The sequence below is a fragment of the Lepidochelys olivacea genome, assembly GCF_965140295.1.
Source record: "Lepidochelys olivacea isolate rLepOli2 genome assembly, chromosome: 16".
NCBI lineage: Eukaryota > Metazoa > Chordata > Testudines > Cheloniidae > Lepidochelys > Lepidochelys olivacea.
In genome coordinates this window covers 16,692,728-16,929,896 of record NC_140426.1, presented here as the reverse complement: position 1 = coordinate 16,929,896, position 237,169 = coordinate 16,692,728, and the positions used below count along the sequence as shown (strand labels likewise).

The 237,169-nt window shown below is 52.9% G+C and overlaps 2 protein-coding genes across 3 annotated transcripts; both read right to left on the bottom strand.

Annotated features, from left to right (window-relative positions):
• Positions 1 to 29,116: 29,116 nt before the first annotated feature.
• On the bottom strand, positions 29,117 to 106,940 carry ASS1 (argininosuccinate synthase 1). Of its 2 annotated transcripts, none has more exons than XM_084650234.1 (16): positions 106,830 to 106,940; positions 98,584 to 98,634; positions 96,671 to 96,783; positions 93,394 to 93,462; positions 92,108 to 92,296; positions 86,026 to 86,082; positions 82,747 to 82,821; positions 75,390 to 75,460; positions 74,224 to 74,254; positions 66,172 to 66,262; positions 62,669 to 62,753; positions 58,705 to 58,769; positions 47,755 to 47,886; positions 36,881 to 37,037; positions 31,153 to 31,218; positions 29,117 to 29,395 (listed from the first exon to the last, which is right to left on the bottom strand). In XM_084650234.1, exons 3-16 carry the CDS (start codon positions 96,776 to 96,778, stop codon positions 29,341 to 29,343), a joined length of 1,251 nt encoding a protein of 416 aa, XP_084506360.1. In that variant the 5' UTR covers positions 96,779 to 96,783; positions 98,584 to 98,634; positions 106,830 to 106,940; the 3' UTR covers positions 29,117 to 29,340. The 2 variants fall into 2 exon arrangements, with proteins under 2 accessions (XP_084506360.1, XP_084506361.1); XM_084650235.1 differs by lacking the exon at positions 106,830 to 106,940 and adding an exon at positions 102,812 to 102,937.
• A 6,186-nt stretch (positions 106,941 to 113,126) lies between these two features.
• Positions 113,127 to 225,162, bottom strand: HMCN2 (hemicentin 2). Its single transcript, XM_084649981.1, has 97 exons — positions 224,805 to 225,162; positions 220,345 to 220,415; positions 217,790 to 217,948; positions 217,281 to 217,403; positions 212,731 to 212,902; positions 211,352 to 211,458; positions 210,394 to 210,514; positions 209,576 to 209,839; positions 208,476 to 208,620; positions 207,237 to 207,358; positions 206,751 to 207,023; positions 205,389 to 205,530; positions 203,998 to 204,125; positions 200,300 to 200,413; positions 199,646 to 199,795; positions 193,663 to 193,857; positions 191,509 to 191,636; positions 190,653 to 190,797; positions 189,668 to 189,780; positions 189,039 to 189,198; positions 188,087 to 188,252; positions 182,825 to 182,952; positions 179,708 to 179,980; positions 178,918 to 179,001; positions 176,231 to 176,422; positions 174,994 to 175,124; positions 174,681 to 174,828; positions 173,373 to 173,499; positions 172,441 to 172,595; positions 170,669 to 170,947; positions 169,885 to 170,166; positions 169,145 to 169,253; positions 168,225 to 168,394; positions 167,505 to 167,659; positions 166,755 to 166,851; positions 166,095 to 166,190; positions 164,999 to 165,175; positions 164,075 to 164,229; positions 163,554 to 163,677; positions 162,772 to 162,947; positions 162,224 to 162,320; positions 160,633 to 160,752; positions 160,080 to 160,241; positions 159,222 to 159,503; positions 158,453 to 158,620; positions 156,878 to 156,991; positions 156,477 to 156,563; positions 155,410 to 155,601; positions 154,668 to 154,841; positions 154,023 to 154,136; positions 151,969 to 152,111; positions 151,078 to 151,228; positions 150,342 to 150,560; positions 149,376 to 149,489; positions 148,320 to 148,507; positions 148,060 to 148,156; positions 146,487 to 146,648; positions 145,771 to 145,884; positions 144,767 to 144,969; positions 144,593 to 144,674; positions 142,806 to 142,937; positions 141,691 to 141,834; positions 141,378 to 141,537; positions 140,388 to 140,512; positions 140,100 to 140,283; positions 139,618 to 139,715; positions 138,684 to 138,962; positions 138,177 to 138,367; positions 138,007 to 138,088; positions 137,139 to 137,275; positions 136,590 to 136,731; positions 135,620 to 135,767; positions 134,966 to 135,093; positions 134,499 to 134,655; positions 134,118 to 134,239; positions 133,521 to 133,685; positions 133,293 to 133,400; positions 132,900 to 133,034; positions 132,097 to 132,231; positions 131,045 to 131,235; positions 130,125 to 130,338; positions 129,186 to 129,320; positions 128,786 to 128,976; positions 128,014 to 128,095; positions 127,039 to 127,308; positions 124,920 to 125,069; positions 122,971 to 123,108; positions 121,616 to 121,737; positions 121,185 to 121,422; positions 120,860 to 120,922; positions 120,055 to 120,177; positions 119,267 to 119,401; positions 118,028 to 118,156; positions 116,928 to 117,248; positions 116,118 to 116,237; positions 115,222 to 115,348; positions 113,127 to 114,808 (listed from the first exon to the last, which is right to left on the bottom strand). Exons 1-97 carry the CDS (start codon positions 225,037 to 225,039, stop codon positions 114,472 to 114,474), a joined length of 15,132 nt encoding a protein of 5,043 aa, XP_084506107.1. The 5' UTR covers positions 225,040 to 225,162; the 3' UTR covers positions 113,127 to 114,471.
• Between the last annotated feature and the right edge of the window lie 12,007 nt (positions 225,163 to 237,169).

The following is a 237,169-nucleotide window of genomic DNA, read 5'->3' as shown; positions in this document are numbered from 1 at the left end:
CTTTTTGTGACTCAGCCAGGTCATCACAACATGGTTCCATATTCCAGGGGGAGTGTAACAAAGTCTTTCCCGGACCAAATCGTCCCAGGCAGTCCACTTTCTTCTGCCTGGTATGTGCCATGTCCCCTGTAACTGGTAGGGGAACCCAGGCCTGCACTGTCTTCCATAACTGCTTTTCCCTGAGCCTTTTCCTACCTTCCTCCCTCTCTGGGTCCATCAGCCTCCCAACTCCCTCTTCTCAGGGAGTAACTGTAGATTACCTTCTAGCCCAGGGGTGGGCAAACTTTTTGGCCCAAGGGCCACATCAGAGTGCAAAACTGTATGGAGGGCCGGGTAGGGAAGGCTGTGCCTCCCCAAACAGCCTGGCCCCTGCTCCCTATCCGCCCCCTCCCACTTCCCATCCCCTTACTGCCCCCCCCCCCCAGGATCCTCCCAATCTAACATCCCCACCCAGAACTTCTGCCCCATCCAACCGCTCCCTGTCCCTTAACTGCCCCCCAGGACCCACTGCCCCTTACCATGCTGCTCAGAGCAGCATGTCCTGCAGCTGCGCTGCCCAGCCAGAGCTAGACACACTGCCGCTCTGCACTGCAGGAGCACGCAGCCCCATCGCCCAGAGCACTGCCCACACGGCAGAGTGGCTGCAGGGGATGGGGAACAGCAGGGGAGGGGCCGAGGGCAAGCCTACCCAGCCAGGAGCTCAGGGGCCAGGCAGGACGGTCTCATGGGCCAGATGTGGCCTGGGGGCCATAGTTTGCCCACCTCTGCTCTAGTCCGATGGTTCTTAACCTATTTACCATTGTGGGCCACATATGCAGCTCTCTGGGTGTGTTACATGGACCAGATCCACACAATATATATACTACCTGTATTGCCTTGAGGATGTCACAGGGGTCACAGCTGTGGGCTGATTGGGCTGCAAGTGGTGCATGAGTTGAGACCCACTGCTCTAGTCCCTAATACACCTCCCAGGGAGCAACTGCAGCCTACTTTCCTGCAACCCCCTTCTGATTGCAGCTCCTGGGCTTTATATAGGCCCCTCCTGTTCCTCCTCAGCTGGGCACTATCAGCAGTTAGGTCCCAGTCCTCCCTGGCTTCTCCTCCAGGTGCCGCCTGTGGAGTTAATAGGCCTACCTGGCCACCTGAACCCCTTCCAGTTCTGTGTGGGGCAGACAACCCATCACAACAGGGAACAAACATTTGTTGCCAGTCAGTTTCATGCTAGCAAGGAATGCTTGCATCATGTCTGCACTCGACTTTCCCAGTCACGTTTGTTAATGTGCGTTAAAACCAGACTAAAGATTAAAGCGTGAAATGTGTGAACATGCAGCAACATGGCATGTTGAGAGACACATCAGTCATACTGACATCATAGCAGAGATTTTTGTCCTCTACCCTTGGGTACAACAGTGGCTGACAGACCTCAGAGGTGGCTCTGCTCTAGGTGTTCAGGGATTTGTATTATACTGGCATGATTATGGTTTACACATCACATGTTGTCTCAGTCAAGGGATGCTTTCTGAAAGCCTGAGTATCCTGTCTATCAAGAACCTTGGATTATACGAGGACTCCAAGAGTAGCTCAGTCAGGTCCCACCCGCGGCTGGAATATGGTCTGGTTCCACCCATGGCTCCAGGCCAAATCCAGAAGTTCTTACTCAATCCTTAGTCAGACAACAGGCCCATTGGCATAAATGAGAAATTTGCTGGAATAAGGAGTGAATAAGGACATCAGGTTTTGACCACATGCCAGCAAAAGTGCAAGGATCACACTCAGATGATGCAAGGCTGAGTCAGTCAAGGATAAAAGCAAAGAACATGCAAGGATCGTTCCTAGACCAGGACATTCGAGCATATTCCACACACAACCATTACATCATGCATGAATGATCCTTGCATTTTGACCGGCGCTGACTCCTCTTCTTGATCTAACCTTGCAAGTGGTTTTATGCAGAGGTGTTTGTTCGTTGGAGGAGGAACCATGTGTTCTTCTGTCTCTCACACACAGTCACTTCACAAATAATGAGGTTTCTAAATGCCTAGATGCTATGAAGCTCCCTGTAAGTGCTCAATAGATTTTAATTTTCTTTTTCCAGGTTTCCATGGGTACAGTTCCTTCATGCTCACTATGGAGCTTTAAGAATTACTATTGTTAATTATTAATTATTATTAATATTATTATAAAGATTTCTAAGATTCCACGGATACCCCCAAGTTATTGGGGAACTCGTTACGGCTTTGATTCCTTGACTCCTCACAATAGTAAAGTTAAGCAAATGCGTAAGTGTTTGCAGGATCAAGGTCTACATCAAGGCACTGACCCTCAGAACACAGGTGCATAAACTATGAACTTTATTGATTTCCTCTGCATTGCATGGATACCCTGTACCATACTCACAGGGCCTGCCCTGATCCAATGACTATGAAATTAGTGGGAACCTTTCCTTATATTCCCTCTGCTTTTTTTTTTGGCTCACTCCAGCTGGCTATTTATTTATTTGTGCTCAGCCATGGGAACGGGGGTGCAAAAAATGTTTTCCACCCGAACCAGCTAAACAGCTGGGGCCACTCCAGCATAGGCTAGCTGGAGAGGCGGCCAAATAATCAAAGCTAATAGTTCTGCCATTGTCCCTGAACATTCAGTGTTTGCTGAGAGGCGACTGTCTTTAGCCACTCTTGCCCTTCCTGCTGTTGTTCCAGACAGACTCCTGTACAGTTACCCTACTACCGTCATGCAGAAAACACCCTGAGAACGAGGCCAGCATACAGCACTCAGCAATTAAAGACCAAGGTTCTGTGCCGTTCTTTTTGCCCCATTGCAATTATACATATCTTTTAGGTTGTAAGCTCTTAGGGGCAGGGATTGTCATTTATCATGCTTGTACAGGGCCTAGTACAACGGGAACAGACCGGATTGTGGTCTTTAGATGCTACTGCAATATAAATATTAGCTATCGGAAACTAATGAATACTTACAGTAATTAATATATAATACATATTAAATCATCATCATAATAATAGTAACAAAAATCTGGAGCCAAATGCCGCCAGCGTTAGTAGCTGTTTGGATCTTTGGTTTTGGTCTGAGCCCATCCCTAGTTACCACGTGTGAATTCTGACCCGGGAAGGGAGGCTGCAGTCGGATTTGACTATGTAGCATGGCAGTTCTTCTTTGGTCTCTGCTAGTCTCCGGTGAAGCAGGATGTTTACCTGAGCCCACCTTTAATTAACATAGCCGGCTGGAACAAAAGTCCTCTGTGAAGCAGGAGGTAAGGGGCAAGCAGGAAACAGGTATCAGCCATGGAGTTAATGTCCCAGGCCTGGAGTTGGAAGGCAGTCTCCCATGGAGAATAACCCCCTGGGCTTGACCTATGACAAGCACTCTTCAGCTACAGGGAGTGACCCAACACCTGAGCCAAGTTAGAGGCACTCTGCTCCCAGGGTGGCCTTTGGGAGCTGTTCTCATGGCATCACCCCTCCCCTTATGTCACTCCTTCCCATTACATCTTGCCTTCCCGAGGCGGGCACTGGCTTGACACTGTTCTGGGTTCTTTAGCCCCATCACTAGACTCCAGCCCTGGGGACAATGATCCAGACAGCGACCCTCCTCAGTGCAGTGAGATTGAGTCGCTCTGCAAGCCTCTGCAGCCGCTCTTCCACATAGAACCGCCTCCCACTGCCTACGCCGCCTCCCACAACCTGTCGTCGCTTGCCTCCTGCACGGCCACACACGAACTACTGTACCGCCACCTGCCTCCAATACTGCAGGCCAGTGCCAGTCGCATGCCTCTGCTACAGCCCGACACCAGCTACAGCCACACGCCGCCCATGCAGCCTCCTCTGCCCTCTCGTCACTTGCCTCCCCTGCAGCTGCACGCTACCATCGCATGCCTCCCGGACAGCTGCCCACCTCCCGCACGGTCTCGCTCATCGTGTGCCAGCTGGGCCGCTGCACAGCTCCCCAGACTTGCCTTAGAGCCTATTCTGTTTGAGTGAGAGTGAGCGAGATGTTGAGCAAGCTACTGGCCAATCCTCTGCTCTTTTCAGAAAGTGCTGTATGATCCTGAACTTTCCTCTGACATAAAGGTAGAATGGGGCTGCAACGGTGTGTCCCCTTAAGCCCACCATGCCTCTGTAACCAAAGGAGCCTAACCTTGTCTGCTAAGAAAATCAGTGTTGCCAGTGCTCATGATTTCACTGCAAGGCTTGTGATTTGGGGAGGCGGGGGGTGGTCTCTAAAATCCCCCAACTGCTGGAATCGTGTTATTACCTGAGAATCTCAGCTTTCATTTTTTTAATAGAGGAAGTTTCTAGCCCTTATGACGTTAGAGAAAAGCTTGAAGATATGAAGCCAAGTCTTCAGCACCAGAAGACACATAAAAAGAACCCTCATGTTGTTTATTGTTCAATTTCTCTTGACTTTTTAAGCCACTCATATGAATTTTGGGAGCCTGACTCATGCTTTTTGAATGCTCAAATTTGGCGATACTGTAAAGCGGTGCATGTGCCATGTGCTAGCCCTGGAGTTACTTCTCCCCAGAGGGTACATCCGGCCCTGAGGATACTTGATCTGCAGTATTCTGAGTCCCTTTCTTGCATGTGGGCCCAAGTCCACCTTCTGCTGGATGGTATTAGGGGCTGCATTTAAAGAACATGACCCAGCGGAGAAGGAAAAGAGCATAAACAACCCTCTGAAGAGCTAAGGTACAATGACAAAATGAGGATATGAATGTAACCAAATGGAAGGAGAATATGTGGGACTCAAAGGCTCCTCTGCTTTCTTCCTTGCCATGATTCATAGTGATCATCTAGTCCAATGGTTTTCAAACTTTTTTTCTGGGGATCCAGTTGAGGAAAATTGTTGATGCCCGCGACCCAACGGAGCTAGGGATGAGGGGTTTGGGATGTGGGAGGGGCTCAGGGCTGGGGCAGAAAGTTTGGGGTGTGGGGGTGAGGGCTGCAGGGTGGGGCCAGGAATGCGGGGTTTGAGGTGCAGGAGGGGCTCCAGGTTTAGGGGGGACTCAGGGATGGGGCAGGGGGTTAGGGTGCAGGAGGGGGCTCAGGGTTCTGGGGATGAGAGGTTTGGGGTGCAGGAGGGGATCCAGGTTTGGGTGGGGCTCAGGGCTGGGGCAGGGGATTGGGGCGTGGGGTTGGGGCATGGACTTACCTCTGGCAGTGCAGCGGAGGTGCTAAGGCAGGCTTCCTGTCCTGGCACCGCGGACCGTGCTGCACCCCAGAAGTGGCCAGCAGCAGGTCCGGCTCCTAGGTGGAAGTGTGCAAGCAGCTCCGCACAGCTCTCGCTCGCAGGCACCGCCCCCTCGAGCTCCCATTGGCTGTGTGCGGAGCCAGTGCTCGGGGTGGGGACAGTGTGCGGAGCCCTTTGGTCCCTCTGCCTCAAAGCTGGACCTGCTGCTGGCTGCTTCCGGGGCGCAGCACAGTGTTGGAACAAGTAGGCACTAGCCTGCCTTAGCCAGGCAGCACCACCGACTGGGACACTGCTACAGGACTTTTAACATCCCGGTTGACAGTGCTGACCAGAGAGGCTGCGACCCAGTGCCTGACATGTCACGACCCGAACTTTGAAAAACGGTGCTCTAGTCTGACCTCCTGTGTTGCACAGGCCGTAGAATGTCATCCAGCCCCATAACTTGTGTTTGACTAAAGTACATCTTCCAAAAAGGCATCCAGTCTTGACTTGAAGACTTCAGGAGACAGAGACTCCACCACTTCCAATAGTTTGTTCCAAGGGTTAATCACCCTCCCTGCTAAAAATCTGGGCTTTATTGCTCATTTGAATTTCTCTGGCTTTTAACTTCTGGGCTTTGGTTCTTGTTCTGCCTTCCTGCACTAGGATAAAGAGCTCCTGGGCACCTGGGGTTTGGTGCCAAGAGGAGCAAAGATGCAGAAGTCCCGAGGGAGCGGGATGGCTGTTACACACCACGTTCTCCAACTTAATGGAGCCACCACTCTTCTCACTTCACACAGACTCCAGATCAGTCCCAAGGAAAAGGGAGGTGGCCAGGGAGAGGAGCTTTCTCTAAGCACCATGCCCACTACCACAGAAGAAATTCCACAAGGGGGGAACAGGGATTGGTGGACACAGTTCAAAGCAGTGTTAAACTACTCCACCCTCCCTGGGCTCTTCAGAGCCCGGTTGGAGAGCCACAGGGGGGAAGCTGGCATTTCTGGTGTACTGCTGAGGCTCTGTTTGTTTTTTGTGGGTAGCTCCATCCACATCCTCCGTCGTCCTGCACTGGCTGTTTGGGGATGAGGAGGACAAGGAGGAGTCTCAGTCACGGACTAGGCCCCCAGCACGCTAGGTGCTGTATAAACTGAGAATGGACAAAGGCAGCCAGACAGCCACCCTTCTAAAGCCATGGTGTGGAGGGATTGTTCGGCTCCCACCATGGGGAAGGAATCACATAGGCCAGAAAAAGGGGAGTGGGACAGAGGGAGAAGGAGGAGCAGGAGAAAACATGGGGCAGACAGACACTGTTGAGACAGTGGGCCAAATTCTTTGCTGGTTTGCACCCCCACTCACACCCATCGGCTTTCACGGAGATGAGAACCAGCCCAGGCCCTGGGCCCATGGGCCAGCCGAGCGCCATAAGCTCCTCGTGTGGTCAGGACACCTGCAGTGATGGCAGCCCCAGGGTCTGCCATGTGTGAACAGATCCCATAGGAGGCTGACAGCTCAGCGCTGGAGGGGGACAGCAAGGTGAGGCAATAGGAAAACATCAGGCAGCAATTGAAAAGGAGGAAATTGCAGCCCTTAAACACTTCCAGAAACAAATTTCTGATATAAGTCTTCCCTTTGTAATAATCACAACAACAAAAAAAGCCAGACATGAGTGATTCAAAGATGCGTCTCCTTCCTCCTCCGTCCCTCTCCCCCACTCCCACCATCCACCCCCACCCAAAACACACCCCTCCCCCCCCCCAGAATTAGTTGTGACAGCTGAAATTCTCTGCTCATCGGAGGACATTTGACAGGGTACTTAAAAAAATGAAGAAGAAAAGGAAAAGTGGTTTGGTGTCAGGTGGAGGAGGTGGAGGGGGGTAAGGGCGCGGGGGATTTAAAGTGATACAAGACGCATAATTCAGGCTTCTTGGATTGCAAAAGCTCCTCTTACCTAAAGGGCCTGCTGCCTTTATTTTTATCCAAATGGCTCAATTACTGCAAAGCCCCACAGAGAAAATTATGGATGTTTGCCTCTATTTTTCTCGACAACTGTAGATATTTTGTTTTCCTTCTTTCTTTCTTTCTCCCCGCGGTGGTTATAGGCCGGGGAGGAGGGGAAGGTGGTGAGAGAACAGGGGAAAGCAGGGGCAAGTGGCCCTTTTGAAATGAAAGCTCGGCTCGGGGGGGAAGGGAGGGAGGAAAGCCGGGCCTTGTGGGGGGCAGTTCTGCCAGTAGCAGTTTCACACCGGTTCTTGCGCTCTTCTCTTTCTCGCCTTCCATTTTCTCTGTCTTGTGCTATGCCCACGCTCACACGCTTGCTCCCCTTTCCGTTCACACTCTCTTCCTTAACCCTCTTCCGCTCACCCACTTTCCTTCATTTCCTTTCCCCATCCCTTCCCACCACTTCTGCCCTCTTCCCCACTCTCTCTCCTCCTGTACACCCCCCCCCCCCCCCGGGCCTCTTCAAGCCACTGTAATAGCAGCTTGTTTGGCACTTCACATGTTCTCAATGAGAAAATACCCCTCCCTCTCCCTCTTTTCGCCGTGGTTATTTCCAAACCCTGCAATAGCTCCTTTGCTCAGGGCTGCGGGAAGTGCTTATTTTTCAACCTTTTTCTTTGGCTTGTGTTTGTCATCCTCAGAATTACCACTCCAGGGAGTCCAGTCAGACCGCCACCGGGCCCCGCTCTTCACATCGCTCCTGCTCCTTGAGATCATGTGGGGAGAAATTAGTTATGTATTGCGAGCGCCACGGCTATGCATTTATCCGCAGAAGTGTTTGTTTTGATTACCTGTCCGCCAGGGCGTCTCGGTGGGCAGTGCTGATGGCAGCAATCTCGTGGCTAGTCCAGCCCCCGCTTCCCTCCGTGGGAGGCACAGGGAGGACTGTGGCAAGGATGGTGGCTGTGGGCGACCGTGTGGCTACTCCCGTCCCAGCAGGAGGCAGCATAGGCAAAAGCCTAGGAAAGTGGTGACTACCCCGGACTAGCTTCCCTTACCAGGCATGGTATAGGAACACGGGCTGTGAAGGAACTCGTACTTAGCCTCACTTCTCTCCCTGCCGGTGAGGAACAACTCAGGAGCATTCCTTGCAGGAGAGCTCCCAAGTCCTCTGCGCCCAGGCTCTCCCAGTCTTTGTAGGGATGGCCTGTTGACACCATCTCATTACCATCTCTTCCACAAGGGGCCACCATCAAGGGGTGTCAGCTGCAGGGAAAGGCAGCTACAGCGCAGTCCATACAGCTGCTCGCCAGGGGTGCTGGAACAATTTGTATACTGGGGGTGCTCAGAGCCGTTAAACCAAACTGTAAACCCTGGATGTGAGGGAAACCACTTCAAGCCAGGGGGTGCGGCAGCCCCCGCAGCACCCCTAGCTCCAGGACCTGTGCTCCTAGCATCAGATATCTAGCTGTAGTACAGACCAGCCAAAGCCAATGGCCCAGCACTATTATCTCAGGGAAAAGAAGTCGCCCAGGCCCCTGGACATAGAGGTAGGGATGTGCAGAAGGAGGGTTCCCAAAGCAGCCAGCCAGGCTGGCTCCGTCAGGGGTGAGGAGATCTGGAAAATGTAGGGATTCCATTGTTGAGTTAGTTAAAAAACAAAATAAAACCCAAATAGCCCAGCTCAAGTCCTCAGGCTTAACCTTTTGCTTTCATCTTCCCTGCTGGTTTCCCTCTTAACAGCTCAACTCCTTTGCGGGAGGCTGTGACCCTGAGCAAGTGACTGCCCTGTTCCGGACTGTACCTGCGTTCTAGCAACACCCACTTTGCTGGCTTTAGCAGCAGAGCCCTTTCCACCATGATCCATCCTTGAGCATCCATCTGCCTGTAACATCTGCTGTTGCACTTCCTTCCCCTGCCTTTAAAACAATGTTTACAAGGAGTCCTTTGCTAGGACCGCGTCTACACAGGAATGTTGTATAACCTAAGGTGCTGAGTAGGGGGAGCTTAATAAATTATTCTCAGCGTCCCCTTCTTCCTGCCTGCCCCTCCCCTCCATACTTGAGACAGGAAGTCAGCAACCCTCATCTACCTCAGCCACTAGCTAACGTCGGGCTTGGGTTCGAGACTGACGAAGGGCTATGTTATTGCCAATTATTGTTACTGGAATATTGTGTTCTGTTCTGGTACCCACTATTCAAGAAGAGCCACGAGAATGATTAAAGGACTGAAAAACAGGCCTTATATAGTGAAAGGCTCAAGGACCTCAGTCTGCTTAGCTTTACAAGGAGAACCTCAAGGGGATGACTGGATCACAGTGTATAAACTCCGCGTAGCGCGAAAGTTGTCCTTTTCGCCAACAGAAGTTGGTCCAATAAAAGATATTCCCTCGCCCCCTAGACTCTCTTATGTGGGGAACCGGAGCTTTATAGTAGAGGGCTCTTCAGTCTAGCAGACAAAAGTATGATAAGATCCAATGTTTGGAAGCTGATGCTCGACAAATTCAGACTGGAAATAAGGTGCACATTTTTAACAGGGTGGGTGAGTAATCATTGGAACAACTCAACAGTGATTGCGGTGGAGTCTCCGTCACTGGACATTTTAAAATCAAAGTCAGATCTTTTTCTAAGAGACATGCACTTGTTCAACCACAGCTATTGCACTTGGAGGAGGAGTTATTACAGGGATGTCCTAGGGCCTGTATTATACAGGAGGTCAGACTAGATGACCACAGTAGACCCTTCTGGCCTTGGAATCGATGAATCTTCACATTCATTGCAGTGAGGGTTCACGTGTGGGGACGTGAGACTGCGCAGCTGCAAATGTGTGTGACTGGCCATCTCCAAGGGTACGTGTCTACCACAGTGTGTATGACTGTGTGACTGCAGCCCTGCGTGTGCAGCTGGACGAATAGCTGAGCGAGTGTGAATGTGTGTTTTGCAGTGTGTGCGAGAGATGTGCGTGAGTGCCCCTGCGACTGTGCATCTGTGTGAGGGGGCATGTGAACGTGGGGAGGGCAGGTCTGCCGGTATCGTGTGTATTAATGCGTGGCTCTCGGCGCGAGCATGGGTGCAGAAGACATACATTCCTCGTGGAGAAGGCTGCCAGCAGGAGCTCTGGCAGAGGACAAGGGTTTGACCAGAGAATGTCACCCAAGGCCAGCAGGAACAGAGCTGGGCTGCCGGCTGGAGGAGGCAGCAAAGCAGGGAAGGAGAGCGCTGTATCTTTAAAGACAGAAGGAGAGCAGCAGCAGGAGGATGCAAAATTGGTCCAGTCAGTAGAACTGCTATTTAAATGCTGTTGAGAAGCGCGTATAAGGAATTAGAAGATAGATGATAGTGCCCTGACAGCTGCCATTTGCTGCTGCTGTGGCTAGTCTCTCTCCTAATGGAGTTCTAATGCAGTGTGCTCTTCACTGACAGTCGAGGCCAGAGATATGGGGGTGCGTCTTTGTGTGTGTGACAGATGGGACCGTCCCGCAACAAACCTGTAATCCTTTGATTTCTGCTGGTGCTGGCTGTACTTAACCTCTTCCTCTCTGACCGGGGTGGCGACCAGCTCCCTGAACCTCAGACAGTTGTGTGTGGGGAGGAGGCCCATGAAGGGGATGAACGTAGCTGCTTTGCCAGGCCATCACCAGAGTGGAGATTTTACCCGCCGTAAACGTGGACCTGGCCCGACCGAGCTGGGCTCTGTAGCAGACTCTGCAGATGCTGTGCTGGAGTGAGGCTGGGGTGCAGAGAGGGTGTCGTTGTGGAGTTGTCACCAAGCCGGCTGTGGCTGGCATCAGGGTGTCAGGCAACCTAGAAAGCAAAGCTCCATGCCTCCTTCTCCACTCCCGCTCTGTTCTCCCCTCAGCCTCCCCACTCCTGTTATGTTTCCTTCCGGTGTCCTTTCTCCCTCCATTTCACAGCCCAGCTCCCGCCCACCCCCTCCCTGGGTGCTTCCTTCTCATGCCCTCTCCCTCCACTCCCCCCATTGTTTCCTCCCCACTTGTACCTCACCGCCCTACCACTCCATCGCCACAACGTCCCCTCCCTCCATCTCCACCCCATGTCCCCCCTGTTCCTCCCACCCTCAGCTCCATTTCTCCATTCCCCACCCAGGGGTGGCCCTCTGGCCCCACCTCCTAATACTATTAGTGCATGGCAGGGGGTTGTTTTCTGACAATCAAAGCTAAGACAAATTGTCCGAAGCCATTAAAGGGGGTTGACACCCTTTAAGATGAATGCCTTCGGAAATACTGCCAGCGTCTTTTATACTCCGTGTCTGAAATGAAGAAGTCTCTGACACGCTGCCCTGTCCCAAGCGCCCTCCGTGATCTCAAAGCACTTCACCTCTATTATTGAAGAAAGCCTCACAAGACCCCCACACGGGCTGAAACCACGGCACAGAGACTACGGCCAACATTTTTAAACACACCCCAGGTTTCGGGTATCCAGGCTGAGGCTGATCTTCACTGGTGCTGATCACGCCCGAGCCCACATGCAGTCAGGAGGAGCCGCAGGTGTTCAGCACCAATGATCATCAGGCTCTAAGGCCAAGTTTTTCAGAAGAGCTCAGCTCCCATTTAGGCATCCAACGAAGGAGCTTGATTTTCAGACGAGCTCAGCACGTTGGGTGAAAATTAGGCTTTAGGTGTCTCCTGTTGGGCACCCAGTGAAGGAGACATTGAACATCGCTAGCGAATTTGTCCCGAAGTGACTTGCCCATGATTCTCTGGTGAGTCATTGTCAGAAGTGGGATTAGGACCTGATTTTCCTCCGCTCACCACACTCATTTGGGGGGGGGGGAGAAAGAGGCGTGAGCAGGCTACATGCTGCTGAATGTAAGAGGGCTCCAGTTTAGGCTACAGCAGCTGACATGTGGCAGAATTACAAAACCAAACTGCCACCTAGCTTTCTTAAGAGAATACCACAAACGGGAAATGGTGTGGGGGTTTAAACCCTCTCCTCGCCGCATTTATGTGACGTTAAAACACCTTCCCGGGGCAGGTGAGCTACAAGCCAGGTGTGTATTCCACCAGCGGAGATGCTCCCTCGTGGGGGATTTCTGGGCTGCATTCCCATCTGCTGAGCGGTAGCCAGTTGGCTGAGGTTTGAGTGCTGCAGTGCCTGGCAGCTTAGCTCAGCAGCTTTCACATTGGCCCCACTAGCTTTAGTTTTTATTTGTCTTTGCAGATCCGTGGTGCATTTCTCTATGACATTAACGAGTCGGGCTGGGCTGTTAGCGTTTCTCCTTTTGAAAGGGTCCACACCGGTTTGTTTCTTCCACAAAGACCAGGACGGCCTTGACCACATGTGATTCCAGTCTCTCGCCCCCTACTGGCACCGTTTGTGTTTGAAAAACGGCCAGAGCTCTCAGCTGAGGGTTTTTGGCATGGTCTGGAGAGACTCCCTCAACTACAGTGAATCCCAATGAGGGGACAAAATTCTCTCCTGGGAATAAAGTAATCAGTGCACCCCATAAGCACGTTTTTCGTCTTACAATGAACCCAGCAGTGAGATTTGCTGCCGGACTAACAGCCCTGGAAGCTGAAATCCTCTCCTTAGCCACAGTACAGGTAGAGCGTGAGCAGCACTAACAGCACGGACCTTCCCCCAGCCAACATGCCTCAACCCTGACTGTGACGTTCGGAAGGGCCACCTCTCCAGGCGAGAGAGGACCCAGCCCTTGGCCTCTCCACTGAGTCTGCCCAAGGGACCCAGCAGGGATGCGGGGGGCGGGTTCTGTAGTTTGGACAGTTGTCCATTAAGAACAGGTCTGACACCGATCAACTCACTTCAAACACAGGCCACCAAACAACCCAACAGCTGCTAACATCTGTCTCTCTCCTGCACGGCGTCCACACCTGTGACACAAGGCTGGGCCTGACTCTCTTCTCCCACACACCCGTTTTACAGTGGTGACTTCCTCTTGATTTACAGCAACAAGAGAGGAAATATTTCCTTTCCACCTACCACCTGAACCAACCAGCACCCCTACACCATCTCATTATACCTAGGCTATGCAATGTGCCTATCACCATGGTGTCGTCGTACACACAGGTGTCATACACACAGATTAAAAAACAACCACCTGAGAGGACAAGACAAGCCATCCTTTTGCTGAATTTGTGGGGTTCGTCTCTCTGACTCTTTCTTGGGGAAGGTTCTCACGGTTATTAAAGAGAGTCTTGGGTGAATCTTATATGATCCATCTATGGATAAAGCACCTTGGGCTCACCCTGACCTCCAGTGGCAAGGAGTTCCACAGTCCAGGGCATGCCACTAGCTCCCAGAACATTACTGTCTCTGTTGATCATGGATACAGAGGCAGATCTTGGAGAGACAGATGGCCTTTGAGCACCAGGACCTTGACCTATGTGTTATCAGATGGGGAGACCGTGTAGACTGCAGGGTACCAGTGGGGCATGCTCCTGTTTGTCCTTATTGCCTCTTGGGTGGGCTTCTGCATAATGGTTCAGCTGGAGCTTCCAGATGGCTTTCACCTCCATCCCCAGGTAGAGCGGGCTATGAAAGTCTAGCCTGGGGATTGTGAATGCATTGATCACCTCGCTGATGAGAAAGGAGTCGGCCCCCTAGCAAGCTGAAGATAGACAGCAGCATTTCTAGCTGATGCTGCCGGTGGGGAGCTGTGGAGCAGCGACGAGTCCAGGAGGACCCAGAGGCTGTGTGTTACCTTCAGAAGTGAAGGGCAGATGGCTGCAATGGACCAGGAGAGGCCAGCATTCCTTCCGTGACCTTGAGGCGCTTTCTACCCAGGGGCTGGTCTCCCCCTCCCGGCACAATGGCATCAGAGAGGTGTTAAAGTCTGGGGTTAAAGTTCACCCGCAGAGATCTGTGCTTCTCACCTGGTCACTCCTGGGCTCGGGACTTGACAGGCAGCCATCTCCCAGGGACATCCCAGGTAGGACCTTGGGTCAGACCTGCCTTCTTTGAGCGAGGTAACAATGTCTTAGCCAGGCCTCTGTCTCTGAGCCAGAGCTGGAGATGAGCTCACCTTCCTGGTCTGCTCCCAGCTGAGCTGTGCTCTCCCCTTGTCACACTTCCCTCCAAGCCTGTCACCTACCACAGGTGTCAGGGGCAGGGACGACTGAGCCCACAGCAGCCCATTAATCCTTCCCTGGCCACTACGTAGGCCCCATCACAGTGCCCTTTTAAACACAGGAAAGTGTTCTTAGCAATATCAAGTCTTGGATCTTGTTGTTTTGCTGGAGACCTGGGGTGAAGTCCTGGATCCGGTGATGTCAATGGCAAAGCTTCCGCTGATGTCCATGGAACCCGGATTTCAGCCATCTCTGCAGAGGTACGGGGGCCTTGACACAGAGAGATCTTGTCTCCCAACTGTCCATCGGGTGTTTTAGTGAAAAAGCCACAAACATTATGGAAGCAATCTGGATAAAAATCCCCACCCCTCACAATTCATTAGGCTCCACTGGCTGGGCGCTTGTGATGTCACAATCCTCCCAGGTCTCCTGTTGTCCACAGAGTCTTCCTAGAAAAGAGGGTGGGCCGGTCCCGGACAAAAAGCAAGCAGAGAAGATACTACAAACAAACATACCTTTCCAGGGTACAAAGAAGCAAAAGCTCAGGCCATGATGCTAAATGCCAGGTCACAGGGTGAGTCAGTGGCTTAGCTGGGATTAGAACCTACATCGCCACAGCACATCCTTCCATATCAGCATCTACATGGGCTGAGATAAAGGGTCCCATTCTGCAAGCTGCTGAGCACCCCCAGCTCCCATTTCCTCCTGCTCGGAGCTGAGGGCTCTTAGAACCTGCCAGCTCCACGCAGGATCGGGACTCCCAAAATCAGCCCAAGAAAGAGAGCGCAAGAGTGGGTAGGTACGCGGCACAATTAGCCAACAAGTGGCTGTTTTGTGTAGGATTGTTGCTGATGTGTGTTAAGTGGCTTTCTGAGAGGAAAATGCCAGGCACTAGAGAGCTTGACAGACAAAGAGGGGAAATGCATTAGGCTTTATTGGTCTGTTTTGAACACATCTGACATCACGCTATTGAGCAAGTTCTGCTCGGCTTTTGGGAAAATGAAGAAAGAGAAAAAAGCTAGAAGAGGAGGGAGAAAAAGAGAGAGAATATTTCAGACAGGCAAGTGGTAGCATAATGGCAGGAGACATTGGAGCAAACTGTGGCTACCAGATGGGACCTGAGCGCCAATAAAATATAACAGAAGTAGCAAACTCGTGCATTGTTCCCAGCAGAATGTGTGCCACTCTCCCTTTGAGAGCTGCCTATATGTGGTAAAATACAATCTCTTTCAGTCGTTAAGTCGGCCAAGGACAAAAATCACTGGTAAATAGCGAGAAAGACTGAAAAGTGGAAGGCAGAGTTCCTGGTACAGCTTCCAGCTAGTTTCTACCCACGCAGTCAGTCTCAGGTTGGCTCACAGAGTGGATGAAAAGCCCAAAGCCAGGCCTCCTGACCACGCTTAACCCCTTCGCCTGACCCCCAGCACCCTCCCACCTTTGCTGATATCGCTGAGGAGCACGATCAGCGAGGAGACAGGCGAGAGGCCTCCAGACAGAGCTTTGCTGGGCCAGCTAGTCTGAGGATGCCAGAGAGCTAATATTCCTGCCCTGCCATATTGTCAAAGCCATTGGTCATCTGCCCTCTTCCCTGGTGCCGTTCTGAACTATGGACAGGGTGCAATTTATGGCTGGTGAAGGCTTGGTTCCCCTCAGAAACAAGAATCGGGAGAAGGCACTATGGTGACAGGGGAGAGAAATCCGGCTGCCGTGGCCCAGGATGTGAGAGGAGAATTGGCAACCTGGGGCCCTCATCCCGCTCAGGACTGGTTAGGCTGGTGCCAGGGTTATATTTGGCCCTAGTGGCGTGCCAGCTCCATTCCATAGGACATTACCATTGCTCTGCGTCGTATTAGGGGCAGCTTCCCATCAGCTCCCAGTTTACAGCCCAGACAATCGCCACGACAGAGCGCTCTGTGTCATGGCCTCCATAGTGCTCTGTATTAGCAGGTAGCCCACTGACCCGGCCCTCTTGCAGGAAGGCAGCTGGCCTGGGTTACTGCAGTCAGACAAAGCCTGGCATGACGGGGTGCATCAGCTCTATACATTAGATTGCCTAGCCTGTGTGTACCTGCTGCCCAGCACAAGGTGGCCCCAATCCCAGCAGAGGCACCAGGCACCACCATGCCACCACTAAATAATCATCACCTGAATGTGTTCATGGAGGACGTCCCCGGCAGTGTTAACACTTCACAAAATAAAGCGGGATTCAAAACATGAGGGTTCTTGTGGGTACTCAACTCCTCCCTCCCAGCTGTGTCCAGACAACAGCGAGCTGCACAGCTGGCCCGAGTGAAGGAGAGGGAAGCGAAGTAATTTCATGTCCTCCAGCATCCCCAACCCAATATCAAGGGAGTTCTTCTACCCCCATTTCTTCAGTCCCTTACCAATCCCGCTGTTCGATCCTGGCTAAAACGATGCGCCTGAAGCTGCACTTAGGGCCTTTGGTCTATTGATTTCCCACTCTGCGAGCACTAAACGGCCGGGACATAGCGTATTACAGCTTCCTCCCTATTCAACACACACAACAGAAGAATTGCCACTTTCATGAAACAATGGTTAACACAGTGGGGAGGGTTCTTCCCCCCCTTCCTTCGGCTCAGGGTCCGACTCACTCAGTCACATTATGGCCAAGCACCACAGGGAAACTAAGGCAAGGACTTCTTCCTGCAGCTCTTTGCGCAGTGAACGAAAGCGAGGTGAAAGCCCCGCGGTGGCTCAGCCAGTTGGGAGGGGCATTCGGGACAGGAACACCCCCGGTCCCTGGTCACGCCAGCATACAGAACATCACTCACGCGAGAATCCTGTTCAAGTCACGTAAGCGAGTAAAGGCCTGTGCACACGCGCTTGCAGGATTGGGCAGGCTCCCCACAGTGGCTGCAGGGGATGTGGGGGAGGGGAAGGATTTACCGGGGGTGTGGGGGAGCAGTGCGGAATAGATTTTAAAAATAGGAACACCAGCACGTTAACTCTTCCAGGACCAGATCATAAGATTTTAGGGGTTTTTTTTGTTTGTTTGGTTTTTTTTTTTGCAGGAGTCCAAAAGCCACTATAGAAAACATACGTCGAGGAAATAAATCAAGGTAGTGGATGGCTGAGCCAAGGAGAGAGCAAAGCAGCAGCTTTTTAACCCTTAAAGGGATACTGCACCCCCATGCTGCACCCAGAAGGCAGCCTAGCCAGGCTACTGTGCCCTAATGACCCAGCCGACGGGTCCTGATGTCTGATGTGCTCCAGCAATAAAGATAGGACCCGCCTACTACTACTGTGCCGTGTGTCACCTACACTCCCCAGCTTGGTTAGAACAGACACGGAGGAGAAAGGGTAAGGAGGGGGCCAGCCCCTTAAATAGATGGGACGTGGCTGCCGCAAAGCCCTGAGCTACTTGGCTTCCAGCGTTGACATCCCCAAGCATTTAAAAAAATCATGCATCAGGCCCCCCAAAACATGGCTTAAAAATCATGAAATTAAAAAAAAGGCATGTTCTTTTTCTTTACAGCGTGGTTTCTGGGCCTTTAGGCCGCACGCGGCTCTTGTTTTTCAGCTTCTCTCTGCAACCGGGAGGGCAAGAAGCTTGCTTTTTCAAAAACGAAAACTGAGATTCTTACATAGTCACATGTCTCCAGGAACTGGGGCTTTAAGAGACTCACCAAATACGGTGACACTTTGGGGGAGGCAGGAAATCTCAGGAGTTGGCAACGCTACATTCTGCTGGGAACTTCATCTGCCCACAGGGGCTAGTCACTGCAGTATGTAAAGGAATCTTCAGCTGGTGTTGGATCCATTCTGGTGCTTAGATGGTTAAAGCTCTCTAGAACTGAACAGGGATTCCTAGATTTTAAGGCTGGAAGGGACCATTATAATTACCGAGGCTGATCTCCTGTATAATCCTGGTCAGAGAATTCCATTCAGTAATTCCTCCATTGAGCCCAACAACCACAGAAGTTAAAAGAATTGGAATGTCAGAAGCAGCTCTTTGGGGCAAGGATGCTTTTTGTTATATCTTAGAGCCTAAAGGCCCCAATGTACCTGCACTGTACAATCATATAACAATATCCATTATTTGTCATTTATTGGAGTAGTGTCTAGGAGGCCCACCTCTGGAATAGTGCTCCATTGTGCTAGATGCAGGACAAACACAGACCTAATAATAGTCATCATAATCATCTCTAAAAACCTAAGGAATTTAATAGAGATTTGAGATTCTTCCTGTCCAGGCTTTTGAATCAGCCCACAGCATTCTGGGGAAGGGACAGAAGCAGGGTTTAAATCTAGCCAGAACTGCCCAGAGTGGAGCTAGCCTCCTGTAAATATTTTCAAACTCACGGGGCTGAAGTCCCAGCATCCCTCGCAGGGCTGAAGTCCTGGTGCCCGGCTCCTCCCACGGGGGACTCCTGGAAATACTTTATGAGAATTTAAACCCTGGACAGAAGTCTCTATTAAATTCTGTGGGATGATCCGAAGAACCTACAGAAAGGATTATCCGTGTTCTATTAACTTCTAGAAGACGTTTCCATAAGGACCAGGACTTAAGGGTTTTGTGATGGGGAAGCACCTCAGCTGCACATGCCTGGGGTCCACACCAGAGGCAGACATCATTCTGTTTACTCCAAAGGCTGACTGGAAAGCCCAGCATAGATCAGCCCCAGGTGGCGAATAAGCATCATGAAAGTATTTAGACTTCCAAAGCGAGGGAGCGTAGCCGACACCCAGCACCTTGGCATCTCAGGCTGGTGGTGGGAGCCAAGCTTTGTCTACAGCAGACAGTCGAGCTCTGAAGCCCACAGAGCTCGAGGGCTTTCCCAGTCCAGAACCTGATGGCCTGCGTGCTCCAGACTCCTACAAAAGCTTGCAGACCTTATCAGGGCCTCCCCACCCCCACCATAGCCTCCCATGGCTGAGCCCTGCAGAGAAACACGGTCTAAAACAAGCACCAAAAAAAAAAAAAAAACAATCGGGAAGTTTATGGTTCCATCTTGCAAACAAGCAGAGGTCAGGGTGGGATTTCTGAGAGCCCCTCAACCTTCCCTCATGCCGCTTTTTTTTATGGGAATATTGATTGAGATAAACCAGGGAGCCGCATCACATCTCCTGCCGAGGTCAGGAGTTCAACAGCACAGCTGGCAGCTCGCCCAGCGGCCACGCTTTAGACCTTCTCAACCCTGGCCAGCAGCAGTTATATCTGGTGGCGGTTTCCCCTTCGCCGTCTCCCCGCGGCCCCCGGAGAGCTCAGGATGGGGAATAGAAGGTGGAGAGGGCTTGGGAAGCTGGATACGACTCCTAGGGGCTGGGGCCAAAGTGCTTTCGCCAAAGGGAGCTAAAAAGAAATCGATGAGGGGCTACCGTGACACGCTGACCCTGCTACTAAAACACGGGTTTAACGTGTGACAGTAAATCTGTGTTGCGGTCCCTCTGCGGGGGAGGGACCAGCCGGGGGGACGGGGCGAGGGGAGTTGGAAGCTGTACTAGTGCATGGTGGAGAGGCAGACGGTGTCGGGGGCAGGGAGGCCTGGGACATTGACATTTCAGCTTGATTCATAAAAAATAAGAAACGCTCTTAACTAAACACAGTCAGCAGCGAGCCCAGCTCAGGGGAGCGAGGCGAGGCCGGAGGGCTCCTGCAGGCGTGGGCAGATGGAAGGCCTCCATGCTGGCGAGACCACTGGAGTAGACAGTCTTCTTAGAGGAACGTTGCTGGGTGGGGGTGTGGGAGATGACCTGGCCTAGGTAGCTCCCTGCTGGGAGGGAGCTCCTACTGCAGGCCTGTTACTTGCACGGGTGTCAAGGCACGGCGTTAGCTAACATTAGCAGGTGCAAGCCATCGTGTGAGGGGCTCTCCAACCCAACTGCCTGGAGAAAGGACCATCCTTCCTTGAGTTCCAACCTCTCTCCACCAGGGTAGCTGCAGGGGAGTCTCAAACCCTGAGCGAGGATGAACAGCTCCTTGGAGACAAGGAGGAGGGCACACAATCGGTCACAGGGATACTGTATTGGGGCATGAATGCACAGGCCCATGCGGCTACATGAAACCAGCTCGGTGTCAGCAGGGGGTGGCGCTGGATTGCTATGAGCTCCAGCTGCCCGTGCAGGAAATGGGCAGTGATTTGTGATATAGGACCTTACAGATGTAGGGCAAGATCCTGGACTGCTACCCCATCCCCTTTGTGCCACAGGAGAGCTTAACAGGGCAGCTGGGAATCCCAAGGCAACATGCAATTAGGCAGCCGCACATACCTAAGTCCTCTAGGGGTCTTCTCTGGGGAGGATGGGATTTCCCCTTCTCAGTCTCTGTGAATGGTGTCCAAGCCCTCTGCAGGACATGCCAGCACTTTAAAGTTGGGAAAACAAGCAATAGTCCCACAATGTCCTTCAAACTTTCCTTTTGTCTTTGCAGTATCAGTCTGCAATCAGACAGCAGCAATTCTAGGCCTCAGCTCCTTCTCCGGGGCGGGGAAGGGGGCCTGCAGTCTCAATCCAACACAACGGCCAATGCCCCTAGAACACTCTCTCTACAGCAACCCCTCTAGGCCTTGCATTACTCCAAACCGCTGCTGAGAATGGGTCCCACTCCTCTCCTATTTATATGCTCCTCCTTCTTCCCTGGCGTTCCCATTGGTTGCACCCTTGGAGAGTGAGTCTGGGTGTGTCCCACCCAGGTAGCTCCAAACAGCTAATGAGCATGCCCAGTTTCTGGAATCTGGATGATTCTGGCCTATCTGGCAAAGTCATCCCGGCTGGTTCTGCCATGGCTGCAGGCACACACAGAATTCCCCCCAAACAAAAGCACAAACGTTGTATCCTGCGGTTACGTCCCTTATTTGCACCACTGCATGGTGCAGTGCAAGCACGTGGGCTCCCAGTCCATCAGCGGATGCCCAGGTAACACAGCCAGCTGCACTGGTAAAGCACGGGGACAGGCCCGCTGAGCCAGGGCGTGAGGCGGATGGTGCAGCAGGGCAGGGCTGCTCCTACTCTAATTCACTGTAAGACAAAGAGGAAATTTCTCAAACGCGCCCAATGACTTTGGAGCCTCGGCCCCACTGACTTTCAGGGAGGAGGGTGCCTAATTGCCTACAGCACTTTTGAAAATATGAATATAATACCTGTTCTATGGTGCTTTTCATCAGTAGATCTCAAAGCACTTCACGGTCATGACTGTATTTACCCTCAGAACATCCCTGGGAGGTAGGGCAGTGCTGTTATCCCCATTGCACAGTTGGGAAACTGAGGCACCGACAGACTCAGTGACGTGCCCAAGCTCACACAGGAAGCCTGTCGCGAATTGAATCCACGTCTCCCAAGTCCTAGGCTAGCCCCCAACCACTGCCCCCAGCTCATTTGGGTGCATTTACAAATGTGACAAAGAGTCATCTCTCTAAATGCCCTCGAAGCCACTGATGCTTGGGTCTCACAGTGCTTCCTTCTGCAGCTCACCAGCCACGCCAGGCTCCCGAGGCCGCCCCCATGAACCATTCAGGACGTGGGACCCCTCTGGAGAGTGTTTAGGAAAGCACCTGGACACGAACAGCATGAATGTCATGGCCTTGGCCTCGCTGGACTCAAAACAAACACCCAGAATAGCCAGAGAAAGGTCCATTTTATTTAAGTGGTGATGGAGTAAAAAGAAATACCTGTTGCCCACCCCTCCTCCAGAGCACTCAAGGGCATTCCAGATGCCAGGGCTTTTCCCCCAGAGGAGGGGCACTACCCCTTGTATTCAAACCGCAGCCCCGCTCAGGTAATTACATTCACTTTGCAGATTCAGCTGGGCATGATCTGCTTCTTCATGTCCATGGAGTGGGTGTGTTGCTGTACAATGTTACACGCCTGCCATCCTAGCTGGGGTTGCATCCTAGGACTGGGGGGAAGCTAGTGGGGTAGTTGAGGGTAAACTCGGATAAGCCCCCGTCTCATTTGGGGACTCGGGAGTTTAGGTTAGGTTAGTTCACCCATTTCTTTTTTTACCACCATGCCTCTGGGTGAAGCTCTGGCTAGTTCTCGTTTGCAATCGACATAATCCAGCTTGCTGGGTGCTTTGGGATCTTTGGGCAGACAGTTCTGTAATTAGGGATGTCGGCCATATGGTGGGTCACCCTCCACAAACACATTGCGAGCTGTCCTGCCCTGGCTTGGTCCCGTTTTCATCACCCCCTCCCCTTCCTGCCCCACTGAAGTGACCCGTAAAGAAACCACACTATAGGTTTTCCCATAATCATGTGGGTTGGAGCCAGAAGGGCGGGGGGAAAGCGGGCCAGGTGAGAGCAACCCCCTTGGAGGCAGCTCATGTGACCACAAAGGTCACGGCTACAACCTCCTCTTGCACCCATTTGCCCTGAGAATGGGAGCTGCAGAGAGTAAGCGAGCTGAGAGGGTGGAAGCGCTGGTAACAGCAGGGGTCTGACTCTCCGGTTACCAAAGGCCAACAAAACATACCTGTCCCTTCTGCAGCCTCCCGCACATGACCACGTCTGTCATCCCCCCTTCTGGGGGGTGGGGGGAGGGGCAGGCCAGAAGGAAGCCCTCACAAAGCACCAGTAGGTCACTGACCACTGCTATTGAGTGACCAGATGGACTTTCCCGCTCTGCCGTTCCAGCCTCCTGTGTAGGCCTCTTGTTTCTTTCTTTGCTGCGGCTGAGCTTTGACTGTCTGTCCCCTCGGGGCAGCCTTTTGTAATGGGTGTGCAGATCTGCCCTGGTGTCTTTCTGATCCCAGCCAGCCTTCTCCCTCTGCCGCCCATGGCAGCGTGTCCCAGGGAAGAGCATAATGGTCCCTTTCAGGACTCCCAGCCCCAGCCTTGGGAAACTCCCAGGGAGAAGCAAGAGGGAGCCTTGTTAAATGTTTAGACAAAGGCACCTTGTTAAGGGGTTTACAAAGACGCCCATCGCCTGCGAAGCCGTTAGCTAAATGCACCCAACCCCACCGGGGAATTTCGCTCTCGTGGAAGCACATTTAATCACCACACCGGGCGGAGGGTCCGTGAACTGTGCGCAAGGCTCAGGGGTGTCTCATGGTCTCCTCTTAACCATTCAGGTTGCCCAGCGCAGATGCAACCAATGTGCAGTAGACGGAGGGTAACATTTCAAAAGGACATAGGCGCCTCAGTCCCATTTTCAAAAGGGACTCCTGAGAGTTAATGGGATTTAGGTGCCTACGTTCTAAGTCACTTTTAAAAATGGCTCCTAAGCCCCTTAGGTACTTTTGAAAAGTTTACCAAAAACTACTGGTTGCTATTATGATCTGTATTACAGTAGCCCCTGTCCCAGCGCTGGAGGTCACTGTGCTAGGCACTATGGGAACACCTACAATGACATGGTCCCTGCCCTGAAGAGCTTACTTACAATGGAGTCGAGATTCTACAGATGTTGCCTGACTTCTGTCAGTTCTGCAGTAGGTAGTCACAATTAAATAACAATACTACCTAGCAGCACTCATGCAGGCTTTTTCATCCCATGATCTCAAAGCACTTTAGAAAAGCAGGGAAGAATCACCGTCCCTCTTTTACAGCTGGGGAAACTGAGGCACGGAGCGGGAAAGTGACATGGCCAAGGTTACACAAGGCATCCCAAGCAGAGCCCGACCCTCCTGACTCCTAGGTCTGTGCTCTTACCACTAGACTACCCAGCTCTAGCTGGGTCAAAACTTTACTCCAACAAAACTCTCAATCACGTTGAGAAATTTGTTGGAGCTCAAGAACTCTTAGAAGGCTCTTATGGTCCCGGGTTAGTGTCACTTGCTTACACAGTAAAAAAACGAAGCAGGCCGGCGGCGCACAGGAAGCCGAACACCATGCTTCTGGTCACCGGCAGTCGCACAACAGGACCCTCTGCAGATGACAGGCTCCGGGTCAGTCAGCTGCTGAGGGGGAGGATGCGGAGAAGCCGCGTCAGCTCAGGAGCACGGCAGCAACCCCATTCTCCTCCCAATGCCAGGAACAGGTGTAGCCCTAGGGCAGCAGTGTACTGGGAGAGGCAGTCCCAGTCTATGCCACTGGACCCGGTGCACCTAGACTGTCCAGACAAAAATCATCCTCATTCTTTAGCTCTGAGTCTGCATTAACCGATAACCCGTGGGGAGTGGCACCATCAGCCGCTCGCCTGCTCCGTGGCCAGTGCTGGTCCTTGATCAAGAGAGTTGGGGGGATTCTTCTGAAGGAGACGCTCGGGCCTCTGCGGTGGCTGATGGGCTGTCCAGCTAAGCCCCCTTGCTGCTACGGGGGCTGCACCGTAATGCTCTGGGGCATTGGATCAGCTGCGCCTGCCTGGATCCTCCACCTGGGAACTGGGCGTCGTTCAGTTCCTGGCTGTGCAAGGCCCACGGGTTGGTTGCTTTCTCTCTGATGGTAGCTTCTCACTCCTGTTAGTGGGGCAGCACCCCCAAAGCAGAATAGCCCCTCCAGCCACAGGCCGTGGCTTGGAGATGGCCCAGCATATCTGACAAGGGGTGCAAGGGGGTTCATTCTGCACCGGCTGGAAGGAGCCGGCAATAAATTGGACGGCTGCAGCTTTAAAGAAGAATGTCTGTTCTTCTGTGAGCGACAAGGCCCCGGGGCAGCCGGGAGGGAGAAAGCTGGAGGACACCTGCAGAGATCCTGTACAGCTGGGAAAGATTAGCCTTTTCCACTAGACGAGACCCATTACCATGTTCCAATATACTATCACTTCCGCTAGGAGAGCCTGCAGATGAGATATCGATTGAGATGACCCCTTCTCTCTAGCCTGAGACGCGTGCAGATCAGCCTGGCCAGCCTGAGGTTAGAGCCAACAGGGAGGCCGGTCAGCTGCCAATTATCCACAGCTCTTCGGGCTTCCGTGTGCAGGGCTGTCTGCCAAAGCCCCTCTCACAGGACGGAGGGGGCTGGAGGAGCTGTAAGGCGCAAACCCCGGACTGATGGGAGAGAGAGAGCTGCTCCCTGGATTCAGAAGCTGGCCTCCACCCACCATTCCAGGTACATGGACGGACGAGAGACGGGTGAGTTAACTGGCTCCCTCCAAGCGGGGCAGGGTGCTGAAAAGAGCGAGGTTATGGTAAAGGGCGTCCAAATGTTCTCCAGCTGAGGACAGCACTGGCCATGCAGTGGGGAGACAAAGGGAGCAGCTTTCCACGGCAGTTGTCTTTAACGCAGAGCGGCCAGCCATGGAGTTTGCAGATCTGCCCGAGCAAGGCTCAACGGGATTGAAGACCGCCCAGCTCAAGCCGGAGTATTGCACACTCAGCTCCGTACTCCTCCCAGCCACACCGCTGCACTGGCCAGCCCTACGAGCCACATTTGGCCCATTGCCTGCACTGTGGCTTTCCCGTAGTTAGGAGCTTGGAGGGGTGCGGCAGAGAGGGAGGGAAAAAGCTAGCAGATGTTTGCACAAGGGACCACCTTGAATGTTTGTGCCCTGAACCACACTCAGCAACTCAAACGGCCTCCATTAAAGATCTCTGTGGGGTCCAGTTCAGTGGGTGTTCCCAGCCTGGGCTCCTGGGTAGGGCAAAGTTATGTTGTGATAGCATAGTAACAAAGAAAGATACAACGTTACGCACTCACCTAGCACCTTCCATCCAAAAATCTCAACCCAGCCTAAATATCTCAATGCACTTAAACAAAGGCCAGTGCAAATGTTGGGGCTCCCTACGCACAGGTATCCAGTCACTGAGCAAGGAGCTCAAGTCCTCCTCTATATAGGTCTGGTGAGTTATTAGACTCAGTTCTTGGCTGGCTAAAATCAGAGAGATATTGGCAAACTGGAGGGCGTTCAGAGCCAAGCACTATAATGATCCCAGCAGCTGGAAGGATGGGTTTTTGGAAGAAAGATGAAAGGAGCTAGATAGTATGTAGAGCCTGGCTAACCTGCTGTGACATGATGCCTACTTACAGCCACATGATGTGCAGATGCACCAAGGATGCAAAGGAATTAGAGTGGATCAAGGTGTCATGGGTGGATTGTCAGGAGGAACGCCTCCCAACAGGGAGATGATGGAGATGGTGGTGTGATAGTCTCCAATGGGAAACACTGGAAGCTCCTTTGCTTGAGACATGTAAACTTACCTGACCAGAGCACAAGAAGACATGCTGTGTAGGGCATAATACTGCACTGGTTAGTGGGGAAGAAGGGTAGATCATCTCCTGGGTCTTTTCCTTTTCTAGGTTCTACAGTTGTAAGATAATTCTTCATGGAGAAGAATTTTTTTTTTTCCCTACGGGACTTGCAAAGGGCTCATGGGGCTAATGAGACTGACCTCCACTGTGAAGTGCTTTGAGATCTAGTGATGAAAAGCACCAGAGACGAGCTGGGTATTGTTATACATTTGGATTCTCAGTCCCCCACAAGCTCCATTTAAACAGCATCGACCTCACACCGCCCACTGGCTGGGAACTGCAACAGGAAGCTGTCACTGACATAGACCTGCCAAAGGTGACAAAATGAATGCAACAGAACATACGATCGGCTTCAACAGCAAAGAAAACAGCCAAGACTTTGTCTGAACCAAGCTGGTTCCTCCTCCCATGAGTTCAGATCAAGATCTACAGCTGTTTTATGCAATGTGTCCCATTCTCAACTTAAATTAATCCCACCCTAGTGTCATGGCATAAACCAGTTAGCACCCAAATTGCATGGAATCAAGGCTGCCGCGGCACTATCTGAACTCCCCAAAGCCACGGAGAGCACCATTGTGCTGAGGGGTTAGAGGCCTTGGATTTAAGTGTGGCTGTCAGACGATAACATAGGAATCTGAAGGGGACAGGCCAGCATTTGCCATAGCAATGCTAATAAGGCTTTCTAGAGCTCTGCTCTGAATGGAACTCGAATGCAACATGGGTCAGATTTTCCAAAGCACTCAACACCCAGCAGCTGCCATTGTGCCACTTATGGTCAGATTGCTCTAAAGCGATCAGCACCCAACGTGCCCCTAAAGTCTGGGGCTGCCTCTCGCTGTGTCCGCTACACCAGGAAATTACATCCTGGAGTAGCACACACGGTGTTAAACACGACTTAGTGGTCTGGGGCGAGAAGGACTGCCATGTTTAATGTCATGGTAGTTCAGTGTGTTCTAACATGGGGGCATTTCTCCATCGTCGACAAGACCAATCTGTGGAGTTCTTTCATGCATTCTCAGATGATCCATTGGGCATTGGTGATGTTCCTGAACTGCAAAAGTTGGATCCATATTTTGCTCCGACAACCGTTTTCAGATTGTGTGTGTATGGGGCATGTGGGGGGAGGAGAGGTGTTTTATTGTAAGGATACAAGCCAGAGTAATAGGGTTGGACTGTCCTATTGTGCTTTGGCTACTCACAGCATCCCAAGTCTGTTTGGTAACAAGCTCTTAAGGGATCAGTGACCATTTCAAGAGAGGACAGTCCAAGATTCATCCACCTACGCAAATAACATTATACAACACTGGAAAGCTGGTGGCTCCAGCTTTCCCACAATGCACGATGATTTTTTCTAATGCTGGTGGGTGATGAGGTATCAGACCACATCTGTAGGAAACCACATCCGTAGGAGAACACCCATGCATACCCTGCAGCATCTCATTCTTGTAGCATGGCCTCCAAGCCTATGCCACGGGGAGCTAAGGGTGCTTAGCACCTGGCAGGATCAAGCCTTTGCATTCTCACTCTGACCGGCCCATACAGCACAACAGGAGGTACTGCAGCTGAAAATGGGTGCCAGCGAGATCAGCGAGAGCTCTGGAGGAGCTCACATGAAAGGAATGGTCTCTAAGGAGGGATCTTGGAAAGAAGAGGGATTGTTCTTGGAGCCCTGGCCATGGTAGGGTTGTTTTTTTCCTGACAGGGGGCATGGCATGGTAGGGGGATGGCAGAGGCATTCAGGGAGGAGATTTGGAGGAGAGTAGCGCATACAGGCGCAGGGAGAGAGAGCTGTCAGCAAGGCAGAGTGTAGAGTGGCAGAAGCCAAGTGAGCCCAGCCCAGCTGGGTGAACATCAGCAGTACGGTGACAAATCTGTAGCTACCTAGCAACTTACTATGCTCCAGCCACCCAGAAGGTCATGGTGAGAGCTGGGCTGGAGCCCAACACACAGTCCCTTCCTCCTGCACACCAAGAATTTCGCAAGATTCAGCCAAGGATTGGGCATTTCTATGGAGCCCGAGACTAGCCAGAGTGAATGAAAAATTCTGGCAAGGATAGTAAACCTCCTGCAGCAGAGCTTAAGCCAGACTCTAACTATGAGAGCCCAAGATGAGCTGGTGGCAGATTGGCCCACATCTGCTATTGTGGGGTTCAGACATCTTCCTCTGAAGCATCTGGTCTTGGCCACTGTCAGAGACAGGGCAGTGGATGAGCTGGACCTTGGATCTAAGCCCGTCTTTGTTTCTATCTTGCACTTCAGAGCAGGCTCGTTCAGCTTCACCTCCCTCTCCCCAGCCCCTTCCAGAGAGCGGTGTTCATGCTCTGGCACAATGCTGCCATGTCAAGGCTGCACCTGGGAATGATTGTATCTCAAACCCCCCACCACCACCACCCAGCCCCAGGAAGATGAAACCTCCCTTTTAAATTGGAATTTAAATAAAAATAATCATCATACGGAACAGAACATTCCTTCTGGGCTCAGATTGAGGAAAAGTTTTTTTGTTTTTTTTTAAATTAAACAAACGCTAATTCTGACCCTTTGGCACTCAAGAGGATAAGAGAGAAACAATGACATCCCCTTAATGACTTAAACATCAGAAGCAGTGATGGGAGTTTTGCTTCCCCATCCTTGGTGGCCTTTTAGCATTCAACCAAGGAAGAAGCAGGTAAGTGGATTGTTTGGGTACATTCCCTCTCCCCCTTCCCACTCCAATAAAAAGGTACACACTGGGACAAAACCGCGTGTCCTTCAGAGGCACTTAATCCACTGCAAACCTCACAAAGACTGGCTCAAGGAACAGTTTGGCCATCTAAGTGCAGGAAGAACAAACAGCAACAATCAAATAATAAAACCCTACTCGGCGTAAAGAAACAAAAAGCTGGGTTGTTTTAATTTCTTTTCTCGCTCCTCTCCTGGTTGACCCCTTTTTATTTATTCCATTTCGCTTGCTGTGGAAGCCTTGTAACAAAGCCATCACCTCCAAGCCAACTCCGGGAGACGAGTTACAATTATAAATTACCAACACAATTAGTACGAGCGCTTCGAAAAATTAGAAAGGGGAGTGAGAGCCCCGTGCGCTATTGATTGCTATTCATTCTGCTTTGCGGCGACCTTGCTCTGAAGACGATGATATTCCTTTAGCCTGTAAACCAGATTAAAAAAAAATTAATTGTAAATTAACAGGAATAACACGCATTTCGATTCAATTAATTTAGGCGGAATGAGGGGATGTCAGAGCAAACGTTTGTTAAGGCCTGTACAGTTTGATTTTTTTTTCCCTGCCCGCTAGTGTAATTAATTGATCGGGGGCGGGGGGGGGGAATTGTGCATTATTGTGGAGAACAAAGCAGTTAACAGGCAATGGAAAAAGAAAGAGTCCATTATGTAAATATGGTGTGTTTCACAGCATTCAAGGGGATTCACAGGGCCTGGGAGATAAGTAAAATACAGAGACTGGAGGTTCTGTAGGAAGCTGTAATTAGCCAAGGCTCCTGTTCCTGAGATGTTCTGTAATTGCTCATGCAGGCCATGTGGTCCAGGTTGGGCTGGAGGTGCTTGAGTGACCACTGAGGGGGTAGCGATGAGCGGGTGGTTTTCTTCCTGCCCATCGTCTCATCTACTGCCTTGGGACGGACTGCCAGGGCAGCTCAGCTTCCAAGGAAGTCAGGCCCCGTCCCCCTTTTAACTCGGCATTAGATGTGGGGGTTGGTGTCATGCACCACCTGGTGTGTCTCGAGCCCTGTCTACACTGCAACTGGACCATTTCACTCACCTCTAGCAGCCTGTGTCTGCACTGCAGTTGGAGAGGTGATTGCAACACGGCTTAGCTTACCTGTGCGAGCTTTGCTGCAGCTAGCAGAGCTAAGGCTAGCAGTGAACATGAGGTGGTCCAGACTCCAGCCTGGGCTAGCAACCTGAATACACACCCAGGGGGACCAGGCGGGCTTGCATGGCCCATGCTGCTGCGCCTTCCCCGCTATTTTAATCTGTGCTAGCTCGATTAAAGCGAGCGCAGGGACGCACACCTGAGCTGCAGTCATGCCGCCAACGGCAGTGTAGACAAGCTCAGTCCCAGCTGGCTAGTGGTGAGCGGAGTGGACTCTCGGGTGTTGGCTGACTTGGCCATCAGCAGTCGTTGGTCTGTCTCTGTTCCTGCACTAACCCTTGCAGGTAGACAAGGGCAAACAAGGGTTTGCACCAGTTGAGCTAATGGGGATTTAACCCCAAATACAAACCAGGGCAGGCCCCGATTAGCTTGCCTGGGCAGAGCCGTGACTTGTGCCAGGGTAAATGGTACCTGCAGGAGGGGTTTGCACTGGTACAGCTAGCGTGAGTGCACCAGGCACAAGGCCTCAGGACGTGCAAGCCCCACACAGGAAATGCCTCCTGCAAACCTAAAATTGGAGACATGGGGGGAAGCTCCTAGGAAGGGTGAACGTGAGGCCGAGTGGGGCCCAGAGAGTGACACAGCCAGGCTGCTGCTCTTTCTCCAGGGCCTGATCAAGGAGGAAACAAGCCAGTTTTCATTCCTGCGCTCCAAGAACTGACTAGTTCCCACATGGCTAAGGCTTTGGAACTGGCTGTTCTAGGGCTCTTGGGAGACAGCTAGTGGGGAGCAGATATGCCAGGAGCTCATGCGGGGAGGGTGATCATAGACCTTGCTGGAACAAGCCACATACCGCCACCCCACTGCCAGGGAAACCCTGGCTGATCTTTGACCTATGCTCCCAATGTCTCTCCTGCCTCCCTGGGAAGGTTCTTGGCTGGGAATGAGCGAGAGAAGCTCTCCATGCACCAGCGTTTGCAGGGATCTCCAGCACACTATCAAGCCCGCTCCAGCAGCTCACTGCACGCTGGGCCCACCTGGAAATGGGATGTTCATGCTGGGGCTATACGAACCTAAGGGAGTTGATGTTGATGAAGCCAGTAGCATCGGAGGGCTCATAGTCACCTTGTACGTTCATACTGCAAAAAGCAGGGGGGAGGGGGAGAGAAAAACAGACCATTAAACATCAGGACACCCCTGGCTCAGCAAATGCAACCGGAGAGAGGAGCTGCAAACCTCACAAGGCTGCCTTTTATCTCCTCCGCCCGGGGAAAGATGTAAACTGCCAAACGCCAGGGTCGACACCTAAATAAGTGACCTGATTTTCAATCTACTGTTCTTATCTGGTCCCCGTCAGCGCAGCACACGCAGCTCACACACTTGTAATGTAGTTCCCCGCTCGGCTGCCCCGGGGCTGCAGGGCAAATCTAGCATCCCCACCATGCAGGCCCCGAGAGGCTGAGCGACTTCCTCCAGGTCACAGAGGCAGACTATGGCAGAGCAGGGAATTGAGACCAGGTCTTCAGCTAACGACTTAACCCCTGGCCTCTTCCGCCTGTGCCAGGCGCCCCGGCTTGCTAGCAGTGCCAAGGGGAACGGTGAGTATGGAGCATGGCGAAAGCGACCAACTCGCTGATTCAAGGGCCTTGCATTGAGATTCAGGTTTTTTACACACCTTCCACCGGGTGAATACAGAACCCCTTTGGAACAAGGATACTTGGCAACATTCCCCTTCAGAGAGAGCCCTGCGCAGGGCTCAGGTTCAACATCACCTCATCCTGATGGGATAGGGGAAATGTTATTGGCCCTGCTTGACAGGCAGGGAAACTGAGGCAGATGTATCCTGAATGAAGAAATGTGTGTTTCCCTCAATGTACATATAAGTAGTAAATAGGATCATCGAGACAGCAGGGCATCTCTCTCTCTCTCTCTCTCTCACCTAAGACAAAGGAATCAGCCATTTGACCTGAGAATTTGGTCAGCCATTTGCTGACAGGCTCCTGGGGTCAGAGTTGCTGGACAAGGACTATGGCTGTCCAGACACTTAAGGTGTGACCTGCATGCTGGAAGGCTGTTGTGAGCAGCCCAAATTGCAAGCTAGCACAGCAAAGCACTGTGAGGCACCCAGGTGACACAACGGCTCGCTGGTCTGGATTGCACCCCAGTGTGACAGCTTAGGAGAAGGTCATGTGAGAAAGTCTTAAAAGCCTTACTAAAGTAGGGATATATCACAGCTACGGCTTCCCCCCATCCGCAAGGCTGGTCACCCTGTTAAAGAAGGCTCTTAGGCTGGTTTGACATGATTTGTTCTTGACAGAGACATACACAAGCACACCTACAATAAATGCAAGTTTGCACCTCCCACGTGTGTCTATATGCACATGCAATGCACGAGTGTGTAACCATGCACGTGCAATGCACAAGTGAGCAGAAAACCTGGGCCCTTAGTCTGGGCCTCACCCAGTAGAATACAGTAGGTCTCGTTATTCTGAAAGCCCTCTGGAGGGGAATCCTCCCCCTTCCTCCCAGACACTGACTTTGTTAGTCTCTAAGGTGCCACAAGTCCTTCTTTTCTTTTTACGAATACAGGCTAACATGGCTGCTACTCTGAAAATTGACTTTTCCTGCACTGTCTGGAGTTGCTGGATGGTCTTGACGGAGGTGGAAGCTCTGGAGCCTTCTGGAATTAGTAAAATGGAACTGCAAGTAATCCCTGGCTCCTTCCTAGCCCCCCATGGAAAACCAGACCAGGCCTGCCTCCTTCTGAGGCAGCAGCTCCCTGAACCATTTACCAACGCAACTGTCATGTGCTCCACGATCCATCCCCAGGAACAGAGGCTCCAAAGAGAGAACAGCTTCAGCCCCCCGGGAATTCAAATCCAATTGAGTAAAGAGCTCTGCCCTGTGCTGCCCCTCCGGCGGGCGCTCACCAAAAAGCACCTCCCATCATGGTGTCTCAGGATACGGCCCTTTGTTGGGCTGAGTACATTCAAATTAATTATAGAGCAGGGGGAAAGGGGGGGGAACCCCCCACAAAGTTTGCTGCCCCAAGGTCTCCGACTCAACCTTTCCCTTCTCCCTCCCTGATAACTTTCTTCCCCATCTCTTGAAAAACAGGTGTAATTTACTCTGCCACGTGACTGGCAGGAGGCCCCTTACCTAACGCAACCCTTTTAACCAAACGGGGGGGGCACAGTAGGGGGCCTTTTCCTCCTCTGAAGTCTCCTCTCTACACGCTCCGGCCATGAGCCCTGTCCCCCACCACCAGAAACAGCATCCTCATTGTCTACCAACATGGCCCTAAATGCCAACCACTCCTCCCCTCTTCCCAGACTGCATCCCCGCAGCTTGGTCTGTAGCCCCCTCTCCCCCACTTCTCTTCCCACCGTCCCTCCCCTCTCCACTGCCCCGTCTGTCTCCTCCGCCACCGCCCTGCCTGTCTGTCTGTCTCTCTTCTCCGCCCCGTCTGTCTGTCTCTCTCCCGTCTCTCTCCTCCGCCACCGCCCTACCTGTCTGTCTGTCTCTCTCCTCCGCCCCATCTGTCTGTCTCTCTCCCATCTCTCTCCTCCACCACCGCCCCGCCTGTCTGTCTGTCTCTCTCCTCCGCCCCATCTGTCTGTCTCTCTCCTGTCTCTCTCCTCCGCCACTGCCCCGTCTGTTTGTCTGTCTCTCTCCCGTCTCTCTCCTCCGCCACCGCCCCGCCTGTCTGTCTCTCTCCTCTGCCCCGTCTGTCTGTCTCTCTCCCATCTCTCTTCTCTGCCACCACCCCGTCAGTCTTTCTCTCCCCATCAGTCTTCTCTCTCACACACTCACACACCCCACCGTGTTTTCCTTTCTAACCCAAGCCAAGCCTGGCAGGTTCCAGTCTCCCCATCCAGTCCTCGGCATTCCTGTCCCACCGCTACTCAGGGAGGTTTCATGCTGAAGGGACTGGGAGCTTCCGTAGAGCGTCCTCACCTCACCCCCACCGGGCAGCACTACAAACTAGCGGTAGGACGGCACGACAGCAGGGTTCAAAGCCCGAGATTTGTCCGGGCTGGGGTCCCCGGTGCCCCAGGCACATCCCCAAGGCCTTGTCCGCAGCAGGGATCCCTGGGAAATCAGCCGCACTTGCACAAGAGCTGGCGGAAGCACTGAGTGTAGACCAGGCGGAGGGGGTTCCACCCTGTACCCCCAGCCCTGCCCCGAGCCTGGTTCGCTAGCCGTGGTAAAGATGCCCCAGCCCCGCGTGCACCAGTGCGCTCCCTGGCACAGCGGCATCGGTGCTGGTGCAACTGCGTATCCGCCAGAACTCACGAGTGCCAACCTAGCACAGGGACCTGACCCTCGTGCCCTAACTCGGCCATAATGCCTGTTGATTTCAGCACAAGGACTGGCCGAGCTGGGGCTGAAAACTGGGCCCAGGAGACACACAGCCATACCCTCGCCTGGTGCAAAGGGGTGAAGCTCCGAATGAAGGCAATGAATCAATGCCCACGTAAACCAGCTGGGGATCTGGCCCATCGGCTCCCATGGGGCCACCGCTGACTTACCCCAGCTCAGGATCTGGCCCATTTTTTTTAGCCTGGCCCCTTTATGCCACAATATTAAATTTAAAAATCCCCCAACCACCTCCAATCACAGCAGAAAAGAAGAAAACAAATCCCAACCCCGCTAGCTTCCTGTTTCCTGCCACCCCCTCCAAAAAACCCGGCTCATTTTCCAGAAACTGCAAACCTTAAAGAAAAAAAGAGTTTACAATGATTTTACCTCCCCTGACGGGCTACAGAAAAACCTCTGTGCTTTTATTTTTGCTCATTCGAGTGGTTCTGACCTGCTCTATAATTACGTTACTTTCTACCTACTGTGCAGAGGCATTTCCACGCGGTTCTACCTCTCACAGCTTTCTCTCGGGTTCCTGTGACGCCGTCACTCAAAGGCTTTCAAACCAGCCATGTAGAAATCAAAAAGAAAAGGAAAACGCTTGACGACGCAGTGAGAATAAGTGCCCCTGCTTTTCTCTCCCTCTCTCTTTCTCTCAGCCCCACCCCTCTCCAGCCGCTATTTTTCTCTTCCCTCTTTTTTTTTTTAAATATACTTTATTCATTTAATCTCTACAACTGAGAACACAAGGCATAATGAAGGGTTGGGATGGATTATTAGGAGCTGTTGATTTCGAGGGGGAGGGAAGGAAAAATGCCAGAGAAGAGAAAGAGAGAAGATAATTTGACATTTACTCTGACTGTTCTAAACTGATGCGGGTGTATTTATGGCTTATAAAATGTTTAGAGAGATTGAAAGGAGCTGGGGGGGGCAGAAGGGAGAGAGAGATGACAACATAAAGCAAAGGAAAAGTGTAAAAAAAAAATTGACTTCAAAACAAAACTCGTGCTTTAATTTTATACTCGGCGCAGAGGAAACGATGGCTGGGGAGTTAAAGCCGGGCCTCTCGCAGCTGCATATGTTAGTACCAACTCGGATGGCATCCTAGGGGGCCCTGGGACCCCATATATGCCACCCAAATGCCTTGTTTTAAATCCCCAATCCCGTCCCCCCTCCCTCTGCCACATAGCCTGGATCCCCAGCTATCCTCGAGGCAGCCGTGGGTGGCAGGAATTGGGCAAGAGCTTCCCAGCAGAGCTCTCAGGGAGCTGCAGGCCTTGGTGCAGTGCTTTTGTTTGCTCATGGCATGGCCAACAAGGCCATGCAATGAGTGTCGCCCTCCCGGGAACAGTGAATGGGGCTGGGGAAATGGGGGACACAAAGGAAAGGCCCCTCCAGCTTCGCTCCTGGCCCCCGGCACTCCATGGGGCTATGCCAGGCTGGCTGACTAGAGGGATTTGTAATGCAGGCACCTGACTCAGGCAGGTCTGTTACCAAAGCTAAGAGCTCCCCATCTCCCACTGGTTTCTAACATTCCCGTTGCCACAGTATCCAACTGTCAAGAACACCCCATCCTACCCCTGTGTGCCCCCTCAGAGACTGGCATCAACATCGCCCGTGGGGCCCTGCGTCCCCGGAGAGACTGGCATCAATATTGCCCGTGCCCCGCCCTGTTTCTCCTCAGAGCCTGGCATCAATATTGCCCAGGCCCCGCCCTGTGTCTCCTCAGAGACAGGCATTAATATTACCCCCTGCCCACCTGTGACCCATTGAAGCTGAGTGGGTGCATGGTCCATTGGAGAGCTCAGCACAGTGTCTACAGGAACACACTGGCTCAGTCATTAGTGAGGGAGCAGCCACCCGGGGGGCATGGTGCCAGCCTGCAGATCCAGGCGGCATCCTGGAAAGGACACCTCAATGGCCGAGGCATCAGGTGCTGAACAGCTCTGGGTAACGGAGGGAATTGCCTATGGGGGTATGAGCCTGCTTTGGGTACCACGGTGTCCTGGGGGCACCAAGACTGCACTGGGAGGCTCCAGGCACAGATTGTCACCCCCACCCATCCAAACAGCAAGCCTGGACATCAGCTAGAGCAGGGCATGAAGACAGGAGCCCCATCACCAATCCTGTGTGGCTGCAGCTAGTGTGCGTTTCCCCATCCCCTGCCCGGCGCCCACAGCCCCACTGGTTGCTGTTATCTCAGAGACGGGACCGCTACAACACCAGGACCCACTATCCCTACACCCTGGGGAGCTCAGAATCTGGGTCTCAAGTCTGTAGCTGGGACCCAGCTCCACCATCACTAACATCCAGGCCTGCCAAGAGCCAGCAGGACAGGAAAGGACGGAGGAGAGACCCCCCTACACCTTGGCATCCCCCGGAGCCCCAGCTTCTTCTGATACGTGCACTGCGGGCGAGGTTCACCAGCTGGCCGCTTACCTCACAAGCTCCTCATTGTACAGGGACCGTGGGGACTCTCTGCCCAGGATGTAGACCTGGCCCTTGAAGGCAGACACACACACCTTCCCTTCCACCATCTCCTGGGATTTGCTGATGCAATGGCGGACGTAGTCGCACTCCGGGCTGTACCAGAAACCTGTGGAAAGAGGGAGAATGGAGAACCGGGGCCAGTCAGTGCTGCGGCCAGCACTCACCTTCCTTCCTCAGTGTCTCAGAAGAAAAATGCAGAGAGCTAGTTTGAGTGGCAATGCCAAAACTCTCTGGACACCAGCCTATGGGGCTCCGACACTGTAAATCCGAGAAGGAGAACTCTATGCTAGTCACTCCTTCTGTGGAGGAAACGCAGTCTAGTAGCTGGAACAGGGGATTGGGAGCTGGGACTCCTGGGTTCTACTTTAGGGGGTGCCACTGACTCACTGAGTCCAGGAGCACGTCGCTTCACCGCTCTGTGCCTCAGTTTCCCCCCTCTGCACAATGAGACTCATAAAATCTACGCCATAAAGGGGGCTATGAAGATTCCTTATTAACGCCTCTAAAATGCATCAGGGTCCTTGTCTGGAAGGTGCCTGGCAGGGTAAAGTATCCTTATTAAATGCACCCATAAAGGAGCAACGGGGGAGGGTTACCTGGCGAGAGACAGACAGACAGACAGACAGACAGACACTCTTCTTGCAGCAGATGGTAAATGCTTTCCCGTGACCAACCCATAGCATCACAGGTCCCTTGCAGCCACCAGGCACACCATTCCCCCCAGACAGGGAGGAACCACTATAACGTGTCAGCTAGGTTTACTGGGAACCAGCAGATAGGACAGGTTGGGAAGGGAATCGAAACGGGGAGGGTTGTGGGAAGCCAGGCGAGTTCCTTGGAGTGGGGAGAGAAGGGAGGGGTGGGTGATTTGGGAGGGCTGTGGGGGGTTGGGGGGGCATGGGGGATGGTGGAAAGGGGAGCAATGCTTCAAAGGGTTAATCCGAGAAGGGGCACGATACGTCTCTGTGCATAGACAGGAGCCCACAGCCATTTCCAGTGGTAACTCTACCCTCCCCTCATCCCCCGCCACGGATGGCTGATCACCCCCACGTAGAACAACCTTTTTGCTCTGGAACAGATACCCCTCGACAATGGACAGGTGGAGAGGTGACTTCAAAGCCTGCCCCACCAAGCCTGGACAGCTCCCATCCCAGCAGGGATCCCGGCAGACCAGACATCTCCAGTAAGATAACACAGGCAGGGCCTGACCTCAGGGGCTTTATCAGGCAGGAGGATCAGGGTCCATATGTCCGGTGCCCGCTCTCAGGTAGGCTCAGCTCCCCCGGCCCTTTCTAGAGTAACAGCTGCCCGTCACTCGCAGGGCGCAGGCATCTCTGCTTTCCTCTGCTGTCCGTGGAGCGATGCTACAGGAACATCTGTCTGAGACTTGATGGTCAAAGGCGCTCTAGCCCCTCTCCAGGGGACTCGCATCATTCTCTGCACTCCCTTGAAAGCTGCCAGGGGAGTTTTATTCTCTCCTCTTAGCAGATTTCCAGGAATGAATTGAAATGGGCTAGGCCGGGGTGTTGTGTTCTCTCTCTCCACACTGTTCACATTGCGCGGCTGAAAACTCAGGCGCCCCCCTGTTCTCTATCTTATCTGCCGTAGTGTGAACTCCCCCGTCCTGTCTGGTCAGCCTCCCTCAATCCTGAGCCAGAGGGATGTCTCCAGGACTAAGGAGGAGATCCAGTCTCTGGGGCCATTCAGTTCTTGGCCTCTCTTGGGGCTGCCCTGTCGGCTTTGGACATGACTCTGCTATAAACTGGGCTCAGACCCACCAAACTCATTTCCCAGGAGCCACCAGCCAGCTGTCAAACGGGAATGCTTTTGGCCGCAACTGACTTGGGCCGGATTTGAACACGCAACCTGGAGATGAAAGTCTAGGCAGGTCTCTTTACTACCAGTCATGATGGCCACCAGCTCCTAGGGCGGTATCATCAGTCAGCTCTATTTTCATGCAGGAGTCCTGGGTTTGATTGCTTGACCCAGGCTTTTGCTCCCAGAGGCTGTGAAAGTATGCAGGCTTTTGGGGGCAAAGAAGAGGGTACATAGCACACAGGGCCACGTAGGAGCTCAGAAGAATATCTCATCAAAGCCTACTTGACTGGAGGGAAGGTCAGTCACCACATCCTTGGGCCTTGACTCCAATTCACAGAGAACTGAAATGAAACATTTCCAGCTCCTCACTAGAAGATTTTCTGTCAGGGATTAGATACAGGGCTGGGATGCCAGGCAACTGGTTACAGGAGCTTCCAGTACTGAACCCTGGTATGCGGGGTGAAGCTTTGGATGAGTCCATCACTTCTCAGCTTGGTAAAGAAAACGGTTTTCCCTCTTTCAGTCTCATCTCCAAGGCTGCAGCTCAGGGCAGCATCCAGCAAACTGCAAGACTTTAAGCCTAGGTCTGAACCAAGCCTTGATTTTTGGCTGGCTCGTGATCACAACCTGGCAACCAGTAGAGTGGCCTTTGTGAACATGTGGCCAGTTCAGGAAGAGGAGACAGCAGCAGGAAGAAACCACCACTAGGAGTCTCCTCATGCCCTGCTCCACCGCTTGCCAGGGGCATTCTGAAGGGCACCGTGCAATAAGGTGACCTGGGAATGAGACGCTGTAGCATGCTTTACCGGACATGGCACAGAACAGAAACGCATGGTAAGGACGGGTTGTAGTCGGCCTGGCTTGGGAGCGGCGAGTGGCACAGTATGATATGGGGAGGGTTAGTGCCATGTGGCTTAGCATGGCGGGGTTTGGTACAGCATGGCATTGTGGGGGTTGGCATGGGGCAGCTTCGCATGGCACAGTGTGACCCAGCAGCATTGGGTGCTGCATGGCTTGGCATGGCATCGTGAGGTCTGGATGGAATCCAAATACTGCAGAGAAGAGAGCACTCTTGTCCAGCGGCTACTCCACAGGCCAACTCTCAATGGAGAATGAACACGTGCTCCTGCTCTGTCTCCTCTCCCAGGTGCTGGGCTGCTCTGTGGCTGGCTGGCAAGTGAGCACGGGGGCTCCCCAAATGGAGATGGTGCCCACAACTCAGAGCCTGGTACCTGTGTGCCTCTCTGCTCTCCTCTCTCCTACCGATGGCGAGAGCCTCAGGTCCTGCCTGCCTGCCTGCCATTCCTGTGCGCTGTCCTGTCACTAAGTGAGCTAATTAGCCCATTAAGCCCCCTGAGACCTAGAATAAAGACAGGGAGATGGGGAGAGAGATAGTGGGAGAAAGAAAGGTTCTATTTAAGCATCTTCAGTGATCCAGAAGTTTTATCTCTTTAATCTTTCTCTGTGCTACCACACAGGTGCCCTCTCAGCTTTCTTTTCCCAGCTGGTCTTTGGGGACTCAGGGTGGAAGCCATTCAGGAAACAAAAAAGTATTTCTCCCCCTCCTTCTTGGCCTCAGAATTAGGTTGGATCAATACAGCCAGAGCAGTGGCCACTCTGTAAACTCCATGAGTCAGGGTACCGTCCACCCCACCTGCACCGAGACTCCACGGACACCGCTCAGATGTTTGTCTCCTGGCAGTATTTTTCAGATTTCTACTGAGATATGGATTTCAGGAAGGGCTGGGAGATGGAGATATTCCTCTTGATCTGTTATTGGCCAGTTATCACAAGGGTGGAGCGCGTGTCTCTGGGACAGGCTGATGTTAATAATTCTCCTTTAGTGATCCTGAAGTGGGGACATGCATGCTCCGATATGGCTATTCCCCCTTCTCCTGCCTGCTGTCTGACATGCTTAGTCTCAAGGAGCAGGAATCCCAAATTTTGCTGGATTTGCAGCGCTGCCCTGGCCCAGTGATATAGCTTGGTCTCACGGCTTGCTAACTGAATGACCGTCCGTACTGCACCAGCACCCCTTGCGGCAGCCCAGTGATGAGCATTCCAGGAACAGCTTTGTTCCTCCACCCAGTTTCCTTGTGCGACAGTATTTTGGTCTGTTTATCCCCTACCAATCATGGACAGACCTGCAGCCACCCCTCTGGGGTAAGACTCTGTCAGATCTCACAAGCTAAGCAGGGCTGAGTACTTGGATGAAATGGAGACATCCCAAGTGTTGTAGGAGTTGGTACTGGTAATTTGATAGGTGGCTCTCTTCTCTCTGGGTCAGTCCGGAACCAATACCCACACTACTGGGCTTCTGAAGATACCATCTTTGGATGAGCTGTGAAAGCAAGGTTCTGACCATGTCTTGTTGGTAATGATGCCATACACCCTTCCTAAGAGAGAGTATAAATCTTGATGCTTGAGCAAAGTCTTTCCAACTTGGATAGTTACATTCTGCCTTCCTAAGTTCCCCTTGCAGTTTCAATGAGGTGCAGGGTTCTTCGTCATTTCTTGTCTTAGATGGTTCAGCAGTGTTGCTGTGAGCCATTAACCAGCTGAAAGGGGCCACTGCACGGATACCAAGCAGCACAATAAGGCTGGAAGTGCGGCTGCAAGAAAATAATCTTTTTCTTTTGACAAATACAGTTAAAGCTCCTGAAATGTAAGGACAGGAAATGTAAGGAAATGTTCTTCCATGGCAATGGAGAAAAACATTAAATCCAAGACACATTAAAATAATAACCAGCTACTTAAATACTGAATCTGACATCTCCAGGTGTAAGGTACTCCCCCACCTCCCTCCCCCCCCCCACGCCCCCTACTGCAAACAAATTCCCCAGTGGAAGTGATCCGTCTTAATAGCCTTCTCACTTTGTAACTGCACTCCAGCTCTAATCATTTCAATCTGATGGCGCAAACAAGGTCTGTGGGAGACAATGGCATTTAAACACCTGGCCGTACCTGGCAGGGAGCGGGGAGCTGAAAGCTGGTGAAGTCTGTTGCAAAGTCACCTTCCCACAATGGAATCAATCGGGGCGGGGGGGGGGGAGGGGGAAGAGATAAACACTAATTCTCTTAAATTCAGAGCCTAGTTACAATAATTAGGTGTTAAAGAAAGACGGGAGAGCATGAAAGCCAGGCCTCCAGCACCCTCCCTCAGCTGGGTGGGAACCTCAGATGTGCAACACGGTAATGCTGCTTTCATGCCCTTTATTCCAGGCTGAATTATTTATCGTATTCATGCTCTGCTAGTCTAGGCTTAGCCTCCCCGATTGGGTCCTGGCTGGTCTGAGTTCACATAGGCCTGATTTAACGCAGACCAAAAATGGTCTCTAAGGTGGGGGTTCTCAACTTTTTTCCTTTCGGAGGCCCCCGCAGCATGTTATAAACACTCCACAGCCCACCTGTGCCACAAGAGCTGGTTTTCTGCATATAAAAGCCAGGGCCGGCATTAGGGGGTAGCAAAGTAGGGCAGTTGCCTGGGGCCCCACGCCACGGGGGCCCTCCACAAAGCTACATTGCTCAGCCTTCAGTGTCAGCCCCAGGTGGCAGGGCTCTGGACCCCTGGCTTCAGCCCCATGCGGTGGGGCTTCGGCTTTCTGCCCTGGGCCCCAGAGAGTCTAATGCTGGCCCTGCTTGGAGGCCCCCCTGAAACCTTCTCGAGGCCCCCTAGGGCGTCCTGGACTCCTGGTTGAGAACTACTGCTCTAAAAGCCCTGTCCACACTATGGCGAGTAGCAGCGGCCTTTAAAAGGGTTTCTAGCAAACTCGCCCTGATCCAGTGGACAAGGGATTCTATCCCTACTCTGCAAGAGATCGGTGCTATAATGCGGTGGTGCACATCCCCCGGGGGAGCCTGTGTATACACATATCACAGTGCTCCACCAGGGATGTTGTGAAGTGCTTGGGGGACCAGAGAAAAGGCTGTAACAAAACCTCGGGGAGAAACCCCCCCCCAAATTTTGAGGAAGATCGAATCTGGATCCAAACTTTGTGGCTCACCCCTGTTTCAGCAGCATGGTCTAGGGGCTAGAGTACAGAGGTAGCTGTCAGGAAAACTGGGATTTATTCCTGACCACCACTGGGAGACCCTGAGCAAGACTAAGTCGCACGGGTTAACATTTTCAGCAGTGCCAATCATTCTGAATGCTCCAGTTTTTAAGTGCCCAACTTTAGAGCGGATTTTCAGACATGCTGAGCCCCCACAACTCCCAGTGAAATCCAGGCCAGGGGGCTCAGCGCCTTAAACCAGGCTGTGGGGTTTAGACTTAGGAACCCAGAGTTAGAAGCCCCTTTTGAAAATCTGACCTTTAACTTCTCTGTGGCTCAGTTTTGCCACTGGTCCAATATGGTTCACACAGGTCTGTACCCCTGTAAAGTGCTTAGAGCACTCCAGAAGCATTCTCATCATTCGTACACAAACCTCTGTGCTGATTATCAGTTAAGGATGTCCATAAGCAGCCATACAACTATTAAAAATAAAACAAAACCAAAATCTAGGAAGACAGCTAATTCTGAGCACCCAATGCAACAACCATTCCCCAACAACAGACAGCCTTTAGCCAAGCCACACGGCCACACCTGGGCAGAGAAAGGCCGTTTCATTTCACAGAGGGATTCCATATTTCAGAATTTGGGTTTGTTACAACTCAGAACAAAACCCCTCAGATTTCAAAGTTGCCCATGAAATGGAATGGAGCCCCAGTTCAGGGCTGTCTACCTGGCAGGCTGCCCCAGAACTGCAGGCCAAGGAAGCCCCGGCTGCCAGGAAACTGGGTGGGTAAGCTGACAGGGAGGCAGGCTCCATTGGAATGTCATCGAAACGGATCTGTTTTCAAACGTTTCAATTTCAATTCATTGGCAAATGCCGAAGAAAAAAGGTTTTGGGACTTTTTCCAGCCAGCTCTACGTTTTACACACGTGCAACCACCATCAAAATGCAACTTGCAAATAACCTTAACTCTGCCCCGGAGCGCCACCAACCGAAAATCTTCCCCGATTTGTTCCTTCCATGCCACGAAGGATTCGCTATAACTTTATTCACACCATTCAGACTTTCCACAATCATGCCTTCAACATTGTTGCTCTGGCCCCTCTGCTAGCATAAATCTAAAATACCACTGTTGGTTTCTAGCACATTTAGCTAGCATGGTTCTCGGAAAAAAGAGTCTGAACAGATCCTCAGCTGGTGTAAATTGGGGTAGGATCAATGGACCCTTACTGATTGACACCAGCGGAGGGTCAGATCCCTCCCCATCTGTGGTAAGGAAAACCATGACTAGACCCTTGCCTGGTTGATGCTAGCACATATGGAAAGGTAACTAATAAACCCACCAGTGTTCATGTCAAAATCTCTCCATGCCGGAGCAGGTTGCTGCCTCTGGATAAAGCAGCTTGGTGAATATCTCAACCGTTATGGAAAGGTTACTAGCTAAAAAGGTAATTATTCGTTTCAATTTTCTTTTCTAACAGCTGGGTTGGAGAAAGCCTGGCTGTTGGATGCACAGTAAGGAAAGTTCATTTCTGCAGAAAAGCCAACAGGTTCTACACTGACAAGAACCATAGCATTTTATTTTCTGGCCTGACAGCATGTCAGATGAGCTACACAAAAGCCCCTTCCACTTACGGGGTGGGGGGGGGAACCACCACCCCAGAATTCTCCAAACAGCTTTTTAATCCCATGACTTCCAAATAATTAGGGTTGTTAGAAATAAACAAATCTCTCGCCCTTTTCTTTTTTCAAACATAAGGAAAGTGAAATCAAAATAACCAGGGACAGATGCTGCAGCAGAAAGAAAATTGAAAGAATGGCAGTGGGGAAGATTTCAAGAGTTTCTTTTCTTCTGAAGGGTACAGGGAGATCCAGTGACACACTGCACCCTCTCATGCCAACGCAGAGTAGTTGTTACTCTCTACTGTCTGTTTAGTTCCCTCCTCCCCATGTAAAACATCTTTGCTGTGGGTGAAATTCACACCACAGAGGGCCAGCAGCATGAGGCCGATGAACCACTAAAGCCTTCAAAATAGGGGTTAAGCAGCCTGCAGGCCTCTGCCCAGGGGTGAATTTCACCCCGTGATTGTATGCATTTCTGGAGATGAGGAAACAGACTGGATATCTCAAGGAGGAGGAGGGAGGTCATAGGAAGGGGACAAGAACACAGGAACACAAGGCAGGCTTGGGCATCTCTCTGTGGACAGTGGACAGAGGGAAACCAGCCTTGCCCAGTCTTGCTTTCTTAAAGTCCCAGCTCCTGGAGACATCTTATCTCATGGGAATCTCACGATTATAGAGAAAAGTTTGGAACGTGACCTAAAGGCTCAGAAACTAGACGAAAAATAAAAAGCACCCAATGTGTATTATATATATAAAAAAATATCCAATGATTTTTGGGGGCCTGACTCCTGGTTTGAATGTTGGGGCTGACCACCTGGGAAAGAGAGAGTCAAAGTCCCCCTCTGAGGACGGGCTTAGAAACAAAAAATGGCCCAGGGCTGCTGCAGGGTCTTTCACAGTCCCACTAACGCACTATTCTTGAGCGCTACATAACAAGATGGGCCAAGCTCATTGCTACTGTAAAAGTAGTGGTCTGTGCATGGTGTTTTGACTGTGCCCTCTAGTGGTTATGCTAGGTATAGTACTACTTAGCAAAGGAACTGCCAGGTGGGCTTTGCTACCTGAATCCTTAGCTGGAGGTTGGATGTGCCAGGAAAGTACAAAATGAAGCACAGTGGATCATGAACAGCAAGCCTCCAGGCAACTGTCTTTTTTTTTAAATTAATACAATATATCCACAGGTGTGCAACATATAGTCCCCCAGCTGGGGCTTTGCAAAAGGGTACATGTCCCAGCTGCCAGCTTACTGTAGCCAAATGTGGATTTTTCAAGCGTGGGGAAAAAACCCAAATCAACATCATAGAATCATAGAACCATAGAATAACAGAGTTGGAAGGGACCTCTGGAGGCCATCTAGTCCAACCCCCTGCCCAGAGCAGTACCAATCCCAACTAAATCATCCCAGCCAGGGCTTTGTCAAGCCTGACCTTAAAAACTTCTAAGGAAGGGGATTCCACCACCTCCCTAGGTAATGCATTCCAGTTTCACAAGATTTAAAAATCAAAACTTGGGCTCCTTAATTTAGTCCTAGCAACTGGCTCTGAGTTTATTCACAGAATAAGCAGAGCATCAGTGGCAACGCCCCCTTGGCCATTCCAGTCTCCTCTAAAGTGATCATCTCCACTGTATGAGAGGCATGCTCCAAGAGTATGACTGAATGGGCCATTGGCCTCATCAACTCCAGTCCAGGTTGGTAATGACTGAAGCTTGCTACCATCTGATGTCTGTTCCACTTGGGGCCCACTCTGGTGGTGTGTGTGAGTCTGCTAGGAACTGAACTGAGACCCATCAAGCTCATTTCATGTAGGGTGCAGAGCAGACATCAGATGGTATCAAGCTTCGGTCATTACCAACCTGGGCTGGAGCTGAACCAGTGAGCTAGAATTGAGGGGCTTCATGTCCTATTCCCCCCACTCCTGCTGCCCCTTTCAGTGTTCTGATCAACAGCACCACAGTCATAAACCGCAGTGAGCAGCACGACTGGCTGCATGACCGATCGGCTGAGTTATCTCAGATTTTGAAATCCCCCTCTCCCCAACAAGCAGCTGTTCAGAGCTGCCTAAAAGCCAGAAACTTTGTCTCCTGCTTTGCTGGGTTGCTTCTACCAAACCAAATCCTAAATCACGTAAAAATGCACAGTGCCCCATTGTGGGCTACACGCTGCATAGCACATTCCTGCAATCAGGAAGAAGCACAAGCAAAATGCTGAAGGGTTGGAAGAAGGTTTTGAGATGCACATTTTCATTTTTAAAATCTGCTCGTGCAGAAACGCTGCAAAATTCAGTTCTGGAATGCGAACACCCTAGAGTTTGGGGGTTGTTTGGGACTGGAGCTGCTTTTGCACTGGGCCCAATTCCAGCAGACACCCCTCCAAAACATGAACCACAAACTGTGGGAACATCTTCACACAAGCACATCACACTTAACCATGGAGGGTTTGCTGGATCAGCTCATTGGTCCCACAAGGCCTGGATCCTGCCTCCAGCAGTGGTCAACACCCGATGCTTTAGAGGAAGGCACAAAACTCCCATAATGCACCCGGTCAATTGCACAGTGATGAACATGGTGAGGAAGAGGGCAACTGGTGAAGCTCTTCATGACGCCTGCAGTGAGATCAGTGTACACCCCGGGGTATTAGATCTGATTCCCCTTATTATCCTAGCTAGTATGGGATCAAATGGTCATGAAATTAACCAACCCTTTTAAACACTCAGTCACTTGCTGGCTTCCTGCAGCCGTGATTAATCTAGAGCATCACCCTTGTGGTCACTGAGAAGCCAGAAGAACTAGAGATGACCTGAGCTGCAAGATTCAGTGCTGGGTTCGAGCTTCCCTAAAATTTGGGGGTGTTCAGATCTGCAGTTTTCCTTAATATGCATGCATTACTCCGTGCTATCCTGGTGGTATTCGTGGGTGGCAGATGCTGTGGTCATAAGAATACAAAACCATTCCCACCATATCAACCACCCTAGAGTTCAATGGAGTCACTCCAGATTCACACCAGTGGATCTGAGGATTGAGCCTGGTCTCCTGGCCTTATAACAGGCTGGACCAAAAACTCCCAATCTGAAAACTGCCACACAGGCAGAGGCATCAAGCCAAGGCACATCCTCAGCTGACTCTGGGTGCAACTGCGGCTGGAGAACATTCCTCTCAGGGTGCCATGTTACCGCAATGATATCGGCCAATTGGAGGAAGTTCAGAGAGGAGCAACTGAAGTGATCAATTGGCTGGAGGGACCAATTTAAGAGGGACTATTACAAGGGCTACTCTGGATAGCTCGGCTGCACAATGTCTAAAAAGGCACCCTGTGTGGGGCGGAGAGGGAGGAGGGGACAGTCTCTATGGTTTTGTGGGAGGTAGGTCGGGGGGGAGGGGGTGGTACATACCATTGTACACCAATTCTGAGAATTTCAAGGCGAGCCCCTGCTTGATTTTCCGCACCTCCCGGTCCATGGTGAAGGCCTCAATATCTAAATGAGCATGGTACAGGATGGTCCCTGCTGGGGTCTCGTAGATACCTAGCCATTTTTCCAGGCAGGGGGAAAAAAAAAAGAGAGAGAGAGAGAGAGAGAGAAACGAATGAGACCAAAACTGTCAGCAAATGACAAAAAATAATGACTTGGCTGACAGAAGGAGCCGTGCTTGAGCCCATTCAGTCCCAGCTTGGTGTAAAATGCATCTGTCATTATATTCATGCTGGGGCCGAGACAGTCCACTCCGCGCCTTGTGGAGAAAATGTCTAGATTCCCCTCTTTGAAGAGGCACTCTGACGAGGCGAAATGACAGGGTTTAGGAGCCGATCCCCCTGCCGATGCATGCCCACCGGTCTGCGGCTGAAAACCTGTAATTAAATGAGCGACGCGGGGCACAGGCACGGGGAGACGGGGGCCTGAAATACCCTCTGCTCCCCTCCAGTGGCAAAAAAAAAACAACAACACAATGAGAACCACACGTCAGCTGTGAAGAAATGAGGCTACCTGGGGTACTGGAGTGCAACCTCATTTGGGGCTGTCGACTCCCCCGCTCCTCTCCCTCCTCTTCCCCTCCCCACCCCAATTCTGAATCGCGGCAGAGCTTCGGAAAACAGCCACCACAAGAGAAGTTTAATTATTTTGATGACTGAGCGCTGTGGGGCCGAGCCGGTTGGGCTTCTCTGGGGGCAGAGGCAGAAAAGCCAGCTTCCTTTGTTCCAGCCTCTCTCGGCTTGGTTTACATAGATTTATTTTTGGTTAGTTTTGAACCATACCACTACCCTCCTTCACCTCCACATCATGCATACACCATGCCTGCAGATGAGGCATGCATCCATCGCCATGTGCCAGACACAGCAGGTAGGCACCCAGACATATTCCACAGGTACACACGCCTGCATGGTCAAGTGACACACACACACACACGTGCCTCTTAATGTTTCAGGTGGCTCAAGTGGGATGGGGCGATGCGACATGGGGCCGCAGCGCCACTCAGATTTGGCCCATCCACCCCTCCGTAGACAGAGACGGGGTGTGGGGGAGGATGAGCCAAGTTCTCAGTGGTGCTGTGACCCCGTGCACCAGGTCACACCACCATTCCATTTCAGGGCCTGCTCCAACAGTGGGCCCAGGTCAAAATGCCCCTTTTGCAGGACAGGGGCTCGGAGTGTCAAAGCAGGAGAGCCCCACAAAACCCAGGACCGTTGGGAAGTATATGCATGCACGCACACACAATCAGCAGGCCACACGCAGCACGCATGTTCATGAAGTGCACACACACACACACACACAAACTGCGTGCCCAATGAACACCCAGAATGCACACACAGTAGGCTTAGCTACAGAACACATACATACAGTATGCATACCCTCAAAACACATATACACCCCCCCCCATATCCCAGGACTGTACACATACTCACAAAGAATACCACCTGCCCTCTCTCCTCTCCGTCCCCATATTTCTAATACACAGGTGAAAACAGCTGCCTTGCACACACATTGTTTAACAGTTTTGGTCCTGGCAACCCAGCTAAAATACTGCTGCACAACCAGCAGGTGGAGCTCACACATTGTGTTTTGTTGTATCACACTACAAAAATAGATGCCTTAAGAGAAAAAAGAGCAGTAACAGTGTCAAACCGTTGTGGCTCCAAAATATACTCGAATGTACAATACATCTCAAGGAGTGCCTCTGACTAATGCTGCGAACTAGAGAAGTATTTAAAATCAAGTGGGCACGCTGCAGGCTTTAACAGCTTTGCAGGTCAATCCAATACCACACAGGGCTGCTTCCAGTTCCAGTAAAGAAAAATGTGGCAAAGTATTCATCTAACTGGAAAATTCAGCACAAAATAATGGGAGACTCTAACTCCCTGCAAAAAGGGCACAGAAACATGAAATGAACCAAAGAAGGAAAATGCCTTTGTCCAAGTTCGGGTACCTGAGAATGTTTGCGGCTCAGTACACGCACGAGGGCTAAGGGGTCAAGGAACAATTTTAGACACAACAGATTTATCATGCCAGACCGGATCACTGGTCCAGAACATCCCATCAGGGACTGTCTTCTTGTTCTGATTTTTGCACAGTGCCCAGCACAATGGGGCCCTGGTCCAGGAGTGCTCCTAGGTGCTCCAGTAACACATAATTAATAATAATAATATTGGGCTTCCAGCAGCAGATAATACTCAAGGCTTCAGAGTTAGGAGCAACCACCTCCATCATGTGCCTGACTGATGGGAGAGGGGAGGAGAGGTGTTTGCTTCCTGACCCCTGTGGAGATCACGTACACTCTGCCTACTTGGTAGGGCCCAGGTGACCAGGGCAACTCGCAGTTGAGGAGTCTGCTACAGCCTTGGGTAAGCCTTGGTCTTTTAGCTCAGACAGTAGTAGCTCATGCATTAAGAGCCAAAGGTCCCAGGCTCAAGCGCCCTGCTGCCAGCCCAGTCAGGGTGTGGGCATTACCATCAGGTAAGGCCTTGACACCTGAGCGGGGATTGCCCTTACTCTTGCTCACAGAGCAACCAGGCATTGAATTATCCAGCCCTGCCTATTAAAGGGAAAAAGAGAGGAAGAAATCCCACTGACCACCGAAAAGCCACAGCTAAAACATACTTCTATCAACGGGACCAGACTGGAGCCGGAGTCATGATCAATGGCAAGAGGAGGTGTCATTCAGCTACACCTCTCTGCAGGTGACCCAACCAGGGGGAATAGGTAGCTGCCTTCAGGCAAGTCAAGTGGAACTCTCACTGACTCAGTTTCTCCGCCCGTACTACTCCTCTCCTCCCAGGTTTAGTCTGTCTTGCCTATTTAGACGATGACAAGACTGCCTCTGAACTGAACTGCTCACTAGACAAGCGTACAGTACCTAGAACAATAAGAACGGACTGACTGGGTCAGACCAAAGGTCCATCTAGCCCAATGTCCTGTCTTCCAACAGTGGCCAATGCCAGGTGCCCCACAGGGAATGAACAGAGCAGGTCATCATCAAGTGATCCATCCCCTGTAGCCCATTCCCAGCTTCTGGCAGACAGAGGCTAGGGACACCATCCCTGCCCATCCTGGCTAATAGCCATGGACGGACCTATCCTCCATGAATTTATCCAGTTCGTCTTTGAACCCTGTTATAGACTTGGCCTTCACAACATCCCCTGGCAAGGAGTTGGCGTAAGGCACATAATAAAATAATTCCCTGCGGGCACTTACTGATATATTAGACCCTCCGGAGAGGGGGACATATTGGGCTTCAGAGAGACTGCGGCAGCAAAGCAACTGAAAAGCAGCACGTAACGCCAATAACGCAATCAATATTCCTGCACCTTCCCTTAGAAGGTGTTAAAGTTAATTTGGACTGATCAAAAGCTTGTTTTTTGTGCCTCTTTCCCTCCCCCACCCACATTTCCTCTCTGCTCGCGGCAGGGGACGCAGAGCAGACGAACGCTGTCTGTCTGTTTCTTTATTATTTTGATTTGATTTGTGACAGAAACCTGATGCTAAAAGACTGCGGTTCCGGGCGCCTTTGACAGTCGGCGTATGAACCACTGCGCAGGAGGGGAGAGAAGTGACAGCCGAGCTCCCAGCATTGCAATGGAGGAGACAAGAGACACCTTCAAAGTGACACTTACAGCGTCTCCAAGTGTCTATTTCCATCTCCCCGTGTTTACAGGGAAAAGTCAGAGGTATCAGCGCTGCAGCCTGGCGGCGCTTCAATCACACCATAATTACTGCTGAGAAAGGGGATGCGGGGGGAGGGAAAGTGGACGGGAAGAAGGGGAGAGGAATGGAGACAGCTACTGCTTAAAATTTTCTGATTTGTAACCTCTACTGCCAGTTTTCCGTGAACTGAACTGTTTAGCCATATTGACTGTGATCTGTCAGTTTCAACAGGGATCAATATGCGGACATTCCACGCCGGCTCCTGCCAAACAGGGTCGAAAAGGGAAAATGAGGGGAACACAGGATTGAAAGTGAGAACACCCCCACCCCATCCCCCTGCGTGATGCACAAGCTCACCCGGACGGCAGACCTGGAGGGCCCCGGAGGTTTGACAGTAAGCGCTTTAAGGCAGGGAATGCCATTTACTAAGAGTCTGTACAGTGCCTGGCACAGCAGGGCCCGGCGCCTAGCTCATAGCAAGGAGGATACCACAGTTGGTGGCGGGGGGGGGGGGCGGGGAATGTCAAGGGAGAGGACTGAACGGCTACACTCTAGGATCCTGCTGGCCAAGCACTTCCCAAGGGGCCGAGCAACTAAGTTCATCCCTGACTGTGCAACCCCCTCAGATTTCTTGGGCATCACGCTCCGGGGTGGGGGACAGTCCATGCCTGGCTCTATTCCCAAAGTGCCATCATCAGCCAGGGGCAAAGGACCCTGTTGTGCTGGTAGCAGACTCCGGCAATGCCAGGCTGCCCCGGTAGACGAAGACGCCTCCAGGTACAGCTACACTGCGGCTGGAGGGACAATTCCCAGCATAGGTCGATGGATTCACAATAGCTTGGACTGCAGGGGCGGCTCGGGGTGCAAATGGTGGGAAGGGCTAGCTTCCCTGCGTACGGACCTAGGTGCTTGGACAGGCCTGTATCCAGGCAAGGAGGAAATGAAGCACCCGGCTCTTTTGGCAGGCCAGAAGCCCAACTGTCCCCTCCCTTCCCGCTTCCTCCCCAACGATTTCATTTACTTCCCTAATTAGCCCCCCTTCAGAGTTAAAAAGATAATTTGATAATGAGGCCATGAAAAGCCGCATGAGGCAGGAAAACGACTCCCATTTGCAGCCTGCCCTCTCAAGCCGTGGCGGCACTTAGCTGGCTCAGCCCCATTGTCACCGGCAGGCGGGAGCTGGGCTGCAAGTGTGGGTGCCCAGAGCACTCTGAATTAGCCACTGGCCTCCCACGAAAACACAGACAACCAAACCTGGATAACAGGGCTTACAAGGCTGGTACCAAGCTTCCCTGCTTGCCCTGGTAGTCCTTAATGAATTTCAGTGAGAAGCTTTGTAAAAATCAATACAATTGAATTTTTCCCTTCCCACCTCCCCCCGCTTTGCTCGTCATGGGTAGACATTAGAATTCCCACGGCCATGTCCCCCCATTCCATCTCCCCTTAATGTAAGGGGTGACTATGCAGCGCCGATGGGGGAAGGCAGCAAGTCTTCTGGTTAAGGCACTGGCCTGCAACCGGTCTGTGGGATGAATTCCACAATGCAGCCCTTGCTGGCCTCGTCTTTAATACAGCCGTGGAGACTATGGCACACAACACAGTTCTCCATCTGAGCTCGACTTGCCCCAGTCCCCGCAGCAAGGCCCTGGATCCACATGCCCATGTGGAGCCCCAGTGAAGTTATGGGGTCCAGCCACATCCCTCTTTGCTGAACCGAGGTCTAAACCAGTAGCGAGCTAGCCCTACTCCACTTGGATCAGGAAGGAGAAATGACTATTGGGACTTGTAGCTCCCATGGGCCAGTTCATAGAATATCAGGGTTGGAAGGGACCTCAGGAGGTCATCTAGCCCAACCCCCTGCTCAAAGCAGGACCAATCCCCAATTTTACCCCAGATCCCTAAATGGCCCCCTCAAGGATTTAACTCACAACCCTGGGTTTAGCAGGCCAATGCTCAAACCACTGAGCTATCCCTCCCCACAATAGATAGCTATCCCTCCCCCCAGTAGAATTGCCCCTACATATTAAAAGAGGAGGGCAGTCGCTTCCCGCAGAAAGCAAAGTGCAGCCCTGAGGTGAAAGCCTAGCCCCACTGAAACCAATGGGAGTTTTGCCATGGGCTCCGTGGAGCCAGGATTTCACCCCCGGAGCAGATAGGAAGCTGCCAGCATTGCTCTCGCTAGGGCACAAGTTGCGTTCCCCGGTCTCTGATTAAAATACTTTTTCAGAGTGGCTCAGATGCTTGTTCCCTTCTCTCTGGTTCCTTCCCCCACCATTATCAATCACCTAGACACTGGAGTCTAAAGAGAAACTCTCTTTCAGTCACCCACAGCCTTCTGTGCCCCGGGCCCTCATTAACGGTACAGATCTAGGGGCCCTGGTATCACAATCTGGCACTCTTGGAGGGTCTGTGTCACAAAGCCTGGACCACGACTTCTCTGCACAGAAGCCCAGAAAAGTTTAATCAAGGAGCTGTCAAAGAACCAGCTTGGTAAAGCTTGTTCTGCATCCTCCTGATCATATCAGAGATCTGTGTGGCTTGAGGGGCCCTAAGCTTAGTTATAGAATAGGCACCACTCTGGCCTAGGCTCACGGGCACCTACTTCCTCCAAAACTCATCCCACTTCTTCTGTGCTGACTTGTATAAAACGAATCCCGTTTGTTGTCCCTTCCCTAACCCCTGTGTCAGTCTGTCCTTAGGCCAGGAGCTCTTGGGAACTGGGACCATTCCTCCTTGGAAGCTTGGAAAGCACCTACCCCGTCACAAGTGCTACAATAACCAACTAACAACGAACTGTTTTCTAATGAGTAATAAAAGCAGCATGGAAAAGAACAGGGGAAAATGGCAATTCAAATTCCCCCCCACCATCAAAACTTGAAATTGACATTTCAAAATTCCCAACCAGCTCTGGAGAGTTTGTCACATGAATGGGAGAGGGGGAATTCATCAAACACTTTTCCTGGTTTTTTCCCCATCAAAATTTCAACCCGCTTCACTAATTCTCTCCCAGCCATTGTCCTAGAGGAGTATTCCTGAGATGAGGCCCAGAGGCTGCGTCCCAAGATCTCCGATGCCTGGTCTACACACCATTTTTGTAGTCATTCAACTGTTTCAGTTAGTGGTGTGATTGTCTACTAAAAAAGAGATACACAGTACAATCCATAGTGTTACTTAATAATATCACTTATTCCCCAGCCCTTCTGGGAATAGCTATACCAATAAAACTGCATCCAAAAGGGATGGGTCGTACTGGGAGCTGAATGAATATTTGGAGAAAAAAAATCAAAATGTTTCATTTAGGGCTGTCGATTAATCACAATTAACTCATGTGATTAACTCAAAAAAGTACTGTAGAGCAATCTCTTTATCGTAAAAGTGCAACTTACAAATGCAGATTTTTTTTTGCTACACAATTTCACTCAGGAACAAAACAATGTACAATTTTAGAGCTTACAAGTCCACTCAGTCCTACTTCTTGTTCAGCCAATCGCTCAGATAAACAAGTTTGTTTGCATTTACGGGAGATACTGCTGATTGCTTCTTATTCACAATGTCACCTGAAAGTGAGAACAGGCGTTCACATGGGATTTTTGTAGCCGGCGTTGCAAGGTATTTATGTGCCAGATATGCTAAACATTCATACGCCCCTTCATGCTTAAGCCACCATTCCAGAGGACATGCTTCCATGCTGATGATGCGCATTAAAAAAATAATGCGTTAATTAAATTTGTGACTGAACTCCTTGGGGGAGAATTGTACGTCCTCTGTTCTGTTTTACCCACATTCTGTCCTATATTTCCTGTTCTAGCAGCCTCGGATGATGACCCAGCATATGTTCATTTTAAGAACACTTTCACTGCAGATTTGACAAAACGCAAAGAAGGTACCAAGGTGAGATTTCTAAGGATAGATACAGCACTCAACCCAGGGTTTAAGAATCTGAAGTGCCTTCCAAAATCTGAGAGGGACGAGGTGTGAAGAATGCTTTGAGATGTCTTAAAAGTGCAACACTCCGATGCGGAAACTACAGAACCAGAACCACCAGAAAAAGAAAATCAACCTTCTGCTGGTGGCATCTGACTCAGATGATTAAAATGATCATGCGTCGGTCCGCTCTGCTTTGGATCGTTATTGAGCAGAACCCGTCATCAGCACGGAGGCATGTCTTCTGGAATGGTGGTTGAAGCATGAAGGGACATGTGAATCTTTAACGCATCTGGCACGTAAATATCTTGCGATGCCGGCTACAACATTGCCATGCAAAAACCTGTTCTCACTTTCAAGTGACGTAAACAAGATGTGGGCAGCATTATCTCCTGCAAATTGTAACCAAACTTGTTTGTCTGAGCGATTGGCTGAAGTAGGACTGAGTGGACTTGTAGGTTCTAAAGTTTTACGTTGTTTTGTTTTTGAATGCAGTTATTTTTTGTACATAATTCTACATTTGTAAATTCAACTTTCATGATAAAGCGACTGCACAACAGTACTTGTTTTAGGTTGTAATAAAAAATAAATATAAAAATGAGCACTGTACACTTTGTATTCTGTGTTCTAATTGAAATCAATATATTTGAAAATGTAGAAAACATCCAAAAATATTTAAATAAATGGTATTCTATTATAGTTTAATCTCACAATTAATCACGATTCATTTTTTTAATCGCGCGATTAACCACAATTCATTTTTTTAATTGCTTGACAGCCCTAGTTTCATTCAAACCAAAACAACTTTTTCCCCTGAATTTTACCCCTAAAAACAAAAAAACACAAAAAAACCTTGTTACATTTCCAGACTTAAAAAAGGACAACAAAAGTTTTGGGCCAAGACCATTTGCCAAATTCAGCCCAAGTTCATGAATCTTTCAGGCTGACCCGAAAATGCATTTTCCAGCAAATAAAGTATTCATCCAAAATTTTTTGCCTTGCTCTAGTTCCACTACTTTCTCCACACTGGTATGTAGTTAAAACAGCACCGTTTATGCATGTAGACCTACCCCAAGAGAATTCCTCTGGCACACTCCACTGTGATCGCTATCATACGGGCTGTGAAGTTTAACAAACGTAAACATATTTTTTATGTAAGACCTTTCATACCATTGCTGATACCAAGAGATGAGCATGTGGTCTAGGTTTATGTGGTGCTGCCTCAGCTCTGGACTTGATGACCTCGAGGTCCCTTTTCTACGTACAATCAGTCCCTCACCTCCCAATCCAGCAATTTCCTCTCTCATGTATCCCGGCCCTAAAACATGGTCTATTCACAAATCCTGTATGACTTTACCTATACTGGTGTAGTTAAAGCTGTACGAACCTCCTAGTGGGGATGCAGTTATACCAGAATAAAGGAGCCTAGATGGGTAGAGCTTATTCCTGAATAGGAAGGGGAATAAGCTTACAGGGGTAAGGCACCTTTATACCATGTTAGGTGTTACTGGTATAACTATATTGGGGGAAGAAATGCATATCCCTAGCTGATGAGATTATACCAGTACAAAAACTATGTATAAACCAGGCCTAATTTAGCAAAGCTAGGCATAAACTTAAGCCTGGTCTACACTACAGAGTTAGGCTGATGTAAGGCAGCTTATGTCGACCTAACTCTTTGTAAGCGTCTACACTAAAATGTTGCTCCCACTGATGTAACTCGCCCACGACACGGATTTACTAACTCCACCTCCACGAGAGGCGTAGCGCTTAAGTTGATGTAGTTAGGTTGATGCAGTGTCAGAGCAAACACTGTGTTGCTTACACTGACTGTGGCTGCCTTTCAGTAGCTATCCCACAGTGCCCCACACTCACAATACCATCAATACAAGCGCTCCTGGTGAGGACACACACTGCCGACATAAGAAGTGTAGTGTGGACGTGCAAAAGTGATTTAACTAATGCGGTGGCTGCAAGTCAATGTAACTTAGGTCAACTTAATTTTGTAGTGTAGACTCACCCTAAGGGACTAAGCACATGCTTAAAGTTAAGCATGCACTTAAATGCTTTGCTAAAGAAAGATGGACACAGAATGGGGTCCTGGTCCATAAGTAGAGATCCTAAGTGCTATAGTAATACAAATAATGAAGAGTAATAAGCACAATGTTAAATGTTTTACATGGTCAGCAATGCCATAGTGCAGGGGCTTGCAGCATCACGGCAATGTCTAACATTGTAATGCTTGGATTGTTGCCCTAGCATGGAGGAGGCTGACAGTAAAGGAGAAATCTCCTGTTTACACCCAAACACGCTGGTTATCACTCAACAATGACATGCGGAAAACATACATGATGATTAAATGGGGTTTAGGGCAATTATTGAATGCTGCAAGGGTCACTGGAGCACATTGGAGACTCTTTAAAGTAAAACAAACAAAAAAAGATCTTGACAAATGACTCAGTGTCCTGAGAATCACATACAAAGGTTTAGAGGGCTGATGGTTTTTTTTATTCAATTGCGCTAACTAAAATCAAACCAGGGGGTTTGGGCCTTTGGCTGCTGGTCTTGCTAACGCACTTGTCAATAATTCCCTCCTGTCTTGATCTGAAGGAAGACTGAGGTGGGTTGTATTTTGCTGTGAAATGCTATCATAATATTAGCTCCTGCCTTGCCACCTAGAGCAGGTTTAAATAAAGGGAGTGCATAAATAGATATTAAGGAGAGTTAAAAGGGGGAGGGGGGAAGATGAAATGGAGATGCTAACTAGCTGTATTGATATTCACTTTGGAAGGAGGCAGCTCTTGTCCCCTGAGATTTTCAACTAAGCTGTTTCTCATTGACAAATGACAACCCCAAGAGTTTAAGAGTCAGGCCATCCAAAATAAATAAATTAATTAATTAATTAAAATATTAAGAAATTGGCTTACAAATCATGAGATTTTAAAAACATTTTGGGTTCTTTTTATTTGCCTTCTGAGTTACTAACCTTTAGGGGATCATGTTCCCAAGATTATCCCTGCAATCTTCAGGGCTAGAAACTCATATTTTTCAATGAAAGCCAAGAGTCTAACATAATCCCCTGACTCCAGGAACTGGGGCTTGGAAAACACTAAATATTGTGAGAGCTTGTGACAAAATCATGGGAATTGGTAACACTGAATCCCCTCTGCCCAAGAACTGCTGGGTAGGGGAGAGTAGCCAGCTCTTTTTTTGAGACTGAGGTCCTTAGAGCTGCCTGGGGCTGGAGAGTGGGAGGAAGTTGCACAGGGAAGGGGCTCTCACCTCGGGACTTCATGCCGATGAACCGATTCTCCACAATGTCAATGCGCCCCACGCCGTGCTTGCCTCTGTGGAGAGAAAGGAGAGGAGAGGGGGGACAGGTGTCACATGTTGCCAGGGGATGAATAAGCCACTGGGAAGCAGCTGAGCAGCTCGGTGAAAGGAGCTTACGGGATGCCAGCTGGGAAGAGTCAGCCCTTTCTGGCACTCTGCACTAGAAGGGCTCAGTCCAACTCCCATTGAGGTCACTGGGAATCTACTGGCTTTATGGGAAGTTCTGGTTAGGCTTTTATGCTGTGGCCAGCACTGTGATACCTGAGCCCCTCCGATCTGGCCCCAGAGACAGGGCTACTGGCCTAGCGGATAGGAGGAAGCAGAAGATGTGACATATCATGATTTTAGCATGGCTTTTGACATAGTCCCACCTGAGATTCTCATAAGCAAAGCAGGGAAATGTGGTCTAGGTGAAATCACTATAAGATAGGTGCCCAGCTGGTTGAAAGACCACGCTCAAAGAGTAGTTATCAATGGTTTGCTGTCAAACCATTACGGCCTACCTATCAAATTGGTAGGCCATATCTAGTGGGGTCCAGCAGGGGTCAGTCCTGGGTCTGGTACTAGTCAATATTTTCATTGATGACTTGGATAGTGGAGTGGAGAATGTGTTAACAATATTTGCAGAGGATACCAACATAGGAGGGCTTGCAAGGACAATCTGGAGGCTTTCCAGATTAACCCCTGAGGGGGCTTGAAAAAGGACAGCCCCCTCACCCATAGCCTCGCCTTCCCCTCTGCTTCCTCAGGGGTTTCTCACACTCTCAGCCACCATATACCATTAACCACGACATGCCCACAGTTCGGGTCAGCACCTGGACTGCAGTCAGCAGCCTGTACCAGGGCTGCCTACCACAGGCCAGGGCTTAGGCAGACCCAGCGTGGAGACAGGAAGCAGCACAGACTGGGTTAGTCAGCCTGGGAACCGGAGAGCCTGAGAGAACCACCAGGCTCTTGTCTGCCAGCAGCTTCAGTAAAGAAACCCCTTTCTAATCATTACTGCCCTGTTTCTTCTCTGCCACCAAAGGGAAATTACAACAGCCGTTTTTAAATTCATGGGATGGTCCCTCTTCCCGCAGCCTCCCTCCAGGCCCTGAGAGCATGGCTCAGGGGGGCAGGTATGAAGCCTTGGAGTTAGCTTGGACTTTGCTGCACAGCGCCCCACATCAGGATGCTGTGCACCACCAGACAGCATCACGACGGGCAGGTGGCTCAGGGGAGCGCCAGGCCTGGTGGTGCCTGCCCAAAGCAGAGGTGAGGAAAGTGGGTGATGGCATTTCTCTCCCCTCCCTGCCCCACTGAGCAGAGCCCAGCGCTACCATGGACACATGTTGGCTCAACAAAAGTGCTGAGGTACTTGAGAGTTAGGCACCTAAATACCTTTGAGGTGCCAGGCCAGTACATGTGTGCGAAGCCATCAGACAGGGTCTGTCAGCAGTCACGCTGCCTCACAGTAGGCTGGGGACAGCTGGAATATGATCCATTATCAGGAGCCTGCCCCCCGACCACGCCACCAAAAAATATCCCTTTTTGCAGCTTGGACAGAGAAGGGAATGTGGAAGACCCCCTGCCCCCCCCCAAAGCCGAGCCTCGTTGCCAATGCAAATCCTCCTTTCATCTCCTCGCTTACCCCTTGGGCCAGTAGATCCCCGAGTAAACGTGGCCCAGCAGGCCACGAGACAAATACACGGGCGAGAGAAGGGGCGAGGGGGAGCCGCTGCAGCTGCATTCGCCCTTGGTGAAGTCATTTTAAAACCACTTAATTAACATTTAAAAAGAGAAGTACATGGAAAAGTTCATTCGCATTCAACTGCAGGGGGATAAAGGCAGGGGCACAAAGGAGGAGCGGGACGGGGCGTCTGTGTGGCACTTGGCAAAGGGATGGATGAATGGTTCCCCTGGGGCCTGCCTACTTCTGAGCCAAAGACGGGACCACAGCCCTTTGAGAAGCGGTGGAACACAGAGCCGTGTGGAAGGTACCAGAGGGAAGGGGCATAGGGACATTTGCCAAGGTGTACATGAAAGCATCGTGCCCAGCTGAAAGGTTCTTAGTTTGAACCACAGCTTGGATTCCTGACCCTGGGGCTGCAGTAAAGACAACTCCCCGCTCACACCCGTGGGGGTCAGTCAGAGGCAGCTTTACTGGCATCAGTGGAATAAGTGAGGAAAGAATCACCTGGCCACTCAGTTTAGAAATGGCCCTGGAGGCCCTGTTAAGGTGGAACGCGGTCCTGTTCTCCAGGGCCGGAAGAATGGGTCTGTGTCTCAGGGACTTGGTGGTGGTGGAGGGAATCCACCACCACAGTTATCTGTAAGAGAAGGAAACCCTAAGCACCCACTTCCCAACAAAGGGAGGGAGACAGAAAAGAGACAGGGAAGGCAGACAGGTGACCAAATCTTCTGTTTCTAGTAGCCCTGTAAAAGCAGAATCATCCCTCGCAGTGAGCGAGGAGGACAGGGATGGCTGAAGGGAAGGGACCTACCTGAAAAACTGGTGGGGGGGGGAGGAAGTGGGAAGGGGATGACGTATACACAGTAGATACAGGGTGGGGTCCTGAGCACCTAGCACATGAGTAGCTATGAGTCACTCCAGCTGGATGGCAGGTACTTACCCAGGGGCCACTGGGGCAATCGGACCTTTGGGGAGGGTGACCTAGAACACAGGGACTGATGGCCCAGTGCTGACACAATTACGAGAAACCCAGTTCTTCCCAGTCATAACACACGCCAAGGGAACTGAGCGTTACCATGGAAGGGAGGATTCTGGGCTCTGGGCTCAGCCTACCCCCACTCACTCCAGCCCCCCTCCCTCTGTTGCGCTCTCTCCCCTCAACCCTCACTCACTTTCACTGGGTGGGGCTGGAGGTTGGGGTGAGGGCTCCAGCTGGGGGTGCAGGCTCTGGGATGGGGCCAGAAATGAGGGCTTCAGGGTGTGGGAAGGGGCTCAAGGCTGGGGCAGAGGGTTGGGGTGCAGGAAGTGGTGCGGGCTCCGGGAGGGAGTTTGGGTGTGAGAGGGGGCTCAGGGCTGAGATAGGAGGCTGGGGTGCGGGAGGGGGTGAGGGCTCTGGGGGGAGCCAGAAATTAGGGGTTCAGGGTGCAGGAGGGGGCTCCAGGCTGGGACAGAGGGTTGGAGTGGAGGAAGGGGTGCAGGATCCAGGAGGGAGTTAGGGCGTGAGAGGGGGTTCTGACTAAGAGCAGAGGGTTGGGGTGCAGGCAGGGTTTTGGGGTGCGGGCTCTGGCCAGGTGGTGCTTACCTCAGGTGGCTCCCGGTTGGCGCTGGAGAGGGGCTAAGGCAGGCTCCCTGCCTGCCCTGGCTCCACGCTGCTCCCAGAAGTGGCCGTCATGTCTGGCCCCTAGGTGGAGGCATGGCCAGGCGGCTCTGCACGGTGCACGCTACCCGCACCCGCAGGTGCCACCCCTGCAGCTGGTGCTGGGACAACACATGGAGCTTCCCTGATCGCCCCTGCACCTAGGGGCCGCAAGGACATGCCGGCCACTTCCAAGAGCTGCGGGGCGCCAGGACAGTCAAGGAGCCTGCCTTAGTCCCGCTGTGCTGCTGACCAGACTTTTAATGGCCCGAAAACCGGACACTGGCAACCCTAGCTCCCTTCTCGGTGAACTTATATAAACTCTGTTCTTTGTGTAAACAATCAGAACCTAGAATAGCCCACAACTGGCCCAAAAACGTGCACACCATGTGTTATTTGTTGGATCGCTCTACTATGTATCCCATTATCAATCTCTGGTACATCTTGCAGGACGACAAGTGCTGCTTTAGATGCCTTGCCCAGATCCGAGCCTATGAGGTGGGTGGGTGTCCTTGCAAAGCCCTCTGAGCGTGTGCACCCACGTCAATGGGCACTCTTCCCCGAAGATGAGAGTGCAAGAGATTGCACGAGCATACGACACTTACGCAATTTCATTCAGGTAAACAAACAGCTCCAGGGAGGACTGGCGAGTTGCCCCATCTTTGGTGTTTGTGACCTTCACCGGGACACCTGCAGAGCAAGCGAGAGATGCAGAGAGGGGATGGGGGTGGGTGGGAGAGGGAGCTGAATCAGCTTTTTAACGTCAAGAACACCTCTTAACATCACCCAGAGTACGTTAAATAGATGTGACAGATATGAACTCTAAATAACTTCTTAAAAAGGCATGTCCAAGCCGCCGCACTCAGGGGGGAAAGCCCTCAGGAGAAAAGAGAAATAAATAAAAAAAGGCCATAAAATGCCCCCCTCTCCCCCCCCGGCTTCTGTCCTCCCTCTTTTTTTAGGGCCGTGAAATTGCAACCAGGCCCTTAACTAATTGAATTTCACGCTCTGCCATTGTCTTATGCCACAGCACCTTCTGTCCCACCAGCCGCTGAGGCAGGGCCTGACAAACGACCCAACAGCCAAAGAAAGGGGTTTGTGTGTGTGTGTGTGGATGTGTGTGGGTTGGGGGGGAGGAGTGATGGAGGTGTGGGTGTACACACACACACACGTACACACACACCCCCTCTAGAGTGTCTGTTCTGCAGACAACTGCAACACATGCTTCCAGTGATCCGCCTGACAGGAGTGACTGGGAGCCCATCTCAGGCCAGTCCCTGGCAGGCCGCGGTAAGGGCCGAGGGCTCCATGAATTAATTATTACACTTTTTTTTTTTAAAGGCGCTGGGTGGGGGGTGGGGGGGACCTCTGAATAGAAAGAGGCAGTTTCTTCAGCAGTGTGAAATGAGCAATAAATGTATTAGGAAGCTGACAAGGGGGCTGCAGGGCCCACAAAGGAAAGCTCTTGAGAGTCGGAGGCTAATCTCCCCTCCATCTGCCCTTCTCATTACCATTTAGCGCACTATCAGTTGCCAATCAGGCCTCAATGGCTTCCTTTCTAGTCTTTATTACGAAGGCGCCCGCGAGAGCCGCTGTCGAGTGAACGGCCCTGTCAGCTTTCCCCATTCTAAACCCCCGATTTTCCAGGGGTTTATAAACTCGGTTGTAAATTGCTATTAAATGTAAGTCTCAGCAATAATGAACCTTAAGCCCCTTCTCACTCAGCCCTCCCCGCACACCCTTCCCTTGCCCCCCCTTTCCATTATCGTCTTGCGCCGGGGTATTGGATGCAGTCCACCCAACGGAGAGCTGCCAGTTGTCAGCCCTGTTGTTGGAGAAAGCTGCTTAGCCTTTAAAATAGTTAATAATTAGATTAAAACTTCAAATAAATTAACTAGCAGCTGAATGGGGAGCTGGCAGGAGGGGAGGGCTGCAAGGGAGGGATTCCTAATGCTCGGGGAGGATCATTAAAATGGAGCAGGACTCTCCGGCCTGTCTGCAGGGGGGCTGCACGCAGACATACTGGCCTGAGAAGGGTCCCCCACCATCTCCTAAGAGCCTGAGACGATGAGAACGTGAGATGTTCCCCACCGAGTTGCGTGCTCTGCTGGCCTCGTTCTGTGAGAAGACTTTGTACCTTCTCCAGCTACCCGTGTTGGAGGCTCTCTGAGCAAGGGCTGTGACAAACCTCGCCCGCATCTTCTCATCCCTCTTTCAAATCACAGAGAGGGGAAGGCACGAGCCTACAATCCACATGGTGAGGCGGTGGGAGGAGCAGAAAGAGAACCCAGCATCCTGATTCTCAGGCCCCTGGGCAATACCCCCTTCCTGTATAGAATCATAGAATCATAGAATATCAGGGTTGGAAGGGACCCCAGAAGGTCATCTAGTCCAACCCCCTGCTCAAAGCAGGACCAATTCCCAGTTAAATCATCCCAGCCAGGGCTTTGTCAAGCCTGACCTTAAAAACCTCTAAGGAAGGAGATTCTACCACCTCCCTAGGTAACGCATTCCAGTGTTTCACCACCCTCTTAGTGAAAAAGTTTTTCCTAATATCCAATCTAAACCTCCCCCACTGCAACTTGAGACCATTACTCCTCGTTCTGTCATCTGCTACCATTGAGAACAGTCTAGAGCCATCCTCTTTGGAACCCCCTTTCAGGTAGTTGAAAGCAGCTATCAAATCCCCCCTCATTCTTCTCTTCTGCAGGCTAAACAATCCCAGCTCCCTCAGCCTCTCCTCATAACTCATGTGTTCCAGTCCCCTAATCATTTTTGTTGCCCTTCGCTGGACTCTCTCCAATTTATCCACATCCTTCTTGAAGTGTGGGGCCCAAAACTGGACACAGTACTCCAGATGAGGCCTCACCAATGTCGAATAGAGGGGAACGATCACGTCCCTCGATCTGCTCGCTATGCCCCTACTTATACATCCCAAAATGCCATTGGCCTTCTTGGCAACAAGGGCACACTGCTGACTCATATCCAGCTTCTCGTCCACTGTCACCCCTAGGTCCTTTTCCGCAGAACTGCTGCCTAGCCATTCGGTCCCTAGTCTGTAGCGGTGCATTGGATTCTTCCGTCCTAAGTGCAGGACCCTGCACTTATCCTTATTGAACCTCATCAGATTTCTTTGGTCAGAGCCCACTTGCTTCTCTCTCCACACACAACTGCCCTGTATAAGACACCATGCCCCTGTGCTTATGCATCGCGCTGTGGCCTCAGGAATGCATCAGCCTACGGACATTGGGGCACCCAGCATGCACCCATGGCCTTTGGCAGCAAAGCACACTCCGCTCGTGTTTCTGTCTGGAGCGACTCCATGGGAGTTTGAGGAGAGACCTCCCAGGGCACATTCCGTCCTCGACTCCCAGCCCAGATCCCAGTGGGAGTCGGGTGGACATTGCTGAGGAGAGAGCGGAGATCGAAGTACTTGCAGGTTTTCCTTCTCTTGCTTCAAACCGTGCTCGGTGTCTCTGTGCTGTAGGTGTCAGAACGGACGGACATCTCAGCCACGCATATGCAGGCTCATTTCCCGGGGCAGAGGAGCACATATGCACACCCACATCTGCCATGGTTCGGCACACACCCATATGGGGACGTGTCGCTAACCTCACACCTACGTGCTGCCCCGGCACATAGAGGAGCAGGCAGGCCCATCTCTGCGCTCAGGCAGCTGCTTACATGCTGGCATGAGGCACTCCAGCAAGCCAGCAGCCATTAGTATGGAGAGCTGCACCAAGCCAAGTAAGATGGAAGTCAGGAGAGGTATCCTATGACCAAAAGCGATCAGGGTGAGACCACTGGACCGTCTCACTACCCAGAAAGGGGCATGAGCAGAGATGGGGGTGGAAGTTTGGATTCAGCTCCATAGCCAGGCCTGGAAACTTATGCCCCCTTCTAGCTAAAAACAGCCTGGATCCAAATTCTCCTATACTTCCTTGTTCAAAATATCCCACATCCAATGAAAGACAAAAAGCCCAAATCTTGGTCTTGTTGAAGTCCATGGCTAATCCCCACCACAAGGACTTTGAGGGGAAGGAGGGACCAAACTCCGGCCCCAAAAGAGGTAATCTGGAAAATAAAACTAGGAACCCAAAGCACTTACCCTTCCGGAATTCAATCTCTAGGATGTCTGGAGTATCTGGAGAGGTGGCAGGATCTTTGGTCTTGGTGTAGAGGCCAGGAGGTGCCTGATTCTGAAGGGAAGAGGGGAAGGTGAGAGCTACTGCCAGCTATAACTGTGCATGCCCGAATGCAGCGCTTCGCGCTCCCAGATGACACACTGTGAATGTACCGTGCCCCTGAAACCCCCTGCTTATACTCAGGGTTTAACGTCATCCAGACACCCCTGACTTCCTCCGTCAGTCCTCTCTCCATCTCCACAATCTCTCTCATCCCATGTGTAACTCACACCCAATCTAGGTAGCACTGTCCCACTTTAGCATGACTGAGCTACAGACAGAGGCTGGGGAATCTTCAACAGGCACGGCTCACAGAGTTGGGTCCCTTAGCTCAGGCAGGAGAGGCTTAATGTTTTAAGAACCAGAGGTCCCAGATTTGATCCCTGCAGTAGATGACCCACTCAGGGTTTCACTTCTCTCTCCCTGTTCTAGGCTCGCCTCTTACCCAACTCTGGGCAGCCATGCTTTCATAGCTGTCTTCCGGCTCCCGTGAAAATGATGACCTCTCACTGGGACCGCAACTCATTCCTCGTCCCTGGCTTACCAACCTACAGCCAGCTAGGCCTTTGGTGGCTACAAAGAAGATGAGAGAGAAGGCCAATGCAACTAGTTTGGATGGAACATCTGGATCCCCCCCGCCCAGGGCTCTTCACTTCAGCTCCCTCCTGGTGCTTATTTGTACGTAAGTCCAGGGGCGCTCACCAACACCATCTCAAAAGCGGAAGCCTGGGTTATCACGGGCAGCAAATCCTGCCTAGCACAGAGTTTTGATGTCGTCACAAAGGAGAGTGCCGGAGCTTACTAGGGGTCTGGGAACAAAGGGCTAGAGAAATCAGACAATTTTTCCCCTCAACTTGATCTCATCTTTTTCTTTGACGCCCGCACAGCTGGAGATGGAATAGCTGTGGAGGAACAAGTCAGGCAGGAAAAAGTGGGACTTTGGCAGAGAGCGAGCGGCAGAGCGCACACTTCCAGAGAGCGACGCAGAGGCGGAGAATTGGGGTTTATGCTGCACTGACCGAAAAAAATAATGACTAGCCCTGACCCCAGCAGGTGCTCCTGCTGCATGTGCTTTTTTACAGTGTCCCCGAGGTTAATATGCCCAGAGGGAAAATAGAGGAACAAAGCAAAAACCCATTTCAAAACACATCAACCTTTATGTATATTTTTTCCAGATTTATAGTAAAGAGGCATCTTCTCTCTTTTCAAGCTGGCCCAGTGGAAATGGCTCTCTCAATTAGTTTATGGCTCAGGACTCGGGTGACTCCAATGAATTGCCACATTTGAAGCACGTACCAGAAAAGGTGGGGGGCGGGGGGGGGAGGAGACTCTCTCCCCTCCTGGAATGTGAATGTAGCTGCCTCTTTTAAGCTTTGCAATTTTGTGCCTCCCTCCTGCACTCGTCACCCCCCCCCCCCCCGAACAGGACTGGATGTAATGGCCCTGAAATGCTTTCAGACCATTTGCAAACTCACGTGCCTAGTGACAGACACCCCACTAAAAACTGGCCCTGATTTTCCGAGGTGCTGAGCACCCACAGCTCCTATTGACTTCAAATTCTGAGCACTCAGCAGCTCCCATTATCAACTCAGGCTACTGATTTAGGTTCCTAAATATGGATTTAGATGCCAAACTTTAGGCACCCCACTTTGAAAATGTTGGTCTCGAATCCTTCTATGCCCAGGCTTGTCACAACTTCCTAACACTGCTTTTCCTGTGACAACCAAAGGGAGGTTTTCCTATTTCAGGGACAGCCCTTGGGGTCTTCTGCCTTGTACTGCCCACTCTAGACAGCTCTTCATCTCAGGATAGCTGGGCTCATCTTGTGTCTGAAGTTACAGGCCGCCTGGAGAATCATGCCATTGACATGCCCCCCGGACTTTTTCTTTTTCGGGGGCTAATGAAGTGCCGTTTGGTGGCATCCTCCACTTGTCATAACAGACACATTCTCTCAAAGCAGCCAGCCATTTGAATGAGAGCCCCTTGCATGGGGGACACAGCAATAGCTTCCTCCTAAGATTTATTTTGTTGTTGTTTTAAATGTGACTTAGTTTGAATGGAACTTATGCACCTGTTAACTGTCAGGGTTGCAGTTAGGTACATATCAACCCTCAGAGCTCTCTTACTACCATCTCGGAGAATCTCAACATGGTTTACAAATGTTAAACTAATTAAACCCCTGTGGGATTGGGGAGTATTATTATTGTACAAATGGGGAAACTGAGGCACAGAGAGGCAAGCGATTTGCCAAAGGGCGCATGGCAAATCAGAGGTAAAGACAGGAACAAAACCAGAGTCTCCCAATTCCCTGCCCAGTGCTTTAATCCCCAGATCGTCCTTCCTAAAGGCTCTGTCCAGCCAGACTCCAAGCAGCACTTTAAGGGGAATTGAGGATGCTCAGTGCATTGGAGGATCAGATCCTTAAAAGCTGTTTCATACATTGATCTAGGGATGGGGGAGGAACAGGGGGATCTGGCTTTTTTAAAAATAAACTTTTCTCCCTTTTTACTTGAGTCTCACTGAGGGAAAAAATGGGGGTTGGGAGTTTTTTTTAAAAAAGGGAAAAGTTGGAAAACCCCCAAACAAACCCACATTGGGGGTGGGGGGGGGGTGAAGGGAAATGAAACATTTCCATGGGAAATGAAAATTTGTTTTGTTTTGAGTTTATTCCATCTAAAGATTTTTGGGGAGAAAAATTAACTTTTTGACACAAATTTCCATTTAATTCTAACTCCCTCCCCCTTAAAATTTTTTTTTTTTAAAATCAGAAGAGCTTGCCACCAGTCCCAGTTTATTTTCACAGCGTTCTCCATTCACTCCAGTTCCCTGCATGTCTTTTCTCTGCACCTCTCTCTCTAACCCCACAAGGCAAAGCAGAAATGTCAGAAGAACACAGGCAAGTTTTGTCTCTGTCCCTCTCTCTCAAGTTCTGGCGGAAGCTTTCCTCCCACCACTCAATGTGCTGACACAAAGGTTACATCATGAAACTCAACCCCTGCCCCATTCGTGCCAATCGAGAGGACAAAGTTCTGCCTGGAGTTTCAACACACGTTTCATCCATTCAGTACGTGCAGCTGGGAGACTGTTCAGATGGCAAATAGAGTCCCTGAAAGAGCCACGTTAAGGGGATTAGGCTCATCTCACATACATCAGTTGGTCTATGCAGCCGCATTGTCTCCTGCATTACAATCTTGGCTTCTTTACCCGTACCACACTGCACAGTCAATGTGCACTGGTGCTACCCCATATGGCCACTGGTACCGCGGGCAAAGGAGTGCAGGATTTCCCCAACACAACATGGTATAAGTATGTTGGTTAATCTGTCCGTGTAGACAAGCCTTCCATGAGGAGGCCTCTCCACAGTTCCCACCTCCATCCCACAGACCTGTTTCAAGGGACAGCCAACAAGCCACCAGCTGACTTTGTTCGGCATGATGGAGTATCTCAGAGTGCCAGTCACTAGCATGACTCACCCTCACAAGAGGCCAAATCCAACACCCAACTCACGGCTCTGGCTCAAGCCCTACGCGATCCATTATCCCGGAGGACAGATCCGACTAAACGGGAATCTGTGGAGTGCAGGGGCAACGGCTGACTGCACCAGGAGGAGCACAGGGTCTCGTGTAGCTGGCGCATGCTGGGAAAGAAGAAAATTGCCATCTTTACAGTGACTTGCCCAGCTGTATGGGAAACCCCGGTGCTGAGAGGCACAGAGTACTTTTAACTGCTGCGAACCAAGGGCGCTCAATACATCACAACCTTGAGGCCTTCTAGTTTAACTATTGTGGGACGTTCTCTGCTGGTGTAAATGCGTGTAACTTCATCCTCTTCAAAGGAGTTGTGCCTATTTACACCCCCAGCTAACTATGGGCACACAGAAGCCAGATGCTCAGCTGGTTTAAAACTGGCATAGAGCCACCAAAGTCAGGGGCACTTTGCTGATTTACATCAGCTGAAGATCTGGCACATGTACGACACACACACACATATGAACAATCCTCAAAGGGAACAGACATTGTGTTTTCTTTAAAACAAGACAGAAAGCAACGCACTTATTTTTAAATATATATATATAGAGAGAGATATTTTACCAAAAACTGTCTTGGATTTTCATGCCTCTTTTTCTTTATTTAAACAAGATATATGCATGCACCCCCCCCAGCCCCCCCCCCCCACAGATTACACGGGCCGCAGATTTCAATCTTACATCGTCTGGCCTTTTCTAGCCGTGATCATACTTATTAACTAGACCAACCCGTTCGAGATGATGAAAAACTTTGAGTTCAAAAGGAAAGACAGGAGCGGGAGGGAGGAAGAAAAGTATTAAAATCTCTTTACTAAACATTGGAAGTCAAAGTCATATAGTTTCCAATTTTCTGAGCCAACTATGGAAACCCCTATTAAATAAAATAACTAAATAGAAATAAAAGTGACATTTGGCTTGCATTCCATCATTACCGTGCGCGGCTGCCTTCTTTTTATTCTCTCTCCTAAAAGCACAGTTCAAATGACAAATAGTTTGTTGCAGTGTATCAATGCCTTCTATTTATCCATCCCCGCAGGGGGGCTAGTCCTGCAATGTCATCTTTAAAGGGGGGGAGAGAGAGGGAGAGAGAGAGAGAAAGGAAGAGTGTGTGTATGAAGGGGGGGGGAGAAGAAAGAAGCAAGAAAAACGGGGCAAGAAGAGAAGAAATTGGAAGCAAATGGTCCATGAACTAACCCATGATGTAGAGCTATCGATGCCGCAAATGGTTTATTCATCCGGCGGATATTGTTGTGCTTGGGACTGAATGAACTCTTTCAGAGTGCCATATGAAGTTAAAGCAAGTAAATTTCTATCTTTCTCCACATTAGCTGCCTCATTGCCCTTCAATCGGGCCTCACAGAGGCAGAAAATAGCTCAACCATCTGCTTTCAAATCCCTCCATTTGGCAGGTCTGAGAGGTTGGGGGGGGGGGAGCCTCGCAGTGGTGTGGCACCCCTCTTTTCTTCGAAGGCCTTCTCCACAGCAATTAGCTCTTTGCCCCAGGCCCCAGGTTTTCTTCCTGGGCTCAGGAAGCGGGTTGGGACAGAGGTGAAGGCCAGTGAAGTCACTACCCCTTCAGAAAGGGGAAGAGACTGTGCTGAAGTTTAATCCCTTGCAAGTGTCTCCTTGTGAATTCCGTTGCTGGAAATGGCTGGTGCCCAAGAGGTTAAAAGGGGACCTGGGAAAGGGTTAAGGTAGAAAGGCAAATGCCTTTATTCCCTGACTGTGCTAAACTAGAAAACTGAGTTTTCTGGTCTGGCTTTGGTCACAAGTGACACAAGTGGGATGGCCTCAGGCTGGTCCCGCGTAGACAGCTGGGCTCAGCACGGGAGCACAGCAGGGCTTGGTGTGGTCTCAGCCTCCAGTCTGGAGTGGCTCAGTGCTGGAATGGAAGGGGACGGAGGTACAGTGACAGTCACAAGGTCCCAGGCCCCGGGAGCTGCAGGCCAGGTGCGAGATGCACTGGCAGATCTGGGAGGGAAGGGCCCAGAGGCTGGAACAGCAAGACTTGCTACAGAACAGGACTGGGAGTGCACTGGCAAAGTCGCAAGGTGGGGGTCTTGGGGAGCGAGGCCCTCCGTTCACCCCCTGAGAAAAGGTACAGCCCAGGGCATCCTTCCCCTTGGTGCCTCAGAGCCTGACCTGGAAAGACCTCATCTGGGGCAAGAGGGGACTTCAGTCCCCTCGGCCCATTCACACCCGGGTCTGAGGCTGCTAACGCAGATGCCCATTGGGTGCCCTCTGAGGCAGTGGTTTATGCGACACACACACCGATCTGCTAGAAGCTAGAGCGAGACCTTGCAAGCTCATTTCACACAGGCCCCTGAACAGATGCCGCCGATGGGAATAATCACGACTGGCCTGGGCTAGATGGAAGCCCACAACCTAGTGGTGACGGGCTCCAGATTTAAGTCGCTGTCAGCCCCGTAAGCCCACACAGCCATCACCATCTCTGTGTCCAAAACTGGAGACTCCCTCTTCCCCGGGGCTATTCCCTCTGACCCCACTGCCTCGCGAGTGGACGCACCAGCCTGGTCACAAGCTACGTGGCCATGAGTGCACCACGGGTGCGAGGAGGATTCCTTTGCATCTCTCTCTCTTCATCCTCCCCCCTCCCCCCACTGCTTGTCTAATTGGTGCTGATGGATAGTTTAAGTAGTTCTCTAAGTGTGGCAAGGCCCGTGCAGCATGAACTGGAAACACAGCACCCAGCAAGCCCTATTAGAACAGTCAGAGCAGGAGCCATGCTTACCTGGGTGACAGGCGCTGCACCAGAACAAGGAAAGCCTCTGGGCTGGGCGGGGAGGGCTGTCCGCTCACCCAGGGCACAGGGCCTCAGGGGATGAGAGTCAGTTAATGTAGGGACCAGTGGCTGGAAAGTGGGGCGAGGGGATTCCCCCACCTGAGTGGGTAGGAGGCTGGGATTGGCTCTTTAGAGGGGACGTCAACATTCTGTGCAGAAGTCACGAGGAGGCTGCATTAGGGAGGCTGAGATCGGCATCCCTTTCCGACTGGGGAAGCCACAATTTGTGGGGGTTCAGCAACTGCCTGGGAGCTCCCCCTGGCCAAGCAACTATGGAGCCTTGGCCCATAAACATCAGGGAAACACGAACCCAGACCAGCACATTCGCCTGGTGCCTGGAGGCCCTTCCCTACCCCGAGAGCTCCCCAGGGGCTAACGCCTCACAGGACCAGGCCCCTCGACTGGCAGAAGAATCTGCAGCCCGGGTGGTGCAGGGAATGTTCTCCCCACCATTCCTCCACTGCACCCAGCCTGTCCCCAGCTGGCTCCAATGCAAAGCCCAGCTTTGAGATAGCAATAAGGGAGAAGAATCCTTGCTGACAGGGAGAGAGGAGTCTGGGATCCAGGCTCCTCTGGATGGAAGAACCACTTTCCATCCTGGATGGGCGTTTCCTCCTGCAGGCTGTCCTGCAGCCTCCAACGGCCCATGACTCCACATCAGGAGCTAGGCTCCAGCCACTGCCCTGCTCTATTCTCTCATCCCTCCCCAGACAGCCCAGCCTCACTCCAGGCCGATACAGCAGTACTAGTCTGCAGATCTCCTCCCCACACATCCCGCACTCTCAACCCTGCCAGGGACCCACTGCACAAGCTGTGCCTAACATCTCCCTCTGTCCCACAGCACCTGGCTGCTCTCTCCCCTCACCCCCTGGCATGCAAAGCCAGGTTCACAAACAGCAACAGCCAAGGAGGAGAGCCCCTTCTCTGCCTCTGCAGGGCACTCCCAGCCAGGGCTCTCTCGGGCTATTCTCAGCTGGACAGCCTCTGAGCAGCAGCTCCCCAAGGTGATCTGAGCCCCGGAGAAGGTACCCATGCAACATCCCCACACAAAGGGATTTTCTAATCCCGCTACAGAGCTCCCACTCCTCCCCTGGAGAGGAATCCCTCCAGGGGGCTCTTAACCCTTCGCTTCACAACAGAGACAAGCGAGCAAGAGGCATGCCCGGGCTACGGAACTGGGCCACGCTGGAGGGGACGTGGCTCCTGAGTGGCACATGGGCAGGGGAATGACCAAAACCGCTCCAACAGTCTGAGGTTGCACCTGCCACCCCCACCTCCCCTCTCTAGCACCAGATGGGGACAAGAGCGGCACTCTGGAAGCTGGGGTGCATTCAGCACCCAGCCCTGCGCCCTCTTCCCTCAGTCAAGTGCCTCATCTGGCTAATTGCTTCTTCATTGTTTCCCAATGACATTTTCTCCTTCAGTGTCACCCTGAAACAGCTCCTTCCCCTATTCATCCCAGCAGCAATTAATGTACCAGCAGGGAGAAGGCGGGGGTGGGGGTGGGGGAGGAGAATGGCAGGGCTTGGCCTCCCCGCCACACACGGCCTGCCGTGAAATTTCAAATTAGGCTGCAAATACATCACACGCCCTCGGCCCTAGTCACTGCCATGTAAGACAAGAGACGTAAAGGAGATGATCGATTACCTTGGGGTTCTCCAGGATCCCGGCCTCGTAGCTTCAGAGGGGAGAGAGAGAGATAAAGAAATTAACAAAATCTACAGATAGGGCCAAGATCTGCCCATGCAAACCCAGCAAAGTCAGGAAGATCTCACAGAGTAGCACGGGGACCATAGGGTTGAGAATACCAACTGCCAGACTGCATCAGACCTGGGTCCATCTAGTCCAGTATCCTACCTCCAGAAGTGTGTCCCTAGCATCTGTTTGCCAGAAGCTGGGAATGGGAGACAGGGGATGGGTCACTTGATGATTACCTGTTCTGTTCATTCCCTCTGGGGCACCTGGCATTAGCCACTGTCGGAAGACAGGACATTGGGCTAGATGGACCTTTGGTCTGACCCAGTAAGGCTGTTCTTATGTGGCCAGTACCAGCTGCTTTGGGGGAAGATGCAAGAAACCCTGCAGTGGGTAGTTATGGAGTAACCTGTCTCCCAGGGAAAGTTTCTTACTACGTCCCCATGATCCTCTCCAGCTGGGACTAGTTGAGACCAAGACATGCTCATTCGCCATCGCTCATGCAAGATTGCAAGGAGAACGTCAGAGGGAAGAGGTCGCAACCTTACACCAGGGGAGACTCACAAGGACCAGCTCTACAGAGAGCTGCTCAGAGACTAGCAATGGGCACCCGCAGAACCTAGACAGAGGAGCAGCTTCACCGGTGAAGGGCTAGGCGGTGGAGGAGTCTCTGTCCCTCCTATTACTAATCCTTATGAACACAAACAGGGATGCTGAGTAGTGTGTGTGTGTGTGTGTCTGTCTGTCTGTAATGCAGGGAAATTATGCACTTGGAGGAAAGTACGTGTCAAGGGGGTTCTTCATCAGAGGGCTCTTACCACTGACGGCACTCCAGGTGTGGAAGACAAGCAAAGTAACGGCCGTTCTCTACTTGGGAAATGGGGCATTGGGAGAGATGCTGAGCTCCACAGAGAAGGGGTTGAAGCTTTCACAGACCAGCTTTGGGTCAGAACCCAGCGCACCCGGGGAAGACAGCCCTTGTCTGATACCTAAGATGCTGGGCCCGATGCTCCATTGCCCTGCTTTGAAATTACTGCACAAGGCACAGGACAGAGAATCAGGCCAGTGTGCTGATCACACCTCACCCTTGGGAAGTTCCTTCATCCGCCCGGGCTCACCTGATGTGCATGAGGTTTTCGTCCATGCTCCAGGGGCTCTTGGGAGTGACCGGAACCGGGATGCCATGTTTCTGTGGGAGAGAAGGGAAAACAGGCTCAGAACTCCAGCTGGGTGAGAAAGGCAGACTGGTTCATTACTGCCCAGGGCATGGGTCTGAAAACCCTGCGCATCACCCAGTGCTGCTGTTACCATCAAGACACGGGCAAGTAAATGGGGGACCTGGCAACAGTGTCAATTAAAAATCCCCTGGAGCTTTTCCAAGAGACTAGGGCACAACCCCACTGGCAAGGCCAATCGCCATCTCTCGCCAAAGCAGGTTCCAGGAGATCCAAGCTACTGCCCACCTGGAAAGGCAGCATGAAGTGAACACGAGCACTGCATTCCTGGGGCCACATTCAGAACCACATTCACTCACACACCGAGGGACTGGCAGATCTTGCACACCTGTGTTCTTTGTACTACTGATACCATGCCATATCCATGCATGGCACTTCACAGGGCAGAAAGACTGGTTCCTTGCCCCGAAGCACCCTCAACCCACGACGTGAGCAGAGACTTCGGGTTAACGGCTAGCACGCAGGCTTTGCAGCGCCATCGCTCCATTCAGCCCTAAGGCAACATCTTTTACCCGCAGAGGGAAGCCAAACGAATGGAGAAGTCAGAGACATCCCTCCTTTGTTCTAAGTCAATGAGGCTGCTCATCCCCTCTAAAATGGCTCGCTCACCTGGGCACACGCATGCAGAGAGCCCCAGCTACCCTCCCATTGCTAAAGATTGGCAGGAGTCGCACCCAGGTCAGCAGAACCATCAGGCAGTGGACACTGCCATGTGCCGCTTGGTGGCAGCCGTGACCTGGCCGCTCCCCGCAACCTGCAGCAGACACACTCTGCAGGAAGTCCCGCCTGAGAGATCCTATTGGCAGCCACCTGGGAGGCTTCTGATTGTCTCCTGCCCCCGTATATGCCCTCTGGGTGTACCTGGAAGGGTCCAGGCCACGGCGGGGATCCCCAGTGAGCCGCCATGACGGAGCGTGCTTCCCTGCTCCTGAACTCCCAGCATCCTTCAGCTCCCACTCGGCTTCCGACCCTCGCTCTGGGCCCGGAACCCCGACACCAGTCCTGACCTCTGGCACGGACCTCGGCCTGCCTGAGCCCTGCCCCCAGCAGGACCCTGACACCATTCACTTGCCATTCCCACGCATGCTCCCCCTTCACACCCCTCCCCACCTGTTCACCTACCCACGACCCACCTCCATCCAACCCTCCGCTCTCAGGGTCAGTCTGCACTGCAGCGCGGCTAGGCACACCCACACTGACCTGAACCCGGCCAGCCCGGCTGAGAACAGCAGTGACCATGTGGTGTCACGGACCCTGGCACAGGCTAACAATGCACGTCCGGACCCAGGGTCCTGGGCAGCTCGTACAGCCCACGCCGAAGCTGGTGCTGCTGCATCTCCACGGCCAGTTTGAGTGGGGCTAGCGAGATTCAAGCTAGTGTGGGTCTCACCCTCACCCCAGCCCATCAGCAGTGCCTGCCGCAGTCCCATCCCCACTCACCGACCACAGCCTACCCATCTGCCCATTTCTCCCCCTCAACCACCTCTCCCTCTTGCTCTGCATGTACAGCAGCGGGTCTCTTGCACTTTTACACTGGGGACTGCAAAACCCTTGGGGCCCTGCTCAGAGCTCTCCCACTCTTCGGATAGCCCCGGCCATGCCCCCGGCCACTCCTGGAAAGCACTGGGCTGCAGGGTAGGGCCAAAGGGCTTGCACTTCCCCTATCCAGGGGCTGGATCAAACCCTAGCCCAGACTAAAGCCACAGTTTGCCACGCTGCATCCATGGTCCTTGCAGGGACCTTGCAGGGCCCGGGGTCTAATCCCAGTTAGCAGGTGTGAGAGGCAGTGGCGTGAGGAAAGGACCCTGCATCTCAACAGGCCCCTCTGTGGCCCCAGCATCAGGGCACAGACAAGAGGAACAGGTGTCAATCAACAGCACGCCACCCACTGCACCAGGAGCTACAATGATCAGCATCTACCCAGGGCCTGGTCCGGTGTCTCCCGCATGGAGCTGCAGGCCTGGCCCAGGCACCTCTCTAGCTGCTGGGGAATTATCCCTGCTGATCCTACGGTGAAATTCAGCAGCAGTTAACAGCACCGAGCGGTCGATGAGGGAATGGCCACAGCTGTATTGCAGCACCAGACAGACAGACAGACAGATAGACAGACACCCCTCCTCACACAGACACCTCACCACGAGCTCTGCAGAGCTCGCTCGCTTCCCCCTCCCCGCCTCACGTGCGTTTCCCTGGCACACAGACGTACATGGCTGCATGGATATGCGGTGCCCCTAGGAGTCACGCACCCACCCAGACTCAGCTGCCCACCCCCTACAGGCACAACACCCAGCTCCCTCATAAGGTCACCAGCTCACTCAATTATCGGATGACAATTCACTTGATGAGACGGCTTCGAACACGAGGCGAATGGGCAGCGCAGGGAATTAGCAGGGGAGGCCGCAGAGATGCAGTTGCAATGCAACAGACAAGAGGCAGAGATCGGATTAAGAGAGGAGCTGTGTGGGCTGCTGGAGCCAGGACTGGGCCAGCACTTCGCATTGTCATCCTGGCTTTCATGGGTTCAGAATACAGCCAAAAATCAATCCCGTTGCAAACCTCGCACCTTCTGCTCCCAGTGCCAGGTGCACTTTAACCTGCCTTCTTTAACACACACACACACCAGCACGCACCCTGAAAACACCAAACCAAACCCCTACCAAAACTCACTCACTGCACTGCAAGCCCAGCTCCCCCAGCCCGGGGCGAGAAAGCACCAATCATGTGACAGCTGCTGCTCCCGTTGTTTAATATACACCTGGAAGGTGCTTGGACGCAATGGAGATGAGTAAAACCTTCTCTTATAAAGGCCCCCCCAACCCAGTACGCCCGGGAGGAAAACAAAATGCAAACAGACCCTTGTTCCACCAGTGACCAACAAAGCAATAGCTCCCCTAGCAGCCAGGGCATATCGGCATGGCCCAACCCAATGCCTTCCCTTCGTGTCCTCATGCTGCGCAAATCTGCAGCCAAATACGAATGACTGGACTGCTGCCAGGTGTTTGAGAAACCCCGGAGCGTCCACCCTGGCGCTTTAATGGATGAAGGAGGAGCCAACTAGCTCCTCACCAGGGGCTGTATCCGTTCTGTTTGCTCCTGGGGAACCCTAGACCAATGACAATTTCCCCAGGCCCATCAGAGGTGGGTAAAAAGCCTGCTGGCCTTGGGGCACATGGGCCAGCCATAGAGCTGGACGGCCACGTGACATTGGAGACCAGAAAGGGACAGCAAACTTCAGACAGACTGAGAAATCCCCCCACACACACACCCCATCCTGAGTCCAGGATCAAATTCAAACACCAAGGAAACAGCACAAACAGGACAAAACACTACACGTGTGTCTGTCTATAACCATGCCTGGGCATGCACAGGCCCACCTATCCCAGATCAGGATCTCCAAGCAGACTCTGCCCAATGGGAACCCCCCCGGAAGACCTCCTCCCTCACCCTCAGAACAGGGTCCATGAAACACGTCCAAGCTCCACAGCCTGACAGAGGGGACCCTGTTCACACTCCAGCAGCCTGCTGATCCCTCCATTAGCTTTCAAGAGCTTGTTAGTCAATTAATGCTCTTCTTTGTTTATTCTTAATGAGCCATAATCACCAGCACAGGGTGGCCCTGAGGTAATGCTGTCTGCTAACAGCTCCCTTCCTCCAGCCCACTCCCCTGGAGCCTGTGCGCAGAAGAGCATGAACACTTGCACACTTGTTTCACAACTGTCCTCACACGCATGCCCCTGCCTCCCTCCAATCATCCGCCAGCATCGCATCCTTTTCCTTCAGACCCTGAGTTTTCACAGGTTAACAGGACTTGAATGGAAAAATTAATTGGGTTTCCAATTAGAGTTTAAAAAACAAGCATTTCAATCTGAAATCCAGACCAGTTTCCAGTTCCCTGGTGTTATATGTGTTTTTTACAAAATGGTCATAACAGTTGTCACTTCAAAGTTGCGTTTGCCTTGGGCTGCTTAGCCTGAGACCAGGATCGATTCAGGAGTCCGATTCTGATCTCACAACAGTTTTAGGCTGGTGTCACACCACTGGCCTCAACCAAGTTACTCCGAATTTAGACCCAAGCCTGCAGACAAACATTTATGCACATGCTCAAAGTGCATGAATAGTCCCACAAGGCTAAAACTGGGCCGTATGAGATTGTAACGGAGAGGAGAGGGAGGCTCTCCGGGCCAGAGGCTCAGCTGATGGAGGTCCGTCTAGCTCCACTGATGGCCATGATTTATACTAGCAGAAGACTGGGCCCTGCATATTTTTAAAATATCCTTTTCCGGGTTACTAAGCCATAGATCATGGACAGAGAGATGATGTAATAGACCTTTCACCATTTATGCCCTTTCAGCACTGTGAGCCTGCAGGCATTAAAAAAATCCTGAGATTTTTAAAACTACTACAGTGTGGGTTACTTTAATTTGCCTTCTGATTTTTGAGACTTTAAGGGTCAAGTTTTCCTCCACGCCAGGCGTGCTAGAAACATGATTTTAAAAATGGAAGCGGAGATTCTCACATCACATGACTCCAGGAGCTAAGGCTTGAAGACCCCCCCCCCAATAACCCGAGACTCACAATAAAGTTTGTTTACTTTTTGCATTTCACTGAGCTTGGGCATTGAAAGGTAGATCTGAGTGAACGTTATCCAGGTACATTATTTGACGAAAGCCATCATTAGTCAGCAAATGGTTAATGTTCTCATATTGGACCAACTTCACTGAAACTAGACTTATCTGTTTTACTTGTGTTTATCGTCAGTTTCACTTACTTTTCCTCTGGCACCAGCCTAATGTTCCTGTATTTGGATTTCTGGCAATGTTCAAAGACAGATTTTAAAAACCCTCACACCCAACACCTGCGTTCTGTGAAATTTAAGACAGAAGTGCCACTATTTCTGTTTGCGTTAGGTTTCCTAAAGCACCCATTTGATCACCTACTTCCAGAACTAAACTAAGTGGACAGCATCAGATTACAAACATAAAACTAACTCGAGGGCCTGATCTGGCCAACACCCTTATGATGCCAATGCTCACGTGACTAAAGCTACATACGTGTGCCAGGTCCTGATCCTGCAACTCTTTACCCAGGTGCTTCACTTTACTCACATGAGCAGTAAAATTATCAAAGGCAATTTGGGCCCAATTTTCATCTTGTTGAGACCCCAATGGAACCCAGGTGTGTAAGATTAAACAGGTGCAGGATTGGGCCCTGCAAGAAGAGAACAGCTGATTTCTTCAGATCATGGATCATGAAAGAATAGAAAACTCCTTTTGTCTGTACGTTAAAGAGAGGCCTGGAGCTCAAGTATCTCTGAAAGCTGTGTTTGCAACCCTGTCCTTTTAAATAGAGCTCCCAAACTGTGTTGGTGGGGTTTTGTTTTGGGGTTTTTGTGAGTTTTTTTGCTTTTATAAAGAGACACATACTATTTTCCATATAATAAAAACACAGCTCTCTTCCTAACTCTGCTGTTTGACAATTTGTTTGGCAACATATGGGAAGCTCTTGTAAACTGCCTTCTTAATAATAAAACAACAGATGGCAACACAATCCTCAACACACAGCACTCTGGGGTTTAATGGGATGCTGAGGCCTCGGTCACCGCTGTTAGCGCTCCATGCAGCGCATCCCCTCCAACTCAGCACCTTGGCGTCACAGATATTATCCAGCCAGCCTAGACGGCAGCTATTTAAAAACTGAAGCAATTTTCTGGTTTATGCACAGAGCTGCTTTTTCCCTTTTGATTGATTGAGCCCAGTTGTCAAGCATTTCCATGAAGTCGCTAAAAAAGAAAGGTACCCTGGTGGGCGCTTAAAGAACCTGATGAAAAACTTCTAATATGTTTTATTGCAACTTGTACTTCAAAAAGGAAGGGACGACAAAAGGGAAAATGTATTTGCTTTGTCTATTACGCAAGCCATTGAGCTGGGACCAGTTTCCTTGGCAAATGGATTACAATTAACATCCAGGTAATTAGGGGCCATTAAAACATCACACTATCACACACACCCTTGCATCCAGGAACAGCAGCAGAAATCTCACACAGAGCCAGTCTTAATTCCCATAATGGACATGAGAGATGGTGCTCAGCTAAATCCAGAGCACCTTTGCATTGGAAAACAAGAAGGAATCAAGACAATAATAATAATGAACAGCAACAGAACCCAGCTCTTTCATGGTGCTTTTCAACAGTAGACCGCCAAGCGTTTTACAAAAGGAGGGCAGTGTCATTATCCACATTTTACAGATGGGGAAACTGCGGCACAGCGGTTCAGTGACTTGACCAAGGTCACCCAGCAGGCCAGTGGCAGAGCCGGTAACAGAACCCAGATTTTCCCAAGCCCCAGTCCTGTGCTCGATCCACTAGGCCACACTGCATCATGAGGATTAAAGGGAGACTAAGGATGGGTGTGTGCTTTAAGTTACAGGATGGGGACTCGGAACACAGGATTCATTTCTCTGCCACAGACCCATGGGTGACCTTGAGCAGTTAATTCAGGGTGAAATCCTAAAGTCAATGGTAAAACTCCCATTGGGCCAAGATTTCACCCTTAATCTCTCTGGGCCTGACTGTCCACTGCCCTGCACCATGTGCCGTCATTCACCCCAGTGTACAGTGGGTTTAAAACGCTACAGTTCTGATTCCGCTCTGCATTGGTGTCAATGGCTGCGCATCACGCGGGGCAACAGAGCGCCGGGCCATCTGGGCCTCAGCTCCACATCTGTAAAATGGGGAGAATTATCCTTCCTTCCTCCATACCTCCGCCTTGTCTAGTTTAGGACTGGGAGATTTTAGGGGGCAGGAATTGTCTCTTCCTACGCGTCTACGCAGAACCCGGCACGATGGGGCCCTGACCTTGGCCGGTGCCTCTTAATGCTACCCCCCAGTGCAACGAAGAGTGATAGATTTGGAGTGGGGCAGCCCAGTGGAACCACCATGAGCTGCCACGCAGGAGACTTGGGGTCAGTTCCCGCCTCTTGCACTTCAGGGGAGGTTTTGCAGCCAATGTGCCAGGAGCACCTGGGCATTCCCCAGTCGAGTCACCTCCTGGCCAGTTAAGGAACAGCTAAGTGAATCTAATGTCGTCTCCATCCCCCGGGCAGAGCGAGAACTGTGACCATGGCCCAGAGGGTGGGACGGATTGGGGGACAACAGAGGCAAGAAAAGGCCTCCACGTCGGGGCAAAGGGCAAGTGCCATGAGGATGAGGGGCGCAGCTGACACCACGGAGGGGAGATCGTACCTTGGCATAGTCCATCAGGTCGTTGCGTCCGCGGAAGCGATTGTAGAACTCCGGCATCCTCCAGGGAGCGATGATCTGAGAGATGGGGCAGAGACAGACAGCGGGTTGAGCGAGGTTGCTTCTGCAGCATTTCAAATACAAGCTGCCAGAGGGAGGAGGCCAATTTCTCCATGTCCCTCAGCGGCAGCGGGTCCTTTCTGAGACCCCTGCTCGCACGCGTGGGCCAGCCCAGCCATGCAGAGATCCTGACCCACAAAGCCCCAGGCAAGCTCACACGCAGCAGCCCCAAGTCGGAAAGAGCCGCTCTGAGCCAGGGGACTCTCCCCTGCAGGCTAAAGCTCAGCTATGCAGTCAGTCGGTGGGAGGAAACCTACATGGTGGAGAGTGGCACTCTTCTGGCCAAGGGGCCTGCCAGTTCTGAAGGGGCCTTCGCCCCACTGAGTCCCCCTGGTGCAGGGGCACAGGGTTCAGACCCGCCCCAGCACCTGCCGTGGCCGTGAAAGCGAGCGCAAAGCCCCTGGCCTGATCACCCTCCACCCCCAGGCAAGGGTTCAGCAGTTCTGTTTTTTCTCCAGAAGCAAAGCACCGTGGTAATGCCAGGCCTGCCCAGTGAGCAGGCAAACTTGCCCCCTTCCCCTCCTTGCTGTGCTGGGGAAGGCACTGGACTCTAGGTCCGGGAACGCCAAGGCTGCTGTCAGCCACAGACCAGGGAGCAGCCGCACAAGCTTCCCTCTGCCCAAGCACCTCAACCCGGAGGCAGAGGCTGCGTCCAGCGGCGAGAGAGGAGTTCAGGCTCTATGGCCCAGTCAGGCCTTCATCCCACCACCACAGCTGCTGGGCACGACGGATGGACTCAGCGATCGCCCCCCTCATCTGTGCGGCATGGTTTCATGTCTCCTCAGGACCTTCATGACAGAGGGCCTGATTCTGCCCTAACTAACCTTGGTAATGCCACCGGCTGACAGGACACCTCCCGCCTCGCCCTAGGAGAGCGAGATCAGGGGGACGGGACAGGGTATTGAGAGGAATTTTACTGCGAGCCGCGAAATGCCGAGATGAGGAAGGTTTTGGGAATAGGAATAGTGTATATGGACCTGTCTCCACCCCACCCACCGCAGGAGCTTCCCTGGTTCAGATAAAAAGGAACCAAGTCAATCTTTGGAGGTTTAACGAGACCACAACCGAAGCCTGTTCCCTTTTGATTCTTCCCCAGTAATAATACTGCCCTCACACACCAGTCCGTTTTCCCTCCACACCCTTAGACGAGTCACTACAATCCTTTTCCTCATCAGTACATCCGAATCCCAAACAGCATTGAGAGAATCAATCAGAACAGCCTCGCTGCCAGCAAAAGACACTGGGGACTAGTTTTGCAAGTTTCACAGAGCAGGGAGTGCGGCAAAGTGATTCTCATTGCCTGAAGCACACACCACATCCATCGGCAGAGATTTAATCTCCCCACACAAAGGTTGAGTAACCTGAGACCCTTCCAAGCTGCCACTGTAACCCTAACAAGCAGCAGAATATGCTTGCAGGGAGGGGGACGTGTCCATTATCCCACCAGCCGCTCAAGGCGGCTGCCTTGTTACTGTTTGTTTCACAGCACTGTGGTGTTTGGGGTAAAAATAGGTCAATTAAAGATCATTACAGCCCCCTCAAATGCCAAAACGTCACCTTGAGCAGCTGGCAGCTTGTTAAAGAGAAACTGAGTCGCTTGCGTCTGTGTTAAAAAATAAAGCTCCCAACAGCAGGTTATCCAGAGACCCTGCGCCTTTCCTTTCTCTCTGCAGGGCTAGTGAACAAGCTGACAGATCCTGGGCCCCGTCTGCACATTGGGAAGCACTAGTAGGATGAAGGGGCCTGGTGACAATGCCGCATTCAGATGTCTTCATGCATGCATTCAGTGATCCAAAGACCACTCAAGACAATGGGGTCTTCCCCCAGGCTTTGGCTCAGGCCCTGAGCGAGTGGATTTGTGAGCAGTTACTCAGTGGAGTCTCTGGGGGTATTCAGTAACATCTGACTTGGGTGTGATGCTGGCAGCAAAGAGGTGTCACGAGGAGATCCCTAAAGGGCTGGCTGGTTGGGTCTGATCAGCACCCAAGTACAGATGCTTTCTTGGGTCTGCAGAGTTGGGACGGGAAAAATGAGAGAGAAGCCCAAGCTGCTAAACTGAAATCTGGGTCCAAATGGGCCCAAAGACCAAATCCTGGGGCTCTTGCAGGAGGTCCATGATGCTACCAGAAGAATGTCTTGTGATATCATGATGCTTCTCGTCCCATCCAGAACTTGGATGAGCAGAGACAGCCAGGAATGCTACAGCGACTTAAGCCAACTTATTTCAAGCTCAGAAAAGGCGGGAGACCAGAGGTGTGGTCAAGGTTCTGGATGGGGGCAGGGCTTAGATTCTATCCAATCTGAATTGCCCATTTCTGGTCAGCTGACTAAGCATGATGAAAGCAAAACGGTGCTCGCTCCGTTATTAGATTTCTTGGGGTCCTCGAAAACCCCAAAGCTGAGGGCTAATTGGTGCTCCCCACCCCCCAAAAATTAAAGGTTTCCAGGCTTTATGGGCCACCTAAGCAATTCTGAACAATACACTCACCAGAGCTGCGCCAAATTATACATGTGTTTCAACAAAGATTTTAAATGGGCGGAGGTGTGTGTGTGAAATTTTTTCCATTTTTCATTGAAAACACCGAATCGAAAAACTGAATTTTAATCAATTTTCAAAAACTAATTTAAAAAAAAAAAGTAATTTTTTCCCCCATTTTCCCCACTTCCTCCCCCTCCCGCACTTTCAAAATGGGGAAATGAAACAGAATGGGGGAGGAAGGGAAACATCTTTGGGTTTTTCGTTTTTTTGTTGAAAACAGAAACTTTCAGAAGAAACAAACAAACATTTTCATGGGCGGGAGGCAGGTTTTTCCCCCATGAAAAGTGTTTTTGAAGTAAAATGTTCTGACTAGTGGCGACTTTAACACCCCGCAGGTGGCTGAGCTGGCAGAGGGAACCTAGCCATGGGCACTCATGTCAAAGCACTGAAGCTGGTCAACACAAAGTGAAACGGGGGCATCAAGCCATCTGAGGGCAAGGGTGGGGAACACTGTTCCAGCATCTGCAATGTAGGAGTCATACCAGAATACACAAATAGACCCTTGTGCAGAGGGCAAACCTGACAGCCAGATACTCGAGACCCTTCCCCACACCAGTCAGATGTCCCGAAGGGAGCCTGTGACACGGCCATGCTTAGTGGGAGCAGTAGTCCAAACGCCTTACCTTGATCTGAGGGCACAGGGCGTAACAGGTGAGCTCAAATCGAACCTGGTCATTCCCCTGAAACAGAACAGAGGGGAGTTTAGGAATGGCCCTGACCCCATCCCACGAGTTCAGACTTGGTGGGAAAGGCTGTGATCTTGGTCCACGCCACCACCAATGTATGAAGGAGACAACATCCCAGAGCCGGCCTACATGGAGCAAGCCTGTTGTCCCCATTCAGAGTTGAGGCTCGGTCTCTGGCCCCTCGCCGGGTGCCCCTGCCAGGGCCAAGGTCTGGGGTTGTGAATGGCATCTCCAGGGGCTCAGGCTTAGGTGGAGAGGTCTATGGGAGAGCAGATGAGATGCGAGAACATGAGTCTATCAAAACCAGTGACGCCTTGTGGATTTCCCAACCCACTGTGAGAGCAAGCGAGAGACGAGCCAGCATCCAGGCAATCATGTCCCCACCCAGTCCCAACGGCCTTTCCCTGGACAGGCCCTTGAAGGCCAAAGCCCAGCAGGACCCAAAGGGTGGGGAAGGTTTGGGAGAGGGACTGTGAAAGTCTCAGCAGATCAGATCTTCAGCTAGCCTAGCTCATAAAGCTTCCCCAGCTTCAACGAGACGAGGTTCTGGCCCAGTTACTCAATCTTCTGCCCCACTGTTGGCAAATAAAACAAGGAGGAAAACTCTGCAGCTTTGGATTGAAGAAGAGAAACTACAAAACCGTCAATATTTCAACCAGGCCTAGGAAATGTGCAATTATTGGAAAGAAGGGAAAAACCTGAATTAGGGAAAGAAGTGAGGGTTGGTCTGTCCACGCCTCCCATTTGCCATATTTTCTGGGACAGTGGCTAATGGGCAAGTAGCCCCTAAGTACACCACTGTAAGAGCATGAGAGCCAGAGAGACCCAGACAGTATATGTCTCTAATTAACCTCCTCTCGCTGCAAGCACTAACCCATCTGTTTGAAAATGCCTGGAGAAGACGAATGCTGGCTCAGTGCCATGTCACAGCCATAGTGCTCCGTGCGTCTCCACCTCAGCTCCTAGCCAGGCGCTACGCAGAGCTGGGAAAGTCAGCGATGGCCTTGCAATGCGCTGTTGAGGCCAAGTCTTTGGCAGAACATGTGTGTTTGCACAGGGATGTCTAAGTCCATTCCAAGCTTGAGATACCTGTATTAATCATCCCCTGCCCTAGTACCCAGGAACCATAACAAGCAGTCTCTCAACAGGAGGTGCCATCTAGTTCGAATGAATAAACCCAAGGGTCTGCCACAATCCACTAACAAATCTGTGGCTGCTCAGGACTCCAATTCGTGCTATGCTGCCATTCAGAACTTCACGACAAAACAGGGATGGAACCCAGATCCTCCTCTACCAAAAGCAAAAGGAGAATCTCCATTAGCTGCTAGCAATATAGGGCCTATGGCACACAGCTGAGCAGTTCTGGCTCCATCCACAAGAGGGTAGTGAGGTACATCAACATCTTATTCATGATGCTAGTTAACTGATGCCATGCATGTTTCCCTTGCATTGCCCCCAGAAGCGCACCAGGCTTGGGCACAGGCAGATGAGGGCCCTTCATTTGAGAACGGTGCTCTTGGGCAGCAAATCATTACAAGGGGAACGCAGCCAATCTGAACTGTCCTGAAGGGACCACCAGCTACTACACCACTCAGGGCTTTCAGTCATAAAGATCCTGGCTATTGCACAAGTAGCTAGATTGAGACAATCCCAGGTCGGAAAGATTTGAAACGGAGGACTTGTCTACATGGGGTAATTTACCAGCACTGCTACACTGGTATAATTCCTGCTGGGCACGCTCTTTATATGAAATAAGAATGATCTTTTTTTGGTTTAGCTTAGGTCACTTCCAAACAGTTATTCTGGTAGAGTAATGCTAGTAAACTTCCCCATGTAGACAAGCCCCGAGACAGAGACTCCACCTTTAACTTGTGGTCTACGTATCTTGAATTCATCCGGATGCATCTACGTCCCATAGTGAAGGCTGAACAGTCGATTGGTGCCAGCACCGGGGGCAGAACTGTGCCCTGGGCAGGATGGCAGAACAGCACCAAGACGTTCTCACCAGTGTTTGCTAGGGCGGGAGGGAGGGGAGAGAGAAATAGCCTCCACATACATCAAGCAGTGCCCGTAGCACCATGGGTGTATTCCACCAAAGGTCTAGTTTTTAAACGTCACTTTAAAGGGCCAGATTTGCCCAACTAGCTGAGCTCCTCTCCCCACACGCGCACAAAGGGCCAAACTCTTTTGCCAACCTGGCCCTTTGGTGCCACGGGCCATCGCACGCAGCTGCAGTCCCGCACCCAGCCTAGTGCAGCTGCTTGGCTTTAAACCAGAGCTACTCTCGCTGAGGGCCCTGCCCCCTAGGAACAGGGGTGATTCGTGAGAGTCCAGGCAGGAGAGATAGCTGATGATCTGGTGGATCCGGACACCCCTTCATTATCAGACGTTGCCAACAAGCTCCCTGGAAAGGGCTTCCCAAGGAGGCCAGGTACCTTGGAGAGGGAGGGTTTGAGCAGCTCTGGGAGCTTCTAGGGGAAGAAAGATGACAAAGGCCCAATTTCCACCAACATCGCGGGCAAATGGGGCACCCCCTCTTCTCTAGATCAGGCTGGTTACATTTGCTGCTGGGCCAAGGAGGCCCCCCCGGGACTATTACACACACGCACATATTCCAGGGCACTCATTTCCCTTACAGGCCCCAAACAAGTCCATCTGCTCCCAAGACAGGGCGCTGCAGATGGTGCGCATTTAAGATGCTGAAGCCCCTGCTGCTGCCTCAGCCGGGGATAGCATGCTCCCGGGTCGAGTTACCAGCACACGCTCCCTCCAACCCGGCTTAATGGATGGGGGGGGAAGTTAGAGACTTGGCAGCAGCTTAGGGTGCAGCTTCCTTGCTGCTTGTGGACGCTGGAAGAGGGGGAGGAGGGTTGGTTTGTGCAATACCCAATAATGGAGGTGACATTTTAACTGGGAAATGGGGAGCTGAGCTCAGTGCAGAGAGGAGGGATTTTTCCCTAGGTGCCACATCACTCAAGAGCGCCCTCTGGTGGATGGTTGGAAGAGGTGAGAGGCGGCTGAGTCTCCAAACAGAGTGACTGGGACACACCCACAAGGGGCTGCGCAAGAGGGGATACGGGAAATGCCCCAGCAGAAGCAATGGCTCATTCAGGCTTGTCTCCAGCACTGGCTAGTACCAGATGCTTCAAAATGCCATAAAATAAAATAACCCATTCCCCCCCCCCCCACGGCACTGCACGAGGCAGGAAGCTTCTCCCTGTCTCCCGCTCGTGACCAGCTTACGAGAAGTAGTGATTTGAGAGCCCTAAAATGCTACCTGAGCCCATATAATTGCAGGGGATATTGCTAGCTCCTCTGAGTTTTCTTCAGCTTATTTGCCTCCAAAATGTCCTTCAGCAACAAGATACACAGGCTGACAATTGCTACTGCGCCCAGGAGTCAGTTTAAGTATTCCCCGCTCACAGCTGGCCAGGTGGCAGCACTGCTGAAAAGGATCTGGGCTCCGAGTGGATCACACATTGAAATGAGGCAACGATGTGGTGCAACTGTGAAAAAAAACTAAGCTCATTCTGGGGTATATCAAGAGGAGTGTCAAGTGTAAGGCACGGGAGGTAATTGTCCCACTCTACTCAGCACTGGCGAGGCCTCCACTGGAGTACGGGGTCCAATTCCAGGCCCCCGCTGTAGGAAGGATGTGGACAATTGGAGCGATTCCAAAGGAGAGCAACACAAACGATAAAAAGTTTTTAAAACCTGACCTATGAAGAAAGGTTACAAAAACTGGGCGCGCTTAGTCTTGAGAAACGAAGACTGAGCGGGGGGCCTGGTCACAGACATCAAGTGCCTTAAGGGTTGTTATGAAAAAGACGGGGATCAATAGTTCTTGCAGGCCGCTGCAGGTAGGACAAAAGTAACTGGCTTAATCTGCAGCGAGGGAGATTTAAGTTAGAAAGTTTTTCCTAATATCTAACCATAAAGGTAGGTTTACTTGGTCCTGCCTCAGTGCAGGTCCCTTCCAGCCCTACACATCTAGGATCCTAGGATGCTTTTCAGAATCCCTTTGCTTCTCTGTGGACCCTGGAGGTCTGATACCCCATCTGACTCTCCCAGGCTACATCATCACCTGGAGAACTCCAACATGCATCCAGCTTGGAAGCACAGAAGTTTTATAATGGTAACTATGGAGGAGCAGCCTCCAACCCACTCTGTCTCCAGGCCTCTTCTCGCCGTACGTTGCATGAACACTTTCCACAGAGGCTCTAACCTGGCCAACGACAAGTGGTGACAGTGTACGCAGGTTTAGAGACTTGTGGATTTTAGCAAGGAGGCAGGGCAGGGGGTGTACCCCATTTGTGCAATGTTTCCCCTGTTGCAATTCACCATCAGGGGTTTGTTAGGGCTATGGAGGACAAGCAACTCCTAGCTGAAAGGAAAATGGAAACTGACCAGCCCTATGAGAAAGCTCCAGCTCATTTTCCATAGGAAATAAAGTGACATCCCTCATTTAGTTTATATGAGCCGCTTCTCTCGCTGAGCTGCACCCGTCCTGTGGTCTCTGTCTGCCTCTAGCGGGGAATCTCTGCATGTAACCTCCTGCTCTGTGGGTCAGTCAGCTAGCTACACCTGACTACTGCCTTTCAATGCAGATTGCTAGCCCCCTCTAGTGCTAAATGCTGGCCAAAAAACTTTCTGATCTGGTATCAACATCTCTGCCCCCTCTCTACAGAACAATCCAGCCAAGGGGAACCAGCTCCATGGCTCTGAGATCACCCAGCAATCCGTGTTTGCAGACGGATGAGAGAGAGAGATTGTTTTTTTAAAACGCCTTCCCCCTGGATCCGAACCAGGGTACCCAGGTTCCTCAGGCTTCTCCTACTGCTGAGGACTGACAGATCAGCCACAGCCCTGACTGAAGCCAGGGGCTTTGCGACACAGAGCTCAATGGGACAGCAAACCCATGCACAATAAAAAATAATGCTTAGCACCTTTCATCAGGCAATCTCAGAGTGCAGTACAATGGATGTCAGTGTCATTAACCCCATTTTACAGTTGGGGAAACTGAGGCACAGAGCGGGAAGTGACTTGCCCACAGCTACACAGCAGATCAGTGGCAGAGCCAGGAACAGGTCTCCTGGGTCCCAGTCCTGTGATCTGTCCACTAGGCCACTCTTTGGGTCAAAACAAACCTTTGGGCTCCCTACTAACCCACTACTGGAGTTCCCCAAGAACGCAACTGTGCTCTCACACCTGTAGAGCGCAGAGCGTGCGTTAATCCTCCATTTCTGAGCCTCACCCCAGCACCACAGGTTCCTTGACCAGCAGGGGGAGGGGGATGAGCAGTTCTCCCCCTCCCCCTCTGGCCTAGCACGCCACACTCAGCACCAAAACCGGGGATTGCTTCCCCAGGGGGCCTCCCACAGCCACAACGGCCCCAGTGCTGCAGCTGCAACAACACCGCTCATTTCCCTCCCCCATCACCACCACCCTTTAAAATAAAACTCCCCCTGATCCAGGATTTGTGCTGTCAGTTGTCTGGCGGGGCCCAGGGAGCCAGGATTCTTCACCCCCTTCCATGCAAACACAAGTTTTTTAAGTTTCTAACCAGAGCTGGGGGAAAATCAGAATTGCCATCCCGGTGGAAAGCCTGTTATTTCCAGGGTTGTTTTAGACCTAAAGGAGGATGAAAGGTTGAAATATCAACAAAGGGATGAAATTGCCATGAGGCACCATGGCACCTCGGGCAGCCACAGATTGAGCTGACTCAAAACATGTCAGTTCCATTCAATAAGCCAGGACATTTGATCCGTTTTTTGTTGTTGTTTTTTTAAAGGAAAGTTCCCCAGCCAGTGCTAACTCTAACGGAAGTTGCAGGAGAGCTTCCAGCCAAGAGCCCGAAAGCAGGGACTTGCTCTGTGATAGTCAGCAAATCATATTTATGTGCCTCAGTTTCCCCATCTATAAAGTGGTGGGGGTGGGGGAACTCCTATCTACCAGCCTCGCATTCCTAGGCACCCAAAGCCCAGACCCGCTGCCAGGCAATGGCCTGCCCTTCCTTTACCTTCCCAGTGGCTCCGTGGGAAACAAACTGGGCTCCCTCCTTCTGGGCAATTTCCACCTGCTTCCGTGCGATGCAAGGCCTAGCCAGCGAGGTGCCCAGGAGATACCTGTCCTCATACAGGGCATTGGCTTGAACCGCCAGCCAGATGAACTCCTCCACGAACTCCCTGCTGACATCTTCAATGTAAACCTGCACAAGAAAGAGAGAGCCCCAAGCAATGAGGGTAGCCCAGGGCTCCTGCTGGGATAGGGTGCTGCTGGGGGGTGAAGATCCATTTATTCGATAGATGAAACATCCCCTAGGGGCTGGAACCCTGCTCCAACCACCTGTGTTTGAGGTCTTCCATAAACTGCACCTATAGATCTGACTAACTTCCCAGAGACAAAGGGCCAAATCTATCCCTGGAGAAGCGTTATGGATTTCAGTGGAGGATGAAACCAGCCCAGTGTCACCAATGACTCATATAAGCATCTCCCCTTTTCCAGGTGCGGGTGAAAGGTTCTGGATCAACAACTGTAGAAACCACAGCCCCTTTTCTAGTCCTAGAACAGATACATCATGGCAGTAGCACATGGCTCCCTGGGCTACCTCCCTCCGCTGGGAGATGGTCCGAGACCACCAAACAGGTGGGAATGACTCTAAGTCTTGGTCTGGATGTGAACCAGTGACACAGACAGAAAGGCTTTGTAGCTGGTCAACCATCCCTTGAACCCACCAGCCCTGAAATGACTGCTCCTCGTTTGTAAGGACACGAAGAAAGGTTTGAGAGGGAAAATAAACCACAAATGCTGTGGAGGAGCAGAAGAAGAAAAAGAAAAGGGATAGAGGGAAAAGAGGGAAGTGAGAAACGGAGAAGAAATATCGAAATTTGGCTGTAGAGAGGATTATAAAGGATTAAGGAAACAAGAGAGACACATCGAGTTACGGATGTGGCTATGTGTAACGTCTCTTTGCATCTAGGATTTATTGGTGGTTTGGCCATTTATAGAGGGAAATCTCCGAAAACGCTTCTGACCTTGGGCAAAGAGGAGGGAGGACACCCCGCCAACCCCATCCAGAGTCTGGAGATGCCCCCAAAATTCTGAAAAGCCAGCAGATATGCAGCTCTCATCGGCCCAGTGGCAAAGCCCTGTACTTATGGAGCTGAAGCAGCCAGAACTCTGGTCCTAACTCTTCAGGTGTGTGTATAATTTACATGGCACACCTGTCCGTGAGCTGCAGGGATGGCATGATGACAGAACTGAGAACAGAGCTACGCCCGCAAGAGGCAATAGGGTTTGTGTTACCTTTCTGGCTCCCAGAGCTAGCGCCTTCTTTCTCGCCTCTTCAAAGTTCTCATTTTGCCCAATGTTGGCCTGGAAGTAAAAATGAGAAAGAGATTGAGCAGCTTGGCCCCAGCCAGGATGGCAACCCCTAGCCCATCAGCTTGGCCCCACCGGGCTCCTACTGACAAGTCTCAAGTACTCCAAGGCATGAAGGAACACACAGTCATTTGGCTTCTTGCCGTAAGAGGATGGGGGAGGAATCCTCTTAGGGACAGAAGGGTCCAGGCTGTGGCGATTTATCTGAGCCAGAGGTTAGAACACAGATCGACCCAGCCTTTCAAGCTGTGCTTTCCCTGGTCATTCCTAGCAAGCTGTACTGGAGGGGAGACCAGGCCCCCCAGAGGTGCCACAAGATGAGCCCTGGAGGCTGCCCTACTCGGGAGACCCCTAGGTCACCAGGCGCCCAGTGCGGAACATAAGAACAGCCATACTGGGCCAGACCAAAGGTCCATCAGGCCCAGTATCTTGTCCTCTGACAGTGGCCAATGCCAGGTGCCTCAAAGGGAATGAACAGACAGGTTATCATCAAGCGATCCATACCCTGTCACCTAATCCCAGCTTCTGGCAAACAGCAAACAGCCTGGCTAATAGCCATTGATGGACCTATCCTCCATGAATCTATCTAGCTCCCTTTTGAACCCCGTTATAGTATTTGCCTTCACAACACCCTCTGGCAAGGAGTTCCAGAGGTTGACAGTGCGTTGTGTGAAAAAATACTTTCTTCTGTTGTTTTAAACCTGCTACCTCTTAATTTCCTTTGGTGGCCCCTTGTTCTTGTATTATGAGAAGGAGTAAATAACACTTCCTTATTTACTTTCTCTACAACACTCATGATTTTATAGACCTCAATCATATACCCCCTTACTCGCCTCTTTCCCAAGCTGCAAAATCCCAGGCTCATTAATCTCTCCTCATACGGAAGCCGTTCCATACCCCTAATCATTTTTGTTGCCCTTTTCCGAAACTTTTCCAATTCCAATAGATCTTTTTTGAGATGGGATGACCACATCTGCAGGCAGTATTCAAGATGTGGGCGTACCATGGATTTATATAGAGGCAATATGATATTTTCTGTCTTATTGTTTATCCCTTTCTTAATGATTCCTAACATTGTTTGCTTTTTTGACTGTCGCTGCACATTGAGTGGATGTTTTCAGAGAACTATCCACAATGACTCCAAGATCTCTTTCTTGAGTGGTAACAGCTCATTTAGACCCCATCATTGTATATGTATTGTTAGGGTTATGTTTTCCATAATCACTAAGCGTCACTAAGACTGTCTGGATTGAGTCGCTTGCATGGCAGGAAAAGCCAACGCACTGTCATGGAGATTTCAGTCCCCTCTGCTAGACCGGTCCCAGCAGGACCATTTACGGCTGCACTATTGAATCTTGCTCATCACCCAGCGTTAACAATGCTCATTTCTATTGACACTGACCAACACCCCCAGCCTAGGTGCAGCCACATCACCTCTCTAGCGCCCCTCTGCTCCTGCCCCTCAGCCACCAGGTGTACCCAACAGCAACCCCCAGCCCAGAGTTAGAGTGGCATGGGACCCCCTTGCCTGCTGACTTCGTACCTGTGCCCCTGGCTCGTGGACAGCTGCTCTTTACCTCTCCGGTGCACTAGGGGGAATCTGTTTGTTTGCAGTCACTGTTGTACCCACTCCATAGACTCAGATCCCCTTTTGACAAAGGCCTCGTTCCTGGCCATCTAAGGGAGACAGAGCCCTTGGCTACGTCCCTTCACCTTGGGGACACTGGGAGTCTAGCCATCCACCCCCAGCCGGGCAGAGTCTCTGCTCAGTAAGGCTGGCATGGCAGGTCTCACTCCAACACTGCAAAGCTGATGTCCAGGCTTCTCAGTGGTCCCATTTTATTCAATTGGGAACAATGGCTCGAGAGGGGCCATGTCCCACTTGGCCACCGAATGTGCCAGCTGAGCAGAACCTCCCAGGTCACTGACCCGGGAACGGGAACGTACTAGTCAGTCAATATTTAACCAGCTACGGCAGCAGGGTCACAGCTGCTGCCTTGGCTCCTGTATGCAGAGATTAACGCAATAGGAAGAGCACTGTGTGTTTCCCCATATTATTGGAGCTAGGACCCCACTGCCACCCTCACCCTGCCTCCAGCCCACTAACCCTCTCACGCCCCAGGAGGGGCTATCGTTGGGTAGGAAGCAGCGTTTTTCTGTCGGGGAAATTCCAAGATACTGAAATGTTTTCTATTCCACAACGGAATGAAATTTAAAAAAAAAGAAAGAAAGAAAAGAAAATGGAAATTTCCCTGCAAAAACAAAATTTTGAAAACTATTCATTGCAGGTCGACGGAAGCCGTCTGGTCCCATTTCGACTGTTTAAACCTGTGGTTCTCAAACGTTTGTACTGGTGACCCCTTTCACACAGCAAGCCTCTGAGTGTGACCCCCCCTTATAAATTAAAAACACTTCTTTATATATTTGACACCATTATAAATGCTGGATGCAAAGCAGGGTTTGGGGTGTAGGCTGACAGCTCACGACCCCCCGTATAATAACCTTGTGACCCCCTGAGGGGTCCCGACCCCCAGTTTGAGAACCTCTGGTTAAAAAGATGTTTGATTTAAAAAAAAAAAAGGGAATTTCAGTCTGAAAAATTGTTTCGAAATGAAAAGTCAAAACATTCCATCCCCCAATGGCCAAACCGCTCCACTTCCTTTTTTCCTGAGCAAAATTTCATCAGCATCTTCTAAGGTTTCCATTTTGATGAAAATGGGGTTTTCCACTGAAACAACATTTCAGACCCGCTCTAGCTGGTTCCTGCTCACCACAATCGCCTTGACCCCCTGACACCTGACAGGCCCCAGGCAGGGAAGCGGGGCCCTCTGAATCACATTCATTCCCGGGACACTTTGGACAGAGAAAAGAGCAGAGGGTTGTTTTTTTTAAATAAGATCACGATTCTGTCACTCCAGGAGCCCAAGGCCCTGCAAGCGCGTCACCTCCCGGCTGCTGCGGTTAGACCCAGCACCATCAGGGCAGATGCTCACAGCAGCCCTGGAGCTGGCAAAAATGGCTATTTTCTGACAGCTCCCACCGTTTAGCGGAACACGGAAAACCCCACCCCAGGGGGGCCCAGCCACTGTTTTTTAGAGTCTGTCGCTTTTCTAGAGCCTGCAAGAGATGGGCTAGAGAGTGTCAGGAAAAGATGGGGGGGGGCAGCAGAGAGAGGACACATGAGGTAACATGAGCTCCTCACCAGATAAGCGATGACATCATAGCCTTGCTCCTTCAGCCACACCAGGATGCAGGAGGTGTCCAGGCCACCGCTGTAGGCAAGAACCACTGTGCCCTTGGACTGAGACATCGTGTCTGGGGAAAGCAGGGAGACCCATTCATATACTTGCCGCTGTGAGGGACTCACCTGTGCTCCACCGCAGACAAGGCCTCAGCCCCTCAGCCCAGCACAGAAGGGAGCTTGTCTAGTTAACCCTGAGGCCACTGTTGTTATTCCCATTTTACACAGAGGGGAAACAGAGGCACCAAGCAGGGCTGTGACTAACCCCAAGGTAATCCAGCCAGTAAGTAGCAGAGCTGAATCTAGGAACCCAGGAGTCCTGGTTCCATGCGCTGTTCTCTAGGCTGCTCTCTCCCAGAGCTGTGATTCCAATTCTGGGATTTGCCCGCTAATTAAAAACCACAGACTCTTTGACTAGAAACCCTCATTCAGAGCCAGAGCACCACTTTGCCTGGGAAGGGAGACAACAGTATCAGTCAGAGACAGAAACTCTTCAGCCCCCTGCTGGGGTCGCATACAACAGCCTGGTTTATTTCTCAAGTAGGAGGGCAGAGTGAGCCTGCCAGGGGAACAGGAGACATTCATCCAGCAGCAGACAGGGGACCCAGGAGATGAAACATATTTAGATTTTCAAAGAGCTTTCAATGAGTCCTTCAGAAGAGATCTGGGGAATGACTAACCAGCCTGTGAGGAGCAAAGTCCCCTTGCAGATTAAACACTCCTTAAATGGCAGAGACCAATGGGGTGCAGCGAGCTAGAGTCTCTGTGGGCAACAGAAATGTTAATGGAAGGGTATGTGCTGGGAAGAGGGCTCTATAATATAGCCAAACCTCCCATGAACCTAGGTAAGTGCTGCAATGAACCTGGTATGTGCACCACTGCCCCCCACTGGATATAATCAGAACTGTCCACCAGTGTCAAAGGCCTCATACTGCTAGTGGAGATTCTCCCGGAGTTCAAGTGGAGGTTGTCCCTGGTGTTGCCATAAAGCTGAACATGGCAGCACAGTAACACCTGTGAGGTCCCAGGTAGCTGTGGACTTGTTAGCGCTTGGTGCAGACTCACTCCAGTTTAAATACTGCTCTGCGTCCTTTGGCCTTAGCTTGCTGGTTTATGGTGATCACGTTTTATTCACTTGAAAGTGGCTGCAAAGCAAGTTTCAAACTCCACCAAGGCTGAGATGCACAGAAAGCCAATTTTAAACAAGCCAGCAAGTGAGCCAGCCACATTTCTGAGCAGCTCTCCCCCCCAGCTAGGACCATGCATGCCACTTAAACTAGTAAAGCATGGAGTCCAATGACAGGATGTTATAACTAACCTCCCTGAAGGGTGCTCAGCAAGTCACTGAGTTACATAACGTAACCGGGTTTTCATTACCCAGACAGTGGATTAACTTTTGCCCTTTATTTGCTGCCACTTTCTCAAGCCGGGCAAGTTACATAAGTGCCAAAACACATTGCAACTGCACTGCTCCAACACAAAGCAGGGTTTACACTGGATGCAGTACGGCATTCAGCTGCACAGGCAAAAACCCCACCCTGCTTCAGTGCAGAAAGCCCATCTCCAGGGAGTTGCACAATGTCATGACCTCCATGGAGGTCAGATGATGCAAATTTCTCTAATGTCCCCAGGGCCTTAGATCCTAGCTGACAGGCTCCGGGGGATGGGGTGGGGGGTTCCTTCACCACTGTTTTTTCTATTCCTAACTAAAGCATTTCTCCTGATCAGTCTGATGGTTGGGTAGCTGCACAGAAGCAGAGAGATCACCGAGAGTCCCACGACTCCACCTAGCTACCTGGTTTACATGAAAATTGCAGCCAGGCACAGAGACCATAAAAGAAACAAGAAATGCAAAAAGCAGCTTGGCCCATTACCTTTCTTTGATGGACGAGCAGAAATCCTTCCTCAAGCAGTCAGCAAATGTCCTGAAAAAGAGGTAAGCAAATGAGACCAATATATCCAGCTGTACATGAAAAGGCCACAAGGAAGAACAATTTAGATGGAATCCTAATCATGACCAGGCAAGCCAGCTGCCTGCTCGGAGACATGGCAGGGCTAAAGCAGATCTGAACATTTTGCATTGGCAGGATGGTACATGATCCTGATCTCACACATGGCAGTCAGGATTGGAGGATCTGCACCACTAGGACAGAATGTTGATCCTGCTTCCCCCAGCAGCCGTCACCCTTCATAACTCCATGCACCCAGCCAAGTGTGAAATGCTGCGGGTAGAGGGCTGGGTGGGGGGAGAAGGACAGGACACATGCCTGTGGTGGCAGCGTAAACAGAATCCACAGAGATATTCCCAAGCATTGTCTGCCTATTACTTACACACCACAATTCCAAAGAGGGAAAGACTCCAAATAGGGAAAGGTTTCAGAGGAGCAGCCGTGTTAGTCTGTATTCGCAAAAAGAAAAGGAGGACTTGTGGCACCTTAGAGACTAACCAATTTATTTGAGCATGAGCTTTCGGGAGCTACAGCTCACTTCATCGGATGCATACTGTGGAAAGTGTAGAAGATCTTTTTATATACACACAAAGCATGAAAAAATACCTCCTCCCACCACACTTTCCTGCTGGTAATAGCTTATCTAAAGTGATCATCAAGTTGGGCCATTGTGAAGAGAGTTGTCACTTTGGATGGGCTATTACCAGCAGGAGAGTGAGTTTGTGTGTGGGGGGGGGGGGGGTGGAGGGTGAGAAAACCTGGATTTGTGCTGGAAATGGCCCAACTTGATGATCACTTTAGATAAGCTATTACCAGCAGGACAGTGGGGTGGGAGAAGGTATTGTTTCATGGTCTCTGTGTGTATATAATGTCTGCTGCAGTTTCCACAGTATGCATCCAATGAAGTGAGCTGTAGCTCACGAAAGCTCATGCTCAAATAAATTGGTTAGTCTCTAAGGTGCCACAAGTACTCCTTTTCTTTTTCCAAATAGGGAAACTGAGGCAGGGGCTGAGGGGGCAGGGACTTGACCAAGGGGACCTGGGCCTCATTTATACTGGGAAAAAGCACCATGTTAGAAAACTTGCACAATGCTAGCCACCATTTGTCCACACAAAGGACAAGCTGTATTTAAAAACATGCTAGCTTGTCCTAGTAGATCCCAGGATTAACTACCAACCTGCTAACAGGAAGTCCCTAATTCCACAATGACCGGTGTGAAAGTAGAATGAATTATATTGAAATTATAATTCATTAAAGAAATGCTACTTGAAGGGTTTGTTGAAATATAGTTGTCAGGAAGAGAAACATTAAGGAGTGTGAGACAATGGGTCCTCAAACTAATTAACTTAGAGCTCCTACTGAGCTAGGAGATTGGTAAAGGTTAGTATGCAAATAAAATATGTATGTATATTTGTCAGTTTCTGCTTTCTTTTGTCTCTTATGTTAAATTGGCTTTAGCTTAGCTGTATAAATAAGTTATCTTGAGCTTCAGAGAGGGGCTCACATCTGGGTGCATTAGCAAAGTGCTTTGCTAATAAACAGAGTGGTCTGACAAATGATGTGAGTCCTGAATCTGACTTTGACACCGGGCAGCAGGGGGCACGCTGGGTGTGGTGATTGGGATAAACCGTCAGAGTGTGGAAGGGAAGCCAAGTGCTACTTCGGAAAATGGCACTCTTTAGAGGAATGCGTCGACACTTAGAGCTTGGTTTGATTCCCAGCTCAAGGAGACATACTCCCTGCTAGCTGTCAGCGAGCTAGTGCGCTAACATCAGAGTGCAGCCGCGGCGGCGTGAGCAGCGGGACAGGCTAGCTGCCCCCGAGCGTGCACCCATCCGAGCCCCTAGGCACGTACTTGGCCCGTCCCACTGCTCGCTCTGCCACGGCTACATTCTGATTTTAGTGCGCGGAGAGCTAGCACAAGTGCATCTCATTGGGCCGGGAATCACACTCAAGCACAGACATCCCAAGGACTTACTCGTCTGGAGCATGACTGCCATGGAACCCCCTGGTTCTTGCGCGCCTCACCTGAGCTCAGGGGAACGAAAGCCAATGCACACGCATGCTAGCCGACCCTTTCCCAGAGTCTCTTAGCAGCAGAGCTGGTGGAAATGCTCATTAAACAATGTTCATGCTGGTGACAAACCTTCCGCCGATTTCCACAAGGTGACCCGCTACTCTCAAACCTACGTCCTCTGGTGTAAAGTCCAATTCTGCCTTAGCAGACAGTCTGGGTTCAGCCCAAGGCTGCTGACCACACTGTCAAGTAGTGTGCTGTCGAGGCTTGGTGCTCTGACAGGAACAGGTCAGGCACACAACGGGGCCGGGAACCTGCCACTGCCTGCAGTCCCTGCTGCCAATGCCCGGAATCAGCATTTCATTCATGATTCCCTGCAGTGACTTGGATGAGCGGGGCGTGTGCGCGCTGGTTCAGGCTCAACAGGAAATTGCCCAGCCCTGTCTGAGTGCCTGAAATGTGGACAATCCCAGTGCAGAGTCACTTTCACTTCTGCCTAGAGGCAAGGGGTCAAATGTATTGCTGAGGTAAAGTCGACAGAGCTCCATTAAAGCCCATGGGGCCTTGCCACTCTGTACCCGTAGTGAGTCTGGCTCAGTGCTGTTAGTTTCTAAATAAAAAACAGGCAGATTTAGTAACCAGTACATCCCACATGCCCAGCAATGACTCAGCTTCCCCGAACCTTCCCTTCAGCCCTTCCTGATTTCATCATTAGCCAGCCACTCCCAGAGCGGGTGGGGCAGGCTGGGATTAAGAGGGAAATTTTCAGAAGAACCTAAAACACCAGCTGGTATCTCATGGAGCATTTTCAGAGAAATGTTTTATTTCACAGTAATTCTGGGTGTACCCTCTGTCCCTTTTGATGAGACAGGACGTTTACACAAGGGCAGGAGTTTTGTTTCTTAATGGACTAGGTCAACAATGATGATAATCTCCATGCAGACAATGTTTCTCTGTCATACAATAGCCCCTTGTGTCCTTTGAGTGAATTTAGTGCTGGGAAAAAGTGCCCTGGAGAACACAGCCCTGCCTTTATCCACAGAAAAGGGACGGGACCCAGAACAACCACTGCTAGGAATGACGAGGGAGTTTAGCCTCTGTGGTCCAGTCTTTGCTTTCTGTTCTGAAATTGCCAGTTAGTACCAGCTGTGGTGTTTATGAGGCTGATGAACATATGCTGGCTAGCAGATATATCTCATATTAATAATATGTATTTGCCACACCATAGACACGTTAGTATGCATTAAGCACAAATAATACGGCTGTATAGCCTAAATTGGCCTATACCTTGACTATAATCCTGTGCTCTTATGCTAAGTATCCCATAACACCTTGCATTAGCTGAAGTAAGCTTTGGCGTAAGCAGATAGGGAACTTGTCAAAATCAAGACACATTTGTTCTGTCTCTTAGTATAAGCTAGGGAAATACCTTCACAGACCAGTACCTGAAACCTTAGTTTCCGAAACAAAGTTAAGGAAGAAAGAGAACAAGTTAGGGAACTGGGACATATGGGTTGGATTTTTGTGACGTGTAAAGGGATGCATAACTCATTTAAACTATCATATAAATACCACCAGCTGTAATGTGTCACTTTGGGAGCATACCTCCTGCATAAAGTGAATGTAACACTGCCGGGCACTTGTCTTATAAGATCTGACCTGAGACACCCATGCCCCCACAAAGTACACCCCCAAACTCAGTCAACACAGGCCACTAATCAGCCATCAGGACGTTTATTTGGCCACTACTGACTTATTCTAGATTTAAACAGAGGACGCAGAGATGCATACACTATTACCAGCAACCTGAGCCATCCAGGTCCTGTCAGAAGGGACAGCAGTATAACGAACAGCTCTGCCAGCCAAAGGACAATACCTGGCTCAGGTCATTGTCACTGGAAACTAAACTGACACCACCAGCTCACTGTGTCACAGACAAAGGAGCCAGCCAATTGAAACAGTGTTTAGTGAATACTGATGTGCGGGGGGGGGTATGAATTGGCAAACTATGGGTTTAAAACACCAGCACCCATTAACAGTCCCCTGAGCCTTCATTAACTTCCTCTTATTGACCCATCTTGGAGACTAAATGCCACCAAGCCCAGGAGATTACCAAATATATGTCTGTCACTGACCACAGTCCTCTGGTCTCCACCTGGATCTCTACTGGGGAACATGCCAGCATTGAAATGGATAAGGCTCCCGCTTATTGAAAGAGCAGGAAACTCGTAAATTTCAATTCCACCATCTCCAGGAGAGAGCTGTCAGGATGAGCAAAGGGGAGAGGGATAGTCACATGTTTGCCGTCTCAACAAACCCCGCTTCCTGGGGTGTGAGGATAAGGGTCTCCCCTTTATCCTCATCCTCTGGGATGCTCACACTTGTTGCAGTCTCTGTTGAGAGAGATGATTTTACTATCAAAGGACCATTTTCCAACAGAACACATCTGTGAGATGGAGGGGCCAGATTCTGGGGCCTTCAAACTCAAGTGCCTCTTTCAAAAGTTTGCCTGTTCCTGGTGTGACTTTCCTACTAATAGTCACACAATCTTTTCCACTGCAGCCCACTGTAACCTCCCAGACAATGATCTCAGTGTCAGAATAAACAGGTGGAGCAGGCAAGCCCCTAAGTAATAACAGTACTTAGTTCTTTGCATCACCTCCGACATTTACACATCAGAATAAATTCACAACTATCCCTGTGAGGTAGTGTGATGCTCTGTACCTCAGGGGGACCCACGATGCACTGAGCATGGTCATTACAGTAATGTTATAGTAATTGCTACAGTAATGTTATATTAAGGTTATAGGTTATAATTTCATGTATATAGTTATGAGGCTGAAAATGTATCCTCATGGCTTAAAGTAAGCCCATGCAAAAACTCTCCAAGAACAGAGAGGCAGTTCACACCTCGTCAGGGCATGGATGGGACAAACCCAGCCCAGCCTTACAGGAACAATGGACACTGGCTTAGGCAGCAACAAAAGAATCTGTTAAACGCTCGAGGGAGTCACCCCCTTCCTTTGGGCAGTTTGGGACTGCAATGAGGTAATGCTCACCTGACTCTGAAGGGGCAGGGGGGCAAAGCCAAGAGGAAAGAAAGGACATGATAAAAGGGAGAGACATTTTGCCATGCTCTCTCTCTTCCACCTACATCTTCAGACACCACCACCATCAAGCAACTGAACCACTGATCAAAGGAGAGAGCCTGGCTGAAGAGCCAGCCTGTGATGAAAAGCATCGAAGTTTGTAAGGACAGTGAAAGTGTTAAGATCAGCTTAGAATGCATTTGCTTTTATTTCATTTGACCAAATCTGACTAGTTATGCTTTGACTTATAATCACTTAAATCTACCTTTATAGTTAATAAATCTGTTTGTTTATTCTACCTGAAGCAGTGCATTTGGTTTGCAGTGTGTCAGAAACTCCCCTTGGTATAACGAGCCTGCTACATATCAATTTCTTTGTTTAATTGACAAACTTATATAAGCTTGCAGGGACCAATGAGCATAACTGGACACTGCAAGATGGAGGTTCCGAGGGTTGTTTCTGGGATCGGAGATATTGGCTACTGTCATTCTGGGAGCAGCTTACATACCAGAGGCTGTGCGTGAACAGCCCAGAGTGGGGGTTCTCACAGCAGAGCAGGGTAAGGCTGGCTCCCAGAGTCAAGGATTGGAGTGGCTTAGCTGGTCACTGGTCCAGACAACACCAGAGGGGAACGTTACAGGTAGATACTATTATCCCCAATGGACAGGGAGACCAAGCCAGAGAAATGAAGGTCAGAATAATTAATAACCAAGCCATGAGGTTTTGAAAACCTGGCCCGCAGGGACTTGCAAAGACAAACCAAAGAGAGGATGCGTGTGTTAGAGTTGGGATGAGAACCCAGGAGTTCTGGGTCCCACCTTGGTGTTCATAGGCTGCATAAGTCACTGCGAGAAACACAGGGATGATTTTCAAGCACCCATCCTCCTCAATGAAGGGTGAGGGAAATGCAGGGCATTGGGGAGATTTGGAGCAGGGTTGTTCTCTACGCAGTCTGGATCACCACAGGTTCCTGCAAGGAGGCAGTGACTCAAAGCTTCTTGCACCTGGGGATCATGCCAAGAAAGGCTGAGCCTGGCCAGGAAGGGAGAGGTATTTCCTGCATTTGACGGAGGGTGTCGGGTGAGGTCAAATAGCGGTTGATTTCAACAACCAGCCCTTGGCAAAGGCAGATGTGAGTTTGCTTTCCAGACACACCTGCCCACCCCGCACTATGCCAGGCTAACTGCTCTTGGCACAGAGAGTAAGGAGGGAGGGGAGAGGCGGGGTGGGTGGTGGAAATTCCCTATTAGAAAGAACCATCCTTTCCTAGTGTTATTATTTGTGTTGTGGCAGCATTCTATGCACCCATCACAGGACTGCTTTGCGCTAGATGCTGTACAAACACAGAACAAAGAGGCAGCCCCTGCCCCAGAGAAATTACAGTTTAAGGCCACATCTATACCAGGAATAAGGTTTGTGTTTTAACCCACTAGCTAGTCTCTGGGGTTGACCTGGACCAATGATCACAAGCTAACCCTACAACTATCCCATCATCTCCACTAGGGGTGGAAAATCCTGATGCCATTGAAGTCAAGGGCCACAATTGCACCCTAGGATTTTAACACCTTAAAAAGAAAGCCCCCCCCCCACACACACACACCCTGGTTTCCCAGGGAAGACAAGGCAGCTTACTGGCACACAGCGCCTAGCACAATGGGGCCCTGACTCACGACTGGAGCTCCTAGGTGCTGCAGCAAAACAGAATAACAGGCGTCACTGTTGCTGGGGCTGGGGACAGTGCTATTCCAGGGCCACAAGCCATCGACTGGGGAGACGACGGAAGCTGGGTTTGTTAGGACCGTTTCTACAGAGGCCTGGGGCACGTGCATTCCTGACCCTGCCTCAGCCAGCCGAAGCACTCTGCCAGATCTCCCTCTTCTCCCCACTTCATTTCTAGGCAGTTTTCGCTCCTCTGAAATGTTGTCCCAGGTCAGTGGGGAGGGACTGTCCCTCCCCAGCCCCGGATCCTGCAGCTCAACCCCCAGGACCTGGCAGAGACCCAGGCCCAACAACAAGGTGAGAAGCTGCTAAATGAGCAGGGCTGGCCCAAGCCCAGTTACTGGAGTCTGACTATTTAATTCACTGCCTGCCACTGTGTCCATTTCAGGAGGAAATGGACAGAGCAGCAGCCAGGCAGGGCAGGGCGGGGGGGGGGGGGCTGTGCTGGGGAGTCAGCGCCAGGGATGGAGGGAGCAGGGTGTTGCTACCTGATGAGCAAGGGGGCCCCCTTCACCAGAACCTGCCCCCCACATTGCTTCAACACCATGGCAACTCCCCCCAGCCTCCCAGCACTGGTCCCCAGCTCCCACCAGCCTCCCGCGGCTGGTCCCCACGGATCTCCACCCTGCAGCATCCCTCCGGAGATCCCTTTAGCCTCCCTCCCACCACTGATCCTCCCCACACTGGTCCCCATGGATCTCCACCCCGATCCCCCTAGCCTCCCTCCCCCTGGCCTCTTCCCACTGGTCCCCACTGACCCTCACTCCCCCACAGCTGTGCCCAGCTCCCACCAGCCTCCCCCAGGGATCTCCACTCCCCAGCATTCCTCCAGTGATCCCTCTAGCCTCCTTCCCCCCACTGACCCTACCCCCATCAGCCTCCCCCCACTGGTCCCCACCGATGTCCACCCCCCAGCATCCCTCCGCGGATCCCTCTAGCCTCCCTCCCCCCAGTGACCCTCCCTGCCAGCCTCCCCTGCACTGGTCCCCACTTGACCCTCACTCCCCCTACTGATCCCCACAGATCTCCACCCCGATCCCCTAGCCTCCCTCCCCCCCATCCCCACTGACCCTCACTCCCCACTGGTCCCCAGCTCCCGCCAGCCTCCCCCCCACGGATCTCCACCCCCAGCATCCTTCCAGTGATCCCTCTAGCTTCCCTTCCCACACTGGTCCCCATGGATCTCCACCCCCCAGCACCCCTCGGCTAATCCCTCTGGCCTCCCCCACACACACTAGTCCCCACAGATCTCCACCCCTGGTCCCTCTAGCCTCCCTCCCCCCACGGATCTCCACCCCCCCCCGCCCCCCAGCTTCCCTCCGCTGATCCCGTGCCAGCGAATTACCCCGACAGGCGCCGCCGGCTCCGCTCCGAGCTCCGGACGCGGGGAGGCGACCAGGCGATGGGGGCACCGGGCAAAAGCGCCGCCGGGGCATCCCTGTTATGAAGCGCGGCGGGGCGGGGCCAGGAGGGGGCGTCTCCCTGCCGTGGGTGGCACCCGGGGGGGAGCGACTCCCCTTCCCGCAGGTGGGCCGGGGCCGGGGCCGCCCGCCTGCGCCCCGCGGGGAGGCACCGGGACGCGGCCGGCGCGGAAAGCTCCGGTGCCCCCGGATCGACCAGCCACCCGCGCCCCCGGCCCGCTGGCGGCAGAGCCCAGGCGCGAACCGGACCGAGAGCCCTCTGGCAAGAGCCCCAGCGGCACAAAGCCCCGGCGAGTAAAGCCAGGCCCCCGCCCCGCGCTCCGGCTCGGAGAAAGGGGCCAAGCCGTCCCCCTCCTTTCGGAAGCTGGGCCGCAGGGCACGGGAGAAGGGCAGCACGGAGTCTGTGCCCGCTGCCAAGCCCTGCTCACGCCTGGCCGGCTCAGCGCTCCAGCGGCCGGGCAGGGGCGCACGAGGAAGACCGCTCAGCACATGGGCAGCAGCTGCCCGGCCTCAGCTCTCAAACTGGTGAAGGTGACAGATTCCTACCAAAGACCAACTCCTTTGCTTGAAGGCTGATCTGTTTGCTCTGGGATCCAAAGGTCAGGGGCTATTATTACTGGGCCTATTTTGGGACCCTTCTACCCGGGGTGACCGCGGCTTATTCCTCTGAACAGAACCGTCTCAGGTACCTTGTGCTCCTCCCCTGGCCTTGTAGCCACCCCTTGTCTCTCATCTGGTGATGGCTGGCTCTGGGGGCAGCTCCTACCTTATGTCCGGGGACAGCACCACAGGGCCCGGATTCCCGACTGAGGGCATAATGTACATAATGACCAGCAGCGACTCTAGCAATGGGAAAATACTTACAGACCATCCACCTGGGACACAGGAAAATAGATTTCAGGGTAGCAGCCGTGTTAGTCTGTATTCACAAAAAGAAAAGGAGGAGTTGTGGCACCTTAGAGACTAACCCATTTATTTGGTTATTTATTTGGCTCATGCTCAAATAAATGGGTTAGTCTCTAAGGTGCCACAAGTCCTCCTTTTCTTTTTACAGGAAAATAGAGATTTTGACATACACCCCCCCCGCCAGCTCTCTGGCGAACAGAACTGGGGGGGGGGTGTATCATGGTGTGTGTGCATATCACTAAGTGTATGTGCCCTCATTATTCTCCATGGACTGGCACAATCATTTTTAACCCAAATGCATTGCTAATTGACATGGAAAATAGTAACACTCCCTACTCAAAGAGCAGTTTCCTGCTGAGAGTCCCAGAGATTCATGAATTGTTGTCCTTTCACATGGATTGTCACAGGGGACAAGCATTATTAGCCTGACAGAAAGTTTAAGGCCTAAATTTTCTAGAGGCCATTCATTTTGGATGGCCAACATTAGATAGTGCCTGGCATCGCAGGGAGTCAAGCCCTACCAGCTCCCACTGGAGTGGTGGGCTGCTGTCAAACAGCTGCTCCCCCAATCTCTGCTCACAATCCAGGCTCCACCCACATCTAAAATGAGATTGTAGATTGTGCAACTCCTCACAGTACCACCAGGCAAGATTTTTATACCTTGCGCACCACTGTGGTATCTGCTCATCCCTCCTCTTCCATGCATACTGAGATCACCAGTGTAACAGTAAACAACAGACGTGTAATTTGCCATCATTAGTCTTTGGAGTTAACACATCAAGTGAAGTGAATAGGTGCTGTTTCAGATGTCAGCCTTGCCGTTTTAGGCTCTCTCTGCAGACATCACTGCAAGTGTTTACACCTAATTCACAGTTTGGAGGCATGCTTCATGGCCACAGAACACTGCAGAAAGCTTAGATTCTGAACCACAAGATACAGTCACCAGGAAAAGGTACCAGGAGTCAGGACAATTTAACCCCTGAGTTGTTGGTGCTCAGCACCAGGCCTTAGATGTCTTAAGTTGGTCAAAATAAAGACACTCAAAATTAGTGTCTACTTTTGAAAATTTTAGCCTTCAGTGACTTGTCCATGGTTGCACAGTGGATCTGTGGCAGACTTGGGAATAAAGCCCAGATTTTCTGAGTCCCACTCCTCTGCTTTGGGCAAGTCACAAATCTCTCTATGCCTCAGTTTCCCCACTGGTAAAATGAGAATATCTCTGTAAAGCACTTTGATAGCTATGCATCACATGTGCTATTTACGTATTACTTAAATATCTGTAAAATGGGAATACCATCCTTAAGACACTGAGATCTATGGAGGAAAAGTGCTAGGTTTTATTATCAACCTCAAACCCACTCTTCCTTGGCTATCCAAGCCCACAGATTCTTCCCCTTTCTCCTAGCTGAATATGCACCTGTCTGCGCCCCAGAGGCATCCTTTGACGGAGAACATAACTCACCAGTTATTCAACAGCTGACAGCCCGCCGGATTATTTATTCCCCCTGTGTACGAAGTGTCACTAGCGACTGCTTTCCTCATTACAGAAACCTCATGAAGATAAATGCAACTGACAACCCAGCCCTTCTTGTTCTCTGCTGCAAGGAACATGGCAGCCCTGCGCCCTCTCCCATTAGCCCTGGTAAACTGCTGTTACCGTTGGTCATTGTCAGCCAGCACAGCACAATTGCTGGGATGCTGGTGTAAGGGCCTGCAGGCTAGGGATTTCTCCATGAGAAGGCAGCAGCACCGGGCTATTCTGCAATGACACAGGACATTGCTGATGACAACAAGGAAATACCTTCCCCTTGGGCTAAACCCTGACTAGCTCCAGCGTGCAAACCCTGGTTTGCCCTTGTCTGCACTTAGGTGGGGAGGGGGTCGGGGGGGGGGGTAGGTGCAGCGATGCTGAGTGCTGGAGACCAATGGTTCCTGCCTGGCAGTCTGTGCTGCTCCAACATCACGGCATGGGCTGCAACCACAGTAGTGAGTTGAGGCCCAGGTAGTTGCAGTGACAGGGTAGCACACGTGGGGTACTTTGGTTGTGGTTTTGGCCCCTGCCCCTAGCTAAGCAGAGAGGCCAAGGGACTGAATGGGCCTCTGAAATTGAGCTCTAAGTTCTCACCTTATAGGTGACGCCTTCTAGGTCAGTGGCCAGGCGAGAACATGAGGCCACACATGGGAAGTTTGCTTTGCCCCGGCTATGATGTCCCTCTTCCCCAGACAACTCCAGCCTCCAGGGACGTCAATCAGGCACCTTTCACCAGCACTGACTGCACTGTAGTATCTTTCAAATCAAACAAGGAACTAAATCAAATGTCCATGGAGCAAAAGCAATGTCCCTTTGCGGCATGAAATATTGACAAGAATGTCCCCAGGGACAAGCCCAGCTTCCTGCCACTCTCTGCCAGCAAAGGGCCTTGCAGACTACATCTTCAGCTATCTTCCAACAACCAGCTAACATAATTGGGAAGTCTTTAGGGAGATGGCATCTTGATGCCTGACTGATGAGCCCCAGACAGTGCAGTTAATTTCTCATGCTCTTAGTTTTCCACTTAACCACAATCTGGTGCACCAGACGCATCAGGAAACGAGGCCTCTTCTGAACCAATACTAATAATACTACCTAGCTCTTATCACCAGTAGATCTCAAAGCACACTGCAAAGCACATTATCCCCATTTAACAGATGGAGAAATTGAGGTACAGTGACTTGCCCACCGTCATGCGGCAGTCCAGTGGCACAAGTGGGAGAACCCAACTCTCCTGAGTCCCAATCCAGTGCACAATCCCCTAGGCAACAGCAGGTCCAGGACTCACGCTGCCATGGGGAGGTTGAGGGAAATGCCCAGTTCCCTTTTGAAAATAAAGCAGGAAATTCCCAGGTTAAGAATTTAGCCTTCAGTCACCCCTAGGAACATCAAGTTGCAGCGGGGGAGGTTTAGATTGGATATTAGGAAAAACTTTTTCACTAAGAGGGTGGTGATACACTGGAATGCGTTACCTAGGGAGGTGGTAGAATCTCCTTCCTTAGAGGTTTTTAAGGTCAGGCTTGACAAAGCCCTGGCTGGGATGATTTAACTGGGAATTGGTCCTGCTTCGAGCAGGGGGTTGGACTAGATGACCTTCTGGGGTCCCTTCCAACCCTGATATTCTATGATTCTATGATCTGTTTGATCCATTTGGCCAACCCCTTAGACCCAAGATGGTACAGTGCATGCTGGGATCTGCAGGCTCTGCAGATTATCCCTTTGTACTGGAGAGGAGAGCAACTTCACCCTGTTCTGTTTTGGGCAAAATTAGGTATGTGGCACCCATGTTCCCAGCACATTGGAAAGCTTGGGTTCCCCCGAGACAGAGGGCTTTCCCCACAGCTGAATGCAGCCATCTCTGGAACATGGCAACCTCTGTTGTCCCAGCAACACACTATCAGCAAGGTCTAGAAGAGAGAGTGGTGAACGAGAGAAACCCTCCCCACACTACAAACGATTGCAGTCACATTGAATCCCTGCCCTTGAGGGCTGCGAGATTAGGGGGTCAGATGAGGTTATCAGGCACAATGCATCACACGGGGGTCTTGGTGGTGGTTTTGCGGGGGCGGGGGTAGGTGGGTCAGGTGTCTGGGAAAAAGGGAGGCATTTGCAGCAGCAAAGCGACTGGTTTCATTCAAATGGCTCCAGCTGACGCAGGATCAAGCCTGTCCCATGTAAGCTCGAAACTTCCCAGCTCCCACCAAGCCGGACAGCTTGGGCCAGGGACACATCACAAGGGGGCGTTTTGAAATCCAAACAGTCCTCTCATGACCGGGTCGCTTGACTTCAAAGAACACGGCCTCCTCCCCGCTTAGCAGGGACGTTGGGGAACTGGGAGCCAGTGCTGTGTGAGACTCGGCACATCGCAAAGCCCAGGCCAGGGCCAGCAGCACAACTGAGTAGAGCCTTGCAAGCCCCCGAACCTGCTGGGAACTGATCCCAGGTGTCAGCTTTGGGTGGGGGCTGAAAACAACCTGAGCGACCCTCTTGGGCTTGGGCACACTACCAGCTTTAGCAGAGCCATTGCAGGGATTGGTCTTTCCCTGCAGCCCCTTCACCCCAGGGCTTGGCCCAGCCAACCTCCATGGACGCTCTATCGTCCTGTGTGCAATTTCCAGGCATCCTGTCTCTTCTGGAGCCTGAGCCGATACTGCCGCAGCCAACAGGCATCTTTCCATTGACTCAAATGAGTGGGGATCAGGCCCACAATGAGCACGCTCTCTGGGTAGGTATGAGATGTCCAAACACCTTCTCTTTATGGGGAGCTCCCTCATTCAGATGGTCCCAACTTGACCCCTTGATGATCCTAAGAGGTCCCCAGAGCAGGAACTCCTTCTGCTGAACTGTCTGTGTGCTCCTGATATTGCTAAGGTAACAAACAAGAAGTGGGGAGGATACTCTTGCTCCATCACACAAACCCAGTTATTTCGAATAACCATTGCAGGTCACCTCTACACAGGACCCAGTTCCCCCTCGCTGGTGCTGAGCACACAGCTAGTGCAGAAGTCAGTGCCACCAGCACTGTGAGCAAACAGCCCTGCGCCCTCTGACCTGACGTGGGGGCCCTCTCCAGAAACAGAGATAAAGATCACTGAAAGGAGAGAGGATCTTTGTATCTCCAGATCCCATCTGTTCTTGCAGCTTATTCCCACCCTGAGGTTATAATTGCACCTAGGGCCTGATCCTGCATCTACCGCGGTCACTGACACAGCTCTCATTGGTTTCAGTAGTACAGGATCAAGCTGTGAGATACGCGATGACTGGTGCCCTGTCACTGCCACAGGTGAATAACTTTGGGCAAGTCATCAGGGCTTAATTCATGCCAGGGCTGAGCCTTGGCACCTCTAGGCTTGGCAGTTCCCAGCCCCAGCACCTCTAGGCCTGCTGCATCAGTTATGAACATAAAAAATAAAAATTGCTTGAGCCCCGGCACCGCTATCATTACAAATTAAGCACTGCAAGTCACTCACCTCCCTGTGCCTCAGTTTCCCCATCTATAAAATGGAGACAGATGACATTGCCCTCCATTGTAAAGCACTTTGAGATCTACAGATGAAAAGCACTGTATAGGCACTAGGTGGTGTTATTACCATCGTAATCTCCAAAGCCAATGGGGATGCCTGGAATGGAGGATACGAATGAGAAAATGGGTCAGATCCTGCCCCACTGAGTTCAGCAACAGCTGGCTGCTGGGACTGAGAGCAGAGTCAGGCCCCAAGCTCCAGTCCGAAATCTGAAGCGCTGTCATGCAGTGCAGAAGGACGATGCCCTCAAACAACATGACTGTTTTACTCACAAAATCATCTTTATTTGGTACAAAACCAGAAATAAATAAGTGTGCCGAGAAAGCAGTTTGATTATAACAAAGACTGACCACGAGGGAACTAACCTTTTAATATGTGGTTAGCAACAAACCCTTCAGCCCTGGAACTCCCTTCCCAGGCCTCCCACATCAGCTCGGTGGCTTTTTAAACATCTGCCTCACCCAGCACTGCGCAGTGTGTGCTTGGCCTCGGGATGGCTACAGGACCTGTGCAACGCTAGCAAACCTCTGCACCACTTCCAGAGCTGCAATGTGCATCTCAGCTCTCCGAGCAGTATGCACCTGAGCACTCAATGCGTGGACAGGGCACGGGATGGGGACTCAGGAGACCTGCGGTTCTGTCCCTGATATGGGCACTGATCTGCTGGTGACCTCTCTGGGCCTCCATTTCCTCTCCCACCCTTGAGCAATGGGGCTGTGATCTCAGATGGGGTCTCTAGGTGCTACCCCGATACAAATGGAAAAGAACAGTAATGGCCTGGTGTCTCCAGTGTCTGTCTCAGGCGAGTCACAGGCTCCGTGATTCCACCTGAGAGCCAAAAGCCAAGGAGATTAACAGCCGCTGGGGCGGTTTCCCCTCCCAGGTTCTCGGTATCTCAGCTCTGATTGCCCTCAAGACCATGTAGGCAGCTCTGTTTGCTTAAAAGCTGCACGTGATAGCAGGTCCAAGGACAACCCCATGTTGCAAGAGACTAATAGCACCTGATGTTTACAACCCCTCACCCCTCCACCACTGCTGAACACTGGATGAACCAGGGCCTCAAGCCCATGCTCCTCTGCTGAGCTAGTAGGTGAGGTGATGGGTACAATGACCAGACAACGAGAGGTCAGCATTTGCTGGCCTCCAAACTGCCTTGGCACCATCCCACGGGGTCAAGGCCATTTCACTCTCCGAGGGATTGAGCCATAGGGCTGGGAGTAGGGTTGCCAAATATTGGTTGGGCATATTGGAGGTTTCATCACGTGACACCATCTTTAAATTAAAGATTAATGTTTAATTCCTGGAGACTCCGGGACAATCCAGGAGGGTTGGCCACCCTAGCTGGGAGCCAAAGGAGGGGAGTTTTACAGGATCATGGGGAACCTCTTGCAGGGCACTGAACTGATGGCAGGCAATGGGGCTTGGGGATTCTAGGGAGACACACAGGGGACAAAGGAAGAAGCGCATGTCAGACTGAGCTGATGCCACGTACGGGAGATGGAATCAGGAACAGAAGGAGAAGGAGACAATGTCTGGTGGGGTTTGGGGCATGGGATCAGCATCTTCTCCCGTCCTCTGCCCATTCCCAGCGCCCCGTCGCTGCCATTAGTAGGGGTAGGGTGAGACGGAAATGAGGATGAGGAAGACGCTCCGTGCCCGCTGCTCGCCATGAGCCAGGGCCTGCACCTTCAGCCGATAGACGCCGGCAGTGTGGAGTGGGCGCAGTGTGGAGAGGACCCCCCGGCCTCTCTTGTCCCGGAGGGCGAAGGGGCTGCCCGGGCCCTGTTCCAGCAGAGTGAAGACAGTGCGGTTCTGCAGGAGGCTCCCCTGGGAAGAGGCAGTGAGCTGGACAACGTCGTGGCCGGCCGGGATGCCAAAGGGCAGCGTGAGAAGCTCGTACTGCAGAGTGAAGGGGCCTCCAGGGCTGCGGCGGAAGCACACTCTGCACGAGAACGGGCAGAGGACGTGGGTGAGAGCGGTGAGGAGCGGCAGCATGATCTGAGCCTCGGGCTAGCAGCCAGGACTCCTGGGTTCTAAGCCTGGACAGCCTTGGACAAGTCACTGAGCCAGTCTGTGCCTCAGTTCCCCCACCAGGGAAAGGGCAGGGGGAGGGTCAGACTTGGCAAGTCTCAGCACTTTAACTCTTCAAAGTGCTAAATATCATTAATGTACTGAAATGGACATGTGCCAGTCCAGGCCCACTGGTGTTACACCCAGGACCTGACCACCCCCACAACCTGGCAGCAGAGCTGAGAAGAGCATTAGCAGGTTGGTCACGCCAGGAGAAGAGGAACAGCTGCCCCACTTGGGTACAACCCCCTTCCAAAAGAACTTCTCCCCCCCTCCCCACCTTACCCTGGGCTGGAGCCTCTCCTATAGCCTGTGGGGCAGGGTGTATCCAGGCACTGGGAGCCTCCCCGCATGTTAAAGCACACCTGGCTCGGGTTGCAGTGAATCCTCCTCTCTGCACATTCATCTATGTCTGCAGAGGAGAAAGGAGGGGGGAGTGAGGACAGACAGGTGCTCAAGGGGGCCCAGGCTCTGCTGCTGGGGGATCCTGCTCGTTGTATCACACCCCTCTGTGCATTCAGGTGAGCAGCTGCGCCCTGGAGAGCTCCTCCATTTTACCTGCTGGGTGAGCTGCAGAGTCTGGTGGCAGCAGGCACCCGCCCAGGGCACCCACCCAGTTACTAACATGCCCCCAAAGCATGACCATACTGCACACGGGTCCAGGAAGCAACAGAGCCACACAGGAGCGCCACAGCAATTCCTGAGCAATGGCTTGGCAGAGGGGGCAGGAGGACCATGGCCCTGTGGGCTAGTGGCCTGAGGCCAGGCATAGGCACCAGGAGGTCCCAAGTTCTAAGTCTGGCTCTGCCACCGCCATGCAGTGTGTCCCTTGGGCAAGTCACATCACCTCTGTTTCCTGCTCCATGGATTGGTGGCAGTGATACTAAGCTGCGAGCGCCATTTGTGAGGTGTAGGAATTTAATGGGCTAGATCCGGCCCTGGCCTAGCTCCGTTGACTTCCCTACAATGATGCCCCTTTGCTTGGGAGATGAAAAGTGCAGCACCAATGCAGGCACTGTGGGGAGCCTGGCACCTGGGTGGGGATTTTGCTGGCACAGCCAGAGACAGATGTGAAATCCAGGCTTTAGAAAGGGAGATTAGGGCTTACAGTATCAAAGTGGCAGGGAGGGATGGACGGACACACACGCTATGTAACCGACTCCTGAACAGCACGCACTGACCCCGGCAGGTTTCCCCATTGGGCAGCAGCCGGTAGCCAGCTGGGCATAAGCACTGGTAGCTGCCCTCCGTGTTCCTGCACTCGTGTTGGCACAGGTTCCGCACCTGACATTCGTCAAGATCTGTGTAAAGAGAAGGGAGGGGAAGAGAGGAGAGATTCCGAGTCCGGCACACTGCAATGCACTGCTGTGCCCTCCACCCGCAACCCCGAGGGGCAACCCCAGCCCCACATGCAGCATGACACTGCCCCTATGCCTTCAATGCACAGCCACCATGGTGCACAGTGCCACTGAAACAACTCTGCAAAGGCGTAAGGCCCCGGCAAGTGCTCCCATTTACCCACCCTCCGGGGGAGATGTGGCCCAGGGAAGCCCCACCCCAGCCCCACGGGGGACCAAAGGCCTCGGCCCCAGGGAGACCAATTGTATGGGGGAGCAGGTAGAGTCACAGAATGGCTGGCACAGTGGGGAGGAAGAAGGGAAGTAGGAGTGAGGAGAGTGGGTTATAAGACGGGCTATTCCCTTTAGGCCCTGGTGGGCACCCAGATCCTGCATGACCCTTCTGTCAGCCCACAGCCTCTCTGTCGATGCTGGCACGCAGAGCGCCTGCTTGCACCAGCGGCTTTTGCAACACGGACACTTGTTCATCGGGAACTGGATTGATGGCACCAACCCCTGCCCCCCCAGGCAGCCAGCAGGTGCCGCCAGCTTTCAGTTGTCCCCCAGCTAGGCTGGAGTTGGGCCTGTTCCAGCTGCATCTCTCCAAGGCTCCCCCTCTCTGGAGTGACAAGGGTCAGCAGCACGTGGCCTTACCAGTGCAAAGTCCATTGCGCCTGGTGAATCCTGACGGGCACTGGGCCTGGCTGCTGGGGCTCAGGGCGTTACCAGACTGGCCGAAGGAGAACCAGGTGTAATAGCCTCCCCCGGGCGAGCGGCCACTTGGTCTGAGCCACTGCAGACGGGTCCTTCTGTTGCTGACACGCATCACGTTCCCTCCTGCCTTCTCCGGCCCAGCACAAGACTTGCCATCCCCACGTAAGGCCTCCCCAGGTGGGCACAGGCATCTGTAACTGCCCTGGAGGTTGCGGCACTGGAAAGCACATGGCGGAGGTACCCGCTGGCATTCGTTTATGTCTGATACAGAGAGAAAAGCCAGCATGAGTAGCAGAGCCCAGCTTTCTGGGGCAGAAGCCGCGCTGGCTAATGGCTAGAGCAGGAAATAGGAACCCAGGATTCCTGGGCTCTGTTCCCTGGCTCTGGGAAGCAGAGTTGTCTCCTGGTTAGAGTGGGGGGAACTGGGAGTCAGGACTCCTGGGTTTCTATTCCTGGCTCTGCCACTAACATGCTGCGTGACTCTGAACAAGTCACTGCACCAGCTACAGCTTAGTATGCCCACCTACGAAGTGAAGATAACACTTCTTGATTCCCACCACCACAGAAGGCTTGTAAGGGTTAATGAATGATCCTGAGGCGAAGGGCAGGGGACAAGGTCCAGCGCAAAGCATTCACACCCACCACCCTCTGCACCCAAACACCCGCCTCCTGCAAGGTTTGAAGCTTCACTGGCAGCTTCCCCCAGATCCATGCCTGGCAACTCTCCTTCTCCCCTGCTCTCACCGGGGGGCGCTCTCGCTGGGCAGCGGGAGAGCAGGCGGCTCCCTCTACAGGTGACAGCATGAAAGGGACTGGGCAGAGGAGAGCTGTGTCGGGAGAGAACTAGCTGCGTTACTCCAGCAGCCACCTGGGGGGTCGAGACCCGTCTCCGGACTTGTCACAGAGCGAGTCAGTATCGGAGTCTGGAATTGAACCCAGGAGTCCTGAGGCCCACCCCCACTCTCCTGCTCGAACCAGCAGAAATGCTACCTCTCCCTGCTTTTCTCATTGCATGGCAAAGGCTGGCAGGTCTGTGTTACCCAAGCAGGGTCGGCCGGTGCCCTGGGTCCTGTAACCGCGGGGACACGTGCACCGGTGCCCGCCGACGGTGTTCACACAGATCTGGTTGTAGCGACAGGCGTGGGATCCCTCCGCGCACTCGTCCAGATCTGTGGGGAGAACGAGAGGAGAGGTCCCCCGGCGAGCAAGTCCCCACACAGCAGCTAAAGCAGAGGTGGGCAATATGGCCCGCGGGCCACATCCAGCCTGCGGGACCATCCTGCCCAGCCCCTGAGCTCCTGGCTGGGGAGGCTAGCCCCCGGCCCCTCCCCCGCAGCACCACCACCAGAGCTCTGGCCCGCCGCTCCTGCTGGGCAGTGCGGGTGGCGTGGCTGGCTCCGGCGGGGCTGCGAGCTCCTGCTGCTCTGAGCAGCATGGTAAGGGGGCGAGGAGCGGGGGGGTTGGGTAAGGGGCAGGGGGTCCTGGAAGGCAGTCAGGGGACAGGGAGCAGGGGGCGGTTGGATGGGGCCGAGGTTCGGGGGGGGCAGTCAGGGGATGGGGAGCAGGGGCAGTTGGATAGGCGTGGGAGTCCTGGGGGGCCTGTCAGGGGGCAGGGGTGTGGATAGGGGTCGGGGGGCACTCAGGGGACAGGGAGCGTTGGATAGGGGGTGGGGTCCCGGGGGGGCAGGGGGGCCCAGGAGGGGGCGGTCAGGAGACAAGGAGCAGGGGGGTTGGATGGGTAGGGGGTTCTGAGGGGAGCAGTTAGGGGGTGGAAAGTGGGAGGGGGCGGGGGCGGGGGCCAGGCTGTTTGGGGAGGCACAGCCTTCCCTACCTGGCCCTCCGTACAGTTTCGCAACCCCGATGTGGCCCTCAGGCCAAAAAGTTTGCCCACCCCTGAGCTAAAGCCATGGCCCCTCCTCGTGCATCATGGGCTGAGATGCCAGGAGACCACTGACCACTTGTCACTGCCTGGGACCCCTCTTGTGTCCAGCCTCCTGATCCGCTTTGGCCTGTACTGAGCACGGGGCCGATCGAGGGCTCCCTGGCTGGGCTCACTGAGACTAACTCCCCTCTCCGTTAAGGGGGACCCCAGGTGGGGCAGGATGGGAGGAGCTGGCCCTGCAGCTTCCCCGTCCCACAAGGCAGAGGACTCATCCCTGGGCTGTTCATCCAGCCCCTGGCACAGGCTGGAATGCCCCGCTGGAGAGCCTTAGGGAAGGAGTGCGAGCCAGGCGATGTCCCTCCCCATGGGCCGGGCAGGAGAGCCCAGGGGCCGTTACCTTCACACCCCACTCCATCCACAGCCGGACGGAAGCCAGCCCTGCAGTGCGTCAGACACCGATAGGCCCCCGCCAGGTTTGCACATTGCTGCTCCGGGTGGCAGGCATGGGTGCCCTGTGCACACTCGTCTACGTCTGCAGAGAGAGCCGACCGTCAGTGTAGCTGCCTCACCCCCTCGCCCATGGAGCCTGGCAGCAGGGGGGCTTCTGGGCCCAGGCCACCTCCAAAAGAAACCCTCTGCCCCCCTCTCTGCAGGGAGGCCTCCTGCCGGTCTCCTTCCCGATGGGCAGCATCGATGAAACTGCCAATGGCTGCTTCACAGCATCCTCGGACCCCCAGCCACCACGCCCTTCGACCTCTGGCCCAGCAGGGTGCACAGACATTCCCGCGCTGGGTGGGGGGGGTCTTTCCCCCTGAGACGTCCAGAGAAGAAGGATGGACTGGTCTATGGGGCAGCCCCCTGCTATGTTCCCCAAGGGAGCTCCCAGGGCCAGACCTGCACGTGTTCCTGTCTCCAGCCTCCTGATATTCCCATGGGCACCCACCAGCCCCAGGGAAAGGGGCCTTCCTCGCTCTGGGGAGAAGGCAGAGGGGGCATCCCCTCCCTCACCTAAGGAGGCTCTGGAGATCCCTCCGCCTGGGATCGCTTGCCCCCATGCAGCGAGGGCGCAGGGCGAATTGCTTGTGCTCACACCCAGAGGCTGTCCTGTCCTGGGCCTGCAGCTTCCCCGGGAGGTCAGGCCAATGTTGGGGGGGGAGGGAAGCTGGAGGGTAGCCCCTTCCTTACCTCTGCACTCCCTGCCATCCGGCACCAGGGCGTATCCGGCAGGACAGGCGCAGGAGAAGCTGCCCATGGAGTTGTGGCAGGCATGGGAACAAGGGCTCTTCGCAGCTGCACACTCGTTCCGATCTGGGATGCAGGGAAAAGGAGTTACCGTCCCTTCCCAGCAAGAGCCTGGGGTAGCACGGGCCAGGTACACCTCTGCTGCCCCCACCCTCAGCACCGAGCCAGGCGAAGCCACGACTGCCGGGGAAGAGGCACCTCAGCAGAGGTTACTGACCCGGAGATCACCCCAGGGCAGCGGGGAAGCAGAAACCAGGCCCTGGGGAACTGCCTCTGGAGAGCTGCCATTGCTGGGGGGAGAGCACAGAGGCTGCATGCACAGACCTCCAACCTCCCCTCCTGCCCCCATGCAGCACCTCTCCTCACCCTGGCTGGGACGGCTCCCAGGTATGCACATCTAGTAATGGCCTCTGCCAGCCACAGGGTGCCAGAGCCTCCCACGCAGGGCTGCAGCCGGTGCTGGGTAGATGTACAAGCACCAGCTAGTCTGCTAAAAAGAGCAGCCCGGGCGCAGGCAGGACTGAACTGGGGTGGCCAGCCCAGCCTGCCACCCGCACCAACACTGCTGTTGTTAGCACGCTAGCTCAACGAAAGGCAGCATGCCGACGTCTAGCCGCACTGGGAATTACAGGGCCGCGGCACCCCCGGGGACGCCAGACACTGAAGACACCCTGGCGTTGAGCAGGGATGGAGAACGGGCCCCAGCCTGAGGGAAGCTCATGGCCCACCCCTCAGGAATGGCGCTTACCTATGCAGTACAGCTGCTGCGGGCCCAGTGCAAACCCCTGCGGGCACTGCTCTCCGTTCGCCTCTGTGACAAAGACAAGAAGGCAAGAGAGCCCCGTCAGCACCTCAGTGAGGCAGGGCTCGTGGGGAGCACGGGGGACAGGAGCCCTCGGCACAGCATCACCCAGCTCCCAGGTACGCCAACGGGGAACGGCCTCCCTCTCTCATCCTGGGGAGCAGGGCAGACTGGGAGAAGCTTGTCCTGCCACCGTCCGGCCCGTGGACTCTGACTCCAGGGCTGTCAGTGGGCCACACTCACCCGGAGAAGACGGCTGCTCTCCTGTTACCTGCGTGGAGGGAGGAGCTGAGCTGGAAGAGGAGCTCCTCAGAGGCCGGGTTGAAGGAGGATGTGATGGCCCTGGCCTGGACGTGCTGCACCAGGGAGGGCTGCCGACCCAGGGCAGCATTGTACTCTATGCTGTGGTTGCGGCGGATCTGAAGCGGGAGCCCGTCCTGCAAGTAGCTCTGCACAGACTCCACGTGCAGCTGCCCGGCCCCTGTCTGCACGTAGCGCTCGCTGAAATCCTGGGTGAGGGGAAGAGGGAGATGGGACACTCAGGCACCGGGGCTCACCGGGACGAGGGACTGTGGCAGCGGGGATCTCCTGTTTTGCCCTTGGCTGTCACTGTGGGCAGGAACAGGCACTGCCAAGGTGCTGGCGGGGGCTGCTGGGCAGAGAAGAAGGTAGCGAGGGCGGTGTCCCAGAGCTCCTACTGACCTGGAAAAGCACAGCAGCCTCTGTGATGCTCTCCGGCACAAACCCGTTGACCACAGCGTCGAAGAGAAGAGCCCCACCGGCGTCCAGGCCTCGGGCGACATGCGTGATCCGGAGAAGCTCCCCTGCAGCAACAAGGGGTGGCAAGCAGGGGTCAGCAACTCCGTACCAGTTAACGATCCAGCCCACGATGATTTCAGACAGCCCCGGGGCTCAGCCAGGCTGCAAAGGGCCCAGATCTGGACTCTGGATGGGGCCAGCAGCAAATTTCAAGATGTCGAAGCCAACTTTTAAACCTGGGAGTATTTGCATCTGCAGGCTTGTCTCTGACCCCAGCAACTCGCTGTGCAGACACAAGGCTCCCTGCAGAGCACCGCAGGCCACCCCAGCAAAACACCATGCCCCATCGCTGGCTCTTAGGAAGGGCTCGGTAAGGCTGGCACTGAAATGAGCTGCCCTGCCTGGCTGGGAGCCCTGCAAACAGCTCTTCATTCTATTCCCTCCAGATGCCTGGACACCAAACGTCCTGTTTCCCTTGGGGTTCCAGTGAACCCGGAGCCCCCATCTGGAATTCAGGCCAAGGGGTCAGTTTTCACTAGTGTGGGGTTGAAGCCACAAATTTCACTGGGTTTTGTGCCAAAGTTGGTCCCCTAAAGCAGAGGTGGGTCACTCAGGCTGGGACACAGCCCTGCTCCAAAGGCTCACGAGCCACCCCAGACGCCTCAGGCACCGCGGTGGAGATGGCTAGCACACAACAAAACCAGAACCCAGGCGGCACTCCTTGGGGGCTTGGGTTTTGCTGTGAACGTTTTGCACAACCTCAGCATGCAGTGGTCACCAGCCTGTCTCCAGGAACTCCCTGCAAAGCGACCTAAAGGATAGGACTCAGGATCCCTGGATTCAATGCCCATTTTTGCCACTGGCCTGCTGGGTGACCTTGGCAAGCCACTGCCCCTCTGTGCCTCAGTTTCCTCAGCTGTAAAATGGGGATAATGATACTGCCTGCCTTTGAGATCTACTGATGCCAAGCCCTGTGTAAGAGGCAGGTATTTATTATTATCTGACCCCCCGGGTGAGAAATGAGCAGTGCAGGGTTTCCTTCCCCAATCCATCCTCCTTATGAGCTATGGGTGATACCTAGCTCTCTGGGTGGCTGACGGAACGTTTCTGCTGACTGAGACATGCCACGGATGTCACCCTGATCATCGTCCCAGGCCCTCTGTTCCAACTGATGCCAAACCTCCCACCCAGCCCTAAGGGAACCTCCCTAACAACAAGGCTCCCACACGGACTCCTGCACCATGATCTCTGCCGCCCTCCCTTGGCTCTCAGTAGGACACACATGCCTGCCTCCTCACCTGTGGCAAACTCCACCTGCGACTCCTGCCTGAAGACACCACTGGTCAGCGAGAAGCCGTTCCTGGTGCTGCCACTCTGATGTGCAAAGGACCAATAGATCGGAGCAATGATGGTGACCAGGACTCTCATCAGCGGCCCTGGGAAGTTCAGGGAAGGGCACGAGGGTCAGTCCCATCTCAGTCAGGGCTCTTCTGAGGAGTAGCTGTGCGTTCTGGGGAGAGGCGCCCCGGAATCCCAGCCAGCTCCCCACCCAGTGCATCGGTCATACTGGCCTTAGCAATTAAATTGTGGTCAAAGGTCCTTATTGGGGCAGCAGAATCAGAATCATGATCCTACTCCAGCATGGCACTCCCAGCACCAAACAGTCTGGAGCCATTCATCCCAGGGAGGTACTAAGCCTGTTCTGCTCACATGGGAGACTCCCGTCTGTATCTGGGTGAGCACTCAGGAGTTCCTGCCCTGCTAGCCCTGTGCCCCAGGGGTCAGAGGTGCTAAGCACCTACTGCTCCCACTAGTCACCGAAGAGGGCACTCAGACCTTCTCATACCAAGGCAAGAGGCCTCTCGGTGATGGGTCAGGCTCCCCCATAACTCAGCCCCCAGATCCCTTCCATGAAAATCCTGTTAGGAGCAGCTCCCTCCCCAACAGCACCCGAGGAACCCACCAAGGGAGTCGCAAGCTTAGATCCCTAGGCCAGAAGGGACCATTGTGATCATCTAGTCTGACCTAGACCAGAGAAAGCCCCAAAATAGCTCCTAGAGGAGATCTTTTAGAGAACTATCCTGTCTTGATTTAAAAATGGGCAATGATGGAGAATCCACCACGAGCCTTGGGAAATTGTTCCAATGGTTAATTACTCTCACTGTTCACAATTTACATCTTATTTCCAGCCTGACTTTGTCTAGCTTCAACTTCCAGCCATTGGCTCATGTGATACTTTCCTCTATTAAACTGAGAAGCCCACTATTAAATATTTGTTCCCCATGTAGGTACTTACAGACTGTCATCAAGTCACTCCCCTGGACCCTCTCTTTGGTAAGCTAAATAGATTGAGCTCCTGGAGTCTAATACTAGAACGCAAGTTTTCTAATCCTTGAATCATTCTCATGGCTCTTCTCTGACTCCTCTCCAACTGATCAACATCCTCCTTGACTTGTGGGCCCCAGAACCGGAAGCACGATTCCAGCGGCGGGCCCACCAGTGCCCAGTACAGAGGGAAAGCACAGAGAGCTGTGATGCCTGCTGCGTTTGGAGTGCGGAGAGCAGGCAGGCAGGCAGATCGGACCAGCTCCTCAATTCAAGCAAACCCACCTCGCGCCTCACCCTCCAGACTCCTTCCTCAGCTCCCAACAGCGTTCCCCAGTCTGTACCGCACCCACTCAGCCCTGCGCCGCGCGAGGCCCAAAACGAGCTTTGGCTGCCAAGTGCCAGAGGGGCATTGAAGAACCACCTGGGTTCTCCGGGACACCGCCCTCACTACCTTCTTCTCTGCACCCCGGTAGGTGCCTGGCAGGCACAGTCACGGTTAGGTTAGCATACCGCGGGGCACTGCGGGTACTGCACTGTCCCAGGCCGGGGCTGGGGGGGCAGACAGGACTCAGGTATGTGAATGTAAAGGGGGATAGACCGGTCCTGTGGTTCTCCCGGGCCTCCAGCTCCCAGACTAGATGCAGCTTGTGCTACTAGAGGTCTCCCTAAATCCTGGGATGGGTTACCTAGCCAGGGCACAGACAACGGGTTACATACGTGTACGAGTGGGATCAGCAGCATTTATCCACTACATCCCACTAGAGCTGGTAAAAAAATACCGCACAGCTAAGTCGCTCCATGCCCCTCACACTACAGGCAAGCGTACTGTGCAGTGGGTATTTCACCCAGATTTACATCCGGCTTCTTGCCATGTAGTAGGTGTAACGGACGCAAGATGCATCCCCGGGGCGTCACGCACCGACAGCTGGTGGGATATTCCTGATGCTGCTCCATATGGTGGCCGTGCCAGAGCGGGGATCCTCCATCACGCTGGCATTCAGAGAGGCAATGCCAAATTCTTGGTCATTAATGATGCCGATCAGACTGCCCCGGACTCTGAGGGGCTCTCCTGAGGGAAGGGGAACAGGGCGGAATGAGTGGGGGAGACCCATACTTTGCACAGCAAGACCCAAGCTGGTGGGCAGAGGGCCCACTTGGCCAGCGAGCCATTAATCCCCATCTCCTCTCCTGCACCACTTCATTTCCGGTGCCCAGCTACCATGGGCAGCCGGAGCCTGGCCTGCAGGAGCCCTCTGCCCTCTGCTGCAATACACTGCTGCACCAGCTGCCGGGCACAGGTCAGGCCAGTGTTGGTTTGTCACGGTTGGAGCAGAGGGAGTCATCTCCTAGGGCAGCTGGGGTTCACAGCTCCACAGGACTAATCTGGATGATCTCTGTACAAACCACATCCTTGCACCTGCCCACAGGCTAATACACATGCACAGCCACCCGCATGGTCTCACACGGTCCCATTCAGGCTGTTCTCTGTGCTGCACACGACCATCTCTGGCCTGGGTTTCTCTCTGCAGCGTGTTTCATTTGCTCTTCCTGTAAAGCATCTGGGCAGTGCCAGAGCACCCCTATTACTGCTAATCAGACGGATGCACCAGGCACTGCCGCATACTTCCTCTGCCTAATCGCATGACTGTCTCATCTGGCTCTTCAATCTGTTCACCGAGAAAAAGCCGACATCACCAGGCCTGGGCATTTAGCAGGTCTCCCGAGACAAAAGAATCAAATCACTGAGGATAGATCCAGTAAAACTCAAATGGGGAAGACCAGCCTGCTGTGGGGTGGAGGAGCCGGGTATGCAAGCCTTCATTGAGGCTTCGTGGCTCAGGGGCTTAAATGCAGCTTCGAGATTCCCCCAGCTCCACCCCAGGGCTATTCGCTTGCAAAGGAGAAGGGTACGGGGAGAGGCGGCAGGATATCAAACAAAGAGGGGCATAGAGGTCCGTTGCCCCACCTCTCGGTGCCATTCCACTCAGTACAGGACAACGGCGGGAAGAACCAATGAAATTACAAGGCAACATGGTTTAAAACAGATCACTAGGGAAGTACATCTTGACACAGCACATCGTTAACCTGTGCAACTCAGTGCTGCAGGATGCTACAGAGGGAGCAAATCAGATATTTATAGGAATAAGCACAATGCCTGCGTTACACCAGACAGGGTATCCAGGGTAAGAGCTGGTGCAGCCGCACAACTGTGAGTCCTAACGCTTCACCTGTCAGCAGGTGGAAACAGGAACTTCCTCCTCACCCCAGCTGCTTTATTGAGTTTGCAAAGGAGGAGGGGTGGAATATTCCTTCCGTCTCATGCATCCAGGATTGGCCACTGGTGGAGACAAGAGACCAGCCTCAATGGCCCATTGCCCCAGTCTGGGAAACGGCGAACCCACTTGATAGACAAAGGCCCCTGCTATTAGCATCCGTGTTCTCATGGGAGTGCTCAGTGGGGCACAGGGCCCTCCATACACATCTGCAAACTCCACTTGGATGCTACATACACATTACAGCTCCCATCTGACTGAAATCCTGCTCTAAAACCCCCAGACAGGCCAAGAGAAACCAGGTCGGGGAGCTCCCAGCTTTGCAGGGATCCTCCCTTCCCACTGGCCAATGTCCCTCAGGCCGGAGCCTGCCCCCAGCATGCACAGGGGGAGAGGCACCTCTCAGAGCTGTGCTTCATACCAGGGCACTGATGGGGCGAGCATAGCTCCACCGCCACATCCTCCCCTGCGCAGGCCTTGCCGCCGGACTGAGGGGGCAAGTGGACACAGGAGTAGGTGTGCTGGCCACAGCCCCCTCCACAGGGCAGAGAGCATCTGGACCAACTGCCCCAGCTTGCCCAGTGCCCGTCCATTAGGGCGGGCGGGGGAAATAGAACTTACAGCCAATATGGTTCTATTTGCTTAACCCCCGCAGCCTTGCTGCCCTCCCAGCGACCAGTCCTCCCCTGTGGTGTGCGGAGAGGGTAGAGGGCACTAACAGGCTCCCCCATTTCACGCAGGATCTCCAGCCCATGGGGCGCATACCTCGCATCGTTAGGAAGGCCTGGACGACCGAGGATCCCATCAGATTGCGTGCAACACATTCATACAGCCCCACGTCTCTCTCCTCCACGGCGCTGATCAGCAGCGTGGAGTTGGCTAGAATCTGGACTCGGTGGTTCTCCTGGAGGGGTTTCTCTTCCCGGGTCCACTCCACTGTGGGGGCTGGCTCTGCAGTAGCCTGGCAGTGCAGCATTGCCCTCTCCCCAGCACTCACAGCCACGTCTTGAGGTTTCACACTAAACACAGGGGCACCTAGAACACAGGGGGGTAACCACCTGGTCAGTGCAGCACCCTACGAGTCCGAGAGTGCTCAGTGGAGCTGAGACCAGTATAGGCGTTCTGACATTCAGCTCTGAATTGCCCCAGAGTTCAGAGGGGGTGGGATAGCTCCACCCATACTTATTTTGAGGGGCTTCTGGTCAGTTACTCGCATCTCTCTCAGATGTAACCCGGACTCTTCCAAGAGAGATGTTCACACACAGTCACATTGGATTTCTGAGGCCCCGGGGGATTTTATGAGGCTGATCCTCTCAGTCAGTGGGGTTACTAGACAACTCTGTCATTTTTTCTTCTTGATCTCAGTCCTCTGCCCACATCCTGAGGACAGTTACAAAGTCAGAGAGTCTAAGGCCAGAAGGGACACCCGATCACCTTGTCTGACCTCCCGTATATCCGCGGCCCCCACACCACCAAGCACCTGTGCACTTAACCCAATTGGGCCAAAGCATGTCAGGCCTCAGCAGACTATGTCACTGTGTGCCAGAGGGAGAGAACTGGAGGGACCGAGGTGCACAAGTGCCCAAGGCCTGGGGCAATGGCAGGGACCTGATCAAGCAGGATACACCCAGTTTGGCCATTTCCCCTGCAAACCAACCGCCAACCCCCCCCGACAGGCATGAGGGCAACACCGTCCATGAAACTAAACTACTGAGGCTGCCAATGTGGATGGACACTCACTCCGCAGGGCGAGGGTGACCACCTTCTCCACCGTGCCCACCTCGTTCTCTGCCACGCACTTGTAATGCCCCGCGTCGTCTCTCTGGGAGGAGGGAAAGCAGGTGCATCACCCACCTTGCCCAAGGCAGGGCTGCACTGACGACTTCCCAGGAGTCCAAGGGGCACAGCTAATTAGCATAACATCGGGCAGACTGAAGCCCCTTCATCTTTAAGACAAACTGGTGGCGAACACGCAACACCCCATCGGGCCTTTGCAGAGGACTGCAGAGTCGGAGCTAGGGCCTCTCCAGGTTCCCCTTGAGTGACAGACGCCGGAGATCAACGTGGGCCTTATCTGCCGGCCGGCCCCTCCTCACAGAGAATGCTTCTGTTCGGAGTTAGGGTAGAGAGGAAAGAATTTTTTTAGACCCTCTCATAACCCCCAGCAACAAAAGGAGAGGCTGGCCCAGCGAAGAAATCAGTGCACTAGTTCCACAGAGGGAGAAGTTACCTCCCGAGTACACCTCCACTGGGTGAACGGGTCCAGCGAGCCCAGCCCCTGTGGCTGACCCTGCTTGTTCCCAGGCAGCATCTCCTCTGCTATGCAGAACGCTCCAAGATTCGCTAGCCCCCACTCCAATCTAATCCAGCCATGAGACTCAAAGGAGGGAAGGAAAAATCTGGCAGCACAAACGAATAGAGAGAAAAGGGCAGAAACCCAAGCCCCTTCTCACACACCCCTGCAGCCCTCAGCCCTCGTCTACAGGGAGCCAGTGCTGGGACTGGGACTCACCACCGTCCCATAGATGGCCAACGAGCCGTTCTGCAGCTGGCGTAGGTGAGGGCTGCCCAGCAGCGGGAGCCCGTTTTTATTCCAGTGGATAACTGGGGCAGGGTCGCTGTGGGCTTCGCAGTTCAGGAGGGCGTTGCCCCCAAGGGGCTCCACCTGGTAGGCACTGACTTCGCCACGTAGGACCGGAGCCTCTGGGGAAGGAGAATGGGTTAGAGACAAAAATCTTGCTTGGGTCTGGGCTATGCGCTCCCGGAACAGCCAGGGCCTTCAGACACCAGGCCATGCTCTGGTCTCTGTGGATGCAGGAGGGTCTGCTGACCACAGAGGTGCTATTCCAGGCTGAGACCAGACCCCCTCTTCTCAGCACTGCACGAGCGAGCCGCCCCCACGGCCAAGGTACCTTTCACATAGACGAACGCGATGGCCTTGATGCTCCCCACCCCGTTCTCGGCCTCACAGGTGTAGGTGCCACTGTCCTCTTTGGTGACGGCCTCCCTCTGCAGGGTGCTCCGCCCTCTCTGCTCCCAGATGCCCGCTGCCAAGGGAAGCCACACGGGACGGTTTGGCGGGCAGACAGTGGAGACAGCTCCCCAATGCATGGTACCATGGAGCAAGCAGGTGCCTGCCAACTCAGCCACGCCACCAGCATGCTGGAGCCCTTGGTGCCTTAGAGTTAGGGTGAATGGGGAAGGTGAATGGGGAAGGGGCTGGAAGGCCCTGGAGTCCAGCTCTCCCTTCTGTTCCTGGGGGAAAGTGAGTGACACAGACCAGGGCTGATCCCCTCACTTCCCAGAAGGAACGGCAGGACCTGGACAAAATGGCCACCCTTTCCACTTCTTCAGAGCCTTCTTCTGAGGGCAGGCCCACCCGGGATGATGAAAATAGCAGCACGTCCCTCTCCACCGCCTCTAGCTCAGCGAGCTCACAGTGCAAGTCTCGCAACCTGCCCCCCTGTGAAGTGGGTTTTCTTAGCCCCGTGTTACAGGTGGGGAGACCGAGGCACAGAGAAGTCATGTGACTCAGACAGAGCCAGTGTCACAACCCGGACCAAAACCCAGGAGCCCCGACTCCCTGCTCTAACCACTCGACTGCACTCCCTCCTGCACACAGCTCTGCACAATAACCTACAGCTAGGTCTGCACCCTGCTACCAGGATCTCTGGGGCCTTTTCTAAGAGACACCAGTGCAGCCCCCAGGTCACTCTCCTTTTGTTCACCTGCTCTCTTACCCCTCCCACCACCTGGGGTCTCATGCCTTCTTTCTCTGCCTCCCCCGATCTAATTCCCCCTCATTCCATGCCAGCCCCCACCGCTCCTGTGGCAGAGTTTGCCCAGCTTACCTCTGACGGGTTTGTTGTTGACCGTCCAGGTGAGGTGGGGCATCGGGTTCCCCTTTGCCACACAGCCAAGTATCAGCCTCTCGCCCCTGTTCAGCGTCCGGTCCCTTGGCTGCTCTGTGAAGGCGGGAGGGACGTGGGCGGAGAGCGGGAGCTGCAGTGTGGCTTTCCCAGCAGAGTTTTCTGCAGTGCAGGTGTAGGTCCCGGCATCCCCGCCCTGCAAAGGGGGAAGGTTCGAGTAAGTCAGTGGGACAGCCCTTGGGCGAGGCGCTGCACCCCACAAATGAACCGAGCCCAAAGGATTCTGAGTGCTTTCCCATTCCAGCCAACGGGCTGATCCTCCACTCTGAGCTGGGTCCTTTGTACTCCTCAGGATCCCGAGAGTACCCAGCTGGCTGAGATTTCCCTGGGGGTATGTGTGCACATCAGGGGTCCAGCCAGTTCCCACTCTCCCTGCCTCGGCGTGGAGGCCATGCCAGGGACAGGGCAGAGCTCTACTAGGCTCATCCTCAAGTGGTGTTTGTGCACAGATTGATTCAGTGCTTGGTTTTAAAAGTTAATTTTTCTCTTGGCGGGACCTGTGTGATCAACATCCCCCAGACACACATGCAGCCCCAGGCAGCTCCACCTGGTGCCAAAGGGGACGGGGCACAAAGCTCAGAAGCCTTTGACTGCAGGTCCTGAAATCAGCCAGTGGGAGTCACTATTAACTGGGACCCGGCTCTCCCCTCCTTCCCCTGCAGCCCTCCCAGCCCCTGAGAGTACAAGAGGCACTGGACATGTCGTCAGTCAGCCCAGGGTGACACTGCAAGGCCACTTCTTCCCAAGATCCCTTTACTATCACAGGCCTGCAGACCTGGGAGAAGTAAATGGGATGTGCCCCAGATAAACCAGAAAACACACTGCCCCCTTGGGTTGCTTACCTGGGAGTCCTTCACCATCAGCTCCCCAGACGGCAGCAAGGTGAATTTTCCCTCCATCCTTGGCAGCGGGACCCCGTCTTTGGACCAGGTGAGTCTGGGCTCAGGGACTCCCCGAGCTGCACAGGGCAGGAGAACTTGCAAGCCCTCCAGGATGGACAGCTCCGGCCGGCTGGCCTCAATGACTGGGGGCACTGGGAAAAAACAGAGAATGGGAGACAAAGGATCCCTCATCCGATTTCAGCGGACGGGGTTCCCCCTCCCACAGCTACTTCCCAGTGAATGCCAGGCGTGATCCAGCTTTGAATGAATAACTGAGTTTGCAGAAGTGCCCTGCAGTGAGATGCCAGCCCAGCCCCTGGTAAATGAACTCTACCCCACCCCACCCCAGCCTCGCCGCTCTGCATGGTGCTCCTCTGTTACCCTCTGCCCCTGCGTACTGCCAAACCCCTCACACCTCCCCCTGCTCTCCCTCATGGTGCACAGAGACGAATGCAGCACAAGAGTGGAGGGGGCACAAGCCAGAACATTGGATCCAAACACCACCTGGCTTTGCACCCAGATCCAGGCTCTACGTTTCCAGCAGGCCCCTGTGCTACCTCAGACCCAGACCTGAACATCCTGGGTGCTTGGGGGAAACGTGGATCCAGCTCCCAAATGCTGCAGCTCAGCCCATCTCTAGTAACAGCACATGGTGACACTTGGCCCCCAGGCACTGGTTTGGAGACAGCGCAATCCAGCCACGCTGCCCTCTTCTCCAAGCACCGTAAAGCTAGAAAGCGTTCCTTGTCCAACACCTGTAAGGGACCAGAATGGTGACCAAGCTCTGCTGCCCACCCCTGCATCCCACATCAAGCTGGGAAACACACTGGGTCCTGGGCCCCCTATGGAGGTTTTAGTAACAGATACTCGCCACCTCCCCAGGTCAGACAGGACATTCCAGCCAGGCCCAGGGGAACAGGAGAGCACATGCTGCGGGATAACGCACAGCCCCCTGGGTTTCACATGTGGCTCTGGGTTTGCTCCGAGGCGTGGGTCCCCGTTCATGCTCCTACCTTGCACAATCAGTCTGGTTTTCCCCAGTGCTGTGCCCGAGGGGTTCTGAGCCACACACAGATAAACCCCAGCATCCTCCTCAGAAGCCCGGGACAGATGCAGATGCCCATTGGGGAGCACCTTGAAACCGGCTCCTGCCACCAGGAAACAAAGATCAGAGAGAAAAGGGATGTGACGGAAATGAAGAGCAAGAGCAGGAAGGCCGGCCACTGGTCAGACAACCCTGGCCCAAGCACACTAGTGACTGACAGACTATATACAGGGACCGCTTCCTCCGTGCATCACATGCGGCCTCCTCCCAGGTAGCACACAACAGCTTAGCTTAGGAAGTGAAGAACCCATCGGACCCTCTGAATCGGCAGGTGGAGGCAGAGTCTAATGACTCTTGGTGGCTTTTAGCAAGGATACCCAGGTTAATGTCTCCTTAGATGTGCCAAGGGGTATTTTAGGATCACCAGCTGTCCTGATTTCCCACTGAACTGACTCACGGTGCCCCCTGCTGCCCTCTGACACTGTGCTGGGATGCACAGGGCTACCAAGTGGAGCGCCTCCCGGCGCTGCAGCCAGGAGCGGTTCCGTGAGAACTAGGGATCTAGGGCAGGAGGGGATGGGGGATTTGGAAGGTCCTCAGATTGTTTGTCCCCCAAGCCACTGCCACCCCCAGCAGCGCCCGGGGTGCTAAGTTCCAGTAGCATCACCAACCCCTCCCAGGGGCTTTGCTGAGGTGAAGGCATGGACCGGCTGCTGCAGTGACCAGCGGGGCAGTTCTGGGCTTGGCTGGTTTAGCTGCACCCCAGCTCACCTGCTGGGATACTGATCCCTTCCTTCTGCCACGTGACCACCGGGCGGGGGATCCCAGACGCCTCACAGGGCAAGACCACACCAGCATTGACCCTCACCTGCACCATGCTGGGCAGGGGCTTCACCACCGGGGACTCTGCAGTGAAGACGGGGAACGGTGCCTGAGCTGGCTCCTTCAGAGTGTACAACCTGGCTGCTTTCCCAGCCTCCAGGGCTCTATGGTCAGTCGTAACCAGGAGAGGTCCAGGAAGCCAGGCTACTTCCTAATGCCCCTTCACAGTCCCAGCAGATGGAGCACTCTCTCGCAGGCCCCTCCCCCTCCCACCCTCCCTCTCTGGAGCTGGGGCTCGCCTCCTTCCCCCCAGCCTGTAGTGGCCTTGGCAGCTCCGGGTACCTTGCACTGTCAGGAGGAGATGCTTGTGTGCCATGCCAGCGGCGTTCCTCGCCGTGCAAGTGTAGCGCCCGGCATGAATCGGCAGAGCACGGCTGATCTCCAAAGCACCTGGGAACACAGGAGCAGTAAATAATGGAGGCGGGAGGTGAATAGTGCCCCCTCTTGGGTGGTGAGCGTGCTGCCCTGCCCCTGCTGACACATCCATGTACGGGGTGGTGCTGCTAATACCTGTCGGCAAGACGCGGTAGCCACTGCCTCGGTTTCCCAGCTGGGCTCCATCCTTGCTCCAGGACACAGCTGGTGCCGGCACCCCAGAGGCATAGCAGGTCAGAACTGCTGGGGACATCCTGGTGGCTGCGAAGTCTGTGTGATCGTCGGCAATCGTGGGAGGGACTGCAAATGGGGAGAGTCAAGGTGAGAGGGGCTGTGCAGCGAAGAGTAGGAGCCAGACTCTCCCCTCTGGGCATGGATGCAAGACTCCGGGAAGCATGTGTGACAGCCATCATCTTGGCCGACACACCAGGGGTTGAAGTGGGGACCTCCAGAGCTAAACACATGAGCTGCTGCAGCTTGAGCTGCAGAACCAAGGCGTGCGCACACACTTGCGTGCGTGTACCCCCTACCCCAGTGGATTCCGCAGGCTCACCCAGGCTGCTCGCCCAGAGAGCACGGCTCTGTGTTCGCTGTCACTGGGGCTCCAGCCCGGACGCCAGTGCCGGGAAAGCACTGGCCGGAGCTCAGTCAGCGATTTGAGCGCCGGGAAATGGAAAGAGCTCAGAAAGGCCGTCCCAAGGTGAGACCACTGCATGCCGGAGAGCCACTCACCATGCACAGCAACAGCAAGGAGCCTGCGAGCCTCTCCTGCGGGGTTCGTTACGATGCACTCAAACTGCGCCGTGTCCTGGAGGCTGGGGCTGGCAAGCAGCAGGGAGCCAGAGGACAGTAACCTGAGACACAGAGTGCCTGGGTGAGGGGGAGTCACAAACGTAGGACCAGATCCTGCCCCACTAAGGTCAGCAGTGGCCCCCAGGACAAAGAGGGCCTGGGCCAGCTGTGTACAGGGTGGAGCTAGGGTACAATGGCAGAAGCAGCTTAGCAAGCGAACCAAATGGCAGCAGAACCAGCCACCGGACCTGACTCGCTCTGCACATTTCCCTGAGCGTCCCACCCCGCCGGCAGCATGCATGGCAAGGACAGCGCCGGTACCTGTATGGGCTCTGTGGAAGGTCCACGTTCAGGAGGTGCCCGTTTTTCTTCCAGGTCACGTGGGGTTTGGGGAGGCCAGTAGCTTCGCAAGCAAGCGAGGCCGGGCTGTGGGCCATCAGGGTGAGGTTGGAGGGCCCCGGAGCAATGGCAGGAAGGACTGTGAGGAGCAGAGACAGATGCAATCAGTTCAGGAGCGGATTCCAACCAGCTCGAGGCATTGCTGGAGGGAGGCGGCATTAATGAGAGGGGAGCGCATTGGCTTGGGCCAGTCCAGCAGGAGGCAGAGGGACCCCTTGGAACAAAGGAGAGGGGACGCCGGCATGTGTAGGAAAAAGGAGATGGTGGTATCCAGAGCAGAGGCTGTCTGAGATCCATGCAGCATGGCTGGATGCGAACCCTGCACGCCAGGCTCCTAGGGGCCTGCCTCATTCCCAGGTCAGTCCCTTCCCGCCTCACGCTCCCCTTACCTAAGACTCGGAGATCCAGGCCTCGGCGGTCAGACCCAGCAGGGCTAGATGCCACGCAGAGGTAATGTCCCATGTCCTGGACCTGAACTGGGTCTATTCTCAGGGAGCCATCTGACAGGAGCTCCAACCTGAGGGGAGGGAAGGTGAATCCATCAGGCCACCAGCCAGTTTGGTTTAATGCCTCATTGACAGGAAGCAGCAGACAAATAGGAAAACAGCCACTGAGGGAGAGGAGAACACTTGCCAGCAGACCAGAGCCATCGGATGGCAGGCCCAGAGGTGGCCACCACCAGCACAGAGGAGTGGTCCAAGCACAGGGCTAGGTGTCAGAGCACCCGGGCTCTGTTCACAACTTGGCCCCTGAGTGGCCATGGGACCTTCTTCTCCCCTTGCCGCAGCTCCCCCAGCCTAGAGTGGGGGTAATAAATGCCCCTGCCTCACGTGGATGCCTGCGAGGCTCCGTTCCTCGCTGTTTGCAAGGGGCTGGGCCCGTGCAGCAGCCCAGTTACAAACCTGAGCCTACTGGCCGTGCTGAGGCACCACGGAGAAAACAGACGGGAAGCGGCTGCTTTCCCACCGCCGGTTTCAAACTGATGGGAGAGCCCGGCTGCGGAACGGCCCTGGGTTTGCCGCCAGCACAGCAGGCTCGCGTACCTGGGGTTTGCAGCAGGCAGCAGGAGCAGGCCATCCTTCCTCCACGTGAGCTGGGGCGTGGGCTGCCCCTCCGACTCACAGGGCAGCAGAGCGGACTCGTTCACAGTGGTGCTCACAGCCAAGGGGCCCGGCTTTATCACAGGGGCAGCTGCAACAAAAAAATCACGGGGGGCACGAGGCATTGGAAAATAACAGTAAGAGAAACTGTGGAGTTTGTGCTTAACTGCTCTGCCCTTGAGCCCCCTCTGTCCAGGGGCAGCGCAGAGCCCGCTTCTGCTCCTGTGAGCCTGGTGCTGCAGCAGGGTAGGAAAAAGTTTGGAGGGCTCCCAATGTTTTGGGGATGGGGGGGTCTGAAACCCCTCCCTCTTTCATTCACTCCCACATAGGCCTGGCTTGAGATGAGTAATTAAACCCAGGGGAGGCCTCATTTCTTGGAAGACAGGATTAGAGAGGCGCACAGATGAGGAGGCTGAAACGAGAACGTTTGTGCTAACGAAGATAGGGAAATGGGCCAGCGAGTGGAGAGACAGGCTCGCTGAGCTGGCCAAGACCAGGGGAGGGAACACCCGGGGAACCACTGGCCAAGAACAAGATAACAACGATGGACAGGGTAAATCGGGAATGGAAAGATGAGGTAACGAGCAGGTCGAAGGCGGACAGCCCGTGGACAGAACATGCTGCACAGGGATTGGCTCCTGCCAATTAACCAAGCCAATGCAATGAGATGTGTAAATGGAGGGACTCCCAAGAGCCTGTCCACTCCTCTGCTGATGGGGAGATGGCTCATTGATAAATGGGATCCCATCACACAGCGTATCCCACCAACCCAACTCCGGGAAGGAAAGCGAGGGCCAGAGCGTCTGAGTCAGCCCAGCTCTGATATCTGCCATGGAGCCCCAGCAACTGATGGCGCCGCGGAATCTGAACTGGGGGCTCACACCTCCCCACAGGCCCCCCGAGCTCTGCTCACTCTGGATTTCCACGTGGAAGCGCAGGCTGGTTCTCCCCAGTGCGTGGCTCGCTGTGCAGCTGTATTCTCCGCCGTCAGGCACTCCCATGGGCTGGATCTGAAGGAAGCGCCCCTGGGCCAGAAACCGCACGTGGGCATCCTCCTGCCAGCACCCAGAGACAAACACCCCATCAGCAGCGCCGCCCAGACCGCAGGCTTCACAGGCAATGAGTCTGGTGGCCTTGGTTCAATATCCCAGAGGCAGCATCCGCACTGCTTAGCGGCCAGAGCCAAGCCAGGCGGGGGGCGGCTGATCAAAGGGACACGCACCGCGGAGGGATCCCCAGGGCAGGGGCTTCAGTCCCCTGCCATGCAGTGATGGGAAGCCACCTTGTGCATTGGCTGCACCCCAGAGAGTGGGAGGGAATCTCTTGGGCCCTGACACTGCCAGGAAGATGATATGGGGAGTCAGCGCCACCTCGCTGAGATGTCAGCCCCTCCCTCCAACCTCCTTGCCATGCACGCCCAACCTGGTACGTACAGCAACTGGCGAACGCCCCAACTACACACCTGCAGCAGGGAGCCCCCTCGGTGCCACTCGATGCGGGGTGGCGGGTCAGCGGCGGCAGGGCACTCCAGGGAGAGCTGCCCGCCGGCCAGCACAGTGACAGAGCGCGTCTCACTGGAGCCCCGAACGTTCGCAGGCACTGCAGGGATGCAAGCCAAGCGGGTCAGGCTTGTGTGGAAGGGGAATCGCGCCCATGAGCAACTGGGAGCGCCGGAGAGAGGGCACCGTCCCCGAATGGTAACACCCACCTACCAACCACCGCCCAAGAAATGCCCCAGCCCTCGCTGCTCCGCTTTGTGCTAACCCTGCTTGTTCTGTCACCCAGCCCCAGGCTCACAAGCAAGGCACTTACATCCCCCTTCCACCTCGCTGATCCAGAAGGGTGGGCACATGAGAGGACCAGGATCTGCGGGCCCAGCCATGATCCTGAAAGGCTCCCACCAGGGGAGAGTGCGGTACATCCCCCAACACCCCAGTTATAGGAGACGTCTAGGCCCCTGTCCCCACTCGCAGACCCAGCCTGGTCCTGCTGGAACACAGCTGCCTTCCAGTGGCGCTAAACCAGGACCCACCAAGGTTGCTGCATGGTGGAGATTGATGCCAACCCTGCATTTCATGCCATTCAACCCAACCCATTCCCTCCGGGGGCACTATCCGTTCCCCTCCCTGGGCAAAGGGAAGCCAGCAGGGTGAGCTCACCCACCCACCATCGGCTAGAGGCTGATGTGGCCAGCTCTGCCCCACCCCCACCCCGCCACTCTCCCAGGGGCCAGGAGTCACTTCTGATGGCAGCGCAGACATGAGGCTGGCTGCTGCCACTGTGCGACCTGCCTGCTTTCTAGCCACAGGCGCCCCGCTGTGCAATGGTACCTTGTGTCTTGACCCAGAAGCTCTTGCCATCCTCCCCAGCAGGGTTGGCAGCCAGGCAGGTATACAAGCCAGCATCGTCTGCCTGAGAAAGGCCAGAAGGGAGGAGAAGCTCAGGTGAAAACTCAGGGATGGAGGGAGGGAAGGGGGGAGGGCGGGGGAGAAGTCCCCACCTGCACGCTCTCTATCCGCAGGGAGCTCCCGTTCCTGGCCACGATCCCGGGCCTGGCTAGCAGCCGGCCATCCTTCTCCCAGGTGACGTTGGGGGCGGGCACGCCAACTGTGGTGCACAGCAATTCTAAGGGAGCCCCAATGGTGGCAGCCACCTCCGTGGGCTGGGCCAAATCCTCAATGCGCGGGGGCTCTGCAAGGCACGGCAGGGCTGATTTCACCGCCCCTCCTCCGGACAGGGGCCTGGGAGAGCAGGCGGGCAGAGGGGGAAGGTCCTCCTTGGGACTGAGCGCAGAGATTCGCTAGTCCAAAGGAATGCCCCTGGGAGAGTCTGGCCCTTAGCGCGAGCTGAATCCAAGAGAACAGACTGGGCACTGCCCATCCCCCTCCTCATGCCCCCCAGCTCAGCCCCATCAGCCCAGCCTGCTTGCCCCTCACCCATCCCTCCTGATGCCCCCCACCCTCACCCCCTTCCAGCCTCCCTGCCGACAGGCCGCTCAGGCACGTACCCACGACGGAGAGGTGGAAGTGTTTGCTCACTTCCCCGGCCTCGTTCCCAGCAACACAGGAGTAAACGCCCGAATCGGCCGGCTGCACCGACTCCAGGTACAGCCTTGTGCCCGGGCCGTTGGGCACCAGGTTGTTTTGCAGAATCAGGGGCTCGCCATCCTTCAGCCAGGTCAGAGTGGGTAGTGGCAACCCGCTGGCTGCACAAGTGAAGGTCACGGCAGAGTCGGTCACTGCGGTCACGGTCTCGCTGCTCTCCGAGGGCTCTAGGGCTGGAGGCACTGCGGGGAGGCAGAAGCAGCAGGCGTCTGTTACCGGGGCCAGAGGAGGCCTCACCTGTCATTTTCAGATGACACCTTTGTCCCCCTCACCTAAGGCTGCACCTTCTGTCTCCTGAGAGGCGTGGCTGTGGACGCCCATTCAGGGGCCTACAGTGGAAAGACGCTGCCCAAGGCAGCCGAACAGAAGGTGACTCTGCAAAGCACCATTCGCAGTGAGCGGAGACAGCCTCATACAGCCTCTGACGCACTGGCAGCCTGGCTTGGGTCTGCTTCTGCTGTCCATCCTGCCTCTCCTCCATCCTCTGGACAGTAACAGACGGGGCCCCTCATCTCCGTCAATCTCTCCCTCCATGATCAGCGTCACGGTGATTCCCCATCACACCCTGCATTGCCCCTTGCTCATTTCTTCTCCAGTGATCCCCTCCAGTCAACTAGCCAGTGACCCATCCCCCAAATCTGCATTTAGCCAGTTTCTCCTCCCCCACACTTCCCAGCCCCTTTCTCCCATACACCCCTTCCCCACCGCCCGCATTTCCCCAACCCCTCTCCATGCTTTCTTCTTGTCTCAGCCCCAATCGCCCCTTTCCCCCCCACACTCCAGGCTCTGCCCTCCTCAGCAGACCCCTCGGTTACACAGGTGACATTCCCCTCCTACCCTGGATCTGCAGGATGAAGCTTCGCTCCGCTACTCCCGCCCGGCTGGACGCAACGCAGGTGTAGATTCCAGTGTCCGAGTCCTGCACCGGAGAGATCCTAACTCCCCGGGGTAGGGAGTGGGGTAAGATGATGATAAATCAGTTCAGAGCACGTGAAGGCCAGCTTGTGGCTTCTGCTCCCCCCTGCTTGCAGTGCCATTGCCACGGGACAGCTGAGCGCACACCGCATGGCATACGGCCGCCTTTCCAAAGCACCCAGCCTTCCAGAGCACCCAGCGGGCTGAACCTGCAGCTCCTGCTGTATCTCCAGGGGGAGCAGTGAGTGCTCAGCACCTCTGAAACTCAGGCTCCTTGATGTTGAACACTCCACTGAAATGCAGCCACCTCTGGAGTGGGCAGTGGCAGCCAGGCATAACAGTGCATGAGTACGGGGGGAGGATTTTGGCCAGAGTGGAAAGCACTCGGGAACCTCCTCTCTTACCTGAGGGTGCGTCCTGCGGAAAGCAGCCTCACCCGGTGGGAGAGAGGGAGGGGTAGTCCGTCCCTCAGCCAGCTGATCTGTAAGGGAGGGGAGCCCCGTGCTTGGCACTCCATGGTAACCAGCCCCAAGGGGGCGCTGGTGATGACTGCAGAGTCGTTGGCCCCTTGCTCGATAGTAGGGGGAGCTGAGGGGGAGGAGAAGGGGTTGACATTGAGGGGGTTAATCTTTGCCCCCTGCCCAGCAGCAAACCCCACCTGTGCCCTGCACCACCCGGCATGCATCACTCACCTAGGACATTCAGCATGTGTAGCTTGGTGTCCTCTCCGGCCCTGTTTTGAGCCAGGCAGGTGTATGCCCCCGAGTCAGACACCCGCAGCCCCTTGAGCAGCAAGGAGCTGCCATCAGGAGACAGCCTGCACACACAGAGAGAGAAGACTCAGCAGGTCAGCAGAACCCACAAGGACCACACACATACACAGACACCATGGCCTTGCCTGGGTATCGAACCTGTGACCTTCTGTGCCGAAAGCAAAAGTCCCCCCCGACTCGAGCTAAAGGATTAATTCATTGAGCCCTAAGTAGCAGGCATCATCCTTGCCAGAACCAGCCACTCAAGCTATGTGCACTAAGCCAAGCATTACACTCAACGCAAAGCATCCCTGCCCTCCAGGCTAATAGCCATTGATGGACCTATCCTCCATGAACTTAGCTAGTTCTCTTTTTAACCCTGTTATAGTCTTGGCCTTCACAACATCCCCTGGCAAGGAGTTCCACAGGTTGATGGTGTGTTGTGTGAAGAAATACTTCCTTTTGTTTCTTTTAAATCTGCTGCCTATTAATTTCATTTGGTGACCTCTAGTTCTTGAGTTATGAGAAGGAGTAAATAACACATCCTTATTTACTTTCTCCATACCAGTCATGATTTTATAGACCTCTATCATATCCCCCCTTAGTCGTCTCTTTTCCAAGCTGAAAAGTCCCAGTCTTATTAATTTCTCCTCTTATGGCAGCCATTCCATACCCCAGTCATTTTTGTTGCCCTTTTCTGAACCTTTTCCAATTCCAATATATCTTTTTTGAGATGGGGCAACCATATCTGCACTCAATCTTCAAGGTGTGGGCGTACCCTGGATTTATACAGAGGCAATACGATATTTCCTGACATATTATCTCTCCCTTTCATAATTATTCCCAAGATTCTCTTCGCTTTTTTGAGAGCCGCTGCACACTGGGCCATGGCGCCCCTCTGCAGCACCAGAGCCCTAACAAGAGGCATACCGGCGGCGAGGGGCAGCATGCAGTTCCAGTGGTCTCCCATCCTTCAACCAAGTGACTTCTGGAGCCGGCTGTCCTTCCGCTTCACACTCCAGCTTCACCCCGGTGCCCTCCAGGACGCTGTGCTCACTGGGGATGCCTGCACTCAGGATCCTGGGCACCGCTGAGCGGAGAGAGGAGAATGTGACTGGAGGGCAGAGGAATTACCTGACCCCTTTAAAGCGCAAACCACATCCTCAAGAGGCCCCAGTGCTCCCACGACAATCTGTCTCCATCCCCTTCAGAGGCAGCCTGCTCGCTGCAATGCCACACACACCTTGCACCAAGACGACGAACTCTTTGCGGGCCTCTGCTTCAAGGCTTTGTGCCAGGCAGGTGTACCGGCCCGCGTGAAAAGGCTGCAAGCGGCTGATCTGCAGCTGCCCACCTCGGGACACCACTCCCTGCTCCACACTGTTCTCTGAGGGGGAAAGAGAGTGCATCGTTCCAAAACCAGTACAGAGAACTCGGCTTCTCCTCTGAGGAGGTTCCCTCGGGCTTGCTCATCCACAACCCACCTCTGGCAAGGAGGCTTCCCACCTTTCCCACTGGAATTCCCCCCAGCGGGACCTAGGGACCCCAATCTCCTCTTGCTCTTCCTGGGGTGACTCAGCAGCACTGCCCTACGCAGCGCTGGGAACTTTCTGCTCATGGGCATGAAACACCAGGACCCCGCTTCAATGTATCATCGGGATCACGAAAACTTCACCACACAAAATCAAGATCAGGCTCCTTAGACGCCCACACATTTCCCTGGCTGCATACTGCACATTTCCAGTTCAAGTCGAACACAGTAGGATTGGGATAAACCCAAATAAAGCCAGATATCCTGGTACTTGCATTTATATTATCCGGAGACTTTAATTCTGCAGGGATCTAAATACCATGTCGGCCAGCGATTTCCACTACCCCAGAACTGAAACACCACAAGGGAACCAGAGTTCACATGATTTTGGCTCCGTAAATAGACCCCCAAGGCTTTACAAGAGTTCATGAAAAGCACACAAGACCACGAACCCACCCAAAGATGGCCTTGCATACGCCGTGGTGTTTATTTCATGAATTATAATATGCCCTTCTGTCACTGCCTTAGATCTCAAAGCACTTCACGCACATGAATGACCCAGGCCTCATCCCCACACATGGTGAGTGGGGAATCCCCACTTTAGAGGAAGGAAACTGAGGCACAGAGCAGTTCCGCTTACAAAGCAAGTTGACATGAGAACTGGGAACAGAACCCAGAACCCTGCGTCCGCAGTCCTGTATTCTAAACCCAGAAACCACCCCTCCCTGCTAGATGCTCTAGCTGTGTACGCTATGTTCAGCTAACACCCAGCCCTGCTCTCCCAGCAGCCCATCAAGCCAGCTGATGCAGTGATGCGGTCTCCTTACCCAGCAGTGCCCCATCTTTCAGCCAGCTGATGGCAGGAGGGGGAACACCGGCCGCCTTGCAGGTCAGAATGAGGAGGCTCCCCACGGCTCCATAGACCGTCTCCTGATGTGGATTCTCGATGGTCGGGGGGGCTTTGGGAGAGAAGCAGAACACACAGGGAGGCTTAGTCACTGCCGCTGGAGCTGAGGGACACCAGGACCCCTCTGCATTTGCTGCTATCACATTCATAAAGCACAGCCACGGAGCAGCTCTTTCCCCGGCTCAGACACACAGTAAACACCACTAAGCGCTTTCACCCAGAATTCCCAAAGCCAGGGGGAGTGCCATTGTTCCCATTGTACAGGTGGGGAAACTGAGGCACACAGTCAGGCAGCAGCCTGCTCAAGGCAGCAGAGCTAGGAACAGAACCTGAGTCCCCTATGTGCTGCCCCATTCTGTTTCCCTACTCAGCACTCCTCTTGCAGGGGCTGTACTTGCAGGCACAGCACAAAACGCTAAAATAAAAAGTGACTCCCATCTTCAGTGGGTGTCAGTGAGAGAGGAGTGTCTGGAGCTGCACACTGGCCCCAAGCCCCCACTGGGCTCTGTGAGGGGCTGTTACCATCCTCCTCCTCCTCCTTGGGGACTGCGCTCACACTCATCCCTGACCTGCATTTCAGCTGCCTGGCCTCTGAAGTTAAAACCCCAGAGCTGAGAGCCCTCAAGTTTTAGGAGTGGAGTTTGAAATCGAGATCTGGATTGCAGAGCCCAGGGGACCATCTGCCCCAGTCGGTCCTCTCCCCAGCACTAACCATGTCCATGGTCACAGCTCTGCAGCACTGAACTAGCATCGAACTAGAACTGGTCACAAAAATGGGGATTCTTCCTCTGGAAAAAACTTTGCGTTTCAGAGAACAATCAAAATCAGAAATGGATGGCCACTGCGCTGCCTCCTGCTTCCCATCTCCCCCATAAGCCAGGTTCTCTGGTTGAATTACATCTCCCGTGGCCTCCCATCTTGGTGAGTGGGGGTGGTGCATCATGGCAGATGAAGGCTATGTCTACACTGCACCTCAGTGTGGACTACAGGGGTGCGAAATGCAGAGTGCACCAAAATGTTACGTTCTAACTGCCCCGTGTGGATGCTGCTGGGCAAATGAAAAGGTACCTAGTTCAAAGTAGCGTAGTCCCGTTTCAGAGAGGACTGTGTTAATGCAAACAAGGTACCTTTTAGTTTGGGCCAGGAGCATCCACACAGGGCAATTAGAATGACACATTTTGGCGTGCTCTGGCATTCACGCCCTGACAGTCTGCACTGCAGTGCAGCATAGAGAAGCCCAAAGTGTAGCTGGGGAGCCCACCCCATAGAGAAGAGAAGCACGAGGCACCAGAACTACAACTCCCAGGGGGCACTGCGGCATCATTTCAGCATGCAAATAGTTTTGGGACATTCTGTTTTTTGACCCACATATATATAAATGCTCCACAGAAAGCAGACACTTTTCACACAAATGTTCACTGAGTCAAAAACCCAACTTTCCGTCCAAAGCAGTTTAAACAGGCAATGGCCAGCCCGACTTCTGACCTTTCCTCTATCGAAAAGCTCGATGCAGATTAACTTCCCCTACTCAGTGCGCAGGGAGTAGGGCAGTGGAGACAGACCTGGTGTTACTGGTCTCACTTCCAGATCTGCCAATTAACCTCAGCCCTGACCTGCACCCTCTCACAACCCCAGTCCCAGGTCTCCTGAGACAGACAATCTGGAGAGAACGGATGGAGGCACGTGGTTTAGACCCTCTTCTCTTACCTTGGACGGTGAGCGTGAAGGTTTGTTCTGCCTCCCCAGCCACATTGGTGACTTTGCAGCTGTAGAGCCCTTTATCCGGCACCTGCAAGAAGGAGGAAGTCGTCGAAATCTCGCACACAGGGCACGGAAGGCTGAAGAGGTGGAACGGTTTCCCTAGGTACGACCTAACCTTACCTGGGCGTTTTCAATCTCCAGCCTCTGCCCTCTCAGCAGGGTCCGAGCACCGTTCCCTAGTGCCAGCTGGTGCCCATTCTTGTACCAGGTGACCACTGGCTCTGGCAGAGCATCAGCCTCACATTGAAAAACAGCAGTCTCTCCGGCACGCACCATCACGCCCTCCTTCTGGCCTCCAAGGGGCTGTGTGATGGTGGGGGGAACTTTACCAGAGAGAGAGAGAGAGAGACAAGAGACTCTAGTATTGCTGGATGATGGGGCAGTATATTTCCTACAGAGGGGAACAGCCTGCCCACAGATAAATTCAAAGATCTCTAAGGAGCTATCCTTACCACCGTGGATGCAAAGATACTACACCCCTCCCCACACATGCATATTTAGGACACACACTTCCATGTGTGCATGCCTCCCCATACCACACAGAGGCTATTCATGAAACACATGTGCAGGGCCAACTTTCCAAAGGAGGGCAGATGCAGGCGGCAGCTGCACAAATGCATGCAAGTGCAAATTGTGCACTTAACCCCTTGCAGGCTGTTGCATGCACAAATGTTGTCAGGGCAACTAAGCAAGCCCTGTGAAAATCTGGCCCATAGGGATATAGCCTCCTTTCAAGCATAGGTATAACTCCCAAAGCACACTTGCTTTTAGAGATCCTAGCATTGCGGGCAGCTGCCAAAGCACCAAGTTTCCGAACTAGGTACTAGCTGTAGCTGTGTGTGTGCAATCATAGAACTTTGTGAATGCCTGGCCAGGGGAAGTGCTGTCCAGGAGCCGCAGCAGAACAGAGGCTACTTCTAGAACAGAGCTGGCCTGCATCAAGCACAGACAGATGGGTCTCCACAGGAGCCTGGGCCGGAGCTGAAGGCCCATGTGTGGCATCACGTGCTCTGCTGCTAAATTGCAGCTTCGGTACCATTGATCTGATGGAACCAGAAAGGCTGAGGGGGAAGATGTTGGCCCACAGTGCATGAGGCAGACTAGGCTCGGAAGCCTTTGCTCACCATAAACACGGAGAAGAAACAGCTTCTCATCTCTGCCGGCTGCATTCAGCGCCACACATGTGTACTTCCCCCCAGTGGAAATCCGCACTCGCGGGATCTGTAGGATCTGAGAACCTGGAACAAGGAAAGGCCAGGAAAGGCTGGGGCTCATTGCCCGGCTCTGTCCACATGGCTCCAAGTTAGCACCTGGCCACATCCACCCACCAGCTTGCTCCCTACACTGCATCTGGATAGTCATGCAAATCTCTCTCATGGCCCTGTTGAGCTCAGTGGGAGACCCAGACACAGAGAGGTTGCAGGATACAGCCTCTAAACCATCATAACAGCAGTTCAGCTGCCAGGTCAGGGTTATTTTTCCATGTTGATTACAGGGAGTGATGAGAGTTTTCCTATGTTCTTCCCATAACCTTCCCATAACCTATGGGATTCATCCATCAGAGAGTGTCACGGAGGGGATCATCCACTCTGGCAACTCCAGGCTGGGATTCTTAAAATAACCTATGGGATTCATCTCAGTAGGAGTTGCGTGTCTACACCCCTTAGACTCCTTTGAAAATTCTAACCTTACACTTTCTGTATTAGGTATCAGTTTATTAAGTGTGTTACTGGCCCGATAAGAAATGTAACCTCACATCAGGAAGCAGCCAGCCAGCTCTGGTAGGAAAGTCACTGGCTTATTAACCAGTCTGGGTTTTCACCTGCACAGCCATACACACCTGGGATGAGGATAAGCTCCTCGCTGAGCGGCGGGGTTTGGCCATCCTTGTACCATGTGATCTCGGCAGTGGGATGTGATTGGACATGACATGTCAGGGAGAGGCTGCTATCGACGACAGCAGTGATGCTTTCGGGGTTTGCTCCCACTATCCTTGGTGGAACTGCTCCTCCCAAAATTAAAATGTGTTGATTAGAAATCTCCCCCCATTTATCCAGGTGCTGTAGACGCCGAGTGCGAACCAACCCCACAGATACAGCAACAAGCAGCAAAAAGAGCAAGGGAGGAGAAAGGACTGGAGCTTGGACATATTAAGCAGCAGCCCTGGAGGTAGCAGAGTGTGGAAGGCCAGAGAGACAGGAGCCCTGTCTGGACATTGCACTCAGTGTAAACAGCAGGCTACCGAACCACGAACATAGGAGTAAAAAGCTGCCCAAGGAGGAGCCAGTGTGAAATACCAACGCTACGTGCGGACGTTATCCTCAGTCTAAGACACTGGCTACCGGAACTGCTTGGAAAGTGGCACGACTTGGAAGATGCATGGCCCGGAGAGAAAAGCAAGCACAGAACTGCATTCTGAATGGATGGGAAGTCGTTACAATTACCCTAGCGCCTAGAGGTTCCAACCGGGTCAGGCCTCGGCATGTTAGGTGCGGCGGACACACAGTCTAAGGGTAGGTCTCCACTGCAGGCGCGGGGTGGGATTGCAGCTCGCGTAGATACACCTGGGCTACTTTTAGCACTGGGGCTGTGGCCGTGTTCACTTCAGCACAGGTTGTACAAACCCACCTGGAATCCTAGGTAAGGACTTGCAGGCGAGTCTGTGCTGAAGAATGCCCTGCTTCGGCTTCACTGCTCTGGTACCTGAGCTAGCTAGACCAAAGGCAACTCATGCATGTCTACACAAGCCACAGTCACGCCCCGTGTCGACATACCTTATGAAAAGAAACAAGCCCTGGCCCCCAAGGCTCGCAGACCATCCGGAACTATAGGGAACAAGGGTTCGAAAAGCAGAGGGGTCCAAGCCTGCCTGCAAAAACCACACCAGCAAACCCGCAGGTGCAGCAGCACACGTTCAACGGGCTCCCCGGGGACCTGCCCAGACATTTGCACACGCCTTCACCCGGTTTGTGTGTGCAACTGTAAGTGGGCGATTTGGCACCCACATTTTTTGCAAACGGACTTTGAGCCTCCATTTGTGAAAATGTGCTGCAATGTATCTCGATAAATATATCTGCTGGTCATAGCTACCGCTGTCCTCCTAGCTTAGGTTTTCCTAGGCTATAGGATCGAGGCTCAGTCCTTTCAAACCCCGTACTACTGCGTGTGCCTGACATGTGGCATTCTCCAGGATCCTTCAGTCTGCCTCCCTGTGTGGTGCTTTAAGCACTTGCTACGGAGATAAGGGAGAAAAATGGGATGGATGAAGAAAGAAAAAGTTTGGGATAAACTCATCAAGAGAGCGATGAGTGACTGGTGCCTGGGTAGATAAACTATTAGAGGACCCAAGGGACTGACCAAGAAGGAATTGGATAAGGGACCAATCTAGAGAAGGGTCTACTTGAATTACTCACCCAGAACTATGAGAGCAAAGCGCTTCTCTGTAGAGCCCTCCTGATTCTCTGCCACACACACATAGCTGCCAGTGTCTGTCACCTGGACCGAAGCCACCTGCAAAGGGAAAGCAGATCCCTGCTGAGATGGCTAGGAGTCATCACAGGCACTGGCCGGCGGATTCAGAGCAGCAGCCAGAGAAGCTGCATTAACACCTCCAATGGTGCGTGTTTTCTGCCACTTTCCACCCACTGCAAAGCCTGCTGGGTACGACACCGACCTGCAGGAGCCTGCTGTCCTCCAGGACCTGGTGCCGGGGGCTGGTGGCGAAGGGCAAGTCATTGTAGAGCCAGGTAATTGCAGGCGCTGGGTGCCCAGTGACATCACACTTCATGTGGGCTGTGCTGTTTGCAATCACTGTCACCTCTTCTACCAACTCCTCCATGTTCCCCTGGATAACGGGGGCAGCTGGGGACAGGAGAGAACCGGTCAGTTATGGGCTGCTCATCTCTCAGCCCTCCTAGATAGGGAGGAGAAGTCTGACCCAGGCCTTCCTCTCAAGGGGATGGAGCACCAGGGCAGGGTCTCAATAGCCTTCATCCTTCAGTGCCCCTTTGTTCCCCTACTCTCCCCCTCACTTCCCATGATCTTATCTCACTTTGCTCCTTGCTGTTATCCTAAGCTTCTGCAGTTCAGTCTCCTCCCCTCTCTGTTGTCAGGGACAACACGGTGCCACTGTGAGTTAGCTTCAGAGCTGGGAAATGAACCCAGGAGTCCTGGCTCCCAATACCCTGCTCTAGCTAGTAGGCACCACTGTCTCAGATATGCAAGTGTGACAAGAGCTGAAGGCTACTCTCGCATGCAGGGAACGTCTCTGTTTTAGGTCTGTCCAGACCCTAGCAATACAAATGATTATTTATTATGTGCTCCCCACCGGCCTCTCCCCTCCCTTGGGAGGAGTCCCAGGGAGCGATCTCTGAGCCAGCCAATGGCACTCACATCAGGTCACCTCCCTTCTGCGGACAACTGAGCCGATGACCCAGACTGATGCTCTTCAGAGAGAACCCGAGTATCAAGAGCTTGGGGACGGGGCCAGATTTCGCCGTCCACACACCAAAGAATACAACATCACGGATGCCACCCACAAGGGCTTGCCAGCTCCTGAAGGGAGTTGCCTTGACAGCTCAGCTCAGCCCAGCTGCAGGGAGGACCATGAAGACCGGGGGGAGGAAGGCAGCTCCTCAAGATGGCTCCGGTTTTCTGCCAGGACCCAGAAGCGACGACCTGTCACTTTTACGTCCCCTTGGCCCCATGGCGTCTTCCCCTGGATACTCACACAGCACCAGTAGCTCGTAGTGCAGCCAGTCCTCTCCTGCCTCATTGGCTGCCTGGCACGTGTACCTCCCCGCATCGTTAGCTCTGACCACAGGGATCTGCAGGATTCCTCCCCCTGCCAGGCAACAGAGAGTTAGAGAGCGGGACAGGAATGGCTCCTAGGAAACCACTGTCCTACTAGCGAGAGAACTAGAGCTGGGAGCTGCTTTGCGTGCGGGGTGGGGTCAGCGATAGACATGCTCTCAAGGCTGCCTACGCCACAACTCATTCTGGCAGTGGAATGTGCCGTGCCCTCCCCCAACATCCTCTCTGACAAAGCTAACGGGTCTGGGCCCAAGGGCATTAGAACCTGCTAGGGGCACCCTCATGTATCCGTCCCCTTTGGAGCACTCAGAAGGGTGCCGTAACGAGGGAGGAGGAGGCAGCCACTTAAAAAGGGCAACACAGCGAGATAGGAAGCAGGGCAGGCAGATGGCCAGAGAGATCCCCACTGGGGAGACAGTCACATTTCCATTGCTTGTCCCTGCACCGTACATTTCCGGGACATTAACAGAGCCGTAGGAGGCTTCCTGAACATCTGGCACCACAGCAGGTGTGCGCCGTTCAGCACATCCAGCAGCACAGCAGGGGCATCCCCCCAGTGCACCTGGCACGTCCCATAGTACAGCAGACGTACATCACCTGGGCACGCGGGAAGATCTGGCAACACTGACATTGGAGTATTTTAGCTGAGCACACCTGAAACATCTGGCAGCCAGGGCGGTGCGCTCCCATACCTGGAATGTCCGTTAGCACAGCAGATGTGTATCACCTGGGCACATCTGACATATTCTAGCTGGCCAGGCCTGGCCTGCCCGGGAGCCTGGCAGGTGCTCTCCACCTGGAATGCGCAGCAGTTGTCGAATAGCTAAATGAAGCTTTTGGAGTTATCTGACCACACTGCAGTTTGCATCGATAAGCTTGTTACCTAGCAATACTAAAACCCCCTCCGCAGTGGGGAGGGGCTCTCCATCCTTGTACCAGGTGAGCTTCGGGGGCGGGATGGCATTCGTGTCACAGTACAGGGAAGCTGGGCTGTTGACTGTCACCGCCAGGTGCTCTGTCACCTTTCCGTCCTGGTCTTCCTCTTGGTAGTGGAGCTGGAAGGCTGTGCTGGGATTTCCCTGTCTCTGGAACAGCGGGGGCACTGAAAGAAAGCAAGCATCAGCAATCAACCCACGCTGGGGACAAGACCCAACAGAGTGTGTGGGCAGCCAGCAGGGGCAAGCGGCTCCAAGGAGGAGGGATTAGCCAAACTGACAGCTTAGCCGTGGGAAGGATTCCTCGCCCAGTTCCCTGAAAAGCACTCTCTGGACACGTCCCCTCCTGCCACGCTGCTGTGTGGGTGGCTGCACATGGGGAAGAGGTAGGAGCTGCTTGTTGCCTGGGATTCTCAACCCATTTCCGCTCCCTTTGTGCCTCTCCCAACAGAAGTCAGAATCTGGCCCCAAATGAACCTGGCTACTTGGGCCCTTTGGGCTCCACTTGAACATGGAATCTCACTGCATTGTGGGTGAAATACAACCCTTCCACAGTGACCATTCCCCGTCCCCCTCTTCTAGCGCTCCACTTCCTGCATTCTAGGGGCTTAGCCCCCTTATGCCTTCGGTTCCCAGACTCTCATTTGCAGCTTTGCGACCCGAGACCCCGTGAGAGAGACTCGCCTTGAATATGCACGCTGAAGTCCTTATCGTCTTCGCCCACTGGGTTGGTGGCAATGCAGGTGTAGTGCCCCGAATCCGAGACACGGGCGGGTCTGATCTGAAGAAGTTGCCCCTCGCTGAGAACCTGGAGATGACCGTCACTCCCCAAGAGCTGGCGAGGAGATACCCAGAACAAGGATGTGGGGGAGGAGAAGGCAGAGTTAAACCTTTTTCATGGCGATTAAATGCCAGGATCAAAGCCTTGAAAACAGCCACAGGAAAATACAGAATCCAGACCCCAAGCCTTACAAACGGTGCCTTCCCTGTCCAGTCAGTTGGAAACTGCTCTTCATTCACCAATAGATACCTGGCTATTAATCATCAGAGGGTTTCATTGCCTTAAACAAGCACATTATTTCATGAGAATCAGTGTAAAGATCATGAATCTAAATGAAAACAGAACACAGAGTAAAGAATTACCCTTCCCTGCCTGCCCTCATGGCAGAAATCACTGGGAGGCAGACCTGGAGAGCACACCCCCTCCGGGACCAATAAGGGGGCTTTTTCGGTTGTATTTCTAGGCATCATTAGGCAACTGACCGTGCCCAACTGCTGTGCAGCTCCCTGCTCGAACAGGGGCTGGCCAGGTTGTCACACGTCTGCCGTCTCCTTTGGACTCCAGAAGCCTGAACAAATGAGAATAGCTGCCCAGGATGAAAACGGCCCGTCATGACAGACTACAGGGGAACTCTCCAGCCTTCCCCACTGCAGACCCATTGATCCTGGCCCACTGAAGCCCATTGGTCCCCTCCCCTTGGCTCTGCCTTTGGAAGGCTCCAGGCCCATTAGAAATGGTTATTAGTTTTCACTAGCGACATTGGTGGCCTCCTGCCTTTTCTTTAGCAACCTCACCTGCCCATCCTTGTACCACTGTATGGTCGGCTTGGGCACAGCCCAGGACTCGCACTCCAGCGTCAGGGTGCTGTTGACCTTGGTTTTCACCTCCTTCATGGCAAATTCCCCCGAAGCATGATCTTTGGCAATCCAAGGAGGAACTAGGAGCCACGACACATGAATACAATCAGGACCAGAGAACCATCTCCCACCACACCTGCCCTTTGGTCTAGCCACATGGGCAATGCGATGCTGGGACATCAGCTGACAGCTAACACCGAGGCCCCTAGGCTTCACTGAGCACTGACAAATGGATGCTAGTATTGTTTAAATAGATATGAGCGTTATGAGAATGTCCGTTCAGATTTCATGAAATGCTTGTAGGATGCTGCGTGTATTAATCTGACTTAGAACATCTGTACCCCTTGTTCTAAGTACATGTTTACTCTGTGACTATAGAAGTGTTTGCTCTAAAACGGTAACCCCCGTTTCTCCCCCCACCCCCAGTCAGAAGAGAAACATCACCCAGTGTGAAACACTAGTTACCAGAAGAGCTGTCATCTCCTCTCCAACAAAAGAAGGTCCATAGACACCAGACAAGCCATTGTGAAACATCAGGGGATAAAAGACTTTGTTGATTGTTCCCCCCACACCCATGAAGAGGAGACAAAACACTCATCCCATCCGCTTGAGCTCTGGGGGGAAGGGAATACAAATCCCTGTCAAGAAGAAATTGTTATCCCTATGCTGCTTGGACTTCAGGGAGAGGGCAAGACTTCTAAGCATAAGCTAAACAGCCGGGGATCTCTTGCTTGGGTTAAAAGAAAAGGAGGACTTGTGGCACCTTAGAGACTAACCAATTATTTGAGCATGAGCTTTCGTGAGCTACAGCTCACTTCATCGGATGCACGGTATGCATCCGATGAAGTGAGCTGTAGCTCACGAAAGCTCATGCTCAAATAATTGGTTAGTCTCTAAGGTGCCACAAGTACTCCTTTTCTTTTTGCAAAGACAGACTAACATGGCTGTTACTCTGAAACCTTGCTTGGGTTAGCCCTAAAGGACATATAGAGCTTGCACATTACAGCAGCTTCTAAGACTAACTGATTTGTGGGTGTATATTTACCTGCTTTAACCTTGTAAATAGCTCATTTCTTTTTCCTAGTTAATAAACCTTTAGTTAGTTTATTATAGGATTGACTACAAGCATTGTCTTTGGCAGGAGATCTAGGGTGCACTCAACCTGGGGTAAGCAACGGGTCCTTGGGACTGGGAATTGTTGTGATTTTTAGTCTATCACAAAGGGAAGCTTGCCTAGGTGACAAGATAAATCAAAGTACCCAAGGAGACTGTCTGTGACTCCATGGTTAGGCTGTTTTAGTGCTTGAGGAATTTACATTTGATGCTTGGTTGGTGAAAATTAATTATAGAACACACAACCGGTCTGTGGTTTGTGCGCTGTCTTGCAACAGTCTGCCCTGAGTTGGTACTCATGTTTATGAGCTACTCTCGACAGCTTGACAGGCACATTCCTGTGCTGTAGGTGTGCACAGCAACAGCCAGCCAGTGAAGAGTGCCAGGGAGAACTGTGACTCAAGGAGCACAAGGCAAAGTACATACAAGTCAGCGCAAAACAAATCCACAGCTCCGCTGCCAGGAGGGAAGGCTCTTCAGAAGGGATTGGAAGGCAGATTTTTAACATGAGCTGAGATAGGGCCTGCTGCAGCACACCGGGTGGCCGATACCTTGAGTGGGAGCAGGAGACAAAGGGAGTGACTAGGAGGGAAGGGTGGGTGTTGCTCCTGGACATAAACAGCCCTCTCTCAGCTGATTCAGCTCAGGTAGGACATACCCCCAAGAGCGGCAGGAGAAGGACACACAGAGAGCTTGGGCAAAGGGCCTCTAGGGCAGGATCTCTTCTTGGGCCAAAATGTTCATATCATAAAAACCACGGCTCCGTCAGGCACAGAAGGAAAAGAAGCAGCCATGAGACAGGTCTGAGCAGAAGTCGGCTGTAATAACGGAAACATGGGGCCTTGGCAAAGCGCCTTAGAGAGGGGCTTCGTACATACCAAGGACCCTCACTTCATAGCTCTTCACAGCCTCCCCGAGCTCATTGGTGACGATGCAGGTGTACCTGCCAGCATCCTCTTCCTGGGCATTCAGAATCTGAAGCCCCCGGCCACCTGGTCAGGGAAAAGGACTCTCCATGATGGAGCCTATGGCAGCCCTTAGTCACTTAGTTAAGAAATAAGCAGGTGAATCATCCCAACTAACAATTCCTGGTTATAACACAACACAGTGCAGGGTATGAAAAAGCAGATATTCCCCAGAAATTGTGGCTGCCTGTCCACACACAGCAAAGCACCTTCCTCAAAGGGCCCCCTGCTGACATGCCTCAAGTCTGAGCTGCAAAGGTCACATCTGCAGCACAGCCTCCAGGCCTATAAGATCACTGGTGTCCCGCGGGCACAGCTCCAGCAGGCATCAGCTGAAATGATGGGTTTGGGAATGCCAGCACCTATCCAGTAAGACCACGGTCCAAGACCTCATCCTGCCCCCAGGCCAGAGAACCCTGGTCACACGATCGCCCTGGACTGAACACAGATGTGAAAGGCTCCAGATCCAGTCCCTAGTCTGTGAGACCAATCAGGAAGCAGTTACATGAAGTCAAGGATGATTCTGAGCAACCACATTCACTGAAATTGATACATTACCAGGGAGCAACCGAACGTTTGTGGATGCTTGGAAAGGAACCTCGTCCTTCAGCCAGGTGATGGTGGGGAAAGGGTAGGCCAGGGCCTCACAGGACAGGGATACTGGGTTATTGATCACTACAGTAACATCGTCCGTGGCACCCTCGTGGCTCGCCCCAGGAAACGTGGGACTAACTATTGGGAAACAGAGATCGGTTTTGAATGGAGAGAGATAATGTATCTAATTTCTGAGACTTTCTGTCACAGCTGAGACTTTCCACCACTTTACTCCGCCCACCACAGAGTGTGTAGCACTCAGCTCCTCCGGCTGACAGCTGGCTGAGTGGGGACTAAAATATCTGGTGCAAACAGAACCTCAAGTGCTGATGTCTAAAGAAACTCTGAGGCCAGTTCAACTCCACCCAACACCAGTGGAAGTGAAATAATGCCTAGACCACAATGGCCAAGGAAACCATACCAATGGCCACGGTTAAATGCACTCATTGCTAACATGGCTTCATTGGAAACATAGATATAGCTATTCCCCTAGCTCAACAAATTGCTCAAAGGCATGGACCCTGCAGGGTGCTGGGCCCTTCCTGCTAAAAGGCAGGTGCCCTCACTGCACACTGAACTCAGTAGGAGCTGAGAGCGCTCAGCACTGCCCTGGATCAGACCCTGAAGTCATATGAAGGAACATCTTAGTGGTTTTGAATTCCATTCCCCCGGTCAAATCTGAGAACGCCCACGACTCTGTACTTACCTAGAACACTTAGCAGATAGTGTTTGGTTTTATCAGCCACGGCATTGGAGGCCACGCAGGAGTAGCGGCCAGCGCTGGAAAGGGTGGTTTGGTTTATCTGCAAGACAAATCCGTCTGGGGATATGTGATAGGCGTCTCTGCTAAGCAAAGGGCTGCCATCTTTTAACCAAGTGATCTCCGGCTTGGGATTGCCTGTATGGTGAAAGGTAAAAGAGGTAAAAAAAAAAAAAAAGCACGACTTAGCCCTTGCTGGCGTTTGTCTCACATATGCTCAGCTGTGCTGGAGTGAGCCAGACCAGTGCTCTGGAACCCGGAGCCCAGTTCTGGAAAGTTTTCACTCCATCCACGCTAGGATTTAAGAAGAGAGCCTCAGTAGCTGGCAGAGGGTGCTGGATGAGCCACAAGAGCAACGGGGATAAACTGGCCCTGTGTAAATTCAGGGTGGGAGGTTTCCAACCATTGGAGCAGTGAAATTCTGGGACAGCCTCCCAATAGGAGCAGTGGGAACAAACAGCTGAGATAGTTTAAGATGGAGCTTGATAAGTGTACGAATGGGTTTGTATGACGCAGATAGCTGATATTGGACTCAATGATCCAGGAGGCCTCTTCCAGGCCTACATATGGCCAAAAGGTTTCACTGTGATGAGGCAGGACTTCCCATCTCTACCTTACTCTGGTATCAAAGTTTCACCCTGATAAATGGTACCCACGTGCCATATTCCGTCTCTTTCCCCGGAATGGAGGGATCAGCTCCCTGAAGAGTTACGGAACATGCATCTTCCCGTGTTTGTTACCAGAGGAAAGAAGAAAAAAGTGTGGCAGCAGGATGGTGGTTCTATCCAGGCATTTCCAATGCAGCCAGCTCTGCAGTACATGGGAGCCCAGGATATAGGCAAGTTATTTTCCCTAACGGGAAAAAGGACTCAAATGCACATGGATGGCTAAGTCGCTTAAAAAGAGCCTACTCCTTGCTTAGATGCTGGGCAGCAAAATGATAATTACCCACTCAGAGCCCTAGAGTTAAAACCACCTCTTGCTTTTTCCCAGCCGGGATTTGGGACACTCACCTGTGGCTATGCAGGACCAGCTGACCGACTGACCCTCAGGCACTTGACCTCTGTCTTCCTCGCCCGCGTTCTCGATGCTGGGAGGAACTAGAAGGCCAAAGAGAAAGAGAGGGGAAGACAGGATGACTCTTTCGCCAGGAGTCCAACCGCACCAAGAGAGACAAGAAACCACTTTCTAGCCACTTAGAGCAAAGGATTTGGGGATTGTTGTACATGAAGGGCATATCCCAAGGGCTTGTGTGAGCATAGCACTTAGCTTCTCGTCTACGTCAGAGAATCCCCACTGGAAACCTTGTAGCAGGCAGAGCATTAAAAACCAAGCGGACAGAGGAAATGGTGACAGGTCCCAGAGCAATAACTCAGGTATCTACAGCGTTTCTGACCCAGTGCTTCATCCTTACCTAGGACCTCCACACTGAAATCCTTCCTAGCTTCCCCAGCCGCATTGCTAGCTATGCAGGAATAGAGGCCTCCGTCTTGGGCTCGCATGCGTGTTAGCCTCAGAATCCATCCACCTGGAAATAAAGGGAAAAAGTCACGGTGGCAAAGAACAAAGAAATTGCATTACCAGTGACTACATCCTGGTCCAGGGCTTCTGCCCTGTCCTAGCAAGTCTCCAACATCGCCTGAGCTGGCCTGTCACAGCTCTCTCATTCACTCATCACCACAGCATCAGAGCACCCTCCTCAGGTCTACAAGGACACGTGAGGGGTCTACACAGTGCTCTCTCCTGCCCCTCTATCAGAGTAGAGCCAACTAGGAGTATCCACTAACCCCAGCAGGGAGTCCAACCAAACATGGCATCCTCTCGAGTGCTCTTTCCTCACAAGTAGCTCCTCAGACCACACAGAGGGTGGGTCTACCCTACAAATACAACCCAGGGTCTCTCTCCGTATAGCTTCAGTCTCCATAGCAACTAGGCACTGAATACTGGGCTGGGATGGCAGGGCAGGGCAGGCGGAGTGAAGGCCAGTAACAGATTACCACCCTCTGGGAGCAAGAAGGGAGTAGGGACGAGATCGTCTCTCTCCAAGTCACAATTCCCTCCTCAAGCTACTCCCAGGGCAGCATGCCGACACGCTGCTCCTTAGGGTTTGTCTTCACTGGGGAACAAGCAGCATTTACAACGAGAGCGCAATCGCAGCAGGAAGCCTTAGTGGAGCTGGCTGAGGTAACCCTGAGTGTGTGTGGGGGCGGCTAGGGTTTATTCCAACCGGCCACACTGAGACACAGCTAGCACTTGCTAGGTCTCCACTAGGGTAGCTGTCTTCTCATAAAGAACGCACCCTTCACTCCTCGTGGGGACATAGCCTTCATGAGGACAACTTTTCATTGGACAAGTCAGACAATCTCGCTCCCGCGGGTTAAATTAGCAGAAAATCCTGTCATTGCTGAATGAGTCAGGCAGCTAAAACCCTGTGCACCAGTTTGAACGCTGAGTGGTAATTAGACCTGCTTCCCTCCCCCCTTCCCCCCCCTCCCTCCACCCCTGGTATCTCTGGTGCTTTCCAGGGAAAAGTTGCTAACACGCTGGCAGAGATGTCAGAGGATCCTTGGAAGCATTAAGAGCATCCACAGAGGCCCCTGTCACTTCCATTCACAAACCACATATTTGCTTTTGTTTATTAAAGACATTTTCAGTGGGATCCTGCCCAACCCCTAGTGACTCCAAGAGACACTGGCTGCGTGAGCCAAAAACCCCCAGCCTAGCAGTGACCTACAGGCTCCCAGCTCTGGAGTGTGATTGTCTAAGGGCTTGTCTATGTAGGGAAATTGACCAAAATCACTATGGAGGAATAAGCTATTCAGCAATAGCTATTCCAGGGTAGCTCCCTGTGTTATTCCATGAGCTATCCCGGAGCAACCATTGCCCCATAGCAATTCTGGTCAATTTCCCCATAGCGAAACCCTGAGTTCCAAGGTTGCTAGCCAGCCAGAATAAACCTCCCAGCAATGATTACTCATGAATGCCTCACCTGACAACAGGCGTGTGTGCTCGCCAGGGATGATGGGAGAGTTCTCCCAGGACCAGCTGACCGATGGGGGCGGGACGCCTGAGGCCTCGCAGATCAGAGTTAGGGCGCCATGCAAAGAGACAGTGACATTGGTGACTGACCCTGCTCCCCTAACAAGCTCAGGGGGAACTAGAGAGACAAAGGGATCGTCTTTCATTTACAAAGCAGTCTCCATGGAAGCAAGAAAATAAGCAAATGGGGGCCCTAGGAAATCCAGCTTATCCCTGCCTTCAAACTACGGACCCACGTTCAAAACAGGGGCACAAGGAGGTATGCCCAAAAAATAAGCCTGCCTCCATGGTGCCTTCAGGACCCAGATCTGTGCCACAGAGCAGCTCACTGTGAATGTAGCTGCCAATCCAAATGTGAGTTTACAGGGATGACAAGTGCACACGCAGCCAGGCAGGTGACCCAACTCCCCGGAGGAACTTGACTGTTTGAAAGCTTCGTTCACACAGTCCAGGGAAAGCAGATGACTTTGTCTCCTTGTTGTTCACCCCATCATTTAAACCCCCTGCCACTAGTTGCTGGGGTGGCCATTGCAGTAACAATGCCTAAAGCTTACACAGAACTTTTCACCCTGATAATATTATCTCATCCTCACACCTAAAGCTCTATCATGTGTACGGTGGAACTTCCCAGTGCATCACAATTCTCCTGATCCCCGCTCTCAGACCCCTCTTCCCCAAGGTCCCAGAAACAAGAGCAAAGCTGTTGCCCACATCCTTACCATGCACAGCAAGATCAAACGTCCTCTCCACCTGTCCAACTGCACTGGCCGCTAGGCAGGTGTAGCGGCCTGCCTGGGTGACCTGCGCCCTCTGAATATGCAGCTTCCACCCCTGGTCCTTAAGAAGAAGCGCTTCCCCATTCACCACAGGCTGCCCATCTTTCATCCATGTGACTGTTGGCTGCGGTGATCCCCCAGCTTCACATTCTAGTGTAATCTCACCAGCCTTGGCCACGGAAATCTTCTTTGGGGCTTCGCCGCTGCCTTTGATCACTGGCAGAACTGCAGGTGAGAAGAGCACAAGGCAGAGACACTGCACCGACCTGTTGGGATTCAACTCCTCCTGGGTTTTCTGCACGAGGATATTAACGGCAGCAAGCGATTGGTCTGGACCAGCAAAGGACAGCTATGAGCCATGCCGAATACTAAGGCAATCCAGACTCTGGGGTAGGGTTCACTGACCACCAGCTGTCTTGAAATACTCAAAATCACACAGCTGCTTTGGACCAGTGGCTCCCAAAGATTGCCCAGCTGAGCCCACACTGGCTGCTTGCCAGAAACCCAAGGGCAGCACCTAGTTTTGCAGATCATAGCTGCCCTCCTCACCAGGGAGGTGTAGATTGCAGAGACCATAGGTCCAGCATACGAAGTGTGGATCACGATGGAGCACGGCATGCTGGGACATGGTGTCTCCAAGGGCCACACCTGGGCAGGAGAAATGAGAGAAGCCACTCATGCTCCCCAAAACCACTAACGACGACGGACTTACACTGGAACTCTTATTGTTATTCTCCACGCAGAGATTCGGCTCCCTGTAGTATAAAACCTCACTCCTCCCCCAGCACCTCTCCGACTCACCGTCCACCTCCAGCCGGTGCTCCCTTCTGCTGCTGCCAGCCACATTGCTGCACTCACAGGTGTAAGATCCCTCATCTGCTGTCTGCACCTTCCCGATGTACAGCAGCCTGCCTCCTGCGGAGATACGCTCGGGGCGTCCAGGCTCCATGGCAAGGGGCGTACCTGAAAGGTGGGGTGGGGGAAGAAAACAAAAGTCTCCCCTAAGACTCCTGGCAGCACTAGCTCCGAGGCACACTGTCCTACAGAGGGTCAGATGGTGGTTACATGGAATTGCCTGCTTCTCTCCAAGGAGACAAACCCGCAATTGCCTCTGAGGCAGATGCAGCCTTCCCAAAAGGGGCAGCTTCTCCTTGTAGACAAGAAGGAGATGCCAACACAAGTCTAAGTAGGTTTAAATCAATGTGTATCCTCGGCTTTGAAATCCAGCCTGGGACCTTCTAGCCCACTGGCTCAGAACCATGCTGTCTAGCTGGCTGGACTAACACTGAAGAGCTGGTAGCCCTGCTAGGTGACATCTTCTTGGGGAGGAGCGAAGATATGAACACAACCCTACCGTCTTTCTCCCAGGTGAGGGTGGGGAAGGGGATCCCGCTGCACTCGCAGGACAGGCTGACGGACTGTCCCTCCATCACAGAGAGGGCAGCAGGCTCTTCCGAGGAGAACGAGGGGGGAACTGCACGGGACAAAAGAAGGATATAACTGAGTGCAGGGGGCATCAGACATGCTACAGAAGCAGTGGTATGTGATGCTAGCTAGCTTCCCAGGGGACTTCACTCTGTTTGCTACTTTCTGGCTTACAGGAGGTGGGTTTGGCCAAAGGAGAACAACGAGAAACACGTGACCCCTGCCCGTTGCCCTGATGGGAAACCAACCTGCCCAGCATCACACACATTTAATCACAAGTGCCACTGTCAGTCACACAGACTTGCAATTTTGATCCATGTGGAAAGAATAATTTCAACTTTCCAGCTATTAAAAACCAGCAGTATTCTCAATCATACAACTCTCCTACAGCATACGACAGTACAGAAAGTGTACTGTGCCAGCCATGTGGTTAAAGAACAGTTAGACTGGCCAGCCACACTATTATAGATAGGGCAGGCAGCCCTGTTTTCAGTTGCTTAAAACTTTCCCAGTCTTCAATCATTTGGGCTGAAATTTTTCATGTCAGGTGTTTGCCTCCAGCTGATTATTATTAATTATTATTATTGGTAATTTTAGCCAGAATGGCTTAGCTGTCCTCAAGGACAAAGCTATGGAAAAATGTTGCACAGCCAGCCTCAATTCTGGCATTTCCTAACTTTTGGGTGCTTGACTTTGCAATTTTAATAAGATTCTTTCAGAGTAGTTTGGTGCGTGTGAAATATCTATTTTAAGTAGTAATAACAGACCACAGACTTCTAAAATTAAAAAAACAAAGAAGCAACTAAACCATGTGTTAGCGAGATAATCCAGCTTCAGAAAGCTTAGCGTGAGGTTATGCAAGCAAGTGTGTTTGAGGAACTGCACATGAGCACTGTGGAGGGCTGTATTTTGGGAGAGGGTGTGCTCGTGTGTAAGAGAAGGATTTTATCATTGCCAGGGCAGATCCCAAAGGGATGCAGTCTCCTTGCACAGCAAGCGCACCCGGATTGACAGGACACTGGAATGGTTTTACACAAGGTTTCACAGGCCGTTAGGTGGAAAATAGGTATCATTCCCCACCTTTGGGAATGGGGTGTGTGTGTTACAGACTGAACTGCCTTCACGGAATGGACATAACCTGATAAAGTGGATCCAAGATGCACACACCCCGCCCTCACTAATAGCATCCAGGCTGGGACAGCTGGAGTGGGGAGGGACAAAGGGATTTCTCCTTCTCAGCAAGTTCTGAGACCCAAACTTACAGGCGTGGGGCTTGAATTTCTGGGCAGCTGAGCACCCACGGCTCTACTTAAGATAACAAAAGCTGCCTGTAGGCTCTTAAAATCCAACACAGTTGCTGCTGTTTTCCTGACCCTTGTAAGAGGTGGCTGTATTATGCCGTGTGGTTAAGATGGAGGAACTCTCACAGAGAGTGACATTAGGCCATGGGGCCAGGCAATATTCACGCCCCTCCAGGGGATCTTTGTCCCCCTCCCATGTTTGGCCAACACTTGGCTTACCCCAGACATGGAGGTTGTAGCGCTTCTCCGCCCGGCCCAAGCGGCTCGACACCTCACACGTGTATCTCCCTGCATCTCGCGCCTGAGCGTGCTCAATCTGTCAAAGCAAGCAGAGCTGGAGTGGGATCGAGAGACGGGCAAGCAGCACGCCACTCGCCCAGCAGCAGCACCAGAAACGCACGCCCAGCCCGGCAGCAGGGCCAAAGGCCGCTCGCAGCCCAGGCCCATCATCCAGGTTGCTCCTGGCAACAAGCCCCTCCGTTCTGGTGCAGCCTTTCGAGCTGGGCCCAGCGGACTCAAGGGGCAAGGGAAGTGCTGAGTCGGCACAAGGGCTCTCACGCCTGAGGAACACAGCCTGGGCGAGACGGGGGTAGGCCCATTTCTCCGTGACTCCGAGCCACTCCTCTCATGGGCAGTGGAATTCCCTGCCAAGGCCAGGTAGGGGAGAGCCAATGAGCCATAGCCAGGCATACAGGGGACAGAGACATTTACTGCAGGGCCAAGTTCTCTGCATCCCCTCCCGACTCAGCACCGGCCAGAATAGTCACCTGGAGCACGGCCCCGTCCGCAGAGAGTCGGGCTCCGGGGTCCTGCGGGAGAGGGCGCCCCTCCTTCAGCCAGCGGAGCACGGGAGACGGGGCCACGTGGTGCTGGCATTCCAGGCTCACAGACCGATTAATGATGACTGAGATATTTAGTTCCTCACCAAGGTCATTTGGGGGCACTGAAAGGAAACCACCCTGGGGTAAAATCAACGGGGAAATGGCTCCTTCATGAGGCCAACATGCAGGAGCAGGGCAACTGAACGACCACACCAGTAGATTCCAAACCTCCGCTCCCGCCTCCTTCCCATACCCTGACCCGTAATGCGGAAAGGCCAGCGCTTAATCAGTAATGAAAGAGGTGCCTGGGCTCAAGCAATTAGGGACTGGAGCTCAAGCCATTTTTTTACTTTCATAACTGACACGGCCAGGCCCCAGGGGCGCCGGGGCTCGGAAGGGCCGGGCCCCAGGGGCGCCGGGGCTCAGCCCTGGCACAAATTAAGCCCTGGGAAAAGCCCCCGTGCAGGGCTGAGGACCAGCCTGTGACAGAGCCCCTGAGAAGCGGGTGGCCCTGCAGTCACCATACATGGGGTTTGACGATACCTTATATTTACAGGGCTTTAGCAAACAGACAGACTGGCTTCCCTAATCGTCGTAAGCTGCAGAGCAGCAGCAGCTCTAGCAAACACGGGAGGGAGTCGCTAGGAGGTGAGGTGCGGGGAGGGGGGAATCGCAGTCTGAGACAGATTCCTCAGCCTGGGTGGGGGGTCAGAGAGGCCTATACTTGCCTTGCACCCGCAGCACAGCATCCCACCTATCCTCTCCCACGGCACTGATGGCCACACAGGAGTACGTCCCCGCGTCCGAGAGGTGCGCGCTGGCCAGGGAGAGGACGCGTCCCCCGGACAGGATCTGCGCCGTCCCCAGAAACAAAGCAAAAAGGGATCAGTGAGCAGAGGGGAGCTTCCAGCCTGCTGCTCAGCATCCTGCCTCCCCAAGCACCGGGATGGGGAACTGCAGAGCTGCACAAGCCGGGGGCTTGCACTAAGGCCTGTCCTCACCAACTGGCACCCATGCCCTGGCGAGAGAACTCCACTTCCCCCACCATCAGCTCCCAAGTTTCCGCACCAGGGAGGGATGGGAGCAGCAGGGGAGGCAGCCCCGTGGCCCTTTGCCCAGCCCCACTAGAGCAGCAAATTCCAACAGACTGCTGTGCTCTGGGTGACAGGGGCCTCGGAGCACAGGCCTGGTGCCAGGAAGGACCCAGACAGTCCCTTCTGCTGGTTCTAAGCTAGCCGTCCACACTGACCTGTAGTCCCCCGGGCACCGTGCTGGAAACGGGATTGCCGTCTTTCAGCCACACCAGCGTCGGGGCAGGGATCCCTGCAGCCTCGCAAGCCAGCTCCACCCACTCGCTCAGCAACGCAGTGACAAGGCTGGGGCCGTAGGTGATTTGGGGAGGCACTGGGGAGGCCAAAGTCATGCGCTGAGCCTCACAGAAACACCAGGACATGAGCATGGGCAAAGGAAAGGTGGGGTGGGCAGAACCACCCAGAATAACGTGGTTTGTTGGCATGATCCTTTCCACTGGGACTTCCCAGTGGGGTGAACAAAATCCCATCACTGGTACTAGGCTGTGGAGGGGAGAAAGGGGAGGCTCCGGCCCTGAAGGGGGAGGTGTTCAGTGTCCAGGCTGGAGCAAGGGAAAGGCTGGATTGTGCTTCCTCCAGAGTGAAAGCCTCCTAGCGGAGTGAGAGCCACGGAGGATCCCAGGCCAAAGTCTCCCGCTAGAGCTCGAAGACTTTGAATGAGCTGGGGGTTCTGTGGGGCCCGGCGAGGTGACAGGCCCTGCTCTGGGGTCATGTGGCGAGACTGCCATGCCTTACATTAGTATGCATTAGATGGTACTGGAGTGTTGTGTGGGGTTACCTGAAGTTGCTGGGTGGTGCAAGGCATTCTGGGACAGCACACAGTCACTGCTGGGATGGACATGGGGTGGTTTAATCACATGGCCTAGAACGGCCAAGCTCTGAATTGCCCAGCACTCTAGACAAACCCTCTTGCTTCGGCTCTGACCCCAGTTCTGCTCACTGAGATTTTGTTACATGGGTAAAGGAACGTGCCACTGAGTGCCAGGGAGGGATGGCGGGCATGGACCAGGGAGTCCGTTGAGTGATGGGAGACCCCAAGACCAGAGGCCGCTGGTGCCTTCCCTGCCCACCAGGTCACTCACCAGTCACCTGCAGGCTGTAATGGAGTTCGCTGCTGCCCACCACACTGGATGCCACGCAGCGATAGCTCCCCGCGTCCGAGACCTGAGCCCGCTTGATCTGCAGGCGCCTCCCATCGCCCGACAGGACAAGGCCTGGACTGGCCGAGAGAAGTTGGGGCCCCTTGTACCAGGACACGTCTGAAAAGGGAAGCAGGAGGACGTGGGCTGAGTTAGTGGCCCTGCCACCTGCACCACCCCATGGACCTGCCTTGTCTGTGGTTTAAACCGTTTGCCACCTCCGTTACATTGGCTTCATATTCCCCATTATATTCTTTGTATTTGTTTGTTGTACTAATACAACAGCAACAAAAAGTCCCAAGCAGGGCAAGGAGGAGGGCCCGTGACGGAAGAGACATTGCCTCTCTAGTAGGAAGGTGTCTGCGATAACCAGGGGCTGTGCAAGCCAATCTGGGCTGCTTTTCTCAGATCTGTCTGAAGAGAGGGCTTTGCATTTGATTCTGGGGGGCTTGGCAGTCCAACTGCAGTGCCACAAGCCTTGAGGCAGGCAACCCCTGAAGGGAGGATGGTCGCGTAGGTCAGGCAGTGCGCTGGGACATGGCAGATCTGCATTCAGTCCCCAGCTCTGGCACCGACTCCTCTGTGTGACCTTGGGGAAGTCACTTAGGCGGTGATAGTCAAGGGCATGCCCAAGGGAAACTCTCAAATCCACTGTAATTCAAAGGGGTTTGGGTGCCTAATTCCCTTTGGCTCCTTTGAAAATCCAGCCTTGGTCTCTCTGTGCCTCAGTTCCCCACAACAATCCTTTGTCTGTCTTGCCCATTTTCGCTTTAGGTTCTTTGGGGCAGGGAGAGTCTGACTGCACATTTGTACAGCAGGGACCCCAGGTGAGCTGGGGTATGGGCAGTGCCCTACTACAAACAATAAAATGGAGTCCCTTTAGCTGTGGGCTCTAGGGTAGAACCACAACAGGGAGGAGGAGTCCCATGCGACCGGTCTAGATTTGAGCAGAGAGGGCTGAGATGGGGTGGGAAACCAGGCCAGGCAAATGGACGAACGCTGGAAAGAAGACGAGCCAAAGGGAGCGGAGTTGCCTTACTAGGAGTGGGCATTCCAGAGGCCAGGCACTCAAAGGATGCTGGGAAGTTCTCAGGGACGGTCTGGTTCACCTCTCCGGGTTCAATGTTTGGGGGCACTGTAAAGAAACATCACGTCAGTCCGGTGGCTCTGCGCAGCCCCACGCGGGCGTTGCCAGAGGCAGCACGGGGAGGGAGGAGGTTGGGAGGGTGAGATTTTATGCACACAGCTGTGCCGTGACAGAGCAAGGGGCTGGGAGCCAGGCCTCTTGGGTTGCATAACCAGCTGTGGGAGGGAATGCCATCTAGTGGTTAGAACCAGAGGCTGGTAGTCCCAGGACTCCTGGGTTCTTCACCCAGCACAGCCACTGATTGGACAGGTCACTGTGACTTTTGTGAAACGGGAGGTAACACCATCCCCCTCGCCAGGGCCCTAGCAGGGTTAATGATTATTGGTAACACACAGAGGTTGCAGGATGGAAAACAGCAAACATTGCAGTTGCTGAGTCATTTTCACTTAAGAAAGAGAGAGGATGGGGGAAGGGAAGAGACTGATCCGGTTTGGTTTGTCCTCAGGCCTGGGGGTAGCTCTTTGGGCAGGTTGTAGCTCAGCGAGCCAATTGCCAGGATGGAGCCGGTGGCTAGAACACTGGGTGCAGCCCATCCCATCTTTGGCTCCTCACCCAGCACCTTCAGCCTCACGTCTCGCCTCCCTTCCCCTGCAGGGTTCGTGGCCACACACGAGTAAACCCCTTCGTCCACCACGTCCACCTTCTCGATCTACGGGGAGGACAGGAGGGAGTCCATGGTTAGAGTCATGCCACACACAGACACACTTTCCGCGAGCATGGTCACACTCAGGGCAGCAACTCTGTGCCACGGCTGTTCAGCCGGCTCTCCTTCCCCCACAGCCCTGCCTCCAATTGAACGCACAGCTCCCTGCTGTGCCAGCCCTGAGCTCCTCCACAGCTCTAGCACCCCCAGCCTGACTCCAACCCCCTGCTAGTCCAGCTCTCGGAGACAGACCTGGCATTTGCCCAACATGCACTAGGCTGAGACCATGCTTGTTTTCAGCTGTCCGAAGCCCAGTTTGGTCCCAGAGGTGACAGGACACTACAGGGCATGCAAAGCAATTGGTACAGCCCCACTAGACACAGCTCCCGGCAGCGCTCCATTCGCTTGACCGAGGAAATACCCTCAGGGCTTGTTGAAGTCTTGCACTAGTGTAATGAGACACCCACACCCCAACAGCTTCACCCAGCGCACCGTCACAGCAGCAGCCCTTCCGCACACGCGCACTCACACAAACACACACACCCATCGCAACATGCCTACTTTGGACTCGCACAGTCACACGTGATCTTTGCAACATCACATCTGCCTCTCACTCACATCCGTCCCCCTGGTCTGGGCCACAGCTGCACCCACCCTACCCGCAGAAGGCTGCCCGTTGCCTGCAGAGCAATTCCATCCTTCCACCAGCTGAGGCTGGGTGCGGGGACTCCGGTGGCCAGGCACTGAACAGCCACCGAGTGACGAAAGGCAACGCTGAGATCCTCTCCACCCACAACGCGGACTGACGGGCGCTCTGGCAAGAGAAGGGGGAGAGGGGGGCATGGCACCACGTGGGCACATACCAGTCACACCCAGGGGGAGGTGTATGTGCAGAGATGTGGTGTTAGTGGGTCTGTCATAGCCCCCCTTCAGCCACTTGAACCTTTGCCTGCAGCCTCCTTCATATATGAGGATGGATCCGATGGAACTCACCAGACCCCCCTGCCTTTACCCTGGTAATTGTTCCCGCCGCCCTCCACCTCCTGGGGGCCTGTGTCTGAAGCAGTGCTTATTCCTGGCCTCCCAGGGGGCAGGTGATAATGCCACCCCAGTCCTCCAGCAGGAGACCCTGGTGCACCCAGTGACCTGCCCACAGGCACTATTTGTCTAGAGCCAACCAGTGCCACCTCCTTCAGGAGCACAGAGCCGAATGGCTGGGGCAGAAGCCAAGCTCATTGCTGAACCTGTGACCCTGGAGATGCAGCACCCCAAGGAGGCTGGCTGAGACCTTGCTTCCCAGCCAGATGCTCCCATCTCTTTCCCAGCACGAAGCCTGGGACGTGCTTCTCCGACAGGCGGCTCGGGAGAGTCCTGCTCACCTTGCACTGATACCCGCACCTCTGCTCTGGCTCTGCCCACCTCGCTGCCGGCTTCGCAGGCATAGAGCCCGCCGTCGCGGAGCCTCGCATGGGGAATCCAAAGCATCCTTCCATCCTCTGGCATCACCACCCCGTCCAGCTCTTCGAGTGGCTGGCCGTTCTTCAGCCACCTGGGACAGAGGGAATGACAGGCGAGTTCTTACCAGGTGAAGAACAGCGGCTCCCCCACCCGCCGCCTAGAAGGAGGCCTGTCGCCCACCAGGCAAGGCAATCAGCAGAGGAACAGGGAGCAGAAGTGGCATCAGGGGCTGGGATCATGGAGCAGCCAGCAGAGTTTGCTACAGGTGAAGCATCCTCACATCCCCTCGGATATTTCAGCGTAGAGCCTCGCATTGCAAACCGCCGGCTGCTGGGCCCAGGAAAGAGGGAATTACTGGGGGAGAGGAGGGTGAATCAGCACAACTCGCCATATTATGCACGAGCAGTTTCCCTCAGCTTCCCCAGCTGGCAGATGACTGGTGTATTCAGCACAATTCCTGCCACCCGGGGGGGGATGGCACTAAGGTAGAACTGCCATGGAGTTGTGGTGCAAGCAGGGGCAAGTTTATACCCCAAACTAGAGAGGAGTGGGGCAGTGGATGGGGAGGGGAGCCACTGAATAGAAGGAAAATCCAGGGGTAACGGCTCAGAGCTTTTGCTCCTCCATCCCCCGTGGGGTTTTCCCACCAGCTCCCCAATACTATTAACCACAAAGAGACACCCCCAAATATGGAGAGCAGATGCCGCACATCCTGCATTCCTTTGAGAGCCTGCTCTACAGTCCAGTGCTCAAAGGGTTAAGAGGCCCAGAAAGAAGCCTCAGGAAGACCGTGCCAGACCCCAGAAAGGGGTTTCCTTGCACCCTCCATCTCTGTACTCACTGGACCCTGGGGGCAGGGAAGCCTGTGGCATGGCAGGAAATCCTCAGGGAGTCATTCACAATTGCTATCACATGACCTTCCCCCTCGCCAATTATCAGCTGAGGAGGAGCTGATTGGAAAAAGAAAGCACAAAAGAAAAGTCAGCAGAGAGTAACAGGCATCCTGCTCACCCTCAACCCAGACTGGGGCCCTGACATAGCGGAGAATGCATGCGCAGGGATCCGGGAGCAGCCGGGGGGCCCAGAGGGCTCAGTCAGCATCCCCGGGGATCCACGGGGCACAGTCAGCATCCCTGAGGATCCAGGAGCAGCTGGGGGGCCCGGAGGGCATAGTCAGTATCCTCGGGGATCCAGGGGGCACAGTCAGCATCCCTGAGGATCCAGGAGCAGCTGGGGGGCCCAGAGGGCTCAGTCAGTATCCCCGGGGATCCAGGGGGCACAGTCAGCATCCCTGAGGATCCAGGAGCAGCTGGGGGGCCCGGAGGGCACAGTCAGCATCCCCGGGGATCTGGGACCAGCCAGGGGGCCTCAGTGAAACACATGACAAAATGGCAAATCCATTAAAAGCTTTTTGGTGCAGCCCTTCCCCATGCCCTGCCCACGGTGGCTACCAGGCAGCACATGTTGCCCCTGGCCGTGGCCCTATCATGGTATAGCAGGTCACCGCCCCCTAAGAACGCTGTGCAGCTCCCCCAGTCCTGCAGCATCACTGACATCCCTCCTGGTCGCCCAGCAGCTTACCCCGAACGACCACCGAATACTGGATTGCCCTCTCCCCTGCCGGGCTGCTAGCTAAGCAGGTGTAGGTCCCCCCTGAGCCTTCCAAGACCCTCTCGATCCTCAGCACCATGCCGCCTCCTAGGATCTGCGTCCCATTGCTTCTGGCCAGTGGCAGGCCGTCTTTGAGCCAGGAGAGGGCAGGCGGGGGCTGGCCGCTGGCTGAGCACTCCAAGGCCAATGGCTGGCCCACCACTGCTTCCACCGTCCGGCCTTCTGGGCTGTCGCCATCAATATCAGGTGGCACTGCAGGGGCAGGGAAGACACAGCTGGCATTAGCACTGGGTACGTGGAATGGAGACATGGTGCTGCATTACCAGCATGCTACCTCTGCGGGAGCGGGGGGATGATCTGGGAATGGTGGGATTCTGCGCTGGGGAAGCAGAGGGACCGGATGGGCCTGAGACCACACACGGTACAGCTCGGCTCAAGTGCCCGAGGTGGTCCAAGGGATCGATGAGGGGAGAGGCCCAGGAAGACAGCAGCACACGTGTCACTGCAGGACTCGGGGCGAGCTGTAGGAGGAGCCGGCGAGCACGACGGGAGAGGCACCCGCGGCTCCCCTTGGCCATGGCAACCATGGGCCTGCGACTGACAGAGCCCTGGCCCTCCAGCCGGTGCTGTGAGCCAGCGGGGAGCAATTGCTGTACAGTCCAAGCCGCTGGGGAGAACGAGTGGCGCATCCCCCTCCCCCTTACCCCTCTCCGAGCATGTCAGGCCGGGGACCGCGCGCCTCAGGAAGCCTTACCATACACCTCCAGCCTCACAGCCTTCTCTGCCACCCCTGCAACGTTGGTGGCCCGGCAGGCATAGAGCCCAGCATCGGACACCTGGGCCTGGCTCAGCTGGAGGCCCCTCCCCCCATCGGTGTAGGCTGCCCGGGCGCTGGAGACGATGGGGCGCTTGTCTTTGAACCAGGTGATGCTGGGAGCCGGCGAGCCCCGAGCCTCGCACCGGAGCCCAACGGGGCGGTTGAACAGGCCCACGACTTCCGCCCTTTCGCTGGACCCCAGGATGGTGGGTGGAGCTGAAAATGCGAATGAATGCGGAGAGTGAAACACGGGGGAGAATGAACACCCCGAGAGGCGGCTGCATGGCTCCCACTGGAGGGGCTGGGCAGAGGAGGTTCCACAGTGTCCTTGCCTCCAGCTCCTGGGGCAGAGCGGCCCACGAGGGCACTGTCACCTGGAAGCCGTGGCACGTTCACACCTGGTCTTTTCAGGGTCGACTATGCCAAGCAACTCCTACAGAAGTAACGCTGGTCTGATGAAAGAAGGACTCTTACCACTGGAAGGGGGCAGGGCAGCATGGAAAGGAAGCTCACACACAGTTAGGTTGGACCAATGGGCCACTGCATTCTGCCTCCAGCAGTGACCTGGGTACCCAAACCCCTATGTACTCTGTGGTCATGCCTGATGCTAGAGCAGGTGAGCCCCCGTAACACACCTGGCTCTTTTCTGGCCCCGGAAGCAGTTAGGGAAGGATGGAGGCTCAGGGATTGAGGTTGTTGGCGAGGAAACAGGGGAGTAAAGGAGACTTCCATTAAAGGCAGCGCATTGGCATGGTGCAGCTGTCACCCACTGGGTAACACCATAAAGGCTTCTCACCCACCCTGAATGTACCGATCAGCACACAGATGAAGAGCAATGAGCATCTGCAGACAACAGGCACATGGCCCACTGCCACCACTGTTAGCTCGAAGGGGCAACGCATAACTGGATCGTCAATTACTTCAACTAGACTTGGCCTCAAGGACCATGGACGAAGAGATTGGGGGAGATAATTTCTCTCTGGGTGCATCGGGGGCTTGCCCTGCTCCGCCTGCCTGGTGCTCCCCAGCCCCCGACTCACAATTCCCTTGATGAGCACCATCTTCCGGCATGCAGAGCCACATGGCGCTGTTTCCGGGATTGGAACACCTCCCCGCCACGTGGCAGCATGCCCAATCCCCTCCCAGTCTCCTACAGCCCCACCCTCAAGAGCCTCGAAACCGCCCAGTGGCCGCACCCATCCCAGCTACGATGCCTCCGCTCATAGCAGGGCCTGGTCCAGCAGCCTTGGTGTCACTGCCAGCAGGGCCCCTAGGAGTCCCCAGTACCGCTCCGTAGAGCCCCCCTCCCCCTGCGCCACACCCCATGAATCCTTGGTAATATCCCTTAGAGGACCCCCCATGCTACACCCCACAGAGTCCCCCTCCCTCCCCCAGGCATTCATGGCCCACCATAAAAGTTCCACGCCCAGATGTGTCCCTCAGGCCAAAAAGTTTGCTCAGCCCTGAGCTAGCGCACCAAGACCACCTGAGCTCAGACCCTGGGGGTCGAGAGGGCTTGAGAGCCCCAGCTGCCATCTGAGCCACCATGTCCACACTGCTACTTTTAGCGCACTGGCTCGAGCCCGTCTATTTGGTCTGGGAGGCTAACTCCAACCTGCAGTGTAGATGTACCTATTGTCACACTCACACTACTTCTATCTGCAGTTCTCACAGCAGGTCGCAGAGGAAATTCCACTTTGGGAACTTACTGTAAACATGCAGTTGGAAAGTCTTGGTTTGCTGGCCAGCCTGGTTGAAGGCCAAGCACTGGTACTTCCCTTGGTCTCTCAGCTGGCTGCCCTGGATCCTCAACACCTGTCTCTGCTCCAAGAGCTGGATCCGGGTGTCCATCGGGACAAGAGGCCTGAGGATACAGAAGATCAGAACGAGGCATAAGACCTCAGCCAGAGGGCAGAGCCGGCTGCATTTAGGGCAATGGTGCTAGTGACTCCTGGGAGGTTTTATCCTTGGTCAGTAAATGCAGTGTCAGCAAAAGGCCCTGGATAGACCATCCTGGAGACCGAGACCCTCTGTTTGCCCACAGACACGGAGCAGCCGTTGCAAAAACTCCCCCACATCCGTCTCCACCCTGACATATACCTCGCAAGTTCCGAGGGGGTGTCTGATCACGAGGTTTTGTGGACGAGATCAACTCCAGAGCACGGCAGCTCAAAGGGCAGGGCCCTTGCCCCTTGAAGCTGACCCATCACCATGTGCTGCAGTGTCACGTAGTGACGGCAGAGCTATTCCCTGGTGGCAACCTGGCCTGCAGGACGGCTCGCAGCTTGCACGGATCCCATCGTGTGTGCTCTGACAGGCCTGTGAGCAGGAGGAACCCTCCCCAGGGAGGAGAGGCGAGAGCTCTGTCCTTGGCCTCCGTGCCAAGACTGCCAAGGAGGGTCTCAGCAATGGACGTTTTGAGGAAGTGGCATTAGAAGTGGATGGAGAGGTCACCGGGTTTCCAAAAGCACTTTCTCTGCTCCTGGAGCCCAATCTCTAACTGCATGTAGTGTGGGGTCCCTAGTGCCTGCCCGAGCTTACTCCCTACCCGGGGCCCCGCTCCCACCTTGCAACCCCTGTTAAACCCAAGCTTTCTGCAGCCTCAAGCTGACCTGAGCTGGCTGCGTCCCCTGACACTTACTGTCCATCCTTCATCCACTCCACCTGGGGAAGCGGCACTCCCGTGGTCCGACACTGCAGCTCCACCTCAGAGCCCACCAGCACCGACATGTCGTGGGGCGACCCCACGCCGTACACCACGGGCGAGACTAGGGGAGGAAAAGAAGGAGGAGATCCTGGGAGAGCCAAAATGACAATGGCCAAGGATACGGGCGGTGAGGGGAAGACCTGGGGGCCGGGAGGGGTTATTTGATCGTTGCACTGTAAGGGGATTAACAGCTTTATTACAGTTTATAAGGTGCATTCAAGATGCATGTTGGTTTCACCATCCTCCTCCCATCCACCTTCCAAATGCAGCCCAGAGAGAGGAAGGAGAACAACCAGGCCCTGGCGTCCTATGGGGGTGGGGGGGTGGTGGTTAGCAAAACAAAGGCAGGTGACAGTGGAAAACTGCTGCACTTCCTTATTGCAGTGCAGCCACTCCCAGGCGTCTCAGGAGGCGGAGGCTCAGCAGAGCTTCTCCCCCTTAACTCCTCATTCATTCAACACTCTCTCTCACTGAGAAAGTAGATAAGGAAGTGTTATTTACTCCTTCTCATAACACAAGAGCTAGGGGTCACCAAATGAAATTAAGAGGCAGCAGGTTTAAAACAAACAAAAGGAAGTATTTCTTCACACAATGCACAGTCAACCTGTGGAACTCCTTGCCAGAGGATGTTGTGAAGGCCAAGATTATAAAAGGGTTCAAAAAAGAACTAGATAAATTCATGAAGGACAGGTCCATCAATGGCTATTTGCCAGGATGGGCAGGGATGGTGTTCCTAGCCTCTGTTTGCCAGAAGCCAGGAATGTGCGACAGGGAAAGGATCACTTGATGATTACCTGTTCTGTTCATTCCCTCTGGAGCACCTGGCATTGGCCACTGTCAAAAGACAGGATATTGGGCTAAGATGGACCTTTGGTCTGACTCAGTTTCGCCATTCTTATGAACACTACGCACCTGGCCAAACTCAGACCTGATGTAAGAGGGTGCAACTCTCAGGAAGTCAATGGACTTGCTTACTTGCTTACTCCAAGCTCCAAATTTGGCCCCGTGGATTCAACCTGTGGCCTGGCACCCCTGTTGGCTTTGGAAGGTGGAGGATTAGCGGCTGCCAAGGAAGTTAAGCCCTTCCCCAGAGGGACTGTCAGCAGGCTGGCAGGTTAGCCCTGGTGGGAGGACTGGGACACTGGGATTAGTGTCTTTCCCATCAGTCCCTGAACAGATTTCACTGGCACGACCAGGGATACTTTTGCCTTAGACAGAAGGAGGCTAAGAACCATGACTCACCTAGAACAAGGACGTGGAAGTGTCTTTGCGCCTCACCAACCCTGTTCACAGCTTTGCACGTGTAGGACCCCGCGTCCTCCTTCCGCACCTTGTGGACCTGGATGGACTGTGCTCCACTGAGGAAACGGAGACTGCCACTCCCCGTGAGCTATGGGGAAATAGCTAGAAGTAGGACAAGGTGGGAAGCACCTTACCCACTGCCACCCAGGTCCAGCTCAGAGCACCTGACTTCTGCTGCCATTCTCCAATCATGGGCTGGGACAGCAGCACTCCTCACACCAAAGGTGTCCACTAGCTCTCTTCTGAAACTTACCAACTGCCCATCCTTATACCAGGTGACTGTAGGGGCTGGGATGCCAGAAACATCACAATCCAGAGTCAGGGGCTGGCCAGCCAGGATGGAGACATTCCTCCTGGGGCCGTCACCTCTCAGCTCAGGGGGTGCTGTGAAAGGAAAGGAACAGCCATGTCGGGCGAGGAACAAGCAGAGGAATGCAGAGCTGGCTCACCGGGCTAGTGCACACCTTTCAAATGAACACACACCAAGCAAAGCATGACATACATGGCCACTCAAACGGCTGCATTGGCAGACACCAGGCATGCAGAGACCAATTCGTCCACCAGTCCAGGGGCCCACCTGCCTCTCCAGCACAGTGGGAGAGGGCTTGCCCACACGTTCCATGTACGTCTGGGAATGGACTCTCCAGGTGACGAATGACGGGTCTGTGCCTATCAGAAAGCTGCCTGCACCCAGCTAGCAAAGAGGGCGAAGTGACCTTGGCTGGAACAGAGAGGGCATCCAAAGTGCCTGGGGAGCTGGCTAAAAGTTCCTTGCCACATTCTGGCAACTGGACAGGACATACTGATGGAGGTGAGGGGCTGGGGTTGAGGAGAGACTCTTTGCTGACCCACATCCTAGCCCCCTGATCTGAGCGTGCCCAGAAAGCAGGTCGTGGGGGAGCTCAGGGGCTGAGCAGCCTCCGGGGTCCAATGTGGTGAGAATCTGTAGGAGTCAGTGAGACATTCCCAGTTAGGAGACTGGTTTGTTTCTGTATCTCCTGGCTCTGGAGCCTTGCCTGCCTCCTCCCTTCTCACCTGCAGGAGGAGCTCTCCATGAGCCCCTTTCAGCTCCAGCACTGGGGGCTCACGGTGATGAGGCTTTAAAGTGAAGCCTGAAGCTTCCCAATTCATTTGTCCCTGACACCCCTCTGCCTGTCCTCCCGTCCCCGCACATGGCACAGGGGTGGGAGGCAAGCGGCCTTCTCTAGGGAGCTGACCCCCATGTTCCCCAGGATGCCAGGAGATCAGAAATATTAGGACTTTGCCCCAACATCCCTCCCCCCATACAGCTCCGCCAGCTCAGCTCTGGACAGCCCACCGGAGTCCACACTCTGCTCCCAGGCCCAGACTCAGCCTTCAGTTCCCACGGGGGGGATTGCCCGTGCTGGCAACAGAGAGTGCACACCAGGACCGGGTATGGAGCCCCATCTGCTGCACCCGAGCACCCTCCCAGCACTGGGATCTGCTCCACCCACGCGGCCCCCTCTTACCGTAAACCACGAGCTTGGTTCTCCTCTGCACAGAGCCCGCCTCATTGGTCGCCAGGCACGTGTAGTCTCCGCTGTCACTGGGCAGCACAGAGCCGATCACCAAAGAGCCCTCGTCCAGCACCGAGGAGCCCGGCAAGCTGCCCAGGAGCTCGGCAGAGTTCTTTAGCCAGAGGACGGCTGGCTTCGGCACGCCTATGTGATAGCCAAGGAGGGGAGGGTGGATCAGCCAGACAGCTGCAGCTCTCTCTAGGCAAGAGCAACTCGCGCAGATGCCCCGTGTCACCCCCACTCCTTGATGCCCCTGCCGCAGCCCCACACCCCAACTTTTGGGGAAGTAGAAGCTGCAGGGTGGGTACCACCTGTTAGAGGAATAGGTGCTGCCTGCAAAATTTGGATTTCAATACACACCCCTAAAACGTATGGTGGTGCTCAGAGCAAGGGGTCTAGTCTGAGTCCTATCTCGGGCGGTAGCTAGCTCCTGGATGGGGCTACCCTGCCTGCCATACCCTGCTCAAGGTCAGTTCCTGAGTGCCTGTCTGGTGCCCCCTTTCAGCGCTGCCTTTGGTGGCCGGCCCACCCCACACGTGAAATGCTTCGCACACCAAGAAGTTGCTCCCAGAGCACTGTCGGAACAGTGGTCTCAAATCAGCATCGGTGCGCAGCATGCTGACAGCCACAAGGAGGCGCTCCAGGTACAGTTTTACATCCCAGCTCCATCCCTCCCCTGCAGTGCCAGGCTCAGCTAAGGGAAAATTAACAGCACCAATCTCCCCGGGGGAAAAATCAGCCAGGAGCTACATCCCCTCACGCCCACCCCACCCAGAGGGCATTGACTGACATGCCACCCCCAGGGCGGTCCTTGGCCATGCAGTGATGACTGCACCCTGGGCTGACTGAGGCCAGAGGCACCGTTATCACCCAGTTACAAGGACACCCCCACCCCGCCTCGACTTACAGGGGATGTTGCACATTCGCACTGCACTGACCACATCTTCCTAGCAAGAGCGAATCGTGGCACCTCCCCTGCACGCAGCACGGTACCGTCCCCCCCCCATGCAGAGCTACCCAGCAGGCACCAAGCCTGGCTCCTTTCCAGCTGCTCCGACAGGCAAACGGGCTGTTCTGGGCAAGGAAGTGCCCAGATTCCTATCGAAGCCACTGGAGACGAGGGAAAGGAGCCTGTACCATGTGGCCTGCCAGCACTCCACCGACCACCACCAAACGTGCCCCGGACAATAGGCACATTGTGCTGTTGTGCCGTAATGTCTGCTCCTTCCTGCTACTATAAATCCTGTCTGCTGTGACTGGCGACTTCTCTGCCCTCTCCAGCTAAGGCTGCCCCAGTGGGTGAGTTAGGAGCAGCACCATGCCTGGCGCGAGAGTCTGGATTCCCAGCTCACTCCTGAGCCAGCAGAAGGAGAGACGGAAGGCAAGGAGCAAGGATGGAAGGAGTAAAAGAAAGAAAAGCCAGGGCAATTTCTGCCTATCTTCCTATCCCAGGACTGGGGATGTTCCCTGAGGCTGCTCCACCTGGGACAAACACCCACCAGTCTGCATCCAAGACCCTGTGCATCCCGGGAGATCAGGGCACTGCCCCCTCCGCTCCCAATCCAGACGTCAGGAAGCTGTAGCTACTGCAGGAGTTTTCATCTGAGATCTCAGGCCCAATGAGACCCCGAATGGCTGCAGGTTATTTATGCTTTCCAGGGAGCAGGTGGAGAAAACCAACTCAGGGCAGATCTGGAAAGAGCTAGCTGGGGAGAAGGCAGGGCGGGATGGGGATGCAGTAAGAATAACCCCGCTTCTTGCGTTTCCCTGGGTACTCCTGGCTGTGGAACTGACCCGCGGCTGCTCCATCTTTGAGCTCAAGGACTAGAGGTGAGGACCAGGCCAGCTGTGCCACGAAGAACCCGCACGAACTTCAATGCCAGCCATTCAGGTGCCTCGCCATCCCCTCGTGTGCTCTCAGACTGAGTCAGGCCCTGCACTTAGACCTCTCTAAGTGTGGAGAGTGGCATCTTCCACGTCGAGCAGAAACTGCGCCAGCACCAGGGAGGGCCCTGAGCAGCCAGGAGCTGATTCACTGACTCCTTGGAACATCTGAGGTCAGAGGCCGCATGGGCTGGCAGGTAAAGGGCACAGGAGTGGCACTCAGGAGACCTGGGTTCTATTCCCAGCTCTGCCACTGACCTGCTGGTTGAACCTGGGCAACTCGTTTCCATCTGTAAATGGGTATTGCAATATCTACACACCTTGGAGCTCTAGGGATGGAAGAGTCAGCTGTCCGTCCACAGGGCCCAGAAAGCCAGCCCTGGTAGGATGGTTTCCAGGATGGTGGGGATTGCTGAGAACATGGCTGCACCCCAAATATGGACCTGGTAACACCCAGTTCAGAATGGAAGTCCCTCCCAGCCCCTATTAACATCACACACACAGCAGGCAGGGAACTGAGACACAGGGAAAGGGCTGTGGGTAGAGAATTACACTGTGGGTAAATATTATATTTTACACATAAGGAAACTGAGGCACAGATGGGGGGGGTGACTTGCCCAAAGCTTCCCAGGAACTCAGTAGCAGAATCAGGATTAGAACCCAGGTCTCTTGACTCTTAAGCCCAGCACTCTAACCACCAGTCCATGATGCCTGTCTGACATGAGAATCCCCAGCTCCAGGAGTCGGTCTCTTACCTTTGGCAGGGCAGGGCAGGGTGACGTTCTCATGGAGCACTCGTTCTAGCAGGACATCTGCACTGTCATCCAGGTAGGGCGGCTCTGGAGGGGACAGAAGTTGCACCAATGGTTCATTTGGTCCCGTTTGTGACTCTCCGGCCTAATCCCCTAGGGGAGAGTTTGGCCCCCAGTGTCTTGCCCCTGTGGAGACTCGTCTCGGGGAAAGAGAAGCCGAGGTATGAACTAATGGACGTTGGAACGAGCTAGAGCGGGAGCCAGGATCAAGGCAGAATCCATGCGGCACCAGGTTCTGGAGGGGGCTCCAAGGGCGCCCCCACCCTGCTGGGCTGAGACAGACACTCTGCTCACTCTGTCACAGAAGAGGGTTCAGCACAAAGACCTGCTCGTGGCATGTGGCAGCATCAGACCTTCCACCCACATGGCCAGGGAGAGGAAGGGAACCTTGGAATTTGGAAGGATCTAGGCCCCATTGAACCCGAATCTGTGTCTGGAGGAGACTCCTCACTCTCCTCCCAGGCCAGGCCCTTTAACCCCAAGCTGCAGATTGCTCCTGAGTAACTTCCTGGCCAGTGCGTGCTGCCAGTCCTGCTCTGATCCAGAGAACACGAGTCTGTTACAGCCCCAGCTCCAGAGTCAGGCTCTACAGCTCAAGCCCCAGCACCTCCTTCCCTTAACTGTGGGGCCCCGTTCACGCCTTACCACGGCAGCTGTCACCTACAGCACCTTACCACAGGGAGCGCAGTAAAAGAGAAAGAGCCGCGTCCCGCACGAGGGATTCAGCACTCACCCAGCACCTCCACCACAAACTCAATGGTGTCTTCTCCAGCGCTGCTGGCTGCAAGGCACCGGTACCGCCCCGAATCGGAGACCCGCATGTCCAGGATGTTGATCGTCCCATCGGGCCCCTCCAGGAAATCCTGGTCGCCCACCCTCAGCGGTCTGCCGTCCTTGGACCATCTGAGCTTGGGGACTGGATCTCCATGAGCCACGCACGGCAGGTCCAGCGTGTGACCCACTAGCACCTTCAGAAGCTTGGGGCCTGGCTGAACTCGAGGAGGCACTGAAATAAAGCGAATGTACAGGAAGGACAGCACCAAACTGGGAGGCAGCGTAAATGGCTCTTGGAATTTCCTCTGAGCCAAGGATCCTCAGACTCGGAGGTGGGGGTTAGTGTCATTAGCCCCATTGCACAGAGGGTGAAACTGAGGCAGGGTGAAGTGACATGCCCAAGGCCTCTTGGGGATTCAGTGGCAGAGCCAGGGATAGCACCCAGGAGTCCTGAGCCCTTGTTCTCTGCTCTGAACATCGCTAAACTATTCTGTCATGAGAGGAGGAGTCACAGCCCAGTGCCCGCTTCATGGCAGCCCTAGCTATGTATTTTTTCATTCCATATGGGGCTGCTTGATAGTGCTTCAGAGTTGAGATTCTTGGCAAAATTAGCTCCCTTTCGGGCAAAGCTTTTGCCATGAAGACAGAGCCATTCCAGGTTGGGGACATGTACTGGAGTGGGGAGAGAGAATGTGGGTTTGCTCTCTCACAATGACAAAGGCATCTACTGTGCTGAAACAGAGAGGGCAGGGCTTCCCTGCCTTAATCTAATGGCCCCCGAGGACGTTACTCGATGAAAAGTGGGGCCCTGGCCACTTGAGCAGTTCCGGCTGGCTTTACAGGCAGTGGACGAAATCAGCACATGGACTCAGATGGCCTCATCACTTTGTGAGAGACACCAGCCAAAGAAACAGTGATTGCAGGTGAAAAGTATGGTTTACCGGTGAGAGGGAGAACCAGCCAACCGGGGTTCTAGTCTCGCTGTGGGACTTTGGGCAAGAGCAGTTAACCGGTGCATGCCTCGTTTCCCCCTTTGTAAAATGTGGGATTTCCAGGGACCCACTTCACAATGGGATTGCAAGGCTCCATCCGTTAATGTCCACTAAAACCCACGCAGAGCAGTGAATCCTCCTGCACTAGATCCCCACAGCCCAGCGGCCACAGACCGTGTATATCATTGTATGTGCCCATCGGAACCACCTCTCCTTTACAAACACAGCCACCCCATCATCTCGGCCCACTCCACACCACTGCAGCAGTGCGGATCACACGTCCCCAGTCAAGACGTTTGGCTGAGCATGCAGCGTGTTTACGCGCATTCATAAACCATTCACCCTTGAGCTATTTTTAAAGCAGACTGTAACCCAGGGCACCAAGCCTGCATTAAACCCAGCTCTCACCAGCCTTATCAGCCCCGCGCTGAAACGGATGAACAGTCCGTAGAAACCCAACTCAGAGCTTCGCCTCCTCTACTTGAAGCCTCTCGGACTGCTCTCCTGCGCAAGCGGACAGGGGGGCCCTCAATCAAACTACAGGAGGGCTTCACACCAACATAGGGCATGTGATGCCAACTCCCACCCTGTCTGGCAGAGCAGGAGAGCTATCCATCGGCCCCATGTAGGTGAGGTAGGTTCAAACCATGGGCACCGTTGGGGGGGCTCTGATCGGGCCCAGGGAAGAGAAAGAAATCTGATGACCACGTTGAAACGAACATGTAAAGCCAGCCAGGACAGTGCTGGAACAGCAGATGTTGGCTCCTTAATGACTTCAGCGTCTCCTGCATTTCTAACTCGGTAGCACAGTCATCCCTTTAGGTTAAATGCCTGCAATGCTTCCGGGCCAGCAGCAGGATAATTATGTTAGCAGCTGTCTGTATACAGGATCCTGTCGGAGCCTCACATAGCCCCGCCGGGTATGAAGTTCAATACCATGCTGGTCTGGCCGGGAGTCTACATCCCGTCTGCTGGCTTGAGGATGTACGGACACATGGTAGCGATTTGGGCAGTGATCCAATGCTAAGCACAATGTAAGGAAAGGCTGCTGCTGGTCTCAACGGGTGTTGGCTCGGGCCCCGGGTGGGTTGCCCTCTTAAGACACTAGGGTCCGTTTACACTGGGAAATTAGTTGGTCACGTCCTGGAATCTCTCTGAACATGCGACCTTATGACCAATGTCAAGTGACACAGCTGGGGCCGGCAGTGTGGCTGGGACATGCCCTGTCCTGCTACCAGGCACCCCACATCTGGACACAGGCTCCTGAATGGCTTTCAACAAGCCACGCCCAGCCCGCTCTAGCTGGTCCTGAAGTGTTGCCACCCAAACCTTATCCGAGGAAACTGTCTCCAAAGCAGTCAATTTCCCAGCTCAGCCAGAGACCAACGCCCCTTTTTCACTCCTTGTTCCAACCAAGAGTCCTAGGGACCAGGATGTTATTCTTGAGCAGAGGGGACCTGGACGCTCAGGCCCCTGTAGTCAGTGTGAGCAATGCTGTGGCCTGGGGGTGGTCACAATATACCCAGCTGGTAAAGACCCAACAGCAAACACATCAGGACTCATGCAGAGGATCCAGCCTGGGGCATAACAAGGGGCAACGGGGCAGCCTGGTGACTGGGTGCCAGTGATGCTTCCTGGGATGTGAACTAGATAGCAAGAGAAGCCGCCCTAGGAGGCTCCCCCAGACCCCAAATCACTGGCCCAGCATAAACTGAGTCCCCTCCTTTCATCCCAGAATGTTGCCGCCTATTCCCCTTAATGCCCAAATGCTACGGTGATGGGCACCACACCAACTCCCTTGTAAGCTGAGAGATGAAATCGACAGACCCAAGCACTGCCCATAGTAGAACACCATCACCCTGCAACGGGCTCCTGCTCCTTGCCGGGCATATCCAGTCCCTAGAGCACAGCAGGCAAAGGGTACGTAGGACAGAACCCCACGGTTCCCATGCAACCCCCCACCCCTCCACCCCACACTTAACAATCTCAGGGTTCCACTGGCAGGACTGTCCCGCCCCCTCCCCCCATTACAAGGCCTATCTGCCCCAGGGACATGCCAGACAGAGCTCTGCTGGAACAGGCACCTTGGACTTCCAGGCGGTAGCTCAGCGAGGAGTTCCCGGCTGGGTTCACTGCCGTGCAGGTATAAAGGCCGTTGTCAGTCACTCTGGGCTCAGCCAATCGGAGGGAGCCTGATGGGAGGATGCTGTACCTAGATCAGAAGAGAACAGATCAACTAGGGTGATACCCTAAAGGAAAACCCACAAGAGCTGAGCGAACAGCACATGGCCCCGTCTCTGCCTGGGTCTCCCTAAAGCTCTCTTAGCAGCCAGATGCTGTACATCAGCGGGAGATGCCCGTATAATGACAGGGAATAGCATGCATCAGTTGTCAGGGAGAAGCAGAGAAGCCCTCTGTGTACAGTCAGCATCTAAGAAGGATTCCTGTTGTTTGGAAGGGAAACAAGGAAAGGACACTATTCCCTGCGCCCTGTCAGCATGATTAGCACTGGACAGACAGGCCCTGCCCTGAGGAACTTGCAGTCTCTGATGGTGTGAGGAGGGGAGGTCCCTCCCTGCTCCGGAAGACAGCCCGCCTCCAGAGGCCATCTGTACCCCCCACCAGCCTGGGGCCAACGCCAAATCCCCACCCTCAGCCTCAGCTTGCCCTCCAAACATGGCTCTTCCTACGGCATCCCTGGAGGATCTTCCTCTGCCTCACCCTAGCTCCTTCTGCCCCAGAGTCACTCTCTAACCCAGTGATCTCCTGATCAGAGCCTGCCACCATGACTCAGCTATAGTTACCCTGAATCCTTACGCAGGGAACACAAGAGAAGACCTTGAACCTGCCACAGCCGGACAGACACCACAGTCCAGACACAATGCACCAAATGATCAAAGACTGGGGAATGTTCTCCGTGGTGGTGGGAGGCCCATGGAGCTCTCATCCTTGGTGAGCTGCTTCCGCGCATGGCTCAACATGCTAAATCCCTTTGCTCAGCTCCTCCAGACAAAGGAGGAGTGCTCACACTGAGGTAGAAGAATGAGACAGCGTCACACAGAGCTGCCAGTGGCCGGGAGGTCGTTCTTGAGGGTGGCTGAGCTGCCCTGGAGATCGGCTACTGCAGCTGGAGCTGACCGCGTGCTCCCCTCCAGTTGCAACCCTGCCTTTGTCGGGGACCCTGCAGACGTGACATCACCACAGCCTACGTCCGCAGACTCCCTGCTGTGTGCTCCCATCGATCAACCCAGCGAGCGATGAGAGGCGGCTGTCCCCAGGCAGCAAGCAGAGCCAAGGGGAAAGGGTCATGGGGGAGGGGGAGGACTGGAAGCAGTCAAAGGAACTTAGACAGGCAAGAATGGGGAGGGGGAAAGCTCCACTGGGAGATGTTAAATCCAGGTTCCTTCCACGCAGCAATGGTGGCTGTTTAGGTGGGGGATAAAGATCAAGGGGAATTTTAACAAGCTGTAAGGCAGGGAATCACGTTCCCTGTTATTAACCCCAGGACCACGGGCCAATGACCGGACGTTTAAGGAGCCCTCATCTGGTAAGGAGGCGAAGACAGTTTTAACAGAGGTTCCTGCTCGTGAGGGCTAAACGTGATTTGCTTGGTCAGTATGAACCTAGGAAAGTGACTCATGCTGGACAGCAAGTTCCAGTCTCTCTTCAGACCGGCTCTTCCCCACACTGGTGGTAAAAAAACCAAACCTTGGCTCGCTGCTGTGACCCGAGTCAGCTTCATGGACTTCACTGAAGGATGAATTTGGCCCTCCAACGTTAACCCGTGTTAACAGAAATTGCCTCTAAACCCACATCCTGCCACAGATAAAAGCTATTACTGGGCCCCGAACTGCTGCTCTCCCTACACATCTGCTGCACTTAATTCCTAGTTTTGCAAAGCACTCTGCATATGAGAAAAATGATGTAAAGCCCAATCGCTGCATGGCATTGCTGTGCGCTGTTAAACAGCTGCTGCTTTCCACCCCAGAGGTGACTGCATTTCAGTGTCAGCAGACACAGTGTGTAAGCTCTTGCACCAAATTCATCCCGGACATTGCTCCATTGAAGTAAATGAAATACAGTAGGGATGAATTTAGTCCATTCATATTAACTTAAAGGAAAAAACCAATGGAAGGTGGAAAACAATAAACCATTAGTGTTTGCTATGGAGCAGTGAAAAGAAAAGCAATTTACCTCCTACTTCCAGTATATAATCACAGTCAGGCCAAGTTCTGTAAGTCATCACCAATATAACTCCAAGGAATTCCTTCCTGGGAAGATCACTTCCCAAGACTCAAGATACTACCCAGTGTTTTGAGCCGGGGAGAGTGGGAGAGGGAGATGGGAGGTCCGCCCACCCCCTCACGCAGGACTCAGAACGAAATGTGTGTAGTGGTGGCAGTGCTCCAGATACCTGACCACCAGGGAAATATTTCAGTGTGAGGGGTATGTGACTATTCCAGCCCCCGAAGAACCACTCAAGCTGGCAGCTCCCAAGACCACAAGCTGGCGAGAGGAGAGTTTGGTAGGAAGTTTCTCTCTGAAGTCCCCACCACTGGATTTGTTTTCCTCATATGCAGATTCTCTCCCGCTGACACTAACCCGGACTTCGGTACCCCCTCCCACGCACACAGCCATCGCTCCTACCCCTGGAGGGAGGCGCTGGCCTACGCAAAGATTTCCCAACACCAACGCCATGATAAATGTCCGCTGATAAATGGAATCAGCTGCGTGTCTGTAGCAAGGGGCCCAAGTTATGACGTTCGGAGTCAGGACTGTGGTTTGGCCCGCGAAAAGGGGATCGGGATCCAGGTCGGACAGTGGAGGAGTTGGGGGAGTGTAGGGGAGGGTTTGGAATCCAAAGGTTTGGTCCAGGACCCACCGCTCGTTTACATAAGGATACCATAAGGGACTGAACTGCTACACCACTCATCGGAGACAGCCACTGGATGGAGTCAGGAGAAGAAGGATGATCCAGTGGTTAGGGCACTAGGGTTCAAATCCCTGTTCTGCCAGATTCCCTGGGTGCCTCAGGCAAGGCACTTCCCCTCTCTGGGCCTCAGTTTCCCATCTACCCAATGGGGATAATAGAACAGGAGTGCCGAGAGGATAAATACACTGAAGATCGTGAGGGACTCAGAGGGGTTTCTACAAGCACCTCAGATAAATCGAGGAGACTGTGGGTGGCCAGTTACTCTGCAGCCTTCTCTCCTCTATGCACATCACTCTGTGACTTCTCCTTTGATCCCCAGGCTGTTGCTGGGGCCTCCCAATCCCCCGGGATTCCCTGCAGCTAGCCAGCCTCAATCAGACTTTTTTCCCTTAAATGAAAGGCCCTACTCCACACTGGAGCCGGGATTATACTTCACTGATTTCCATGGAGCTGAGCCCATTTAGACCAGACCTGAACTGGGCCCTAAGCTGTTGCTGGGAGGGAAAAAGAAAAGTTGTCTATTTTTCACTTTAAGGCCCAGATATTTCCATCCTGTCATTTTAGTGCCTCAGCTCACCTTGTACTCGCAGAAATAGACCCCAGGTAATCTCCAGCGCAGCAGACGCCAGGGATCATGCATGGATGGCCCAACAGCATCAGTTATTCAAGGTTTAAAGCAAGGACCATGCCCAGGTCAGGAATCTCTTGTACGTTCCATGCAAGATCCTGGTACCAGGACTGCGCAACCCTTGCACTTTTGCGAGCACGGGGAGCCCCCTCCTCTGAAGCATTTGCTGGGTTTGCTTTCAGAGGCTCGCAAGGCTTAGGGCCAGATCCATGCACAAGGAAAGGCTCCTCATGTGAGCAGGGGATGCATTAGTTTGTAGTCTCCTGAGCACCCTCATGGGGGTCAATGGGAGCTCCAGATTGGTGCTCAGCTCCCGCGATCGAGCCCTAAGATTGAAGTACTTTGCAGGCAACCCAGTGCCTTTGGTGTCGGTGTCTTTAGTCTTCAGAGAACGCCTCTTCCTCTGCATTTTGTACGGAGCCAACCACTGAAAGAACAGAGCTACAGCACTGAGGAGCTGGAGTGACACATGGCGTGTGTGAAGGAGGCTTTTCACTGCCATTTGGCCGGGGATGATTGTATATCAATTAAATCCCAGCTAAGAGCCATAAAACACATTTAGCAGGGATTAGCTGTGCAGTAGATCTGTCTCGAGTACCCCTCAATAAAATACACTTCAACAGGCACTTGGCACAGATCCCCGCTTTAGCCAAGATAGAGTTAAGCACATTCAGATCACATCACTCAACCTTTCCAGGTCCTGCCTTATTCCAGAAACATTCTTGGCTTTCTTTGCTTTGCTAACCTCACTCCCTTGCTCCACTACCTTAAGCAGTAACCGTGACGGCACCAGCCAAGAATGCACAAAAACCCAGCTGTGCTGACGGACGGGGATGGGAAAACAGGACATGAAAAGCAGCCCCCTTCCCCACCACAACCAATGCGTGCACTGCAGCTTAACGGGGGTTGAAAGCAGATGTTCCATCCAGACAGATGTTCGGATAAAAGGCTGGTAGGGACGAATCCAAGAACTCGCTCTGGTTCCTTTCAAGGGCTGTGCCAACTGCGGATATCATCCCAAGGCATTTGAGTCTGTGGGGTCACAGATTTCTCCAGCCAGGCATAGTCTAATCGCCGCTCATAGCAACCAGCAAGGAAAGCGTTCCTGCTGCAACAACACTGAGCTGGGTCCCAACGCCAGCTCTGGGTCCCTGCTCCATCGGCTGGGGCCAGCCCCTGCACCCAGTCACAAAGCACTACCATGAATGTTAACAGGGCTCATGGCTTTGGCTGGGTAGTTATGGGACTTAAACCACATTACGTGCAGTGCTTTCACCATCACCCACGGATGTCAAACGCTCTGTTACTATGAATTAAACAATGCCAACTGCACATCCTTGTGCACCAGGGGACCACTGCCTCACTGTTCCAGGCAGGGAAACTGAGGCAATGTGCCACGGCCACAGGCTGAGCCAACAGTAAAAGCGAGGAGTGGAACCCAGATCTCCTGCCTTCCACTTCCCCAGTTCTAACCACTAGACAATGTCCCCTTCCCATGAAACATGTCAGACCGCTCAGCCCCATCAGATCGCCTCCGGGGCCGAGCGGGCACCATGTGCGTCCAACAGACTTGCAGAAAGGGGCCGTTCTATGTCAATCTCCCACCGTAACTCCGGTGAAGCTGCTGAAACAACAGCAGGCAGGGGTTAGTTTAGTCCGTAGCTGCTAATCTATTCTGTGTACAGAGTCCCAAGAGCTTAAGAAGGAAATAGATAAAGCTGAGGGGCTCCTAACAATGAGCCCATTAGGCTCCCCCAGCTTTACGCCTTCTAGCCCGTTCCTTACCTTGCTGTGGTGAGAGGCAGCGGCCGGGTTTCCTGAGTCCATATGACCAGTGGGGACGGCGATCCCTGAACTTCACAGGGCAGTGTCATTTCCTGCCCAACCACGGCGAAGATTCTTATTGGTCCTGTTGACTCACGTGATCTGTTCCTGCTAATCCTGGGTTTAGCTAGGTTGGTGGGACAAAGAGGAAAGTGAGGCTGGTGTCCAGGCTGAAGAGCTCTTGGGTTTTAAAGGCCTTTCCTGACTCAGTGAATTTAGCGCCCGGGAAAGTTGCAGGGAGATGGGCTTCCATGGGGCTACGTCACTGAAGTCCTTCACTATGCACATCCATAGCCGCTCAGGACAAATGCCAGCTGTATTACTGCCCTACGCAAGACCAGTGCCCCAGGGTATTAGCAGTAAGAGACAGCCCCTGCCCCAAACAGCTTATGCTTGCAGACAAAGGGCCAAGTGAGGAGAAGGAGGCACAGAGAAGGGAAGTGACTTGCCCAAGACCATACAGACAAGTCAGCTGCAGAGCTAGGAATATAATCCAGGTCTTCTGATTCCTAGAGCAGTGCCCTAACCACTACACCACGCTGCCCCTGCACGTTCCCTAGAAGCCCCCTGCATGGGGCAGTATGAACTCCGGGCAACCGTGAGGCTCCCATGGGCTAGGCCGGGCTTATTCACGACTCCTAGAGAGAGCTGGAGGCTCAGTAGCAAACAGGGAAGGGAAGGAAATGTTCACTAGAAGAAGAGAGTGTCTGTCTTTCTATCGGGGCTGAGAGGGCTTGGGAAGGGGGAGAGAGCCAGGAACAGGCTCAGCGAGTCCCGAGGTTCCTATTAATGCACCTGGAGGGTGCTGAGCTCCCTTCTGCAGTCAGCCCAAGGCTGGCCGGTAGAGGGGGCCATTTTAACAGGCCGCATCCTTGGCTGGGTCTTCCCCAAGCAAGCGGACAAGCGGACTCACTGTTGACAAAGAGCTGGATTTCCCGGCTGGCGGAGCCCCCCAGGTTGGTGGCCGTGCAGACATAGACACCTGAATCTCCAGCAGAGGGCAGGGGGATCAGGAGGCCCCCGTCGCTGGGGATGTGGTAGTGGGGGCTCCGGGAGGAAAGGGGCTCCAGTTCCTTTAAAGGAAAAGAACAAACAGCAGGGGCTTCGATATTAACTGAGTCACCAGCCAGGGGTGGGAGTGGGGGTAAACATGGGAAAGAGGAGCTAGGTTGGTGCTTTTAACCCTTCTCCCACTGGATTCCCTCAGGAGCATCCATCTCAGCTCCTGGATGCTCTGGGATCTAACCCCTCTCCCCATTCCAGATACACGGGGCAGCCTTAAGGCCAATCTCTCTGGCCCTGTCTACACTGGGAAATGGCACTGCGTTAACCACAACTCAGCAGTCAGTGGGGACCTCAGGGTTCACCCCAACCAGCTGAGACAACCTGACACAGGCCAGTCCCTGTCTGCAGCAGGCAGTGAGCCGGTTGACGCGTTCTAACACACCCCTGGCTGGGATTCCTTTGCCAATATACTGCTAAGGAAGAGTCATCTTTCTGCCCCCCTCCCACCTTGACCAAGCATTAGAGCCTCCACCCTACCTTTGTCCAGGTCACAGTGGGGAAGGGAACTCCACTGGCATTACACGGCAGGGTGACAGCCACTCCCTCATTGGTGCTATAGAGGGCAGGACCAGGCTGAATGCTGGGTGGAACTGTAAGCGAGAGAAGCATCCCCCTTACTGCTTACTACTGACTGAGAACAGCGAGGGAGGGCCAGAGCTCAGGGCTCGATTTCCAAGTGCTTGGCACCCACAGCTGCAAGAGGTCTCAGCTCCCACTCAGCCATCTAATTATGGGCCAAATCTGCAAGCGCGCTCAGCAACCTGTGGCGACCCCAATGGCCTGGTTTTCAAGGGAGCCCGGGTCCTTTTGAAAAGGCCGTGCCAAGCCCTTCGGAAAAGCTGGCTACTTAGTCGAGGGCCAGCTTCTGAAAACAGCTCAGCTCTCCTGGCCAGAAGTGACCAAATGGGAGCCGAGTGCTTTAGAAAAAATCTAGCCCCAGTTGGGAGTGCTGGGCCCTTCTGAGAATTCCAGCTTGACAGTCACTGTCCCCGAGGCAGCTCCACCAGCCTCAGAAGCCCCCACTACGTGTCCCCCCATGTCCGTGCCTTTCAGTCAGCTCGCCCAGGAGTTTTAGTGTGCAGCTGAAGTCTACTTGTCCAGAATCGAATTGCACTTGTGCAGGCCAGTCAGATGTCCCAGCGCTGCTAGATCATAGGAATTTTCCTAAATTACTTTGTCAACAACGTGCTGCCCTGGGGACTGACGCTTGCTAAGGAAACCGGCTCTAACAGCGCAACATTTTCTCGCCTTGAGATAGCAACATTGCTGCTTTCGCTCAGTGGCAAGAGCCAGGTCTCTTCCAAAAGGCACCATGGTTTCATAGGTGCTCTGCAGGAAGCTGGCAGAGGAGGTGCGCACTCAACATCCATCCCTGCAGCTGCCTCCACACACTGTAACACGACAGTGTGCAAAGCCAGCAGACAGATGAGCACCACGCAAAGCCCAGATTTAAACCGCTCACCGTGGATGGCAAGAGTCACGTTCTGCCTGCGAGAGCCAATGGCGTTCGTGACCACGCAGGTGTATTTCCCAGCATCTTCCTGGAAGGCCTGGTCTATATGGAAACTTCCATCTGTGCGTACGGAATGGTGGCTGCCCAGCATGACCTGGGAACGGAAAGAAACCATGAGTCAGCACTGATGGTCAATTCAACGAGCATCACATGCTTGTCCCTCTGCCTTTAGAAAATATCTAAGGTCAGATCCCCAGCTAGTATAAACTGGCATCGCTCCGTTGACTTAAACAGAGCTATGGCAATTTGCACCAGCCAAGGATCTGGCCCCTCATGACAAACTGGAGGGAGCTCAGAGAAGAGAGACAATCACCGGGGGGGGGGGGGGGGAGATGAAAGGAGCTCATGGCTCCGTGATGACATAGGGGAGATATTACAATCGCCCCCAGTCTCTGAAGGGAGTAACCGTGGAAGAAGAGGAGTTATTTAGTGCAACCCATAGTAAAGGGGAAATTAAGAAAAAGAAAAATTTAGGCTGAATGTCAGGGCAAAGCTTCCTGACAGCGAGATCTGTGTGACAGTCTCCCAAGGGAAGGGGTCTGAGTGGTAACATTTGGGGGTGGTCTGGATATTCTCTGAAGTCTTTCCTATCTCTTGCTTTGATTGTACCCTCATCCCGTTGAATAACACGATCACAGTGACATGACACCGCACAACAAATGCTGTGCTGCTGTCAATAACAATCAGATTTACCTACAGTGCTCCAGCAGCTCAAGGACTCTGTGACTCACCACTCTCTGCCCCCCTTTCCCCCCCCACCACCCCCGGTGCAGCAAATTAAACAGACAGAGGACCAAGACCTCACCGGCTGCCCGTCCTTTAGCCATCGTCGGTCTGGAAGAGGTTTCCCAGCCAGGATTATGCATGGCAGTGAGACGGGCTGACCCTCATGGGCACGGATCACAGGGGCCCCGACAGCTATCTCTGGGGCAACTGGAGAAGGAAAAGGCTACATTAAGTGGGGACAAGCTGGCTTTAAGAAGCCAGGACAACGGTTCTGCTTCTTGGTGTTTTATAAATTAGCTTCCAGGATGAAAAATCATTAATATGAGCCTTATCCAGCCTCTGAAAAGCAAAACAGTTCTTGGTCACACCACTGCACGAGGTTCACCGTGCTGGCTGGATCTACGTGCCAGAACAGCTGCAGGGACCAAGACTCACACCCAGGATTTGGCCATAGGTTAGTGCATCTATTCTGTCCTCATGCAGGTTCCTCACTGCCCTCTGCTGGGGGGAACTTTGGATCTGCGTGTGCATAAACGGTTGGGCCATCCCCTAAGCTACTCTACGGACATCTCAATTGTGAATGGTTGCACCCACTAGAGCTGCATCCTACAGTCTATCAGATCCAATATTGCTACGCGAGTTCAAATATGCTGGCTTCATGGGTGATCATGTCCCTGTCTAGTGGCTGGCCGAGTGACTAACAGCCCAATTATATACAGCAAAAGGAATTACTCCTTTAGCTCAAGTGGCAGAACCCTGTATTCTTGGTGCTGTGAAAGTCCCAGTTCAGTCCCTGCTGATGACATCCATGTAGGCAGAGGGGGCTCATTGCAACTCATCACCGCTAGAAATGGCCAGAGCCACAGTGTCTCTATCGGGATCTCATTTCCCCCCAAAGTTCAGACCTGGGAATTTGGTTCAGCCTAAAGCCTATCCACCTTGCCGAAGGGTGCAGGGGGGTTGGTGGCATCATTTGGGTAAAGGTTCATCTCTAGATACAGTATCATAAACCTAAATGTCAAAGGGCATTGCATTTAGCCCCAGCCAGCGGGCATTGGAATTCCCAAGCTGCATATTCCAAAGGAGACCAGTGTGGAACAAGAGTCGTCACCATCGTTACAAACACGGACAGGGACAGTCAGCATCTGCGCCCTAGGCTTTAATTTGCTTTAGCAATGGCATGAAACTAATAACAAATATGCCCAAAAGAAAGGCTGTAAACCGTGTCCAGTGGCCGTGAGCTTGGCCTCAGCCTGGGTCTTCCCAAATATATTCTGTGCTTCGCAGACACAGACGGCTTGGTCATCCAGTGACACGCCTGGGGCAGAGGGAGAGGAAAGGTCTGAGCAAGGCAATACGGCAGGGTATGGGGAAGAGCCCACGCCAGCAAACAGTGGGACCACCTTAAAAACAATCCCGCACCGCCTAGCATTGTCACTTACACCTGTCCAAGGTGAGTGGAAAGTGGGCGTGTGACAGAGTGCTGGGGGTCTGACCCAGCACTCTGGTCACTAAGGTACTAGCTATTCCCCTGCACCCCCCAGAAAGGACTTCACTGGGAGATCAGTGCTCAATGGCTTAATTAGGCAGGAGGCTGATGAGCAAATGGGAACAATCAAGTTTATGTCCACTTGTATGTCGCCACACAAGGCTGTACTGATGAATTGGTGGAGGAGACCTAATAAATAACACACGGATGCTTATAAACCTGAAAAGCATCCAGCCGGCTTGTGGTGGTCCAAAGGGTGGAGACATTCGTCCTGGTACAAGGTGTACCATGCTACCACGTCAGAATGGTAGCACCTCACACTCCCTTTGTAAACGATGTGCCAGGCAGTGGAGAAGCAGGGCCCCTGGTTAGCAAACATAAGAGGCAACAAGCCCGTGCAAAGCTAGTTATGAAAGCGTACACACCGGCGCACCTCGGAGTGCGGTTACTAAAGGATGCAAATGCAAGGAATATGCCAAACCCATCAGCTTCTTCATACAACAAAGCAAGGGCATAAGATCTAGTCCAATTCCCCCCCCAAATGCTTATGTGTATACACAAAGTGACAACACACATGCACCACTGCATAAGAGAACAGTACACACATCTTTTGGCAGATAATACACAGAAATACTCCGCACACCCAGACGTGTGAAATGGGTACACACATCCAGATATGCACTAAGTGTTCATGCCTCAGCATACACCCGTACATGCGTGCACAAACAATCCCGGTTCTCTTACTTTCCACAAAGAGTTCATCAGACTCCAGAAGGCTGGAATTGCTGACCAGACCAGGCTGGGCAGTGACAGCTTTGCCATCCTGTCTGGACCACGAAATCCGTGGAGGGGGATGTCCCTTAACGTGACGTGCCAGACTGATGTTCTTCCCCATCTCCATAGACACGTCTTGCGGGAGTTCTACAAACCGAGGGGCAGCTGAAGGAGACAGCAGAGAAGAGTCTCAGATCCCAGCCCTGACACCAATTTAGCACAATCTATAAATGGGACAATTAGTTTCATTCTAAAGGGCATGCAGGTCTTCTCTGTGCTGGAAGTTTCCCTTTTGGATCATATCCATTCCACATCCCAGCCCCTGAAGACGATCTGTACCCCATTCCATTTTAAATAAGTTATTGACATTAAAAGAAGTTTCCAACAGGTGTAGCTATAATGTATTTCACATGAGCATACAACATCCAGCAGGACTCACAACGCCAAGATGCTCTAGGGTGTGCGACAGACTCAAGTCAAAGGGTAAAAGGTACAGTACTTGGCATATGGATAGGATGACCTAATAAGTCCTGTTGTCTCTAATATGTGATCATAACGAATAACACAATGACACGAACGGGTCCAACTCAATCATGGTGGACAGGAGAGAAAATATCTGGGACTTGGGTATTTCATCCTCTTGTCTTTTAGTTCCAGGTCAGTACATCCCTCTCTGCTGCCTTCCATGCTGAGGATGTCTATTGAGATGGAGATATCTGCAGACATGAATGGTCCTATCTATAAACAACATGGATCTTCTCCATCTCCATTGCCAGTGGTTGGCAGAGGAATGCAAATAAATGTCCATCAAGCACTAAACTCCTGGTCACCCTGGGACCTACCTGCCAGGATCTAAAAGCCAGTGATTTAACCGGTGCCAGCCCCTTCAGACCTATTAGTTGCCAGATGCAGGTTGTGTTTTAACTTGTACGATGGTTTTGCATTCATGGTGGACATGAAAAGAGACAGGAGCTTTGCCAGGGACACTTTGGCAAATGTGATCTTCCCTTTCCGGGGCTTCATTTTTCTTATAAAATAAACCAAGAATTGAAATCCCCAAGGCGCATGATGCAATTCCACGTGGCTCTTAATAGCTGCCATTAAAAAAAAAAACAATTAAGAGCTCAGGACCCATAGGCTGTTTTCAGATTGTCCATTTCCAGGAAAGTGGAGAGAGGCATTTAGCTGCAGCATATCACACCACGGTGCCTGCTCTTTATGGGAGTTAGCAGATTTAGGTCTGAGCTCAGCTAAGAATATCTAAATAGCTCGAGACAAACAGAGGGGGCAGCGAATCACAGAAGCCAGAGGGAAAAAGACCTAGTTGGTCCTGAATCCACCTCGCAACCACGTGGAGCTGTGCCTGGGGGTATTTCTCACCGGTTTTCCCAGCTCACAGATGGCCCAAGTGACAGGCTCCCATCACTCCCATGGGGAGACCCTCCCATATCAGCACCACTCTCTCCGTTTCTCAGCCCTTCGCTCATTACTTTACTGGGATGGGACTGTGGGGGGATGACGGACGAGGGCTAGTTTGAGGGAAAGGGACACTTCATTTCCCCTCAGCCCAGAGTCATTCCAAGCTCATCTCGCAACTTGGCTAGATACAGCAGGTCACAGGGTAACTAAGACAGCACGAGAATCAAGCAGCTTGCACCAGTCAGCCCGAGAGACAGAAAAAAAGGGCTGCCCCAAAGTTAATCTGGGGCATTAGGGGCCTGATCCAAAGTCCTTTGGAGTCACTGGGGTCTCCCCCAGTAGACCCAGGCCTAGGTTCTATGGAGACATAGATGCTCTTCAAAGGCCAGCCAGAGACACATCACTCACTGTTCGCCTCCGTCTCTCCCTGCGGGCCTGGTTTCCAGGCTGGCCCCCTGAGGCAGTCACTCAGATGGGCATGTTAGCTGGCTGGTGTTTGGGTTCCACACACCGGTTTGAGCATCCCTAGATGGAGCTTGCTCATCCTGTTACAGGTGCCTAGGTCTGAGAACTGCAAACCCTTCCCCTTTACCTCCACTTCTGCCCAGCACGAGGGTGGAGTCTGGCGCTGCAATGCGCTCAGGTCTTGCTGCTGGGAAAGCGATCCCCTCTTGTTCCCCTTGGCTTCTCCGCCAGCACAGAACAGTCTCAACACCTAGTCTAGGCAATTCCCCCAGCCCCCTGGAACCACGCTGGTTAAACAGCTAACGTTACAGAATTCACCCCACTGCCTCCCTTTATAATGAGTCTAGCAGCTACCTTGCTAGCCCCATGCAGGATGGAGCCAGATCCAGGAACTGAGCACTGAGTGGGGAAGCCTGCAGTCAGGACAGTGTACACAACACACACACACACACCCTGGAGCTGGCTGCCTTTCTGACATCATTGCAGGCCCACCAATTTTCCCCAGCACCAGAAGCCAGGCAGATGGCCCCGTCCCTTCCCCTTCCTTCTTCCTGCCTGAGGAAACCTGGGCTCACTCCATGGTCCTGCCAGGAGCTTTGCTCTTGATTATATTAGCATGTGGGAAGCAGCAGCTGGCTCAGGAGGGTGTCTGAAAGAGGCCTACACCCCACCAAACACTGTACCTTGGCTTTGAGCCCCGGCCACATCAGAAAAGATAGCAGGGGCCAGTCTGTTCAGAAGAGGAGCTTCATTCCTTGTCTCGTGTATTCTTTTAGCTCCTGGTCCTCGCTAAGCAATGCCTAGCTGCATCTTGTCTTTGTTCTATTCTTGTGTGTCCGCGTGAACACACACACACGTTTCTGAAAACCCCCCAGCACATCCTGTCTTCTCCAAACCACAACAGCAGCTGCTAGGCTACCCGCACTCCCAGTTCTTAGTGTGCCCCAGAGAGTGGGAGGCAGCTTTTTTCACTGTCAACATGAGGGGAGGCCTAACTGGCAAATTCTTCCCTGCCAAGTCCCCATCTTTCCCTCCCCAGGCCGGCCGGGGCCAGGCAGGCAGGCTGCGGAGATAGTCTGCTCAGAGAGCTAGAGCCAGAGCCAAGACTGGACCCGATCAGGTCCCGTTCTCATTACACGTGTTACCCGTGCTGTAATGGACTCAGGAGACAACCATGTTGTAACCAGGTCTGATTGGGCTACAGTCATAGCAAAGACATGGCTTAAGTCTCTGGAGTTAGGGAGTAGCTGGCCAGGATCCCTCTGGCTGATCTAAGAGCATTAACAACAGGATCCAGAGTGGCCCCCATCCAGGCCTCAGCTGTGATGGAGGGAGGTCGCAGTCCAAGACCTCATAGCCGAAGAGCGTTCAAGGAAGAACAGTGAATGGGTGGTGAGTGGGAGGAGACTCCTCCGGGACTTCCCAGAGCTCCTACCCCGCAGAAGCGGAGACAGAATTGGGAAATTCCTCTGGAAAGTATCACAACAAAAGGAGTGAGAGTCACCCTCCCAGCGAAGCAGTGGGTCCAAGAACTCAGAGGGTGGAGGCTTTCCGACCCTCTCCCTCCCCACGGATTCCCGGGAGAACACCTGCCCACCACTAGGAAACACAATGTGGCCGGGGTTTTGTTACGAACTGCTCTGTGCCCCATTGTGTGGTGACACTGCCCTGCTCAGACCCAAGGGGCGTGGGACTGAGCAGGGTCCCCCTGACGCAGGGTAGGAGAGGCTCCCTGAGGAGTAAACAGAAGCGCCATACCTGCCTGGCTAGGCATTTAACCTCCTCTCCCCTGGAGGTGGCAACATGTCCCCTCATAAGAGCCAGAAGCTGGCATTCCCCCCTGCAGCCCAGACAACGACACAGCCACCAGGCTGGGGAAGCTGCTTTCACACCTTAACGCTCTCCTCTGCCTCACGGTGCTTCTCCCCCTTTCTCTAGCTCCCCCCGCCCCGGCTGCACTGTGAGAATGGTAGAGAGCCAGCTGTGTTTCAGCAGCCTGAGCCAGCGTGCCGACAGAAGAGCAATTGGACCCCAGGGCTGGATGCGTGGGGGGTGTTGGCTGGGACCCACTGCCTGAGGAAATCCCCCTCCGCTGCTGGCAACATGTCTGCAGTCTGTACCAATGGGAACCGCAGCTGCTCTGCACTTGACTTAGGGGAATGGGCTGTGCAGAGGGTCATCTCGTTTCAAAACGGCTCAGGCTCTGCACCCCCCTGAGAGAAGCCATGGGGCCTGGAGCCAGTTCAGCCCACACCACTGTTGGCTCAGTGAGGAGTTCCCCCTGAGAAGGGGACCGAGGGGTTCAGTCAGTCACCCCATTCATGCTCGGTGGGCCCCACCTGTTCTGTCCAGCAAGCTGGCGGCTGAAGGGACGAGCACAGAGTTTGCAGCTGAGAAGTCCCAATTTTTCATCTTGGCTTGGGCCCTAAACGAGTCTCTGAGCCCTAGTGGGTCTGCGTGACCTGGAGCAGGTCACTCGCCTAATGACGTGAACCCACCACCAAGGATTGCTATAGGGCTGGTGCTGCTCTCACTCCCAGACCTAGTAACCAGCCCATCTCCTCTGCTCCACCAGGCAGGGCATCTCCTCTGCCTCCCCTCCCCACAGTGAACCTAGGGCAGATGCTCCAATACAATTCTGCTCACCATCGTGCAGGGCTCAGTCCCATCAACCCCACTCAGACACTGGCAGTTTGCAGGTGTGGACACACAAAACCATATTTAGCAGCACAGTGCTTGGCTGCAGAGTGTTGTATAGGACGGCTGGAGCCAGCCCAGAAGAATACAGTGGTACTGTAGGGCAGGGAAGGTCCTAGAGCTCCACAGAAAGACACAAAACTCCTATCTCCAGGGCGCTGGGCTGAGACATCCCTGTTCTGTGAGAGCAACGCACAACGGCACTGCAGCAGAAGTCAAGAAAGCCAGTGCTGGATACAGCTAAATGGGGAGAGAGATTTACCTACATCCATTGCAAGGGCTGGAGATAACTGGGAGCGAAGTCTTCTGGCTTCAGCACTGGGCACCTGGATTCTATTCCTAGCTCTCTTACAGACTGGCTGTACGACCTTAGGGAAGCCATTTCACCTCTCTGTGCTACTCGACCGTATGCCTTGCCCCTGGTTACGCTGAGCGCTCTCCAGGGCAGGGAGTTCTGTACAGCGCCTGGCACAATGGGGCCTCCCGGTGCTATGCAGTAAGACTACTCTGTTTGGAAACACAGGTTTGGAAGAGATGTGAAGTGCAGTCCCTGAGCGTATGAGGACGCGATCCCTTTACACTCGGCATGACACCAGAGGTGTCCCATATCCTGGCCCACTCTCATCTTGAGCATTTACTTTACCTGCCCAAATCTGCCCTGCAAATTCAAATGGACGCAGCCGCCTTCTTCAATTCCTGCCCCGAGGTGTCAGGCACCAGTAGAAATCCCCCTATAGTTTCATGGGTAGACTCTTTGTCTCCTGTACCTAGAACTCCTGCCAGATAGCAGAGTGCTGGTTGCAGTGTTTCCACCCTAGAAGGGGCTGCATTCCAGTGGTGCAGTGAGTGAAGGGATCTTGTTTGCGTTGAACATCCAGAACTAAATCCTGTCCTCACTTATGCCTTGGAAAGCCCCACAGACTTCAGTGTGGGTGCAGAGCTCAAGGGCAGGATGAAATCCAGAGTCTGGAAAGAACTAGGCTGGCTGCCATAAACCTCAGTTATTACTGACGGGAGCAGAGGAGGGGGAAGCCCAGTGACAGAGACTCACCTGTAACGGGGCAGAGAGTGGAGATATCAGTGAATACCTCAGAGTGCAGAACTGGGCCATTCCAGTGTAAACGCCTGTGAATTCTCTCAAAGGGGTATAGAGAGACAAGGTGAGTGAGGTAAAATCTATCTTTTATTACACCAACTTCTGTCGGGCCAATAAAAGATACTACCTCACTCAGCTGGTCTCTCTAATATCCTGCGAACAACACGTCTACTGCTACACTGCATACATCCCAGCAGAGCAGGTCATTTGCCACTGTTAGCTGGGTTTTTTTTTAATAACCTGAAGGAGCCCAAAGCTTTATGAGTCAAGACTTACAGCCAACTTCCAGCAGGATGCCATCAAAGGAGACCCCCGCCTCACTGATGGCCTCGCAGATGTACTCTCCTGAATCCTCCTCCTGCACCGCCTGGAGCTGCAGGACCGCCAGATGGGCACCAAGCGGAGAAGATGCCACTTCTTGTTCCCCTGGACATGGAAAGATCCTGAACGTCAAACCTTTATTCCTCACTGCCTTAGCGCCGCAAAGCCCCTTCCTGCCTTCTCTTGCCGTCAATGGGCAAATCTTCAAAGGGATGGAGAGTTAGTTTGTTTGAATACAGAACTTGAGCCTGCAAAACTGAGCTGGAAATATCTCAGGAAGGTTCTTCCTCCCGCTCAGGGGATTTCCTGTATTCACTGCCAGGGCAGGCTAACATGGGGCATCCCAAACACAGAATGGTCCAAGCAGCCGGTGCAATGCAGTGCAGAATGGACTGCTGCTGGCTGGCAGGGTGGAAAGAGGTTCGGGGTCTCAGGAGCTAGAAGATGGCTAGCCAGGTGAGTCTGTGGAGTGGAGTCCATCTGCAGGAGAGGGATAATGGACTGGGAGGAGCAATCTGTCTGTGTTAAGAGTAGGGGGGTAGTTTTAATATGCCTCTAGTCCCCCCCCCAAACTGTCGCACAGCTCACTTGAGTCAATTCCAGCCCTACCTTTGTACCATATGATCTGGGGAGGGGGTACCCCGGAAACGTGGCACTCCAGCATCGCGTCTTCTCCCAGCAGGGCCTGCACAACAGGGGTCACCGCAACAACGTGGGGAGATTCTATATCCAGGACACAAAAAGAAAAAGGCTCCAAATTTATTCCACGCTGGAGAGCACTTCACGAGTATGCACAAGATATGCCAGCGCTCCAAAGGCAAAGGCCTCTGCCAAACTGTTCTGCAGAGATGCACTGCAGAGCTTGGCAACAGACCTCAGCTCCCCGTCTCACATAACCAGAGGATACCACACACTGATCGACTTTCGAACAATGAGAACTCATTCTTGATGCTACGATGAATCTTTCTTTTCCCTTGCCTGTCTGTTTAACATACGATTCCCCCAAGCTGCCCCAGCTCTGGTTTATGCCACTGGTTCATTTTGCCAGACACTATTGACAGGGTGTCCACGGCACGCTAGCCACTTCACAGGTGGGTTTGAAGACAAGGTCTTGACATGCATTATTAATATTACAGCAGTGCCCAGGGCCCAGTTGAGGCCCCATTGTGCCAGGCGCTGTACAATACATGGTGAGAGGCAGCCCCTGTCCCAGAAAGCCTATAGTCTAAATAGGCAAGACAAAGGACGGGAGAAAGGAAGGATTATTATTAGGGCTGTCGATTAATCGCAGTTAACTCAAGCGATTAACTAAAAAAAATTAATCATGATTAATCATACTGTTAAACAATGGGATACCAATTGAAATTTATTAAACATTTTGGATGTTTTCTATATTTTCACATCTTGATTTCTATTACAACACGGAATACAAAGTGTACAGTGCTCCTTTATATAATTAATTTTATTACAAATATTTGCATTGTAAAAATGATAAACAAAAGAAATAGCATTTTTCAATTCACCTCATACAAGTACCGTAGTGCGATCTCTTTATCATGAAAGGGTAACTTACAAATATAGATTTTTTTGTTATTTTGTTTACATTTACGGGAGATACTACTGAGATACAACCTCACCTGAAAGTGAGAACAGACATTCGCATGGCACTTTTGTAGCCGGCGTTGCACAGTATCTATGTGCCAGATATGCTAAACATTCATATGCCCCTTCATGCTTTGGCCACCATTCCAGAGGACATGCTTCCATGCTGATGACGCTCATTAAAAAATAATGCGTTAATTAAATTTGCGACTGAACTCCTTGGGGGAGAATTGTACATCTTCTGTTCTGTTTTACCTGCATTCTGCCCTATATTTCATGTTGTAGCAGTCTCGGATGATAACCCAGCACATGTTCCTTTTAAAACACTTTCATTGGTGATTTGACAAAACCCAAAGAAGGTACCAATATGAGATTTCTAAAACTAGCTACAGCACTCGACCCAAGGTATAAGAATCTGAAGTGCCACCCAAAATCTGAGAGGGACGAGGTGTGGAGCATGCTTTCAGAAGTCTTAAAAGAGCAACACTCCATTATGGAAACTACAGAATCTGAACCACCAAAAAAGAAAATCAACCTTCTGCTGGTGGCATCTGACTCAGGTGATGAAAATAAACATGCATTGGTCTGCTCTACTTTGGATCGTTATCAAGCAGAACCCATCACCAGCATGGACACATGTCCCCTGGAATGGTGGTTGAACCATGAAGGGACATATGAATCTTTAGCACATCTGGAACGTAAATCTCTTGAGTGCCATGCAAATGCCTCTTCTCACTTTCAGGTGACATTGTAAACAAGAAGTGGGCAGCATTATATCCTGAAAATTGTAACCAAACTTGTTTGTCTGAGCAATTGGCTGAACAAGAAGTAGGACTAAGTGGACTTGAAGGCTCTGAAGTTTTGCATTATTTTATTTTTGAATGCAGTTATTTTTTGTACATAATTCTACATTTGTAAATTAAACTTTCATGATAAAGAGATTGCACTACAGTACTTGTATTAGGTGAATTGAAAAATACTATTTCTTTTGGTTTTTTGCAGTGCAAATATTTGTAATAAAAAATAATTATAAAGTGAGCACTGTACACTTGGTATTCTGTGTTGTAACTGAAATCAATATATTTGAAAAGTTAGAAAACACCCAAAAATATTTAAATAAATGGTATTCTATTATTGTTTAACAGCACGATTAATAGCATGATTAATCGCAATTAATTTTTTAAATCGCGTGATTAATTGTGATTAATTTTTTAATCGCCTGACATCCCCAATTATTATCCATATTTTAGAGATGGGAAACTGAGGCAGAGAGAGGTTAAGTGACTTGCCCAAGCTCACACAGAGAATCTGAGAACTGAATCCAGATCTCCTGAATCCCAGTCAAGTGCCTTATCTGCAAGCTCATCCTTCTTTCCTGACTGAATATCTTACTGGAGAGATGACAATTCTGAATGTGAAATGAACAGTGGCTCTTTATAAAGACAGAGCAACTTCCTTGAGAAGGGACTGTAATTAACTATTGACTCTTTGGATGTACATTTTTCCCTCTCTTTTTTATATAGGTCCATTGCCTGGTTAGTTTATATTTTGAATGTTCAAGATGAAGATTAATGTTTTTACTTGTTCTCTTCCAACATCCTCGTGCTACATCCTGATGTTGTAATCTGGTTACTTGTTTTTTGGTTCGTATTTCCTAGCCAGTGAGACACTGGGCCAGCCATAACGGTGCTTCAGGATTGTTATTAGGGAGGTGTTCTGGAAACGTGCATATCTGATCTTATCTTTCCGTAATAGATAAAGATGTGTCCGAAATTTTCCTGGGAAAATGATTTGCTTTGAAATATCCCAGGAAAAGGCGGGAAAATGCTTTGGAAATGCTGCGGAGAGAGCAGTAGTGTTGAGTTATTATTGTAACACGCTGTTATTGATCATCCTCAGGGCACCAGTTTCTTGAGCCAACACAATGCCTGAAGTGAGAATGAAGGTAACATAGAAGGTAACGAGGCGCGTTATAAATCAGGGGAGGTTCTGAACAGAGAGCCTGATGAGAAGGGTGGAGCATAACCTCTTTAACAAGGGACTTGACACAAAAGTTCAAGAGTCCGAGCATGCATCCACCTAAGGAAAACACCAGGCATTCAAACCAGCTGTGTCCTGTCTACACACAGGCTCAAGGAACGAGAACAGCACAGAGGAGGGGCGAGGACAGGGATGAAGGAACCATAAGACACAATAGATAGGTTAATCTTAACTAGACCCTGAAACCAGAAAACATCAGCAGCGTTTTGCTGGGCAGCTCTCTGCTCACACTGCGTTGCTGCTGAAGGTGATGACTTTAATTTTCAGTAAGACCCTCCAGTTCTCCCAACAAGTCCCTGGGAGAATGAGTAACCCCAGGTAAGGGAATCCACCATTGCAGGCCTCCCTTGGGACTTTGTTGACGACGGCCGCGATCCAAAGCCCATTCACTTCAATGGATCAGGCCCTAGAGGAGTATTGCAAGCATCTGCCTATAGCAAAGTGATCCCGAAGCCAGTGGTCAGAGGCCCTATTCTCTAGCGCCTTTTCTTATGGGTTTGTACAGTGCCTGGCACAGAAGGGTCCTGTCCACGAATGGACCTCCTGCGCATGACCACAATACAAACAATATTAATAATGCCCCTCCTGGCTAAGAGCCTGATCCAAAGTCAATGGAGTCTTCCCAATGGAGATTCTGCCTTAGGACAAGCTACAGGAGCTGGTACCTGTGTACTGTAGGATTACTGTCTGCTCATCCCATCCAATCCGACTGGCAGCAAAGCAGCTATAATTCCCAGCATCCTCAGGGACAGCCTCCTTGATTATCAGGGTGCCCTGAGCATCTATGAGAAACCTAGAACAAGAAAGAAAAGAGCAGGGGTGGGGGAAAGGTCACCATGAAAACAAAGCTCAGAAAAAGAAGAAAATACAGCATGACTTGCCCTAAAAAAATCTCCTTGCACTTTTCCCAAATAAAAAGTTAAAAGGGGAATTCATAGGTCAAATTTCACCCTTAACCAAAAAAAAAAAAGTAACAGACGGATCAGCTACAGCAGAAACGAGGCCTAACAACTAAAGCAAATGTTTCCATGAATAAGAAAAAAAAAATCAGAACGTTTTTTACTTTTTTTGGTTTTCTGCAATTTAAGTGAAAAACCACACCAAAAAAATGTCCGGTACTGTGTTCCTAGCCTAAATCTTTGCAACATGGCGCTAGTCAGGGAGCCTGAAAGTGAAATTTATCAGAAACTGACAATAAATAAAGGTCAAAAGTAAGTTTATTTCCATTTTTCCTCCCCTCCTTGCATGCTACAGAGCGTGAAAAGTCACTTTGATTTTAACATGCTTTCACAGCCTCCGCAACCTCCAGTGTTATTAGCAGCAGAGATAAGGAAGCATGGGTTTTTTAAATATATTCATTTTAACTAGACCGAGCCCTTCTAATCTCTGATGTGCAGTTCATATAATTTCCTGCCGTTTCCCCCTTTTCCCTTTATCAACCCTCTCCAGGCACATGAACCACCAGAAATCCTTCTCCGGTTACCTGTGGGGACTCATTTAATAGCCCCTCCCCAAAGGAAAAGAAAAAAAACAGCCCGACGCAGTGAGCAGGCCAAAGAGAACAAACATGACTCAGCCAACGCCTCCGAGAGTGGAGATCCCTCTTAAGCCCAGGAGCAGACGGCAAGGGGGTGCAGCTCTGTCCCTCCAGCATTGCAACAGTCCCCAAGAGACAAACTCCTCCATTTCATGAGGTCAAGGCCCAGCCTAGACTAAACACTAACACATCAAACCCCTATCACGGAACTGGCCACACCACCACTGCCCCAGCCCCTTTACCAGCATGAGGCTGCAGCCATGTTTTGTAACCTGGCTAAAAGCTTTGGTCTGACCAAGCCAGCCTCCGCCTGCAGGAGGTCTGAAAACAGCAATAAAAGCCTTGTACTCAATATCCTTTGGTGTGCACGGGGTGGAAAAGGTGCCCCCTTTCCCTCCTCCTCCCCCCGCTGCCCACCCTCATGAGTCTGAGGCTGCTCTGCTGAGTGGGGCTGACACGTGGCAGTTTGCATGGAAGCCCAGGAGTGAAGCGGCCAAGGCTCTGATTAGCTAACGTTACCTGCTGTCCTTTTCCAGGGCTCGGTCCCACCGTTTCCAGGAGATTCGGGGCGCAGGGTGGCCCAGCGCCGTGCAGTTGAGCCTCACCTCCCCACCCCTGGTGAACGACTGCGAGCTTGTGGCCACCCTTACTCGAGGCGTCTCTACACACAGAGAAACACAACGCGGGTCAGACACCAGTCACCTGCTCCCAGCTCCAGAGGCCCAATTCCTGGCTCTCCCCCTCCTACCACAGAGGGGGAGCACAGGGAAGGCGGTAAAGGAACCGTGGCCGAGAGCAGTGAAACTGGTGTGGAAGAAATCAAATCCTCTCCCTCTGTTTGGATGCAGTAAGTCAGAGACAATTTTTATTTCAAGCAATTGTGGGGGAGACTGCAAGTCAGGAGTTACCCTGGCCTTAGACAAGACTCTGAACAACAAGTGGTTTATCACAAATATTTATAGTTTTCGTCACATGCATTGACGAATAGCAATTGCACTTTGTTTATACATTTTCAGTCCTGATGTCTTATTATTATTAACGATTTTCTGCTACTACTACATTCTATTTTGTCTAAAAACAAGGTCAGACAGCTTAGCAATTTTCCATACGCTTTCCCCAATCCTGCTTTGCAAGTCTCGTGTTATTAGGGTTAAAGTTAGCCTAACTTTTGCCCTGTTTCTAACAGAACCAAGGTGGCTACACTTAAATCTCTTTCTGTCACTTCCTACTTCCACACTGGGCTTCTGGAATGGCAATGTTCCTCAGGTCCAGCCTTGCCATTGGTGGGGCTACAGGCCATACGTTGCTGCTCCCTCCAGCCTCACAATTGAATGAGGGGAGCAGCGTGGTGAAGCGGTCATTATAGGGTTAACTGGGTTACTCAGCGCAGTAGGGGGTGCAGCCATGCTCCACCCTTCCCTTACGTCCTGTTCAGTCAGTGGGAACATTCCCCCCATAACTCTCTTGGGATGCAGTTAAATAAAGCAGCAAGTTCCCGGCCTGCAGTCCTGCCACTAGACTGATCTATGGCTTGGGGAGCTTGCAAGGAAGCAGGGGTCCCAGAAGAGCAGAGACTCAAGGAGCAGAGACTTGCTTTGCTGATCCATCAGGCCAGCTCTGATCTTGTGACAAGTGACTTTCACAAAGCACTGGGGATGCCACCTCCTGCACTGCTTCTGCTCATATAAACCCATACAGGATGACACAGATCCTTCCAAACAGACCCTTTGTAAGACTCTTGGATTTGTGGCGTGCCCTGGAGAAGCAACCGGTACGTTCCCCCCACTTCAGCTCAGACTCTAAGGGATTTCAGGCCCAGCCAAGGACAGGTAATCGCCTCAACATAGGGCTCAGATACTGCATGGAGACAGGACAGCTTACCCTGAACAAAGAGCCAGATGGAAGCATTAGCTGTCCCACGGCTGTTGCTTGCAGTGCATTCGTACCGGCCACCATCATCCAACTGAACACTGACAATTTCCAGCGAGAGGTTCCGCAGGACCCTCACCCATCCCTCGTCTGGCTGCAGCACCTTCCCATCCCGGCTCCAGGTCAGATTATAAGCAACGTCTCCTGACACTGGGCAAGACATGATCACTCCTTGTCCTGGCAATGCAGTGATGTTCCTAGGGGGCACCAGGTACGGAGGCGGCTCTGCATGGGGGAAGCAAACAGCGGGGTCCAATTATCCAGGCTGCTGACCCCCATTCACACCACTGGAGTCAGTCCCAAATTCTGTCATTCAGAGGTCTCTAACACTGAAGTGCTGAGCTTGACCATTAAATATTGGAAGCAAAGCCCAGGGGTGGGAGCCTGGGCTGAGGCTGTCACCTGCCCGAGTTGCCCCCCGCCATCCTCAGTACTGACCGGTGACAGAGAGGTAGCCGCGAGCTCGTGCTGCCCCAGCTTTGCTAACAGCTGTGCACTCATAAAAACCTTCATCGCTTCCGGAAACCACAGGGATCTCCCAGCTGCTGGTCCCAGAATCCCTGGGGAAAAAACCAAAAAACCCCCCTGAGACTGGAGAGGAAGACACCCGGCTCTCCTCTTTTGGCACTGGCTGAGATTTTCACAAGCAACTCACCATTTATGGCGCCTTAATTGTGGGGAGTCCCACTGAAGGCACCTTCAAGGGGCCAGATTGGCTGAAAGCAGAATCTCAGGGGTTTTTGACAACTGGACCGATGCTGGGATTTTTCCTAAAATCTCTCCCCCGTGCAGCAATGACAAGAGCACTAGCATAGACAGGGTGCTTGGGGGTTTATCTCCGTGCTGTCTAGACCTGCTTAGAGCTGGGTTACATGGCACGGAGGCCCCCACTCTCTCCACTGCTCTCCCTAGCAGCAGTGGGAGATCACAATTCACATGCAGTTCCTTTTACCCCTGCATCCCAAGTGTGTCTCCTTAGCCTGCACGCAGGCTGGAGGTTTGGGGGCTCATGTGTAAAGACCTTTATCTTGCATTTTGCTGCAGAAGGAATGAGGAACCCACTGCTACCACACTGAAAACCCACTGTGTTGTGTCACGGAGTACCAAGAGAAGCCGCTGTCTGAGTCAGCATGACAGCAGCGACAGCAGGGAACAAGCAGTCCATAAGATCTTCAGGGCCTCAGTGGGAATTCCAATTGGAAGGAAATTTCCCACTTGGTCCCCTGAGCCACGTGTATTCTTCACCCCCACAATCTCAAAGGAAGCAGCATTCCAGTAACTCCAAGTGACCAGATTGGACGGTGGAGGTCAGCCGTACCCACCCCCCAGAGAGCAAGCCAGATCCACTCTGTGGAGACAGATAGCAAAGAGTAACACAGTGGCTGTCATGCCGGGACAGAGCCAATGGTCCATCCTGGTGGGGGGAACATATCTCCAATCTCAGCTATTGAAGGTACGTCCGAAGAACATGCAAGAACGTACGGTGTAATGTTATGCCATGGAACAAATACCTTCCTGTCCCCCAAGCTGGACATCATTTTGTGCCCTGGAGCATGAGGATTGCTAGCCCTTGTAATTAACATCCTGGCCAGACCTACCTATATTTGTATGTGACTAATGTGGGTTTGGGGAAATTTACCAAGTAACTGACTTACTGCAGTAGAGCCTGAGACTTACCTGAAAAGTTGATCCTTTCCAAGCATCTCCCCACCACGGCTGAGCTTCAGTCGGAAGGGGATCTCGCTCTGGGCAGAGCAGCTGATCAGCAGTGACTGATTGTGATAAGCCTGGATTTTAATGGGCATGTTCACTTTGGGTAGACCTGGGTGGTGGGGACAGGCATGGGGTAAAGAGAGAGAGAGAGAGAGACTCCCTAATTCTCAGAAACAGAACATTGAAAATTTGATTGGGGAGAGGGAAAAAAAAAATAACCATGAAAAAAACCAAACTGGACCCCTGTGCTGAAATGGAACGGTCTTTCCTTTAAAAAATGAGCAGCCCCTGTCTGGCTTTGTCCTAATAACTCACTATAAGAAGCTAAAGTTAGGGCCTCATTTGGTAAGGCGCAGGTCCTGCTGTAATGATATGTTTACTTGCAGTATATTCTGCAGACATTAGATCTCTGTGTGCTCTGTAGAGTACTAGAGAGGGTGTGGTTCTGGTAAACAATGGAGACGAAGCTGGATCTCAAAGCTGTGTAGAAACCTGTTTGTTCATGGTTCTAATTGCAGCTGTTTGGGTTTAATAAATACGTCCTGTCTGCGAAAGGCTGTGATTCCATAGTCTATTATGACACTGGCTACTTCTCCCTTTCTGGGCATTTATACCATACATATCACTGCAATATCTGCTTCACCCCTGCTTTCAAATAGCAGCCTCACTCCTTGAGCCACATAGGACAAGCTTCTCCCTAACCTTGTCTGCACATTTATACTAAATGTGTAACTGGCTATGCCTCCTCAAAACAGAGCAGGCAGCTACAGACCCTTCTCCCAGAAGAGGGCTACGTTTTGTGCTCCTGAAAGGAAGTTGGACAGATGAACCCCGCAAGGTAGGTGGGGTTCTACCATGGAGGGAGTATTAGAGAAATGTCCGTTCAGAACCTGGGACATTACACCTATCTCCAGCCCTTTCCTGGGTGATTTCAGGTACCTGCTTGTAAGAGGAATAAAAGCTGGTTGGCCTATTCCGATGCTACTCTACGAGCTACAGAAAGGCATCGAGCCAGCAGCTCCGAACCTCTTCCCGCTAGGACCGTACAAACCAGAGCTGCTCACCTGGGACCACACTGGTGTAGGCGACTCCCGATACACGCTGCAATGGGTGTCCATCTGGGTCTTCCCCTGTCACTTGCAGCAAGAAGCTTCCCATGGGTGCCTGGAATTGGGGTCCCACCCAGAGCTGGCTGGAGGAGTCATTGGAGAAAGGCCGTGTCGGCAGGGAGACGAGGGGCCGGCCAGAGCTGTCATACAGCTCCACGCCCTTCAGGTGCCCTGGAGGCTCCAAGCCAGTGCAGTTAATCAGCACAGAGACAGGAAGCCCTGCAGAGACAGGGGAAGGCAGCGGGGAGAGCAAGGAATGGGACTGCATCCAGGACAGTCATTGTAAAGCACTGTGACCTTTCCTCTCTGCTGCAAACATCACCCCTATTATTCGGTGGCTGGGATCACTGCTTTCCATGCTCATCTCATCGTTACCTTGGGCTCCCCTGCCTGTCTGCAGCCACCTGCTGTCTCATTTTATACTTCAACTGCAGGCTCCTTGGGGCAGGGACTGCTTTTGTTCTACATTTGTACAGCGCCTAGCACAATGAGGCCCTGCTCTATGGTTGGGACCCCTAGGCACTGCCGCTGTATAAACAATAGCGCCTGCTGGCTCCAGGCTGGATTGCTGCAACACGCTCCACTCAGAGCTGCTCCGAAGGCCACTCGAAGCTTCAGCAAACATGGAACAGAGCAGCTTGCCCCAGAGCCCAGCAAAACAGCGGGAGCCCACTTATCTTCGGCTCCATTCGCTCTCTAGCACGCCGCGTCTTATGGACCCCCCTGCCCCCTCCACACACATGCACGCGCGCCATGGGAAGAGCAGGAGGTACCATGCACAGGCCGCTCTCTGGGGTGGTTTAGGTCGAACGTAGGTTGGTGGGAAAAGCTGGCTCGGAAACGGATGGCGCTGACGCCCGTGATTCTCACTGAGTGGCGGCCGCTGCTCTGGATCTGAAAGCAGCAAACAGACGTCACATCATCAAGTGTAGAAAGGGGGTAGCTCTGACTCCTGAAGCTGCCCACCATGCAGGATCAGGGGGTAGGGGAGAAGGGAGAGGCTGCAGTAAGCCGCAGACAGACCTTTTTAGTAGCCTGCATTCTGGGCAGGCACACACTTCCTTCTGCAGCCCTGGAGAGCCACAATGGGATCGGAGTGACAGAACGAGTGGAACCCTGGGGGGAATCTTTATGTTCAGTGAGGCCAAATTCTCTGTTGCAAATGGGAGCATTTCCATTACTTCAATGGAGTTCCACCCCGACACCAGTAGAGAAGCTGGCCCTCGGACTTTTAGAGTTGACTTCAAAGTGCCCTTAACCAATTGACACCTTCCTGAGAAGTCCCATGCCCCTATTTATTCAGAGCACTTGGCTTTCCTTAGAACCCCACGAAGTATTCCCGGTGGCCAGCCCATTGCCTTCCAGAGTGGAGCTGGTGGTGAAAGGGGAAAACCCAGCCCCTGGGTCAGCCTCCCTTCCTGCATCAGGGCCGAAGTTATCACAAGGGACCCAGCTCCCAGAGGGGACAGGGGACTAGGGAGGCAACACTTGGGTGCTACAGGGAAGGGTGCCCAGGCTGGAACCAGTTAACGAGGCAGCTGCAGCGTCTCCACCCTAGAGAGGGGATAGACCCTGGGGAGCAAGCTGGGGACAAGACATCAAAGTTGCATTCTATACATTTCTCCACGTCTCTTGGCACATGGAGAACCTCTCAGGCAAAGGGGTTTGCCTGCTCTAGGATCTGGCCTAGATAGGCCCCTGGCCCAGCAATTCCTTTCGCTTCCATCCTACCTTGACTGACCACACGCCTGGCCGGTGAGGCTTGACAGTCAGCACCCTGGCGGAGTTCGGGATGTTGAGGTGTTCCTCCAGGCCCCGGCCTTTCTGAAGGATCTTCCCTGCACCGGCAAGCGGAATCCTTGGGTTAGCACCTCCTGCTTCCCGCTCACCTGTCCTAGGAGGGACGGCCCAGCCCCGCTACATCCAATAGTTGGTGGCTTTCCAACAAGCCATGCCCGACGCATCTGCCCATTACGGTCTACCCAGGACAGAGGAAGGCAGAAGCCCAGTCTCCGAGTTGCCTGTTCTCGGCAGGAGTCTGTTTGCATCACAGCCTCCAGGGCCGCCTTCTGCCCGTAGCCCCGAGTGGCTAGCAACGGGCTCAGCATTGTATTCCCACACCTGACAGGCCCACAGAGCTTTCTCCGCCCACCAGGTTTTAGCGCCACTTCCGACATTACGGCTCCCTCCACAGACCCTGTGCCCCTGGAGAAAGCAGCCTGGGATCCCAGCTCTCTCCAACCCAAGCCCTGCCACGCTAGCTAGCCGCTCCTTTTCCATTTTTGCTGGAGGTTGCTCATCTTTCCCTCACTCTCTTCTCTAAGGAGAGACACCCTCCCAGCCCGCTGCCCTTCCTCCTCCCGTGTATGACCACACACCCACCTACCCACATTTCCCTCTGCTCATTCTAAACCCTCAGTATTCACGGCCTCTCGGTCCCTTCCACGGGACCCAGGCAGCTGGGAGGGTCTCTCGTTCACCCATGCTGCCTATCTATCTGCACCGCTCCCTTCCCAGCTCCGAGCCCCCATATCACTTCTCTTTAACCCTCATCCTCCTGGTCTCCCTCGTGTCCTCAGCACTCTCTGCAGGTCGTTTGCTCACACCATGCGTTGGCAATGCTTGGGGAAAGCCAGCCACGTGGGGTAATTTCAGTGGCTGAGGAGCAGTTATCGTCAATCAGCAGTTGTCAACTGACAGCTGAGAAGAAAAGCCCAGAAGGGATAGGGGAAAAGCAGGTCTTACAAAATTAAAGTATGAATTTAACATGGCAAAGGGGAAGGGACACACTTGGGAGCTTAACGAGGTCTTTGCAGCTCATTACTTTTTGCTGAACAGATTTTTGCCCTGTGGCTTGTCTCCCTCAGTGCAGCTCAGCTTGGTTATTTCCTGGCTTCAGTCTCCCATTCGCTCATCAAACGAGCCCCTGGTCGGGTCCCCAAAAGGGACTGAACTCAGGACCTTTTTAGCTCTAAATCCCAGCTCTCTGCTGCTTGGGCCAGTGGACCCGCAGCTGGCATAGGCTGCTCACTAGGCTCTCCCCATAGCCGAAACTGTCCTCCCCCTGCCCGAGGTTGGGACCCGCTTGCTGATAATGCCCTGGGACATACCTGCCGGATCCCTGACTTCGATCTCTGGAGCGGGGCCGCTCACGGAGATGGTGACTTCCTTCAGGCTGGGGTCAAAGGGAACCAGCCAGGTGTGCTCTCCCCCCTGCTCGTGGTCTGTGGACAGCAGGTGGACTTTGGAGGCCTGGATAGCCTCTTCTACCCATTTCAGCACCTACGGGGCAGAGAGGGTGACATGGAGCAGGGACATAGGACTGGAAGGCACCTCAAATGCGAAACGCGGTCCCCTCCTATCACAGGCCACCCCACCGTAAACCCGGGATGCTCTCTGGTGTGCTGGGATGCACAAACATTGAGATATTGGGAGGGGGCCTGCTGTCAGGGCTGTTGCCCCTGGTTACCTCTCCCCCGAAGGTGCAGAGGTGGTAAGAGTCCAGGCACAAACTAGGCGGGGGGGATACACACTGTATGTATACAGACATTAGTTCAGTCACATGAGCAGGAGGGACCGAGCCTTCTCGAGATTCACCATCAAGATCTTGAGCAACAACTCAACTGGAGGGCAAAGCCTGGCTCCTCCAGCCCCATGGGAAAGTCTTTAATGGGCACTGCACCCCTCCCCAGCCATCCTGGTGCCATGAGGTGCACATCGTGCGCTCTCCCACGGGGAGGAAAGCAGGCTAGGAAGGGCACAGACCTGTATCAGAACCTGCACCATGCCCAAGGGCCGAGACAAATGCATTTGGACAGCCCAGTATATGCAACGTGGGGAGCTCCTGGGACGCTGCAGGGTGGGGCTGAGCAGGGGGGTGGTGTGCACGGGAGATGGGACAGCCAGAGCAGGCAGCACAGGACAGAGCCAGGCTCCTTAGCATGTTCTTTGCTCCTCCCGCCCTTGCTCACACCTGACCCTCCCTTTCCCCTTCAGTTTCACGCCTAGCACCGTTTTCTTTGTTCCTGTAAAAAAAGAAAAACAACCTGCTTGGGAAAGTCCTGCAGGGGATCCAGTGCCGGAGCCCAGCCCCTGCTCCCTGTGGGCCCTGAGCCCAGAGAAGTGATAGGACCGGGGGGAGGTTAGATATCACCTCAGTCCCCGGAAAAATCATGGAGCAGGTCCTCAAAGAATCAATCCTGAAGCACTTACATGAGAGGAAAGTGATCAGGAACAGTCAGCATAGATTCACCAAGGGAAGGTCATGCCTGACTAATCTAATCGCCTTCCATGATGAGATTACTGGTTCTGTGGATGAAGGGAAAGCAGTGGATGTATTGTTTCTTGACTTTAGCAAAGCTTTTGACACGGTCTCCCACAGTATTCTTGTCAGCAAGTTAGAGAAGTATGGGCTGGATGAATGCACTATAAGGTGGGTAGAAAGTTGGCTAGATTGTCAGGCTCAATGGGTAGTGATCAATGGCTCCATGTCTAGTTGGCAGCCGGTATCAAGTGGAGTGCCCCAGGGGTCGGTCCTGGGGCCGGTTTTGTTCAATATCTTCATAAATGATCTGGAGGATGGTGTGGATTGCACTCTCAGCAAATTTGCGGATGGTACTAAACTGGGAGGAGTGGTAGATACGCTGGAGGGCAGGGATAGGATACAGAGGGACCTAGACAAATTGGAGGATTGGGCCAAAAGAAATCTGATGAGGTTCAATAAGGATAAGTGCAGGGTCCTGCACTTAGGATGGAAGAACCCAATGCACAGCTACAGACTAGGGACCGAATGGCTAGGCAGCAGTTCTGTGGAAAAGGACCTAGGGGTGACAGTGGACGAGAAGCTGGATATGAGTCAGCAGTGTGCTCTTGTTGCCAAGAAGGCCAACGGCATTTTGGGATGTATAAGTAGGGGCATAGCGAGCAGATTGAGGGACGTGATCGTCCCCCTCTATTCGACATTGGTGAGGCCTCATCTGGAGTACTGTATCCAGTTTTGGGCCCCACACTACAAGAAGGATGTGGATAAATTGGAGAGAGTCCAGCGAAGGGCAACAAAAATGATTAGGGGTCTGGAACACATGACTTATGAGGAGAAGCTGAGGGAACTGGGATTGTTTAGTCTGCAGAAGAGAAGAATGAGGGGGGATTTGATAGCTGCTTTCAACTACCTGAGAGGTGGTTTCAGAGAGGATGGTTCTAGACTATTCTCAGTGGTGGAAGAGGACAGGACAAGGAGTAATGGTCTCAAGTTGCAGTGGGGGAGGTTTAGGTTGGATATTAGGAAAAACTTTTTCACTAGGAGGGTGGTGAAACACTGGAATGCGTTACCTAGGGAGGTGGTAGAATCTCCTTCCTTAGAAGTTTTTAAGGTCAGGCTTGACAAAGCCCTGGTTGGGATGATTTAATTGGGGATTGGTCCTGCTTTGAGCAGGGGGTTGGACTAGATGACCTCCTGAGGTCCCTTCCAACCCTGATATTCTATGATTCTATGATTCTATATGGACACAGAAATCCAGCTCCGGTTCCTCCCCTTGCCCAAGGGAAGAACCAGTCTAAGGGAGCCCCTCGATCTCCAGAGCAGAGCTCAGCTGGCAACAGGAAACTCCTGACTGGCTACCAGTGCTGACCCCAGCCTGCTCCTAGCCAGAAGGACGGTGCAGGACTTCGGGTGATTGCAGTCCCAGCTGCTGGCACTCAGGAGACCTGGATTCAACTCCACGCTCTGTCACAGGTTTGAGTGTGACCTTGGGCAAGCGACTTGTCTCTGTGCTGCGCTTTGCCACCTGTGCAATGGGGCCAATAGTCCTGCCCTACCTCACAGGGGGTGGTGATGATAAATACACTACAGGCTGCGGGATGCTCAGGGACTGGGGTACCATTACTTTGGTAACAGGGACCCGCCTGAGTACCATAGATAGCACGTCACACCTCATACACAAACGCAAGATACAATGGCATTTACTGGTCCCATCAGTCCCTGCAGCTGGGTCCAGAGAATGGGAACAAGGAAACCAGTCTTTGCACAGAATTAAGGGCCAAATCCTCAACCTGACAGGGCTCCAGTGATTGACACGGCATCTGAGGATCCAGCCTTAACTGTTTATCCCGAACATGCTGTTTTCCAGGTGCTGGAGCAGGGAGGGAGGCAGGGTGCAGGGAAAAGGAGACAGCAGCAAGGGCTGATCCTTTCCAGTTACAAAGCAAACACGCACACTTGCTGATGTTAGAGGAATTAAAGATTCTGGCGTGATTGTTATTGCCAGATGGCTCCCACTCAGCCGCTCGGAGCAGATGAGTGATTAGCCCGCCCCTTGCCCACGGGAATACTGTGCAAGAGCCAGCCGCCAGGAAGGGGGGCGGAAGGGAGGCAGAAGGAGACCTCACCGCTCCAAACCTGTTGCTGTTAATAGTTAGACAGACGCTGGGCTCCTGCTCTCCAAGCGCTTCACAGACCGGCCGGGTCAAGACCGTCAAAGGCAGGAGTCTAAAGGCAGGAGTCTAAAGTCAGGCTCCATAGTTAGGGACCTGTCTGATTTTCAAAGGTGTGGAGCCCCCAACAGCTCCCACCGCGGTCCTGGTTTTAAGGTTTTGGCCTTACTCCTCCACACCCCAGGGGTAGTATTGTCTCCATGCTACAGACGGGGAAATGGAGGCCCAAAGAAGTGGAAGCACTTAACCCAGGATCACGCAGCTATCCTGCGAGGCAACCAGAAACAGACCCCAGGTCTACAGACTCCCAGGCTCCTGCGTTAGCCCTGAGACAACCATCTTCTTCAGTCCCCCGGAGCGGGGACAGGGGATTAGATGGGCACTGAGGCTTTGCTCCTGAATGCCCAAACCTCCAGGAAGTCCCTAAGGGATAACAATCCGTGGCACGTCAATCTAAGCCACTAATGTGACGACAAAAGACAAAAAGACAAAAGAGCCTTGCATTGCTAACTTGATGAGGCCACCTGAACTAAAGGGGATCGACAGCATCAAGCCAGTGAAGGAGAGAGGCCTCTGATCATCATGATCTTATCACGCCATCCCAGCCACCCAAAACATAAAGGAGACTGTGAAAACCATCCAAGTCTTCCATTCTCGCAGGCAGGGTCATTGTAGCCGCGCTGGTCCCAGGATACTAGAGAGACAAGGTGTGGGAGGTACTAGCTTTTATTGGACCAGCTTCTATTGCTGAGACAAACAAGCTTTTAAGCTACACAGAGCTCTTCTTCCAACCTGGGAAAGGTGCTCGGAGTGTCACAGCTAAATACAGGGTGGAACAGATTGTTTAGCATAAGTTAACACATATTTCAAGGGACCATGCAAGGTGAAGTGGGCCATTAATACCCCTCCAGTAATCGGGGCGGGGAGGGGTGTAAAGACTGGGGGCTGGGTTCTAGATTGTTATAATGAGCCATAAATCACGTGTCTCTGTACAGCCCATGATTTTTAATATCTATCTAGTATTAAACTCCCAGGCTCATCTTTCAAAGGCATTGGGCAGGTTTCCTTTGCGGACGAGGACTGAGAGGTCAGATAGGGAGTGATCACTCTGCGAAAAGTGTTCACCCACAGGTGACAGGGCGTTTTGGTTTTTTATCGTTTCTCTGCGCGAGTTCATTTGAGAGCACAGATGCTCACAAGTAACAAAATTCAGGTCTTTTCCACTCACCTCCTTCACCTGTTGTTTATCCAGATGGAATATCTGCCCAGAGCTGGTAGCCGCAATTTCTTCGTACACTCGATACCCAGGGTGGCTTCTGTCCCCGCAGTCCCCTGTTAGCACGAACACAACCTGCCACAGAGAAACGCACGACAGCAAACCAAGTCAGAAGAGACTCCAACCAGCCATCCTCCCCCCTCCCCCACTGGCAGCAGGTTGGCATGTGCCAACTCCAAGGTGAAGAAACAGTTACGAGCATGCTCCGGGTCTATATATATATATGTCAAGAGCTAGCCAACAGAAAACGTAAAAGCAGGCGGAGGCAAAGAATACATGGCATTGTTTATAGGTTTTATAGGACCAGTACAGTTGGGTACTGTTGTGCTTTGCAAAAGGCTTCCTTTGCACGGCTCTTCGCCACCTTGTGGGCTCAGGGAGCGGATGTTCAGCGGCTCCTGGGTCACAGCGAAGGGACATCTCCTGGGAACGCAGCTGCAAGCCAGTAGCCGGACTCTCACCTGGGACTGTTTGTGCTGCAGGAGCTGCAGCAACTCCTGCTTGCGCTTGTAGTCTTTGGCCCGAGCGTCCGAGAACACATAGATGAACGATCCCGGGTGCGAGACCTCCACGGCCAGCTGGATGGCTCCGACGCTCATCTCCGGGCAATCCCCTCCGCCCTGCAGCCAAAGAGCCCATTAGGAAACCCGAGTAATCCTAACGGAGCCCAAAGTGAGGGCTGCAGGCAGCAACCTGGGGTGGGACGCCATTTCCATTAGGGAGGGGAAAACTTGCTGAGACCACGTGCCCCATCACGATCACTGCCTCACCTTCCAAGAGTTCAGTGAGCAATGCCTGCTCTGCCCTGGGCACATATCCTGAGCCCGGAAAGCCCCTAGTGCGGACAGGCACAGTTGCCGTTTGCCCTGGCAGTGCCTGGACACAGGTAGGCACCAGAGGTGCAAACAGCAGCGTCACCTGGCTGCACAGGTGCCACGTCACAGGCTGCTGGAATGAAGCTAAAGGCAGGAGCCGCACTCAGTGTCCCACCCTGCGCTTCAGAAACGCTAGGGAATCCCAGCAGACTCGTGCCTTTTTCAGACGCCAAAATTCCACTTCTGAGTCACTTATAAAGGGTTAATAAACGATCCTTCGATGTTGTAATCAACAGTTAATTATAGACCGTCACAGAGACCAACAGGTTGCTGGTAACCCTCTTTAACACCTTTGATTGATGTGCTGGTGACCTCGGATAACACACACTACTCCTGCCTGTAACCTACTTGCAACCCCGATGAATCATTCACAAAGGGACCCTTCATGCAAAGCATGCGCAGTGCAAACACATGGTGACTAGAGATGCCAGCTCCTGGTGGCCTCCAAGGCAGCTCAGCAACAGTCATCCAACCTCCCATCATCCCAGGGCTTCCCAGCCTTCCCTCCAGTGTAACAGTTTCACCTCCCACACAGAGGAAAACAGAATCTAATTGCCAGCTTTCTTACGGGCCTGGGAAGAGACGCTCATTTAGGGGCCTCCAGCTGACGTAGACCATAGAGAGGGGAGTTCAACAGATCGCTCAGCTATAACCAAGCCATGCCAGGCAGCCGGTTATTACTTACACAATAATAATACAGAATATCTTGTATAGCACTTTGCACCTTGAAGGACCCTAAAGCTCTTTACAGCGATACATGTACACGTCCTGCTCTCAGAGCACAGAGATAAATGCATCATTCAAGGTTATGAATATCTACGCACGAGTCACTTCCTCTGTCGCCAAAATGCAGCTCTCTCTGCAGTGGAACGCAGTGGCTGTATATCTTTCCGTTTCTGACAGAAATGTTCAGTTCATTGCATCTGAAGAAGTGGGGTTTTTACCCACGAAAGCTTATGCCCAAATAAATCTGTTAGTCTCTAAGGTGCCACCAGACTCCTCCTTGCTTTTGTGAATACAGACTAACACGGATGCCCCTCTGATATTTATTGGTTTTGGTTTTTCAATCTAAACCTGAACGTTTTTTAGTTTGGGGGTTTGCAGTAAAAACCTGAACATATCTGGGGAAAATATTTAATGAAAAAACAAACAAACAAAAATTGTTTTCAGCTAAACTTTATGTGGGAGGGAGAAAAATCATGTCTGGAACAACTCCAATAGCTCCCCAAGCTGGACCCTAGGCAGGACCCCTGCTCACGCAAAGAGCTCCCAGCCAGGATCTAGAATAACCAGGGGAGGGCAAGGCCTCAGATCTAAATCTCATCCAAATATGGTACCTGCAGCAACAGAGCCCCTCCGACATCTTGCTGGGGCACTGACCACACCAGGCCCCCCCTCCGCTCCCCAAGGGTCTCTCCTGACCAGTGCAGAGCTGCTCTGTGCTCTCCCCTACCCCTCAGGAGCCTAAGGCACAGCATGCGCGTTGGGGGCACGTCAGGGGGCATCGCCAGGACATTCCCACACCTCAGCTATTCTCCAATGAGGGGCAGCTGGGCACACCCTGAGGCTGCTCCACATCTGTGCTGGGAGTTGAACTTGTCCCCAGCAGCACCAGCATTAGCCCCTCTCTTTCCCTGCCCTGGGCGTAGAAATGTATCTCCCTTAAGAGTGACAAGTGTCACCAGAATTCCTTGCTGCACCCAGTCCGCACGTGGCAGGGAGGATCCAGGTAGCGCTGCTGGAGGATGCTCCTAGTTATTTTTAAAGGTAATGACAAAGCCGAATTCTTTCCTCTGCTTGCACTTTGGTTGTGAATACCTCCCTTAATTAAAGGTTGGTTCCGAGAGAGAGTGCACTACACTTGTAGCTTTGCGATAACACAAAAACCTGATGCTTTAAAATGCCAGCTGTCTCACAGGAACACAGTGCCTCTCTTACAAAGGGAGGCAAGGTGGCTCCATGGCCGCTTGGCTTAGGAGTTACATCCTTGGCATCTGGGGTTTCTTTGCCACCCGCTAAGGGTTACATTCCAACCAAACAAGCTGGGTTCCCGAACTGGCCACACTCGGGTTTCAAATACCAGTTGCCATAGGCCACTAGCCAACAATGTACAGATATTAAGATGAGGCAGTCAACTGTACCTGAACGTAGAGACCTCTGAGCTCTCTCTGGAATTCCTTGGGATCTGCTGTGAGGGTCGCTGGTCCAACCTCTGCCAAAGATATCAAGACAGCAGATATCAGTGCTTTCTCCTCTCTGGGCACAAGTCTGCAATTTTCCCTCTCTCTATCCCTCATATTAAGTTTCCCTATATCAGCCTCACTAGGCCTATGAAAGAGACAAGGTGGGCGAGGTAATATCTTTTACTGAACCAACCTCTGCTGGTAAAAGAGACAAACTTCCAAGCTACACAGAGCTCTTCACCCACCTTGTCTCTCTAGTATCCTAGGCCCAGCATGGCTACAACACCACCACAAATACCAAAAGGCGTCTGTTAGTTCCTGCCTGTCTTCAGAAACCTGCATCAGCAACTGTAGCTTTCTTTCAAAGAATACTCCCTTGCCATTGGACGAACGCTGGGTCTCCTTTACTGGGCTGGTGGATGATGGCTCGGCCAGTCTGTGCTTTTCCACGGTGGCCACCATCCCAGGTGGGATTGAGAGGTAATCTCCACTCCGGAGTCCCAAAAGAGCAGCCCTGTAGTAGGACACTTTCTAAATTACAGGCTATTTAGGTCTCATCCACATTGAAGCAGGACTGTGTTACGCCCCCATGCGGCTTGGTCTTGCAAAGGGGACCAAGCCAGGCACTCAGGCACCAAGCCAGCGCTGAAGGCCAGTCTGCAGCTTCGCTGCTCTGGTACCAGAGCTAAGGAAGTTAAAGCCGGCTCGGGCGGAGCACACCCCGCGACGGCAGCGGAGACAGACCCTTTGTTGACAGAGGGTTAGAAGTCAGGAGCTGCTGGCTCACGCCACAAGAACAGATTCCATCACACTTAGGGTATGTCTACACTGCAGGGAGACACCCGCAGCTGGCCCATGCAGCTCTGGGACTCTCCCACTTCACAGGGTCCTATAGCCCGGGCTCCAGCCCGAGACCAGATGTCTTCATTGCAATTAAACAGCCCCGCAGCCTGAGTCAGCGGGCACAGGCCCAGCCATGGGTTTTTAACTGCAGTGTAGACATACCCTCATTGATGCAGCAGGCATCTCCCCATGTGTGCGATGCCTTTACACTGCCTTTACACTCCTCCACTCTGGGCCTTGCAGCTTTGGGTGCGATGGGGGATACCTCTAAAGCCTACTATTCTGCTAGTGGCTAGAGCAGGGCAGGTGGATGCCCAAGCTCCCGGGTTCTACTTCCTGGCTGTGTCCCTGGGCATGTCACTGCAGCCTTGTCTACAATGAGAAAACGCATCATGCTGACACATTTTAACTAATGTGGCACTAAACTCAACTCTGCCCTAGAGTTAACCACGACCAGCTCCTCACACGTTATTAAACCATGACTGCCCTTGTCCTCGTTAAAGGAAAAATCACGTTTTGCATCAAGTTAGCTAAAACAAGTTAGTTAACACAATGCACTTCCACAGGTCTACTGTGCCTCAGTTTCCCCACTGCTCTCTGGGGGTTAAGAGAACCTACCTGCCTCATAAGAGGGCCATGAGTTTTAATAGAAGAGATCCTCAGATGAATGATGCCACGTTTAGATGCAAAGAGTCATCAGCACATCGAACTCTGGCTCGGCACCAACGAGCTGACCAAAGGCACCCCTTCCCTAGACCGGTTCTCTCTGGATATGAGACAGGCTCAGAGGCCTCTGAAATAATGTCAGTGCTCTGACTGACTTCCACAGAGACTGGAAGGCTTTTCCTTCAGCTTAACGGGAGAGACAGCCAATTTACCCGGCCAGGGTGCTCCAGTTACAGCAAACCAGACGCCTGGCCTGACGAGGGACCTTGCAGCCAGACGAGTCCTGGCAAGGGGTAACCCCATCTGTTTCCATGCAAACAAATAGCTATAGCAGGACAGAGGTACCACAGGAGCTGAGGACTTCCCCCAGCCCCGTCCACCATGCCCCACCCTCCCACGCCTCCCAAGCCATTTCAGCTCTTTCGTGGATTGACAGAGACCCTCTGCTTTACAGGTGCCCTTTGTGATGGTAATGAGAGGTAATCACCCTTACAAAGCCCAAGGAGGGCAGCTCTAGGTCTGGTCTACACTGTAACCACTACCATACCAGAGGACACAGGTGCAGCCCCAGAATCCCTCCATGCTTTTAAAAGATGTTTGGCCTTGCAACATAGACAAGGCTGATCATCACGGAAACTAGGTTACCAGACTGGGCTACAGCCTTGGACTATAGCCTGGCTCCAGGACATAGCTAACACGCAACTTAGTCTGCCCTAGATGACAAGACCGAGCCCTGTTGGGTAATTATTACTGAGAGGGCAGGACCTTGGCTATGGTGTGATAGCAACAATGCACAGCACGTGCAGAGCAGACGCTGTGGGTATGAAACTTCCCAGTGTGGAGCAGCACGGGACAGAGAATGGAGGAACAGGAACTTGCTCAGTGCCCAAGTATCCCCATCTGGCTGAGCCACAGAGTCAATTAATTTACCTGGGACCATTCCACAAGGAAGAGTCACGTCCGGTACCATGAGACATTCCATACACAGGACCATATTAAATGGAGTCCACTTAAATCACCTGGCCTAGAGTTCCTTGGGGCGCTGTCTCCAATGGTAACCAGTGCAGAAACACGAGCTGCCTGGATTTAATGGACAAGCCACCTGTTCTCTCTGTTACAAAAGACAGATGCACCCCCACAGACCAAGTGGATGTAAAGAGGGGCCCTGTTTCTATTTTAAGGAATGTACACAACAGATAGATGCCGGTTCATTCTAAAAATCCATTTAGTGCTTCTGACAGCTTCTCCTGCTGTCTTCAGTATTTTTAATTCAAATGTTCCTTTCTTCAGAATTGCTATTTTCTGTATGAATTTTTGGCAGAGAGCTTGTTCTTATTTGGTATGAATGATTAGCACCTCATGGATGTGTATAAAAGCAAGGACCAGTAAGAGGAGAAACTTTCATCTTTATTTAACTTAGAGCACTGCTTCCTTGTTTATTATCAGAGTTCAAATAAACAATTACGACTTCTATCCCAATAGTGTTCTTCAGATAGAAAGACCTCAAGCTGCTCTACAAACTATACAGCTATAAGGCCTCTCTTCACCCATCCACTAAAATGCAGCCAACTCTGGGGTGGATCACAGTAACTGTAACCGCGCATAGCAACAGTAGTTTGGGACATGATGTGAAATGTATCATCCAGCAGAAAATGCAAAAGAGGATTTTTAGGGAAGCAGGATATAATTAACCAAATTAGAATATGGCCAGGGTCCTCAGAATTAACACCATAATTAATCCTTGTGAAAAGTGACCTGTCCTCATTAATGCCCACAAGGATCAAGGTTCACATCACAGCCAGTATACACCACTTGCAGTACTATAGGGCCCTTATCATCTCGCTGATTCTGTGCTGGCTGGAGAAGCCTACAAGGAAGCCTGGAGTCGAATTCAAGCTGCTGGCCCAAGATAAAAGCCAAGTAGCCTTGTCTTCACTGCTATTTTAACCTGCGTTAGCGGACGAGCTAAGGACACACTTTTGGCAGTGCAGACACATCCTTGACTGCGTCACCAATACCCCCCTCCTGCCCTGCAGCACCCAGCCTCTCTGAGGTCTTCCTTCCAAGGACAGAGCTGGCCCAACCCTGCTCCAGGTACGGGACTGGAGGAAATTGCAGTCCAAGCTGCATGGCTGTGAACTAAGCAAGGACCTGAGGCTAAAGCAATCTAAATGGGATGGTAAGGTGAGGAGAATCAGCTGCGGCAGGAATTCCCCAGGATCTGGGGAGGCTTGTTAGAATTACTTCAGGAAACTGGCAGCTTCCATCTTAGGCCCTGGCTGTCTGGGTCAGACTGATGCTTTTCAAATTTAAACTGATACTTTCTAGCCAGCGAGTCAGGTTCCAGTGATTCTAGCCACATTAGCCCAACCCTGCTATGGTTGTGTTTGGAACATTCGCCTCCCAGCTTTCCCTGTGCCTAACAAGGCTGAAAAGCTGAGGGTCAGAAGGGGGACAATAGGGTAGGACCAAGTTGCCTTGAAAGGGTGGGGGACTTTGATCCTTACTAAACACAGCTCTGTCAGTTTTCATACTGAGCCAGGATTAAGGGAACCACATGATACTGCACATGTCACCAGTGTTTCCTGTTGGATCAGAGTCCCAGATCCTCCGTACCAGGCCTTTTACGGGACCAGAACCCAGTCCCCAGAGTGAAATGGTCTCAGTATGACTGGAACCAATGGCCCTAAATTAGTGCAACGCAATGTCTTGTGCTCCCATATTTTGTAGCATTTTTCATATTGGACCAGAATAATTGATTCTGGCTTAATGCAACACAGTACTTTGTCTGGACCAGAACCATGGATCCTGGTTTATTGCACTGCATTGCCCTGGACCAGAACCATGGGTCCTGAGTCAGCGCAATGCATTGTTCTCAACAGGATTAGCGTGAACCAGAACCGCCTTACCTGGGTCATGAAAGGGGATCAGAGCATAGTTGCTAATGACTTTTGTGCTCCTGCTGAGCGTCCGCTCCAAGATCCGGGATGCTCCATCCATCACCTGCATCAGATCGTCGTACATGGAGCCAGTGACATCAAAGACAAAGGCCAAGGTGACCCCTCCAGAATCAGAGGTGGGCTCTCCAAGGCTAGAGGCCAGTAGCAGCCAAAGCCCCAGGAGGAGCCCTGCTCTGTGATGCATGGCTTGGGAGTCTTCCAACGCACAGAGACAGGTAACCCCTCTGCTCCTGCTCCTGCCTGGAGACGTGGCCCCCCAAGCCTTTGCGAGATTCCTTCCTCGGCTTCCTTCGTGCAAAATGCTCCTTCTCCAGTTTGTCCCCAGAAGAGCTGAGAATCTCCCCACAACTCTCCCTACCCCCAGGGCAAGAACAATCCTGTGCAGAGAAACCAGGCTGCCTTTTCCTTGACTACTTCTAGAGGGGCAGAGGAGAGCCCCCAGCTGCAGGCACAGCTCCCCCCAGCCTTCCCATTTGTTCCTGGCTGCTCCCAGACATGCACTGAAACAAGCCAACCAGCTTCCAGTGCTGCTGGGCTAGCGTCCCTTTGCTAGAAGGTGCCCTCCTTGGGGGTGGGGGGACAAGACAAGGCCAGCCCTTGGAAGAAGTGCAGCCACCAACAGCTGCATGAAGGAAAATCCTCCAAAGTTCAACTTTTGCAAGGGAGAAGAAAAGCGCTTCCTGAGCAACTCCCCTGGTGAGGCGGTGGGTGGGAGCTGGAGGAAGGGGCGATTGGAAGCAGGTCCTAAAGCCCACATTATTCACTGAAATACTAGCCTGTTCGTCTCCCCCACACCCGGACTCAAACACTCCTCTCCCGAGCCAGCAGCCACAGGCTGAATGATACAGGGGGTCAGAGGAGGACACGGGGCAAGCAGCTGAATGGATGTGAGGAGACAGGCCAAGAAGGGAAGATGTACAGGATGAGAGGACAGCTGGATGTTCGCTGAGATGTAAAGGGAGCAGCCGATGAGGCCACTCCAAGCACACCAGGTGCATTCCCCTGAAAACACAGAACTGGGCAGATCTCTGGTGCAGCTTGAGGAGGCAGACACAGCCCCACAGCTAGAAAGGCCCGTAGGATGACTTAGATGTGCATGGCCTGGGAAGGGGGGTGCAGGAGAAAGCCACACCATCAGCCTCCAAGCTGCAGCCCACAGTAATAGCTTGCAAATGGTATTGCAAACACAGAGAAATGTAGAACAAGGGGTGGGGTGGGAAATGCATTCCTTGTCTGTGAAGTTATGGATCATTTAAAGCCAGGGAACAAAGAATTGGGGGTGGGGCGGAGGGGGGGAAGGTGAAGGACCCTGTGGGCAGGATTTCTGGTCCCCTTAAAGATAAGCCACTGAGCTCTTCGGACCTTAGCTGGGCCAGCTGAGTAAGACACTCAGCTGTCGCTCAGGTTTCAGAGTGGTAGCCCCTGAGTAAGACACTCAGCTGTTGCTCAGGTTTCAGAGTGGTAACCCCGTTAGCCTGTATCAGCAAAACCAAGGAGGAGTCCAATTTGTTAGTCTCTAAGGTGCGGCAAGGACTCCTAGCTGTTGCTCAATCAGTTCCTTAAGAAAGGGGATTCAGGGATCAATCATTTGCTAAGGCCAGTAGGCGAAAAGGCAAGGCAAGGAGGAAAGAGCCCCCAAGCAGTGCACTCAGTGCCTCTCTCCGTGCTTTGCAGCCAGACTCATGGAACCCCCTCTCCATTTTCTCATTCTCTGGGCCAAATTCTGATCCGAGTTCTATCAGTGCAACCCACCAGACTCACATGGAGTGGCCTACGAGTACCAGAGCAATGTCAGATCAGAATCATAGGCCTTGTCTACACACAAGCCTGCAACTGCTCAGTTAAACTGGTGCAAACCCCTCAGTGGACACTCTTTTCGGTTTAAAAGTAGCAGATTTAATCTTTAGCTTAATCCTCCCTAATCAATTTAAGATAAACCAGAATAAACCTGATTTAAACCAAAGTAAGAGTTGTCCACACAGCCTTTTGTGCAGGTTTAACTAAACAGCTTTCAAATCACAAGTTAAACCCATGCAACTGTGTATATAGAAAAGACCTTAGTGCAGCAGGGAGGCCCCCCTCCTTTTGGTTTACTTAGAGGAGATGTTTAACTTCCCTGTCACTAGTTCCTGACGCAGCACATCGTACCAAGGAAACACGGAAGAACACAAGAAGGGAGAGATGTATGGTAATGTCAATCTTGGAAAGAGAGTCTTTAAAGAAACAAATAGGAGCACTGGGACCGTGCCAGTGTTAATGTTCACAGGCAGGGCTTGATAAAGGTCCCAGATACACCGAATCTGGTGTATGGCAGCCTCGCGGATGGACGCTTCCAGGTGGGAACTATTCCTTTGTTCTTTCCACTCGGTATCCCCCCACCCTCCTCCTCAAGTCAGCCAGCAGCAATCAGCTGTGTGCTTCTGTCTAATTTACTGCTCCACCCACAAACCAGCTCCAACCTGCCTTCATCCACCCACTTCACAAAACACAATATTGTCTGCAAAGCAACAGCAAGAGGTGTTGCCCCCCTGCACTGGGCTACAGCAGCTGGGCGCGTGGTCCCCTCTTCAGTTAGCAGGGCCAGGAGAATGAGCTGGGGGGTGTGGACTCGATGAACAGCCTCTAAGGCAGGAGGCTGTAACCACGCCAGCAGGTGAACATCTGATGCATTGCAGGGGTCACACTTCCCAGATGGACGCTGGAGGAATGTGAGGGTGACCCAGTGACAACAGACTCCATCCAATTTAATTTTTTCACTCTAGACGGCGTAGTCACAGAAACACTTGTGTCTGAACCTGCTGCATGTGGGGAAGCTGGCTGGTCTGGTGCCTTAAGAGGCTCCCTGGTATTTCGCTGGTTGTTTTCTATCAGTCACCTTCCAAAAATGCTTGGGTGGCTAATTCCCTGTAATTACCTTATCTATTGCTACTGAGCAACCCTTTACTTCCTAGCCCCACTGGAGCCCATCAGGAGAGCAATTCCAGCCACACCTGACCCTGGCTCCTTTCCCCTTTTATTAATAAACATCTTTTTTAACCGAGCAGGATTGTTCTGCACTCAGGCCCCCTACTGAGGGGTGGTCCAAGAGTAGACATAGCCAGGCGAGGGGATTCACGCAAGGAGAGCGTCACTGTGCATGATATGACCCTCTCCAAGCATGTAGCCATCTTTTCATCGGCTGAAACAGCCCTGGGAGGAGGAGAGAGAACATGGGTCCCAGCAGCGTGCAAGCGTTTCCAATTCTGCTGGAAACACCGACGGGAGGTGGCAGGGCCTGAAGCCCAGTCATCCGTTGCTTTCCCAGGGCACTTTTACTTACTGGGAAAGTAAACTGGTTTGTAGCCACAGCTTCCTCCCAGGGATGGTGGCTGCACAAGGCATGTAAAATCCACATTAGCCAGGGATGTGAGGGAAATGCAGGCCCCTGGGTCACACACCCTTTGCTTGTTCACCTCCCTCCCAGTTGGGAGCGGGTTCAACTCACGACTGCTTCTTTTCAGCAGAGCCCCAGCTTTGGGCTGTGCCTAGGAGGGGCTCCCACTCTCTCAGGAGGAAAGGGGTGCACAGAGAACCTACTTCCATGCTGTCTGTGCTCACTTTTCAGAGTAGCAGCCATGTTAGTCTGTATCCGCAAAAAGAACAGGAGGACTTGTGGCACCTTAGAGACTAACAAATTTATTAGAGCATAAGCTTTCGTGAGCTACAGCTCACTTTGTTACCTACCGGCTTTTGCGAGCAATGCTGCCCTCTAGTGTCTGGCTCCACAGGCAGGATAAGGGACCTACGAATGTCAGCAAGGGGAGATCTTCCGGAGCCATCTGCAGCGCATGCTTGCTGATCACCTCCCTGCACGCTCGCTCCGCGCCGTGCTCCTGAGTAAGGGGCTGCTTCTGGCACAGTGTAACTAAAATGAGGTTAGAGGACGATCAGCCTCAGGGAAGTGGTTTAGAGCAGAGAGGTTCTGAGCACACCCCCCGCCCCGCCCCGCCCCACATGCTATAAAAACTCCACGCCCCACCTGTGTCACAATAACTGGTTTTCTGCATATAAAAGCCAGGGCCGGCATTAGGGGGTAGCAAGCAGGGCAATTGCCTGGGGTCCCTCGCCACAGGGGCCCCCACAAAGCTACATTGCTCAGGCTTCAGCTTCAGCCCCCGGTGGCGGGGCTCAGGGCCCGGGGCTTCAGCTCCATGCAGTGGGACTTTGGCTTTCTGCCCTGGACCCCAGCGAGGCTGATGCTGGCCCTGCTTGGAAGCCCCTCTGAAACCTGCTCAAGGCCCCCTAGGGGGCTCTGGACTCCTGGTTGAGAACTACTGGTTTAGAGGCTTCAGCCCGTACTTTCAGGAGTGGTTAGGAGTCAGGCTTCCACATACATGCTGATTTGCACACAGACGTTTCTATGCACAGACTCTTGGCCCTTTTCCCTCCACTAGATCTCTAAGGAGACAGGCCAGCTTTAGAGCCGCTCTTGCTACGGACACCACCCCAACCAGGACCAGCACTCAATCACAGGTCTCCTGCTGGGCAGTGCGGCACTCTCACAAGGGCTGGAGATGTTTTCTAATCTATTTATATAGATATGGCACCTTCTCTGCCAAAGGAACCCCCAGTGCTTATCAGCTGGGGGGAGGACACAGCAGAAAGCAGACACAGGGGCAGTCACTAAGGACTTGCCCACGAGGGATATTATTAGTAAGCAGAAAGCAAGCCCAGCTCCGTTAGGAAATAGGAGTAAGCCAGTTTTTTCCACCCTTCTCTGCCATCCCAGCAGCCTCTCTTCTAGCTCTCCCCCTGAGCAATGGGAGGGGAAGAGGGAAAGATTTAACTCTTTCTTCACCAGGAATCAGGTCCGTGCCTGTGTCCCCTGTCAAAATGCTTGACAAACTCACTGCATCCCCAAAATGCAGCCAGGTCTGCATCTCCTCCAACCAGTGCACGTTGCACAAGTCAGGGTTGGGGCTTTCTTGGCTGAGGACACCAGGGCAAACCCCTGCTCAGGTTAGAAGTGCTGTAGGATCCGCAGGGTGAGTTTTTCCAAAGAGCTCGGCGTTGGCGTAACTCTGTTCCCCTTGACATCAATGAGAGCTTTACCAGTGCTTCCAGCGGGAGCAGAGTTAGGCCAGGGTGCAGCGCTTTTGAAAAATCCCTGCTCTGTATCCATAAAGAACCTCTATTGTCCAGCTCTCATCAGAAAGGTCCCCTGCAGCCCCCGGCACGCTGCAGGGAACTCTGTTTATGTACCTGGGAAGAATGCAGTCAACTCCATTGGGATTTGACCCTGTGCTTGCAGGAGTTCTGTGCTTTTAGCTACATGAACCATTGGCAGGAAACCTCCCGTGAGTGCTGCATCACAGTGCAAATCCCCCATTGCTCATGTAGATAGGGCACTGGTGTTTTCTTATTATTCGTTGTGTATATTACAATAGCACCCAGAGATGCAGTCTGTACCCCCTTGCGCCAGGCATTGCAATCCTGGAATGGCAGGAGTTGGCAGGTGGACCTGTTACACATAGTCTTACAAGCCGTTTTTCTTAGCATGCAAGCACTGTTCAGTCTGAAGAAGAGCTCCATTGCTGTCAGTTTTGTGATGCAATTCTTTGAGAAAGCTGCGGCAGGCAGCAGGGAAGTTTGTTCTCTCCCTTAATTGAAGTAGAGTCTGTTGTTGGGGCGGAGTTCTTTTGAGGAACAGGGTGTTGTTGGATGGGCTGAGCTTACTGAATGAGAGAATTGGCTGCATCCCGTTTGTGACCACCTCTGTTCCAGGACTGGTGTATAGAGAATAAAGAAAACAGTTTACACTAATTTCTCCTTCTGATGCGCCCAGACATCTGCTACCACTCTGCAGAGCGGAGGGGTGACAATATACATAGTGAGAGACGGAATTTACAATCTGACTAGACATGACAACGGTTGGTGGGGCAGAGAGAGGTACTGACTTGCACACGGTGACATAGCGAGTCAGTAATGGAGGGATAAGACCCCTGTCTCCTGTCCCATAATTGAGTGCTTTATCCACTGATCGTGCTGCCTTCTATGACACTTCCACACCTGATATTGCTTTGAATAGCATTGGACAATGCGGTAGAAATGCCAGTGGCCAGTCTACACTGGGGATCCCGGAAATGGAGCTGGAATCGTGCGAGGTTTCAGTGTAGACAGCCTAGTTGCTTAAAGCCTGAAGCCTGCACCACTAAGCCATCTTCTCTGGACTCCCAACAATAATAAGTCACATTGTTAAGATAGAAAAGAAATAGAGATGTGCTGTGCCAAAGGATTTGCACAAGACTTTCAGGGCTTATTTCCAGAAGACTTGGCAGACTGAAATTGCAAAAGCAGTTTTAGAGGATGTTAAAAGCATAATCCATGCATGCAGCTCAGTGGCCCCTTCTCTATCTATCCAAATTGCTCAAACAGACATAATGGTCGGGGAGGGAGAAGAGGAGGAACAGGGGAAGCGCAATTAGACTCTGGAAGATACAATTACAAGACATTAAAATCAAACACCATCATCAGTTGCAGCCAAACCGAGAATGCCAGCACTTTACTGCACATGCTAAGCACAGGGACTACAGGAAACAATGGCTGGAGAGCGGAACAAGATGGGGAAGGAGTATGGAGTGAAAAGGCTGCACTCATGGGCAGTGCAATGGGAAATAATAAAAGGCCAGAGCATATGGGGCAGATTAGAAGCTATCTTGGCAAAGAACAGCTACCATGGGAAAAGAATGGCTAAGACGGGGTCGACCATTACCTGCTCGTCCCAGGAAGAGTAGCTGGAAGAGAAGCATTGGGCTTGGGGGAGGATGTGTGGAAGGTTCAGGACATGCAGCGGGATCTTGGGCTGGACACCAGGAACATGGAGCAGAAGCTAAGAGAACCAGCATGAAAGAATATAAACAATCATCAGTGTACTACAGGCAGGCAGGCCCCGGGCAGGCCCACTGTGTCCTCCATCCCCAGCACTTCTGCAAACATTGGTGAATGTAGCCCCATGACACCACTGTTCTGGGCGTATGGGGGCACAGAAAGGCTCAACAATTTGCCTTGAGACACACGGGCAGCCTGCGTTAGGGCCATGGTAGAATTGCCAGCCCCGCGCTTTAACCACCAGACCGTGAACAATGGAAACACACAGGAAAACGGCAGCCGTTAAGATCAGTTATAAAGCCTGCCAAGGGGCCCTGTCAAAGTGCCTTCTAAACTAAACACAGTCTATCAGTCTGCCAAAGGACACGTCTGTGATTGGTCTCAGGTCAGAAGGGAGGCTAGGCCAGGCCACAGCCTCCCTTGGCCTGCCACATGCAAGAGCAGTGCCCGGCATACACGGCCAGCGAATGTGCTTAATCCACACGTGAAAGATGATGGCATAACTGCCAGGGAGAACACCTGTACTCCGCTGCCCTCACCAAACAAGAGCATCTGTCTCAGTCCATTTCTTAAGCTTGGATCTCACCAGTCCTCCCCAGCTGGTGGCCCTGCCAGATTGTAAGTGGAGATGAACTGAATTCTGCAGGCAGGTGTATTAGTTGGTGGCCTTAAGGTGCCCAGGGGATTACGCTTTGGCAGGTTGGGGGGATGGCTGCAGGGTAGGGTTCACCCTTGAAGGGCACACTGCATACTTTGGGGTGGTTGGAAAAATACTGGCAGGGAGATGCTTTTTGTCACTGCTGGGATATCAAATCTGCAGCAATATGATGGTCAGTTGTATTAACAAATACACAGGGACTCTCAACTCCGCAGGTTACTCAGCAGGAGTAAAGCATGGCCCTAACTGAAAGAATTGTGTCTGTTTAGCACCCCGCATCCCCGCTCCCTCCTCCAGGGGCCTGAGTTCACAGGACAGATAGACGGCAGCACAGGGTCAATCTGAATATGGACAAAAGCCAGTTTTAGGAGAGCCTGCCCCTGAGGAGCCGCATTGGTTTGTGGGCTAAATGGGAGGAAGCTCAGAGAAGAGCAATTAAAGGGCCAGACAGCGAGACCCGTCCTGTCATTGAATCACGCCGCACACCACGAATGGAGCTGGTGGGGCTATGGGTACAGCGATGTGCCACCCAAAATTATTAGGGAGTGGGCAGCTCAGGGGGCTGGAGACAGACTCTAGCTCCTTTCCCTTCTAGGCCTGTTTGAGTCCAGCCTAAAGACAAAGCATTGCCCCAGTGTGATGCCCCTTCAGGGTCACCAGTGAAACCAAAGGAGCCTGGTGGGCTAAAGCCATCGTGTCTCCCTCTCCATCCACAGAGGGGGAAAGGGGCGCAGAGTGTAACCCCCAGCACGTGGGCAGGGTATGCTCGGCGGGTGAAGAGAGGGGGCCCCAGCATTAATCTCACAGGACCATATGAAAAGCAGAAGAAGAATAACAGGATTAAAATAAAATAAAAACCACAGCAACCCCCCCACCCCCTCCCCACCCCCGGCCTCAATCCAGCCTCAGTTTTCTCCAGGCTGAGACTGGATGCCACATTCCGGCCTGGAATGAGCTTGTGCCGCCCCCCCGCACCTGTACGCCCCAGCCCCCTGCAGTCCTACCCTGCTCTTTTTAGAGACATGAACTAACTTGCTCCTTCCAGCTGCCAACTCCCAGCAGCCTTGTTCGTTCGTGGTGCTGCACTGAGCCAGAGCGGTTAGCAGCCATTGGTGGGCAGCGAAGGATCAGCAAGGAGCCCCCGTGCTTGTTACCCCCACGTTTCCAGCCTTGGAGTCAAACATATGGCCCCGGCCCCTGCGTGCAGGCCTCGAGAGGTAAAGGCTGGAGGGGAACCCCGGAGGGAACACTAAGCCTTCGGGTTACAGCCTTTCCCCAGCTGTTGTGGTGAGGAAACCAGCAAAAGAACCCACTGGAGATTAAAGGTTATGGTGCCACGCAATCAGACCAAAGGAATGGGAGTAACCTAGGGTTGCCAGGTGTCGGTTTTCGACCCTTAAATTCCGGTAGGAAAGGGACCTTGGTGGCTTCGGTTAGCACCACTGACTGGGCCATTAAAAGTCTGGTCGGCAGTACAGGCAGGCTCCCTACCTGGCTATGCGCGACTCCCGGGAAGCTGTCGGCATCTCCCTCTGGCTCCTAGGCAGAGGGACGGCCACGGGGGCTCTGCACACTGCCCCCATTCCCAGCGCCAGCTTAGCTGCTCCCATTGGCCAGGAACTGTGGCCAATGGGAGCTGAGGGGGCGGTGCCTGCAGGCACCTGCAGTGCACAGAGCCACGTGGTCGCACCTCTGCTTAGGAGCCGGAGGGAGATGCCAGCAGCTTTCTGGGAGCTGTCTGAGGTAAGTGCCACCCACAGCCCGCACCTCCTCCTGCACCCCCACCCCGGAGCCCCCTCCTGCACCCAAAAACCCAGCCCCACCTCAGAGCCCATACCCGCAGACGGAGCCTCAGCGCCACCCTCCCCCCCACACCTCAACCCCCTGTCCCAGCCAGGTGAAAATGAGTGAGTGAGGGTGGGGAAGAGTGAGTGACAGAGGGAGGGGGATGGAATGAGTGGAGGGTGGCCACAGAAAAGGGGCGGGGCAAGGGTGTTCGGTTTTCTGCAAATAGAGAGTTGGCAACCCAGGAGCCAGGTGATGTCAAAGGAGTTTGAGCACAAGGTACATAAAGAAACAGATGCAGCTGGATGAGCCCCCAGACTGATTAATGTATGAATGGGAAGAATTTACAGGAACTCATTATTTTAGGGTCTTTCTATGGACTTAATATGGCAGCCCACACTCAAATGTATTACAAAGCACATGGTCAAGTCCCCAGCCTGGAGAGATCAATGGCCTGCCATATATAAGCAGTGGCATATTTCTCATTTGGAGAGGCTCACTTCCTCGGAAATCTGGCGCCATCTATGGCCTGATCCTCAGCAGTCCCTGTTTAGCTGATTGTCCTGGAAACCCTTGTGTTGGGCTTGCCATAGGCACCGACTCTGTGGGTGCTCCAGCCTGGAGCACCCCCAGGGGAAAAACGGCAGCCCCCCTCCCAGCCCCTTCCCTTCCCCCCCAGTTCTTCCCGCCTGCCCGCCGGCCCCGCCCTCCTCGTACTTCCTGCCTGCTGCAATCAGCTGTTTTGCGGCATGGAGGAGGCTGGGGAGGAGATGGGGGAGGGAGCGGAACGGGGTGGGAAGAGGCACGGGGGGGGGGGGTGGAGCAGGGGTGTGGCATTGATGGAAGGTGTGGAGTGTAGGGGTCGAGCCCCCCACAGGCACAAAGAAAAGTCGGCACCTGTGGGGTTTGTGCTTGCCCTTTGGGAGGTTTCTGGGACTGCCTTTACCTGTCCTTTCACGTCCCAAAGGGGTTTCCTCAAAGCGGGTGTTGCAAACCAGGTCCTCTCTCCACGTTCCATCCTTCACTTCACTGTGTAAAGAGCTGGAACGTCCCTCCCTGGCGGTGTCCAGTCCAGTTCCCAGCATTCTTCCAGGCTCCTTCAGCAACATAGCGTCTTCCACCTCACGAGGCCGCACCGCTCCTCTGAATCACCCCTGGGAACCAGACAACCCTGGCAGGAGCTCCCTCTTCCTGACTGCCAGCCCCGATGATGGGGCTGGGTGAAGCAGGCTGCTTGGAAGGCAAGCAAATGCTCGTTGCAGCCAAGATTTCAAACAAATGTTGGGCAACAAAACCTTTTAAAAGGCTGGATTCTGCCACCCCTCCTCAGGCCAAGTACAGCCTTACTCCAGGGGGTGTCCCAGGGATTTCCCAGCATGGTAGGAAGTTGATGGAGATGCTGGCCTTTCATGGAGCTCATTAAGAGACAAGCTCAAATTAGATCCTGCAGACCATGCTTCTGAGCCAAACTGAATTCAGGGGGATATTCGTGGAGTAAGGTACGTCTCCCCGGGGCCAGATTTTGATGCCTTTACTTGTTATGGAGAACACCTGACTGCACGGATAGTCCTACCAGCAGTGGTGTGTAGCATAAGGGGCTGCTTGAGTGTCTATAGGAATCATACTTAGGGGTCCAAAGCGGAGGTAGAAGAATCCTGCCCCAAACCAATAAACTTGAGGGACAAACTGAGATTCCCAGGGCATGGATCAACCTAACTATACAGCTAGTGGCAACGGTTACAGAACAAGAAGCCTGGAAAATACAAGGGCTCCTCTTTTTGGGTGAAATCCTGGCCCCATTGGAGCCAAAGGGAATTTTGCCATTGACTTCAGTGGGGCCAGTTCAACCTTCCTCTTTAGTCTGTTGTTTGTATGTGTACAGCACGTATGTTCCTAGGTAGAGAATCTCTCACGTACCTGGCTTTGCAGTGCACCACAGACCACGTGCACTTTGTTCCTGTCATTAAACTTTTATTTCAACTGTCACAAAGTTCTGGGGTTTTGTAGGGTTTTTGTTGTTGTTGTTGTTCTGTTTTTTTGTTTTGCTCTTGAATTCATCTCAAGACTTAAAAGACAAGGCAATAAGGGGCATGCAATCCAAACCGGAGGGAGTGACACCAGAGCCAGGGCTTTACAAATGGGGATCTTTGCAGAACCTGCTGTTTCTTAGCCCAGGGCTCAGCTGATTGCCGGTGAGGACACAGAGCGAGGGGTGGACAAACGTTCTTAGGAACAGAAAGAGAGCGAGAGAAGGACCTATGTGCGAAAACTAATTCCCTGCCCCATTGCTAAAACCGACTTTGAAAAACAGGGACTCAAAAGGACTTGGGACGTTTGATTTCCTTAGCAGCAGGGAGGGAGGGAGAGAATGGACAATTCCTGCAGATCATTCTGCAGACATCTGTGCAGTAAAGAAGCAGACGCGAATCAATCCTTCTTCACCCTCCTGGTCACTCTGCTTTTACCTGCTAATTGCGCCTCACCCAGATTTATCTTTTCCTAACTACTGGGAGTGGATGTGTCATTTTACACAAAGTAAACCATTTCCCCATGCTGATTTCCCCCCCTGCTGTTCCTCAGATGTTATTGTCAACTGCTGGAAATGGCCCACCTTGATTATCACTACAAAAGGTTTTAGAGTAACAGCCCTGTTAGTCTGTATTCGCAAAGTGAGCTGTAGCTCACAAAAGCTCATGCTCAAATAAATTGGTTAGTCTCTAAGGTGCCACAAGTACTCCTTTTCTTTTTACAAAAGGTTTTGTTTTTGTTTTCTCTCCTGCTGGTAATAGCTCACCTTACCTGATCACTCTCGTTACAATGTGTATGGTAACACCCATTGTTTCATGTTCTCTGTGTATATAAAATCTCCCGACTGTATTTTCCACTGCATGCATCCAGTGAAGTGAGCTGTAGCTCACGAAAGCTTATGCTCAAATAAATTGGTTAGTCTCTAAGATGCCACAAGTACTCCTTTTCTTTTTGCGAATACAGACTAACACGGCTG

Coding starts and splice junctions, on each gene's coding strand:
- HMCN2 (XM_084649981.1), bottom strand. CDS start 225,039: ATGCATCACAGAGCAGGGCTCCTCCTGGGGCTTTGGCTGCTACTGGCC. Junction 138,963..139,617: donor CTTCATCCTGCAGATCCAGG/GTAGGAGGGGAA, acceptor GCCTCCCCGCAG/TGCCTCCAGCCCTAGAGCCC. Junction 132,232..132,899: donor AGGGATCAGTATCCCAGCAG/GTGAGCTGGGGT, acceptor TCCTGGTGGCAG/GAGCCGGTTTCAAGGTGCTC.
- ASS1 (XM_084650234.1), bottom strand. CDS start 96,778: ATGTCTCAGTCCAAGGGCACAGTGGTTCTTGCCTACAGCGGTGGCCTG. Junction 74,255..75,389: donor GAAAACCTCATGCACATCAG/GTGAGCCCGGGC, acceptor TCCCCTCTGAAG/CTACGAGGCCGGGATCCTGG. Junction 47,887..58,704: donor CATCGGCATGAAGTCCCGAG/GTGAGAGCCCCT, acceptor AAAAATGGCTAG/GTATCTACGAGACCCCAGCA.